General features: G+C 52.9%; 5 protein-coding genes across 19 annotated transcripts in view; 3 read left to right on the top strand and 2 right to left on the bottom strand.

Annotated features, from left to right (window-relative positions):
- Window positions 1-89801, top strand: part of KCNIP3 (potassium voltage-gated channel interacting protein 3) — a 92703-nt gene extending 2902 nt beyond the window's left edge. Inside the window, exons 1-9 of one of the 4 annotated variants that reach the window (XM_005286500.5) lie at window positions 3869-3990; window positions 17484-17649; window positions 75948-76072; window positions 77509-77578; window positions 78330-78400; window positions 81072-81179; window positions 83645-83749; window positions 86132-86194; window positions 87158-89801. In XM_005286500.5, the coding sequence (XP_005286557.1) occupies window positions 3985-3990; window positions 17484-17649; window positions 75948-76072; window positions 77509-77578; window positions 78330-78400; window positions 81072-81179; window positions 83645-83749; window positions 86132-86194; window positions 87158-87205 (762 nt within the window). In that variant the 5' untranslated portion in view covers window positions 3869-3984 and the 3' untranslated portion in view covers window positions 87206-89801. Of the gene's footprint in view, window positions 1-3868; window positions 3991-17483; window positions 17650-24263; window positions 25338-57410; window positions 57657-75947; window positions 76073-77508; window positions 77579-78329; window positions 78401-81071; window positions 81180-83644; window positions 83750-86131; window positions 86195-87157 lie in introns of those variants that run through there. The other 3 variants (XM_005286502.4, XM_024108389.3, XM_024108393.3) reach the window with 3 other exon arrangements.
- Window positions 89802-91146: 1345 nt separating this feature from the next.
- Window positions 91147-97126, top strand: LOC101952548 (fumarylacetoacetate hydrolase domain-containing protein 2). 3 transcript variants are annotated; one of them, XR_010598594.1, is made up of 8 exons: window positions 91147-91303; window positions 92092-92378; window positions 93454-93670; window positions 94234-94293; window positions 94650-94984; window positions 95510-95618; window positions 95963-96050; window positions 96917-97126. XR_010598594.1 is itself a non-coding variant. In XM_005286499.4 (8 exons), exons 1-8 carry the CDS (start codon window positions 91211-91213, stop codon window positions 96977-96979), a joined length of 1080 nt encoding a protein of 359 aa, XP_005286556.3. In that variant the 5' UTR covers window positions 91147-91210; the 3' UTR covers window positions 96980-97126. The 3 variants fall into 3 exon arrangements, 2 of the variants coding, with proteins under 2 accessions (XP_005286556.3, XP_065440462.1); XM_005286499.4 differs by having other exon boundaries at window positions 94650-94812; XM_065584390.1 differs by having other exon boundaries at window positions 91168-91299; window positions 94650-94812.
- Window positions 97127-97510: 384 nt separating this feature from the next.
- Window positions 97511-222199, bottom strand: LOC101944347 (glycerol-3-phosphate acyltransferase 2, mitochondrial). Of its 10 annotated transcripts, none has more exons than XM_065584388.1 (24): window positions 222130-222199; window positions 210235-210349; window positions 200069-200310; window positions 131604-131775; window positions 129086-129199; window positions 128590-128663; window positions 124253-124363; window positions 120244-120384; window positions 116391-116490; window positions 114041-114177; window positions 113649-113748; window positions 112109-112318; window positions 110867-110977; window positions 109915-110000; window positions 108953-109071; window positions 103029-103099; window positions 102306-102567; window positions 101779-101927; window positions 101454-101531; window positions 100795-100926; window positions 99271-99391; window positions 98618-98683; window positions 98037-98135; window positions 97511-97835 (listed from the first exon to the last, which is right to left on the bottom strand). In XM_065584388.1, the coding sequence occupies exons 4-23, from the start codon at window positions 131670-131672 to the stop codon at window positions 98047-98049; spliced, it is 2340 nt and encodes a 779-aa protein (XP_065440460.1). In that variant the 5' UTR covers window positions 131673-131775; window positions 200069-200310; window positions 210235-210349; window positions 222130-222199; the 3' UTR covers window positions 97511-97835; window positions 98037-98046. The 10 variants fall into 10 exon arrangements, with proteins under 10 accessions (XP_065440460.1, XP_042715223.2, XP_065440459.1 ...); XM_042859289.2 differs by having other exon boundaries at window positions 98080-98135; XM_065584387.1 differs by lacking the exon at window positions 98618-98683 and having other exon boundaries at window positions 98080-98135.
- Window positions 126304-127544, top strand: LOC122174588 (small integral membrane protein 43). Its single transcript, XM_042859272.2, has one exon. It carries the CDS (start codon window positions 127262-127264, stop codon window positions 127439-127441), a length of 180 nt encoding a protein of 59 aa, XP_042715206.2. The 5' UTR covers window positions 126304-127261; the 3' UTR covers window positions 127442-127544.
- A 41888-nt stretch (window positions 222200-264087) lies between the features above and the next one.
- On the bottom strand, window positions 264088-268111 carry ADRA2B (adrenoceptor alpha 2B). The gene has a single exon (XM_005313402.4). The coding sequence runs from the start codon at window positions 267955-267957 to the stop codon at window positions 266644-266646; it is 1314 nt and encodes a 437-aa protein (XP_005313459.1). The 5' UTR covers window positions 267958-268111; the 3' UTR covers window positions 264088-266643.
- Window positions 268112-283808: the final 15697 nt, after the last annotated feature.

The following is a 283808-nucleotide window of genomic DNA, read 5'->3' as shown; positions in this document are numbered from 1 at the left end:
TCATGTAACACTGAGAACATAAGGAAGAGGAGGTGTCTTTATCCATCTCATAGCACTCGCAGGCAAAGTAGGAAGGGTTGGATTTTGAAAACCCTGGTGCTTTGGTCAGGTGCCTAAATGCCATTGTAAATTTGGCGCTAAGTGCTTCTAAAGGCTTTCAGAGGTGCATGCATTTAGGATCACAGCTGGTCAGGGAGTTTGTTCTCCTACTCTCAGGCCAGATTGAGAGAATACTTGCATGATCTGATATTAAACTGAAGCAACGTGTCATCACTTTGCTTCCACAAATACCACCCTCCAAACTGGATTAGGTCTGGAATGGAGGCAGGGCTAGCACCCAGTTCCCTTGATTTTGTAGTCCACAACTACACCACACTTGAGTCCCTTGACTAGCTCTGTAGAGTATTTGGATTGTAAACTCTCTCTCTGGATTTTCTGTCCCATGGGAAATTCCGCAGTTTTGAAGTTTTACAAAACCAAACATTTTCTAAAGAGCGAAGATCTTAGGGTTTGATTTTTGTTTGCACCACTCTACAATGAGTGGAATCCTGCGTGGTGCTGAGCCTCTATTGTACTCATCAGATCAGCCCATGACATTGCTACAGACCACTTGGCTTTTCTATTGGATTGTTCATTACCATTTATCCCTCTGGGGTTAAAGTTTTCAGACCCGGCTCACTTAAGCACATGCTTAATTTTCAGTCTCACGGAAGTCAACAGGCCCATTCTGGAGGGGAATTCATTGCCTGTCCTTTTGTTGAGATAAAATCTAACCACTGCGTTCCAATTCTGAGCTTTTAAAAAACTGTTTTATGATATTCAAAAAACCTCAGTGAATTTCATTTTTGAAATGCCTTTTGGAGCTGTTCCATTCCATAAATGTGGAAACGAGCCATTGGGATGTTTTCAAAATGCTTCCTTTCCTTTTTCTCTATGTGAAATTGGATCAAAAAGCAACATGTTTTGGGAGACGTTTAGATGTGGGTGAAACCAACAACAACAGCCTGGTTCAAAACCAAAAGGCTGCGATGAAGCAACAAACAGGGTCAGATCCACAGCTGGTGTAAATTGATGTAAATGGAGCTTTGCTGATTAACACCAGCTGAGGATGTGGCCTGCAAAACCCTCTCATGCCTGCCTCTGAGGAGTTACAAGTGGATGGGAAGGGAAAATAAACACGCTTGTCTTAAGGGCTGTAATATTTTGGCCTCGCAACCAGTAAACTCGGGCCCTCAGTGGCTCTCAACCTTCTTTTGGGGCCCAGACGCCATTGTTTGAATGAAAGGGCAAAGGTACTATTAGGAGCTGTTTACCCAGTGCAAACGAGGGCATGGGGGGGGATGGGTGGATTAATGAGGGAGGCGGTGCTGAGCAATGTGCAGTCGGCAGAACAAAAGATTCCCTGGGCTGTTTTTTGAACACTGGTATTTTGTGCCTTCGCTGACTGCTCGGTTCGGCCTGCCAAGTCTTATATTTCCAGTCCCAGGAGGTGCTCGGTGAATTGCACCCACCACATAAAAGATCTCGGCATCTTTATTGTTAACTGAATTTCAGGAGCATCTGCAGGCCCCATCATGCTGGGCTCTGTATAGACACATCATGAGAGAGTGGTCGTGCCCTGCAGAGTTCTCAGTGGACAATACAGACACAGGGGGCAGGGGGAGGAAGGTTTGTTAGCCCCTCTTTTACAGTGCAGAATGGAGCCACAGAGCGCCATTAATCTATAGCAGCAAATGAGGGAAAAAACCCTCCTCCAATGCTCACAGCTGAAGCCTTGCTCAAGCCATAATGGGCCAAATTCGATGGATTTGGCCAAGCATTGGATTTGGTTGATTGTGCCTCGTGCATTCTCTGAAGATGCTGCTCCTGAGTTCCCATCACCTCCGGCCTGGGAGCTCAGACTCCTCCAGGTCCATCAGCATCCAAACCTCCCTCCTCATCTCAGGCTCTGAAGGAAGGGGCACCCGTCCTGGTCCCCTCACAGGAAGGGCCCCTGCCTTCATGGAAGGTGCTGCTTCTCCTGCCCACAAAGGGAAAGAAGTGAGTATCATGCATTCTGAAGGAATGAGCCATGCGCTCGGCCACCATGCCCATCCTGTGAGGGGGTAGGGATCTGAATGCCATCGCTCCCCTGAGAGGAAAGGCATTCACCTGACGGCCAGGTACCCTGAAGGGCGTGTCTGCTCCAAAGCCAGCCCTGCCTCCCCAAAGTGTTCACCCTGGACAGGGGTGCTCGAACAACTGTGCTGAGAGCCACTGAAACAAACTGCAAATCATGTGTATGATGGAAATTACTTCAAGCCAGGGGGTGCTGCAGCACCCCCCATGCCCCTAGTTCCAGCACCTATGACCCTGTACACCACCCCCTTTGCCTTAGGACAGACTGTCCACTGGCTCACCACGTGCATAAGGGCGGGAGAGGTAGCCAGCACAGGGGCCATACCCCATGCTCAGGGTGTGTGTTCTGCAAAGCCATGGGGCATGGAAAGGGGTAAGGGCGACCCAGGAGCCTGGCAGAAAGAGGGGAGGGGTTGAGAGTGGGGTGGAGGTAAGAGCACTGTGACCCATGGGATGGAAGGGATAAGGAGGTGAGCAAGAGATGGGAGTGAGTGAAAGGGTTAAGGAGGATGCCTGTGAATTATACAGCCTGAGATAAGCCGTCTGTCTATCTATCCTATACACATCTATCCTTCTATCCCCATACACATCTCTTATCTAGCCAGCCATCCCCATATACATCGATCTATCCCCATATACATCTACCTATCTCCATACACATCTATCCATCCCCATACCCACATCTATCTAGCTAACCGTCCCCATACACATCTATCCTATCCCCATACACATCTCTTATCTAGCCATCCATTCCCATGTACATCTATCCATATATCCATCCATCCCTATAGACACCTACCTATCTCCATACACATCTATCCATCCATCCCCATATACATCGATCTATCCCCATATACATCTACCTATCTCCATACACATCTATCCTATCCCCATACACATCTCTTATCTAGCCATCCATTCCCATATACATCTATCCATATATCCATCCCTATAGACACCTACCTATCTCCATACACATCTATCCATCCATCCCCATACACATCTATCCTATCCCCATACACATCTCTTATCTAACCATCCATCCCCATAAATGTCTATCCATCTCTATACACATCTATCTATCCCTACCTATCTCCATTCACATCTATCCATTCCCATACCCACATCTATCTATCTAAACATCCCCATACACATCTATCCTATCCCCATACACATATCCATCCCTCCCCATATACATCTATCCATCTCTATAGACACCTACCTATTTCCATACACAACTTTCTATACATCCCTGTAGACACCTATCTATCCATCCATCCCCATATACATCTATGCATCCCCATAGACACCTATCTATCCATCCATCCCCATATGCATCTATCTTTCCTCATATACACCTACCTATCTCCATATACATAGTCTGTTCATCCATCCATCCCCATACACACCTAGCTAACCCCATACACACCTATCTAACCCTGCCAAGCTCCAGGCACATCTATCCTTCCCCGTGGCTCCATCTCTCTATCTCGCCGTCCCCATACACACCTCTCTATGTATCCATCCATCGGTTTCTCCATCCCCACGGCTCTATCTGTCCGTCCCTCCCCATCCACACTTCCCCTGCCCCAGCACCCGTGTCTCTCCATCCTCCCCCTCTCCCTCGCTCCGGACTCTGCAGTGCGGGCTGTATGGGGATGGGGGGGGGGGGGAGCGTTGCGTTCCGGGACCGGCGGGTTTGGGAGGGCCGGGGACGAGGGGGTTAAGGGGCTGGCTCGGCGCTGGGCGGGGGCTGAGCGCTGGCCCGGAGTCCCGGCGCTGAGTCCCGCTGGCGGTGGGGCTGGAGGCGGCTCGGAGCTGCGGTCCCGGGCAGGCTCCCCGCAGCAGCAGCAGCAGAAGCGAGCGATGCAGGTAGCGGGGGCCGCCTGGCATCGGGCTGCGGGGGGCATGGCCCGGCCGGGGAAGGGGGGACGCTCGGGCACCGTGGACAGTTGCCCCTGCCCCCCCCCCCCACGGGTCGGGGGGCGCCCAGGCAGGGGAAGTTGGGTGGGGGGCCGGGGGAGAGGCTGGGTGCAGGGGAGGGGGCCGGGGTTGTGTGTGTGTGTGTATGTGTGGGGGTGCATTCCCTGCCCCATGCCCAGTGGCAGTGTCCAAGGCGGGGGTCTGCGGAGAGACCCCAGGAACAGCGTGCCCCTAAAGGCTGCCTTGAGAGAGCCCTGGGGGACAGGGGTGTGGGGGGCAGGATCATCCCCTCCCTTGCTGTGGGGAGAAGCACTGAAACCCTGCCATGGGGCTGGATCCTAGAGGGGCAGGAGTCCGGGGGGAAGCCCAGGACACTGACCAGGGACAGGATCCCGAGGGGCCTCCAACTCCCCTCCTGTCCCATTGCCTCAGCCCCCTCTCCTACCTCCACCCAGCTGCCCACCCCATCTCCTTCCCTTTTCCCCTCCTGACCCACTGCACTTTGACCTTCCCACCTTATCCCCCTGCCCCGCTCCCTTGTTCCATGCTCCCCCTTCACCCTCCCACCACCACTGATCACTAGCCCCTCTTTAGCTCCCCCATGCTCTGAGATCCCCCTTTCCACCCACTCCTCCCCTTTACTCTGACCCGCTCCTGTTCTCCTTCCACTGCATGGACCTTCCCAGGCTCTCTGCAAATCTTGGATCCCCCTCCCTCCATCCCTCTGTTCTCTCTCCAATTCCTATTCCCTTTCTTCCCTGTCCTTACACACCCCACATTCCCACTAGCTGATGGCAGGGCAGCCCTGGGGCCTGATCCCTCTAGTTACCTTCCAAAACAGGTGCAGCCTGGGTATTCCCCCACCAGCACCTCTCAGCTCTGAAGAGAGACTTGTAGGGAGCGGAGGGGAGATGGGTCTCCAGGGCTTGGTCATCCCTTGGCTACTGAGACTTTCCAATGGGTAGGGGAAGAAATCGGTACCTGAGTTGTGGTCTTTGTGCTGTATATACCCACCCCCAAGGAACTGGGCTCACAGCCCCCCCGTCCCCCAAGCTGATCGAAAAATTTTCATCAAAATGTTGTGTGTGTGTGTGGGGGGGGGGGGGGCTTTTGCCCCAAATCATATTTCACCCCTTCCACCTTATTTTATGTAGGACACCGAGCAGCCATTGAATGCCCATCAGTCACTGCTGATCTGGGCTGGCTATAAACTGGTGACCTAACAAGATCAGACTATACAGGGCAATGGATTGTTAGCCACTGATCCCTTCTCACAGGGAGAAGCACGGCTTAACTGCTAGTGGTCTTGCTCATGCTTCGCTATGGTGCTGAAAGGTAGGTCCAATCGGCACTAGCAGTCATACTAGCAGATCAGGTACTGGCGTAGACGAGGATGCTTTGCAGATAACTGGGGTCATTTTCCTAGGTGTCCTCGCTCGTTCCAATGTGGTCCCCCATGCCCGATGATTTGCTGATGAGCCTGCGAGGGAGAGGATATATATATTTAAAGCATTAATATTAAGATGCTGAGCAGCCCCCTGTGAAATAGGAAGGGGCCTTGTTTTGGGCATGGATTGCCGTCCTGGGGTGTGTGTAACTTTAAGGCATACAGGTCACCTGACCCTCGTGTTGCTCTATTAAAAGACAGCATCTAGGGACTTTTCCAGCCTTCCAGCTTAGCTGGAGGGTCCTGGTTCTGTTTGTGCCACCTGGAGCCTACCAGCTGGCCGAGAAGCTCGGTCTCTTTCTTGCAGGTAGGGTTGTTCCCCAGCGGGGAGGGAAGCGGCTCCTGAGCTGGGAGCTTTGCCAGTGGAGTTAAAGCTCTCTGCAGCCCGGCACGGTGTGGTTTGCAAGTGATCAGCCCCTGCCCGACTTTGCTCGACCCTCCTGTATTTGCCAAGTGCTGCTGTAACCGCCCCAGCCCCCCCCCTCCTGTTTCTAGACAGGGGGCAGCCTCCTGGGGTGATTGCTGGGATCCCACTGAAGATTGGGTGCTCCACTTATTTACCACCCTCCTGGTACTGATCTTCATGCTCCCCCTCCTGCTTGCCCCTCCCCTTCTCTGGGTTACCCCCTCTTCCACTTGCCCTGCCAAGTTTGTATATCACCCCACCCCCCCAGTATCTGACTCTACCTTCCCTTTCATTTTCTAGTCAATGTCTTCTTTAAATCCTATTCCCGCACCACCACCACACCCTTTATTCTGCCCTGTCCTTTTTCTCCTTTACTCTGACCCCCCTTGACTTGTTCCCCTCCTGCCTCAGATCCTGCAGCCCAGCATGTCTTAGCTCAGCAACCTCCCATTCCTGCAGAACCCTTTGTCCCTTCTCCTCCCCACTTTCACGCTAGTTAGCGATCACTATTGAGCGGGGAATTAACCTGGTTCCCGGTGATTTAAAGTGCAGGTTCCACCCTGTAAAAATCATGCTACAAAAATAGCACCTTGGCACTCCCATGGCCTCTGCCCCTGTGTGTATCCATCAGATCTGCTGGCTTGCGTGATTTATGGGGTGCTTACACTCTGGCTGAGGTGTCATCCCCAGCATGGGTGGATATATACATGGTCGTTGTGCTCCCGCTAGTGCCTAAAGATAGCCGTGTGCCTGCAGCAGCACTTGGTAGACCTGTTAACTACGCTCCCAAATGAAGAGCCAGACTCTGAGCTGTTCCACTCCAAGGCAGGATGGTAACGGAGGGCGGATCTTTACTACCAGAGACCTTTTGCAAAGGTCTTGACTTCCCAATCCCAGGTTGATCTAACAGGGCTAGCAAACAAGGACTGAGGAGGAGGGGTGTGGACCTGGAATGGGGTTTGAAGCGTGGGTTCAAGCGCCCTAAAATCCCACAGGCTGATTTTGCGGGATGACTTCCAATCGTGGACTGCATCCAAGCTAGCTGTGGAAAACAGGTCCATTTAGGACCTGACCCAGCACTGGAGGTTCTGAATATCCCAAATATAGTGGTGGGGGATGGTGTATTTAGGATGCCAGTTCAGATGAATGGTAACCTTTTGAACCACCCACGTTTAGAGGCCGATGGTGCAATTGCACTGCAAAACCCTGGTGCTCTGCGGGCTGGTTCTAGAAAGGAGCTCGGAGTGGATCTCGTGAAGAAATTCCAACCCAACAGTGAATGGGGTTGCAGACCTGCAGCAGAAGGTAGAATGCCACACCCAGGTGCTAATGCAAAGCCCCTGTGCTCCGTTTCCAACCTCTGTGCTTGCTTTTGACATCCCGGCTGGGCTCCTCCAGAGTGCTTTTAATTTTAGCTCCTGTAATTGCTTTGTCAGTTATGAGTAAACAGCTCCGGTTCCCACCTCCCCTTGCCCCATTCCCTCTCCTGCCCTGATAATAGGCGGGATAGCTGCACGCTGCTGGAGATTTTATGAGCTGTTTAGACATGAAGCAAGCAGGGGCGGTCTGGCACGGTAGGTAGGCAGTGCCAAGTCAGTAGGGTGCCTACCCCAATGAGCAACAGTCCGTGGGCACAAGCTGGTGCAGCAGGATGCAAAACTGGGGGAATGCGGGAGTGTTGGGGGGCAGAATGCATGATGGGACAGGTGGTTTCAGGGGCAGTTTGACATCAAGCGGATTGAGACATTGTTTTGGAGGTGGAAGAAAGTCAGGAGTGATGGCCAGGTGGAGGGGACGGGGTGGGTAGGTGATCTAGGATGAGGTGAAGTCAGGGAATAGCAGATGGTAGTTGTTACAGAGAGTCCTTGCAAGTGCAGAGAAGCTTGGACAGCCTTTGGAAGAAGGGAAACCAGAGCCCTTGGTCCTGGGCAGTGAGAGGCCATAGCCAGTATTGTGGTGGCAGTGATAGAAGTGAGTTCCGGCTCAGTGCAGCCCGTAAGAATCCGCCCTCTACCCAGCCGTGCATCCCTGCCCCTTCCTTGGGAAGCAGCGCATGCTACTTGCTCTCTGCAGGCTTTGGGGAGCTGAAATCTCACAAAGCCTTCCCCAGCCAACGGTATTCACTGAAGCCAGACAAGGAGACACATGCCTACTTCCAGAACCTCTTCTCCCTAGCCTCTGTTTGCCGGAAGCTGGGAATGGACGACATCATCACTTGATGATGACCTGTTCTGTTCATTCCCTCTAGGGCACCTGGCATTGGCCACTGTCGATAGACAGGATACTGGGCTAGATGGACCTTTGGTCTGACCCAGTGTGGCCGTTCTTATGATCTACGTTCTCCCCCTTCCCTTAGCAACGACCCTGGGGTCTTACCCCGGGCCTCACTGCTGCCCTTCCTGTTGTCTGTGCGGTGGAACACTGGATGTTCTGAGGTTCCAAAGCAAATCGCTCCCTTAAGAGAAGGAGACGGGTTGTGGGCAGGGCTCCACGGGCATTCGAGAGGAGTGTCGAGCTTGGAGCAGCACCCCTGGCATACATGAGAGCCAGCGACGGAGTTCATGGTGTCACAAAGCCAGCCCTACCTAGTACTGGATAAAAAGGGGGGGCTAGTCGAGTGCTGAATGCCTCCGGAGACTGGGAGTTCAGGACCGCCCTTGGCAGCTTGTTCCATTGACTAGCGAGGGTCTCCCTTGTATCTGATAGGTGACAGCATGGTGAATTATATTCCCAGTAGGTGCTGGACCTAACGGAGGCTAGCAAAACTCCCCAAATCCCCCGTGTATTTCTTTCTCCCTTGCTGGCGTTTGCAATTGCTCCCCATTTAGCATTTTCCATGGGGATCTGAGAAGCAGGACCAGTTTGGTTGATGGAAGGAAGAAAGCCGAAAGGACACAGGCTTAAGGCCGCTCAGATGATAAACTGGGGAGGGAAAGTCAGCTGTCTGTCTGGGAGTTGCCTAGCAAACACAGCATGGGCTAGGAGACAGGACTCCTGGGTTCTGTTCCTTGCTTCAGAAGGGAGTTTCTGCGTGGTTAGGACAGGAGAGAGGACTCCCGGTTCTCTTCACAGCTCTGCCACTGATCTGCGGGGTGAGTTTTGTTACTGAAGCTCTGTGCCTCCGTTTCCCCATCTGTATAATGAGGAGAATACCCAGCTTGCAGGAGAGCTGGAAGTTATTAACTAGTTAATGTCGCCAAAGCCCTGGGAGATTCTGTCCCAAGAGGGCTTAGGAGAAGGGCAAAGGATTGATGAGTTTTGTGTAACATTTAACCTCCATTTCCCCTGCTGCAGCTCTGAGCCGATCCCTGCTTGTTCTGTCTTCAGCCACTAATGAGAATAATTGGTCCCTGTCGTCTTTAGAACATCCCTTTATGCATTTCTAGTTCTCCCCGTCGCCATTTCTTCTGCAGCGTGGCCCTGCCCAGCTCCTCCAAATCTCTCGTCCTTTGTGGTCTGCTCTGGAATGGCTCCATGTAGCGAGGTGGTCTGGTTCCCTGCCGCCCTGGAGAGGGACGAGCCCCTCTGGCCGCCAAAGTGGGCAGAGCCAGTGGAGCCTGTGCCCGCCCCCCAGAGGTCAGGGCGCAGGACAGGAAGTACAAAAGCCCAACCCCAGAGCTCACTAGAGACCTGGCCGCCGGAGACGCCAGACGCCTGTGGCCTAGCTCCCAGTGTGGAGACTCCTGCAGTCTGTGACCGACCCGAGGACTGGCCAGACCAGCCGAGGCCTGAGGCCGAGCAGGCCCCGGAGAAGCAGCCTGCCTGTGGCAAGCTACCCAGAGGAGCTGCCAAGCCTGCCGCTCGCCGGTTACCTGGAGGAGCCCAGGGTGCTGGATCCCTTGGAGGACACCGCCCGGACGCAGGTACCTCTAGAGGGGGAGGTAGGAAGTAGCCCGGGGGCAGCCGACCCTAGTCTGGTTGCAGCAGCCCCAGAGCCGATGTCAGTGTGTTGCAGTCAGGATCCCCACTGACTCAGCAGCAGGTCTTCTGCCGCTGCTAGGGCCCAGGCTGGGACGCAGTGAAGTGGGTAGGCCTGCGTCCCCACTACCACCCAACATTCGCGTGGCATCTCCCCCTCTCCCAGGCCCTTCAGAGCCAGGGCCTCGGCCTCCTGACCTCATTTGTTTGCTCAGCCCCTGCCTAAGGGCCTGAGCCAAAGACTCTCGACTGCCCCGCCCTGAACTAGGGCCTGGGTCTGCAGAATAGTACTGTTTGTTGGTCTCTACCATTGCCGCGGGGGTGAAACCCCACAGCCAGGCTAGTTCTCCCCCGAGATAACCCGACAGACGTAGCGAGGCGGTTTGGTTCCCCGCCGCCCTGGAGAGGGCCGAACCTGGCCAAACCCTTCTACACTCCAATTCGTCATGTGGTACATCATGGATACACTGAGTCATATTAAACAGCTGCCGACTTCCACTCCAGAGGTGGCTGCATTTCAGTGGTGAGCAAAGTGAATCCTGGATTGCTTGAGCCAAATTCTCTGAAGCCAATGGAGTTCCACCAGAAAGGAATCTGGCTTTTTGTTGAAGAGCTTTGGAATCTCTGTTCCAACAGGGCCTTAGAAATGTACTTGGATGCCAGGGCATGGGTGTAACAAATGCCTGCATCGGAGAGCCACTGTGCATGAGATCGGCAGACTCGTGACACCCAGCAGAAGTTTAGGAAGTGTGCATTTGTGGTGGAGGCTCTTGGGATGTGTCTCCTTTTGTCTAGTTCTGACCTGGGTGGTATCTTGCTGGGCCAAGGTTCCCAGGAACAGGTGCACCTGTCAGGTGGAATTAGCCCATGCCTATAAATAATGAACCAGCCGGTAAAGCTGACAACAAAAGAGGAAGCACTGTGCATTATTGATGGGCAGTGATGAGGCGCTCGTCACGTGGAGGAACAGATGCTGCACTGCGGGTGCCATGTGTGGCACAGAGCAGGCCATATGGGTCATGCCTCCCCCTGCCCAGATTCCCTGTCACTTCTCAACCCTGGTGGAGCAGGAACCTGCTTAAAGCAAGACAAGGGATGGGAAGGTTTGGGAACCATAACCTCAGCAGCCCTGCGGCCACCCCTCTTGTTTGTTTGTTTGCCAGAAGCTGGGAATGGGCGACAGGGGATGGATCACTTGATGATTCCCTGTTCTGTTCATTCCCTCTGGGGCACCTGGCATTGGCCACTGTTGGAAGACAGGATACTGAGCTAGATGGACCTTTGGTCTGACCCAGTGTGGCCGCTCTTATGTTCTCTTCTGGAGGTGAAGCCATGAAAGTCAGTTTCCTCCTCTGTTGTCTCCCCCACCTACCACTTAGCAGGCAATTGATGGCCCAGTTGTTGGGGCCCCGTAAAATCATCAGTCAGGCTAGGCAGAGGGTCCCATGAGCAGTCTGTGATGGGGTCAGTAGATGGAAGAGCGCTCGCTCAGACTGGATCCAGGCTGATTCCTCTCAAGTCTGCCCAGTGCTGGGACTTGACTGGTACCAAACCTCCTCTCTTCTAGCCCGACAGCTGCTCTGACTCTGGTGTCCCTTTGCGTCTTGTTCCCTGCCCGATCCCTCCAGGCCTTACTTGGTTGATGGACGCTCTCCTGCAAGAAAGACTTTAGCTTTTCCTTCCGCTCCGTGTGTGCACAAATCCACCCCCCAAAACTTGCCAGCCATAGAATCTCACCTCCTGGCTCGGCTGCGTGGGGAGGGAGGGGGGGGGGGCAGATGGGGACACGTCGACCATCTGCCAGGAGTGGTGATTCAGCAGCTGCAATGTGTCAACATCTCACCAGCTCTCAGAAACCTGAGCTGCTCCTCCCCCACCCCTTGGTGCACGTCTCTGGTTTTCTCCACTGCAGATGGTGTATTGGGTGTGATGTGTGGAGCCTGGTCCACCTAGAAAACAGCTTGACGTGTAGAAAGGAAGCGCTGGGGAGATGGCTACGCACCAAGCTAAGGGACTTCCTTCCGGCTCCCGATTCTGCCCCAGCGTGGGCTCACTGGGCTTGAATCAGTGGCACAGTCATGAAGAAGACACTTACCTGAGTCCCAAATCCCCTCTTCTGAATTCTATTCGATCCTCTGCACTGGGACACGTCTTAGCCGTTATCCCAGGCTCTCAGATTCACCTGTTGGCTTTGCTACCTCTGCTCTCTTCTCCAAGCCTGAGATGCCCCGATGTCTTTTTGGCAGGAGCCTGTGGGGTGAATCCCAGGAAACCTGTTAGCGTCCCGCCTCTCTGGCAGCCGAGCCCACAGCCCTCTAGGGACACACTGGTGAATTCGTTGTGAGCCTAAGCGAGCCTGACTTTGCTTAGCTGGAAAAATCCGTAATTTAAAAATAAAATCCAGCTTGTCACGTTTGTAGTTATGACGTGCTTTAAAAAATGTGACTCCGCAGCCATCTGTCTGCAGCTGGCTCCGAACTACTCAAATCACTTTGGTAACACAGAGCCCCTTTGGTCTGTTGAATCATGCGTCGCATCCCACTGCAGCTAGCCTGCTGGGATCCAGGACGCACGTTCTGTGCAGCGCAGCAGCTTGTCTGCGAGCAGGGTGACTAGAATGGTATAGAGACGTGCTGGGGTGCGAGTGGGAGCTGGCTGAATCTCCCCACTTTGGTGGCTTGGCTTTCTTAACTTTGCCGGTGCCTGTGTCCGTTGGGAGGGGTTCTGTGCCGGCGGTGAGCCAGGCTGGTGGGAATGACTGATGGGATAAGTGGCACATGCTTGGCAGCTGCTTCCCTACCAGCTGGGCGTCTCCCCTGGCATCTTGGGCCAATCACACTGAACTACTCAGACTAGGAAAAGCTGAAGGAAGAGGCAAGTCCAGGTGCTGTTCCAGCTGGAGCTTAGAGAGGCTGCTGTCTCCACACAAGCTCCTGTACTGTGATCTTTGCACCATCCTGATGCCCCCAGAAGTCAAAGGCGTTTTGCTGGAGTGCTGGGTTGCAGCCAGAGGGAGGGGACAGAGGCTGGGGGAAGGAGTGAGCAGGTTTGCTTTAAAGCCCTATTCACATGGAAGTGCAGGGTGTGGATGGAAGCCACCCAGGCTCCAAATTGCCCTGAGGACAGGTAACTGCAATCTGAACTCTGCCCTTTCCTGAAAGTGTTGTACCCACTCGTGTGGCTGATATGCCCTGCATGGTGGCCTGGCAGCAGAACCACTTGCAAAGGGCTCACACAGCCTAAGGTGAGACCATGCGAACGTGAGGCGAGGTCCTAGGGCTTGATTGGCTAAAGCCAGCCCCTGGCTCTCTGCCTGGCATGAAGCCACGAACAACTGAATGGCCTGACTCAAGAGACAGTCCTCATTACTGTCAGACTGAATTTCAGACAGCAGTGGGAAATCAATATTTCCAGAGAGTGAAATCTAGTGGCTCAGAGCAGGGAATTGGGAGTTCCTTGCTCTTCCACTGATGTCCTGGGATGTCTCAGGCAAGGGACTTACCTAAGAGCTTTTGGCCTGCCTCCATTTTGGACATCTGAAGTGTAGCAAGCTGGGTCCCCAGAGCAGTGGATGCTTTGAAAAATATTAGCCTTGCGCTCTGTGCCTCAGTTTCCCCCTCAGTAAAACCAGTATAACGGTACCTGTCTACCTTCCTTTGCACAGGGACGTTGGCTGGCTAATCAATGCTTACCAAGGTCTCTGAGCTCCGTCGATGGCAGATACGATTGATATGCCCTTATCACTTCCAGGCAGCCCCCCCGTACCGAAGCATTGTCGCATCGCCTTGCATGCAATGAAAAGAGAGGCTGGCTCTGACGGATGGACGGATTGAGGTCGGTTCTCTTTTCAGTGGGAGCTGGAATAAAAACATCAATTATTCAGCAGAGATGCAGCTCTGTTATCTTTACAGATGCGCTCCTCGGAGTTTAGAAACAGCAATCTGGGCACCTGCTGAGTGGCGGGTTATGCCAGCCTGAACTCCTTACATGTGTTTCTAAGTGCCCATCATTGTGGTATTTGGGCACTGGGCAAATGGCAGCACCTTCCATCAGAAGAACTCAGTGTTCATAAACCACTTCAGATGTCCCGACCTGCCAGTGAAGTAGGGTTGTAAGTATCATCTTGGCTTCACAGAGGGGAAACTGAGGCACAAAAACTAAGGAACCCTGAGTGTGTGTCAGCATCAGGATCGGATCTTGGTGCGCCTGGTTGCCAGTCCAGCACTCTCAACTCCAGGCCACCCCTTTCTTAGCCCTGGTCTACACTACGAGGTTAGGTCGAATTTAGCAGTATTAGATGGATTTAACCCTGTACCCGTCCACACGACGAAGCCATTTTTGTCGACTTAAAGGGTTCTTAAAATCAATTTCTGTACTCCTCCCCAAGGAGGGGATTAGCGCTGTAATCGACCTTGCTGGGTTGAATTTGGGGTAGTGTGGATGCAATTCGACGGTATTGGCCTCCGGGAGCTATCCCAGAGTGCTCCATTGTGACCGCTGTGGACAGAACTCTCAACTCTGATGCACTGGCCAGGTAGACAGGAAAAGCCCCGCGAACTTTTGAATTTCATTTCCTGTTTGGCCAGCGTGGTGAGCTGTCACACCGAAGTCTGGCCAGTCATGAAACTGGTTTTCAAAGCCTCTGTGATGCGCAGCGTGCCTCAGTGTGCTCTTCTAATCTAGGGTTACCATACTTAACAAATAAAAAAAGAGGACCCTCCATGGGGTCCTGGCCCCGCCCATTTCCCACCCCAGCCCTGCCCCAACCCCGCCCCTTCCCCGCCCCAACCCCACCCTAACTCCGCCCCCTCCTCCCTTCCACTCCCAGCCACGTGGAAAGGGCTGCCCGAGCGCTACCGGCTTCACGGTTTGCCGGGCAGCCCCCAGATCCTGCGCCCCCGGCCGGCGCTTCCCCAGCGCAGCTGGAGCCCGGGAGGGGAAGCGCCCAGCCGGGGGCGCAGGGTTTGGAGGCTGCCCGGCAAACCGTGAAGCCGGTAGCGCTTGGGCTTCAGGCAGCCCCCTTGCCTCCGGACCCTGCGCCCCCAGCCGGGCACTTCCCCTCCCGGCTCCAGCGGCGCAGGGTCCGGAGGCATGGGGCCTGCCCGAAGCCGGTAGCGCTCGGGCAGCTCGGCTCTTAAACAGAGCCGAAGAGTCAGGGGAGGAGCAGAGCAGCTGCGGGAGGGGAAGTGCCCGGCCGGCATTTTCCTGGACATGTTCGGCTTTTTGGCAATTCCCCCCGGACGGGGGTTTGAGTGCCAAAAAGCCGGACATGTCTGGGAAAAACCGGACGTATGGTAACCCTATTCTAATCGCAAACAGCCTAGTCAGCAAACAGCGCCAGCGAGATTTTAAACGTCCAAAGACACATTCTACCACCATTCTGCACTTGCTCGGCCTATAGCTGAACTGCTCTTACTACTGTCCAGGCTTCATGAGCTATGGGAGCAAGGGGTAGGCTGGGGTAGGCGCGATCGCGTGATGCTACCGGCTGGGAGAGCAGCCTGAGGCAGAAGCCTCCCGCTGGCATGATATTCCAGGCAGGACTGAATCTCCATTAGACAAAACTTAAAGAAGAGAATGACCGGGAGTCTCTCCCATTTATCAGGGGGTAGCCGTGTTAGTCTGTATCTACAAAAACAACAAGGAGTCTGGTGGCACCTTAATAAATCTGTTAGTCTTTAAGGTGCCACCAGACTCCTTGTTGTTCTCCCATTTCTGCCCAGGTGCCCCCGACCAACCTAACCGAGGTCGGCCAGGAGCACCCACGGGACAACGATGGTTAGCAGTCGTATTGCACCGTCTGCTGTCCGCAAGGCAAGGCAAGGCAAGGGGATGCTGCTGTGTAGCACTGCAGTACCGCCTCTGCCAGCAGCACCCAGGAGACATACGGTGACAATGAGTTGAGCGGGCTCCATGCTTGCCATGGTATGTCGTCTGCACAGATAACCCAGGAAAAAAGGCGAGAAACGATTTTTTGCCGTTGCTTTCATGTAGGTAGGGAGGGAGGGAGGCCTGACGACAAGTACCCAGAACCACCTGCGACAATGTTTTTGCCCCATCAGGCATTGGGAGCTCAACCAGAATTCCAATGGGTGGCGGAGACTGCGGGAACTGTGGGATAGCTACCCGCAGTGCAACGCTCCAGAAGTCAACGCTAGCCTCGGTACTGTGGACACACACCGCCGACTTAATGCGCTTAGCGGGGACACACACAATCGACTGTATCAAATGGATTTCTAAAAAATCGACTTCTATAAAATCGACCTAATTTCATAGTGTAGACATACCCCTAGGAAAGAGGAAGAGGCCGGGCCTTAGGAAACCATCATTGTCCTCACTTCCGCTCCCCGTGGCAGCATCTCTTCAGAACTGCCCCTGCAGGCAGGCTAAAGTGGGGTGGAAGTGTGTGTGTGTGTTGGGATGAGAGCGGGGGTTGGGAGGGGGGTCCGACAGCTATGGGGACTGGGAATGCACCCGTAATGGTCCTGGCCCGAGGCAGAATGCTCTGGGGAAGTTTTCGTGCAGTGTGCAGACTGCAGAGTGTGGCACGGGGCAGGAAGGGGCTGGAGATAAGGGATGGGGGTGGCCAGAGGTTTTTCGGTTTCCTGGGCATCTGCTGAAACCATTCTCCTGCTGGCACTGTGGGCTCGAGAGCCGCCCCTCTGCAGCTCCTGCCCTGCTCCCCGATCATCTCGCATCTGATCTCCGTCTGCTGCTGGTCTCCGACCCCAGTGAGGGGCAGCTTCCCCTGCCAACCCACAAGGCTCCCACTCCACAGGCAGAGTGCCTCAGTCCCTGTACGGCCCACACTGCTCCCCAGTCACTGCACGAACTGCTTCCCAACCTGCCCATGACTTGCTCTGGCTGACCTCATGGACCTGGGCCACACCCTGCCCTCTGCTATCCTGCTAAAGCCAGCGGGGGCATAGAGGAGGGCAGAATTGGAGGCCTGCTTGTGCCAGCTTCCCTGCTTGCTTGCACAGTCTCTGCATCGCCCCTTGCTGCTCCCAGTGCAAGAGCCGCCTCCTCTGCATCTCCTGCCTGGAGCAGCTCCGCTGCAAGCAGTGCCCCTGCTTTGGGGTCCCTGGTGAGGCTTCGGGGTGCAGAATGGCTGGGGTGCAAATCCACCCCCACCATGTCCCTGCCTGCTCATGCTGCACCTCTGCTCTGCTCCCCCCACTCCCCGAATGCCTCTTGTGCTTAGGGGTGGTGCAGGGACACGGGCATGTCTGCAGACAGGCCTTGTACCTGCTTTGTGGGCTGGCATGGAGGGGCCACAGGCTGATGTTGTCTTAGCTCCACAGCGCCCTCTCCCCCTGCTCTTGTGTTGATTAACTCGGTGGGATTGTCACATCCTCTTGGCATGAGAGAGGATGCCCGGCATGAAGGTGCAGCGTATGTGTGTGAACAGCAGTTATTAGAGATGGGGTCTGAACCCCAGGGTCAAACATGTCCCCCTGACTTTGGGGGCAATCAGCGCTCTGGGACTTGGACCCAGCTCTGCTGGAAGCTGTCCTGCATTGATACCTCCATGGCTATCAGGCCAGTGCCTAGCCATGCCCACCCTGGGTGGGGCACCATAAGGGGTAATTGCAGGTGGTGAGTAGGAACCTGGTTGCCTATGTGACCTCCCCGTCTGTGGGCGATGACCTGGGCTGTGTTCCACTGCAGGACGAGACCAAGGAGACGGACGGGAGCCTGTTGGGCGACCCAGGTCACACTCCCCCAGGGAAGAAGGGGCACGTGAAGTGGCAGAAGCCGCGGCTCACGCGCAAGGCGCTGCTGAACTGCTGTCTGGTGAAACGGATCCTCTCCCGCGCGGCGCCCCAGGGATCAGGTAACGAGCACGGAACCGGGGGCTGGGGCTGGGCTGGGACCTGGGTTGTCTCCGTTTGGTGTCAGGTTCTGGATAAGGGTCTGGGAATCTCTCCCCTCCAGACCAGCTACATGGAGAACTTCCCAAGCCTGTAAAGTTCCACCTGGGACCAGCTTACCCAGGCGAGGGAGGGCGGGGAATGGGAATCCATCTGTGCCAGCGCTGCCAATCCCCCATATGCTGGCAGAGCACACTCCCTTTTGTGCCCGGCTCCATCCGACCAGTCTCCCTGGAGCAGCCCTGCTGAGATGCTCCTGCCCTGGAAGTGGGGAAGAGGGTGGGGGTGGTCAGTCTCTTATCCACCTCCTGTCCAGGCCGGTCATAATCCCGTGTAATCCCTGGCTCCTTCCTAGAACATCGCTCTGGGGATTAATGCCACACTGGAGCGGGAACAGCTGTCGAGATCCAGAACAGTCTGGATTTAAAATCCCCTACATGGAGTTCTGTACAGCATCCCATCAGCCGATTCTCATTGTGTCCCCAGCATGGCCCCCTCCCTCCATCCCTCCCCTGCTGTCCCATCTGATTGGCTGCTGAGGAGCAGCATAATAAAGCCTTATGAACACTACAGACCCTCCATCACAGAGGTCTGGGGAGAGCCGTCCTTTGCCTGGAAGGCCCCTCCCTCTCCCAGCCTATTTTGACGTCATCCAACACTTTCAGCCTGGGTCACCGTGACGGTTTCCCAGATTCCTGTATGGAACGTGCTGCTGGGGTTTCTTTCTGTGGCTTGGGACTCGGGTATATTGTGCCCTTTGTGGAAATGGTGGCCCCCCAGAGGAAGGTCCCGTGCCGCTTCTGGAGAGATCCGCTTCTTCCCCCTCCTCCCCCAACTTCCCCCAGCCCTGCTGCCTCCTAGCTGTGACAGGTGTCAGCGATGCAGCGTGGTAGCCACGCGCTGCCCAGCGGGATCAGAAGGTGACTTGTCTCCAGCTTCATCCCTGCTGATGGAAGCAGCTTCAGGCTGGCCCATGAGCAAAGTCTCCCCAGGCCCCGCCCTCAGAAGCACAGGGCCCCAAGCAGTTGCTTGTACTTGGAGGCTTCCCTGCAGGTCCCTTCTGGCTGTGCTCTGGCCTGTGCATCTGCTCGGGGGATGACGCGTGTCTGCTCTAACCCTGCGTCGTTACCTGGTTCCATGGGAGCTTTGGTCATGCCAGGCATACGTCTGGAGCTGCAGAAGTGGGCTCGTGAGTGTGTGTGAGGGCAACTCCCTCTGGTCAGTGATAGATCTGTAGCTATTCCAGGGTTAATGTTGCAGCCGAATCACCCGACTGAGGAAGTCAAGATCTGGAATTCACTTCTAGTGTAAAAGAAATCTGGGGCTGGGAATGGGTGTGATCACCCCGGAGTCTGAATTGTGGGGTGGATGGGATCTAGCCGCTGGCTAATTCTTCTGTCTCCCCCGCCCTGGAAACCACTGCGATAACCCAGCTGCACTGGAGAACTTGCTTCCTGACTCAAGCAGAGCAAGGCTTTCCCTTCTTCTGAGAGGCAGGAGAACAACTCTGCATATGGAGCTAACTGGGAAACAGCTTAGTGCTCGGTGGAGCTCTGTTTCCCTCTGCAGGTAGCCTGCGTGCTCTGCAGCATGGAGAGATTCATTCCCGCTACCGCTCTGCAAGCTATAGGCTGGATGCAAGTGTGTGTGGCTGTGGCTCACTGCCAGTGGAGTGGGGAGCGACGTTTGCTGGTTTGCCAAGGGCAGAAGAACCCCTACGGTTCCCCTGTTCATGGCTCATGGTCCAAAACAAGTACTCGGCTTGTCTTAGCTTCATCCGTCTCCCAGACGTTACTGGGAGACGCTGGAATGTCTTCCTCTGCTGGTGTGAGGCTGTGATTAGATGCTAGGAGGTCAGGGGTGATATGCATGTGCTGCTGGGCTAACCTCTAATCAGACAGTATCTCAATAGATAAACGCTAGCCGGATCCAAGCCTGTCCACCCCCCTCCATAACTTAACACCACAGCTGCGTTCCTCAGGAACCATCTCATCACAAGGGGAAGTCCTGAGCCTGTGTAAATAACGTCCCTTTTGCAGGGTCAATGTGCAGGGACTGAACCCTGGATTTAAAACCATGAGCTGCTACTGCCGGAAGCAAGGGACCAGATCCTTTAGCTCAGTGGTTTTCAACCTGTGGTCCGCAGAACTCGGTGGGGGTCTGCAGACTATGCCTAAGATTTCAAAGGGGTCAGCACCTCCAGTTGAAATTTTTTAGGGCTCCACAAATGAGAGGCCGAAAAGCACTGATTTAGCTCATTAGTAGCAAACTCATCGATAGGTCAGGGTGGAAAATAGCTTTTCTCTCCCATGGCAATGTTGGGGGGGGGGTGTTTGGGCGGGGGGACAAATTCCTACCTGGATTTTGAATTCTTGAAAATTCGTCCCATTAGGGACAGTTGGATTGAGTCAATTGAAGTGTTCTGGTTTTGATTTTGAGGCTTATCAACTTTTTTTTACTAGAAATTAGCTAAAATTTCAAAATGAAAAGCCATTGGGAACCAAAAAACAAACTTTTTTTTGGTTTAAAAAAATGGCAAAATGGGGCTTTCAACAACTTTGAAATTTTCCTCCTCCTTCCCCTCCAGCAAATTTGCCACAATGGCCTCTTTCCTACAGAATTTTGCTTTTGACAAACACATTTTCCAACACCAAAAAAAGTTGGTGAAAAAAAATTCCTTTCCCATTGTACTCCTAAGCCCCCGTGTCATGTAGGCACTAATGGGAACCAAGAGCCAGGCTGATATCAACGTGGGTTATGGGGGCATTTTCCCAGCAGCTGGAACTCACTGCCACGAACCTCTGACCTGTGCAAAACAGGCCTCCCCAGCTTAGCTTCACCCCAAGAGAGTTGTGAAGGGCAGGCAGAGACCCTCCCTGCAATCGGGATTGTAAAACCCCACTGCTGTAACTGTAGGGTTACCATATTTCAGCAAGCAAAAAAGAGGACGGGAGGAGCCCCGCCCCCGTCCTGCCCTAGCCCCGCCCCTGCCCCTCCCACTTCCCGCCTCCCTCAGAATCCCCAACCCTCCCCCCGTTCCTTGTCCCCTGACTGCCCCCTCCTGGGACCCCTGCCCCTAACTGCCCCCCAGGACTCCACCCCCTACCTAAGCCTCCCTGCCTCTTGTCCCCTGACTGCCCCCTCCTGAGACCCTCCCCCCATCCTAACTGGCCCCCTAGGAGCCTACCCCTACCTGTACCCTGATTGCCCCAACCCTTATCCACACCCCCACCCCCAGACAGACCCCTGGGACTCCCACGCCCCATCCAACCACTCCCCACCCCCTGACAGCCCCCCCCAGAACTCCCAACCCTCCCTGCTCCTTGTCCCCTGACAGCCCCCCCCAGAACTACTGACCCATCTAAACCCCTCTGCTCCCTGTCCCCTGACTGCTCCGATCCCTCTCCCCACCCACCCCCGCTCCTTGTCCCCTGACTGCCCCCTCCTGGGACCCCTGCTCCTAACTGCCCTCCAGAACCCCACCCCCTACCGAAGCCTCCCTGTGCCTTGTCCCCTAACTGCCCCCTCCTAAGACCCCCCCCAAACTGCCCCCCAGGACCCTACCCCCTACCTGTACCCTGACTGCCCAAAACCTTCTCCACCCTCCCCAAAAAGCCCCCCCCCCGTCTCTTGACTGCCCCCTCCAAAATCTCCCTGCCCCTTCTCCTGCCCCCTGGCCCCCTTACCCCGCCGCTCAGAACATGGTGTTGGGCTCTGTGCGGAGCCGGACACGTGGCTGTGCTCCCCAGTGCAACACACAACCCGGTCCCTGCCCCTGCACAGTGCTGCCGGAGCGGGGCGCTGGGCTGCAGGGGAGGAGGAGCTGCCGAGGCCCGATGCAAACGGCCCGGCCGGCCGGCTCAGAATGCAGGGAGGGAGGGGGGGGAGGGAGGAGCTCTACAGCTGCTCCGGAGTCCAGCCCGGCAAGCTGCGGGGGAAGGGCTCTGGCTGCCAGAGCCCCATGCGAGCGGCTGAATTTCCTGCAGCCCTCCCAGTCGTGCCTCGCTCTGCCTGGGTGGGAAATCCCGGACATTTTTAGTGATTTACAAATCCCCCCCCGGATGCTATTTTTAACACAAAAAGGAGGACATGTCCGGGTAAATCCGGACGAATGGTAACCCTATGTAACTGGGACCGCTTGTCTGAGTGTGAATGAGGGCCCAAGATGCAGGATAACAGGGAATCAGGCTGCTTGTCACCAGCATCAACAGAGAGGCCTAGAACTGAATGGGCCATAGGGACTGAACTTTTCTCTTTCCTTAATGCTCCTGGTCAAGGCAGAGGCACATGGCACATCTCCCCTGCCCTGTTAGTGCAGTATCTGTTCTGTGGGAGGCAGTGGCCTCTAGCAGACAGAGCACCAGACTAGGAGTCAGGAGACCCTGTGTTCAGTTCCCAGCTCTGCCCCGATCTGCTGGGTGACCTTAGGCACTGCTCCTTTGTGACTCAGTTTCCCCCTCTCAATGTCTCTCTGATCATGAGCTCTTTGGGGCAGGGAGTGTCTTCAGGGCTATGAGCATGTACAGCACCCAGCACAATGTGGCCCTGATCTTCTGGGATACAAAGAATTGTCTGCAGGGGGCATGAGCTGGTAACTCGCTAACTAAGCGGTGCCCAGTGGCTGGAGGTAGAAGCTAGATTTCCACTCTGAACAACGAGGGTAATTGACCACGGTAAACAGCTTACTAAGGGTTGTGGTGGATTTTCTGACTGGCCATTTTAAAGCCAAGAGTGAAAGTTTTTCTCAAAGTTCTGCTCTGGTTCAGATAGGAATGAACTGGGGGGGGTGTCCCACAGCCTGTGCCATCCAGAAGGTCCGATTAGATCTCAGTGGTCCTATCTGGCCTTGGAATCAGTGAATACATCCCCTTCTAAGGGCAGGGGCTGAAATCTCTTAGCCAACGGTTCTCAAACTTCTGTACTGGTGACCCCTTTCACATAGCAAGGCTCTGAGTGCCACCCCCTCAGCGGGGTTTGGGGTGGAGGCTGACAGTTCGCGACCCCCCGTGTAATCACCTTGCGACCCCCCGAGCGGTCCCGACCCCCAGTTTGAGAACCCCTGCTCTTAGCTGTAAAACCTCCACTGCTGGCTGTCTGCGGTTCATCCAAATGAGCCAGGCAGGAGTGAGCCCTAGATCAGCTGCCACCATGGGGTGCCGGGTGCGAGGATGTGTCCAGCTAAGGCACTGGGGGAGCGGGCTGCAGTGAAGGAAGTGGCTGAGGACAGGTTGGGTCAAGGCCTTGGCTACGGTCTCTGACAGCCGCCCTCTTGGCCAACACGGGATTGAACCGACCGGGGACCTCCGGAGCTAAAGGCTTGAGCTGAAGAGCAAAGGCTCCAGGGGCGGGGGGCAGTCAGTCAGATTCTCTGCAGATGAGCACAGAGGGGGGCCTGTGCCGCACTCTGCACTGCTAGGAAGTGATGCCTCAGCCCTGTCTCAGGGGCTGGGGGTCCAATTACACCGAGAAAGGCAGGAATTGTCCAGCACTCAGCACCGTTATTAATACCTTGCCGGTATTCTGGGCACTGTGCTGCCACACGGGGAGTTGTCTTTGCCCAGTGAAGGTCAGGAAAGCAGAAGGGGAGCGGGAGCCTGAGACCTGGTGGGAGGGGGAAGGAGCTGATCCCCCTCCCTTGAGTGGGGAGCCCCTTGGCCCTACTGGCTTCCAGTGGAGATGGGAATAGGGAAGGGGGAAGGGCCCAGTTCTGTGCGGTGAGGGGAGTCCTTGGTTCCCACTGAGCTGTGCACGCCCTTCCTGGGAAACACTGCATCCTGGGGAGTTTCTCACCCAGGTAGCCTGGGTTCCCAGTCCCAGATGCTTGCTTGGTGGGCATGCAGCCTCATCTGGGCAGTGGGGGTGTCTCATTACTCAGGGCAAACTTCCCCACTCCACTAAGGGTGGGTCGGGCCAGGCCAGGGGGATGGGCACAGATGTGGAGATCAGGGGGGCTTTGATGCAGGTGAAATATGGGAAAGCGGGAAGTGCCACCAGGGACGTGGACTGACCTCTCCTGCCCCCTGGCCTTGCTTAAAAACAAGGTCTCCACATCTGCCTGGAACACGCGAACCCAGGGTCCTGCTAACATGTCCTCATGCAGTGCCCTGGAGGATTTAGAGCACAGGACTGGGAATCAGGACTCCTGGGTTCTATTCTCTGCTTGCTGCTGACTTCCTGTACACCGTGAGCAAGTCCCTCCCCCACCTCCCTCTGCCTCACTTTCCCTGTCTGTAAAATGGGGATGATGCTCCCTTCTTAAAGAGCTTTGAGATGTTCAGGAAGAAGTTGCGTTGGCATTGATGGGTGTTGTCCAGGCCCCTTTGGCCAAATGCCTGCATTCCCTAATGCCTGTTGGGACAGGGTCTGTTAGGCCAGAACGTTCTGCTGTGGTGGGGAATAAAACATCTAGACCAGGAGATCCCCGTCCTGATTCAGTGGGGACAAGGGGTACTTAGTACACTGGAGGAGCAGGGATTTGCAATGCAGTGGCGGAGCCTGTTGGTAACCTTGCATTGGAGAGAAGGTCAGAGTGTACAGCTGTGACTCCTGCCTCTCTGCTGGCTGGATGTTTAAACAAGAGATAAGCCCGAATATCAGGGCAGTGACTGCAGGGGGTCCTGTAGCTCAAGGGGTAGAGAGCTGTGGCTTTGGATTAGACGGCTGTGAGGTCTATCTTGCCTAAGGAGTGGAGGCCATGTGGGGACAGCTGATGAACAGAGAATCATGAGCGCCTCTCCTGAAGCAAAATGAGAAGTCCGAAGCAAATTGTCCAGCTGTTGGTAAGGCTTTGAGAGATGTCCCTGGCCCGGGGAGTGGCAGGGATTCTGGGGCATTTGAGACAAAGGGACAGATGTGCACAAAGAGCATTGCAAAGCACTCAGGGTGGCTAGGGTTAACGTGTAAGGCAAGCATTCTCCTCTGCTCCCAGGGGATGGTGGGTTGAGCTGGAGTTCTTGTGGTACGCAGATCCTTGGCGGAAGGCAATCTGAAATTCAGGGATTCAACGCGGCTTTGGCCAGAAAAGGCTGAACCAGGCACTGCCTTAAACTTACTAAAATCCAGGGACTAGAAAGTAATAACTGTACCATGGTGGGAAGGGGGAGAGCAGAAAGCAGGTGATACTCAGAGGACGGGGCGCTTTGGGACTCCTGAATTCAGAAGGAGAAGAATGGCATTGTGCCCTTCTGGCGTTGCTGGGTGTTTGCCAGAGGGGCCTGGACAAACGCCTGTATTCCCGAACACCCTGTGGAAGGTGGAGAAATACCTTGCGCTCAGCTAGAGAAAATACAACTTTGCCAGAGATTCCAGCACGGAGCGGGAGGAGAGACCCAGAGAGGCAGAGGAGGAGTCAGAGCAGGTGGAGTGGGAGAGAAGGTCAGTGCAGCGGAGAGCAGCAGAAACAAAGCACTTACCTTAAGGAAACCCAGACAACTTGGCCCAGCGAGCCAGGGCAGGGCGAGCGGAAGGGGTGTGGGGCAGCGCTTAGGCCTGCTGGAGCGAGACAGGATGCCCCCGAAAGAGGCCAAAGCAGCAACCACCTCGGTGCGCTTCCTGGAAGCGCGCCTTGAGATCTGGGACTACAGCTGCAAGAAACATCTGGGCAATTTGATCAGCTACTTCTTCCGCTTCATCTCCGGGAACCTGTCCCGAGGTAAGACGTGCAGCAGGGGGCTCCCTGCACCCCCAGCTGCGAGGCATTTGGAGGGAGCAGTCAGTGTGGGCCAATGGTGTTTTGGTGGCTTGTAGTAGGGGGATGAGGGAGCTGAGTGTGGCTGGGAGCCAGGGAATCTGGAGTTTGAATCCTGCCTCTGACCTACTTGGGCCCCTTGCTGTGCCTCATTTTCCCCATCTGTAAAATGGTGGCAAAAGGCTCCCTCCCAAGCGGGTGGTCAGGGTTAATGTTTGCACAGTGTGATGAATAGATAGTGCTGGGTACGTGCAGAATGTCCAGTGTGGGGAGAGATGAAGGAACTGAGGGCTGTGTTCAGAAGATGCATGGAGCTCCCTGCAGGGCTAGATGTAGGGGGAGGGATAGCTCTGTGGTTTGAGCATTGGGCTGCTAAACCCAGGGTTGTGAGTTCATTCCTTGAGGGGGCCATTGGGGATTTAGTTGGGGATTGGTCTTGCTTTGAGCAGGGGTTTGGACTAGATGACCTCCTGAGGTCCTTTCCAACCCTGATATTCTATGGGAGGGGCAGCCAGCAATGGGAGGAGTAAGGAAAGTGGGAACCGCCATATGGGGAAAGGGATGGAGCTGGGGATGTGACTGGCATGGTGAGGAAGGGAGAGGAGTGGGATTCTTGGTTTGGAGAATGGACAGGTGTAAGGCTTAGGTGGTTGCTTAACCAGGTAATTCCATCCACCCGCCCTTCATTGCTCTGTCTGAGCTGGATGGAGTCTCGTTGGGTTCCAGAGGATCTTTTCCAATAGCCAAGGGGCTACTAGACGGGAGGTTCTTTCCCCCGTTAAGCAACCGAGATGCCCAGGAGCAAGGACGCCTTTCTGAGAGGCAGGGCCCTGGTATGAGCATCCATCCTTGGGGAAATACCTGTGATACTGGGAGCCACCATGTGGAATGGCCAGACATGGAAGCAGGAACTATGGTTGCAGATCCAGCTTGGTGGCATTAGACAGCCAGGAAAGGGAGAGCAACTGCTGGATTTCATGGGCCAGGTTAGGTCTCCCAAGTGGTTGGGATGGGGCCACTTGAGAATGGGTCTCCCAAGTTGACAGGATGTCTCCCCCCAATGATCGGGGTCATGCTGGTTGGGCTCGGTTTTCTATGAGGCTGGGGAGGTCTGGACAGGTTTCCTCATCTCTCTTATCTCCCCATCATGGCAGCCCATAGATTCCTGGTTTTGGGGAACCCCCCGGATGAGAGGACCAGCTCCGAGATGGGCATTCCTGGCTAATCAAACCACCTCTCCCCTGAAGGAGGATTGAGAGAGCAGGGAGACTTCAGCCACAGGCTGCCTGATTGACTCTATTACTACCCGTTCTTCCAACATTTGCTGGAGGAGGCCGATTCTCTTGTTAACACCAAACCCAGCGCTGCTGTTAATTAATTGGAATCGGGCACAGACAGCTGCCTGGCTCCAGAGATTATCAGCTAACTCAATCAAGCAGCCGGCTGGAGCATGTTCACTCCTTGCTCTTCATTTGGGCAGAGCATGATCTCCTGTCCTTTGGAACCAGGGAATCCATCGGCCCTGCTCCGGGCATCGCTGTAATTACCTTGCGTAGCAGGGCAATGCTACCTCAAAGAGTTGCTTCTATCACTGCAGCTACTCAGAGAGGATTCTAGCCACCCCTAGATTTAGCAGGGAGCTGGCGGTATTCCCAGGGAGATTTCTCCAAGCATGGAGACTAAGGGCTTTGAGGCATCTTCTAGTCGCACACCTGTCTGGGACTTTCTAGAGGGGGTTTTAAAGTTGCAAGAAGGGAATGTAACCTTTGGTGTAGGTGTATTATGAGCTTCCTTCTGTGCCTGATTCCAAGAGGATATGAGTCTGTTACAGCCCCAGCTAGGGAGCATTAGCTCAAACAAGCAGCTCCAGATTTTCACCCTGGCTGTCCCTGGTTCAGTTCCCAATGTATTTGGCCTTCATTTGGCCTCATCTTAAGCTGCATGCGTAGGTCAGTGTAGGGTTCCAAAGAAGGGTTCCTGGCAGGGTGGCTAGACTTTGTTGTGGTGGGGTTTTGTAATTGACTTTTAAGCTCAGGAAGGAACACAGGGGGCAGGATCATGGGTGGAGGAAGAGGAGGGCAGTGAAGAACTGTCAAACTGCAAACGAAATTGTATGAAAGCAGCATTGGAATTCCAATTCAGGGCGGGCTTTGTCACGGCTCTTGGGGCGATGGTAGTAGAGAGGAAGGGTGGTTTTGTGGCTAAGGCATGGGCCTGGGATCGTTCAATTCCGGCTGTGTCCCAAGACTACCTCTGTCGCCTCAGTGTCACTCTGTGCCTCAGTTTCCCCATCGGTGAAATGGGTATAGTAATCCTAGCAGGGTGTTCCAGAAGGATAAATTCATGAATGGTGTGTGAGGGATGCATATTCTATTGACAAACATCATAGAGAAGCCACCAAAGAGACTCCTGTGGATGCAGTGTAAAGCCACAGTCCTTGATTTTTGTGGTCTTTAAAACCCTTGTTTTTGTAAGCGTCTAACACTGTTTTGTGGCCAAACTCCATCAGGGGAAATTACCCCTGAAGAATGAACTGGATTTTGCTGTACTTTGTCTTAAACTGTTATACAGCGTTGCTGGGCACTGTTAAACAGCTGCTGTGTTTCGCTCCAGAAGTAGCTGCCTATCAGTGATTTGAGGCAGGGGAATGGTGAGCCATATACCTTACCTAGCTCACAGGGATGCTGTACGGGTGAATTATTTAGGGGCTGATTCTGCAATCCTTACAGGGACTAGTCAGTACAATCTCAAGAGACCTGCCAGACTAGAGAGGCTACTCAATAGTAATTGCTACTCAATGTAAAAGCAGCAGAATTGGGTCCTTTTGGCTTGTAAAGTGCCTTTGAGATGCTAAGATAAGAGGCACTGATCAGCTGACACACGCTTTGGGTTGGGAGCTCTATGCTAGAAAACACAGGACACGCGGCCTGGGTGGTGAAAAATCAGGGACAGAAATATATTCTTGCTGTACTCTTGCAATGTACATAACCAAATATTCTCGCTGCTGAGCAAGTAAGTGGTGCACCTCCCTCCGGCTGCGACTAAGCCAATGCTCCCAGCCTGGTTCTGGAACTGTCATCTTCTAGATGAGAGATGATGTCCTGACCTTTTGTGGGTCTAACACACCCCATCACACTTCTCAGGAGAAATGGGTTGTTAACAGCGATGTCTTGGTCAAGCGCTAATTATCTCCTGCCTGCCCAAAACTCTGTGTGTAGCTTAGTTGAAGTTTTTTTTCAATCCGCCTGAAAATCTGATGTCATGCACTGCTCCATCCTGTTAAACAGTGGCCATGCCCCACCCCAGAAGTGGCTGCATTTCAGCAGTGCATGATTGAAAGCATTATATAAATAAATTAATTCTCATAATACTCTAATGAATTGTCCCTATTTAGAGAAAAAGAGAAATCCTGAACAGTTATTAGTCAGTATGTTCTGTGCATTAAATATTTCATTTTTAATATATTTTAAGCAGTTTTTCTCAAAATTAGAAACACTTTACACTCTTAGGTGTAATATAATGATCCAATACTTAGAGTAGATAACAAGGTTTTCAATCTATCATTGTTAATGCATGTATTATTTAGTGTGTGTGTATAATTCCATTCACTGCTGTCTATTGGTTTGTCTAAAACTGTGCACCCTAGACCCCATACTGCTAATGGCGATTCTCCTTTAGCTCAAGTGTTAGTTGCATGTGCTTTCAGAGCAGGAGACTGTGTGTTCTAGCCCTGCTCTTGCTGTGAAGTTTGAGGTGGCCATGGGGGAACAACATAATAAGAACTAAGACGGCTCATTTTAACATAAAATTCAGCCTGTTTATTGTGGAGCTGAGCCTTTGAAGTTGGGATCTGGGGCTGACCACATCTGCCTGGGCCCTGTTTCCAATCCCATCACTGCTTTATGCTTTGATTCTGGTTATCCCTTTGCTTAGCCAGTGTGGCTGTTAAGCTCTGTACACAGAGGTATTAACCCCAGTGAGATGCCTTGTCCTGATCTTATTGAATTCAGAGCCCCTTTTGCCCATGAGTAATGAATGGGATCACGACCAGCAAAATGGACACGTTTCACGCTTTCCACAAGTTTAATAGTGTTAGAAATGCTATTAAGAGCCCAAGCCTGCAGTACTTACTCAGGCAGAGCTCCCATTAACCCCCATGGGGGTACTGCCTTCACGAGGGCTGCAGGATTGGTCCCGAAATGAGAGATTTTCCATTTCTTTGTGTGAAACAGCAAACAGCAAAAACCACTGGCGCCAATTGCTCTGACAGGTCCTGTTATAACACATTGTGTTGTCCTTTATGTGCACCAGCTACTAGAAGGTAACAGCCTACTACTGCTGCCAGCCATTGGAGTTCCTACTTTAGCTCAAGTGGCAGAGGGTCGTATTGCAAGCCGTGGGTTAGATCTCCGCTAATAACCAGAGGTCCTTATATAGTCAGTTTCAGCAGAGAAGCTGAGAGCTTGATGGACTGTGGAGATCAAACGCCCCTCCTATTGCTACACCTGGTATTTCAAGGTTAAACTGGTTGGGGTAGCTTACAGTGCTGCTGCTGTCTTTACTTGTTTTCTTTCACCAGCACCAAATGAATTTTAAACTCATAGAAATGAAAATGAGGGTGTGCATTGGGGGGTGGAGGAGGGAAAGAGACACACCTGGAGTAGATGATCAAAAGACACAAAAATAGACAAGAAGGGAGCCTAATTTTGGAAGTTATTTTCCATTGCCAGAGCCTCTCCGTAGCTGCATCAGAAACCCTATGCCACTTACGTGCTGCTATATAGGCTGTGGAAAAAATAACATTTCAGACCCATGAACCTCCAGGGACTGCACTGAAAAGCCAGAGCTACTGTCTACTTAGATCTCTCCAGGTTGGTGTTTTTAAGCACAAGTAACTTTTCCAGTTTAATTGAGTCCACCTGAAAATTCAGATTCCACATGGATTCACTGACAGTTGCTAGACAGTCTCTGTACTCCGAGCGCTGCATGTTAGGCAGAGATGATCAAACCGATGAGATGCACAGAGTCCCTTTGCAGCTCTGATTCTGCCTTTATCTTTGCCAGTGGCTGCTGGTGGGTTGACAGCCCCATGTTTTCTGGGAGCTGTTTGAAAACAACAACATCCATCCCCCGATCCTAAATATAGTCTCCGCTTACTTCCTCAAGTGAGAACTCCTTGGCTCTTGTTTATATGATCTGTACGCTCTAGATCTGCATCCGGAGCATAGAACATTAGTGACTTGCAGATTTCTGTGGCTATAAAAGACCTCATGTTTGTTACGCTGCTGCATGCCAGGGCCACTCACAGCTTCAAGGTGACAGCGGTGGTAGAACTCTAACCTGTCCGCTCCTAAAGCACAGCCCCCTAGGGCTAGAAGTAATGGAGGCTCCCCATTTACAGTATACGGCCTATGACACACAGATGAGCAGCTCTGATTTCGTCCAGTAGAGGGCAGAGCTGCACATACAAACTAGTCAGCATGTAGTGAAACTTAGTGTCTGATGTACCCTGGCTATATGGCTCAGAAATTATCAGTAGAAGGAGAGCAACTAAAAATAGAAGTAAAACACTTGTGGTCCAAAAATGAATGAATATCTGTTTCTTCTAACATAACCATGCAGTGCTTATGGAGAAGGCATCTTTAGTTAATTACCAGTGTAGAACCCAATCATGCAAGTTCCTTAAATATACAGTTGAGCCATTTGTGGAGAGAGAGGCTATGAGGAAGCTAAGTACCTTACAAGATCTCATCCTTGAATTCCAGATTTCCTGGCAGTGAGATCTGCCCGGCTGTTACCTAAATCTCCCCAGGGAAGCAATGGATGCTCAATCACTAGACGCATTTGCTGCCAGACAGGACAAAATGCTAGTACTGTTTGGGGTGGAGTTAGATGGGACTTAATAGGTCTTTGTTCCTGACTTATACCGGAGTCAGGAAAGAATCAAACCCAGCCAGCCAAAGGCCCATATGCCAATCTTAACCCCTCTCTCTGGCCTCAGTCTAACAGTGTTTTGTGGGTTGAACTTCCAGGATATGTGCGATAAGGGGTTAATATGTGATTGATAGCTGTTCTAAGTATGTTAGGCATGAGTGTGTGAAGTATTATAGGCTCTTAAATGGCAGCTGATTGACTTGTTAATTTTTATAACAATTGGTCAGAGCTGGCTGAAAAATGGGAAGTATTTATTTTCTCTTGAAAATTGTCAAAATCCCAAACTGTTTCTCTCTCTTTGAAAAATTTCCCCATCCAAACAAAAAATGTTCAGTTCTTTGTTTGTATCTCCCCCCCCCAGCCTTTTTCTTCCCCCCTCCCCCTTTTTCCACCAGGAAGCACAACCAAAAGTGACTGGAAACAAATGACTTTCTTTTGATGGAGAGAGAGAAATAGTCTCTTCCCCCCCCCACCCCCACTCCCCAAAAAAACCCCATGAATCTGTTCTGAACATTTTCATGTAGCTCAAAAAGTCACTTTTGGCAAGGGGTGGCAGTGGGAGCGGGTCAAAAACGTTTTTGCAAAATTTTCACCTGCTCTCTACCATTTTTTAAGACCTCTATTAATCATATCTTTATAAACAGCTTAGAAAGGGTTAAGGGGACCTTTAATATAAAGTGTGATTGTATGCAATGGCCATCTCCCCAGTGACTGCAACAATGAAGGGGCGACATTATTGCCCCCTGCAATAACTGCATCTGTTCTTGGAGCACATCGAGGTGGATTTAGTCTGACCCTCTCTCTCTCTCTCTCTCTCCATCCCTGTCCTGATGTTGCATAAAAAGCAAGGCATGGTGGGGTTAGGAAGTAACATTAATTGTGGGGAAAGCAGGGGGTTGTCCCATATACAGCTCTGGAAATAAAGCCTCTTAGGTCTGCAGTAGCATTTTTCCTCCCTGGATCTTAAAGTGCCCATGTGGGCCAATATCATTAAGTGCGGCCTAATGGATCGAACACCACCAGACTGAACCTCAGGAGACCTGAGTTAAAGAACAACTCTGCCCTGGCCTGCTGGGTGACCAGTCTCAGTCCAGCTCTGTGCCTCAGTTTCCCCATCTATAAAATGGAGATGATACTGCCCTGAGATGGCTCTACTGATTCATAGAATATCAGGGTTGGAAGGGACCTCAGGAACCTAAACCTCCCCCACTGCAACTTGAGACTGTTACTCCTTGAAAACAGCTAGGTCATAGCAGAGGCCCGAAGTCAGGACACAAACCTGAGTTTTTGGGAGGGCTGTGTGGTGCAGGTATCTTTGTCTGCCCCCTGAGAGCCAGCCTCTGTTTTCGTGTCCTGGCAGCATCTCGGCCCTACTAAAGCTCTGTCAGCTCCTGGTATAAGACCTCTCCCAGCCTGGGGGCAGGGCGTTCCAGGGGAAGGACAAACTGCTGCTGAGTTTAGTGCACCGATTTAATTCAAGCCCATCCTGGCAAGCTCCAGGCAGGCTCTGGTGTGCGGAGAAGGGGCAGTAATTGTCATGAGTCATCCACAGGGGTGACTCATCTACTGTTATTCTTAAGCTGGAGAGGGGGGTGGCGTGTGAACACCGAAACAAACATGGTTATTGAGTCTTTATGCTTGGTTAGGGAATAACTCCTTCTCCCCCCTCCCCGCCGCCCAGTCGACTTTGCAAGGAGGTGCAGGAAGGAGTGGTTATAGCACGGTGTAGTGGCTGGATATTCGGGAGACCTGGGTTTTATTTCTGGTTCTCACACTGGCCTCCTGTGTGACCTTAGGCAAAAGTCCCTTCCCTTCTCTGTGCCTCAGTTTCCCCTCCCACCCTTGGCCTGTCTCATCTCTGCAAAGCTCTTCTGTGCAAACATGCCTCCTGTGTGTGTGTGTACAGAGCCTAGCGCAGTGGGCTGACTGGCTCGGCCCTGCTGTGATATAAATAACAGAACAGCAGGGAACCTGTTGTAGTAGATCCTTCGCGGTCCTGTGCTCCTGGGTCTACTGTAAATTCCAGCTCCGGGAAGGTGTTTGCTTCATATTCAGAAGAGGGGGATTGGGGGCCAGGACTCCCACCAGGGGGCCAAGAATCAGGATTCCTGGGCTCAATTCCTGACTCTGCCACTGACTCACTACGTGACTTTGGGCAAGTCGCTCCCCTGCTTCTCTGTGCCTCAGTTTCCCAAGTGCAAAGTATCAGCCTATTCCCACCCTCAGTAACTGATGACTTGGGGTCAGACTCCCTTTGCTTCCTGTCCTGGCGTTGGGCATGGGATAGATGGTGCTCTGGGGAATGTGGCAGCCAGCAAAGGCAGACCCCAGCTTCGGGGCCCACACTGGAAATGGCTGCCCAGGGGAGCAATCCACGGTCGCTGGTGGGATGCTCCGAGCGAGCTCCGAGGCCAGCCTTGGGCCTCTCCTCACTGCAGCAGCCAACTCTGGTGTCAGAGCCCCACTGGGACCTTGCTGATCGCATGAGGAAGAAGTGACCCAAATGACAGACACAGCCAGTGTCGGTGGAGCGGAAAAATGCAAGGGAAGCAGGAAAGCTTTCCCCTTCCTCCCAGCGTCTCTCAGAGCATGCCTGGAGTAGCTCCTTGCAGGAATGGAAGGGGAAGTGCCAGGGTGAGACAGGGCAGCTTAACAGGGACCTGAGGCTGGAGAACAAAGGGCATCAGAGCAGCCCTAGGGAAATAGGGTCCATAACGGGTGAGGTTAGCAATGGGGTGTTTACCCAGGGTGGGGGCAACCAGCAGATGGGGCTATGCAATGGGGTGGCTGCAGCTCTGGGCAGGGCCGGCTCCAGGGTTTTGGCCGCCCCAAGCAACCACAAAAAAAAAAAAAAAAAAAAAAAGCCGCGATCGCAATCTGCGGCGGCAATTCGGCGGAAGGTCCTTCGCTCCTAGCGGGAGTGAGAGACCGTCCGCCGAATTGCCGCCGAATAGCTGGACCTGCCGCCCCTCTCCGGAGTGGCCGCCCCAAGCACCAGCTTGCCAAGCTGGTGCCTGGAGCTGGCCCTGGCTCTGGGGGCTTGAAGCCCATGTAACCAGGGTACCTGTGCAGGAACTCTGGGCTGGGGACCTACTGACACCACTGCATACTGAGCCTGGGTCTTTGGGGCCCAGGCTTGTGGTCTCGGTGTTTTAAGCCCATGCTGCATTGTAAACCTGGGCTGGGGCTTGAGCTGTGTCCACACTACAGACAGATGGGGCTTGTGCCTTGGTCTCAGTAGCACTTGGGCTCTGACCCACCTCCCTAGCGGTGTCCTGGCTGACCCGAGTCAGACTGATTTGTCTGGACGGAAGGTGCAGCTTGGGCTCAAAACTGAGACCGAACCCAGACTTGGTGGGCCATGTAGACGTATCTTGTGGGATTACCACCGTGCTGAAGGCTTGAAGCTCATCCCCTTCAGAGTCCGTACTTAGTCCATGACTGTGGCGGGGTGCAGCTGGTTGTCTCAGGAATTAGCTCTTCCAGCCTGGAGTGCCCTCTGCAGGCCAGTGTCTTGCCTGCCGCTGGCCCCCATGTTCCTCCCAGACCCCGGTGCCCCTTTATTTTGGGGAGCTGCCCCCAGCAGCAACCCACAATCTGGGTCTCCCCAGCCAGGGGAACCCCCAACTCCCTATCCCAACCTCACCTCAGTGGCTACTGCCAGTCTCCATTAAGCCCCCGCTCCCGGGGGCAGACTGCAGTCTGTATACCACTCATCATCGGCAACGGGGGTTAGACCTGCGGCCTCTGCCTATATCTGAGCTGCCCCTCTGCAGCCCCAGTACCTTTTTGTGGGCCCTTAACTTGGCCTGCAGCCTGGGGTTTTGCTGGGCTGGAGTTCCCCAGCTCCCTCTGCCCTTCCCCAACACTGCTCTACCTGAGGTACCCTGCTCAGCTTCCTAGGCAACCAGGTCCTTCTCTCTCTCGGGAACTAGAGAGAGTGTCTCTCCTCTCAGTCTCTGGCCCTCAGCCCTCTTATAGGGCCAGCTGTGGTCTGACTGGGGCGTGGCCCCACCTGTGGCTGCTTCCCCCAATCCGCCTGGCTTTTCTCCTCCACAGCCCTCTCCAGGGCTGCTTTAACCCCTTCCGGGCCGGAGCGGAGTGACCAGCCCGCTACAATGCCCCAGCGTGATGCTACAAGGCACTGTGCTGCAGGAGCTGGCTGGGCAGGTTGAACCGGTGCTGCCTTCTCCCACTGCCCTGTAGCCCCCACTTCTCCTAGCTCAGCAGAGCGGGTGCAGAGAGACCAAAAGGCGGGGGCCTGGGTCTGTATGATCTGTCCCTGGTATTGGTGATTTGGCAGAGCCATCTGAGGCAGCATTGAGCTTAGGCGCTACGTGGTGGTGTCTCGCCATCTACTGGGCAGATGTAAAACAGAGCTCTTCCTTGCTTGGCACAAAAGCTCCCCTAGCACCAGGCTGGCTGCTGTTTGCAGCACTGAGGGGGTATTTTTTACCCCTTATGTCCTGGCTAAATTCAGCTACCTTCCTTCCCTTTGAATTGCCCCAGCTGTTCCCTAACACTTCCCCTTCCTTACTCTTCCATTGCTCCAATACACAGCTGCCCTGTTCCACTTCAGAGGTGGCCACATTGCGGCAGCTGAAGTGATTCCCAAACAGTTTGTGCAGGTCTTTTGGGAGCCCTGGGGCTGAGGGGAGCTGTGCTGGAAAGGCCATTTGATATTCGTATTGACTTTCCCTGGCTCCAGGGGGGTTTACAGCAGAAGGTTCGCACCTTTCAACGGGGAGCTTTGCCTCTGCTGAGGGCATGGGGAAGCGAGTCCCTTCATTGGCCCTGCTGTAATTGCAACCAGCACTGCAAGCTCTGATGTCTCCTTGTGGGCCAAAGAGTCCTCTCCAATTCTGGCTAATGCCGCACAGCCAGCTGGTTGCTTCCAGACTGGCTCCAGGTGTGGTAGGAGGCAGCTGAGGCCTTGAATAACGGACTGGCCTATGTGTGGAGCAGTGCATATGAATGCATCGCTGGTGCCGCTGTCTCTTCTGAGCCCAGCAGGAAGAGAAGCAGCTGCCCCCTCTCCCCTGTGCCAGAAGGACCAGCCTGCCCGGGCTTGAGAAGAGGGTGGGGGGATAGGAGGGAGGCTGAGAGCTATGGAATTAACTGGGTGGAGTTTTTCCACTTCTCCTGTCTTCCACCCCCCCCGCTCATCTTCTGCCCTGAAACTAAACTGCAGGCCAGCCCGTGTCCTAATGCAACCCCAGTGCAGGTGTCACATCAGTTGGCTTGATCTCGAACCCGTACAAAGACTCCCGTTGACTTCAGAAGGCATCCGGTCAAGTCCCAAGTGCCCTGCAGCCCGTGGCTATGCTCTGCTCAGGTCGCCACCTAGTGGCTGCAGCCTAAAGAAGAGAGACGCCCGACTATTGCTAATGGAGCATCAGGCCCGTGGTTCTGGAGACGAAAGCCGTGAGGTCTAGCCCCCCTGCTGGGGAAGGATGAGGAAAAGGCAAGTGGGGTGTCCCTGTCTCCATCCACGTAAAGGCTTCCAGGGAAGCTGGGTAGGGGTATGCCGAGGGAACCGTGCCTTAGTGAGACTTGGATGCTGCATCCTGGACCGGGACTGAGCAACAAACACACAGGTCAAAGAAACCTCATGGCCGTATACTGGGGGCAGCAGGGCTCTTGCTGTGTGGGTGCAAGGTGGCTTGCAGTCCAGGCTGGCTGACTGAGTTGCAGGGTTCCCCACTGTTTGACAGGACAAGGCCATGATGTTGCTTCCCTGCTCCCATCTCAGGGAACGGGGCGGGGGAGAGATCAGGCCAGCTTGCAGGCACTGGAATCACATTCATAAGCCACTCCTGCATTTGGGGAGACCCAGCCAGTTCCATCTCTGCATGCGATGGGGCTTCTTCACCGTCCTAGGCTCACCTGCCCCTGGCCGACGCCTGCGAGCTCACACCACGGAGGCGGAGAGCCCTTCTCACTCGGGGGCTTTGAAGCTGTTTTATGGCGATCACCTGCCCCCAGGGACGTTGGAAGCCATGAGATGGGAATTCAGTCTCCGCAGAGGCCCCGCCCCAGCTGTGTATAGTACCGTACGTGGGAGAGCTGGGCCATACAGGTTAACATGGGCTCCAGAGGGAGAGGATGGGAAGTAGCTGGCTATGGTGCGTGAAGTGAAATAAGTCAGGCTGACGTGTCCTCTGCCCACAGTGCCCAGCTCCTGTGTGCGGGGCCGGACGCGGCTGCCTGCCCCAGGGCGAGCTGAGTCAAACGGCTCGTGCGAGGCAATTCTGGAGCAGGACTCGGCAGGGTAGCTTGGATCAGAGTCCCGAAGTACCAGCTGCCCAGCTCCTTCCTTCTCCGTGCACAGCCAGCCCCCAGCTAACCCATAGATCTCTTCAGAACAGCGCTTGGGCGGGCAGCGGCTCAGATCCATCTCTCTCTCCTGAGGCATTCCCAGTGCTAACGGTCTATTTTCCAGCTAGCATCTTCCCTCCAGCACCCCTCCTTTAAGGCTCGCTGGTGGCTCCCCAGCTCCACCTGACAGATTGTCTATTGAGATCCCTCTGGCCAACACGTCCTTCTCTAGACCCTCATGCTACTGACTGGCCACTACAAATATTTTGGACTATTCATAGGCTGCCATAAATTAGAGCAGCCCTGGGGTTGCTCTAATTTTTGTCAGGGGTTGTTTTGAGTGGCTTACAACTATCTCTGTCCCAACTCTCCCTGGGCCGTGCCTTCAGGAGACACCAACGAAGAATCTCAACCAGAAAGTCCTAGGTTCAATTGCTACTTCTGCCACCGGTCCATTATATGGCCTTGAGGAAGCGCCTTCCCCTCCCTCCATCCCCGTGTCCCCATCTGTAAACCAGCGATAACGGTGTGAATTAGGGTTACCATACGTCCGGATTTTCCCGGACATGTCCGGCTTTTTGGGCTCCAAATCCCCGTCCGGGGGGAAATCCCAAAAAGCCGGACATGTCCGGGAAAATCGGACATGCGGTGCCGGGCCGGTGGCCCGGCCGGCGGTGCCGGGGGCTCAGGTGCCGGGCCGGGGGCCCGGCCGGCGGTGCTCGGGGGGCCCGGCCGGCGGTGCTCGGGGGCTCGGGTGCCGGGCTCGGGGGACGGGCCGGGGGCTCGGGGGACGGGCTGGGGACCTGTGGTGCCGGGGGTGGGCCGCGCCTCCTCCCCCCACACCCCCCCTTACCTGCTTCAGGCTTCCCGTGACTCAAATGTTCGCGGGAAGCAGGGGAGGGGGCGGAGTTGGGGCGGGGCTGGGGCCCCTTTAGTGTCCTCCTTTCGGAGGCACTAAATATGGTAACCCTAGTGTGAATCCCTGGGTGAAATGGCCTCCAGCGGGTCTGCGGGGCACTGGTGCTGTCACAGTGAGAGACGGCTCTCGGCAGCTGCAGACCTATTCCAGCACTTACCGCTCTCTGCGCACAGCTGGCAGAAATCCCTTGCACTGCTGCCTATGCCAGTGCCTCCCTGGCGATTGCAGGGCATTGCACCAGTGTGATTGAGAGCGAGCTTCCAGCGCCGTGTGAAGGCAGCCTGCTATTGCGCACAGACGTGGGGGTTAAGCCTCCTGCAGCAGCTGCTGTTCTTGTTCCCAGCCGGTATTTTGTCTTGCTTTCTATGCCGTTAACTCTGCCCCAGAGTGGGCCCCCTCTTGCAAGGTGCTAAGGAGGGGATAGCTCAGTGGTTTGAGCATTGGCCTGCTAAACCCAGGGTTATAAATTCAATCCTTGAGGGGCCATTTAGGGCTCTGGGGCAAAAATCTGTCTGGGGATTGGTCCTGCTTTGAGCAGGGGGTTGGACTAGATACCTCCTGAGGTCCCTTCCAATCCTCTGTGACAAAGTTCCTCCTCTATCTTGGTGGGTCCTGCACTTATTGGCAGATTTTCTTGCCTCAGAGATTCACCATGTGGGTTGGGGAACAGCCCAGAGACCTTCCCCTCCGGAAGAACCCACAGTCCAGGTCAATTGGGAGGTTTGGGGGGAACCCAGGCCCACCCTCTACTCCGGGTTCCAGCCCAGGGCCCTGTGGACTGCAGCTGTCTATAGTGCCTCCTGTAACAGCTGCATGACAGCTACAACTCCCTGGGCTACTTCCCCATGGCCTCCTCCAAACACCTTCCTCCCGGTGTCTGATAACACTTGTGCTCCTCAGTCCTCCAGCAGCACACCCTCTCAGCTCCTGGCACCTCTTGCTCCCAGCTCCTCACACTCACACCACAAACTGAAGTGAGCTCCTTTTAAAAACCCAGGTGCCCTGATTAGCCTGCCTTAATTGATTCTAGAAGCTTCTTCTTAATTGGCTCCAGGTATCCTAATTAGCCTGCCTGCCTTAACTGGTTCTAGCAGGTTCCTGATTACTCTAGTGTAGCCCCTTCTCTGGTCACTCAGGGAACAGAAAACGACTCATCCAGTGACCAGTATATTTGCCCTCTACCAGACTCCTGTACCCCACTGGTCTGGGTCTGTCACACCTGCTATTCTATGATTCTAAGCACACTCAGCTGCTCCAGGAGCAATCAGCCCTTTGCAGGGTATAGGGAAGGGCCACATGGCAGAGTTCATTGCTATAAAGCATGGGATTGAGAGGATACAAGGAAAGCTGTCAGACCCCACCTAGCCCATGCCCTGGGACTCCTCTATTGTAGGGACTTATCTCAACCTTTCTGTATTGATTCTTGCCACACCCCTGTACAACAGGGCAGGGCTGTTTTCCGATTTTTCAGAAGAGAAACTGAGGCCCCGAGAGGCTGAATGAGTGGCCCAGAATCACCCAGGGAGTCAGTGCGAGAGCAGGGGACTGAATGAGGGTCTAGGCTGGTGGCCTAAGATCTGACCACCCTGCCTCTCTCAGGGGAGGACTGTCCCCTACAGCTCACTTTCTGGTGTTCTCGTCCAGTGTAGATTTAAAAGTCTCAAGTAATGAGGCTCCTACCCCCTCCCCTGGGGAGATGATGCCCCAGCCTGTTAGATCTCGCTTCTCAGAGACCTTTCCATGTGTTCAGGCGAACCTCCTCTGGTTAATTTCTTCCCATCCCTGGTTCATATCTGCGCTGGCACTGGCAGCTTCTCAGGGCAAGAAGGATGGACGTGTTCTCCTGTTGAGTGTTAGTATGATCTTTCTCTGGGGCTGTTGGCTGGCTCCTAGCACACATTTCCAGGTCAGTTTCACCCACCTGCTTTTGGAACACACCATCCCCTGGCAGGGCACCAGGACCAGGTGCAACTCTGCTTCAGAGCTATAGAAGTTTCTCTCTCTCTCTCCAAAGCAGGGCTCGTGATCTCAGGAAAACAGGGTTTTCCTGGGCAGATTGGCATTTCTACCCGAAATGCATGGAAAGGAAAGCGAGTCCATGGTCTCCTGGGAATGGTCATCCGATCTCAGCTTGTGTTTTTAGTGCGGATTCAGGTGGGAGCTTACGTCTGGACTGGCTGATACGTCCCTACTTGGGAGACTGGGCGGCTGTCTCTGCATTTCAGAGTTGGCCCAAACCTGAAACTATTAGCTGTTATGACATTTATATGACAGCCATGCTGTAAAGAGGGGGGTCTGTCCCTGAATAACAGCCAGCCCTGAGAATCAGGTGCAGCTGAGGAAGGGACAGGGGCTTCTCTCTAAGCAGCTGGCAGAATGGAAGAGTGGCAGAAGCCGCAGGGCTGGGAAGTCGGTCCCCTGGGATTGGAGACAGTGGGAACCTGCTGGGGGAAAAGGGTCCAGCGTGGTGCTTACTGAAAGAACAAGGCAGAATCCTGCAGGAGGGACTGAGAGGCGAAGGGGGAAAATCCCCTTGAAGCTGTAGCCCAGGGTGGGCTGAGGAACTGTTTGTTTGGAAAACCTAACTGCCTGGAAAGAGACTCTGGCTGTGGCCTTGGTCTAGGTACAAGCCAGCACTTCACATGCATCTCGAGGCCTCAAGCAGATCTAAGTCCTGTTGCGCTGGGCCCTGTACGAAGCCACATGGGCGATCAGCACTAGCTGTCCCTGACTTTCAATGGCTGGTGTACCCCTACCTGCTTTTATGGCCCTATGAAGAGCTCTCCCTGCCAACTTCCCCACAGTGAGTGGGTCCCTGCCCCACCACCATTGTCAGTCCATTGACAATGGAAAAACCAGATCTAGCCACGTTCCCAACCCAATTTCTCAGTTCAAAGAAGCCTGGCTGAGTTTCAGATCTGCCCCCAAACTCTTGGGTCTGTCCACATGCACTTGGTCTTCCCCCTCCCTCTGCGCCGGGAACCCCAAGTCCTTGTGCTCATGCATCTTTCAGGAGATGAGCTGACAGCGTCTCGCTTCATAGCTGGCTGGCGAAGCAGCAGCGAGATGGATGGCTCTGAAAAGTGCAAACTTGAAGGAAACTTCAACCGTACCTGGAACGATCCAAAACCATTAAAGCATTGCTAGTTTTGCTGAGCACAGTGCCCTGAAGTTTCACTTCCATGACTTTATATTTTAAGTGTGTGGAGGGGGAGGGGGGCCCCTGCTGGCTCCCAGCCCCATGAGCTTCCCTGTAGTGATTGTCAACATACTATAAGCATCTCCTGGGTGTAGCTTTGGTGGTGGAGATCCCAGGTTCATTCTCTGGAGCTAAAACCAGGGATTTTTTTGATCTGTGTTAGCCAAGGTGGTAGCAGGTTCTTCAGCCTGTATATGTGACCCAGCCACCACTAGAGGGAGAGAGAGAGGGCCACACTGAGCAGGCGTGGGTTATAAATGGACTGGTGCCTGGAACCCCGGTGATGGGTACCTTACAAATATGAGAAAATCCTTAGCTCCTGGAATCAGGAGATGGCCTGAGCATCTCGGCTTTCATTTTAAAAAAGCGCCTGGTCCGCACGGCGGCGGAGAAAAGATTGGAAATGTAGTGAGACTGCGCTGGCAAGGCTCAGGAACCAGCACGGCCCATGGAAAGAGCCCAATATTTACTATTTTTAAAAACTCATGGTTTTTTTTTAAATCCCGGGGCCAGCCTTGCTATTTTTGGGGTTGGCAGCACTGAGAATGCCAGAGTTTTGCCTACATTGCCGCTTTCACCGTTGTTACTGCCTGCCTAGAAGCACCTCCAGTGGCTTCAGAGGGAGGCAGGACTGTGCTTACCAGGGTACCACCAGGAACACTTTATGGCCCATGCAAGGAGGATCCTTTCTACGCAGCCTCTCTGATTCCAGCCCATGCAGATCAGCTGACAGGATCAGGGCCAACTCCCATCAACCCTTACCCTGCAAGGCGAGCTAATAATAATAATATTGGCTCTATTTTCCCATCAGTTATGTACTAATACATCTGCGCCTACCTTAAGCTTCTCTAGCCTGCATTTCGGTAGCCATGTGGAATATCATGGACCCCACCTCCACACTCACAAGCCCCTACTACTGGCGTGCAGGAGAATCGCCATATGCAGTCCAGGGTGTAGGACACACCATTGAGCAGTTCTGATTCCATCCATTGGAGGGCAGCAGTGCCCAGTCTGGTTAATATTGTTAATGCCACTAACATGATTCTTCACAGCCAAATTTTAACTCTGTGTCAGGCTATTATTAGCATCCCACTGTAACTTGTGCCGGGAGGCGAGGGGCTGGGTAGATGTAATTCCCTGTCTCACGGCATCTCACTGTGTGCAGTGCAGCTCCCTTTATAGCAACTCAGATCATTGCTGAGACGTCACTGTAACCACAAGTGCAACGTGGTTTCTGATCTCACCGCGCTAGCCCAAGGTGCCTCTGTTGCATTCTAGGACACTTCTGTTGTATTGCGTGTCGTCTGTATTGAACAAGAGAGGGCAAACTGGTTCCTATTAACGTGAATGGCTAAACAGCGTGATAGGCAGGTCTTGGAATGGTTGCAGCCAGTAAATCGCTTTTAAATCTCCACACCGGCCAGGGAAATTTCCTTGTTAAAGATAATCCTGCTTTCTATGCTCCGGTCTGTCTTAGTACCTCTCTGCAATACTGTGTGCCTCACAATCTGATATTTCCCCCAAGGCAGGGCTTTGTCCCCATTGTACAGATGAGGAACTGAGGTGCAGAGAAACTAAGTGACCTGCCCAAGCTCCCACATACTGTCTAAGCTGGGTCTCCCCTGTCCTAGCCTAGTCTCCTAGTCTAGAGGATTGAATATAAGGCAAGGAGCCAACAACTGCAGCGGCCTTGATTGGCTGTACTACAGTAGTGCACACAGGCCATGACTGAGCTTTGGGGGGCCCATTCTGCGAGGTGCTGTACAGGTGTAGTGAGAAACAGTCACTTCCCCATAGAGCTTGTTCCGTGCCTCTCTCTTGTCTGCATAGATTGTATCATCTTCATTTTACAGCTGCATAAACAGGGACTTGCTCAAGGTCACTGGCAGAGGTGGGACTAGAACACAGATCTCCAGGCTAGTAGCCCAGCCACCAGGGCCAGCTCCAGGCACCAGGCAACCAAGCACATGCTTGGGGCGGCACCTGGTAAGGGGCGGCCAATCTTGGGGTAGCGGGGGGCAGCACGGCGCAGCGCGGTGCGGTGCGGCGCAGCATTCCACGGGGGGGAGCGCTCCGGTAGCGCAGCACTCGGCGGGGGGGCGCTCTGGCGGCGCGGCATGCGGTGGGGGGCAGCGCGGGGCGCGGCGCTGGGGGGGGGTTCCGGCGGTGCAGCGCTCGGCGGGGAGGGCGGGCTCCAGCGGCGTGGCGCTCGGTGTGGGGGGGGTGATATGTCAGGATTATGTGGGTATCTCTCACTTATTAATTTAAACCTCGGTACCTCCTGCTCTCTGCCTGTGGCACACAAGAATCTAGTCTCCTGTAGGCTGTGATGCTTTGGTCTCTTTTTCGTGGTTGGCTTAGCGTGCACCGGGCCCTCCCTACCCATACGCAAAGTACGCAGCTGCGTAGGGCACCAGGAAATGTGGGGCACCAAATTGCCCCAAATTTCCCGGTGCCCTACGCAGCTGCGTGCTGCTCCAGCGGCCAGTCTGATCCCCCAGCCTGCTAAGCCACCCAGGAAAGCTGACCCCGCCCCTGCTCTGCCTCTTCCCCATGGCCCCGCCCCTGCTCCACCCCCACCACACCTCCTCCCACCCCTGCTCCGCCCCCTCCCAGCCTCATCCCGCCCCTGTGCCTGTGTTCAGATTTTGCGTGCAGCTAGGAAAGATAATCTTGTGGCTAAGGTGCTCGAGTTGAACTCACTTTTCCTGAGAACAGTTCCTGGCTCTACTGCAGTCTCCCTTTGTGAGTTGGGGCACGTCACTGACTATGTGCCTCAGTTTCCCCATCTGTAAAAGGGGGGATAAAAATCCTTCCTTGCTCTGGTCGGGTCTGTTTAGAGCCCAAGCTCCCGGGGCTGGTCTCTTGCTTTGTGTGCATACAGCACCTAGCAAAATGGGGCTGCGATCTCAGTGAGACTAAATAGTAACAGCAGCGGGGCCGCAGATGACGCATGATGACATTCAGCTTTGAGATCCCCTTCCCCCCCATTTCCAAGGTCCAATTTGGCCCGTGTTACTCATCGACCGCCTGTGTTAAGTACACGATTGGCCGGGTCCCAGGGACACAGCTAAACACACAACAATAAAACCAAGTAAATATTAGCAGCCATTAGAATGGGGCAGGGAACTGATTGATTACCTTCGATCGGGCTCCTCCCCCCCCTCCCCCCCGTGGAACAATACTTGCTTACTCATACTTTATTAAAAACAACCTCTTTCCTTTTTGCTCTTTAATAATTCACGGCGCTAATTGTCTAGAAACGCAAACTTTAAAATGCCAACTCAGTGAGTTCATCTCCACACACACACACCCCTGTTCCCCACTGCTCTCCATCCATCACGTTCTCTGCGCACTCCTCTCTTTTTTTGGTCTCACTTTTTTCTCTCTTTTTCTCCCGCTCCTTTCATTTCTCCTCCTTGCTGCCTTCAATGAGAGAGGCAAAGGGGGATGAAGCTTACCGGGCTGCATTAGCCACCCCATCGCTGATTATGATTAGCCCTGGATCCGCGTCAGGCCCTGCCTGCAAGTGACTGTTAGAGCAGAAATAAACATCGCTCGGGTTTCGCTTAAACACGCAACTCGCTAACGAAAGCCACAGCTAATTGAGTTAAAAGGCTTTCTCAAAGAGTAGCTGCTGATGAAATCCAAGCTGCGGTAATGAGTGTGTGTGTGGGGGGAATCAAATACAATTTTTTTTTTATGGCCTGGTGCAATTTGACAGCCAGCTGCTCCTTTCCCTTCTGAAATGTCTTTTGTCTCTTTTGGTTTCATGTGATGCCAGGAGAAGAAAGTTGGTGAAAATAGGACTGGCCCTTTAATTGAGGAGGAGGGGCTTGCAAGTAACTCCACCCTTTTAGGCGGAGTCAGTGAGGGGAGGAGAGATAAGACCCAGTTTCTTTGCCTTTCAGGTCCTTTACCATAAGCGGGTTTGGAGGGGGGAGATTCCTCACTCCCAGTTGGAAATCTGTCCTTCATGGTTCCTACCCTGGACTCAAAGGCTCCTCCCAAGTGGGTGGAGCTACATGACCCCACTGCTTTATTACAGGGCCCATCCTCATGTTTTACCCCCATGCTCCGTGTTGACTGCTCATCAGGGGCGGCTCTAGGTTTTTTGTCGCCCCAAGCACGGAAGGCAGGCTACCTTCGGTGGCTTGCCTGCGGGAGGTCCCCGGTCCCGCGGATTCGGCGGCATGCCTGCGAATTGCTACCGAATCTGCGGGACCGGCGGACCTCCCACAAGCATGCCGCCGAAGGCTGCCTGACTGCCACCCTCGCAGGGACCGGCAGGGTGCCCCCCGCGGCTTGCCGCCCCAGGCACGCGCTTGGAGCGCTGGTGCCTGGAGCCGCCCCTGCTGCTCATTGCTGTGGAAAGCGCCACACGGCTTGTGCTCCACCAATGTCATTCAGTGGCCTTCCCAGCCTGCATTGCTTGGCGCTTTTATTCCTGGTGTCACAAAGACAGGGGAGTTAGCCTGCTAAGAGGGAGCACCGGAGCCTGTGTCCTGGCAGGGGAAGGCGTGTTCCCACCATGCACTCCCTTCGGTAGGCTGACAAGGAAATGGATAGCGGACAGAAGGAAGGAACGTGGGGAACTACCAGATTGGATCAGAGTAGGGGTCCACTGTGGCGGATTTAGTTAGTCGGGCCCTGTGCGCATCTTCGTTTTTGGTCCCTCCGGGACCCAGCCAAGAAAAAGAACATTCTTATCTCCCCCCGTTTTTCATTCTTTTTTTCTTCATCCTCCTCCTATATTATAAATAATGGGAAGTAAATGAAAATAAAGTGAAGTACCTTGATTGGGGCAGGGGGTTGGCGTGCGGTGGGTGGGCTCTGGGAGGAAGCTTGGATGCTGGGTGCAGGCTCTGGGCTGGGACAGGGGATTGGGGTGTGGGAGAGGGTGAGGGGTGCGGGCTCTCGGAGGAAGTTGGGGTGCGGGCTCTGGGCTGGGGCAGGGGGTTGGGGTGTGGGGGGGGTGAGGGGTGCGGGCTCTGGGAGGAAGTTGGGGTGCGGGATCTGGGCTGGGGCAGGGGGTTGGAGTGTGGGAGGGGGTGAGGGGTGCGGGCTCTGGGAGGAAGTTTGGGTGTGGGGTGCGGGATCTGGGCTGGAGCAGGGGGTTGGGATGTGGGGGAGGGTGAGGGGTGCGGGCTCTCGGAGGAAGTTGGGGTGCGGGATCTGGGCTGGGGCAGGGGGTTGGGATGTGGGGGAGGGTGAGGGGTGCGGGCTCTCGGAGGAAGTTGGGGTGCGGGATCTGGGCTGGGACAGGGGATTGGGGTGTGGGAGAGGGTGAGGGGTGCGGGCTCTCGGAGGAAGTTGGGGTGCGGGCTCTGGGCTGGGGCAGGGGGTTGGGGTGTGGGGGGGGTGAGGGGTGCGGGCTCTGGGAGGAAGTTGGGGTGCGGGATCTGGGCTGGGGCAGGGGGTTGGAGTGTGGGAGGGGGTGAGGGGTGCGGGCTCTGGGAGGAAGTTTGGGTGTGGGGTGCGGGATCTGGGCTGGAGCAGGGGGTTGGGATGTGGGGGAGGGTGAGGGGTGCGGGCTCTCGGAGGAAGTTGGGGTGCGGGATCTGGGCTGGGGCAGGGGATTGGGGTGTGGGAGAGGGTGAGGGGTGCGGGCTCTCGGAGGAAGTTGGGGTGCGGGATCTGGGCTGGGGCAGGGGGTTGGAGTGTGGGAGGGGGTGAGGGGTGCGGGCTCTGGGAGGAAGTTTGGGTGTGGGGTGTGGGATCTGGGCTGGGGCAGGGGGTTGGAGTGTGGGAGGGGGTGAGGGGTGCGGGCTCTGGGAGGAAGTTTGGGTGCGGGGTGCGGGATCTGGGCTGGAGCAGGGGGTTGGGATGTAGGGGAGGGTGAGGGGTGCGGGCTCTGGGAGGAAGTTTGGGTGCGGGGTGTGGGCTCTGGGCTGGGGCAGGAGGTTGGAGTGTGGGAGGGGGTGAGGGGTGCGGGCTCTGGGAGGAAGTTTGAGTGCAGGCTCTGGGCTGGGGCAGAGGGTTGGGGTGCGGGAGGGGGAGAAAGGGTGGTGCTTACCTCGGGTAGCACAGCTCCCAAAGCGACCGGCACACACCCCGTCCAGCAGCGGCTCCTAGGCAGGGAGGTCAGGAGGTCTCCGCACACCGCTGCCTTAGCCCTGCTGCTGGCACATCTCTGCACCCCTTTGGGGGAGGGGAGCAGCAGGTCTCCGTGCACTGCCCGGGGTGGGGGCCACCAAAACCACGGTTTATTTCATGGTAAATCCACTCCTGGGGGTCCAGCCCAGTGCTCCGTCTCCCATGGTCAAGAAACCTTATAATTGGATAACTGTGAAATAACTTGCTCATAGGGAAGTTGCTTCCGGCACCCACCAATCAAGTGCTGACTTCTCTTTATTGTCTCCTGGCAGTGCCTAGAGGCAGGGACGCATTGTGCTGGGTACCGGACAGGCCTATCACAAGAGTTTACAATCTAGGGGCTTATGTCCTGACGCATCAGAGTTTATATCCCTTCCCTGCGTCGTGTCTCTCATTAGCATATAGACGTGTCTAATCCTTTGTATAGAAGTGTCTGACCTCCTTTGTAAAGCACTTTGCCATCTGCTGACGAAAAGCACTACGAACGAGCCGGATAGTCTTGTTCTTTGATTCTTGCTGAGCTCTTGTGGAAGTGAGTTCTGCAGGTTAACGATGCAACTGTGTGAAATAGCAGCTGCTTTTCTCAATATTAAAATTGACGCCTTTCGATTGCGTTCGATCTCCTTCCACCATTCTTGTATTATGAGACAGGAAAAAGAGGTGTGCCCTTGACCTACTGGGTAGGGCACTGGACGGGTGCTTGGTATATATGGGTTTTATGCCCAACTCTCCCACTGGCCTTCTGGGTGACCTTAGGTAAGTCATTTCCACTTTCCATGCCTCAGTTTCCCCATTTGTAAAAGTGCTTCCCTCCTTTGTAAAGCATGTTGAGATCTAAAGCTGAAAAGTTCTATATAAGAATATTATCCCAATCATTATTCTATAGACCTCTGCCATATCCTCTCTTATGTGACTCCTCCCTACTAAATAGACCGAGTCTTTTCAGCCTTTCTTCAGTGGAAATTATTTCCAGGTGTCTTTTAATTGTTGTCCTCCATCTCTGAGCCTCCTCTGCTGTGCCCTGTTTAAAGCTGGGGTGCCCCCTACTGCCCCTGGTTGATTTATACAAGGGCAGCCTTCTATTGTCCATATGTTTTCTTAGGCAGCCTAAAACTTTGTTTGCTCCTATTCTCTGCCCCCGCTGCTACAGAGCTCTTCGCTAAGCTGTCCATAGGACATGCCCTCTCAAGGCTGCTGGGTCAGAGATTGGGGGAGAAGCAGCAGAGAACTGATTATGGCACTTTACTCTGGTCTTACCCTGGGGGATTGTCCCTGGCTAGTTGTAGTGCCGCACAGCTGCTGTTAGTTGCTGGAACAGCATATATAGCCTGGGGACTGGGGTCGAGGGCAGGGGGGAATCTTCCTCCTGCCACAATTTTTGGCTAGCTCTGGTCTGCCCGCCCTGTTCCCCAAGCTCCCGGAGCTGCAGTGACCTTTCTCTGGCCAAGGAAAACCTGATGGGGGCCCTATGAATGCTTCCAAATTAGCCCCCCTGTAGAGCGATGTCCTCTTAGCTCTGCCGGCTGCAGCACGTCCAGCCTCTGCGATAGCCCAGGGAGCCAGAGTCCAGCCCCTGCAGCACACGATCAGCACCTCCCCCTCCCTCCCTGCACCCTCCTGATCAGCTGTTTCACGGCGTGCAGGAGGCTCGGAGGGAGAGGAGGAGGAGTGAGGGCATGGCAGGCTCAGGGGAGGAGGTGGGAAGCATAGGCGCCGACTCCATGGGTGCTCCGGGGCTGGAGCACCCACGGGGAAAAATTGGTGGGTACTCAGCACCTACTGGCAGCTCCCCCCCTGCCCTCCCCGCCCCAGCTCACCTCTGCCTCCACTCCTCCTTTGCCTCCTCCTCTGAGTGCACCGCCAAGACCTGCTTCTCCCCTCTCCCTCCCAGCGCTTGCACCGCGAAACAGCTGTTTCGCGTGGCTGGGAGGGAGGGGGAGGAAGGAGAACGTGGCGCACTCGGGGAAGAGGCGGGACCGGGGCGGGGATTTGGGGAAGGAGTCCAATAGAGGCAGGGAGGGGGCGGAGTTGGGGCGGGGACTTTGGGGAAGGGGTTGGAATGGGGGCGGGGCAGGGGCGGGGAAAAGGTGGAATCGGGGCAGGGTCAGAGGCGATGGGGTGTGAGCGCCCACCGGCACCGGGGAAAGTTGGCACCTATGGTGGGAAGGGGTGGAGTGGGGGCAGGGCCTGTGGCAGAGCCAGGGGTTGAGCAGTGAGCACCCCCCGGGCACACTGGAAAGTTGGCGTCTGTAGCTCCAGCCCCGGAGTCGGTGCCTAGACAAGGAGCCGCATATGAACTTCTGAAGAGCCGCATGTGGCTCTGGAGCCCCAGGTTGGCCACCCTGCCCTAGACTGTCTCCAAGGTCTGACAAGCCCTGCAGCGTGTCCTGTTAGCCTGCTGCAGTTGGCTGTAACCCGGGTTCGTTACAGGGAACCGTGTGTGCCAGGAGGGGGTTGTGCCCACCGCTCATTGTGCGTCATGTGTCAACCCCCTCTGTGCCCAAGCCGCTGAAGACAAGAGCCTGCTACAGTGATCAGCTAGGGGAGATGGTTCCTTTGCAGCTGGTGTTCTTAGTTCTGTTGGTCCTGGGCTGGATCCCCAGCGGTGGCCAAGAGGCTAGTCATTGCACTTGGCTGGAGCAGCAATGCAAGAGTCCCCAAGGCCTGTTAGAGGAGAAGGGAAGAGAATTTCCGGTGGAGTTCTCGCAGAGGTACTGGGGCAGAGATCCCCTCTTTGGGGAAGGGATCCATAGAAGGCTGTTAGGTGAGGAGGAAGGTGAATGGGAGAAGGGCAGGTGTGGAGGCAGAGAACGAGAAAGTTTTTGGATCCGGTTCAGCTAATCATTTGAGTCCTTCACGGCTCATCCAGACTGAACCGCCAAGCTTTATAATGGCCTATCCATCAGTGCGCATCCTTCCCCGCAGCCCCGTCTCCAGCTTCTCACGTGGTGAGGAGCAGATGGCAGCTTGATTGCTGGGGGCTCTGCAGTGTTAAAGGGGGGAGGGGAGGGCTCCTGAGAATCCCCCCTTCACCTCGGAGATTCCCTCCGGCTTTTCCAGGCTGTGGCAGATTGGGTGAGCTGAGTCTGGGATCAGGCAAAATCCAGCCTCTTGACTTCTCTGAGGAGTGAAGGGGAGGGATTCCTTAGGGAGCGGAGTCCTGAGTGGAGGACACTTAAGCGGGGCTGATGTAAGCAAATCTGGGGCCTGCTGCAAAGCTGTTCAGCTGCGGGTGGGGAGCAATCCCAGCTGGCACATCCTCGACTTAGTGTGCAAACCTCCCCCGGATCCTCGCAGAGGGGAGGTCACGGGCATGATGCATCCAGGACTGGGCCTGGGAAAGGGCTCGAGCAGTGGTTCCATCCTGGACCCACCCCTCCCCTTGAGCAGTGGGGAGAGGACCAGCTGGGGGAATAGTGGATGGAGGTTTCCTATTTAGCAGGGCCCAGCCAGCATGGCCATAATGGGGGAGACAGGAGCGCTGGCTTATTAGCAGCCCAGGGCTCTGTCAGCCCCCATTCCACACCCATGCGCCTTTGGCGCTAGGGTGACCAGGCAGCAAATGTGAAAAATCGGGACAGGGGATGGGGGGTAATAGGAGCCTATATAAGAAAAAGACCCCAAAATCGGGACTGTCCCTATAAAATTGGGACATCTGGTCACCCTATTTGGCGCACACAGGAGCGGTGATGCTAGTGTCCCAGTCCCCGAGCACCTTTAGGTGGAGGCTGGGTGGGGTGTCTAGCTGAGCCAGACCTGGTCCTCCAACTCACCGCAAAAGCCAAGAGGTTAGTGTTGGGGGCTTTTATTACCTTTGCTGACACCTTCCCCCTTGGTACCAGGAGTCGGGAATATAAGGAGTCCAGGGACTTGAGAACCCAGCGTGGAGCCTAAAGTAGAATGTGAATCATCTTTTCGATGTGTGTTACGGCAGCAGTTAGCGATCAGGTCCCATTGTGCAAGGCGCTGTACAAACATGGTCTCTGCCTCAAGGAAGTTATGGTCTAAATAGATCAGATGCGGGGTGGGGGGGGGGAGGGGTGAAGAAGCACAGGGAGGTGCAGTGACTTGCCCACAGGTCACCCAGCAGGCCTGAGGCCGAGCTTGGAATAGAACTAGATCTCCTGAGTCCCAGCCCAGTACTCTATCTGCTGGATCACCTTGCATTTTTCTGACTCCTTGTCCCAAGGTGCTTTGCTGTCTCTATCTCTATAATACTGCTGAAATGCAGCCGCTTCTGGGCCGGAGGGCAGCAGCCAGGGGACAAGAGATGCAGCAGGCAAGGGGGATTTTGGCCAAGGCAACTGGAGTAAACCCCAACTCTTAGAAGAGGTACAGGGAGGTATTTAGCATCCACACACAGCCAGCAGGAGCGCAGGTTTCCTTGTGGTCTCCACTGAAAGGCTCACCCTGGCAGCTGGTGACCATTTATCCCCCAGGGAAGGAAGAAGAGGACACTGCCTGGATTTGAACCTGTGATCCCGGGCCCTGCTTCTCTGCTGGCGTTTTTTGGGGGGCCATTCCCTCTGCCTCCCTCTGTAGCAAGACCCTCTCCCGGCTATGTTTCAGGGCCTGAGCTCCAGCCAGAGGCACCATGGCTCTTTTTGGCCCCACAGCCCGAGTCACCTGCCCTGGGCTCTGAGCTGCGGGGCTGCGGGTTTCTCTTTGCAGTGTAGATGCACCCCGGGAAGTTTCCTTTAATGACCTGCTCGGGTCACAGGGCGCTTGGGATGGGGAGGGGAGCGTCCGGCGGAGAGTTCCCAAGGGGTCTGTCCCGCCGGTTAGAGGGAGGGCGAGAGGCTGTGAACACAGCAGCAGGGAACTGCCCGATGGGCTCTGGCCCGGCTGCTGGCCCCGGAGGTGGATCATGCCGCGGCTTGGGGCTTTGCCAGCAGCTTGTGGCGTGGGAAGGAGTGAATGCGAGAGTCCATCTCTCCACAGTGGCTTTTCCCCCTTCCCACGCTTCCTAATGAAACCACCAAAGCTCTTCCCCCGCTGGCTGATCCAGTGGCCGTGCCTGCAGGGCGCCGGTTCCCCGGGGCCTAGGCCCTGTGATCACGCTTTCTGCCCCTGCCCTCTCCGTCTCTCTCGCTTTCCTCCCCGGGGGCTTCTGGCCCTAGCGGTTCTTTATCGCCTCTCCAGCCTCAATCCAGAGCACTCTCCCCCTCCTCCCAACCACCTCTGGGGCTCAGTTTTGCCCTCCTCACACCACGCCCCTCTGTAAAGCTCTCGGCAGCTGCCTTTGGAAGGGATCCATGGAGGATTATTTTGCAGGCGGCTTCATGCCAGCTACCCTCTGTATCCCAGACCCTGGCTCCCTTCCCCTTGCTGCAGACCTATGCCATGTCCTCCCCACACCCATCATTCTCCAGCTAATCCTCCTGGCCTCCTCCCATGGCCTCAGCTCTGCCTGCCAGAGACGAGGGTACGTTGCACTAAACCTAGGTTCTGCTTTCTTCTGCATTTCCTCTCCCCAGCTGCTCACTGCAGCCACTGGCAGAGGGGAACTGAATGGTGAGGGAGGTGAGAGACCCCAAGGAAAGGGATCCCCCCCCCCCAGCTCCATCTAGCTTGTGCACTGGGAGCTTTGCACCGTCAGAACTTGGCTAAGGCGTCCCTTTGCCCAGCGCTGGTGGGAGATGGGGAGGAGCAGCCTCCCGGCAGGAGCAAACATTCCCTCTTGCAAAGAGCATCACTTGTCCTTGGCCACACTGCTGTATCGGTCCTGGCTGCAGCGTGCTTCTCGCTAAAGCTATGTCCACGAGGGGCTTTGGCACCCAAAAGACCCATCCCCACGTGGGAAGCCTGAAGTCTGATGGCCTTGCAGCTGAAGGACAGCAATTACCACTGCCTCTCTGAGCAATACGCTTCCTGGTGCCCTGGCCTGGAGCTCATGGGCCTGATTCTCTCTTACTCCATTCCTGTGCTTGGGGCAGGGAGGGAGGGTATGGGGGGGTGGCTTTTAGCTACCTTTGGCCTTCCCAGGTTTTGAGGCTATTCAGAGCCCTGCCTGGCCTTCAGCATAATTTAGAGCAGCCACCAGACAGCTCTAACTTGCATTCTGCTTCTCAGGGCCCTTCTGTTGGGGCATTCTGGCCACACTGGGGACTGGGAGCAGGGCAGGTGGGGAGCCCCTAACACCAGCCAGGAAGCCCCCTGCACAGCGGTGTTCCCAGAAAGCTGCCTGCTGCCAGGCAACTTTAGCATAAGTGAGAATCTGTCCTCTTCGCTCTCCTGTACGTCACTGGTTGCATCTCCCATCCTGTTCCGACAGCTGCAAACGAACCTCCCCCAATACCAGCCTCTGACAATGTTTCTAAGTCAAACTTTCAGTCTCAGCAGAAAAAAAGAACCCGAACCCCAAATTGGCTGGCAGTCCCCAGCAGGCAAGATTTTGGGGGGAGCAACTCCAAGCCCCATCCATTAAACCAATTGGTTGCTGCAGCTGCTAATGCAGACTGGCTTGGAGAGGATTGGAGGCTGGCGCTTTTATCCATTTAAACATCTTTAATATTTTACAATGAGAAAACAGGGATCAATGTCTTGTTTATAGCGCCGTGTTCATGGGGAATTGCTCTGGGCTTTTGTCCTTTGCAAGCGGATTTCCCGGGAGGAGGGATGTGGAGGAATGGGGTGAATACCCAGCCACGGAGTGTGCATGTTGAAAGCTCAGCTGCTTTCTCGCTGCAATAATAATAATTTGCAGTTTTCAGCTCTCACAATGCGGGATGGGAAAGGACTATTTAGCTTAGACGGGAGATGAATAAGGGATGACACGATAGACAAATATAAAATAATGAATGGTTTAGAGAAGGTCAGTCAGGCACTCTTATTTGCCTTCCCTCCCACACAGGGACCTGACCAAATTAGAAGGCAAACTGATAAAGGTTTTTTCCTTGCCTCATGTGTAATTAACCTGTGGAACTCATTGCCGGTGGATGTCAGAGGGAAAGAGGTCAAAAAGGGGTTAATTGTTTCTGGCCTTGATTCAGCCTAGTTTTAAGCATGTGTGTGTGTCGTTGATTTCAATGCAACTTATTTGCTTTACTGGAAGGAATCGGGGCCTAAATGATTTTTTTAAAAACAGCTACATGCTAAAAATGCATGAAGGATATTAACCGGCTGGGGCTGGGGATTGGAAAAATCTGTCTTCTATGCAAGAATTATTGCATGGTTCTGTGTTACGAAGATTATACAGATTCTTCTGAAACATCTGAGGGGGGAGTATACAGGATTAGATGGACCTTGTGTCTGATCTGGTCACTTCTTCCTAGTGTCCCATTTTATAAAGTGCATGTATGTGTAATCTATAGATCTGTGCAGAGTGACTGAAATGCAGCCACCTCTGGGGTGGAGGATGCAGAACACCATGCAGCCCTGTAGGGAGGGGAGGACTGGGGCAATGATACCCTGGGACAAACACTTTTGCTAGATCATTCGTGTCCCAAGCGGAGTCAGACGCACGGGGTCATAATTTTGCTGATTTCCCGCTGGAGTTAGTGGGTGAGGTTATAATTCCGACAGGTTCATAAACCTGTAGCCCGATCGTCTATATGGATGGGTACGCAGCGTGTCACAGAAATTCCGGGCCTCTCCATGTGCAGGTGAATGTCTTGGTGTGCAAACAGATCTAGGTACTCAGTGAGCTGGGTACAAGGAGGAGAACGTGTCCCACAGTGCCTAGAGTGGAGCCGAGGGCGTTGCCACCGCCCCAATTCGCAAGGAGACCCGGGGTGCCCTCACTTCCTGTGCTAAGAGGAAGCGGGGCCAATCTCCTGTACACACCCCTCTATCTCTCTCCATCCACCCTCCCCACAGGAGATTGGCTTCCCTTGCGAAAACCACAGTGGGTTTCCCTTCGGCCCGCACAGACAGTCACACGAGGGGTGACGGAATCTGCCCACTGCTGTGCAAACTGTGAAGCCAGGTGCGTGCTTTAGGGATCTGGCTCTCTTACCGTAGTTCCCCTAAATGCGTCAGCTAGAATTGACTGTCTCTTACCATATTTAAAGATGTGCAGCTGGCATGGCGCAGCACCTGAGGATTCCTGGCCCCGCACATGCCACCCAGCTCCCTGCTAACACCCCTGGGGACCCTACCCTATACCTCTTGCTATGCTGCCATTCCCCTTGTGGTCCCCCGGGGGTTCCTATTACACTGTCTGGCCTTGTCTCCTGCAGCACGTGTGAACATGCGTGGCACATGGCCATGTGTGCATGCAGCATTCAAGCTCTTTGCATGTTTTATACAGTGCCACAGGCTAGCAGATTTGTCTGGACAACCTGCATGCAGGCATGTGTGTGCAATACTGAGCATGTCCCAGGGTCCATCTCCTAAACAGACCCACTGCACTCGGTCGTGTGTCATTAGGAGCGTTTTATCTCCTGGGCTTGTGGAATAGTAGGGTGTGGCCTGGCAGAAGTACAGTCCTGCAGCCTTAAAATCCAGGCAGAGAGAGCAAGTGATTTGTCAGTCTCCCAGGAGCTCGCAGTTGGTGAATAACGTTCCCCTGCAAGGTAGGAACTCCACTGCAGGGCGTGGGAGATTTTAAGAGGTCAGGGGCCAGATCCTCAGCTGGTGCAAATGGGCAGAACTCCAGTGGAGTCCATGAAGCTCCCGCATTTATACCCAGGAAGAGTGTGGCCCCATGACTGTATTGCAGTGGGGAGGAATCGGCTGCGATGCTTCCTGCATCCCCAGGGTTTATTTGTGCTGTGTGCTCTCAATCACCTTTCATTTAACTGCTGGTGCCCGCCTGGATTCTGCTCTTCCTTACTCCAGCATTGCTCCCTTGGCCCCAGGGGAGTTGCTTCTGCCTTACCCGAGGTCGGTGAGCTCAGGGGGTCAGCACTACAGAGTCACTTTTCCACCCCGGCTTCCCAAGCTGCCCTCACGTGCCGCGGCTTCCACACCAACAAACCAACTAAACGGCTTGTCTGCAACCGCCGGCATCGCTTGTCGCTCGGAGACGCAGCTGGGGCCCGGCGCTTCTCTTGTCTGGATCAATGCCGCCCCGCCACGAGAGACACCCAGCCAGCCCCGCTCCAGCCTCCTCCCCCTTTCCGAGGTCTCAGGGTGTGAGTGTGCCTGGGGGGGGTGGGGAGGGAGGGGAGTGTGTGGAATTTTATAGCCACCCTCCAGCCAATGGCATTGCGGAGAGGCGAGATGGAGGCGCCGGGCGGATGCTCCATCCGTCAGTGCATCATCACCCGGGCACGGGGGAGCCCCTCAGAACCTCCAGCTGACCCTGCTGTGCCGGACTGATGGAGCGCTGAGTTGATCAGAGACTCACCGGAGCGACGGGAGTTTGCAGCAGCCCAGCGACATGGGCCCCCGGCAGGAGCCGGTCATGCCAGGATTCTGCTGCTAGGAAAGTTTGCCCTGCCAAGTTCGGAAAGTTTGATTTCTTTCTTCTTTCACGCTCAAGGCTTTACCAAGGCGGCAACGGCACTGCTCCCATCTCCTGCCTTCCCATCCCCGCGGGGGAAGCCAAAGGAGGAGATTACTCAGCAATCTGTCTCCAGCCAGGACTCGGAGATGTGAGGCTGCCGAGGTGCTGGTGGTGGTGGGGAACCACGGGCTCTTTCCTGCTGCACGGCTGCTCCCTGGCCCCTCAGTTCTGGTTCCGGGCGCTGGCCCAGTTGAGCTGGCCCCGGGGGGCGTGAGTCGCATGCCCCCGGAGCTGCGCCACCCGTCGCGGGACGCTGGCCGGCCATGGGCATCCAGGGGATGGAACTCTGTGCCATGGCCGTGGTCATTATGCTTTTCATCGCCGTCCTCAAACAGTTCGGGATCCTGGAGCCCATGTCCATGGAAGGTAACTACCGACTGTACATTTCCCTGCAGCCTGGATCCACCCCCATCCCGACCCCGGTACCTGGCTCAGTCCAGCTTCTCCTTCTCCCTGCTCCTGGAGCCAAGCACCCATGATCCCCTCCCCTGACCCCTTCTAAACCCCACGCCCTGGGTAAGGACAGCTCTACCCTCAATACAGCATCATCCAGCGACTGACAGTGGCCACTGACTCCTTCCTAGTGCTGTTCCCCCAGGTGGTGGAGGGGGACGGGGTACAGGATAAGGGGAAATTCTACCCTGAGCTTCCCCCTGGACTCACTAGGAGTCTCTGCAGTTGCCCTGCTGGGGCTGAGGGTCCTTTTCTCCCTGGCTGGAAATGCAGGGCGAGTCTCCTGCAAAGGAGCCCTGCCCCTCGGGCGTGAATTTCCTGCTGACTGAGGTGCTCTCAGCACCAGCACCAGGCTCCGAAGGCACATTCAGGGCCCCCTTTGCCCACCCGAAGGAAAGGCCCTGATTTGGAAATGAAGGGGGAAGAGCTGCTACTCTCCACGCAGGCGTGAATGCCTCCACCCCCGGTGCACGGATGCTCCTCTCGCTTGTGCCCAGTGTGATAAGAGCCTAAGGCTGACCTGGAGGGGCCTTGAATTCAACACATCCATACCCCTTCTGACTCCTCCTGCGTGCTCCAGGCAGGCAAACTTCCAGCGAAGTCCTATCAAAACCCCATGCATATTTTGGGATGCACAGGGCCAAATTCCCTCTGGGTGCAAGTCCCTCAGGATCACACCTGGGATGAGTGGGAACTTGTTTCCTGAGCAGTCCCATGTTCCTTACCTCAGGAGGAGATGTCATGGACACATGTGATGGCCACCGGCTTGGCCGGGGATTGAACCAGGGAGCTCTAGAGCAAAAAGCAGGAGCCGCTGGAGTTTGAGCTAAAGAGCAAGGCTCCTTAACAGGGTCTATAACAGGCTCATATCCTCTGTGAGTTGGGCACGGCGGGAGGGGGGCCTGTAATGCTCACTCACCAGTGGGATGCACGTGCACGTGACTTGCGAACGCTGGTGCACTAGTGACAGGGGAAGCATTCCTCGGGGAGGGTCTCTCGCTGCTTGGCTGGGAGTCCCCACTTCCAAACCCAATCTCCCCCGCCAACCCCGGGACGGTCCTCTCTGTAGTTCCACGTCCGCCCCCTCCGCTGCAAAGTGCAGAGCCAGGCGTCTCAGTAACCACACAGCCATCTCGGCGTCACGTGGCCCCCATGAAATATTAACCAAGGAGCGAAACCTGCTTGTTTGACTCTTAAATCAAGAAACTGGATCCGACCCCTCAAGGGCACTTCCCTCTGCACCATTTCCACGGCACAAGGCCAGCCTGGGTGGGGAGGAGGAAGAGGAAAGCAGATGCTCGCGAACCCCAAAGCTTCTTCAAAAGATACAGCGCCTTGCCCACCCACCCTAACCCCCCTCTCCGCCCCGGCAGCAGGCAGGACCCTGAGTGAGAGCACCCCCCTCCTGACTTGGCAGCTCCCCGAGTCACTTGTGTCGCTGCTGCTTTGTCCTATTTTTAAAAGGCGCCCGGTGGCCACGTCATGTCCCAGCCATGCTCTGACCTTGCTCTAGGGGAATCTCGTGCGGTGGCCCTGGCTCTTTGATTACAGCGATAAGTAGGCTGAATTTTAAAGATCTCGCCCCTCCCCCCGCCCGCCAAATAAAACTCCCAGGGCCAGATCCTCAGCTGGTGGAATTGGGGGGAGCTCCACTGACTTCTGACCCCTCCATTTGGTGGGAAGAAGAGTGAGAGGGTGCTGGAGAAGTGAGTGGCAGTGGTGTTCCCCTCTCCGGCCAGTAGTGGCCGTTCTCCCCAGGTCACGGTGGAGGTGCATTGGTGGAGCAGGGTCAGAGGAAGCCCAGGGAGGGGTGAGGGTGGACATGGAATTTCAGGCTCTCTCTGGAGCGGGTTAGTTCCCATTGACCGAGACTGTGACGTAGGCCCCTGACTCAGCTCTGAGCCCATCGTGGGACTCCATTACTGGAGATTGTAGCGTGGCATTATTTATTAATTGCATGCTTAATATTTGTGCTGGTCGGAGGCAGAAAGACCAATCCGCTCAGCTGGGAAGCATTAGCTCACCCCAGCATCTGAGCAGAGGGAATGCAGGTTGCAGTCTTTGGCTCTCCTATTGAGACTGCTGTTGCGTGAGTGTTGCCTTGATTCTGTCCGGGGAGGCTGAATTTGCACCATCCGTTGAAAAAGCGCCCCAGGCTGTGGAGACAGGGAGAGTAAATGGGAGAGATTCAGCTGGGAAGGGACCATTCTGGGGATTGGTCCTGCTTTGAGCAGGGGTTTGGACTAGATGACCTCCTAAGGTCCCTTCCAACCCTGATATTCTATGATTCTATGATTCTGTTGGACCGCGCTAAAGCAAAGACATAGTGGATGGAAATGGATCCCGGGCGCAATTCCGTGGAAGGCAGAGTTACCGCAGAGCTGAATTTGGCTCTGTAGGGGTGTGTGTTACTGTGCTGCAAAATACCACAGTGACTTCTGCTGCTAAGAACATCTTGTAGCTGCTCATCCCAGCAGAGTGGTTTGCTGTCCAGTCATGATGTTTCAAAGGGAACAAGCCCTTCACTGCCTTTCCCCTACAGTACTAGCCACCCAGCACTAAAGTAACAGTATTGCGAGCTGTGGCGTGTTTGTCACATTGGTTGGGGACAGTGTTTTAGAGATATAGGATCAGATCCATGGCTCATCCTGTCTGTGACAGTGGCCAGAACCAGATGCCTCATACAATGGAAGGAGAAACCCTGTGGTAGGCTGTGATGATCACTATGAAGGTTTCCTCCAAATCCCTAAATGTCAGTGATTGGCTTGAAGCATGAGGTGTTAGGTCCCCTCCAAAACTCCATCTGCACTAACTACTCAAACTGTGGCTATTCTTGTTATTCATAGAAATGACTGGCCCCTCTTTGAGCCTAAATTCTTGGCCTCAACAATAATCCTGTGGCAATGAGTTCCACAGTCTGCTCTGTCTTGGGAGTTGAAATGCGTGTCCCTTTAAAACTTCCTGGAATCCAAACTCTTGTTTGCTCCCGTGAGCCTGAGCAGTTTGGCCGATTGCAAATCGAGCTTTATTCTTGGTAGCTGTGACAGTGACGGAGACAGAAGTAGGACTGAGCTGTGAAATTTTGACCCAGAATTCGACTTCCTCAAAGTCTGGGATGATTTGGGTCAGAGCTTTTGATGTGGACCAGGTCTCTGAGAATGTGATAAGCTCAAAGTACTGAAGCCCCCGATTCAGCAAGACACTCAAGGACATGCCTAAGCTCCACTGAAGCCAATGAGCTATGTGTTTAGCTGAATCAGGGACTTTGTGAATTAATCCTCACTGCGCTCTGGGAAGTGGGGAAATATATCCTTAGCCCGCTGGTACGGAGGTGAAGTGAGCTGGGCAAGGTCTGACCATCGAACAGAACCCAAATCTGCTAGCCTATAGGAACTGCTCTATTGGATCAGACTCAAGGTCCATCTAATCCGGTCCAGTTTTTCTGATAGTGGCCAGTACCATCTGCTTCAGGGGGACAGGCAAGAAACCTTGCAGTGGATTAATTTGTCCCCAAGACGAGTCTCCTGCTGACCCCTAATTGCTAGCAATTGGCTTAAATCCTGAAGCATGAGGGTTTATAGCCCATCCAAAACATCTGGTGGCAGTGAGTTCCACAGTCTAATTATGTGCTGCGAGGAAAAAAATATTTCCTTATATTGGTTTTGAATGGCACAAGAGTACTGGTTTTGGAAGGTTCTGCATGAGGTGTCTGTGATTACCCATAAGAGTCCATGTTCTAGTACAAGGGTGGGCAAACTGCGGCCCGCGGGTGATATCCGGCCCATGGGACCATCCTGCCCAGCCCCTGAGCTCCTGGCCTGGGAGGCTACCCTCACCCCTCCCCTGCTGTCCTCCCTCCCCTGCAGCTTCAGCTCACTGCACCACTGGCACAATGCTCTGGGTGTCAGGGCTGTGAGCTCCTGGGGCAGCGCAGCTGCAGAGCCCAGCCTGACCCGGTGCTCTGTGCTGCGTGGTGGCGGTGGCGGCGTGGCCCAGCTCCAGCGCCGCCAGCCACCGGTGCTCCAGGCAGCGCAGTAAGAGGGCACGGAGTGGGGGGCGGGTTGGATAGAGGGCAAGGGAGTTCGGAGTGCTGGTCAGGGGGCGGGGGGGTGGATAGGGGTTGGGGCAGTTGGGGGAGGAATAGGGGGTTGAATGGGGGCAGGGGACCCAGGGGGCAGTCAGGAAGGAGGGGGGTTGGATGGGGCAGCAGGGGGCAGTCAGGGGCAGAGGTTCCGGGGGGAGTCAGGGGACAGGGATAAGGAGTGGTTGGATGGGGCAGGGGTCCCGGGGGGGGCCATCAGGAATGAGAGGAGGGGTTGGATGGGGCGGTGGGGATCCGGTGGAGGTCAGGGTCAGGGAGCAGGGGTGTATGGATGGAGCAGGAGTCCTGGGGGAAGGGGGGAGGGTTAGGGAACAGAGGGGGTTGGATGGGGCAGGAGTCCTGGGGGGGGGGCAGATAGGAGGTGGGGGCTGGGCCACGACCCCCTCCCCTAACCCACCCTCCATACAATTTCCGAAACCAGATGTGGCCTTCAGGCCAAAAAGTTTGCCAAAAAGTTGCCTGTTCTAGTATCTGATACAGTCCGATGCATGTTACATCAATACCGAATGGTTACAAATAGAAGAAAGCAGGACAGAGTATTATCAGGGTTGATTGGGCTGGACTGCAGGAGCAAGCAATGTGCAGGGAGAACAGTCCCCTAGACCCACTGCTGTCACCTAGTGCCCCGGTGATAGTAACGTTAGAAAGGCTGCTCTGGATGGATGGATGGATCTCTGTTGTGAGAACCACTGGGATGGAGGATAAGTGTGCGAAAGTGGGTGACAGCTCTGGTTGGCACCCAGTTATATTTGAGTGGAAGGAGTTTGTGGTCACATACAGGTTGGTGGATGGACTGTAGCAGATACAGAGGGGATGGTAAGAGACCCTGGGAGTTGTTTGCTCTGCCAGTGGGTGCCCCAAAGACCCTGCTTCCCAGGGGCAAAGGAAGATGCTCCAGCAGAGAAGCTGAGCAGTGCAGCAATGGAACAGATCATTGGCCCAGCTGACCCAGTATCCTGCCTCTGCTTGTGGCCACCATTGGCTGTTTTCCTAAAGCAATCAGTGTGATCCTGGGGACAACCGACATCAGCCAGGCCCCCCGGGGGTAGGTCATGCTCCAGTGCATAAAGCTGGCTCTGGACACATGATGCTCTTCCTCCAACCATACAGCTATAGGGCAGCAGCAGACAGGAGATGCGCCGGTGACGTGCAAGGAATGGGCTGTGGTGCCGTTGCTCCCAGGGAATGTTCATGTGGCTCTGTTACTCGGCGGCCATGACAGTAGGGCTCCATTCCTTAGCACTCAAGTTCAGCTGAGGTACTGCTAGCATCGTAGGGTGTGCTTGCCCTGCAGCACCCGCTGCTGAATTAGAGTGGGCCTGCACATGCTCCCTGCCTCAGTTTCCCTTCTCAGGAAGCCCAGGCCCTTAAAGAAACAGGAACAAGATTTCCTCTCAAACACTTCTTACTCCCGGCCCCGCTTCCTCTGTCTGAATATCTCCCAGATCCTTGTGTCTACAATCGAACCTTTCAGCTCTTAAGTAGCCAGGTGGTGGGGTGGACTGACCATTAGGCAGTATTGCCTTTATGGGGTAAGCCTACCCCATCACACAACTATCATCTGAGCTATCAACGGGGATTGAACTAAGGACCTCCAGAGCTAAAAAAAGTGAGTTTCTCCTACTTGTGCTAAAGGAGTAACTTCCCTAGCTGGTCCCTGTTCTAGAGTCACATGCTGAGTGCATCAGGCACAAAGGGGGATGTGGAATGCCCTGAATTGTGGACTACGGTGGCAAACCCTGAGTTTTTATGACATAGGACATTTGCCTGAATACAGAATAATTAGCTCTGTAGGGGCCACATAATTAACAACGCCTCTAACTTTCCAGGCACCAGCCAACTGTGGGCGCAGCTAAACTGTGGGTGCTGCTCATGGGATTTTGACCTAATTGATTGCATCCACGAATCAGGTAATTAGGAATCAAGATCCCCTCGTCGGTGCCTGCACTTAAAGGGAACAGCTGAGCCGATTATTATGCATAGGTTATTTGTTTTACAGAAATGCCTAGAAGTTCCGGCCAAGATCAGGGCCCATTGTGCCAGGTGCTGCACAGACACATAGTAAGAGACAGTCCCTGCCCCATACAGTTTTTGCAGTCTAAAGGCTTCGTCCAAAGCCTGTTGAAGTCTAGCTTTGGATCAGGCCCTAAATGGATGAGACAAAGGGTGAGAGAAAGAATGACTCCAGAAGGGGAAACAGGCCCAGAGAAATTAAGTGATTTGCCCAAGGTCACACGGAAAGTCTGCGGTATGGCTAGAAACTGACCCCAGCTCTCCTAAATCCCAGGCCAGTGCATGAACTGCAAAACCACCCTCCATATCAATCCTGATTAAAGGGTTGAACAGTGTAATTCAGAGTGATTCTGCAGTGGGTCTGTCCTGCTGGGGGTAGCCGGGATGCTCCATTTTAATGGCAATCATTTTGGAGCATACTGAATGCATGGAACCAGACCCTTAGCTGGTGTAAATCAATGTAGCTCCATTGAAATACCCTCAAGGTTTCAGGTAAGAAGAAGGGAGCATGATCGCCATAGAGCAGGGGTGAACAAACTTTGTGGCCCGAGGACCACATCTGGGTATGGAAACTGTATGGTGGGCCATGAATGCTCACAAAATTGGGGGTTGGGGTGTGGGAGGAGGGTGAGAGCTCCGGCTGGGGGTGCGGGCTCTGGGGTAGGACCAGAAATGAGGAATTTAGGATGAAGGAGGGGGCTCTGGGCTGGGGCAGGGGGTTGGGGTGTGGGAGGGGGCTCTGTCTCTGGCTGGGGGTGCGGGCTCTGGGGTGGGGCTGGGGACGATGGTTGGGGGGTACAGGAGGGTACTCCATGCTGGGACTGAGGGATTCGGAGGGCAGGAGGGGGATCAGGGCTGGGGCAGGGGGTTGGGGTGCGGGAGGGGGTCAGGGATGCAGGCTCCGGGCGGCACTTACCTCAGGCAGCTCCCAGAAGCAGTGGCATGTCCCCCCTCCGGCTCCTATGAGTAGGGGTAGCCAGGCGACTCTGCATGCTGCCCCATCTGCAGGCGCCGCCCCTGCAGCTCCCATTGGCTGCGGTTCCAGGCCAATGGGAGCTGTGGGGACAGCACTTGGAGCGGGAGCAGCATGCGGAGCCCCCTGGCTGCCCCTACACATAGGAGCCAGAGGGGGGACATGCCCCTGCTTCCAGGAGCCGTGCGGCAAGCCCCCAACCCCGCTTCCCAGCTGGAGCGGTGGAGCAGGACAGGCCCCAGACCCTGCTCCCTGGCAGGAGCTCGAGGGCTGGCTTAAAACGTCTGGAGGGCCGGATGTGGCCCCCGGGCCGTAGTTTGCCCACCCTGATCTAGAGGCTGCAGAGCCGCAGCTCTCATTGACTTCAGTTGCCTTTGTGGGTACTCAGCACTTCTGCTGGCTGGCCGTGCAGTCTCCCGCTGGGGGAGGCATGGTGCTCTTTCTGGCTCATGCATCACCACCGGCAATAAAGATCCTGCAAGTGGGAGTAAATTAACAATCCTGTTGACGATGCATCAGACAGTTTAGGCTCTGGCACACTGTCCCGTAGCTGGGTTGGCTCTGCGGGGCTCATGGGAATCAAAAGCAGTACAGGCTTAGTTTTGTTGTCATTAAAGTCGGCAGATGTGTCCTGCGCGCTCATTCATAACTGTGAACCCTGGTGTTACTAACTGACTTTGGAGGAGCTACTCTAGTGTTTGGCCCAACTAGTAAATTGATTGGGTAAGGAGGAGCCATTCTTATACTGGCTGGGATGATTTAGATGGGGATTGGTCCTGCTTTGAGCAGGGGGTTGGACTAGATGACCTCCTGAGATCCCTTCCAACCCTAATCTTCTATGATTCTATTCTAGGATTCTATACGGGCACTTTTCTGACCGTACACTACAGGTTTGTTGTCGGCACTAGAGCTGAGTGAATAACAGACCTTTTGGTTCGCTGGCCGTTCAGGAAGAAAAAAAACGAAAAAAGCAAATCGTTTTGGGTTCAACTGGAAACGATTTTTTTTCTAAATTTTTGGCACCTCGAAAAGTCAGAAAAAAATTCATTTCAAGTCAAGTGAAACGTTTTGTTTTGACAAAATTGCGACGTTTTGTTTTGATTGCGACCGTTTGACAGGGATTTGGAGTGGGTCTGTGAATAAAATGAAAGGAAACTTGGAACCGAAAAATAGAAATGTTTCAGTTTGAAAATGTTGGAATGAAACATTTTGATTTTTGTCAGTTTTTCGGGGGTGGGGAGAGGTTTTTGACCAAAACAATTTGGCATAACTGACACATATTCATGAAATGGTTCAGTGTCTCTGAATCTGCATTTTTGCCACACACGAAAAAAACTTCCGCCAAAAAATGTCACCTGGTTCTAATCACTCTTAGCTGCAAAGGATATTCTAGGCTTTGGGGCTGATTCCTCCACTGGTGTAAATCAATGTAGCAGCCCTTGAAATAGGATTCACGTGGTGGATTTCACTCAGTATGACTGACTCCAAATTATTTAGTGTACGGTGCAATTAACGTGGTGTCTGGCATCTCAGAAGATGAGTCGCTTGAAACAGCATCATCTCCAGGGAATCCCCAAGCTGATTTCCAAGGTTTTCCTGGTAGCATCCCAGGTCTGAGCTGCATGCAGAAGCAAATCTCAGCCAATAGTCACCCCGAAAACCTTTGTTTGGTTAATACTCGCTTGCAAACATGCACTGCTTGCAGAACTGGGCTGGCATGCAGCCTCGGCTGACCCCTCCTCAGGAAGTGTAATGAATATGGATCGAGGAGGTGAACTTGAACCTTTCCCTGCGTTTGTGACGGGTCCGTCGCTCACAAAGGGAGCAGGAGTCGGTGCAGATTCTTGTCTCTGATGCAGCCGCTTGTGCTGATTAACCTAATGATCTCGTGACTTGCTCCTGACCCTCTGCCCCGGCATGAGAAATGCACCACTGAAAACGACTGGCGGATTAACCAGTATATTTAAGGAGAGCTCCTCATCTGGAGTACATTGGCTTTGACCTCTCTGGAAGTTTGCCAGTTTATACCAGCTGGAAAGCTGGCAATTTCATGCAAAGAGCTCGGGAGTTGTTGTGTGTTACTGTGACGGTCCAGAGCCCATGCACCTTCATCTGTGGTGTGTTAATACTAATTAACAATAACTTATCAGCGTTCACCCCCCAGCCCTCGAAATCCTGGCTGTTCCCCTGGCCCACTGGAAAATACACAGCAGAATGACCTAACTCCCTCTGTGTCTTTATATTGCATTCAGTGGGTGCTGGATCTGTCCCTGTATCAACCTGTCCATTCAGCTCTCCTGTCTTGTGTTCAGAGAAGGGCTCAGACCTCAGCTCCAAAGACACTTGGACTTCAGGCTGTTGGGAATTCAGTCTCAATTTTGCAGCTTTGTTAATATTGGAGCTCCAAGAGACCCCAGTCAGCACAGAGGCTCCATTGTGCTGGGGGTTATACAAACTTACTTTCAGCACCATAGATATAACCCAGGCTCCTGTCCTCTAGGTCTCTGTATTCAGCAAGGTTCATTCTCCATGTTCCGTTCTCTCTTGCCGGGAATCCATTCCCATCACTACCTGCTCCAGCCTCTGTCTGAATGCATTCCCCAGCCCTGCTGGGTTTGTCCAGGCACCCAGCAGTTTTACCCTCCTGAGATCTAGGCTGCAATGTCTGAATCCAGCGATCTCTCTCCATTCCTGGGGCCTGATCTCTGTGACTATTGTTCTAGCCATCTTTGGTCACCTGCCTCGGATGTGCCGTGTACAGAGATCTCCATTGTCCCATTCTCTTCTGCTCTGTATTGTCCCCGGACCCGATCCTCACACTTGAATGGAGCTATGCTAAGTTACACCAGCGGAGGAACTGGGCCTGTGTTTCCAATGATTTCCATCCTCCTGTTCTGTTCTGTTCGTCTGTCTCTCCACCGCGGCGTCCTGTACTGCGCAGTACGTCCAGCTATTCAGCTGCATCTATTTCCATGGGTTAGACCTTCATGTATCTTATGCTGCATGGCTGACGTTCACCTCGGTTCAATGGCACAGCCCAAAGCCTTTCAGCACCAGGCTAGATTCAGCCCTGCTGTAAGGAGACACAACTCCATTGACTTCAGTGCGCTGGTTTGCAACAGGCTCAATTTGACCCAGTAAATCCAGCTTGTATCATCCTCGTCTCCTGTCATTTTCTCCATATCCATGTACTGTACCCGGCAGTGCCGCCTGCCTTCCCTTTCCCCATGTCTCTGTCTATGGTGTGGTACCCATTCTCTCACCTGCTGCTGCAGATGATTGACGTGGTCAGCGGAGTCATTATCTAAATGGAGTTTAGAGCCTGATATCGTGAACTGCATTTGCCTGCTGTGTGTCCAGCTCCCAGGCAAAGTTGAATGAACTTAATCTCTCGGGGCTGGGGGGGAAGGCAGATAGCGTCATGAAGTTTGCACAGATCTTCAGGGCTGTTCTTTTTTTAATGTATGTGAACTGCAGGCACTTCCAAGAGCCCTTAACCCCTCACAGAGGTTTGATGCTGACCTGATTGAGGCTCTGGCTTTGGTGGTTGCGAAGGAGTCCCAGTTCCAGCCTCTGTTAGTGTCTGATGAGCTGGTCTCCCTGCTCCCAGGGCTTTACCGTGCTGTGCTGCGCTACATACGTGGGAGGGATCCCTCTCCTTTCAGAAAGGGGATATGGAATTAAAGGCCGGCTGGAATCCCAGTGGAAAGTCCTTGCAAACTGAACTGCTGAGGAAATTTACTCTGGTACGAGGCAACATCTCTGAACGGGGAATGAATCCCTCACTTAGCACCTGACCCAAAACCCATTGAAGTCAATGGGCATCTTTCCATTGACCTCAGTGGGCTTTGGGTCATGCCCAACTGCAGCCCAGGGCCGTCCGGGGGGGCAGGGGCAAGTGGGGCAATTTGCCTCAGGCCCTGGGCCCCACAGGGGCCCCTACGAGAATATAGTATTTGATAGTATTGCAACTTTTTTTTATGGAAGGGGCCCCCAAAATTGCGTTGCCCCAGGCCCCCTGAATCCTCTGGGAGGCCCTGGTGCAGCCCTGGTGGTATCATAATCCTTGAGTCTACTTCTTGCTCTGCCAGCTGTTCTCAGACTTGGGACATGGGCAAGTCTCTTATGGTGCAGAATCCTCAACCCTTATCAGTCGATGAAGAAGGGAACTATTACAAGGTGTTACAGCCACTATCCCCTCTGGAGGGGGGACTGAGATAGACCCACCCAACATGGGAACAAATCAACCTCAGCAACAGAAAACAAAAAATGTAAAAAATCAAAACCAAACTCCCTACCCCAAACACAGACTTTTTACCACCACCACCCCAAAAAAGGAGAAATGTCAGAGATTCCGTGTAGCCCACTAGGGACTTCGCTATTGCTACTGATTTTACATGGAAGGGGCTCAGATAATACGGTGATGAGTGGCAGGATAAAATGGATGGATGGATGGATGAGTATGGGGATGGATGGAGAGAGATAGAGGGGTATGTATGGGGATGGATGGAGAGATGGATGGATAGATGTGTCTGAGGATGAGTGGAGACGAGGTGTGTATGGGGTGGATGGATGAATGGCTAGATAGGTGTATATAGGGATGGATGAATGGATAGAGGGGTGTGTATGGGGATGGATGGAGAGATGGATGGATAGATGTGTCTGAGGATAAATGGATAGAGGGGTGTCTGGGGGGATAGATTGAGAGATGGATGGATAGATGTGTCTGAGGATGAATGGAGAGGGTGTGTGTGGGGGTGAATGGATGAATGGATAGATAGGTGTGTATGGGGGTGGATGGATGAATGGATAGATAGATCGCATTGTTCTGGAATCTATATGAAAAATAAGACAGGAGGCATCATTGTTTCTCATTTTCAACATGTTGGTGGCTGAAGAAGAGCAGGGTTTGTGGTTGGGTCAGGAGCACATCTGTGCTGAGCTCTAGGCATGGTGCAGATCTGTATTTAGAGTAACAAAGCTGAGAGTTGGTGGTTAGAAATGACAGAAGGGGGCTGTGAGGAGTCTTTGGGTTGCTGGATAGAATAGGTGTTGATATGTCAGTTACCTTTATGAAACCATAACTGTGCATTTCCAGACTCATGCATCTTGTTTACTGAAGGTTAATGTTAACTTAGAGTTGCCCAACTTTAAAAGGTTTGAGATAAGTCTTGTTACTCCATTCAGAAAATGATAGCAATTTGTAATCATCACTGTCATCTGAACAAGGTTATTTGTCTGGAATTTCCTTAGTTTTTAAAAATAAAGCTATAGAGGAAAGCCACCGGTGCTGGGTGGGAGTACTTATTCTCCACCAAGTAAGTAAATTATATTATATTCTAGATGACACTATGTTCATTAGCATACATTGGTCTGCTTGACAGAACTGCATCAAAGTTTCTGCAGCCTTCTTAATGCCGTCCAGCCCAGCCAGTTCAGCTCCAGACTAAGAGGTCAGCAAACTGCCCTGGTACACTTCTAAAAGTCCTTCAACCCGGCTAGTTTGGCGGCAGACTTGAAGATATCTGTATGCTAGCCCTATAGCCTCCTTAATGTCTTTGAACCAGGTTGCTTCTGCAAAGGACTTTAAGGAGTTCTGAGGGTTCTTTTATCTTGAGCAAGCATGTGGCAATTTGGCAAATTATTCTGTGGTTTTGTTTGTTTGTTTTTTGCTGCAAACCCCTTCCCATGCCCCCATTCTTTCCCAGAAATGGTGAAATCTCACTCTTCTAGATTTCCAGGAGATTCTCTGTGCATTCTGTTTTCCAAACATGCTGTAACCCTTCCATAAGTCACCAAGCCCAGTGCTCTTTTACAGGCAGGACAGGCCTCCAAACAAGAGTTTTGGAAAGGATGTCAATGTGACGGATTCAGTCACAGAGACCCCTTTGGGACTGTCACCTGACATGCTGAATTTACCTCTGAGCCCATTTTCTCTGCCAGCTTGGGACTCCGTAACCCTGCCTTGTTGATTCAGACACGCTAGCCTGCTGCAACACAGACCCAGGTCTGGTCCCACACCCCCAAAGCTGCAGACTTGAACCAAAAAACTGCTCAGCAGGTCACCTATATCCAGCACCCTGTTCCCAATGGGATTCAAACCCCAAATAAATCTGTTTTACCTCTGTATAAAGCTTGTACAGGGTAAACTCATAAATTGTCTGCCTTCTATAACACTGATAGAGAGATATGCACAGGTGTTTGCTCCCCAGGTATTAATCACTTACTCTGAGTTAATTAATAAACAAAAGTGATTTTTTTAAGTATAAAAAGTAGGATTTAAGTGGTTTCAAGTAATAAGTAAGTTACCAAGCAAAATACAGCAAAAACGCACAAGTCTAAGCCTAATACATTAAGAAACTGATTACAGGTAAAATCTCACCCTCAGAGATGTTCCCAATAAGCTTCTTTCACAGACTAGATTTCTTCCTAGTCTGGGCCCAATCCTTTCTCCTGGTACAGTTCTTGTTAGTTCCAGCAGACATCTTAGATGGAAAGCAGGGGTGTTCTCATGACTGCAGCCCCCTTTGCTCTGTTCCACCCCCCTTTTATAGCTTTGGCACAAGGCGGGAATCTTTTGTCTCTCTGGGTCCCCATCCCTCTTCTAAATGGAAAAGTACCAGATTTAAGATGTATTCCAGTATCATGGGACATTTTCACATGTCCTGTGGAGACCTCATTCTTCATTACCCATGGGCTGGCCCACAGGCACACAGGAAGGCTTGCAGGTAAATTAACCATTTACAACCAATGTCCTAGTCAACGGGCCATCAAGATTATAAACCACCATTAATGGCCCACACTTGGCATAATTACAGTAGGATCTCAGAGTTATACTTCATATTTCTATCTTCAGATACAAGAATGATACATGTATACAAATAGGATGAACACACTCAGTAGATTATAAGCTTTGTAATGATACCTTACAAGAGACCTTTTGCATAAAAACATATTCCAGTTACATTATATTCACACTTATAAGCATATTTCCATAAAAACATTATGTAGTGCAACATCACAGTCAACTCCTTTCAGTCCCGATTATTTACAAAGAATGTACAAAGTTCTGTTTCCCGGAGCACAGCAGGAATGAAACTGGAGATTTCTTGCTCATAGTTCCAAGCCTCTTTCAGCCAGCACTTTGCCCAAAAGATCCCTCTCTAGAGCCACATTTCCCAGTGCTTCTCCAGGCTTTGTCCTTAGCTCTCTGCTCCGTCTTTGTGGCCTGTTTTCTCCTTGTCCCTCTGTCTCACAAACACCCCCCCGCTTAAAACAATACCCAGCAAGGCCCCTTCACCCACGTAATTCAAGGTCCTGAGCACCCTCACCATGTGCCTATGTTTTGGGTGCAAGCTGCTATTGTTTCAGCCACCTGGTTCCACAAAGGCGCTCAGGCCCAGATCCTCAAAGGAAATCAGAGTTAGGTGCCTAAGTACTAGGGTGACCATATTTTCCAAAAGGGAAAATGGGACACCCCCTGAGGCTACCCCAAGGCTCCCCTCTGCCCCCTGCATGGGGCTGGCATCGCCCCCTGCACATTCTTCTGTGCCCTGCTAGGGGTCGCTCCCCACTTTTTTTGGCAAAACTGGGCATTGGTCCCGTTGGCTCTTGACAGCTGATGATCAGTGGGCAAAAGCAAATGGGACACATGCCCAGTTTTGCCAAAAAAGTCAGGATGGCCGGGACAGGGCTTAAAAAAGGGACTGTCCCAGCCAAAATGGTATGTATGGTCACCCTGCTAAGTACCTACATCTGAGCCTTAATGGTGTCTTACAACTATTGTAAGTGAAGCATGGCAGTTACGCCCCCCCCCCCCCCCCCCCCCGAGTTTCAATTAGGTTTCATCCAACCCATAACAACCTAATGGGAGGTCTAGAAGTGACTTTCCTTTGGGGCAAGTTGTCCCATCACTGTCTTCTGCAAAGTTCTTGCACCTTCTTCTGGAGCAGCTGGTGCTGGCCACTGTGAGAGGGTACTGGGCCTGATCCTTGGTTCTGATCCAGTCTGGCAGGTCGTGTGTGTGCTAGAAGTTTCATGGTTCTTGTCCTGGGATACAGAACTGGGGCCAGGGCAGTTCTGTGCGAACGACTGAACTAATCTTTCATCCTGTTAAGTTTTGCCGGGAGGTGGAAGGCATAGGGGAATATGAGCCCTACAGAGCATTTAGGAGAATTTGCGACAGGGGATCAGTCGCAGCTGTGCCTTGAACATAATGTTACCCAAGCGCCTTGTCCGATTTCAGGGCCCTGCAAGTTGTTCCAGTTGGGAGATGAAACTGATGATGAAGTCTGATCTTTTCTTTGATGGGATCTTGTTTATTTATAAGGAACGTGCATACTCCTGTTTCTCTGAACGCAGTACAAATCCAATCACAGGAGACGTCTCCTTTGTTCGCAGTCCCAAGCCTGCCTTTCCAGCCAACACTCTGTGCCCAAAAAGCTTTTTCTCTTAGCTTTATCTCAGGGCCACATTACGATGCTCTCAGGCTGGGTCTGTTTCCGTGTCTCCCTCCAGGATTGTTTCCACTACCGGGGCTGTGGCAGCATAGCTACGGTGCATAGTTAAGCCAGCATCACCCCCTAGTATAGACGCATCCTGCGGCGACAGAAGGGGATTTTCCATCACTGTAGAAAAACCACCTCCCCGAGCAATGGTAGCTAGGTTTATGAAGCATTCTTTCATCGACCTTGCTGCATCTGCACCAGGGGTTAGGTCGGTGTCACTATGAGGCTCAGAGGCATGGATTTTTCGAGGATGGTCTTCTCCTTTAAGGACCAGGGGCCTAGGACCAACCAGTCCTGTTCAATTATCAAACCCAGCTGTAAAGAGCTCAGGTGAGAGCAGAAGCTGCAGGAGGGAGGGTGGCACCTGTGACTGGCCCTGGAGCAGAGAGAGGTGCTGAGTGAAAGGCATCTGGGCCTGCAGCCTGTGTCGATCAGGGGAATAGCTTTGTTTTTCTTTGTAATTTTTCTATTTGAATTAATAAATGGTGCCCTGAAGGAAGGGGCTGCAGGAGGCTTTGCCATGGTGTTGAATCCTTCCTGGGCTGGGGAGACCGGCTAGCGGCCCTACGCAGACCAAACCGGCAGCGTTGATGCTTACCCCTCACCTACGGAGTGCTTCTCTGGAGTCCCCTGCTTCCCTGGACTGGCGGGTCTATATGACTCCTGTGCACAGTGGGTCTGTGTATTGGTGTCCTTTGGCCTGAGTGGTGAGTCAGTATCTGGGGCTTTGCTAGGCTGTTTCCATTAGGAGGAGAAATTGGTGATGGGAGTCAGGCATTTCTGTGGTGCAAACCTGTTTATTTCAAAGAATGAGCACAAAGTCCTGTCCCTGAAGGCAGTAGCAGCAAACAACAGCAGTCAGTTTCCTTGCTCACAGTTTCCAAGCCTGCCTTTTCAGTCAGCACTCTGCCCGGAAGAAGCTCTCTCTCTCGGCTACCTCCCAGGGCCTCGCTGACAGTGCATCTCTTGCTTTCTGCTGGCTTTCTCTGGTTCCTTACAGGCATACACACACAGAGCTGCAACCAAATCAATGCCCCAGCTGCTGGGTTTGCAATCAGTCCCCAGGGAAACCCCTCTTATTCTCCCCGAGTTAGTTCTTGCTCAAGCCTTCCAATGCAGCCCAGTGCCTTGGGCAGTGACTTCCATAGCTTCAGCTATCACTAAATAGATGGGTATTTAATTGCTCCCTCATTTAGCCTGAATGAAAGATGGATAGCATGCAGCTTCAGCAAGGTCTGTGATTGCCCATAGATCTAATCATCATCATCATCATCATAATTAATAAATAATACATAGATCAAACACCTGATTGCTGGCAACCAATAACCCTCTCCAACACAAGAGTATTCCTTATTCCCTGCTGTGCTGGGTGTAGCCTGATTTGGGGTGTGTTAGTAATGTTGATTTAATGTATCAACTTAATTTTCTTTTATTTTAATTAATTAATATTAATAATAATTAAGTATTAATATTAATTAGTATGGGTTTAGGCTTGCCAGTCTGTTTGATCAGAAGATTAAAGTTCTTGTCCCGAATCTGGCTCTACAGAATTTATTAGGGACCCTCGGGGGTATGACAGGAAGCTCACACACAGACAGATATACTCATAAAGACTTTTTATTAAGATTAATGAAATAGTAAGCAAATGGTAAAAGAGTCAGAGTTACAAAGTTACACTTGTATTGCTGTTATTCAAGAGATACACAGGGCAATACAATATTATGTGCTGCAAACTGTGGTTAATACTCACACCCGGTTTTGATTCCCTGGTGCTGAAAGACACAGGACCTCGCCTCTGGCAGTTCCGGTTTCTTGCCCTTTGCAGAGGTGTGCAAAGGAAGCTTACTCTCTAACTTAGTTAAAACAAAACGTAATACACAAACTGAGAATAAAGTTGAGGGAGACCAAGCTAGTCGAAAGTTTGAAAAGAAGATAAGTACGGCCTATTAATAGTTAATAGCCGTCGTAGATGGATAGCAGCAATACGTAGTTGAAGATGAAGAGAGTGAAGAGTGAAGATAGAATGAAAAGAGTGAAATAGCCATCGTAGATCACCTCTTTTATAAGGAATAAGTCACGGAAATCCTTCCTCTTATGCCCAAGTTTCATTCCTCCCCCACAAAAATGTTAGGGTACACTTACCCCATAGGCTAATATGTATGTGCATATGGATGACAGGTACATGCACCCTTGTGGTGTTCTTGTTAAGTCTGTGGGTACAACTTTGAAAAAAAAACCTATGCCATTCTTCATTGTCTATCAGTCTAGGTAAAGGTCTTAGACATAGGCGTAGGTACTTTATCTATTTGGATATAGGATAAATAAGATAAAGGTCAACTCTACTTTCTAGGTAAAAGGGCCCAATATAGAGATACTAACTTTGCCTTAGCTTAACATGCAGGTGTTTTTGCCTGTAGGGCTCTTGCATTACAGCCAAACTTATTTTGAATATAAATCTATAAACCTGTTACATCAAATACTTAAACTTATAAGAAAAGATATATCTATGCAAGCAAGCAGATTAATCCTTAGGACTACATGGGGTTGGACTTTGGGAGTCTGTGTCTCCCTTCCTGCCTGCTCACAGAGTTTCTTTTGTGTCATTCCAGACACCAGCGACAGCGACCTCGAACTTTCATCTGTCCGGCACCAGCCAGAAGGGCTAGACCAGCTGCAGGAGCTGACCAAATTCACCAAGAAGGAGCTGCAGTCCCTGTACAGGGGCTTCAAGAACGTGAGTGTGTGTTGGGTCCTTCCCCCAGCCAAAAGATCCCCGAGAACAGCTGTGCCTTGTGGCCTCTGTCGGGCTCCATCTGCTGCCCCTACGAGATTGGAAACCGAACCCTGGAGAGATGGGAGCTGGCTGAGATGCAGCCTCGGGGGCTCAGGGAGCCATGGGTGAAATTCATCCCGGTGCTGAGTGCGCGCACAAGGCCAAGGCACCACTTAAGTCCTACTGAAGCGTGGAGGGCAAGATGTTATCAGATTTGATAGGAGATGGAGTGTTTTTGGCCTGTGCCCTGTTCATCCCCTGCTCAGTGAGCTGAGGAGCGGGGCATGGGGTGAAGGGCATTCCTACTGCAATGTGAGAACACTCAGGCTACGTCGACACTACATTTGGGAATGATTACAGCCCGTGTAGATATCCTCCAGCTAGCTGAGATCGAGTAGCAAAAACATAGGCAGCTACACGGGCTCGTCCTGCCCGCTCCCTGGCTGTGTCCTTGGGCAGCCACCCCCTGTCCTGCTGTGGCTTCGCTGCTATCGTTACTCCATTCGATCAAAGCTACCGCGGGACGTCTGCACTTGCTGCCATCACACCTCTGCCTGCGGCATAGACAGACCCTGGGGGACACAGGCTGAGAGCGGAGTGTATGGCGGGGAGGGAGGAGGGTGTATTACAGACCTGAGCCACCAAACATGAGTGTGCTTGGCTGGGGGTTCTGTTCCTTCTAGGTAGGTTTTTCTACTGCGCTCATCACCGTCATTCCCGAGCGCCTTCCAGCCGTGCATTAAGCTACATGCTGAGACGTCTGTCATCATGGGGATGGGGTGGGCATATCGCTGGGGAGAGGCGGTGCAGTGGGATGAGAGTAGGCCACAAATACCGAGGTGCATGGGGGTCAGGGTTCAAGGAGGGAGCGTAAGAGCAGAGAAAAATAAAAGGAGGTATTTCTTCACACAACGCACAGTCAACCTGTGGAACTCCCTGCCAGAGGATGTTGTGAAGGCCAAGACCAAAACAGGGTTAAAAAAAAACTAGATAAGTTCATGGAGGATCGATCCATCAATTGCTATTAGCCAGGATGGGCAGGAATGGTGTCCCTAGCCTCTGTTTGCCAGAAGCTGGGAATGGGCGACAGGGGATGGATCACTTGATGATCCCCTGTTCTGTTCATTCCCTCTGGGGTACCTGGCACTGGCCACTGTTGGCAGACAGGATACTGGGCTAGATGGACCCAGTAGGGCCGTTCTTATGTTCGTATGCCCTAGGAGGACGGATGTCCTGGGTGCATTGCAGGGCAGATGCTTGTTGCATGGCAGAGCCATGGGGCGAGAGGGGAGTTGTGTTCCCAGCCAGTCCGGCTACATCTCGGTGCCTGATCTGTGGGGAGGGTGATGGTCAGACCAATAGGGGGCTAACCTCCTGGCGATGACTTCCCTCCGTAGGAATGTCCCAGCGGCCTGGTAGACGAAGACACCTTCAAGCTGATCTATGCTCAGTTCTTCCCTCAGGGAGGTGAGTTTGGCACCAGTCCCCCTCGAGACCTTCCCAGAGCAGGGAAAGGGTTAAATTATCTAACGAGGCACCAGGAGCTCAGAGCCTTTATCCCAGGCTGCAGATTCCCTGTCACAACGTTGCCGATGTCCCATTGTGAGGAGAAGACTCTCGTCTGCAAAGTTCCCGAGTTCTTCCGCTGAGGCTGGGCCCCGGGAGCCAGCTGAGCACTGCGGCTAGCCCCTCGCCTGGCCTGAGCAGGGGATAAAGCAGCCCGGGGGTGTTAAAGGCACTGGTGTTTTGCAGTGTGTAAAGTCCATTGTGCTAGGTGTGGTACCCTTGGATAATGCAGAGATGGTCCCCGCCCCAAATAGCTGTTGCTTTACAAGTCAGTTCCCATTGCTAGTGAAATAATGATCCTAGCCCCCTGCCTCAATCCGCGCTGGGATCAGAGGACGCGAGCTCCCCCGTCACCCTCACTGTGCTGTGAGATTACCCTTACCCTTTTCCACACTGGCAGCAGCTAAGAGGCGGGACGGTCCAATGGTTAGGGCCCGTGGGAAACTTGGGTTCCATTCTTTGCTCTGCCACAGACTTCTTGTGTGACCTTGGGCCTGTCTGTGCCTCAGTTTCCCATCTGTACAATGGGGAGAACCAGCCTCCTGGGGGCGTGAGGGTAAATGTGTTTAAAGAGTATGAGGTCGAGGATGGTGGTGGTGGGGAGGAAAGTGCCAGCCCTTTCACTGGGTCTCTCTTGTTTCTCCTCTCGCAGACGCCAGCATGTATGCCCACTTCCTGTTCAACGCCTTTGATGTGGACCGGAACGGAGCCATCTGCTTCGAGGTAAGATCCCAGCTCCCCGTTTTCAAAGGGCCAGGTGTTTAAAAAAGGTATTTAGGAATCTAATGAATCAGCCCACATCCACAAAGGTATTTAGGTGCCTAACTCCCTTTGGGAGTTTGGAAAATGTTCCCCGTTGTGGTTGGGTTTTTATTTGTATTGCAGTAGTGTCCAGAGGGTCTGATGGGGCCCCGCAGTGTTAGGTGCTGCACAAACACAGATCCCTGCCTTGGAGAGTTTGTAACCAGAGACTGCCAGCTCCTGGGGGCGAGGGCTGACTTTCTGTTCTGTGTTTGTACAGCTCCTAGCACCATCCGGTCATGAGCCGTGACTTGAGCTCTTAATATATTGCGAGACACCAGGTGGATACAGCAGGGAGCTGGTAGGAGTGGCAGGGGGGACAGTCAAGGGAACAGAGATTAGAAAGGAGGACAATGTGGTGGCTTTGCAGATATTCATGGGGGGGCCTCTGCCATGTACAGGGGGCAGCAGGGGAGAAATTGACCAATGGGTAGGGGTAGTCGCATCCTCCTCTCCTGATTCTGCTCCACGGTCACATCAGAGTTCTCCTCCCCTCCAGGGCAGACTGCCCCAGCCAGGGTCTCAAAGCCTCTCTTCCTGCCTGTTTCCAGCCCCTTGCGTGGATTTTTTTCCCTTCTTAGCTTTGTAAAGGGGACCCCACCGGACACTCCCCATAGGAGAGCAGGGGGATTAACCCTGGTGTCCTGCCCAGACTCCCAGCTTGGATACTCACATTCTTCCTCCCCAAATCTGTCCCCAAGCCCACCCTCTGCAACTTTTATAGGGTCACAGATGCCAGGGCCAGAAGGGACCAGTGTGATTATCCAATCTGACCTCCTGTAAAACACAGGCCAGGGAGCTTCCCCCAAAGTAATTTCTAGAGCAGATCTATTAGAAAAACATCCAGACCTGACTTAAAAATTATAAGTGATGGAGAATCCGCCCCGCCCCTTAGTACATTGTTTCCATGGCTAATTACCCTCCCTGCTAAAAATGGACGCCGTCCTTCCAGTCTGAATTTGTCTAGCTTCAGATGGACCCGGAGGGCCTGGTTCTGCTTTTCAGTGCTGTAAATTCGAAATGACTCTGTTCAAATCGGTATGTGTGTGTGTGTGTGTGGGGGGGGGGGGGGTGTTAAAATGGCCTAAGTGAGAGAAAAATCAGGCCCACTCATTCTTGGCTCCCTGTCCTAAAGCGTTGTGCGGTGGCTGCTGCACATTGTGAAACAGCCGCTGCGTTCAACCCCAGAGGTGGCTGCATTTCAGTGCTGGGTGGAGTGATTCATACATATACAAAAAGTGCCAACACACCTTTAATGATCACAGGCAATCAGGGCCTCAGCATTACATCTTGTCCAGAGAGGGCACCGCCCCTGGAAGTGCTGTGTCCCGTAGCACTATTGAGGCGTTGGTTCAGGAACACAAGCTCCTATTGAGTCACCAGCACCTGTCCTGCCACCCTCGATCTCCCCTCCCAGTACAGTAGGACCTCAGAGTTACGAACACCTGGAGAATGAAGGTTGTTCAGAACTCGGAAATGTTCATTACTCTGAACAAAACGTTACGGTGGTTCTTTCAAAAGTTTACAACTGAACATTGACTAAATACAGCTTTGAAACTTTACTATGCAGAAGAAAAATGCTGCTTTCGCTTTATTATTTTAGTAGTTTATATTTAACACAGTACTATGCTGTATTTACTGGGTTTTTTGGTCTCTGCTACTGCCCGGTTGTGTACTTCTGGTTCCCAGTGAGGTGTGTGGCTGACTGGTCAGTTCGTAACTCCGGTGTTTGTAACTCTGAGGTTCTAGGCATGCCTGCTTAGCTTGAGATACAGTCTTCCAGCTCAGCTCTCTATGTGAGAGCAGAGTGCACAGGGTAATACATCAGACAGTATTTTTATTGTGGGGCATAAAGCCTATATAACCAGGTTAGGCCCTGTTCTGTTAGTCGTTCAAAATTAGTGGATCATAAGATCAAAAAGCCTTGGGTTGATTTTTCTCATTTGTTTACCTCACCGTTCATACATGCAATGTATATCTATAGTGTTCAGTCAAATGTCCAAAGAACTGTGGGATTGTTTTAAATAAAGACAATATAGAAATGTAAGATCACACTCAAATGAGTGTGTGTGTATGTATATATAAAATCATTCTTTTATTTAGTAAATGGATGTAACACAAATCTCTCAGCCAGCCAGCCACCAAAATGCCTTTTATTTCATTTCTACACTGGGGAAGAGGCAGTTAATGATTTTCATTGGTTATTTGTGCTCCCTGCCAGACGCGCTGAGCAGTAAGGAACCAAAGAGGAGGGGGGTTTTCGTATTATTATTGTCAGCGAGGGGCTTTCGGGCTCAGGTGGGTAGCGAGGCGACTAAAAATAGATCCAGCCGAGAACAGAAACAGGATCGATAGGAAAAATACCAGGAGAGTTTCATGGTCGATAACATTTCCGCTTCACCCTTTAAAGGGTCAAGAGCCGCCCCCTTTTAAAGAGCAAGTCCCAGGCACCAGCTGCAAAACCGTTTTTTTTCTTGGGGCGTTGGTTGGAGGGTGGTGGTGCGGGGAGGGTTTGCTTGCTATATTTTGCAGTTGTCCATGTGCTGGGTTGTTGGCCTGTCCTACTAGGTCTCTGCTTCATTCTCTGTTCCAGGATTTCGTCGTCGGCCTCTCCATCTTGCTCCGTGGGACCGTGCACGAAAAGTTGAACTGGGCTTTTAACCTCTATGATATTAACAAGGACGGCTACATCACCAAGGAGGTACCTGCAGCTGGGCTGAGGGGAATGTGGCTGCGGGTATACGTGAGGTTCGGAAGGAGACACATGAATCTGTGGGGGCTCCGTATCAGAGACAGGGGCATCTGGAGGTGGAAATGAGTAAGAGTACCACAGCCCACAGCAGGTGTGGTACTTACGTCTACGGAGGGTCTGAGTCAGAGATGGGAGCTCCAAAGGCGGTAGGAGCATGAGTGTGTGTCTGTGCTAGCTAGGGCCCGGGGGAATCTGAATAAAGTTCAATCTCAGAGACCCCATGAAGTGGGAGTGGTTCGGAGACAGGCAGGCCAGGCCTGCTGTGTGACCGTACGCCACGACAGGAGCCCGTAGGATGGGAAGGAGCTGAGAGTTTGGGTGAGGAGCACAAATGGAGGCCCTGAGGCAGGATCCCTGCGGGTATGGATCGGATTCAGAAGTTTTAGTGGTACAACTGGGTTTGAGGGATCCCCTCCGCGAGCGAGGTGGGGGGCATAATGGGGGGCGGAGTTATTTCTCCAGGCAATGACAGGCTCCAGTCCTGGTTTAGGCCGACATTTTCCGTCTTGGGGGGCCTACTCTTGGGCTCTTGGAACTGTTTCTTGGGTTGGCCTGAGGCTGCCTTTGACGGTGGTGGAAGCTTTGGCCGCTCCGCACCTCTGAGAATGAATCAGGCTACTTCAGGGTGCCTCATTTTAGGCACCTGAGGTTGAAAAGGTCTGGCCGTTCGGGTGCTTTGTTCCAGCTGGCGGTAGTGGCTGCTTGAGTTTTGCCATATGTGAGACCTCAGCTCCCACCGGGCCACCTCCATGGCTTTGACAAGGCAACAGCCTCTTTCCATGTGTCCATAAAACCCCAACTTTATCCCCCTTCCCCTAGATCAGTGTGTGAGCCCCCGTGAAGCCCATAGGGCTAGAATAACAGCTGAAATCACCAGGCCAGGCCGTGACCATATGTCAGAGGCTGGGAGAGAACTATGAGCAAATGTGGCTTTCTTTGGTGGTGTACCATATGGCTACCTGACATGGACCTGGTTTACTCATTAAACCTGTGATGCTTCTCACTTCCAGTGGGTCACATCCTGGCCCCACTGAAATCAATGACTAAACTCACGTTGACATCACTGGGTCCACGACTTGGTCCTGTGTGACAAGTTTGTGACGAGTCAGCAGAATTCTGTAGGTTCCCGTGCTGGATATTCCTGCTGTGAGCCTCTGGAAGCCGCTTCCTCCCCATCCTACTGGCCTAGCTTCCCCATGCTGGTGAGGAGCACTGGTTTGCTTTGGTGCTGCTGGTCGAGGCATCTGGAGCCTACTGCCTGCCCTAGCATTGTCTGTGTCAATGCTCCGCTCCCTTGTGGTTTGTTTACCAAAGCGAGGTTCACATCATGCACTGAGCCAGTTTATGGAAGTATTTGATCCCTGGCTATGCTCTGTGGTACCATAATAGGGGCCATGTTTGCGACACTGGAAAAGCACTGCCAAAATTCTGCCCCTTGGACGTGCATTCAACTCCCATATGTGAAGACAGGCTTGAGGCAATAATCCATATGACGCCACATGGCGCAACAAAGCAGGAGACAGTTCCTCATCTAGACGCAGCCTCCCCTTCTTCAGGTTTGTAGGAGACTGAAATGGCAAAGACTCAACTGGCTGCATCTCCAGAGGCTTCAGCAGGATGCAGCGCTGCCTACCAGGAGACCTCGGGGGGTTAGTTCAGTGAAGGAGCCATCCTTAGCTTTAGGAAGAAGTGCCCCAGGATTACTAATGACCACATGTAGTCAGGACATGAGTTCTGTGTCCTGATGCACTGCCAACAGCACAGACCTCCACAGCACCCTTCCCGCATGGCGGACCCCACTGCTATATCCGTAACACCACCGTGGGACCCTGACCGCACATATCCCCTCCTCAATCCTCAGCATCGCTTCCTGCAGCCCCATCGTGCTCCCTGGAGGTCTCTCTTCTAAAACCCAGACCGACCCTGCTTACCTTGACAAGGTCACGGCACAAGAGAATAGGTGACTGTTAACTAGCACTTATCCTCAGTCGATCTCCCCAATTTACAGATGGGGAAACTGAGGCACAGAGCGGCGATGTGATTTGCCCAAGGTCACCCAGCAGGCCAGTGGCAGAGCTGGGAATTAAACCCCCCAGGTCTCCTAAGTCCAGTGCTCCGTCCACTAGACCGTACTGCTGCCATTTGCCTGGAAGTGGGCAATAGGGGTGGCTGGGATACTCCTAAAATCCCCGGGCTTCCGCTGCGCAATGGTTTCTCCCACTGCCTTGCTCGATGGAGTTAACCCCTCCTCGGGGATGCAGCTCACAGGGCCTGCCTGGAAACCCGTCGTTTCGCCCTCGTGATTTTCCGTTGGCCCTGACGCCGACCTGAACCTGGCCGAGACCGGGGGACGGTGGTGGGCTTTGTTTGGGCTTCCTCCCTGTGCTCAGTGCGTCTCTCTCTTTCTCTGCCAGGAGATGCTGGCGATCATGAAGTCCATTTACGACATGATGGGCCGCTACACGTACCCAATCGTCAGGGACGATGCCCCCGTAGAGCACGTGGAGAAGTTCTTCCAGGTAAGCCAGCTCGCACGCGTCTGGGAGTAGAAACCTTTTGCTAACCAGGGCAGCGGGCCTGGCCCATAGACCCATAGGTTCCAAGTTAGCCAGAGGGTGGATGGGCCTGAGTCCTTCAAAAGCTGGGCACAGAGGGCCTGATTCTGGTCTTGCTTATCCTGGTGTAACTAGGGTGACCAGATGTCCTGATTTTATAGGGAAAGTCCCGATTTTTGGGTCTTTTTCTTATATAGGCTCCTATTACCCCCCCACCCCCATCCCGATTTTTCACACTTGCTGTCTGGTCACCCTAGGTGTAACTCAGGAGTGGTGTCTCAGAAGACAATGAAATCACAGGTCCTGACTTGTATTTTTCCCGGTGGGGGCTCCAGCCCCACTCTGCTTGAGGCTCCGCCCCTTCCCACAAGGCCCAGCCTTTGCTCTGCCTTTTCCCACCCCCACTATGCGCTTTCCCCCGAGGCCCCCCTCGCCCACCAGCCGCTCCCCCCTCTTTCCCCCCCCCAACAGCTTTCACCCACCAAACAGCTGATCGGTGGAGAGCCCGGGCCAGAACCAGTGTGGCTGGTGGGTGCTGAAAACCCCCTATTTTTTTCCCTGGGTGCTTGAGCCTCGGAGCCCCCACGGAGTCGGCGCCCATGAGTGGAATTATGCGGGGTGGAAAGGGTGTGGGCGTGGGATTAGCTAGGGTTACCATATTTCAGCAAGCAAAAAAGAGGACGGGTGGAGCCCCGCCCTAGCCCCGCCCCTGCCCCTCCCACTTCCCGCCCCCCCAGAACCCCCAACCCTCCCCCCGTTCCTTGTCCCCTGACTGCCCCCTCCTGGGACCCCTGCCCCTAACTGCCCCCCAGGACTCCACTCCCTATCTAAGCCTCCCTGCCTCTTGTCCCCTGACTGCCCTAACCCTTATCCACACCCCCACCCCCAGACAGACCCCTGGGACTCCCACGCCCCATCCAACCACTCCCCACCCCCTGACAGCCCCCCCAGAACTCCCAACCCATCTAAACCCCTCTGCTCCCTGTCCCCTGACTGCTCCGATCCCTCTCCCCACTCCTGCCCCCTGACAGCCCCCCCCCGAACTCCCAACCCATCTAAACCCCTCTGCTCTCTGTCCCCTGACTGCTCCGATCCCTCTCCCCACTCCTGCCCCCTGACAACTCCCCCCCAGAACTCTCAGCCCCCCACGCCGCTCCTTGTCCCCTGACTGCCCCCTCCTGGGACCCCTGCTCCTAACTGCCCTCCAGAACCCCACCCCCTACCTAAGACTCCCTGTTCCTTGTCCCCTAACTGCCCCCTCCTAAGACCCCCCCAACTGCCCCCCAGGACCCTACCCCCTACCTGTACCCTGACTGCCCAAAACTTTCTCCACTCCCCCCAAAAAGCCCCCCCCCCGTTTCTTGACTGCCACCTCCAGAACCTTCCTGCCCCCTGGCCCCCTTACCCTGCTGCTCAGAACAGGGTGTTGGGCTCTGTGCGAGCCAGCCGAGCCAGACACGTGGCTGAGCTCCCCAGCACAACAAAACCCGGTCCCTGGCCCTGCACAACAAAACCCGGTCCCTGGCCCGGACCGGACTGCAGGGGGGAGCTGCCCTTGTATCAGCACAAAGTGCTCTCGCTCCCGTTTTGCTACGCTGCATGGCAGAAACCGCTCCCAGTTGCAAAAGGGGAGGGCTGCACTTTGTGCTGAGACACTTGCTCAGAATGCAGGGAGGGGGGGAGGCGGAGGTCCTCTCCAGCTGCTCCTGAGTCCAGCCCGGGACTTTCCTGCAGCCCTCCCAGCCACTCGGTCTGCTCTGCCGGGGGAGGGGAAAATCCCGGACATTGTGAGTACTTTACAAATTCCCCCCGGACGCTATTTTTAGTACAAAAAAGAGGACATGTCCGGGTAAATCCGGACGAATGGTAACCCTAAATGATTAGCTTCACCGACACAAGGGCAGATGCGGATTCCCACATGGCTGCGGGCAGGAGGCAGATGGCAGGGCCGTGGCTGGCGATCCCGCTGCAGACCCTGGCAGCTGCAGAGCAGGGGCCCCATTAGGGACTCTTGATGAGGATTCACTGAGATTGGGTTACAAGCCACAGACACACTCCGGTCCCGGGGGGGCTGCTCCATTACAGGCCTTAGGCCTGGGCTGGCAGGTAGGAAGGAGGACTGGTTGGGAGGAGCGTCACTGATGGGGGCTCACAGCCATAGGGCAGAATGCAGGCAGAGAGAAGCCATTCCCAGGCCTGCCAGGATTGCAGGAAGGTGGACTTTTAGGGTACAGGCGGGCACGGCTTGGTTGCAGGGGTGGGGGGATGAGCGTGTTCTTGCACCTAGGCACAGATTCGCCGGGACCGCCACCCACGCGCCTGCTGAGCGTCGCTTTTCTGTTTCAGAAAATGGACAGAAATCGGGACGGCGTGGTGACAATCGAGGAGTTTTTAGAGACCTGTCAAAAGGTGAGCAGGTCGCTGCTGTGGATTCTTCATCGCCCTCCGGGTCCTGCAGATCCCTCCTCCTCTTCCTCCTGACCACGTCCCTGACCCCTCTATAGGATTCAGAGCCCATCTTAACCATCTTCCTTTCCTAGAAGCCATTTTACCAATTTGTCCAGTGCATTCTCCAGCCAGGACACTGATTCATCTGACCCTCCAAATTCCAGTCACACCATTTCTAATCCCTTTTGACTGCAGCTTCCCCCGGTCCAGATCCTCTCCTCTTGTGTAACGCGGGCTGTGGGGTTACACATGTTGATTCCTGCCGTGGAGGCACTTACTGCATAAGCGAAGAGGGGATGGAGCTGTTGTAGGGAGACAGGAGACCAGACCAAGCTCCATTAAGAGCAGGTTGACTTAATTCACGGAGCATGCCCATGTGTGCATGGTAGCACATGAACAGTGCTAGATGATGCACATTGACTCAGTAATGATCCTTAGCTAATTTCATCAGCAGACCTCAAAGCACCGTCCAAAGCAGGTCAGTCCTACTATCCCTAATGAGAAAACCGGCACAGAAAGAGGACGGGACTTCCCCAAGTTCACCCAGTAGGCCAGTATTAGAACTCCAGTTCTGACAGCTGCCAGTCTAATGTACAGACCACACCTCTGTCAGATATATTGTTATTATTACAGTAGAGATTAAGAGGCCCCAGCCAGCCAGTTGCCCATTGGTAGGCACTGAACAGACGTGTGTTAATCCCTGCCCCAAAGGGTTTACAATCCCAAAGAGCAGGGAAGGGAAACTGAGGCACAGAGAGGGCGGTGACTTGCCCAAGGTGTCACAGCAGGCCAGTGGCAGGGCTGAGATTAGCACCCAAATCTCCCGTCTCCCAAGCCGCTTCCTCATTCACTGAACCACAAATCTCCATTGGTCGTGTTGTTTCTGAACCATTGCCCTGGCCTTTCTCTCTCCTCCCCTTCCAGGACGAGAACATCATGAGTTCCATGCAGCTGTTCGAGAATGTGATCTAGAATGCGATCTCGTCTCTCCCGCGCGGCTGCCTCCTGGCCTGCACGCAGACGGACGCCTCTGTCTATCTCTCTCGTTAAGCACACACACATCTTTATGAGAAGAAAAACAAACTCTTTTTATATTTAAAAACAAAAACAACAACAACAACAAAATAAATAAAAGAGGACGTGATCATGTTTGCTCCCAACACTGACCGGATTCTCACTTGAAGGGCAAGAGGAGACAGAAAGAGATTAGGTTTCATGGGTTTCTCTGACCTAGCAGGGGGATTGGCTAGCTCTCCCCTAGGATATAGCAAGGGAATGCCGCACAGCGTCAAATACCACCTGTGAGAAAGAGACCAGCCTCGTGGATTAAGCTCAGCACTTCTCGCCTGGTAGTGGGATGGAAAGGACGTTTGCATGTGGGAGGTGGAGTTCTTCTCACTAGCACCAAGTGAGAACCTGGCAATGAGGCAGTTACTGGTTCCATCAGGAAAAGGAGGGAGAGGCAGTTACTGAAGAAGAAATAGATCTCAGCTGGCACAATTTGGCATAACTCCATGGACTTCATACCCCCATTGTGAAATCTTCAACTGAACTCCATCAATTTTCACCAGCTGAGGACCTGCTCCCCACTTTTCCATGTGCAGGCAGCTGCTGGGCCAAGATCCTGGAACCTGAATGTGTCTCAGCTGAGAGAGGACTGTCTGTGGATGTCTGAACAGAAGACATTACTGGCTGTTGGGAATCATCTCCAGAACTTCAGTTCTAAAAGCACAAGAGCGTCCATTCAAAGGCAGGTTCCACATCGTGTGCGAATGTTAGAGAGTGTACAGAGCCTTCTAGCATCCCCAGAGAAGGGAAGCAAAGGAAGAAGCTAGCACACCTTCTCTCCAATCACATTGAGAATGAATGTCCCTCCACCTGCAACTGTAGGGGAGAACGAGGTATCTTCACTCAGGAGACTGGAACTGGGGCAATCTGCAACAAAGAAACAGGATTTGAATTTCCTGAAGCAGAAGTACAAGCACAAATACCCTGGTGCTTCCAAACTGGAGGAAGAGACGGGCCCGCGCTGCCACGTTTTGGAGCTGAAATTTTCCATCGTTTTCCACCGGTCCGTCATTTCCATCAGATCTGGTTCAAATATCTATTGACTGCACTTGAGGGTTACGCTGGAAAACTGTTATTCTGTGGGATGGACAGTGCTGTGTAACCACGTTGGTCCCAGGGTGTGTGAGAGACAAGGTGGTTGAGGTACAACCTATTATAAGTCCAACTTCTGTTGGTGGAGAGGGCAAGCTTTTGAGGTACATGGAGACAGAGGAAGAGCTCTGTGTAGCTCAAACTTGTCCTCCCCACCAACAGAAGATATTACCTCACCCATCTTGTCTCTTCTGTGACACTGAAAGCTGACAGGCGGTGACTTATGAATATGCCCAAAGCTCCATGCTGCAGTTGAAAGTCAAATAGGGTGTGAAATATCACCTATCCCTGGGGGAACGATGACAAGGTTTGGTTTGAGGGACTGTTTTTTTGTTTTGTTTTTTTTAACAAGTGACTATTTTTAGGCATTACACATGTTGTTTCCAGGACTGAGATGAGATCTGCCACTAGGCGAACAAGTCTTGAAAGAGGCCAGAGAGTTGGAAAAGCCAGCTGGAAATCACCGCATGTAGGGCTAGACAAGTCACCGGTCATCGGGTTTGTTAGGGAAAAGAGGAGGTGGGTTGGTAGCTCTGCAACCAAGAGGGTGTCATCCTCAAGATCCAAGTCAGGGATAAGTCAGTACAGTCCCTAATGAGGAACTTTCTAAGTAGCTGGATGCTCCATCTCACTGGGATTTCCTGTTGGCCATGTCAGAGTCACAGAGCCGTGGGGCTATCTGTTTCTATGCCAGTAGAAATCCCCTAGATGAGGTGCCCTAGAGAGACTCCCCTTTCAGTTCCTTTAGTAACCTTGGATGGGTCTGGTTATTGAATGACCCTGCCTCGCTGGGGGTGGAACAGTCTCTGGTTAGAAGAGCACCAAGCCTGAGAAATAGTCTCTGGATCTGCAGTGGGGAAGAGTCCACCAAACACGTTGGGGAAGAGAAGGTGTCCTGGTGGAAGTTGTCACCGATGCTTAAACTAGTGCAGGCTCTGCCTCTTTCTCCCAGGCCTTCCCCTTGGATACAACCAGATCCACCTTTATCCCCCACTACCCCCAAGTCCAGCCTCACTTCCCAGATCTGAACTAGCACTAGGATCCAGACTTTTAACCACTCAGACTCAGTCCTCATCTTCCTCTCAACCTCTCTCAGTGCCCAAAGGCCCAGATCAGTCTGTTTCTGTCTCCCACTGCCAAGAAGGCTCTGAATTCCGGCCGTCTCTCCCTCTCCTCTATCCTAAGCCCTCTCTCGGAGGCTGTGAGTTTGCACTCGATACTTCCTGACATATGTAAGTATAAGGAATGGCCGCATGTCTCACTAGCAGTAGCCTTTACTCCAGTGCCCCTAATCTCACGCCCACCCTCACAGCACAACCTGGGGAGACAGTCGTCGGTTCCTGTTCTCTGTAACTACTTGATATTCAGTCACTGTATATTTTAATAAAATAAACTTAAAAAAAAAAAAGAGGCTCCCATCCATTTTGCTTCCTTCTCTAGCATTAGATCCCAGCTGCTTCTGTATCCAAATCCTTCCCGTGCCATGTAACACAGCTGATAGCATGAACACGGTTCCATTCTTGCTTTCTATCCTGGGCCTCTCTTTGCATATCCAGCTGACTACATGGCTGCAAATGCCAGAGCAGCACTTGGGATGGGCCATGTTATGGAGTGTGAGTATTGGACACCCTGGAGCTTGGAGGTATGGAACAACTCTGCTGAGCATCATGCACTGAGCGGGTGATGCCCTTGCAAGGCTGGTTGATTCATGCCTTGGGACAAGCTCAGGCGTTTTCCTGTGGGACTCTGTGCTTGGAAGAAGTGACACTACAACGTGACAGAAAGGGTCACCCTTGATGAGAGAGTCCTGACCCACGGTGCCGCCTCGCTTTGCTAAGAACGCGCCTGCAGCACCCTGCGCCATACTCCTAGTTTATTAATTTATTATTATAATTATGGTTCCTAGGAGCCCCAGTCATGGACGCATGCTAGGTGCTAAACGAACTGCTGCTGGTTTCTGATACTTCCATTGTGCTGGAAAGGGGGGATGGTTGACAGAAGGAGGGGCGGCCTTGGGCAGGGGGGGCAGGCAGGGCTGGGGGCTGAGATGAGGCAGATGACAGGTAGGGAGCAAGGACTTTTGGGGGTGGGAGGAGGAGGGTTTTCTGGAGCATGGTGGCGGGGTATGGAGGTTCCGCTCTCTCCAGCCCTGCAGTGAAGAGGGGCTGTGAAGGGCTAGCAGGCTCCGTATACCCCTGGCCACTGGGGCATGCCCCAGCTTCCGGAGTCACGTGCTTTGGGCAGAGGGGGCCCGCGCTCGCCGAAGGGGTTAAGAGTGACAGCCCACAGGGGGCCGCATTAGAGACCGTGCACTGAGCTGCTGCTACTGCTGACCCCATGAGCAGGGCCAGGGCACGTCAGGCCAAAGGGGTGCAGCACATTGGACCCCCATTTGCTGCTGCCCATTGGCACCATTTGGGAGCTGCTCTGCATTGCAGATGAGGGCGCCCATGGGTTCTGCTGGGGCGGGGGAGCCACACGGCAACCTTTATGCAGGGTAACTGGTGCCCTAGTTATGATGGCTCATCCTGCAGCCCGCCCTGCCCCACGCTTTGCTCCTAGAGTCATGGCGCCCAGCCTGGCTTGTCCCGCGCTTTGCCTTTGATGTCATGGTGACAGCCAGTCACGCTCTCTGAGGGACTAGAACAGTGGGCGGGGCTTATTAGCTAGCGGTTTATTGGTGGTAACGCGTGAACTCCCGCCCTAGCCGCTCTCTGATTGGTTGTTGGGTGCCCCGCCGCACTCTTTGCGAGAGGAGGAGAGTTAGGTTTTTATTGGCTCCCCTACAGGCGACGGCTGTGAGGATATCACAGTCAGATGACAGGGGCGTGGCTCGGCTTTGTGACGGCATCAGCGAGCGACCGCAGGAAGTGCAGCCAGGGCAACAGCCACCCCAGAGGCCCTGGGCAGGTAACGGGGGCGGGGCGGCCTGGCGCTTCCTCCATTTCCCTCCCCCCCCCGAACCTGCTGGGCCCGCCGAGTGCCCGTTAACCCCCCCCGCTCCTCCCCCCGCGTCCGCTCGCTCCGGCCCTGCCACGTCCGGTTAGATCCAGCCCCTGCAGGGGCTCCAGGCCCGCCCCCCCCCGGCCTCCCAGAGTGACCCCCCACCTCCCTCGCCCCCCCCCAGAGTGACCCCCCCACCTCCCTCGCCCCCCCCAGAGTGACCCCCCCACCTCCCTCGCCCCCCCCCCATAGTGACCCCCCACCTCCCTCGCTCTCCCAGAGCCCCCCCCCACCGCCCTCGGCTCCCCCTTTCCACCTCACAGAGCAGTTCCTCACCCCCGTGACACTATCGGGTTCACTGAGCCTCTGGCTCTGTGGGAATCCAGATGCAGCTGCGTGACCCTGGTGAACAACTGGGTGTCCCAGGGTTTGAGCCCTGTGCGTGACCAGTTACCCACCCTCCCTCCCCCATGTGGTAAGAGGGAGAGTCCAGGTTCTGGTTACTTTCCATTGGGGTAGTTAATAGGTGGCCCGTGAGCCAAATCTGGACTGCCAGATGCTTTTGGATGGACCCCAACATCTTTTTATTTATTTATTATCATCATCATTAGTTTATTTTCTCTGTTTACTATACTTTGACCAAGAATTTGGACCTTGACCAAAAAAAAAAAAAAGAAATAGTTACCCCTGCTGGGCAGAGACCCAACTGGAGTGCGCGGATGACCTGTCCACACTCGTTTGTCTCTCTCCTGCAGGATCTGATGCCGGTGCTGGTCCTAAGAGCCCTTCCAGCAAGTCTGAGACTGAGCTGGAGACTGCCCGGCTGCACGAGCTGGGGCGGGACAGAGTCCAGGGGCGTTTCCCATCTAGCTGGGGCTATGAGGCTGGTCCAGTTTCAAACTGGCTCGGATGGGCCCAGGATTGGGCTGGAGGAGAAAGATGGGGGCAACGTGATTGATTTAAATGCTTTCGACCCCTCCCTTCCCAAGAGGATGAGAGAGTTCCTGGAGGTAGGGGACGCAGCACTGGCCGTAGCGAGAAGGTAAGTGGGGATCTCCAGCGACCCTGCAGGGGGTGCTAGAAGCCATTTCTGTCCTGAAAGGCCAAGCAGACGCTCGAGCTAACAAGCTCCCTATCCAGGGGCTGTCCCCTTCCTGTGCGTTGGTGCTTGGGGTCCCCTGCTGCTTGGTACCCTTGCGGGCTCCCCCCACCTGCCACCGGGCTGTTGACTGGCATCAGAATGCAGAGAGTCAAAGCCAATGGGGGCTTTAACAAAAAACCAAAGGGGGCAGTGGAGCCATGCACGAGAGGTGCATGAGGCCTGGGGCTCGCTGTCTGCGCAGTGTTAAGAGTTACAGAGTTAAGCCCAGATCCTCAAAGGTATTTAGGCACCTACCGTCCAATAAGTGAAAGTGAAGTGCCTAAATACCTTTGAAGGTCTGGGCTTTATTGACTAGAAAGCAGGGAATGGAGAAGTTAAAATTCTCTCAGTAATGCTGCCTCCTCTGCTCAGCATCTTTGCAGGCCCTTGCCCCTACCGCATGCCCAGGAGGTGCTGTGGGGAGGCACTGATAAGGGGGCTGCAGGTGCACCCACAAAGTTGACGCCTATGGCCCTGGTTCTAGTCCCAGCTCTGCCATGGACTAAGCGCATGGCATTTCCCCGCCTCATGCCTCAGTTTCCCGGCTATAAAACAAGGGAATAATGAACCTCTTCCTCGTAAAGCGCTTTTAGAGCTAGGGATGAGATGCCCTTCGATGGGCACTAGGGGGCACAGTTGTTCTCCTGGGGTTTGGAAGCTGTTTAGGAAAGGTGTGGAAGTGTACAGCTGGGATTGTCCTAGTCCTGGCCCCATGCTCTGACTGGTCATTCTCAGTGCAGGATTCTCAAGGCAGTGTCTATGCAAGAGGTACGTGTGAGCCCCATTTTACAGGAGGGAAACTGAGGCACAGGGAGGCAAGGAATTGCAGCTACATAGGAAATCCATGCCAGAACTGGGAGTAGAACCCAGGGGATCCACTTCTCCCAGTCTCTTGCTTTGACCACTACACCACCGTCCCTGGTTTCCCCAATGAAGAGCATCCCTTTCAGCTATCCCTTCCCTCCTCTGTCTCTAGGGCTCAGGAGTCTGGCCAGCACATCCTGCCACGTGATCAGGTGACCCTCCTGGCCCCCATAACCAACCCAGGGAAGGTGATCTGCGTGGGGCTGAACTACGCAGACCACTGCCGGGAGCAGAACATAAACATCCCCGAGGAGCCCATCATCTTCAGCAAGTTTCCCAGCTCCATCATCGGCCCCTACGACGAGATCATCCACCCAGCCGACAGCCAAGTAAATACCCCTTGCTTCTCCTGTCGTGCCTGCGGGGACCTTTCAGCCAAGACCCGTCTGCACGCCAGCCCCCGAGGATGTGTCTATTAAAGGCTCCAGCTAAAGAACTGTGGGAGCAAAAACCGAGCGTGCCCACTCCGGCCACGGAGAATGCTGCTGTCAGTAGAGCGTGGGCCCAGATTTGAGTTGGCTGCCAGCTGCCTCAAGAGCTGTTTAATCCAAAGATCCACCACTAAGAAATTAGGAAGGACGGTTGCTGCTACTTGTGCAAGTGCCTCCTGCTGGCTGTGTTGGGTAACAAGCCACCTAGATGCCAACAGTCCTGAAAGTTGCATCCAAATAGCTTGCTTAGGGGAGCTACCATGTTGCTAGGCCATAAGGGGGGGTGTCTCTGCACTGAGATGGTACTGCCCACCTGCCCTATCACCAGTGGCGTTTCGCAGCTGTGGGAACAGTGATCTGGGGCATCTCTAATTGCCTCTCCCCGTGGTACCCTAGCCCTGATTGCCTCTGGGCCCTGCTGGACTGGGGCAGAGATCAGACTTGCCTGTTTCCTTCTCTAGGAAGTCGACTGGGAGGTGGAGCTGGCATTTGTCATCGGGAAGAAAGGGAAGCACATCAAGGTACTAAGGGAGCTGGGAACGGACTGTGGAGCCACTTCAGGTCTTGGTACTTCAAACCTAGCCCCGACTGAATGGGGCCTTCTGTTTGGTGACTTCAGTCCAGGGCACGCGGCAAAAGCCACCACCACGGCTGGCACTAAATGGCCCCCTGGTTGGCAAGCGCAGCTGTCAGGCTGGTGATTGAACTGAGCGTGCTCCCTTTTCACCACTAGAGGGCGTCCCTCTTGGTCAAGGGCAGCGCATGTGTTAATTCTGCACCATCATGCCCAGAGGAGTTGGGCAGCCCCATGTTTGTAGTCTCTCCAGCAGTGGCTCGGCTGTGTGGCGACTCCCCTCCTGTTTCCCTCCCCGCCCAGGAGTCAGCTGCGATGGATCACATTGTGGGATTCATGGTTGCCCATGATGTCACCGCCAGGGACTGGCAGATGAAGAGGAATGGGAAGCAGTGGATCCTGGGGAAATCCTTTGACACCTTCTGCCCCTTGGGCCCTGCCATTGTCACCAAGGACTGTGTGTCAGGTAGAGGTCTGGCCCTTCGGTCTCTCCCGCCTGCCAGGCTGTGGTGGCACAGGGAAGGCTGGGTTGCCCTCACAGATGCCCTCCTGCTGCAGAGGCTCCTAGGGTGATGCATGAACTGCCTTCATCCCTGATTCCTCCCACCTGCTCCATCGCTGCAGTCGTACTGCCCTGGGTATGCGAGGGAGCTCACAGGCCACATGTGGTCGGCTTTGCTCACTATTTGCATAGGAGCCCTCTAAATCCCAGGGCGCTGCCAGAACTGGGGTGGGTGGCTCAGTACGTGGTGTCCTTCCCCAGTTATTACTGAACCAGTTCCCCGAGCACGGCGCTAGGGGGCAACCCCTGTGCTCATTGATGTGCACAGGATGCTGTTCCCAGCAGGAATCCCGGTGTCCAAGCCCAATTCCAATTACCTTCTGTGCCCTACATTTCCTCCTGCTGCCACAACTGGACCAGCATCCTTCGCTTTGTGGCCCTCTCCGGCTTGCGGCAAGCTGTCAAAACAGCTGTTGCGTTCCAGCCCAGAGGTGGCTGCAGTGCAGTGATGAGCAACGGCAGCCCTTTTGATACAAATTGGGATCCTTCCTGTGATCTGAGGTTTCCTCTCCTGGATCCCCACCTCCTCCTCTGCATAACAGGGAACAGCCCCATCCTCCCCAGTTATTTTGCAGACCTGACTGCTCTGTCTCTCTCTAAGACCCTCACAAGCTGGGAATCCGCTGCAAAGTGAACGGGGAGCTCGTCCAGGACAGCAACACCAACCAGATGATCTTCAAAACGCAGGCACTGGTCGCGTGGGTCTCCCGGTAGGTGCCTCCCCTGCCCTGGTGGCAGCAAACGACTCTGTTCCTGGGAGCCGTGGTAACCCAGTGTGGTTTTCTGCCCCTCTCCGGCGGCAGGGTCATGGCTGCCTCCCATTGTTAGCCCTAGTCCTTAGCAGCAGCTGCCCTTTGGGAGCCAGAGGGCCTGGGGTCAATCCCTACCGCTGATCTATGCATGGGGTAGTCACAGCCCCCGGCAGGTATCTGGGCACGTCTGAACAATCGTGGCCCAAATGGGGTGCGTGCTGGGAGCCCAGCGTTATCCCCAGCTGTGGTGGAGGCGCTGAGCCAGGATGCCCTGCTGATGGGCTGTTCCTGGTTCCTGGCAGGTTCATCACGGTGTACCCAGGAGATGTCTTCCTCACCGGGACCCCCCCAGGCACCGGAGTTTTCCGGAAGCCCCCTGTGTTCCTGAAGGTGAGAGTCAGTTCTGGGGAATCGCAGCGAGAGCTGAAGCTGCTACTAGCGATCCGGACTCCCTACAGCAGGGGGTAGGCTGGGTCCCAGCGAAGGGCAGTGACAGGAGATAGCTGGTGTCCCATGTGGACCCCGCTCCTGCCATTGGAGCCACAGGGGCCGACTGTGGTGCCTGTCCGGAGCGCTCGGCACAGACTCAAGGACTTGCCTGAGCAGCTGGAACTGCAGCACCAGGCTCAGAGATTCCAGTAAGGGAGACAGCCCAGCCTCTTGTTTTGAGCCAGCGGGTTCCTAGGGCTGTGGAATAAGTGTCTGAGCTCCTACAGCCACTAGGGGGTGCACCTCACTGCGACTGGGTATCCCCCTTAGGCTGCTTTTTTAATGCAGGCTTTAGCCCCTTTAGTTACAGTCAAAACATCCCTGGGGGGGCTTAGGAGCTGCTGGAGGCTCCAGTCACTCTGTCCATTATTTTATATTTGACTCATCCAGCTCCCAGGGTTTCAGAGTATGACGGACAATCTTCCCCCCCCCCCCCCTGGATTTTGTGTAGCAGTTGCAGTTTGTCTATTCTAGGCATGAGGGGGTCAGTCCCACCCTGTGTTCTGGTCTGCAAGGCTAGGAGCATGTCTGATCTGCTGGGGGGTAGATGGGGAAACATTAACCCCGGGGTTCTGCTGTAGCGCTGGTCAGTCGCTTGTAACTAGGTAACAAAGATCAGGCATCAACCATCCTACCCTGGTCTATGGTGCTGCCATAGGGGCTGGTTCAAAGGATTCTGGGGGCAAAGGGGCGGCTACAGTCTTTAGCTGGTTGTGGCAGCGTGTAGCTCCTAATGGAAATGTGACTCTGCTTCCCCTGCGTTGTAGAGAGGAGATGTGGTGCAGTGTGAAATTGACCAGCTGGGAGCCCTCCGAAACAAGGTCGTTTGAGGATGCCCCACCAGCGCGGTCCCCAGGGCACGGGAGCTGATCATGGGCACTGGCAGGTGCAGCACTTTAATGGCCTTCGGCTAATCGTGACACTCAACGGCGTGTGGATTTTGCAATAAAGCTCTCACTGAAGGGCCAGCCCTGCTAGCTGAGGTGCATGAAGGTGCAGTCTGTGCTCCGACCCATCAGCACACTTGGTGTGAAATCCATTCAAACAGCCAGCGTGGGGGGGGATCATGGTGCTAAGCTGCTGTTAAAGGGGTAAGGGGCACAGAGGGCTGCTCCCCTAGGATTAGACACAGAGCAAGGCAAATCCATGCACTTCCCAGCCCTGCTCAGTGGGATGGGGAAAGTGCAAGCCCAGACTGAATCTCCCCCCTCCTGGGGCTGTATTTGCATAGACTATTCTGACAGTCCAGTGGGCCCTGCTGCACTGATCTCTCTAGTAACACCAGGGAAAGGAGAGCTGGCATGGTACCATTGAGAGGGAAGCAACAGTGAGCCCACCATGGCTGGTTTTCAGAGGGGGGGGGGGGAACCGCTGGCATGAACCTGTCCAGTAAAAGCAGCTGGAGACCCGGCACCAAGAATAGATTTATTTTGATCTCCAACTCAAACAACAGAGGTCGTGCTGCTGTGGGTAGATCCCACCCCCAGCCCAGAGACATTCGAGGGGATCCTGGAGAAGGGGGTTTTTGAAACAGGTGGCAGGACAGTTCCTCAACCCTGCCAAGCCGCTCTAGCTGGAGGTGAACTGCCCCATGAACTTCTCCAGTCGCTCCTGGTTCCCTTTGCTGCTGAAAGTTTCCGAGAGGTGGAGAATGGGCCCCGCTGGGCCTGGCTGCTCCCTCAGCACCTGGGGGAGGAGAGGGACGGAGGAACCCTGACTTTCCACCCAGGAAGGGGTTGGGGCTGCACAAGGAGAGAGGGCAGCTGCCTGTCCAGCCAGGTGGTGGGCCAGGCTGAGTGGGGGTTATAGGCAGGACCGCATGTCTCCCTGGGGGAGGGAGAGAGCAGCCCATCTGCCATCTAAACAGGTGTGACGGGCTGAACTGACCTCCCCAGGATCACCAGGGTACAGAGAGGTGGGGCACACTCACCCCCAGCTCCTTGAAGGTCAGGACGGAGCTCAGAGCCAGGCTCCTGTTTGCACACACTGGAATGAGACAGGGCAGGACATCAGGCCCAGCACATGGTGTACCAGCCCCAAGCAACCCTCCCACCACACCCAGCTCCTGCAGTTGTTTGGCCCGGGCCCCCTCCTCCTCCTTTAGTGCTGTTCTGGGTCCTGCAACTCAGTGTTTGCCCACCAGCAGCTCCATCCTAGCAGCAGGAGAAGCTGGGAGAGCGATTTCTTGACAAGTGCCCAGAGAAGCCTGTCACTTCCTGGTGCTGTTCCCCCTGCTCCCAGCAGGGGGCAGACAACACCCAGCTCTTCCTGCTCAGGCAGATAAGCACCCTCAGTTGGCTCCTGATCTGATTTGCCACAGAACCCCAGAGGAAGAGGCCGGCACCGGGATGAAGGCTCCCTAGCAGGGTGAGTGCGCCCTGGTGAGGAAGGGGTTGGACACTGGGCGCAGAAGCATCTCCCCAGCAGCACAGGGAGGCTGGATCTCAGTAGGTTTGCCCCAGACTCACCAAAGGAGCCGTCCTCTCTCGCCTTCCTCACCAGGAACCGCTGCAGCTTCTCCACGTACTCCAACTCTGGGGGAGGCAAGCAGAGAGCGTGGGAGGGGCCCTTGCACCGTTCTGGGGCTGATCCTCAGCTTGGGGACGTTGGGGCAGCTCGCACCTCAGTAGGGCTACACTGATTTACACCGGCGTCCCCTCTCCACCAGCTCAGACCCCCCATCTCCATGCAACGCGCACAGCCAGGAAGCCCCCTGGAGCAGCATGTGCCCCAAAGGATCTTAGTGTGGCGGCTGTTCTCCTAGCAAGGGCGTGGGTCCTGAGCCCTGCTGTGTGACCTAGGGCAAGGCATGTCCCTGCTCTGTGCCTCGGTTTCCCTGGTGGCAGATCCCGAGGCTAGAAGAGTCCAGCCATTAAGGCACCACATTCCACATGCCCAGTGCTGTTTGGGGTTCTGTGGGGAGCCCCCCCTTCAGCTGCACCTGACACCCTGCCAGCACTGCCCTTGGGCATCAGGATGTTCCCAGGGGGATGGGTCCCAAGTCTCTGCTCTTGTTGACCCCACGCAGCGAGATTCCCCTTGGATCTTACAGGCCTAGTGGGTCAGCTCAGGCCGTTGGCTTTGCTAAACACACACTGGTGAATGCACTGGGGGGTCATACCTAGCTCAGGACAGCCAGACTCCACCAGGAAGGCAGCTGCTCTCTCAAAGGTCTTCAGCAGGGGGCCCAGGAGACCGCACAGGAAGAGGAAGAAATCAGGGCAGTTGTCCAGCTGGCTTATCTGGGGGGAGAAGAGATGCATGGGTTGAGCCTGGCTGGACCTGGGGGGGTGCTGAATGGTCCACGTTGGAATGGGGTTCTGCTAGTCACATGTGAAATGAGTTTGGGGGGGACTCAACTTCCTCTCAAGGGGAGAGCTGCCAACATCACGCACAACAGGGAAGGGACAGCAGGGGACTGTGGGGCAGGATTGAGGGGCACTGGCAGAGCTCCGGGGGAGCCCATGGCTGGGATCAGGACTGAGGGGCACTGGCAGAGTGATGGGGGAGCCCAGAGCTGGGATAGTGGGGGGCGGCAGGTCAGGATTAAGGGGCATTGGTAGAGCTGTTTATGGGGAGCCCAGGGCTTTGGGTCAGAGTTGACCCTCACCCCCTATTTACCTTATGTGCCCAGCTCAGGCTAGTCTGAATCTTGCCCCAGGGGCCACCCCATCTGTCTGTTTGGGGGGTTCTGTTCTCGGTATCCGCATCACCTGACCCCTGACGGCAGAGGTAGGGCTCCGGGGGGAGCCCAGGGCAGGAGTCACCCGGGTGGATCTGAACTGGGGCAGCCCCTGGTCCCGTTCGCCTTGGCTCCGAGCCTGGCATTTTCAGTAACACCTCCCTGTGTCGGGAAAGCCGCTGGATCCACACACGGGAAAGAGCCTCCGGCTGACCAGAAGATGGTGCTGCAGCGCCAGATGCTTGGCAACAGGCTCCCGCAGCCTGTGCACAAGTGAGACGAGTTCAGAGGGCCCCATTCTCAGGCCCCCCGCCCACCGGTGAATTACAGAGAACTTTGCTCCCGTCTGGAGGAGCGGCCCACGCAGCTGGCATTTTCAAGAGACAGGTTGTGAACCCGGGCTCCGGCGTGCGATCACGGGGGAAACAATAGGAGCGGGAATTAATATGATAATTTGATGTTCTCTTACAATGGGGCTGGGGAGGGAGGGCGGCAGATCCCCTCCCACGTGCCGCCAGACCAAAAGGAGAACGTGTTCCCCCAGCAGCAGGGAACTGACAGCCCAGAGAGGGGTAAAGCTGGGAGTCAGGACTCCTGGGTTCTATCCCCAGCTCTGGGAGATGCAATGGGACTAATGGTCGGAAGGGGAGGGCTGGGCTGGGATTCAGAACTTCTGGGTTCTAGTCCCGGCTCTACCATCGACTCACAGAGTCCCTTCCCCGCAGCTGTGCCTCAGTTTACCCAGCTGCAGTAGGGAGACCTCCCGGGCAGGCTGCGAGATGCAACGACCATCTGGGCAGGCGATTTCCTTGGAGACGGGTAGGAAGGATGGCCCCTCAGGTGCGGCACAAGGCAGGAGAAAGGGCCCCCTGCTCCCCCAGGAGGAAGCTGATGGAGGAGGTGCTGGCGCCAGGCAGCCTGATCCCCGCCAGCACAGCGAGGGGAGCTGGGGCAGGGCAGTACCTTGAAGCAGCGCTTGCCAGTGTCCTCGTCGTAGTCGCTGTCGCTGTCGCTGAAGTCCTCCATCTCCTTCCACAGCAGTTTCTGCGAGAAGCGCCTCCGGGCGGTGTCGCAGGCCGGCCGCTCGCTGGGGGCCTAGGGGAGAAACCGGCTGCCCTGAGCCCTCGGGGCTGGCAACTCCGAACGGCTGGGGGCTGGCAATCCTCTGGGCGCAGCTGACCCGGCATACACGCCGGGGTGGGGTGCGGGGGGGAGAAGAGACCTGGGGCTCCCCACTCCTGCCAAGATGGTGCCAGCTCCAGACCCCATCCCCATGTCAGAGCCCGGGAACCAGGACGCATCTTCCCCTCAGAGTCAGCCACTGGTGGGTTCTCAATCCATGGCTCCCCAGATGCTAACCAGCCGTCTCCTCGGCGGGCAGGGCCGGGGAGACCGAACTGGGTGGCCGTTGGCGGGGCACGTCGTTCAGCAGAGATCGGGGACACCGGGCCCTGTGGCTAACCAAAGGACTTGGTCTCCCGGGGGTCACCTTTCCCAGAACAGAGGATTGCCCTGCAGGCGGGCGACCGTGCCATGGGAGCTCGGGGCAGGCAGGTGGCGGAACCAGGGGCTGGACTCGGCCCTGGCCAGCAGGGACATTATGGCCGGCGTCCTTCACCTACCTCCTCCGCGACCAGCAGCCCACACTGGATCAGCTTGTCCAGCACCTCCTGGCTGTAGCAAGAGACCGACTGGCAGGGCTGCGGAAGGAGACGAACAAGTCAGCACGGTCCCCCCGGCAGAGCACCGGCGACGGGCCCAGCGGGACGCAGAGTGGGGGTGGGGGATCAGAGCACCGGGAGGGGGGCGAAACCCCTCAAGAGGGGCGATGCGATGGAGCCTGGCTGCCCTGCAGAGCCAGAAGCGGCTCCCCCCACCCAGCCAGGCTCCAGGCAGTGGCAGCAAGGCCCCCCTCCCGCCCCCCCCCGGCCTCTCGCAGGGCCCTACCTGGAGCAGGAGGATGTCTCTGGGCAGCAGCTGGAGCAGCGCCAGGGTCTTGCGGCGCAGCTCCTCTTGGCTCAGCACGACGGCCGCGGGCAGCTCGGCAGGGCTCAAGAAGGGCAGCATCTCCACCAGCAGAGCGTTGATGGCGCAGGCTGCGGGGGGCTCGGGGCATCGTCACTGCCTAGTCTTCTTCCCGCCCCCCAACCCCACACACACAGCGCGGGGGTCAATGGGCAGCCCCGCCCCCCAGGTCACCTGCCCCCCAACCCCATATACATGGTGCGGGGAGCCATGGGGAACCCCACTACCAGGTCACATGTCCCGCAACCCCACATACATGCTACAGGGGAGTCCCTGGGCAGTCCCGCCCCCCCCTCCAAATCATCTGCCCCCCAACCCCATACACATCGGGGGGGGGCATGGACAGTCGTCCCCCCACCGGGGTCACCTGCCCCTCAACCCCATACACACAGTGCAGGAACTGTGGGCAGCCCCTCCCTGCCAACCTCGCTCCTGGCCAGGTCACTCACCCCCCACGGCCTCGCACATGAAGACGGGCAGCAGGGCGGTGCTGTGCCAGCTCAGCTCCCTCACGGCCGCCTCTGTCTCCCTGGGGGCCACCAGGACGTCCCCATGCGAGAGGCGGTGCAGGGAGACGCAGCCCCGCAGCAGGGAGAGGGCGTGGAGCACCAGGTCACGCAGCCGCCCTGAGAAGCCCACGTCGCGGTTCCGCAGCAGGGTCTCCTCCACCAGCCAGGAGAAGTCGGACATGAGCCGGGACAGGAAGACGCCCTGGCGGGGTGGGAGGAGGGAAGAGAAAGAAAAGGGGGGGAGACTTGAAACCACCAGCCAGCAAGACACGCCCCCCTCTAGGCAACAGAGAAAGGGAGACGAATAATCCACTCCCTCCAGGGAAAGGAAGCTCTGAAACTAGCACCAAGCTGGAAAATCCCCTGGTAGAAGGACTCACCCCACAAAAGGAGAACCACAAATCCCCCCTCCTCCCCGTCAATGGAGATGGGAAGACCTGAAACCTCCATTCAGCAGGTAACTCCGTAAAGGGGGGGTCCCTTAAAACCGCCATTCAGAAGGCACCTCTCCTTTAGCATGGGGGTCCTTGAAACCACCATCCAACAGGTCATCCCCAACCTGCTCCCCCTCCCCTCAGACCACCCCATAAAGCAAGCAGCTCCCTTCCACACTTGCCTCCAGGACCCCTCCCCCTCCTTCCCGGCCCGGGGCCCTCCCCCTACCTCACGGTGCTTGTGCAGTAAGAGTGCAGACATGATCGCCACGGCCATGACGGCGGAGCAGGAGACGCCGGCTGGAAGGGGATCAAAGAGCATCCTGTTATCCCCTCGGCACACAGTCCCCTCCCCGCTCTCCTTCATCCCCGGGAGGGGGTCCGTTAGACAGGGCCCAAACGCCCCCAAGTGAGCCCAGCAACCGCCTCGCAGGATTGAGCCCTGCTGTAATACATTTCTGTGACCCCAGGAAATGTATGTGGGTGGGATGGGCCTCACCCTGAGCGGGGCTGCGGTAGGCGCAGAGATGGATGGATTAAAAAGTCACTGACTTTAAGGCCAGACCAGTTGTGATCATCCCAGGCCAGAGAACCTCCCCTGGGGATCCCTGGGCCCACTCACCTGCGGCTGAGCCACAGCGGGTCGGTTAGAAACACACCCCAGCCTCCGAGTGCCGGAGAAGCCACCACATCCCTAGATGGGACGCAAATCCCACGTGGGGAGAGCCAGGCGATTGGTCAGAGCCATGGGAGAAGTGAGAGAGCGGCCCAGCAGATGCAGCACTGATCTGGGACGGGCTGGGTGGCGTCCCCAGATCTATTGTGGATTCTCTGAGTGACCTGAGGCAAGGTGCCTGGCCAGTCCGTGCCTCGGTTTCCCAAACTGAGAAACGCAGGTAACACTGGCTCTTCTCTGCAAGGCTCGGAGATCTCCAGATGAAAAGGACGCCGGGTTGTTCTGAGCAGCTAAGCCCCATTTCCCTCAGCGGGTGGCATTCATGGACACCAATGCAGACGCAAGAGGAAAGCTGACCTGCAAGCCCCTTTCCCTGGAGAACCCAGCCCAGCACAGAAGAAACCCATTAGGAATGAGAGAACAGGAGCAAGAGAGATGGAGCAACGCATCTTCCCCACCAGGACCAGTGCCGAGAGAGGGATCAGCATGGATCACGAACCGCGTCAGGCCAGGCAGAGCACGCTACATGCAAGACACAGGGCCACGCAGCGTCTCCAGCACCATCTCCTTGTCCTTTTCAATCAGCGTTCGGCACAACGTGTCCCACGGGAAGGGTTGGGAGAGACCTCAGGAGGTCATCTAGTCCAACCCCCTGCTCAAAGCAGGACCAACCCCAACTAAATCATGCCAGCCAGGGCTTTATCAAGCCTGACCTTAAAAACCTCTAAGGAAGGAGATTCCATCACCCTAGGTAACCTACTTCAGTGCTTCACCACCCTCCTAGTGAAAAAGTTTTTCCTAATATTCAACCTAAACCTCCCCCACTGCAACTTGAGACCATTGCTCCTTGTTCTGTCATCTGCTATCACTGAGAACAGTCTAGATCCATCCTCTTTGGAACCCCGCTTCAGGTACTTGAAGGCTGCTATCAAATCCCCCCTCACTCTTCTCTTCTGCAGACTAAATAACCCCAGTTCCCTCAGCCTCTCCTCGTAAGTCATGTGCTCCAGCCCCCTGATCATTTTCGTTGCCCTTCGCTGGACCCTCTCCAATTTGTCCACATCCTTTCTGTAATGGGGGGACCAAAACTGGACACAATACTCCAGATGAGGCCTCACCAGTGCCGAATAGAGGGGAACGATCACGTCCCTCGATCTGCTGGCAATGCTTGCAATCCAGGGGCAGGGCCTCCAGTCGCGTCCAGCTGGGGGAGGAGGAATCCGAAACCTGGCCAGCCCAAGAAGTGTTCTGACTTCTTCCCATTTCACAGCACTGTTCACCACTGCGCCGTGGAAGGAAAACAAACGCTAGCCTCCTGAAAGTTGTCCAATGGCGTTGTCGTCCTCCCAGCACCCCCCAGTACCGGGAGATGGGAGTGCCTCGCAGCTTTGAGTGCATTTATCCTCTGCTACCCCCACTGCACGGACGGGGAACTCAAGCGCAGAGCGCCCAAGGGGCGTTCAGGGCCTCAACGCCGTTGAGACGACTTGTCCAAGGTTACGCCTGGATTCTGCGGTGGGGCAGGGAATTGAACCCAGCGTAGCATCCTTGCCGCTGGACTACGCTTCCTCGCTTGGAAGGGGGTGGAAGCGAGTAACCCAAAGAGAGGAAAGCAAGAACAGGCTAGATCTGGAGCTCAGTAAAGCCAGTAATTTCACACTCCCGGTTTCCAGCAGAACGGGTGCTCGTCTCTGACTGCCCGGAGCAGAATCCGGTCGTCGCTCCCGATTTATTGCAGACGTAGCAGAGAGTGGAGACTACCCCAACATCAGCATCTAAAGGCTGCAGCGGCCGTAACGAAGAGCGAGCGTCTCAGAGCCCTTCAAAGCCGTGTCGCCAACCCACCCAGCGCAGCACCAGGAGCTACGTCAAGCACAGCCCCTGCCCTGTCCTGCCAACCTCCGGCACTCACGCCAAGAGCGCGTCGGCACAGGCAGCTGGCAAGAGATGTGAGGGGCTCCCACAGCTAGGGCTGTGAGTCAGACAAAGATTCAAACTCGGCGCTGGAGGATCCCTGCCTGCAAAGAGGGACTTGAAAGGGCAAAGTTCACGGGTGAAAGTCTCAGAAGTCAGGCCTATCCATGGGTAAGGTCATTTGTCAGCCCCAATCCAGCTGGCCGTGCCCGAGCCATCAAAGGGGCACAGATTGGCATGAGAACCCTTAGGCAACAAGTGATGTTTGCTGCTAACGGAGCCCGAACCACGGTGCTCGTTAAAGGTCCCCTGCAAAGGGGGGAAAAATTGCATCTGGGACTTTGTGCTGTATAAAGAAGAAAGGCCTGAAAAGGTGCTTTTCTCTTCCTCTCATTTGTTTTTTAACCTCAGAAACAACAGCAACGGGATGACTTGTCATCCTTGGGCTTGTTTTGCTAGAGCACTTTTTGGAGGACTCAGATGTGAAGGGGATGGTGGGGTGAATCTGGAACAAAAAGGTGGTGGCTCCTAGTGTAGAACCACCCAACCAGAGTTAAAAAAAAGGAATTTCTCATGGGAGCAGCAGCAGCTAACCTAGGAATTGCCAGAATGAATCAGTGCAGGGCGCCAGCCATTCTGAGAGAAACCAGAACCAGCTGCTGCAGAGGAAAGGAACACGAGCGCCCCCTAGTGGACATTGATGGAACAACCTGCCCAGAGGGGAAGTTTCTTCCTGACCTCTACCCGCAAGTGTCTGGTTCGTGCCCTGTAGCATGGGGGTTTTACAGAAACGTGTACGTGCGGATGTTATTCATTAGCTAGGAAAGTATCCAATCCTCGCCTCTTGGCCTCAGTGGCATTGCGATCTACCAGCAAATCACGCCGTTATCCTCCCCAAGGAGTTCAGCACTGGGGGGTGATAGCACTCCCTCATTGCTATGAAGCGGATACAGTGAGAGAACAGCTGTTTGAAGAAAGGAAGGGAAAAATATCACTGGAATTCCATTGGAAATTTACTGTGAGACCAGAGCTAACTTGCCAGAACTGAGCCCTACAAGGGACTGATTCGCTGTGGGCACCTCTCCGCACAGCGGAAGAAATTGATCGAAGCGTGGCTCTGCTTTGCAGCGGCCGCTTTGTGGTTTGGGCTCTCGCTTCCAGCGGAGTTGGCCGCTCTCCGCGAGCAGTCACGCAGCCGGTGCATTAGCACGTGCGGAGCGTTGGACTCAAATGACGGATAATTGGAAAGTCACATCCACCACGGGAGAGAAGGATAACCTGAACCACAAGCGCGACACGTGAAACACAGCCTTTCTGTAACCAGGCGACCGGGATGGCAATTTAACAAGCCTATTGTTTTCCCCAGCCTCCCTCGGAGGAACTTTTCGGCTTCTGCTCTCTCTAGCTGAACGCAGGGAATTAAGTTAATACTCGGTGGGTGAGAAAAAGGATGGTCTTGCGGTGAAGGGTCTGGAACGGGTGCCAGGAGATCTGGGTTCAAATCCCCTCTCTGCCACTTGTCACTTGATTCTCAGACTAGACAGTAGCTCAGCAGGTCTGAAAAACAGACCTGGAAACTCGGCAGGGGGACGACGACCCTTCCCTTCTCACGGGCTTTGTGCTGGGCAGGAAAAGCTCGTTTTAATTCATATGCACTAACTCAACCCACCCTCACTCCCAGTCTCAGCGCAGGGGAAATTCTTCCCCTCGAGTTTGCCTAGCGGCAGCCAAATCTCCAACCATCACAAGAGATGAGCCGTGCGGTCGAGCTCTGAAAGCCGCCCAGGTCATAGCAGGTACTAGGGCAGAGGAAGTTCTCAGAGTGATCCAAGAGATCTAGAGCGTGCAGCCAGATCAAGGAGTCCTGAGTGCCTGCCCGTCCAGGTGATTGGATACCTAGTCCTTACCTAGCGTTTTCCATCAGTCGCTCTCGAAGAGGTGCAGTGACTCACCCACGGTCACCCAGCGGCAGGCCGGCCTGATAAGACAAGGCCAGTCACCCAGGGAAATGCTCTGAGAAGGCCCCTGTGCTTCTGATTCGGGGTCACACACACACACACACCCCCGGCCCCAGCAAGGAAGCTGCCTGGCCAGCCCTGCCACAGAGCGCTCCCACAGCCTGTCACGCCTCTCCTCCTTCCACAGGAAAGGGATCTGCTTTCAGACCCGGCTGCTGGAGAATCTCACCACGGAGCCTAGACATGGAAGGAAATGATGGAGCCCAAGTCCGGGGATAGGAAAGATGTGGGGGGATGCAGATCATAAGGGATCAGCTGGCTCTGAAATCCTCTGGGCACCCGCCCGCTGGATAATGGGCTGGCAAGGATCCGACGTTCTCAGCGCTCCAGCCCTGGGACGTTCCGTGTTATTGACATTGCTGTCGCCCCGAGAGGCCCCAGTCTGGGATCAGGGCCCCGCTGTGCTGTACAGACGTTGTGCAAGGAAGGACTCCGCCCCAAGGAGCTCACACAATCTAGGCCAGAACTGTGGCTGCATTCGTGGGGAGGCCACTGCACTCGTCCTGTCACTGAGCTGTTGCAGGCGGCAGCGGAATCCCCCTAGCCGGGCGGCTCCTCCTGAAGTCTGCGACTCAGATCCGTGCGGTTCTCCTCTCTGAACAGCCACGCCAGGTACAGATCCCACCCGCCCCGGCAACGGCTGCAGCAACCAAGGCCTCGCAACAGCAGAACGATGGAGGAAGGGGAGGAGCCGGGAGCCCGGCTCTGCCTCTCTCCTAATTACGTTAACGGCTGCCCTGGAAGGATCTGTGGGCCAGATTTTGACCTCCAACTGGTGTAAATCCACAGTGACTCTAGATTAACTGCAGTCCAACCAAGAGGAGTCTGGCCCTGCATGGAGCTTACAAATCCCACCTGTCCTGCAGAGGGGTTCCACTGAACCCCACCGAGTTCCTGGCCACACCACCACAGGCCCCCTCCAGCATGGGCAATGCAGCCGGAAGGCTCCAGGACCGTCTCTCTAGGTACCTGGGTCTCCCTCAGAGGCCTTGGTCCCATCCAGGGTGGCTGGAGCACAGGGGCCCTGCTCATTGCTGACGCCTGCATGGGGAGTGTGGAGTTAAGTATCCCCTCAGGGTGTCTCCTTGGCCCCTCCTATTCCTCCCCCAGCAAGTACAGGGCCCGGGACACAGACCTCCTGCTGCTGAGGGCAAGGCCCACCCCAGCCTGTGCCCATGGCTAGTCTCCATTTGCCCCTGGAGCACGCCAGCCCGTGGCTGTTCTCGTACACACGCCTGCTCCAAATGAGCCCCCTTCCTCCACTCACCCTGCTCCGCTGAGACAGACCCCGACATGCAGACCGTCTACACAACCAGCTGCTGACCCAACATATGGGTTAAAAGAGTCCTGCTCCAGCCTCTTTTCTGCCGGAGAACCGTGCTGAGCAGACCCGTCGGCTCCCAGCTCACGCAGGACACGTTCCGTTATTTAGCTCAACAGCTTGGTGGAAAGAGGCAGAGAACGGAGGGAAAGGGGGATCCCCACTCCCATTCCTCCTTCCCCAAATCTGGCCGCTCGGGAGATCAGCACAGAGTTAGCGCCTACCGCTCAGGGAGTGCAGGCCAAGTCTGCCCACCAGCATTCGCTCGTCTGCCTTCAGCTCCGCGGCAGCTCCGAGGCCCGGGTACCACTCCTCTGACTTCTCCCAGTCCAGCAGGTCGGGGCTGCGGAAAGAGGACGACACGGGTGAGACTGGGCAGCTGTTAACAGCAACAGGCGCCGGCTGACATAGGAGAGACGCAATCGCCCGGGCAGCAAACCCAGGGCCGGTGGAAGCCCTTAGAGGTTCAATTCTTCTAGCTACACGACACACAGAGCCCAGGCGGCGGCAGTGCACGCTTCCCCCAGGTGCGCTACCATGGCTCAAACCCGAGCTAGGAAGAGAACTGCCAGTCTGGACCAAGGCCCGGCTCCTGCCCCTGGCAGTGGCCAGTCTTCAGAGGCAGGTCCTCTAAACCTGAGCATGCAGAGTCTGGCTTAGCCCCTGATGCTTAAGGTTTAGTCTCTCAGATCCACCTCTAGGGGGCAGAGGGGAGCTCAGCACCCACAGCCCATCCAGCCCATGGCCCCCCTGGTGAAGGGCGGGTTTTGCCATGACCGGCCTGAAACCCAACAAACCCATTTCCCAGCCAGCCGGAGTGAGGCCAGCAACACAGCAGTGAAAGGCTCTCTGTTCCGTCACCAAAGCCCTTGCTTTTGGGGCATCCGGGCCCAAGCTGAGCTCCTACTGAAACTGACGGCAGGGGTCAGTTACCCCAGAGGACAAGGGACACCGCTCAGCAGTAGAGCGGACACCCAGGCCTAGCTCAGAGCAGGGGTGCCTGCAGGGCTTTGTTAGTGGGAGCTGGAGCAGTGCCGGATACACCGGCTGTGAATCTAGCTGGGGTTCATGACACGCCCGGTGCACCCGGAGGGTCTTTCTGCAGCCCCTTCCTTGCGGTCTTCTCTGACCAATGGCCCCAGCTCTCCTTGCCCCCGCCCCCCTCAGGATCTGGGTTGGGGGCTACCTTTTGCCGAGGATGACGGGCAGAAGCAGCTCCTCCAGGGACTTCCGCGAGCAGCTCTGTCTGAAGAGGCTGTTTGCGGTGTACTCCTGGAATCAAGGAACACAACCCGGCCAATTGCTACCGGCCTGGCTAGACACCAGGAAGCCAAAAACTCCCAAGGCCTTTGCAGGCCGATCAGCAGCAGTGGGACTAAGGGAGCCCCCATGCTGCGCTCGCTAACCTGCACCCTCCTCACTACCCTCCGTGGCCCATCCAGCTCCGGAAGGAGTCCAGGGGTACATCTACACTGGAACTGGACACCCGCAGTTGGCCCCTGCCAGCCGATGCGGGCTCAGGCTCTTTCCCTGCAGTGTAGACAATCCAGCTCAGGCTGCAGCCCGAGCCCAAACGTCTACACTGCAATTAAACAGCCCCGCAGCCCGAGCCCTGTGAGCCCAGGTCGCTTGACACGAGCGAGCCGCAGGCGTAGTGTAGACATACCCTATGTGGCCCATCCAGCTAATTCCAAGCCATGCCAGTGAGGCAACGAATTCCCCAGGCCTCCATCTGCCCGATCCCAAACTACAAACTCAGTGGGGCCCCCACAAGCTTCTTGGATCCCATATATTCAGGCCAATCCCCAAACACAAGACGACCAGATTCCCCACGGCACTACTGGCCAATCATCCCAAGCCACTTAGAGCATGTCTACACAGCAGCTGGCACTAGCTTGGCTCGAGTGAGCATGCTAAAAATATCACTGGAGCGCTGCAGGGCTCTGGCTGCGGGACTGTTTAATTGCTCGCTCGAACCTGCAGCGGAGACATCCCCCTAGTCCCCAAATTCCACCAAGATCATGACACCCAAGAATCTTGCGCCACTAGATTCCCCAAGTTCTAGCCAGGAATCGCCAAATCCCCAGGCCCGGAACAGGCAGAAGCCCTAGGCCAAGCCCCCAGAAGCTGCCCAATACCTGCAAGGAGAAAGGCTGTGCAAAGTCCATCCGGACACAGCCAAACTCCTGGCCCAGCGCTCGGCGAACTGCCAGGAGACAAGACCAGAGACCCAAAGGTTGAGCTGAGCCCTAGGACAGCAGACGAGCAGAGTCTGTTAATGGCGCGCTGGTGATGTTTATTGCTATATATCAGTCAGAGGGCGCATTAGCTCGGTAGAGGAACAGGCCTGCTCCACGGAGGAGCTACAGGTGGTGGTGCAGGAGGTTACCCGGGGACAGGCAAAGCGTCTTCAGGACGTTGTTCTTCAGGGGCAGAACAAGGCAACACCCGACCCCGCAGGGAGAATTGGATCAGGAGGGGGCCAGTACGAACGATCTTCACAGTGTAATGCCAGATTTCCACACCTCAAGGTTGCGGGGAGTGAAGTTTTGCTTCTGCGGGGTGCCCAAGCTAAACGACCCAGCTCTGCAGGAGGGGAGCTGCCCTGTGCCCGCACCCCTGCTCAGTTTGGAAGCTCCACAGGGGCTCCCGGGCGTGGATCTCAGGTGCTCTGCAGAACTGAAAGTCCTGGCTCCTGGAGCCCTCGGCTTCCAAAGGTTTGGGACGTGCCCCTCTCCAGACCTTTGGGAAAGGCAGCTGTCCTGGTTCCCAGAGCCAGCAGCCAATACTGGAAGCAAGGAGCAGGCAAAAAAAAAAAAAAAAAAAAAGGAGAAGAGGCTGGTGACCTAGAGAGATCGGGTGCCCAGTGTCCGAAGAGAGGAGCTGGATTGTTGGGAATAGCCCAGCCAGACCAGAGAGGCAGAAGCCAAGGGGTGAGATCTGGGTCAGGACAGAGACTAGAGCAGGGACCCGTGCCCAGGATGGTGGGTTTGGTAAGGCCACAAGTGGGGTGCCCCGATTAGGAGGGCGGGAGAAGGTGGGTTTCTCGGGAGGATCCCCTGCAAGGTGCAGAGCATGTACCCAAGTGAAGGGAAAGGGGGTGAGCGTAGGGTAGAACTGTCAGTGTCTATGCCAGACCCACCCCCCCAACTAGAGCCGGGAACACGACCCAGGAATCTCGTCTCCCAGCCCCGTTCTAACCACTAGACCCCACTCCCCTCCCTTGGCTAGGAACAGAACCCAGGAGTCCTGGCTCCCAGCTCCCTATTCTAACCACTAGACCCCACTCCCCTCCCTTGACTAGGAACAGAACCCAGGAGTCCTGGCTCCCGGCTGCTCTGCTCTAGCCACCACTCCCCTTAACGGCCGGTGGTTCTTACCGAGAGCCCCCCGCGGGATGCACTGGGGGCCACGTCATAGGCGATGCCCACGGGCACCAGCATCACATCGGGGACGGCTCTGGCATGGACAGCGCCCAGCACCAGCGCCAGCCACTCTCCGCCAGGGGCGGACAGCCGGGATTCGCCAGAGACAGGCTCCTCCAGGAAGATCACCAGGTGCTGCCGGCTCTTCAGCAGCTCCTCGACGTACTGCGGGCAGGAGAGGAACCTCATGGGATCGGAGACAGGGTGCAGCCGAGCTCCCCTTCGCCCTAAGCTTTGGGGGCACAGAATATTCCCCCCCCAACCAGGCGGCAGAGAAGTGGTGGTTACTCCCTAAAACCATCTGCTCCCGTTGCCACCCCGGGTGGTCCCTTCTGACTCAGCCCTGCTGCCCACCCTCATTCCTTACATCTCCCCCAGCGAATCACATCCCACCCCCCTTCTCAGCTCCCCCCAATCCCTCCCCTCTTCCCACGGGCTAAAGGCCCCTTCCTCCAGGGGGATAATGCCACTGCCCGACAGATCTCACAGCCAGGGAGCACTTCCCAAGATCCAGCTCCAATTTCCTCCCACGACGTCCACTCTCCACCCCACGGAAGCGTGGTTTTCCACCAGGCGCTACCACTCGGGCAGCCTGCCGCACGTGCCTGAGCGTGACGAGTCAGTGGAAAGACTCGTCCTCAGCTCAGCGGGCATTTGATTGGCCCCGCCCTCTTACTCATAAATCCTAGGGAATTTAGCAGGGAATAAACCAACCGGGATCTAGAGACCCCATCTCGTGTCAGGACCCAAGCGAGAACTTCAGACGTTTTGCGAAAAGCCAGAGCGAGATCCTGGAACAGCCAACAGCCCAAGGCATAAGCATGGCAGGTTCAAATCCCCGCTCTGCCCGATTCAGCTCGGGGGTTTGAATTTGGGTCTCCCCCATCCAGCTGAGCACCCTAACCACTGGGCTGCTTGCTATTCTGGGGGGCTTGCTCCAGTTTTCACAAACAAGCAGGATTCCTGGATGAGCCCCCAACAACCTTCCGAAATAACACTGCTGGGGCTCACACCCAACTCCCGCATCCTCCCCATTGAGCAGGTGGGGAAACCGAGGCAGGGGCAGCGACTCGGCCCGGGTCCCACGGTGAGTCAGTGGCAGAGGTGGAATTAAGCTAAGCGCCCAGGCGGTGCTCACCAAATGAACGAGACTGAAACCTGGGAAAGCCCTGGCTCCCAGACCTGTGCTCAGTCCATTCAGAGGGTCCATCTAAGCAGGGCGGGGGGCGTTCTGACCCGCCCCCCTCCCCTCCAATGGCTGGCATCTGCAAAGCTGGGGAGGGGGTTGAGCCATACACCAAGCTCCAACTGACGGTAATGGGAGCTGGGTGTCTAAGTCTCCTAGTCAGCTATGAAATCCTTAACCAAGTACTTTAGGAGTCTCAAACCACTGGCTTAAGGCTTTCACTACGTTCCTCCCCCCAGAGTAGGGTCCCACGCCACCCCTTGGCTCATGTCTCAGCCGCACGAACCCCTGCCTCTCCCCCCCACTTACCGAGGTGAGGATGGCCCTGGAGAGCACACTCCGTTCGCCGTCCGGCACGTGCTCCGCTCCGGGAGGCAGGAAAACCCCTCCCAACCGGCTCAGCAAGGCCCTGCAGGCAAAAACAGGCACGGACACTGCAGAGAGCCCAGCGCCCTCGCCCTCCCAAACCACCCAATCCTGCCTGGGCCTCCCCGGGAGACAGGACGGCCACCTCTCCCTCCCACCCCCTTCGCCCGTGGTTCCCCGGCCCCATTCCCGGTGGGAGAAGGGTTCCGAGGGAGAGGCCAGAAGAATGAAAGTAACGAGCAGATGAGGATAGGAGAGAAGCAGATGGAGTCACACTGCTCAGGGAGCCGGCCATGCAGAAGACAGATGCCTGTAACCCCAGCACTAACCCTTACCTGAGGCTTGGGGTAAAGGCCTGGTATTCCCAGGTCACTCGGGGCACCCCCAGGCCCTGAGAGAACAGGAGGAAGGGGAGCAGCAGCCCATCCAGCCAGGACTTGTGAGTCGAGAGGAAAACCAGCGGGATGTCAGGCTGCAAGGAAAAAATGACGGGGGTGTGTGCGGGGTGCCGCCGAGGCTGCGTGCCTGCACAGGCGAGCCCGGGCCTTCCACGCTCGCCATGGAGCATCCATGTGTCACCCCCGTGTATACCCCCTGGCCACCAGGCAGGCCCGGCCACACTGGCAGTGCACCGACAGGACTGGCGTTTCCGGGAGAATTTCCCTGGGTTCTCTTAGCCCCTGGACGGCTGTGGCCACTCCAGGGCTGGGTTCACGGTGTATCATGGCAGAACTTGTCCGTCTGCCCCATGAGGCTTGTGCAGAAGCGCTCTTAGCCCACCAATGCCCCCAGCTGCAGCGGGACGCGCCGTGCTACCAGAAACGGGCCAGGGACCCAGCAGCGGTGGGAAAGCATGTGCGCGGATGGGAGGGGGATTAGGACTGAAACCCACATCAGAGCCCTCGTCCACACTACAGACGTACCCATAGGCCACGCCATGCCGGCTAAGCAATGCGCACAAAGGGGGACCCACTGCAGGCAATATACTGCACACCCCTCCAGGATCCTGGGCACTACTCCCCACACAGCCCCCTGGCAAGTCACCGGACGCCCAGGGCCCGATCCAAAGCCCACAGGGATTTTTCCATCCACTTCAATGAGCGTTTGAGCAGACCCTTACATAGAAAACTGGGCCGTGGCGACTGGAGACGAGTCCCACACTCTAGACGACAGCTGGAAAGACCCCTGGTGGAGGGGCACAACGGAGCCTGAAGCCCCAAGGAACCAGATGTGCGGCCCTGTGAGCTAACCGCATATCCTGCCTGCTGAGGGGCTCTCAAAGCACTCTGCAAATAGCAGAGGGGCTCTGTCCACTTGGACACCAAGCCCCCGTCTGCAACCGCCACCCCTGCTATTGCAGAGGTCCCCAAACTGTGGGGCACACCCCGTAGGGGGACGTGGAGGAACATCCAGGGGATGCGGGGGTGCACGGGCTAGCCCCCACAAGCGGCAGGGAGGGAGCGCCACCCAGCCCCGCCCTGCCCCCAGCTCTGATCTGGTCCGGCCCCCAGCCAAGTCCCCGGCTCCCAGCCCTGCACCTGGCCCTGTCCTCAGTCTCAGCACGGCTCCGCTCCTGGCCCCGCGCCAGCCCCTGGCTGCGGCTCCATTCCCAGCCCCAGGCCGAGGCCGGGAGCAGAGCCATACAGCACCTCCACCTAAGCCTGGCAGGGGGCACTCAGGGGCCAGGGCACTCAACTGCTGCCAGCCTGAGATCTAGGGAAACGCGTTTCAAAAGGGCCGAGTGACTCAGGGACTTAAGCCCAGGGCCAGTGCTACCATTTAGGCAAACTAGGCGGTTGCCTAGGGCACCAAGGTTTGGGGGCGCCAAAAAGCGCTGCTGGCGGCGCGCTGATACGTGCAGCTCAGACTCCCTCTCCCAGCGCAGCGGCCGCTCCACTTCTCCCGCCTCCCAGGCTTGTGGCGCCAATCAGCTGTTTGGCGCCGCAAGCCTGGGAGGGGAGGAGAATTAGAGCGGGGGCGGCGTGCTTGGGGAGGAGGCGGAGCAGAGGTGAGCTGGGGTGGGGAGCTGCTACACAGCTCCCCAGGGGGGAGCTGCCGTGGGAGGGGCGCCTCAGGGCAGGGGGGGAGCTGCCGCGGGGGGGGCGCCGCAGGGCAGAGGTGGGGGGGGCTGCCGCAGGGCTGGGGTGGGGGCGCAAGGTGGAAGTTTCGCCTAGGGCGCAAAAGTTCCTTGCACCGGGCCTGCTTAAGCCCCATTGACTCTCTGGGATTTAGGCTCCTAAGGCAGTTAGGCCCTGCTGAAAATCTGACCAAATGATTTGCCTCCAGGCTCGCACAAGGATTCAGGCAGCACCGAGAACGGGACCCAGTTCTGCGCCCTGTGTTGAGCTCAATACATGGTGACCACAAGCATCAGCACGAAGGTGCCAGGTAACCGAGTGTCGCCGGGAGCCCGGCCTAAGGAGGAAGAAGAAGGATGGTCCGGTGGCTAGGGTTCCAATCCCTGCTCTGCCACAGACTCCACTGTGACCCTGGGCAAATCTCTTAGCCGCTCGGTGCCTCAGTTTCCCACCTGTACAATGGTGCTATCAGCCCCGCCCTGTCCCCCATGCATGAGGATAAAGGCATTACGGGAGCTCAGACACTAGGGTGGTGGGGCCCACACAAGTGCCTTAGGCAGATAACACAAGGAACAGGGCTCTTGGCAGCCCACCCACTGCTCCTTACCATCTGGGCTGCCCTGCGCACCATCTCCAGCTGCCCTTTGTGGAGCAGCAGGTTGAGGAACATGCGGTTGAGGAGTCTGAGCAGAGCCCAGCTGCAGAGCCTGGGGGAAGAGGGAAAGAAAGGCCCACTGATATCCCATCTGCGTACCAAGGCTCCCGGCTCCCGCTCAATCGTCTGACAGCCGCGATCCTTGCAAGGACCACCCGACCCGTATAACTCTCAGGTCTCCGCTGGACACCTTCGTACCTCCCTCCACCTTTCTCCAAGTGGGACAATCCCTCACCAACCTCATTTCCCATCACTGAGTGTCCATCCCCAGTCTCTGCGCCCTACGCTAGGAGGGGTGGAATTACACCTTTATACACTCCACTTTCTAAACTTTACTGGCGTCTTCTAATCATCAGCCCCCGACGTTTGCCCCAAGGAGCTACAGTACGATGCCGTGCATCACACAGGAGGGCACCACCGTCAGTCACCACTGGTTCTAGGGGTTTCAATTCCCCGTCTCCCCGCTGCGTTCCCCACCGAGCCGCACACGCTCACCACCTCTAGGGCCAGGAATTCACTTGCTCCTCCCTGCCGCTTGCCCACAGGGGGACTGGGCTGAGAACCTCCCGACTCCCATTTTGCAGAAGCCTGCGAGTTTAAACAAGCCCCCTCCAGGCTTGACCCAGAACATAAGCTGTGGTTCACAGGAGGGTTGCTGGGAAATTCATCCTAGTTCAACCCCGCCCCACCCAGCACTCTGGAGCCCAAACAAACCCCCACTGAAATCAACGCGATACAATTGCATCCACTCATCTTCCACGCAACCCCATCGCACCAGGCGCTGCACAGACTCACGAGAGAGAAGCATGGCGTTGCCAGCTCTTATGCTTTTACCGCAAGTATTGCAATAACTGGCATATTAGGAACCTAGGAGCGGAAGGGACTTTCGAGGTCATCGGCAGCAGTCCCGTGGTATCGCAGGCCACCCAGCAGGTCATCCCATTTATCAACATATCAAGGTCCATTTTAGAACTAGTTCAGCTTGTTTTCCCCCCCGCCCCACTACTCCTGTTGGTGGTTAGGAAACCTTCCTCTCATTTCCAGCCTACATTTCCTCATGGCCAGTTTATCCCCATTCGCTCTTGGGCCAAACATGGTCCTTAAGCTCCGATAGCTCTTCCGCCTCCCTGGAGTTTTTTAAAGCTCCAGCTTCCGGAGTCATGGGAATGCGTGAGAATCTCAGCTTCTTTGATTGAGCGAAAGTTTCCAGCCCTTGTAGTAGAGGTAGAAAAGCATAAAAATAGGACCCCAGCACAGCCTAGTGGCTCAGAAGCCAAAAGGAGAGCCCCCTCCCCTCAATATTTTTTTAATGTTGTGGTTTTTCTGGGGTTTGCAGCGCTGACACTGTATGACACTCTCCATTTTCCAGATGGGGAATGGAAGCAAGGAGAGGTTAAATGACTTCCCCAGCAACTCAGTGACAGAGAAGAGACTCAAACGCAGACTTGCTGCGTCTCAGGTCCGGTCTACATGAGGAAATGAAGTCGGCTTAACTACATCACTCAGGGGTGTGAAAAATCTACCCGAAGAGCGAGATTTAATTCAAATGCAGTGTGGTCTAGTGGTTAGAGCACTAAACTGGGTCTCATGCCACCTGGGCCCAATTCCTCGCTCTGCCCCTGGCCTGTTGGGTGAGCTCGGGCAAGTCAGGTCCCCGCTCTGTGCCTCAGTTTCCCCATCTGTACAACAGGGCTAATGGCACAGACCCACCTTTGTGAAGTGCTTTGAGATCCGCGGATGAAAAGCGCTACATGAGCTAGGCATTATCATCACATTTCAATGTTCAACCCACGTCTCTAAGCTCCCACAAAGTAAATGAATAAACAGGAGCTCTGTTTGCAACAAAAAATTAACGCCCCTGCGTGATTAGGCAAAAAAATACAATAAAAATAAAATAAGCCCAGCGTGCAAACCCAGAACCCATCTCCCCCATCCCCACCCCCGAGCTCCTGCGTGATGTTTACCAGAAGCCTCTAAATGCTTTTATCCCCTGGGCAATTTCCCCACTTTAAATACTCAGACTGTTCGGAAAGGTTCTTTTATTACAGCTCAATCAGAGAAGCAATTAGGCCTCAATGGAAACTTTATCTGCCAATTTCTCAACAATCAAAAAAAAAAAAAAAAAGTTCACCTTTTCTTTTAGGTGAAGTCTTTGACGTTCCCTTCCAGTGAGAAACGTTAGCACTGGTTAAAAGGGGATGGGGCTACCGCTGGCTCCAGACCAGGAGAACGCACAGAGGTGCTGGACGGGCTTCCCCACGAAGCTCACCAATGCCCCCCATCCCGACCCGCCTGCAATTCTGCTAACGCCTCTCAGTTCCGACCCACAGCTCACCCTGCTCCAGCTCCAAGCTGCTTCACACACAGCTCTGCCGGTACCCCTCAATCCTGACCTGCAGTCCCCGGATCCCCCAGCCCGGAGCTCCCCTCCCTCACCAGATCTACTGGTACTCCTCAGTCCTGACCTGCATCTCCTGGTCCCCCAGTCCCTAGCTCCCCCCATCCCTGCCCTAGCTCTGCTGGTACCCCTCAATCCCAACCTCCAAACCCCTGATCCCCCAGCCCCTAGCTCCCCCACCTTTCCCCAGCTCTGCCAGTACCCCTCAGTCCTGACCTGTATCCCCTGGTCCCCCAGCCCGGTTCCACTGCCCCACCACCTTTGCCGGTGCCCCTGAATCCTGACCTGCAGCTAAGGTGGCCATGGACACATTCCCAGAATACCAGACGTGCCAGTACGGCCGGGCATGGCGTGACCCCAACCCTGCTGGCGTGACCCCATATGTACCATGCACTTGAGGTCACGCTGGAGGGGGAAGATTAGCACCCTCTTAAAAATGGCACCCCCTGTTGGTTATCTGTCAAAACCGCATCCGGTCTCCTCCCAGTCCTGCATAGGGGACGAACCTCTCAAGCAGGGGACTGTCCAATTTAATACAGGACCAGCAGTCTCCCCCACTAGCTCCCTGTGATCCCAGCCCTGGGCTCCCTTCCCCATTAGCTCCCATCGGTACCCCTCAATCCCAACCTGCAGCCCTCTGGTACCCCACCCCTGGGCTCCCCTCCCCCACTTGCTCCATCGGTACTGCTCAATCGCGACCCGCAGCCCCCTGCTACTCCAGTCCTGGACCTCTCCTGGGACCATCAAGCACAGCTGTGTGTTGTTTCTTGACCAGAACATATCTCTGAACCACCACCCGATCCCAAACCCTCTTCACCAGGGATTCCACTTCGCCAGCCCAGGGCCCCAACCGCAGCCAACCACCAGCTAAGTTTGAAACACAGGAAAAACATCCCCGACTCGGCAAAAAACTTAAAATACAAACACACACACACACACACACACACACACACACACACACAGGCTCCTAGCAGGGACCTGACTTGCCATCACCACCACCGCGTCACTGTAAGGCACCTCAGAGAGCAAGCCACAGGGCAGGCGGGCACAGAATGCACTCACACACTCTTTGCTTTCTGCCGGGCGGGTTAATTTCGTGCGGAGGAACAGGGCCAGAGTCATAGCTCTAATCACCACTCTGCTGCTTTGCAGGCCTAGATCTCAGAGCGCTTTGCCGAGAAAGGGTTGCATCACTCTCTCCGTCCTGAATACAGGGAAACCGAGGCATAAGAGTTTTGCTTGCCCAAGGTTACACACAGCAAGTACATGGCAGAGCTGGGACAAGAACCTGGTCTCTATTACCAGCCCCCTCGGAAAATTCTGCTGCTGCTCCATAAACACAGCAGAATGGGTGCCAGAGCCCCCTGTAGCCCTTGCCAGGCCCTCTCTGCAGAGAGGGGGATGTACCTCAGTATGAAAAGGGAGAGAGGAGACTGAATCTGGCCCAGGATGCTCAGCACTTCGCTCCTCCATTGTGCCGGGGATTTGCTGAGAACGGAGCCAGCCCCTCTCGCCTGGGGGACCTCCAGAGACATGACATCCTGCACCCTGGGGAGAAAGGGAGAGCAGGTGAAAAACAAGAACGCCAAGCAAAGCCGCAGGATTTAATACGCTATTCAGAGCGCCTAATGCATCCCAGCAACTAGAGCCTAAGGACAGCCAGCCGCTGACACCCTATTAACGGTTATCGGGGGCGGCAAGGAGAGACCCCAGCCGAGATCGTGTACACGTTACGCTGCACACCGGAGAGACACTGCGATCACATGCAGCCTGAGCAAGGCTGGGGTGGGAAGCCCAGGAAAACTCAGCGATCAGGAAAGCCGCAGCGTCTCTGGCGGGCAGAGCAAAGGGCACAGATGAGATCTGGGTTCTAGTCCAGGCAGGGACAGATTTAGGGGGGCACTGTATTTTTGTCAGATGAGAAATCAATGAATAAGCTCTCCAAGAGCAGGGCGGCTAACTCCAATGTCCTGGCCAAATTCCAGCTGCAGTCAGTTATATTCTGCCTCCCCAAACATTCCCTGAGATTTCTGCTCACATCGGGCTCTCCCCCACCTCCGCACCGGCCTGTCTGCCTTTCCCCAGACAACAGATTGCAGTTCGCTGCTGGCCAAAGGGCAGGTAAAGCCCGGGGTGTCGTCCCATAGGCTCTGCATCAGGCCCAAAGGGGACATATTGCAGACCAGACAGAGACACAGAGCACAGGATTTGGGATCAGCCTGGCTGAATCAACGCTTTCAGAACAATTGTCACTACGCTGGTGCTGGCTTGTTTCCTTCCTGACCCATCTGCAAAAGGAGCATCCATCCGGAAAGGCCTGATCCAAAACCCCTGGCAGTCAGTGGGGACCCCGCTGAATCCAGCAGGCTTGGGCCCAACGCTGTCTTAAGCGGCCAGATTGGAGCAGGGAGTTAACTACACCCTGCCTGCAACTGACAGGTGCCCAGGAGTTCTGCTGCTACTAAACACTCTATCATTTTCCTTCTTGACAGCTGTTTCCATCCGGAGCTCCCCATCCCCATCCGGCACCCTGCGAGGGGAAGGGATACACCTACTGGCTGGGGAGGTAGTACCATCCCTGTGAAAATCGCTCAAACCACAATGATCACACCACGGTCCCATCAGACTGACCACTAATGTCTCTGTTTCCTTGTATTCCCCTGACCGTCTGTCTCCACCTGTTGTCTCTTGTCTTATACTTAGATTGTCAGCAATTCGGGGCAGGGACCATCTTCCTGTTCTGTGTCTGTACAGCTCCTAGCACAATGCAGTCCGGATCTCAGTGAGTCCCACTAGGTGCTGCTGTGATATCATCACTGATAGATTCTATTCTAGAGGACACTGAATAAACTCAATTTATCACGTGCCTCTGTGGTCTACAGGACTGCTGCCCTGTCTGTGAGCTCGGGGCTGAAAAGCGAATCATCAGAACAACGCCTTTCCCAGTGCACCGCTCCCACCAGTTCAACTTCTGCACCGTTGCTTTAGTCATCTAACCTCTCAGCTTGACATCAAAGACAAACTCGCAGCTCATAATTTATCAGAGTAAGTGTGGGGGGGAAATGCCAGAGAAGTGCTAAATAAATGCAGATGAGAGTAGGACATCAGTATAGACAGAGGGCCCTTTGTGAAAATATTCCTGAGATATCGCAATCTTTTTTTGCCCCTGCTACAGGGCCTGTCATCAGAGGCTCACAAAACACATTACAAACAGTGGGCCAGAAATTCAGCAGGCGTAAAACAGCATAGATCCACTAATGTTACGCCAGGAGAGACTCTGGCCCATTAATTCTCTCTTGTACATGTGGGAAGAGAGGCACAGGGCAAGGGCTTGTCTACACAGGAAAATGTACCAGCATTCCTTTGATAAAGGACTCTTCAACCTAACAGACAGAGATAATAAGAACCAGGGGTCGGGAGGTGAACATACACAAGTTCAGACTAGAAAGGAGGCGTACGTTTTGAACAGCGAGGGTTATTAACGACTGGAACAACTTATCAAGTGTTTGTGGTGGAAAAACGTCGCTGACATTTTTCAACTGAATACCTATTTTTTCTAAAAGATACGCTCACATGAAAGACGAATTAATTCAGAAAAGTCCTCTGGCCTGTATTAAACAGGAGCAGGGCCGGCTCCAGGCACCAGAGCAGGAAGCAGGTGCTTGGGGCGGCCAATGAAAAGGGGTGACACGTCCGGGTCTTCAGCGGCGGGTCCCTCAGTCCTTCTCGGAGGGAAGGACCTGCCGCCGAATTGCCGCTGAAGAATGAAGCAGCGATGGTAGAGCAGCCGCCGAAGTGCCGCCGATCGCGGCTTTATTTTTTTCCTCTTCGCCGCTTGGGGCGGCAAAAAAGCTGGAGCCGGCCCTGAACAGGAGATCAAACGAGATGATCACAACGGTCCCTTCTGGCTTTATAAGCTATGTTGGTTATGTTACACCAGTATAACGCCCCGTGATTGGACACGCCCGTTCAGAATAGATTTATTTCAGGTTAGCGGAGGGCTCAAAACTGAAAAATCGTATATGTGCCCAAAGTGATATAAGCTGAACGGAAACAAGGCCATGGTATTTCAAATAAGGGTGTCCACATGGGAGTCATCCCAGCATAGCTATAGGATACAGAGACTAGCCCAAGACTGCGGGCTGGGTGTAGAACAGCAGAGTGAGCCATGCTGGACAGTGGACAATGCCTCTCTTGTTCCGTGTTCATAGCCCCACTACTGCACTCAGGCGCTTACACTGTGCTCGTCACAGCAGTATCTGATCCCTTCGAGCTATGACTCCCCATTTCTGAGATGGGGAAATGGAGGCAAGGGGAAGTGACTTGCCCAGTTCAAGGACAGAGCCAGGACTAGACTCTAGGTCGCCTGGCTTGGGTGCCTTCTCTACATGGAGGATTTTCCTCCAACTTGCACTCTCTCTCCAGCAACTGGGAAAATTTAACTCAATCCAAAATTGAAAAAAAAAAAATGCTTAAAGATAAACATTATATTAGCCATCAAAATGATAAAAAAATAAAAACACACATTCTGCCAGGCCTAAATATGGCAAGGGCACTAGGGCAGGGCAGCCATCAACATCTGAACCACTGTGTTGAGCAGAGATGCTCTGAGCAGGATACAAGTAGCAGGGGCCCCTGTCTATACCAGCATGTCTGCTAGAGGTCAAGAAAGGACTGGAGTTTCCACAAAAGGCCAGTTCAGGTACCTCACACTTATTCTCTTCTAGAGGCCTGGCTCCCTGGTTGGACTACACTTCCCATGATGCACCAGTGTCCCTGCTTGGGGATTGGAGGCGGGACATCCTGGCAGTCACACTGCCATGATGCATCATGGGAGTTGAAGTCCAGCCGGAGCCCCTGTCCCATGGAGGCAGATAGGAGTATGAGGTAACCAAACCACAACTCCTATGAGGCACCACAGCGACATTTCAGATGCAAAATATTTCAAATTTTCAAGTATCCAGATTTTTGATGCAATTAATAAAATTTTTCCAAGGAAAGCAGACACTTTTCACAAAAATATTCAGTTAATCAAAAAACCAATTTTCCATCCAAAAAAATGTTAATCAAAATTTTTTAAACCAGCCCCACCTAACAGTTAGCACAGCCCTGGCGTCCTGCTGGAGAGGGCATAAGTTGCTGGATAGGGAATAGAACCCAGGAGTCCTTACTCAGATGCCCTCCCTGGCCTGAGGTTTATAGCCCCAGGTCATTGGAGCCTGCACTCAGTTCTACTTTATTCTGAAGGTGACAAGGGCTGCAGTCAGAACAACACAGATCTGGAGGCAGGATCCAAACAACATAGGGCTGGAATAGCATAGGGAACAGCTGAGAAAGGAAGGGAGATAAGAGCAAAACTCCAGTGCCAGCCCGTAGGGTAAATAACCTCAGGTTGCTCTCACATGAGGAATGATACCTTTTGCTGCAGAAGATTCTCTCCTGGAGATCTCGCGGGGTCTCAGAATCAACTTTCCACTCGAGGATCGCAAGGAAGTAACAGAGTCTTCTTACCAGCCAGCCCCTGTACCTAGAGAGAGACACACTCCGCTAGGTAATTACGCAACCCATGGACATATGATACGTTACATGCATTCCATAATCCAGGTATATCCTTCCAGGGTACTACTAATACTTGTAAGCACTTGTATATAGCACTTTTCATATGTAGATCTCAAAGGAGGTCAGAATCATTATCCCCATGGGGAAACTGAGGCACCGAAAGGGGACGTGACTTGCCCAAGATCACACAGCAGGCCAGTGGCAGAGCTGGGAACAAAGCAAGGTTTCCTGCATCCAAGGCCACTTCTCTACCCAATAGGAAACACTGCTTCCCCACTGGGAGCCTTTCCTTAATGGTGTAGGATCAGTCCCTGGACATGTCCCCTTGTTCAAGTGTTTCATTTTTTTAACAAGCCCATCCCTCCTTTGCGACGTCCTCCCTTCCAGGAATGACTGACATAGGTCAGCGCGTGTTGGAACGAGTCTAATCTCAGTATCTAATCCTTAATGCACTGGTACTTGCCAGACCTCCAGCCAAATGATAGCTGAGATAACTTTTACTGCAGCATGGTCGAGTGGATCGCGCGCTGAACTGGGAACCAGAAGACCTGGGTTCTAGTCTCTGCTCTGCCACTAGCCCGCTGAATCAGCTCAGCTCTCGAGCCAAGTTTTTCAAAACCAACTTGTGACTGCAGATTCCTCATTTCTGGGCCTGACTTTCACAAAGGGCCAAACACCCGTCCTCTCAAAACTAGGCCCCTTTCACAAGCCTCAAGGTGGGGGCCCCAAAAATTGAGCTGGTCCCAAGTTTGCTGGTCATTTATGGACACCGTGGCCGCTGCGCCTCAATTTCCCAATCTGTAAAATGGGGCTAATGGTACTTGGTAAAGTGCTTTGAGATCTAAGGAGGAAAAGAGCTAGAGAAAAACCAAGTGCCTGTATGTATAGAAGTGACGCTCCCATGCTAAAAACATCTAAAAACCGTATTGATTTAGGGATCTCTCTCTCAACCATGAAACCACAGGTCTCGGAGCTTCCTTCTAGGAAAGGAGAACATCCAGGATGTCCCTGCATTGGCGGGGAGAGAAAAGGCATTTCCCCGCTCTCACTTTGGATCTCATGAAGGGCAAACGTTCCTGATATAAACTTTGCACTTCACTGTACCAAGACCCACGCCAGTGTCCTGTTAACATCACCCGAGACTGATGCAAGATTCTTGATGGCATCAGGTCTCCAATCAGGCATCCAGTCCTCAGTCAGTACCAGGGAATGCTAAGAGACGAAAGGACTTCGTTAATACCCAACATTTTGCAAGCCATCAGGGCAAGAAATGACGACTGAACCCCACTAGAAATACTGGAATCCCAGTGACAGAGGTTCCATTTCTCACCTGCCCATGGCTCTGACAAGATATCAGACACTAAACATCATACACGTCTGGTTACTATCTTGCATTCCCGTCGCCCACCTGGTTTTAGCATCCGTAACTCGTGAAATGCTACAAGGTGAGATGAATTATTTAAACTCTTTTGAAAACTGGAGCTGTGAGGTTTCAAGCAGCGGGAAGCACAGTGACCCCATTTGCAAGGGCGCTGAACGGACATGGATCCCACAGAAAGTGACAGGAGCTGCCGCATGCTCCAAAATCAGCATTTGGAGAGTTAAACATCAGGGGACAAACCCTCCACCAATGTAAATCAGGGGAGGTCCAGCAATCTCCATTGAAGCCAATGACTGACATCAGCTGAAGATCTGGACATGCGTACGCAGTGGCGTAGCCAGCTTCTAAGAGGAGGGGGAGCAAACATAAAAAAGGCGCCCCCAGGGCTCCTCCCCCGGCCGCCCCGCCCCTCCCCCGGCATGGCTCCTCCGGCCCTGCCGTGCCCCCCCTGTGCCCGCCCCCGCTCCTCCGGCAGCCATGCTGCGCCCCCCACCCCTGCTCCTCCGGCCGCGCCCACCTGAAGCCATTCAGGCTATGAATCATTTTCACTGTATCCCAGCTTAATCAGGGCAGTGGAGTGATTAAATGCCCACCCTTTAGATTTGAAGCTAAGCAGGGCCCCTTTTACACTGAGGCCAGAAGAAAAATCATCTCTGTTCAGAATCTAGGAACTATCCTGGATCAGCTCAGGGGGCCAGCTGGTCCAGTGTCTAGTCTATGAGAGGGGCCAGAACAGAAACCAAAGGCTTCCAAGGAAAGGGCAACCCGCCCCCTCCCCAAAAGCTGACAGTGATGAGCCTGCGAAGACTTTCTTTCCCAATGCAAAATTGGTCCGGACAGCTGCAGCCCGGCTCTGCCTAGTGACACTGAGAAGGTTCGGCACAGCGATTTCTCCCCGTCCTGGAAGTTGCCTCATGTGAGCGGAGCCAGCGGCCCTGACCCACCCCTGGCTGGGGCTGCCCTTTGTTCCGTGGCCCCAGAGCCAGCAGCTCCGCCTGGGGGGCTTCGCAGCAAGCCGGGACTGTTTTCAGTGGATTGTTTCCAAGCGTCGGTCCGTCCGGGAGGGTCAGAGCTGGAGCTGCCTCTCGTGCGCTACACCTGCCTGTGCCCCTCACTGATCGCCCCCTGCACCACGATGACCAGAAGAGGGGGAAGAGAGCCCGGGATGCCTTCGCCCCTGCTCCCGCAGCAACCGAGCGCTGCCCAGGGGCTTGGACGCGCCGAGGTGGGCGGGGAGCTGCAGCCCGCGGGCCCCTGTCCAGGCAGCTGTTCTTTACCGCGCTAGGATTCACTCTGCACTGGGCATGTTTCGGCAGCTCGCTCTCCGGCCAGCGGGCCGAGCCCTGCCGAGGAAACCCTCCCACCTGTTGCGCCCCGCCCCCGCTCTGCCCTGCCAGTGCATCCCCAGCGTGTGTGCGGGGGGGAAGAGACTCCCCTACTGAGCAACTTCCCTCCTCCCGCCCGGGTTCCCCTGGCAGCAGCAGCATGGCGTGGTGGGAGTTCAACTTGCTGCTCTACCTGGCGCTCTTCTTCCTCCTGCACCTCCTCCTGGGCCTCCTGCTCATCAAGCAGCTGAAGAACTCCGTGGCCAGCGCCTGGGCTCTGCAGCCGGGCTGCCCGTCCCTGCGAGAGCCCTGGGGCTCGTGCCACAAGCAAGCCCTGTGATTCCGGCCCGCGGCAGGGTCCGGGCGCGGTCTAGAGACGGGTGGGGGGGGTCCCCGCTGCAGGATGCCCCCCCATGGCTGCCAGCCGCGCTGCGGGCCGCCAGCCTGCGCTCCCCTCTTCCCCCCGCTCCTCTGGCCACAGCTGCTGGGCTGCAGGCTGCATGCCACACCCCCTCGCCCCCCCCCCAGCCGCTTTTGGAAAGGCGGGGGAAGCGACTGCTTCCCCTGCACCCCTCTAGCTATGCTACTGTGCGTACGTCCAGATTCCTGCACTCTCAAGTGCGTGCACATGAGAGTGCAGGGGAAAGGAACCAGAATCACCTCGTTTTTAACGTCCTCCGTCACACAAACTGCCAGGGCTAGAAACAGCTTGGGCAGCCCTACCCAAAATGCTTTGTAAGGATTTCACAAATCATAGACTATCAGGGTTGGAAGGGACCTCAGGAGGTATCTAGTCCAATCCCCTGCTCAAAGCAGGACCAACCCCAACTAAATCATCCCAGCCAGGGCTTTGTCAAGCCTGACCTTAAAAACCTCTAAGGAAGGAGATTCCACCACCTCCCTAGGGAACCCATTCCGGTGCTTCACCACTGCCAGTCCCAGGGAAGGGAGCAGAATGAAAACTCTGATCTCTGAATACAACCTTCCACACCAGAGTGGGAATCTACACGTTTTGGTAACAACTAACTACTCGGTTGAATCTCTAGTCCCCTTTTGCTGCGGCTGTTACATGAAATTGGGGTGGGTGGGCGGATGGGAATGAATCAAATACTCTCCCCTCTGCTGTTAATAACACTTAGTCTTGATGGGCCTGCAGCTTTCAAAAGGCTTTACAAACAATCCTTAAAGCAATTTGTTATTAGACTAATTAGCTAGTGAGGCTAAGTTATGAATCCTCCCATCACTCCAGTGAGATAGAGAAATGAATATTATTCTTGCTTTTGTTCGGTGGGAGAAGCGACCAGCCCCGGATCCCCCGGCGAGTCTGTGCAGGGCTGGGGATAGAACCCAGGAGTCCTGGCTGCCAGGACTGGGCTCAGGCCACATCTCCAGCATGGAGATAACGTGAGAAGAGTGGTGCCCAGAAAATCACCCCATTCCAACCCTCTCCTACGCTGCACCCCTTCCCCAGACCCCTCCAACACTCACCTGGTGTCTTCCTCCGTCACCTGGAGAACATTGTGAAAGCCCAGGGAGGGAAGGTGCTTGTGGAAGGAGGATTGCTGAAAGCAGTCAGAGGCACGACCGTTAGTAGAAACACACCCTGAATAGCAGGGTCCCCCCTTCTCCCCTGGGAATTCACTCCTCTGCCAAGGATAACCCAGGAACCCTCCATCCCTGCCAGCGTTGGGAGGGCGAGTTCCTTCTCTCTTTGCCCTGCAGCTGCCGGCAGCGCCAGGTGCTGCCCAGAGGCCAGAATCTGCTTTGGTGCTGGTGAAAGGTGGCAGCTGGGAAGACCCAGAGACTGGAGGCTTCTGTGTAGCGATGGCACAAGATTCACAGACAACTGCCCCTGCCAATCTGCCCATGCCCTGCCCAGGAGGGACCAACTCTAGGGGTAAGCCTTATGAAAGCCCTTGTGAAAGCAGAAGCCACCAACCACCACCAGGCTGATCCCCTCCCTCTTCCGATCTCCCCTCCTTACCCAGCTCTTCGGGGTGCAGGTCTGACAGCAGCGCCCCACAAACGGGCGGTACTTGCCCAGAAAAGGGGTGATGATCTCCAGCTTCACCCCAAAGCCCGAAGGCCAGGTCTTCATCTGAGGAAGAGAGGAAACAAAGCCTGTTTCTCCCAAACTCCCGCCCACCCGAAACCCCAGCACGGGAAATAAAAGCTTGCAGCCCCATCGCCTTTCCAGGAGACAGGTTCCTAAATCACTTTGGCTGGGTCTTTACTGCCGTCTAGCTTTGATCATGGGGCAGTCACCTGGCTACCCCCCGATCTTGAGAGATCGCAACCCCACCACAGAGCTGCAGTTGGGTTCCATGTGCTGCGGGCACGTTTCCTGTCCATGATATATGGAGATATGCCTGTCTCATAGAACTGGAAGGGACCCTGAAAGGTCATCGAGTCCAGCCCCCTGCTTTTACTAGGGGGACCAAGCACTGTTTTTTTTTTTACCCCAGATCCCTAAATGGCTCCCTCAAGGATTGAATTCACAACCCTGGGTTTAGCAGGCCAATGCTCAAACCACTGAGCTATCCCTCCCCATGCTGGTGCTGCACCCAGCCACAAAGACTTCTGGGGACATAGCCCATGGTTCATAGCAGCCGGCACCCTCGGCGGCACTCTAGGCTCCCTGCCGCAGGACGTTGTGGGACAACTCGTCTGTCCCCTCTGGGTGGAAATGGCCTGGCCCAGGGAAATTCATTCCCTGGCAGGGTCCCAGCAGGCCTGCTGCCCCCTCTTTGGTCTCAGAGGATCCCGCTCACCCTGGTTGTTAGGTGTGAAGTATGAGGCTTGCCAAGCCAAGTGGATTTGGATATTCAATTCCCCTTTGTTTAGGGTTACCATATTTCAGCGAGCAAAAAAGAGGACGGGAGGAGCCCCGCCCTAGCCCCTCCCACTTCCCGCCCCCCCGACCTCCCAACCCTCCCCCCGTTCCTTGTCCCCTGACTACCCCCTCCTGGGACCCCTGCCCCTAACTGCCCCCCAGGACTATCTAAGCCTCCCTGCCTCTTGTCCCCTGACTGCCCCAACCTTTATCCACACCCCCACCCCCAGACAGACCCCTGGGACTCCCACGCCCCATCCAACCACTCCCCACCCCCTGACAGCCCCCCCCCAGAACTCCCAACCCATCTAAACCCCTCTGCTCCCTGTCCCCTGACTGCTCCGATCCCTCTCCCCACTCCTGCCCCCTGACAGCTCCCCCCCAGAACTCCCAGCCCCCTACCCCCCCCGCTCCTTGTCCCCTGACTGCCCCCTCCTGGGACCCCTGCTCCTAACTGCCCTCCAGAACCCCACCCCCTACCTAAGACTCCCTGTTCCTTGTCCCCTAACTGCCCCCTCCTAAGACCCCCCCCCAACTGCCCACCAGGACCCTACCCCCTACCTGTACCCTGACTGCCCAAAACTTTCTCCACTCCCCCCAAAAAGCCCCCCCCCCGTTTCTTGACTGCCCCCTCCAGAACCTCCCTGCCCCTTCTCCTGCCCCCCTTACCCTGCTGCTCAGAACAGGGTGTTGGGCTCTGTGCGAGCCGGACACGTGGCTGAGCTCCCCAGCACAACAAAACCCGGTCCCTGGCCCTGCACAACAAAACCCGGTCCCTGGCCCGGACCGGGTTGCAGGGGAGAGCTGCCCTTGTATCAGCACAAAGTGCTCTCGCTCCCGTTTTGCTACGCTGCATGGCAGAAACCGCTCCCAGTTGCAAAAGGGGAGGGCTGCACTTTGTGCTGAGACACTTGCTCAGAATGCAGGGCGGAGCTCCTCTCCAGCTGCTCTGGAGTCCAGCCCGGGACTTTCCTGCAGCCCTCCCAGCCGCTCGCTCTGCTGTGCCGGGGGAGGGGGAAATCCCGGACATTGTGAGTGCTTTACAAATTCCCCCCGGACGCTATTTTTAGCACAAAAAGGAGGACATGTCCGGGTAAATCCGGACGAATGGTAACCCTACCTTTGTTTGAATGGGAACGTGGACGCTAAACCCCTTAGGCAACGTAGAAAATCTCAGCCCTCATCTACAACAGAATGAGCCTTGGATTAAGGACCCATCCAGCCAGTGAGACCGAAGGCTTTCAGCACTCGCTGTCATGTGGTGCCTCTTGCAATAACACAGACGCTCACCGCAGGCTCTGGAGCCTTTGCAGCCCCTAGGATCGTTCCTGCTCCAACTCCCACTGATAGCTCAGTGGTTTGAGCATTGGTCTGCTAAACCCAGGGTTGAGAGTTCAATCCTTGATAGGGCCATTTAGGGATCTGGGGCAAAAATCTGTCAGGGGATTGGTCCTGCTTTGAGCAGGGGGTTAGACAAGATACCTCCTGAGGTCCCTTCCAACCCTGATATTCTATGATCTGAATAGATCCCAAGTGCCAGTCCCATCTGGATACACGGGAGTGACACTCAGTGTCCTTTATCCCCCTCCTCTGGGTTACAGCTCCCTCCTGTCCTGGCAGGGAGAGCAGTGCCCTTACTGGGGTACCCTCCCTCCAAGTGACCCCGTACTTTTCTCTGGAGCAACTTCTCCTCAGCCAGCAGGATGCGGGCGGCGGAGTCCCTCTGGGTCAGAGCCATGGCTTGCCTCGATCTCAAAGCACAGGTGGGTGCGGGCTCTTGGGACCAGCAGTCCTGGTGGGAAAAGCAGCAGCGTCTGCGGAGGGCAGAGTTCAGAGGGGAGCTGCAAAGACACAGACAGGAGGGCACCAGCTGGCGTGAGAGACGAGGAGGCACCCGGAGAAATCTCACCACCCGAAGCACCACTGAGAGGAAGGGCTGCCCAGCAGTTCAGTTGCTACTCCGGGATGCCAGCTCTGCCACAGAGGCCCTGGGGGACCTCGAGAGAGTCATTTAGATCCGTGCCTCAGTTTCCCATCTGTACACACAGCACTGCCCTGCTCTCAGACACTGCGGGCCTGCAATCTATAGAGCCACCCATGCGCTGCTCAGGCAGGAAGAGATCACCTGGAATGGACATTTTGCTGTCCATGAAATGGCCTGGCCAAATCCTGTGGCCAACACCTAATGCTTCTGAGGGAGGCCAACGGCGCACTAAGGCCAGGAAGGTGGAGGTCATTATGGTGAAGAGGGGGATTGTGTAAGGGACCCCTACAATGGCCCTGAGTGGCGGTTGCAGGTAGACCGTCAAGCACAAGCAATCACACTAACTCCCCACACACGGAGGCTCGAGCCTCTGAATTTGCTCTCTGGCTCGCTGCCTGGGAGATGGTCTTAGCCGGAGATGGGCACGACTGGGCCGCAGATCCCCCGCGAGAGGAAACCGGAGACCTCTCGAGGGGAAAGGCTAACTCCTCGGCTGAGAAATCAATTGTTCTGCAGCTCGTCTACCGCACAGAGAGGAAAAAAAAACCCAGCAGCCAATGCGCCCAAAGCCCTGAGGAGAAGAGTTTATTCTTTTTGTAATTCAGCTCCAATATCGTTACAATTGACTTTTCCCTCCCACGCCCTCCTCGCTCTCACATGGAGACGCCAATCTCTACCAGGAAACTGCGTCTCCAGCCAACGGCACCCAGAGTACAGAGGCAGGGAGCCTGCCCTGTGCTGCATCCCAGCCCATGCTTGGCTCCACCAACCAAAGCCAACCCCTGGGAACATAAGGGCAGGACAAAGAGAGGGCAGCCCCACAGGCAGGAGGATGGACTGAGACGGGGGAGACCTGGGCTCTATCCCCGGCTCTGCCACTGACTCACTGTATGGCCTTGGACAAGTCACGTCCCCAATCCGTGCCTCGGTTTCTCCTTATGCTTTGCCTATGTAGATGGTAAGCTCTTCAGGGAATGTACAATAGCGCCCCCATACCTAGAATACAGAGTCAAACACAAGGAGAGCAAATTTCCCCTTTACAATATTCTCCTAGCTCTTAAGAGACGCCACCCCGTCCCTTGGGATACTACTTCACAGCTTAACAGACCTTAACCGACACTCCCCTTTGTTAGTTCCATCCCATACCTCCTACGGGTTACACACCCCAAAGCACTCACCCCTTCTTGGTGTTTGCACTCCTCCAAAGCCAGGCACCGGTAGGGGATAATCTCCCCTCCCCCCTTAAGTCAATCCCGCCAGCCCCTTAATCGTTGCATTGGCGGCTTGGCTCTGAACTCCCTCCAAGTCCCATTTGTTCCCGCTGCTGACGGCACCTGCTGGTGTTTTGCAAAGCAATCAGGGAGCAACGCTGGACAGAAGGACAAAGAGATTCAGGCTTCTTCTCTAGCATCAATGGGGCATCGCAGCCTCTTTTTCTAACACCCACAAAGGGCTTGAAGAGCGGAGGGAAGGTCCTGTGGCCGGGGCACCGGGATGCAGGAGACCTGGGCTAGGCGCTTCACCCCCACAGGCCAGGAGATGAATAAACCTTCCCTGGACTTGTTTATTTGGAGCACAAACTCTTCGGGGGCAGGGACAGTTTCTCGCAACATGAACAGGCAGCGCCTAGCACAAGGAGGCCGTGTCTTAGCGGGTCTCAGCAATGGGCTACTGAGATACCATTAAAACAGAACATGGTTATTTGGGGCCATGGGGCCCAGGGTGTTAACCCCAGTGCCCAGGTCAGATTCCCGCGTGGGTAATTCCAAGCTGCCTCCCCAGTAAAAAGACAGAATCCTGCTTCCTCAAACAGTAACAAGGGCTCACTGCCAGCCAGCCGTGGGAAGCACATGGTATCGCCGCGTGAATGCTCTGCACGTGTGCCCAGAGTTAATGCAGCATAAGAGTTTCCATTCTAAGCCCCTGTTCCCACAGGCTGATCACTTTCTGAAACTTTCTCTCCCGCACACACACCTTGTAAGTTCCAAGCTTAGGGCCCCGGATTCCACCCCTGCCTGGCCTCTGTGTGGAAACAAATCCCATTTGCTCACAGAATCTGGCACAAGGGCGAACTCACTCAAAATGATTTTTTAAAATATCCATCGGTCTCGTCCTTTAACATACAGTTGCTCTGTTACAAAAGAAATAAAAGTTTCACACACACACCCTTTCCCCTCTGTAACAAAACTTTCAGGACTACCCTCCCCCGTCTAGCCACAAAAAGATCGGGTGGTCACCCCCTATTCTAACTTGTTGGGCCACCCAGGTTCAGACCCTGGGGTTGAACCCAGCATTTCCCAAACTTCTGAAAACTGAGTCCTCCCCACGCCCCAAACAAGGAAATGAAACCAATCGCATCCCACTTGCAACCCTCTCACGTCCACCCTGGGGAACCAATGGCATAAATCTTCATACGGTCCTTCCTCTTCTTTCTTACACATCACCATTGACATCTGAGTCAGCCCCCACTGGATGGGCAATTCGCACATCTGAGCAATGGTTTCAGGCTCTCTGCAAATTCAGGCAGGCTTCTCCCCATCGGTTACACTCAGTTCACACCTTGAAGGTTTCCCTCTCAAGTCTAAAAACTAGAGACTTACTTTAAAAAAAAGAAAAGAAAAGAAAAGTTGAGACCCTGGAGAACAACGGAGAGGTCCGTCCATACACACATCCCCAGAGTCTCCTTTGTGCTCTCATTTTGGAAAACACTGGTTTAAGCAAAAGCCCCCTGTTACGTTTTTACTATCATGCAGACAACAACGCCTTCTGTTATTCCCTTCTTCCCCCACAACACACACACACAGACAGGACAGCTGTCCCAACACCTTGCAAACCGCAACTGCGACACTATACACACACTACACTGTGGAAGATACATGCAAGCAGCCCACGATCTAACATATGTTCTTTGTCCTTATTGAGCTGACAAGCAAGGCGCGCTTGCACAAGGCTGCATAATTGCTCCCAGAAATAAAACGTTTAAAATGAAAACAAGGTGAAGAATTCGCAGTCCCTGCCAAGGTATCTGTACAGCACAAGACTGCAGAATCAGGCTGTAGATTTGTGGGAATTGGGAGCGGAGGGGGTGGGGGGGGGGGCTCCCAGCTCCGCCTCTGACTGCATGCATGATCTTGGGCAAATCACCGTAGGCCTCGATTCTCAGATATGCTGAGCTAGCTGTAGTTAAGGGGAGCTGCGGGTGCTCAGTGTCTCTGAAAATATGGCCCTGGGTCTCTCTGTGCCTCAGTTCCCCCTCTGCACAAATAGGGAGAACACTTTCTTAGCGCACAGGGAGTGTTAGCAGAGCAACCCCATTTATGTACGTGAGATGCTCAGATACTATAGAGACGGGACTATGGAAGAACTTAGACAGGCTTGGAGAGATTCCTTAGTCTCGTCCGTTAGTTTAAGCCATATATTTGGAGATGCCAGGAATACCTAGTGGACAGAGCACTGGACTGGGAGACAGGAGACCCAGGTTCTATTCCCAGCTCTGCCGGTGACTTTGGGCAAGTCACGTCCCTCTCCCTGCCTCAGTTTCCCCACCCACCTTTTGTCTCTTGAGACTCTATGGCCTCTTGGGCAGTCTCTCGCTGTGTGAATGTACAGCACCTGGCGGGTGGGGGCCCTGATCTCTAGCGCTACTATAATACGTTAGTACTGTGCTTAGCACACTGGGGTCCTGCTCAGTGCACAGGTACGTATATGGCTCCCATTACCTAATAGCTGAGTGCCTCATGTTCTAACATAATGATTCTCCCCCACCTTTGTGAGGCAGGGCAGGGCAGGTATTCCCATTGTACAGAAGGGGAAGTGAGGCCCAGAGAGGCTACACAGGAAGTCTGTGGCGGAGTCGGGGTTCAAACCCAAATCAAGTCCCAGGCTAGCACCCTACCCAATGGACCATCTTTCCTCTCCTGAGGCTCATCGCACACCTGCAATGCAAATCACAAAATATTCAATCCCTTCATATCGATTCCTAGGAGTCCAGAGATCATCATCCAGCATTTGCATGAAAAACATCACCGCCACTGAAGCTAAACCCACCAGCAGAGCCCTCAGCGCACAAGGAGATAGAACTGACATACAGTGCAGCTCCGCTCCTGAGCAGGCCAGTAATCCCACTACTGAATCTTCCCAGACCATCTGCTGAGCATCTCCAATAGGGCAGTTCAGTGGATAGAGGTTAGTCTGGGGAAAAGGATTATAACTGGATCATCACCCAGATGATCTTGCCTATAAGGGAAAGATTTAAGTCCTCCCCCCCCGTTGCTGCTTCTGCAAAATCTGTCGCTCTGAATATCCGTAAAGCGCTACGGCTTAAATTCTCAGTGTTTAGTGTCTTTCACGGCATTTCTCAGGCCTCTCCCAAGCAGCTGGGTATGTCACCTCCTTTCTAACATCCCAGTAAAAGCAACTATGCCGGGGAACCTATTATTCCACGCTAAATGGCACTTGTGTTTTACCCGTGTTCCCAGAGAGTACCAGGGCCCTGGGCCTAGACAATGCCCCAAATCATGCATACCAGGGACTTAAGAGTCAGATTTCAAGGCTAGAAGGACCTTTACGATCATCTAATCTGACCTCCTGCATAACCCCGGCTATAACATTTCACACAGTGACGGCTGCATCCAACTCACTCCTCGCGGTCCCAGCTGGAGCATATCTGACATTCCTCCAAATGTCAATAAAACTCTGCCTGAAATACAGCATCTCAGAAACAGCTCTATAAAGGGATTCTTGAGACTTTCAACGCAACATTTAGACTGGGGGTAAAGTGCCACGGCAATCTAACACCGGTAGGAATTGTTTTAATCTGTTAGCCAATATGTATTTGTTATAGGTATCACACACTATATGAATCTGTATTACACATTACATTACCGATGTAATATGTCAGCACATATTTGAATGGTCTTCTGCTTACTCTTATTCACTTATGCTAAGTATCCCAGAGCATTTTGCAAAGCTGAAGTCAGCTTTGGAGCTAGCAAGTATGAAATCTGCCAAGGTCAGGACACAATTTGTTCTATAGCTTAGTACAGGTACCGACACAGGCAACTGCTTCGGAATGTAGCATTCAAAATGAAGATAAGAAAAATACAGAATAAAACCACTAGTTAAGGAACCGCTACATATTGGTGGGTTGGGTTTTAGTGACATAACTTGTAAAACCATACTATAAATATAGCTAGTTTAAATGCACATTTCAGAAGCATGCCTTTTGGGTCAGGGGAACATGCTGCAAGATAAGAATTGCTTCGCAGGCGGAGGGTACGTCTGCTTTTTGTATTGTACCGTTTTATCTGTAGACAATACGTTTGCCTACGTTTGGTGATTTGATCTCTTGAACGTTTTTAATAATGAACCATGAATGTAGTGAACACAATTAGCTACGCTTTTAGTTAATATAGTTTGGGGAGCCAGAGAGGAGCCCATTAGCCAAGCATTAGTCAAAGCAATCTGGCACAGGGTCACAACCTGGCCATTTGGATTTGGGATAGTAATCTTGTAAAGGATGGACTTTCACAGGTACGGGTCCTAAGTACACTTGCAGCAGGATAGCGCTACTTTGGCAAATAACTGGTTAACAAAGTTTACAGAAAGCAAAAACTGTTTTCTGGGCATAAAGCCATGCCTTAAGAATACATAAAGATTGATTACAAGCAAACTGTTCCTTTTTGGGAACAAAGCAGCATGGCTGACAACAGGAAATAATTAAACGAGCACTAAGTCGTCTAACTACAACAGACCAATATTTTCAAATATGTGTACCTAAAGCTAGGCATCTCCATCTCTATTTTAGCACCCCAGTCCTGTAAATACTACTACTACTCAGCTCTTCTATAGTGCTTTTCATCCACGGATCTCAAAGTTAGGGTGACCAGATGTCCCGATTTTATAGGGACAGTCCCGATATTTGGGTTTTTTTCCTATATAGGCTTCTATTACCCCCACCCACTGTCCCGATTTTACACACTTGCTATCTGGTCACCCTACTCAAAGTGCTTTACAAAAGAGGTCAGTACCATTATCCCCAAGCTACAGATGGGTAAACTGAGGCACGGGGAGGCGATGTGACTTCCCCAAGGTCACCCAGCAGGCCACTGGTAGAGCCAGGAACAGATTCTAAGTATTTCAAGTTCTCACTAGGCAACACAGCCCAATGGCAGCTGGCTTCAATGGGGCTACTGACAGAGCATAAAATTAAGCATGTGCTTACTTCTTTGCAGGATCAGGGTCTTGGGTAGCAAAATAAGTGGCCTGATTTCAGAGATACTGGACTCCCTTCAATTTCAATGCAAGGTAGGTTAAGACTTATCTATGCAATCAAGGCCCCAATCCTGTAATTTACATGTGGACAGATCCCTGTCTTCTGCAGAGTTCCATGCAGATGAAGCAATCTGCCCGTACATTGTCAATTGCAGAACTATGGTCTAAATAGGGATCTGGATACCTCATTTTAAGGCACCCGAGTCTGAAAATTAGACATCAAAATGTGGAAGAGTTTTAGCCTCATACACTTTCCCTTTTTTGCAAATGATTTTGCTAGCCCATAAACCAGAAAAGCACCTTTTTTAACATCAAAGCACAATTTATTAAAGGGAGGAAGAAAGAAACCTCTCAACAGCCTAATAGATTCAAAAATATAAATAATAATAATAAATAAAAAAAGAAATGGGAGAAAGTCCCCAAGAAACATGCTCACTTAGTGAAATATTTCAATAAAAATTAATATAAAAAAATCCATTGAGAAGAGTTTTGATTTAAGCAAATGTCTGCAACCCAAACATTGCGGCATCGTGCTAGCACATGGGAGCCAGAAAGCAAATATCAGCCAGAAACAAAGAACCTATTGTCCAAATTGACTAACATGCGAACGGATAAAAAAAGGTAAAAACCTAAAAGATGAAATGTAGATTAAATACTGTGAGTGGTTTCTTTGTAAGAATTTGATACTATTAACACAGGATAGGACATTGGTTATATAATTTTTGAAAGGCAGAAGGATTGGGCAAGTCACGTCTCCTCTCTTGCCTCAGTTTCCCCTCCCACCCTGTGTCTGCCTTATCTAACTTCTTCAGTCTCTTGCTGTGTTCGTGTACAACATCCTAGTACAATGGGGCTAGTTCTCAGTTAGGGCTTTGTAGAACTGTAATACAAAAATAAACAAAAAGAACAGGAGTACTTGTGGCACCTTAGAGACTAACACATTTATTTGAGCATAAGCTTTCGTGGGCTAAAACCCACTTCTTCGGATGCAACTGTAGCCCACGAAAGCTTATGCTCAAATAAATGTGTTAGTCTCTAAGGTGCCACAAGTACTCCTGTTCTTTTTGCGGATACAGACTAACACGGCTGCTACTCTGAAACAAAAATAAACAACAATCATTTTAATCTGATTGTGTCCCTTTAAAGTTGGGGGTGGGTGGGACCACTTTCTGTGGCAAAGCTCTATTTTCAATAGCTTAGAACTTGCTCCCCAGAAAAAAATGATTTGGGGTCTGAAATTTCTCCTGTTTGTTTTTACAGCGATCTGGGCCATGGTCCTGCAAAACACTTAACACGTGAATAGCCCGGCAGAGGTCCCCGAGGTGGAGAGCTACTAATACTTATATTGTCCGCTCGGTGTTTGCACAGCCCCTAGCACAGTGGGGTCCTGGGCCATGACCACGGCTCCTGGGTGCTGGACAGTATAAATAACAACTAATAATAATAGGTGTGTGTAAGCGTTTGCATGAACTGCACCTTATTTTGGAAGCTTTCGGCCATTTTTCAGTTATTCAAGCGCAGAGCTGGGGAGAGGGTAGCAGGACGGGTGGTTAGATCAGTTAAGAAAGCGTAAGGCTGAGTTTAAGAATAAGAATTTTCATGGCACTCCAATCTCTGAAAAACCACCTCTCTTTTCAGCCGCCACACAGGGCTTGTACACCCCGTGCTAAGGCCCTTTCGGAGGAACGCACATTTCGCCTCATTTGAAAGGATCCGATTCAGGAACGATAGAGGCTGAGGGATTTGGATATAGCACGGTAGCAGCATTACAGGCGCCCGTTATTTTCCTTAACACTTCGGCATACAAAGAAATAGTATGATTATGTGTATTGCAGTAACGACTGGCAGCTAAGTCACGGCCCATGACCCCACCGTGCAAGGCGCTGTACAAACACAGAACAAAACGGTGGTCCCTGCCCCCCCCCCCCCAAAGCAGACAATCTTTGGGTCCATCCACATAACACAGCACAGCTATACCCAGATGCTTCCCACATCGATGGAAAGGGGTTTTCCATCCTCTCCAAGAGGCGGTAGCTAGGTCAACAGAATAATTCTTCAAAATTCTGCACAGCCCTCAGCAATGTAGCTAGGCTGATCCAATTTGTAGGTGTAGCCCAGACTCAAGGAACAAGTTATACACTTACACAGCACCTGAGTCCTAGGCAGCAGGCTGGAATCATCACACTAACAAATGGAGCCCTATGGAATATACGACCTGGGTCCAGAGGAGGGGGCAGGGGGTCCCAGACACTGTATGTGGCTTGGCAGAGCAGGGGAGGGGTACATGGCCCAGTGGAACTGGGGAGGGGGCAGTGGGTCCCATGCACAGTACGTGGCCTGGTAGAACAGAGATGAGGAGGTCCCAGACACTGTAGGTGGAGCAGAGAAGGGGCCAGGGGTCCCATACACAGTACATGGCCCAGTGGGGCAGGCAGGGGGCAGGGCAGGGTCCGATGGGGCAGGGAGGAGGGAGGAGGCAGGGGGCCAGGGGGCACGGTGCGGGGCACGGTGGGGCAGAGGGTCCCGTGCAAGGGATGGGGCTCAGGGGGTCAGGGAGGGGGCCGTGCACGGGGGGAGCACAGGGTTCCATACACAGTACACGGCCCAGTGAGGCAGGGAGGGGGCAGAGCGGGGCCCGTGTCCAGTGCAGAGCCCCATAGGGAGGGGGCAGGGGGCCCAGGGCCACGGTGTGGGACCTGGGGGGCAGGGAGGGGGCGGGGGCCCAGGGGGCTCGGTGGGGCAGGGAGGGGGCCGTGCACGGGGCGGGGCACAGGGGGCGAGGCGGGGGTCCCATACCCCGTACATGGCCCGGACCCCCGAGCCAATGCAGCGGCCCGGCCCCGGCGTGCGCTCACCCAGGCCCCGCTCCAGCCGCCGCCGCCTCCCTCCACGTGCGCGGCCGGCAGAGCCCACCCCGGATCCGCAGCAGCTGCAGCCTCCTGCCCCGGAGCACGCTCGGTCCCCGCCTCCCCCCGACCAACACCCGCGCCGGCGGGACCCTGGGCTGTCCCCGAGCGGGAGCCTGGCCCCGGTTCAGCGCTGGGAGGCTCTGACCTGCCTGCGTGGTGCCCATCACTGGGGCATCTGGGCAGGAGCTGGATTATGGGGGGAAGCAAAATATCTTCGACAGACCTCGTGTTCCCCCCACCAGCAGGGAAGGAAGGAGGGGAGGGGGTTTTCCCTCCTGGTTTGCAGGAAGGGATTGTATATCGGGGTGGTTGGTTGGATTGGGCAAGGAATTTTGCAATTTGCCTACGTCGGTTTCCCCATCTAGGGGCAACACCATTGTAAAGTGTGTTTTTACCTCCTCACATGGGCTCAGATCCTTAAAAGGTCCCAACTTCCACTAATTTCACTGTTCAGAGCCTGAAGGCCTTGAAGGATTTGGGCCTTGGTTGTATGTTACCGATCTAGGGGAACGTGCTATGTCATGGGGCTATTAAGGTAGAGGTTTTCAAGGAGCCCCATTAAAAAGGAAGACTCGAACATGCACGTCACACAAACAGTTTCACAGGTGCAGCCCATACTAATAAACAATACTGATCCGCTAGGGTAACTTTCATTTCAGGCGCTCAAAGGCCTTTACAAACCACATTAATTAAGCTTAATATTATTTGCATTACAATAGTGCTGAGAGAGCCCCATCAGAGATAAGCCAGTCCCTGTCCCAGAGAATTTACAAGCTAGTTTTGCAATATCCTCCTAAATACAGTACTGCAGTGAAATATGCACAAAGCACTAAGAACATAAAAACAGCCATACTGGATCAAATGAAAGGTCCATCTAGCCCAGTGGCCTGTCTGCTGACAGTGGCCAATGCCAGGTGGCCCAGAGTGAATGAACAGAAGAGGTAATCACCAAGTGATCCATCTCCTGTCGCCCATTCCCAGCTCCTGGCAAACAGAACTAACTAACTTTAGAAATCACCCTCTGTAAAGCAGTTAATGTACTTTATGAAGGAAGAAGTCTCTGTCTCCATCTCAAACTTCACTGAAACAGATTCTGCTTTGATGAAACAGCATCTTTCAACCAACTCAGCTTCTCTTCCTGAACCCAACCAGGGCCCAGTACAACAAATTAAGTTGTGCACTAAAACTCTTAGAAGAAATGACAAACTTGTGCAACAGAGCCTTTTCTATCATCAATATTTTGGCTTCTTTCAGTTTGTTTGGCCCAGACAACAGGCAATTAGAGAAAAGCACAGCTCAAATGCTGTTCTGTATATAAAAATGATCTTTGGGGTTTTTTGGTTTTTTTTACTGATACAAGCACAAAAAATAATCATTCAGAACTCCCAAAGACATCAGCCCGGGTTGGTTTGTTCATTTTTACTGATACAAGCACAAATAAACTAATTGTTCAGAACACATCCATACGTTTCGCCATCAGCATAAAAATGGCCCAAACTATTTGTTGTTGGGGTTTTTTCCCCTCCCCAAAATGTGCTGGTTTTCAGGAGAAAAGCACAATGCGGTGACTTTCTATGCCAAGTTTCAAAGTGGAACAAATTATTATGGCAAAGTGAAAGATGTTGGGAAACAGGATATTTTAAGCGCTGCCGGGGCCTTGACCGCAGCGCCACTAGCAGGCTGGCGTGAGGATAAATACCCTGAGCATTTGCGCTGACAGGGAGAGTTCTTCATTTTCAGAGGTGGTGAAATGGTGCGGAAAAGTAAATGAAGGAGAACAGCATACACCGGTTTGACGTATAGCAAAGGCGGACCCCGCTGCACCAGTCTAGCAGTAATGGGGAGAGGAGAGAAGCAGGAGTGGGTTCTGAACACAGAGAAGGAACACTGAGCGGAAAGGGTCCAGGCTAGAAGGATCTGCAGGCAGGGCTGGATTTAGGGGCAGGCGACTGCTTGTAAGTTCTTCAAAAGTTTAACAAACGAAGATGCTCCTCGCCTGGGCACCATTTGGTCTAGGGCTGGCCCTGTCGGTAGGAGATCTGATTCTGCTCTCAAGGAAGATGGCATGCACCCCAGCACAGAGCCTATATACACCACTAATGTCTCATTTGATCACCGGGCAACAGAGCCAAGGTCACATGGTAAGTCAGTGGCAGAGTAGGTCTCCAGCCTCCCCGTCCCACTCACCTTCTTCGGCTCACGCTGCCTCTCGAATACGCTTGTCATCTAGCGTATGGGCTTCAGTGGGGCACAGATTCAGTGCGGGCCTTTTGCATAGGGGGTGAATTGCACCAGGCAACACTATGGACTTTGGGGGAGTCATTTCTGATGCGTCCCAGCGTGAGCGAGTGCTAGGGTGACCAGACAGCAAATGTGAAAAATCGGGACAGTGGGTGGGTGGGGGGAGGGGGGTAATAGGAGCCTATATAAGAAAAAGACCCCAAAATCGGGACTGTCCCTATAAAATCGGGACATCTGGTCACCCTAGCGAGTGCAGAATCCGACCCCCAGTGCCATCAGCTTGACTTGTCACTGAAAGGTACGACACAAGCTAGATGGTGGGATTGGTGGACCCAGAGGATGTTTGATGGTTGAAGCCCGACCCTGCAGCTTAGCTAACTTTGGGATTATTGATGGACCTTCGGGGAAGCCAGGACAGCTCTTGAGGGGGACCAAGGACAGCAAATGGCAAACGGAGAGGCTGTGTGATCACAGGAACAAGGATGGGGGGTTTGCCCCCGGACATCTATTTCTGGCTCTGCCACTGTTCTGCTGCATGATCTTGGGCAAGTCACATCCTCGCTCTGTGCCTCATTTTCCCCAGCAGTAGAAAGGGCTCGTGATTCTCACCCAGCTCCCAGGGCCCCTATTTTCTAGCTGTGAGGTTCAAATAAGTCTCATTGGTTTCAAGAGAAAACAAGCTGAGAGTCCAGTTGGGCTTAAAACAGGAATTAACGGCACCCTATGCTGGGAGAGAGCAAGGCTGACGGGGGGGGGGGGCAGGAGGGGAAGATGGTACAAATTACCAGGGCCCGGTGGTCCGGAAGGGGACCCAGGGCCTGGCTTCCCCAACTTCGTCAGCCCTGTTTAGCCGGTCCGCCCTTGCTGGGGGGCCCGAAAATTTTTCACTGGGGCCCGAACCCCCTCTCAGCGGCCCTGGGAGATTGAAGGCCCTGGAGCCTGCCCCCGTCGCTTTCCAACACCCCACCCCAGCCGACGCAGGGAGATGTACCGAGAAACCACCTCACAGGCTCCTCACCAGAGTGGCCTGCCCGCTGCCCAGTTCACAGGCTACTGAAGTCAAATGGAGTCTTTCCTCTGTCTGGCTCATACCCAAGTGCTAGGCCCAGCGCATCAGTACCACTCAGAGCATCGTTAGGAGAGGGGGACATTGGGATGAGATGGGAGATGCTCCTTCCTGTTAGAGGACTGAACGTGCTGCCTCCATAGCCACTCCCACCCCAGCCGGCTGAGGGGATGAGCGGGACAAGCCCTGCCTGGCCAAGCAGCCACTTCAGCGGACCCTGCTATGGTGCAGCGACTGTTCGGTAGCGCGCTCGGAGCTGTACATCAAAGGCCCTTTTCCACCTCAGCTTACTGCACACTAAGTCTCTGTGTAGACAAGCCCTTTGTCACCCCCCAGACCAGCTCACTGGGGTGCCCCTCACTGGCTGCACTGAGGTTAGTTACACTGGCAGGCCCGTGTTTAACAAGGAGGCCTTGGTCCTTGCATGAAGGGAACTGAATGTCCAAAGGCAAGTGCTGTGTGTCTCTCTCTTTCTTCTCTCCTTCTCTCCCCTTCCTTCTCTCCATTCCCCGCTTCTTTCAGAGCTTTCTTTCTGCAGGTGACAATCACAGCGTCACCCCACGTCTCTCTCTCTCTTTCCTGCCCTCATGACACTCCCTCTCTGTGGGTAATTCAGGAAGATCCTTCACAGGGCATCCATTTCCAGCAATTTTGCAATCCTCCGGGTCAGAGCCCCGCGTTCAGGCTGGGAGTGTCCCCTTTGCTCCAATTCTCAAGCATTCCGATGCGTTTCTCCAGGGCACAATCAGTTCTTGAGTGCAGCGTTGCTCTCTGCAAGTCTGATCTAACCGTTCGGTCCCCAGGCTCCTGGCGCTAAGCCGCTCCGCAACGTCCATGCGGATGTCCGTCTTACTAATTCCATCCTCGTCACTCCTCAGTTAATTTTTTCCCAATGAATGTCATCCGTTCAGCCTCCCAGTTGGAAAATGACACGGCTCCTTCCCTCCCAAGTCCTCAAAGCACTTTACAAAGAATCAGTAGATGAGTCTCGCAAACCTGACCTGGGTTTTTACACCAGGGAAACCGAGGCACGGAGAGGCTAACGGCAGAACTGGTTGAAAATGTCCTGTCCAAACGGTTTTCACCATGATGGAATGTGGCTTTTTGGACAAAGTGGAAATTTTTATGGAAAATGATTTTGTCAAATTTGGCGGCGGGGAGGGGTCATCTAAATGTTCTGGGGTTTAAGCTAAGAATTGGGGGAGGGGCTTTTTTGGACAAGAACTTGAAACATTTAAAAAAATTAGAGGAAAATGAAAAAATATTCATTTTTGTTGCGCTTTTTCGGGGGCGGGGATCCCAATGCGCTCTACTTAACGGCCCCATTTCCAGAAGCCTTCAGCAAAACCCCAACGGTGTGACGCAGGGAAGAAGTGCGCACAGGGAGTTGGGGGCACTCCCAGGTGTAGCTCCCCACTCCGTCTCCGGGAGCTGTGGTCTAGGGAGCACCGTCACGGCGCCCAGACAATCCCAGAGGTGTGCTCGCTGGAGTGCTAGATATTAATTAGTTCAGAGAGGCACAGCCTCTTCCAATTTTGTTAATTTCTGGATCTAGGTGCTGGCCTGGAGCTCTCGAGCTACTGACTCAGAAAATAGGAAAGCACTAATCCGATCATTAAAAGGCTTCGCTGGACTTGATTGAATGAAAGCCCAAACCTCTCTATAATACCTGGGCTGAGAACTCAGGTGTTGGTTCCAGGTGAGCGGTTTCTCCGAGACAAGGACATTTCCTTTTTCCTGTCTGTAGCGCTCAGTGGCTGTTTGCAAGGTATTCTCTCAGCTAAAGGAGACCTGTTCCAGGAAAAGAACATTGGGCTTCTGCCCTATTTTGTCCCAGGCCTGAGATAGTTGATTATCCGTTTCTATCACTGTAGCACTTTGAGGTACCAGTCAGGATTGGGGCCGCACCATGCTAGGCACTGTACACACTTGTAATGCAAAGACAGCCTCTGCTCGGAAGAGTTTACAATCGTCCTGCTTGCTTTTGTTTGACCTTCAAGAAATAGCAAGTTCCACCGTCTCTATTTTTGCCAGAGAGAAATCTTTCTCAGCCCTCCATTCAAGCAGTTGGGCTGGCAAATTTTTCACCAAGAGATCTTTCCTCCTCACTGTTTATCAAGCATTTGAGTTAAATAATGCTTACCCAAAAGACAAAGTTTTAATAAGCTTGACTGAACCTCAAAAAATACCCCACCTTTCCCTCCCAAATTCTGGTTTTGATGTCAAACCCAGCTGCCCAGAGATCCTTCCAAGAAAGGGGATAAAATATGATTTTCTGATGTTGAAAGAAAAGCCAATTACTATTATTTTTAAAACACCTTTTAGGTCTTCTTTAAGCATCGTAAAACCACAGTTTTATTGTCCTGTGTGGGTCCCTTTCAATTCTGAAGCCGTTTGATGAAATTTTAAATAGCAACAATGTTAATCATTTCAGCACTGGTCAGTTTTTGCAAAAACACCCATCTAGTTTGGGATTGTGGGTGTGGCCTGGGATTATGGGCAGAGTTTGAAAGGCGATACCTTCTTTGTTCCATCCCGGGTTATACTAAAACTCACTAAACGACCTTGAGCTCACCTTTCTGGGTCTCAGCTTCCCCAGGAGATGTGATCCAGTGGTTAGCACACGAGGCTGCTATAGAGTCCCTTTGTGACCTCAGTTCCCCATCTGTACAATGGGGATAACAAACAGCCCTAGCTCACAGAGGTGTTGAGAGGATAAATACATTAAAGATGGTGAGGTGTCCAAATGATACAGGGACAGGAGCTATGTAAGATTGGTCTCGTCCGATGATATTCACTAGCTCATGAGAGAGGTGTTAATAATACCACTTAGCTCCTATCTAATACTGGTCATCAGTGGATCTCAAAGAGCTTTACAAAGCAATATCATTTTATAGATGGGGAAACTGAGTCACAGAGCATGACTTGCGGCCAGTGGCAGAGTCAGGAATTGAATCCAGGTCGCACCAGATGGGTTGGATGGGCTGTGAGGCGGAATTAACTAATATTTGTTAATCACCCGCAGATCCTTGGATGGGAGGCAAATGTTCTGAATAACCTTATAACCGGTCTCACAGAAGGATCTTCACCTAGCAGGGAAAGGCAGAACAAGAACCAACGGCTGGAAGTTGAAGCCAGCCAACTTCAAATGACAACTAAGATGCCGATTTTTAACAGTGAGGGCGATTAGCCGGTAGCACCGCCGGGAGTGGTGGATTCTCCATCTATGTTTTTACATGAAGGGTGGCTGGCTTTCTGGAAGCTAGACTTGATTCAGACACAGGTTACGGGGCTCAGTCCAGGGGCAACAGGCTGAAATGCTCCAGCCTGTGATATGCAGGAGGTCCCTTCTAGCCTTAAAACCTGTGAATTAAATCTATGAATCTCACCTCCCTACATCCACCACCACAAAACTAAATGCACTCTGCTTTGCCTTCTCCTAGGTACTGCTGCTCAATAGATCGGAAAGGAGAGAGAACCCACTCAACATGGCAGGGAAAAACAACTCCAAAATAGTAGCCATCGACCGCATGTTCCCTCCAATAATAACCCCAAGAATCAATGAGCGACAAGAGCTTTTGAAGCTCCTGGAGCGGCGACTCTGCCTTCGATCCCTCTCTGGAAGGATAAAGAATGGTCCTGACAGGACTCTGGAGATGTGATAGATGCCTAGAGTATAAACCACTCACGGGCCTTTAAAAGTAAATAAAATCTGCTCAAGAGCTTAGAGAATCCAAAGACAAACGTCCATCCAGGGCCCGATTCTGATCTCACATATGCCGGTGGAAATCCAGAGTAACGTCACTGACATCAATGGAGTTAACTCTGGATTTACCCGGGGGTCAGCGAGATGCTAATCTGGCCCATATGCAAACCTTTGTGCACCAGGGTTGAAGGGGTGCCTAGATTTCACGCTGGCCTTCTGCCCAGTGGTGAATTTCACGCTTCTCTTATACAGACCTGACACTTTTCGTACTAGAAGGCAGTGTCCTTGGTTTTTAAATAGCAGATCAGGGTTGCTATCTAGCAGGGGTAGCCAAACTGCGGCTCTTACCATTAAAGTGCGGATCACCCCTCCCGCATTCTCTGCCTACCAGACGGGGGGAGGGAGGAAGCTCGGGGCTTCTGCCCTGCAGCAGGGTGGTGGGGCTAAGGGCTTCTGCCAGAGATGACTGGTGCCTGCGGGGGGTAGGGGGCACCATTTAAAGATTCAACCCCCCCCCCCCCCCAACAGCCTGAGTCACACACACCCAGGCATGCCCCCCCCCTTTACCCTCAGCGGCCTCACCCTGCAACTCCCAAGTATTAGCAGCAGCAAACAGCTGGGAGCTGCTGTGAAGGGCCACTGGCTCCAGCAGCTGCCGGGCAGGGAAGGGGCCTGGTGGCACTATGTGACGGAGCAGGACCAGCAAACCCTGGCAAAAACGTGCCACCCCACGCATCACCTCTGGCTTCTTCCCAGTGGAGGGGGGGGCCTTGGGGTACACCTAGTTGTGGCTCAGAGCTTCAGCCCCAGCAGGTGCCTCCTGCGGAGCTGAAGCCCCGAGCCCCAGCTCGTGAACTTCTGAAGATTGTCACATGTGGCTCAGTACATTTGCCCACCCTTGCGATAGCATTCACCCTGCCGGACAGAAGGGATTTTGCAGGGCTGGTATATTGCACACACTCGGCCTCTAGAATTTAGTCATTGACATTGGAATGCAAGATTTTCAAAAGAGGCTTGTGATTTTGGGGGGCCAACCTCAGACACTTTAATGTTCAGAAATTGCCAAGCACCAGCCCTAGGGAAAGCAGGCTCCACCCACCCCGCAAAAACCCCAACAGCCTGGTGGCATCCAGAATCTTGTCCTCTAACGATCTGTTATTTCATTACAGGCTATTTGCGCTTTTGGCAAACCTCAGCCCCTCCCCCCCAAGAAAGAGCTGTTTTGTCCCAGTTTACCAGGTGGAGAGATCACCAAAGTGCCTCCAATAGATGTCTCAGATTTTGGGTATCAAGGTGCCAGATCCATCGTTAGGCACCTAATTAAGCAGCCAATGAACTCAATGGCAGAGGTAGTTGCTCAGCAGCTCTGCAGATTAGGCCCCGGTTGGCTCTAATTAGGACTCCCAAAATGAAGGCACCCAAAATTAGAGGGGGCTTTCGAAAACGTGGGTTTGACTCACCCAGGGTCTGGCAACAAGCAAGTGGCGCAGTCAAGGGTAGAATCCAGCTGTCCTGGCTCTCACCCAGTCCACTGCTCCAAGCACTAGAAACCACACTCCTGATGCTAACTGGGCTCTGAGGCCCACATCCTCAAAAATATTTAGGTGTGGGTGAGCCAAAGATCAAGGCCTCTGACAGCCGGAAACTGGCACTGGATCACAGCGGATGGATCGCTTGATAAATTGCCCAGTTCTGTTCGTTCCCTCCTTCCTGTTCTCATGTATGTTCTTACACTGCAAGTGAGCTGCAGAATAGGCAAAAGAACCCAGGTATCCTGGCACCTCTCAGCTTCACGGTTCAAAGCCCCAGCACCTCTGGGCTTGCCTTATGAAAACAAAAAAAATTGGTTGAGCCCCAGCACCTGTTTCATTACAAACTCAGCACTGCCTGGCTCCAATCAGCACCCTGCTCTAAGCCACGAGAAAACTCTGCCCCCTGTTGGCTGCGTAACAGATGCCCAAATTGTAGCAGGCTTTTTAAGCAAATTGACACAAGGGCAGGGAAATGAGAAGGGAATGGAGCAGAGACAGGCAGCAGACATAACTGGAGACAGGAAGTGCCCTGCTTAATTCAAGCAGGATTAGAAGACACATCAGTTGAAGCATTAAAGTCCATTTTTTTAATGATTTCATTTGAAGCAAATGGCGTATTGCAGCACAGCTGATTTTTATTTATTTATTTATTTTAAATCCACTCCAGAGAAAGGCCAAATTGGGAAGTCACCGAAATAGTTTGCAAAATTGAAACTCCAGAGAAAGACAAGAGAGTGTTAACAAACAAAATTGGAGCAGTCATGAGTCTCTTTAATTGTATCTGGTTCCGATTCAGGAGCAAAAAGCCGTCGAATTAAGGTAGCAATTTACCACCTGACTCACAAAGCTTGATGTTTTAACCATCTTGTGGGCTGGAGTTGAAATGCTTTCGTTTAAGTGCAGTTGGGAGCTTTTTATCCCTTAATAGTTGTCTTTCAAAAAATAAAGCAGCAGTTTGACTTATTTACTTTGAAGAGAGAGAAGCAGGCGGGAGGGAAGGCTGATAGGGAGGGGGGGACGATGTTTGGAAAACCAGCTACTTAGTGCATTGTAAATGACAAGGGCTTTATTGTGTGACTGGCTGATGGCTTAGAAGAGCTAGGAAGACAGCAATGTTCAGTGGTTAGAGCAGGGGCTAGGCGACTGGTCTCTGGGGACATAGTCCCAACCCTGAGAAAGGAGAGAGGTCCAGTGGTTACAGCAGGGGAGTCTGGTCTCCTGGGTTCTGTTCCCAGCCCGGGAGAGCAGTGGGGTCTAGTGGTTAGAGCAGGAGGGTCAGGATTCCTGGGTTCTGTTCCCTGTTGTACAAGAGTCATGTGGTTTAATGGCTCAGGCAGGAGGCTGGGAGACAGGACGCCTGGGTTCCATTCCCAGCTCTGCCATCGGCATGCCCTGCAACCTTGGGCAAGTCTGTGCCTCACTTTCCCCCTCTAAAAAACAACCATGCTGCCAGCCCACCCTTGCAAAGCCCTTCAGGTGAAAGGAGCTTTTCCATACAGTAAGTGCAAAGGGAGGGGAAGCTTCTATCCGTGGGGCTTGGCTCAACTCTCCTCTGGCCTTCAACCCTCCCTCCCCCACCAGAGAAGGTGCCACAGGGTGATCCAAATATCCCAGTGCAAGGACCCTGGGCAGCCCTCCAATTGCCCTTTGTTCTGAAGCAGCTGCTGCAGACAAACACAGGGCTAGCCGGGGCCTGATGTAACCTTGTGCTTTCTACCCTCCAGTCACTATGGCTGGGCTGAGAAGGCCCTGGACCCCTCCCTGGCCCTGGGCTCCCTCCCCTGCAAGACAAGGATCCTCTGTGAGCTCCCGCAGCTGTTGGAGCCTGGAAAGAAGAGTGCTGGCTGAACGGATGCCGACACACATCTGCTCTAGATGCTCTTTCCACATTAATTCCCCCGCCTCGCCCGCTCTCCCCCATTGCTCCCCGGTGAAGAGCAGATTGTTCCAGCACCGGGGCAGTGCAGCACTCAGATCCTTTGTGAAGCGAAGGGCTGAAAGGACAGGAGAGACACGAGCCGTGCGACACAAGAGCCAGCCATCCACGTGGGCAGCACTGAATCATCCCCACCACGCTGGGGCGGACGCGGCGATGAAAAGGAAAATCCACTCGACACCCAGCGGCAGGGTCAAGTGGGCTGGCAATTGGAAAAAGAGGGGCAGCATGATTGCGTGGCCTTGGGCAAGTCTAGTCACTTCCCCGCTCCGTGACTCGGTTTCCCCCCGCCCCCCACCGCCTTTGTCTATTTACCGTAAACTCTTTGGGGCAGGGCCTGTCTCTCACTGTGTGTCCGTGCAGTGCCTCGCACAATGGGCCCCTGATTTCAGTTGGGTGCTATTGTAACGTAACCCAGGCAGCCTCCAGTGAGGGCTTCGGAGCCTGCTGGAAAAGACAAGCAACAACAGGCCATGGATAAGTGCAAAATCCTCCCGGCTGCAATCACTGATGCCTGATGCTCCGGCCCATGATTCCGGGCCAAAAATCTACCCTTGTGCAGAAAGCCACCGAAGCCCTCAAAATAAGGCTCGAAGGGGACAGATGTAACACAGCTCATCTGGGTCAGACCAGGGACCTTCAGAATTAAAAGCAGGAGCCGCTGCAGCTTGGGCCGAGGGCCGATCCTGCTAACGCACGTGTCTCTGCTTAATTCTGCAGGCAGTCAGTGCATGGGCTTCAGAGTTTTGCAGGATCAGGGCCCCTCAGGGCAGCAAACTCGGATCCTCTGTGGGTGAGGCACTGAGGGGTTGGGAACACACACGCTGCAAGGTAAGACTTCAGTGGGCCTCAAAGCAGTGCGTGCTGGCCCTCCACACGGGGGGGGGGGGGGGGATGGAATTTCAACCTGGAGGCACATGAAATCCTGGCACTCACGGGCTAAGGGGGAAAACTTTTGCAGAAGTCCCTTCTTAAAATATTTGCTGCCCATCACTGACAAGCCCCGCTCCACAGCATCAATCAAGTCACTCAGTGTACATCTACACTGCACATTAAACCCAGGCTCTGACTCAGGTTTGAGCCCAAGACCCGCTTCCGTCCACACACAAACCAGACTGACTCAGATCAGCAAGCACTTAGGGCCTAGATCCTAGGACTCTGCTAGAGGGGTGAGTCAGAGTCCAAGTCCCAATGTGGTTCGGGTCCAAGCCCTGTCGTTTTGCAATGTGGACGCAGCTCAAGCCGCAAACCTGAGTCAGAAGAGTTGTGTAGTGCAGTATGGACACATTAGCTCAGCTGAGACCCGGGTCCAGCAATTGTAAACCCTGGGTTACAATGCAGTGTGGACGCTCAAGTGCAGGATCGGAAACACAGAGTCCACAGACCTGAGTTTACAATGCAGGGTAGACACACCCTCAGTCCCTCGCATGGAGGGGTTAAGAAAGTGAAACATACAGCACCCAATCTTATGCAACAACAACAGCTCTCTGCTTATACAGATGGAGATCTCCCTCCTGTTTCCATGGGGAAGTCTCAACTACTATTAGCATTGGGCCAACTCTCAGGGAAGGTTTTTATTGCAAGTCTCACAGGAGTTGATCTTTTTCTTAAAGCCTCAGGTCCCGGAGTCATGTGAGAATCTCAGCTTGCTTTTTTTTTTTTTTTTTTTTAAGACAATTTCAAGCCCTTGTGGTTGCAGAGAAAACGAGACCTGAGGGTGACAATACTGCTCAGAAACCAGGCGAGGAATACAACAAGCCCACCTTTACAAAAAAAAACCCCTCACGATTTTTAAGCCAGTCTCGTGATTGCTGAGGTCTGACTCGTGTCTGCTGAACGCCTGGGCCTGACAGCACTGTGTCAGGGATCTCTCACCTGGAATGAACCCCTGAGAGATCTCTTGCCTGCTGTCTCCGAGACAGGCCATTATGTGGTTTCTAGCTGTAGTGTTTTTGCACAAAAGCACAATACAGTAACAAAGCATCCCTACACTGCACATCTCCCCAAACACATGGGGAGAGCAGGGATGCAACACAGACCCTCCTGCTACAACATCACAGGCTCCATCCACTTGAGCTAACGGAGAATCACCACAAGCCCATAGCCATATGGGGCCCATGACACACAGATGAGCAGTTTTGATTCCCTCCAGCAGAGGGCAGCAGTACGTCAGTTTAACACAGATGAGAGAGACTGTACTACTTATAGCATTCTATTTAATTAATAAATTAGCTTGGACCTCACAAAATCACCTCTGGGACAGAAAGTAGCAGCTGTTTTAATTAGCACAGCAATGCTACATGACAGCTTAGGACAGGAAGCAATGAACTAATTGTTCAGCAGGGGGTATTCTAGCTAGGAAGACACTAAGTGCATAGCTGGGAATTTGGCCCAGACATGGCTGGACTGACACCCTGACAAATGTCCCCACAGCCTTTTTAAAGAGCTTTCATTTGCAATCTCATTTAAAATACAGCCCCTCCATCAGCACAGCGCCTCCTAGCGCCGTGCTGAGGCAGTGGGGTCAGCACGTACTAAAGGAGAAGATTACCCCCTACTGAGCCACCCCCTTCTTCCCTGCACGACAGCACCCCCTAGTTCCACGCTGGGACATTGGGGGGATCAGCATTCAGCGGGGCCAGCGCCCCCTACTGAGCCATTCTTGCCACTCCTGCACCACAGCTCCCCTGGGGTCGGGCAGACTGAACGAGAAGGATGAGTGTCTCTTGCCAACCTCACCCCCCCAGCATTGTTTCCTCGCAGGTCTGACCCTGCAAGACTTGTGAGCGTTATGGGCTCATAGCACTGAGCCATGAACGTGAGGACATGGCTTTCTGTGTCTCCCCCCCCCACCAAATACAAGCCTATCCTCAAAGCGCGCACACACACACACAATTCCATTCTGTGGTTCCTTAAATGACATGCTTTATTTCGGGTCTCCCAGGGAGCTGGGAGGATGAGAGGCTAAATATCAAACAGCCTGACTGAAATTGGTCTTGTCCGCCAATCACCTTTTCTGAATTATCATTGATAATTCTACCATTTCCATCCAGTAATGGACCAATACCATTGTCAGGATTTTTCTCTTCCCAATGTACTTTAAAAAAAAAATCCTTATTGTCCTTAACTCTGCCCACCAAAGATTTCTCCTTGTGTCCCTTTGCTTCCTTTATCAATTCTCTGGGGATGTGGTATCTCTGCCACTGGCAATGCGATCAAGGCTGGCTAGCTGCAGCTGAATATGCTCTTTCCATCCGCACTAGATTCAGTCTGAAGACCCTTGCAGGGCAGGACAAACCTCACCCAATAGATCTGGCTTTGCCAAACCATCCTATAGCCATATTTCCTCCTGTGATTTAAATCCCACTTTCTCTGCCAGGGTAATTAAATTGTGCTAATTTCGGGGGTTCTTAAATCTCCAGCTGCTGGAGCCCTGTGATTAAGTTAGAATCCCAGCTTGGGGGGGCAGGGGAGCTGGTAAGTTTCTCACCCTTGTGACTGTGGCTAAAAATCTGGAAATGGCTCAGAAACCAGAAGTCAAAAAATAAAATGCAACATTCACTGTTATGGAAAATCGCACACCTCGTAAGCCAATCTCAGGATTTCGGGGGGACCCAACTCATGATTTTTGGACGTTTGGAGCTGGCCTGACTGGTTCCGCCAGAAGCTCAATTGGCAAAAGCGCGGTATGGCCAACGCGAGTGTTCAACAGTCACACACCCGGCCTGAAAAAGCCTGGCTTAAAAACCATTGGGTTTTAAATAACAACACATTTGCAATTTCCCGCCCCGCCCCCACTTCTGTTTCTGAGCCTCAGAGTCATGGAGTTCAGGCCAGAAGAGACCACTAGATTAGTCTGACCGCCTGTATAGCACAGGCCACCAACCATGGGCGGTGGGTGAAGTTTCCCCTGGGGGAGCCCAGCTTCCTGTCCTGCCTCTATCACCCATGGCCCCGCCACAACTCCACCCCAGGCCCCGCCCCTGCCCTGCTCACACACACCCCCAGCCGCTGCTCACTGTGTCCCTCCTCTCCTCTCCCCTCCCCCACGAGACCCCCACCGCTCATGCTCCCCGCATCGCTCCTCTCCTCCACCCCTCTCCCCTGAGGGGGTGCTGGGGTCAGGAGGGATGCAGCGAGCACCTCTGAAGGGACGGGGTGGAGTGGAGGGACTCACCAGGCAGCGGCGGGCAGTGGGAGAATTGGGGAAGGGAACGGGAAGGGGCTTGAATTCCTGGGTCTGCTGTTAGCCTACTGGGTAACCTTGGGCACGTCACTGCACTGTTCCGTGCCTCAGTTTCCCCATCTGTAAAATATTGATCTCTTTTGTAAAATGCTTGGAGACCTACCGGTGAAAAGTACCATCTGAGAATGAGGTCTTTCTGCTCCTCTCCTCCTGTCACACTCGCTGTGGGGTGTCTTTTCACTTTGCCCTGTTTTTCACCCTATTTTCCCTGCCCACACTGGAGCCCCCCCCCCCCCCCCCGCATCTCTGTGTCCTGCTCCCTTTCCCCTGAGCCCCACCCATATTGCTTTTCTAAGTCAATCCTTAGGGCAGGGGGGGCCAACCTGGGGCTCCCGAGCCACATGCGGCTCTTCAGAAGTTAATATGCGGCTCCTTGTCTAGGCACTGACTCCGGGGCTGGAGCTACAGACGCCAACTTTCCAATGTGCCGGGGGGTGCTCACTGCTCAACCCCTGGTTCTGCCATGGGCCCTGCCTCCCCTCCCCTCTCCCCACCCCCTCCCTTGAGCCAGCAGTGCCCTCGCTCCTCCCCCTCCGCCCCCAGAGCCTCCTGCACGCCACGAAACAGCTGATCGGGAGGGAGGGGGAGGCGCTGATTGGCGGGGCTGCTGGTGGGTGGGAGGTGCTGGGAGCTGATGGGGGGCTGCTGACGTACATAGATGCCAACTTTCTCCAGCACCGGTGGGTGCCTGTGCCCCCTTGCCCCTTTCCCTGCCCCTGGCCCCATCCCGGCTCCACCCCCAAAGTCCCTGCCCTAACTCCGCCCCCTCCCTGCCCCTATTGGATCCCTTCCCCAAATCCCCACCCCGGCCCTGCCTCTTCCCCCAGCACACAGCATTCCCCCTCCTCCCCCCTCCCTCCCTGCCCCGTAAATCAGCTGTTTCGCGACGCAAGCCCTGGGAGGGAGAGGGGAGAAGCAGGACGGGGCAGCGCGCTCGCGGAGGAGGCGGAGGCGAGCTGGAGCAAGGGGATGGGGTGTGGCCACGGGGAGCTGCCGGTGGGTGCTGTGCACCCACCAATTTTTTTCCGTGGGTGCTCTGTGAGCACCCACGGAGTCGGCGTCTGTGCTGATGTATTACTGTGGCTCTTCGGCAATGTACACTGGTACATTCTGGCTCCTTCTCAGGCTCAGGTTGGCCACCCCTGCCTTAGGGGATGTCTATACTACAGAGGCTACAGCGGCAGCTACACCGGTGTGGCGCAGACACTTGCTCTTGCCCCCCTCAAGAGGAAGATGGAAAAATTCTTCCGCCAGCCCAGCAGCGTCTACGCCATGGCTTAGCTTGGCTTAACTGTGTCTCTCAAGGGGGTGAATTTTTCAGACCCCGGAGCAATGTAGCAAGGTGTAGACCCAGAACTCAATCATTCAGAGGCAGGCTTCCTTTTTACCACACCCAGCTCCCATTAGCAACAGAGTGACACCAGTTACTGAAGGCACCTCTGTGGGGCTGCTCATTCCCGGACTGTTCTCCTTCCCACCACTCTATCAGCATCACCGGAGCTAACCCAGCCGTGGACTGGCATAGCTGAGAGCAGAATTTGCCTCTTTGGGTTTAGTTTCTTCACCTCTGTCAGGGCAAAGCAGGTGTGCTAAGGGCTCCAGACAGAGTCCCCGGGCTGCTGCAGAGATGTGGGGCAAGAGAGAGATTGGACGAAAGACTTAGGCTGTGCTTCTTTTGCACGGAAAGTGCAGCCCAAGGGAGCGAAGGGCAAAGGTGGCTTTAAGCTGCCTTTGCATTCTTGGGATTCCAGACTGTTCTGGGAGCCAAAATGCCCCTGGCATAAATTAGAGCAACCCCAGGGGGGTTCTACTACGTGGCAGCCTCTCAAGGGCTGCTCCGTGAGCCAGGCTCTCCAGCTCTATCTGTGGCACCGTACCACTGGAATCGCTCACAGGCTGTAATGTATTTATCCTCACCCAGCCCTGGGAGGCAGGGCAGTGCTATTAGTCCCTTTGTACAGACAGGGAAGCGAGGCCCAGAAAGACTAAGGGACTTGATCAAGGATAAACAAGGAGTCTGTGGCAGAACACAGGCTCCCCAGTTCCACTGAGCTGCCCTTCCTGTCTACAGCCCCTTTCCTTCCTGTCCCTCATGCACCATCGCTTGTGAGGGGGTCAGCCTAGGACTACTAATGGCACCCTCATGTTGTGCCCATGCCAGGGGGCAGTTGGCCCTTGGAGCAGAGTTCTTGCCTCTGTATGCTGCTGGAGTGACATACAGGGGCAGAGGATGGGAACGGATCCATCACCCTGATTCCCCATCATTATGCACACTGGGCCAGACCGGTGCGAATTGGGTATAAAACACAGCTGCACCAGCCCAGCCACTCACAGGCTGGTAGGAGCCGAGTGCCTGCAATGCACGTTGAACGGGTGTCATTGACCCCTGCATAAGGTGCAGGCCAGCAGCGGATCAGGCCCTTTCTCCTGGAATCCCAGGCACGGTTTTGTCCAGCAGCAAGAGGGTTACCGGCTTGCCGTCAGCAAACTGTTTGCCTTAACTGCCTGGGCGCGGGAAGAGCTGCGACAGCGAGATGCTGACAGATGTACAGCGGAGTAATAATAATAGGCAGTTCTCCATAGCTGATAATAAGATGTTTTGCTCTCAGAGACGAGTGTTTTGCTGCAGCCTCCACAGCTCCTACGTGCTGCCAGGGGCTTCCTCTTGCTAGATGCTGAAAGGTGGCTGGCAAGGAGGGCAGGGACCTCTTGACACCCCCAGGCGGTTCTCATGGATGCTGGCGAGGAGAACGGGCCAAACCCTAACCTCAGTTCTGACTCTGGAGCCTTCCCAGGACCTCACGCAGGGCAAGCCTGAGGCTCCACGTTCCTTATCTAGCCTGGGCCGTTCTGCACAGCCTCTGTCTTGAGTCTCACAAGATATCTCCCTCGAAGTGCTGTCTGGAGAGCTTCTTTTGGGGAAGCGGCATGATCCCTTGGCTTAAGCAGCAGGCTAGAAATCATGGGCAAATCTCTACACGTCTCCCCATCTGAGAAACAGTGATAAATAATACTTACACGTGTCTACAGCTGAGGAATAGCTAATGTCTATGAAGTGCTTAAACGGAAAGCACCGTAGCATGCATAGGTCTGACTAGATAAGGCGTTGGAGAACTCTCAGGGCTTCCAAGCTCTGTGGTGGAGGACACCCCAGGATACCCCTGATGTCCTGGGAGTCATCCAGGGATAAGGGGGGGAGACACCCCTGGAACCAGCTGCTTCATTTGGAGGGGCGGGGGGAAGAACACAAACATTCTGATTTTTCCCAAACAAACAATGTGGGAATTTCCTTTCCATGGGAAATTTCCAAAATTTGTCCCTTTTGTTCCAAATCTGGGGGGGGGGTCCCTTTGGCAAAGTGTCAGAATTTGCCCGGAATGGGAAATCTGCGTTTTGACCTGCTCTAGCAGAATTACAAGCAGTTATTAAATAAGACCACCTTTGAAAAGGAGAAACTGCCTGGTCTCCTTTCGCCTCTAGGTCACTAGTTCAAATCCAGCCCAGATGGACAGTGACCTAATTTGAGCAGGACAGACTTGTAGCTAAAGGACAGGACGCCTGGGTTCTGTCCCCAGATCATGTGACCCGGAGCAAGTCACATACTCGCTTAGTGCCTCGGTTTCCCTGATCTGTAAAATGGAGCTAATGATGCTGACTCCTCCCCTGCGGTGATGTGAGTTCTAACCCAGTGCGTGGGAAACCATCTTAGCTTCTTGGGCTGGATGGTGCCCCAGCTGGGCCCAGCGCTGATGTCTGGGGATATGGGTCGGTCAGTACCAGCGAACAGATACCCACAGCACAATAGCTACCACTGTAACTTGCACCAACCAGCCCCCTTATCATCAGTGTCAGCACAGAGGCAAAGGATAGAGTGGGCCATGGCCCCTCATCTTCCCTTCTCATCCAGAGAGAGCTTTAGTCTAGTCAGGTCTGAGGGAAGCTTGCCCAGGCTGGGTGGACTTCGCCATGGAGCGGTGGACTCTGTCCGGGGTTCTCTGCTTAGTGTCCCCTTTTGGATTCCACCTTTTGACCCTGTGACCTTCCCCCCCACACACACACTCTGTTCATCTTTTGTCTCCTGTGCTCAGCTGATGTCTTGGTTCTGTGACCCCTCACCTGAAGGGGTGTGGCCATCCATTGCTTCAGCAGGCTCTGCCCACCCACCCCAGTCATTAATGAGGCTGATATCTCTTAGAGAATTTTTTCACTTCAAGGTCCCAGAAGGAAAGGCAAGGTTTTCATCCCAAGGCCAAAAGACCAAAAACATCAAGACACTTGATCACGGCCTTGGATAGACCAAGAGACTACTAACACTTGGACCACAGCCTGCTTATAGCTTAAAAATCTTCTCCCACCCTCCAGGGTCATTTTCCCTTCACCCTCCCCTATCTTATGGGGAGTGCACATGAGCGAAATGCAGCAAACTCCCAGCTTTGGCCCTGCATCTCGTTACGGGCTGCTTCCTCTGTGCACAGCTGCAGGATAAGTAGAAAACCGTTGTCAATTCAAAGGAAGAGCGCTTGTCTAAGACCCAGAATCCCGGCTATATCACCATAATAGATTCTCAAGCCTTCCCTCCCTCCCCGCTTCCTCTCTGATGGTTTAAGTGGCATTTGCAAAAGGTTTGTCGCATGCCACTTCCCTCTATACTCTCGGAAGGTGACTCTCTTGCTTTAGAGCCATCGCGGATGCTCTTTGAGCAGGAGAGCTGTTTGATGCTGTGGCTAGAAAGAAGAGCTTTGATGCCCTGGACTCCATGCTGCTCAGGAAACATATTAATGCAACTAGTCAATTGCAAACATTTACCTCAATAAAAGAAGGCTCTAGGGACCTGCCTGCCCTAGGGAAATGCACCATTTTCCTAGGACACATGTTCACTTCCTCTGCATTAAGTTCTCATGGAGGTTGAAGTACAGGGGATATGCGGAGCTGCATAGCTCTCAGGGCTTCTAAGCTGTGTGGTGGGGGACTCCCCTGCTACCCCTGACTTCCTGGGAGTCAATGGGGGTGGAACCCCTGCAGCCCCCTTCTTAATCCAGTGCAAGGGGAGATTTCACCCTAAATGGATCAGTGAGGCCCCAATCCTGGGCTGGGACACTCACAGCTGGATCCCACTGCAACCAATGGAGCTCTCTCTGCCCAGAGAGACAAATCTGTCCAGTCACATCAAGGCCTTTGTCAAAATCCCAGGTGGCCACTGCCCAAAAACCCCAGCCATTGCTGCGTCCACTTGGAATCACAGCTGCACCTCAGCCACGGGCCTGATCCGCCTCTCCCTTGACGCTGAGGGAAGCCCCATTGACTTCCCTGGAGTTACTCCTGATTTACACCAGGGTAAGCGCACGGAGAATCCAGCCCAGAATCTTTTACCGGAGAATGAAGCCGGAGCCGAACCACTGCTTGGCTGGGCGCTGCTGGTGTTTTAACAGGCATCAGCAGGCTGGGGGTGAGGGTGTTTTAGGAACTGTTTTGCAGATGGTGACACGGGGCATTACAAGTCTTTTGTTGTGGGGCTACACGAGCCGTTCTAGCCGTGCTTCTAACTATTCCCAATAATTCCTCTTGGTTTATGTCCATCTAGTCCAATCTGCCCCCCCACCACCCCCACCCCACTTTAGGTTTTGTAACCATAGCAATCACCAACTGGGGTCAGACACCAAAACCACCCAGTCCAGCATCCTGACGCCGAGTAGCCTTTGTATTACGGGAGCACCTCATGAAGAACGAGCGTTTTATACCCTGTGCCTTTTGTTTGTTTTTTAAATCCGCTCAGTATAAAAGGCTAGTTCCTTTTTTCATCTTGCTAGGATACAGGCTATACTAATGGCTTGAGGCAGTGAGTTTCCTAGATAACAGATCAGGTAAAAGTCTTTCCCTTTTGCTTGAAACATGCTGCCTTTAAAAAACAAACACAAACAACCAGCTTTTACCAAGCCAAAGGAGCTGGGAAATGGCACCATGATTTTTATTTTTAAAACTTTCTAATGGAGACAAGAGTCCCCTGCAGCATCCACAACCTGCGAGTGAAACTGATAAACTGCCTGTAACACACATGTGAAACTAACCAGACCATTTGTCACTGCAGAAATAGTCAGGGAGCATAAACAGGGGAAAATTGCAGAGATACTTAAAATTCTTTCAGATTTAATCTGTGGAGCTATCTGTAATGCTGGGATGGGAATTAGTTTAAGGATCTGTGATTTATTTTCAACTTAGCATTCCCTGAGCTAGCAGAAGTGATTAAAATCCCCTCTGTTCTCTCAGCAACTTGGAAACAGATGAACTTTTAACAGGGGCTGCGTTCATTCTCCACCAGCAAACAGGCAGCTCTGGAGAGGGAAGGGATGCTCCTGTACAAGCAGTCATATTTGTGCAAAAATATATAAAGCAGCATCCCAGAGACAAAGAAAACGAGAAAGCACAAACATGCAGAGCTTCTTCCAGACCCCAGGCCGACCTTGGATCCAAGCCTGCAATCGGATCAATGTGAACAGCGCTTTGTGAATGTGCAATACAACATGGTATTGTGGGATCAGGGTCTTTGAGAGAAAGCCTTGCCTAGAGTAGGGGGAAAAAGATACTCCTTTCAATGGGCGGGCCTTTCTATGGGTTTAAGGGTGTTTATGATGATACTTGAGGTGGTTGGGAATTAAAATACCCCTCCCCCCAAACTTTTTTTCCCCTACCAGAAAATACCAGTTTGTCAAAACTGAAACTTTTTGCAGGAAAGGGTTGATGCAGGAAAACAGGGGAAAGTTTCTCGAGTGCAGGATGGAGTTCCCGGTCCCAGAGGCAAAGAGAGTCCTGCCTTCAAATACCCTAAAGGCTGTAGGATGTAGGAAACCCAAGTGCTTTGCCTGATTTGGAGAGACTTGGACCCGGGACTTCTAGGTGAGAGCCCTCATCACCAGGCTATGGGGATATTCTGGGGAAGGTCGCTCGCTCTCTCTCTCATCCTGATGTGGAACCGGAAAGATTGTCCCATCCAGCTCTAAGCAGCGGAGCTTACAGTGGTGATTGGATCAAATGAGATCAGGGTCTAAACCAATAGGGCTAAAACCGGTACAAAACCCATGCACAAAATCCATGCATGGCTTTAACTGCTGGGGGAGCAGGGAAAGCCATATAACTAATTCCCCCATGTGGATGCAGTTAGACCAGTATACAAGTGCTCAGAACTATTCCCATAGAGGAAGGGGAACAAGCAATACTAGTATAAGACACCTTCATACCAGTGCAACTGCATCCACATTGGGGTTGTACTGGTATAACTATATTGGTAAAAAAAAAAAACTGACACAATTATGCTGGTACAAACACTGAGTGGAGTCCAGGCCTAAGAGGGAAAATTCCTTTTGTACAGAGAGGTGTAAGCAGGGCTTGTGGACTCTACATGTCCACACCTAAGCTTGAGCATCCACACTGCATTAAGCCTGGGATTGCAATGGCTGGGCCCGGGTCTCACGGCCGTGCTAACACGTCCATACAGTGCTACACACTCAGCTCCGCAGCTTGAGCTGTGTCCACACTGCAAAACGACAGGGCTTGGACCCGAGTCGCAGCGGGACTCAGGCTCTGACCCACCCCCCTAGCAGGGTCCTAGGACCCAGGCCCCCGAGAGCCTGCTGACCCGAGCCAGACTGATTTGTGTGTGGACAGAAGGGGGGTTAGGGCTCAAACTTGAGTCAGAGCCCAGGCTTAATGTGCGGTGTAGACATACCCAGAGAGGCTAAGGCCCCGATCCACAACAGTACTTAGACTCCTAACATCCACTGAAATCCAGGGGAGTTAGGAGCCTAAACACCTTTGAGGTTCTGGGCCTATGGGACTTGCCCAGGGCTTCTGCATCCCAGGCTCAAACCCTAAGGACTGGAGCATCCTTCCTCTATTCCAGATCGATTTCCCAAAAAGCTCCTCACCTAGCGTGGGAGCTCATTTGAAACCCCTACCTCAATGGGAGCAGAGCACTGTTGAAAATTCTGGCCTTGGGACTCACCCTCTGTATGGTATTTAGGCACCTAGGGCTAGGTTCACAAGGGGATTTAGGTGACTATCACCCACTTTAAGCGCCTACCTCCAAAATTTTATCCTTACAGCCCCTGCTCATCTACTGCTTAACCCTGTAGGGACTTAAATTCCCTACGCGCCCACTGGTAAAGGCCCTAGACACCGGTCTCAGCCCTGACACCACAGAGCAGCCTGGCACCTAAGCCACCGTCACCCCTAAGCCGCAGCAGGATTCCCAAAGCAGGGCCTCCCCCACTAATAGCGGGGAAGGTTTTCACGAGGACCCCTTACGGGGTGAAGTGTCAGTGGCGCTCCCTGCTGACTCTGAGACTGGGGTGAACATCCCAGCATATGAAGGCCCCTGGGAACCAACCATTCAGCCTGTGGGGTGATCAACCCTACTTCGTTTCAGACTTCAGAGGCTGGTCCCTGTCCCAATGTTTTGACCTCAATAGTCTAAGGCTGCTCCCGTCAATGGAACTGCAAAGGTACAAGGAAGGGAAGATCCGTGCCTCTGGCTTGGAGACGGAAGAACCCCGTTTCTGACACTGCAGGGGGAGGAAGAACGGGATCACGTGATTTCTCCCCACTGATTACTTGGATGGCAAGCTCTTTGCTGCCAGGACTGTCTTTGCCACGTGTTCATACATGCCGCCATAATACAAACAAGACATACGAATGGCAAGGGAACTGGAGTTTTGATTCAGTGGAAATTTCTGCATCTCCCAAATCTCTCTCGTTCCAAATCAGAACAAAACATTGGAAATGCAAAATTTAGCACAGAACAGAAATGTTTGAAACATTCGGTTTGGGAGGGGGGGAAATGCCGGACTGGAAGCTGGGCTGCTGGGGAGCCAGGCCAGCCCATCTGTCTGCTGGCCTCCCAGCTTGCCTGCTTTCCATCTGAATTCAGACAGAATTGACATTCCCACAGAAAGTTTAGATCCAGTCCAATCAGCATTTTCCCACAGAAAACTGTTCCATCGGAAAATCTTCCACCAGCTTTAATCCCAGTCTTATGGATGACGCAGATGGACCTTGAATAACCACAAACAGCCAATTCCCGCATGGGATATCGGACTCAGGGCGGGTCTACATTTAAAACGCTGCATCGGCACCGATGTATCTATGCAGCTGCGTGCTGTAGAACTTGAATGAAGACACTCTAAGCAGATAGGAGAGAGTTCTCCCGTTGGCTTTGTTACTCCACCTCCGCAAGAGGTGGTAGCTAGGTCGGTAGGAGAAACTCTCCTGCTGTCAGCACTTCAGTCGGTACTGCTCCCACCCTGGAGCGACGTAGTTATACCAACTTAATTCTGTCTGTCATGTCACTGTGCCACCGAAGTGTTTGAAGTGTAGATGCTACCAATGCAGACAGGAAGGTTTCTCCTGGCAGCGTAGTTAAGCCCTGCTCCGAGAGGCGGTAGCTAGATTGACAGAGGAATTCTTCCATTGACCTAGCACTGTCTACACTAGCAGTGAGGTTGGCTTAACCACATCGCTCAGGGGTGTGTGGATTTTTCACCCCTCTGAGCGACGTTGGTTGGTCGACCCGATTATTTAGTGTAGACCAGGCCTGAGCGTAGCTGGTTAGCTTGGACACAATCACAGCCCGAGGCAAGTCACCTCCAGAAAATGCAGTGTCTGATCCTGGAGGAGTCTTTGACCTTCCCGTTAAAAGGGCAAAAGAAAACAAAGTTTACATTTGGGTCAATTCTTGTCAAAGCTCTTTCCCGGAGGCCAAGCACCCTCCTCTGTCATTTCTAGGATTGCCGGTAGCTTTACGGTAAGGATCGGGCCGAGCTCTGTTAAATAGTAATTCAGCCAGCCGGCCTGGCTTTTCGGAGTTGGTCCGCCATCACAAGACACCATCACGTGAAAAGGAAAATCCAGCTTACCGAAAAAATCTGTCAACGGGACATGAAGAGATGGACGGAGCAACAAGTGCCGGGGCTTGCACAAGAAACAATAAAAAGCCAGCAAGGGCAATGTGAATGAATGCCAGGAGAGACAGGGCAGCTGGCCACAAATGTCCAGAGTTCTGAATATGGATGATGATGGGCAGATGTGACTGGCATTCCTCGGCCCGCCCGGCATACATTACACATCACGTAGCGTGTTCCCCAATTGGAGCAGGCGTAGCAGGGCTCAAGCCAACATCCCATGGCCTGTTAAATCAGATCATTGAGGTGCCTGGAAGCATCACAAACAGGGAGAGACTGCGCCAGTGACTCCCCTTGTGCTGGAAATATGCTGACATTGATAAGTGCGAGCGCCTTTAGCCTGCGGAGTACGGCTGTGACTCCCAGCACTCTCACTCTCTCCATCCCAGCGCCCGAGAGACTATCAGGCCACTCAGGAGCAGGCCCTGGGATAGGCTGGATGAGTAGTCCCTTGCTGAACGGTGGGAGGGGAGGGGTGCCTGGGCCTCAGTTTCCCCATCTGGAAAATGGAGAACACACTGACTATGTATGGAGCAGGATTCATAGCGGTGCTATAGACACATGCAGTGTACATCTGCATTGTACAGCAGTGTAGCTAAGCACCACAGGGAAAAGCGGGCTGTCCCTACACAGAAGTGTGTGTAGCTACACATGTCAGTGAAAGCCTCTGGCGGGGGGAGGCTGCAGAGAAAGGCCTTGGGATGCTCCCAGAGCCTTTCCTTGCTCCTGTCGTCTTTTCCTGTGGCAGGGAAAGGGAAGAGGCAGTGGAACACAACACTACTAAAACCAGCAGGGTAGACGGGGAGATACAGCTTGGAGGAGTAGCGAGCTGTGTAGGGTATATACCCGGGTATGTACCCGCAGGCTGCAGGCAGCACGTTACTCAATTCTACTCCCCTAAGCAGTGCCACCCTGTCTAAACTGCTCTTTATACCCATGCGAGGGGGGCTACCCGTGCAGTTGAAAGAAATGCGCCGTGTAGACGTACCTAAAGTGTTGTCACTCCTTTTCGTTCTGGTATTAGACGGAGTCTAGGCAAATCACATTTGGCCCTTCGAGCATCTCAGCGCTTTACCTTCATTTCACCTTAACCCCCCCTCCCCCGGCACCTCCCTCTCCTCTGCGAGGCAGACGACTATTATCCCCATTTCACTGATCCCCAGATTTTATCGGGACTGTCCCGATATTTGCTTATTTGTCCGCTGTCCCTACCTACCTTTGGTCGGGACGTGAATTGTCCTGATATTTTGCCTCCGCTCACAGGTGGAGTGGAGCCCAGAGGGGGCTCGTGCCACCCCACCCCGACTCCGCCCCCTCCTTCCCCCCATTGGATCCCTCCCCAAATCCCCACCCTGGCCCCGCGCCCCCAGCCCCGCTCCCTCACTGCCCCATTGGATCCCTCCCCAAATCCCCGCCCTGGCCCCGCCTCTTCCCCAAGCACGCCACATTCCTCCTCCTCCCCCCTCCCTCCCAGGCTTGCGCTGATCAGCTGTATGGTGGTGCAAGCGCCGGTGGGAGGGGGGAGGTGGAGACGGAGCGGAGGCATGCTGGTGCAGGAGGGGGGAGGGGGGCAGGGCGTGGAGCTCCGGCGGCCGTTTTTTTCCTTTTTTTTTTTTTTGCTCCCCCGCATCCCGATATTTCACCTGTGTGATCTGGTCACCCTAGGGGAAACTGACACAGGGTGTGAAATGGCTTGTCCGAGGTCATACAGTGAATCAGCTGCAGGAGCTGGGACCCAGGTGTCCTGACCCGTGGGGCTCTGCACCAACCATAGCACCACTCTCCTTCATAGACTTTAAGCCCTGAAGGGACCATCCTGATCTAATCTGACCTACTGCACATTGCAGGCCATAGAACCTGGCCCACCCACTCCTGTAATAGACCCCTCACCTCTGGCTGAGTGACTGATGTCCTCAGATCAAGTGACAGAGAATCCACCATTTACTCTAGTTTAAACCAGCAAGTAAGCTGCTCTACCCCATGCCAGGGCCTGCACTGGCGGAGAATTTAGAGCAGCCTTTGTCACCTTCCCCAGTCCTCATTCGAAGAGTGAGTCCTTCAGCTGGAATATTCCAGGGGTGAGGGAGAACTGGGGCCCAGGGTCTGAGATGCGCCAAGGGGTTATCTGAACACGTGATTTTTATCACCTTGGCAATACCCTTTTTCTTTTGATTGTTGCCTCGTTTGTATATAATCCTCTCCAATTCCAATCCGACGACACACAAAACACGTTCCCCTCCCACTAGCAGCCTGCAGGCTGTCCCATCTGCCTCGCCAATTATACATGGAGAGAGAGAGAGATGATACATGAATATTAGACACGGAGAAAGGCTGACACCTTGCTAATGTGCGATAAAAGCTGGGTTCATACTGCATGTATCCTTTGGTGAGGTGGGATAAGGTACAGGAGACTTGATGTTTGTGTACAGCCTGCATCTCTGAGCCTGTTATTGTACCTGTGCCATCCTAAAAAGAAAAGGGGGGGAGAGAGAGAGAGTTGCCTTCAAAAGTGAAGGTTAGTTGGGACTGGATAACTCTAAGGGTTGGTAATGAACCTTTCACTTCCAGGCCATGTTATGTTCATGGCCTACACGCAGAGAAATGTAAAAAAACCATAAAACACTAGTTTATTGTTTAAAATCCAGATCACCACACAAGAACCAAATACAGAGAGAGACAAAGCAGGCTGGTCCTTAAGGCAGAGAGGCACAAGTCACCCCCACCTTACTCTTTACAGACTTCAGAGTGGTAGCTGTGTTAGTCTGTAACAGCAAAAACAACGAGGAGTCCTTGTGGCACCTTAGAGACTAATAAATTTATTAGGGCATAAGCTTTCATGGGGTAAAACCCACTTCATCAGATGCATTTTCCACCCCATGCATCTGATGAAGTGGGTTTTAGCCCACAAAAGCTTATGCCCAAATAAATTTGTCAGTCTCTAATGTGCCAAAAGGACTCTTTGCTGTCTTTACAGACTGACTGCAATAAATGGGGAAATCATCACTGAGTGGGTGTGTTTCCGATGGGATCAGTTCTTGGCCCTATGCTATTGAACATTTTTATCAATAATCTCGAAGAAAACATAAAACCATCCCTGATAAAGTTTGCAGCTGACACAAGCATTGGGGGAGTCAGAAATAATGAAGAGGACAGGTCACTGGTTCACAGCGATCTGTTCGGATGGAAGAATCCCATGCACTGCTACAGGCTGGGGCTAGGCAGCAGTTCTGCAGAAAAGGACCTGGGGATTACAGTGGACGAGAAGCTGGATATGAGTCAGCAGTGTGCCCTTGTTGCCAAGAAGGCTAACGACATATTGGGCTGCATTAGTAGGAGCATTGCCAGCAGATCGAGGGAAGTGATTATTCCCCTCTGTTCAGCACTGGTGAGGCCTCATCTGGAGTATTGTGTCCAGTTTTGAGCCCCCCACTACAGAAGGGATGTGGACAAATTGGAGAGAGTCCAGTGGAGGGCAACTATAATGATCAGGGGGCTGGGGCACATGACCTACGAGGAGAGGCTGAGGGAACTGGGCTTGTTTAGTCAGCAGAAGAGAAGAGTGGGGGTGGGATTTGATAGCTGCTTTCAACTACCTGAAGGGGGGTTCCAAAGAGGATGGAGCTCGGCTGTTCTCAGTGGTGGCAGATGACAGAACAAGGAGTAATGGTCTCACGTTGCAGTGAGGGAGATCTAGGCTGGGATATTAGGAAACACTATTTCACTAGGAGGGTGGTGAAGCACTGGAATGGGTTACCTAGGGAGGTGGTGGAATCTCCTTCCTTAGAGGTTTTTAAGGCCCGGCTTGACAAAGCCCTGGCTGGAATAATTTAGTTGGTGTTGGTCCTGCTTTGAGCAGGGCGTGGGACTAGATGACCTCCTGAGGTCCCTTCGAATCCTAATCTTCTATGATTCTATCATCTGGATCACTTGATAAACCGGGCACAAGCAAATAATCCGTGTTTTAATACAGCTATATGTAAATATATTCATGGAGGAACAAAGACTGCAGGCCATACTTACAGGATGGGGGACTCTATTCTGGGAAGCAGTGACTGAAAAAAACTGGGGGTCATGGTGGATAATCAGTCAAACATGGGCTCCCAGTGTGATATCACTACAGTCAGTAACTGTTTACAACATATCCCATGGATAGCAGCTCTGAAAGGGCTTTCTGGCTCCAATCACACTCTAATGGAAAAATCTCTCAATGTGAGGGAGGACAAAATTGGATCACACTAGTCATAACCATGTGTAGGGCTAGAGGGAGCTTTAACAATTTGAGCTGTGGGAATTTTTTTGCGTAACAACCTTTTTTTTTGCTCAAGAAATTGAAGATTGGGGTCAGCTGAAACAGTTTGCGAATTTTGGCAAATTGTTTTGGTTAAAAAAAAAATGTTCAGTCCTGTTTGAAATGGTTTGTTTTGGCATTTCTGAAGCATTTGGACTTTTTGTTTCAGAATTTCCCTCAATTTTATTAAAAAAACCCCTCTCTAGATCAAAATGATTTTTTTTTTGACATTTTGGTTCACTGAAGTTTCAAAATATTTTGGTTTCAGGATGACTCACTTTCCCCTCCCCCTACTGATTCTTTGGACCTGCATCTGACCCAAAAAATCAATTATGACAGCCATAAAAATACTTCCCTGTCCATCTATAAACCTTTTCATTCAAAGACCTATGAGCACTTTAGAAATATTAACTAGCTGAGTCTCACAACCACCCTCACTGAAAATCTGGCAAATATCTCAATCTGATAGCTGGGGAAACTCGGGCACTGTGTGGTTAAGCAGCTTGTCCCTTAGGGTACAAATTATACATAGCACGGTACATTTCTCTAGTGCAGACAAGACCTGAAGTTTCTCCCTTTAAACAGGAAAATAACTAGGTATAAGGATATGTTGGAAGCACATCATCAACGAAGACTGATTGCCAAATCGGTCAAAATCATGAGATTAGCTTTGAAATCATGAGGTTTTAAAAAAAATACATTTTGGGTTCTTTTTATTTTCTTTCTAGTTTTTGAGTCTTTAGGAGTCCCGGGGCTAGAAAATTACTTATTGTAACAAACAAAAGCAAGTAGTCTCGCCATCCCATGACTCTGGGAGCTGGGGCTTTAAGAAAAGCACCAAATAACATGAAAGTTGGCAACACTGTGACTAACGTGTCCACAGAGGCCAGGTCACCCACTTCTGGCGGGCAGCGCCCGTGTGAAGACATGCACAGAGATAATACTGAAATGGAGCGGTACAGGCTCTCTCACACCAGCCTCCCTGTCCTGGACTTGGTTAGCTTCTCCGTTCAATCAGACAAACCAAAAGACGAGAGGTTCCTTAAGCAAATTCCAGAGGCACCAAGGATGCAAATGGTCCTTTGGATGGCCAGACAGTATGTGCCGTCCCTTTCCTTTAAGAGAGGCCAGAGCTGGAATCTGGATTCAAACTGTCATGGATCAGAGCTACTTGAAACGGATTGGGATGCAGTTTGTAGCAGCTCCTGATTGTTCCATAGCACTTTGCTTCCCAAGGTGCGATACAGACCATAGCCCTGGTTCTCCGTTCCCCCGCACCTTGTGGGGTCATTTATACCTGCACACAGCAGCATCAAATCAGAACGGGAAGGTTTTGCCCACATAAGCGACCGCACAAGGTGCAGGGAACGGAGCCCCCGGCCCGGGGCCTGCAAAACGCTGAGGTGGAAAGAAGCTTGGGTTACAAACCGCATCACAATCCATTTCAAGGCACAGGAAACGAGACAGGGTAAGTGCTCCAGCCTCCCTTCCCAAAGCCACCCTGCGCCTCACTCTGCGTCTCAGACGGTGCCAAGCACTGAGCTGGCATTCGATATGAAACTGTTACGGGAGAGGGTTAATGAAATGTGCTCCCATGAGGCAGCTATGAATCACTGACTACTTCCTGGTTCCACACAGCTTGGAGGAATCATCATCACATTAGCCCCAGCTCTGAGAGGGGAGCAGGGATCTAGGGGTTAGAGCACGGAGACTGAGGGGTCAGGACTCCTGGGTTCTATTTCTGCTACGAACTCCCTGTGCGGCCTTGGGCAAGCTCCTTCCCCTTTTATGGCTCAGTTTCCCCAGCTGTAAACCAGGGATAATCTCCTGCCCCACCTTCATAAAGTGCTTGGAGATCTAGGGTGTAGGACACACAGCAGGAGGCTGGCTGGAACAGTAGTCTGCTCTGCCATGGCGACCCCCCCCCCCATGAGTGACAGGCTGGCGTGCATTCCACCTGCAGATGCAGCTCCCATAGCAGCGCTAGTCAATAGCTGTCGTATGCCCCTGCTAGAATGCCCACACGCAGTCTGCAGCCAGCGATAGTCCCCATCAAACAGCTGTTGGCTGGAGTTAATTGACTGTTATAATAGAGCCGGTCAGCAAACTGTGTGCACACAGCCAAAATGTCAACTGCTGATGGCCCTTGGGGTAAATGACACAGGCGACATCAGGAATATCAGTGAGCCCCGACGTGTCAAATGACAGATTGGAACGTGCTCACAAGCAGAACCTGCCTCTGGGATCTCCTGACCCCAGATCTATGCCTGGTGGGGGAATCACACCTAGGGCAGCTCAGCACTTCTTGATCTGCTGTGTGTCCTTTAGCATGGAGGTGCTCAGCACGGCAGGGGTCCTAGACCAGAGCATGCTGGGAGTTTACACGTCTGGTCTGAGCTGCTCACGTCTGGTATCAGGGAGAGCTCCCAAGAATCCACTCCTCGAAGCATTAAGAACATAAGAACGGCCATACTGGATAAGATTGACAGTCCGCCTAGCCCAGTGTCCTGTCTTTCGACAGTGGCTGGTACCAGATGCTTCAGAGGGAATGAATAGGACAGGGCAGTTATTGAGTGTTCCATCCCCCGTTGTCCAGTCCCAGCTTCTGGCAGTCAGAGGTTTAGGGACACACAAAGCATGGGGTTGTGTCCCTGACCATCTTATCATAGATTATAGGACTGGAAGGGGCCTCGAGAGGTCATCGAGTCCAGTCCCCTGCCCGCATGGCAGGACAATAGCCATTGATGGACCTGTCCTCGGTGAACGTATCTAATTTTTTTCTGAATCCTGTTATACTTTTGACCTTCACAACATCCCCTGGCAATGAGTTCCACAGGTTGACTGTGCGTTGTGTGAAGAAGTACTTCCTTCTGTTTGTTTTAAACCTGCTGCCTATTAATTTCATTGGGTGATCCTGGTTCTGGTGTTATGTGAAGGGGAAAACAACACTTCCTTCACTATCTCCACACCATTCTTGATTTTATAGACCTGTCATCTCTTTTCTAAGATGAACAGCCGCTGTCTTTCATCCCTGCTCATTTTTGTTGCCCTTCTCTGTACTTTTTCCAGTTCTAATAAACCTTTTTTGAGATGGGAGGACCAGAACTGTATGCAGCATTATTATCTATCCCTTTCCTAATGGTTCCTAACAGTCTGTTCGCTTTTCTGACTGCTGCTGCACATGGATGGATGTTTTCAAAGAACTGTCCACAATGACTCCAAGATCTCTTTCTTGAGTGGCAACAGCTAATTAGGACCCCATTGTTTTGTATGCAGAGTTGGGATTGTGTTTTCCAGTGTGCATTGGTTTGCATTTATTGTCAACACTGCATTTCGTCTGCCATTTTGTTGCCTAAAAATAGCATAGACTTTTGGGCTTGGGCCCAGCAAGGCGGGAGGGTCTTGGAGCCCGGGCTCCAGCCTGAGCCCAAACATCTACACAGGTAGGTAGCGGGAGCCACACGAGCCGGAGTCAATTGACTTGGGTACCAAGACCCGGGGCAGCACATTTTTTTTCAGCTGAGTAGACTAAGGTGGCCAACTTGGTAATATTTAAAAAACGGACACACCACCAGGAGTGCCGGAACCTCCCCTGCCCCGCCTCTTCCCCCCGAGGCCCCACCCACTCCTCTTCCCCCTTTGCCCCCTGTCGCTTGCTGCTTCCCCCGCCCCACAACCCAGGTCAGGAGGGACATGTCTGTGGAGCCAGGGCTGGGAGTTGCAACCACCCATCACAGGTAGGAGGCAGCCCTGGCTGAGTAGGGGCTAGCACTGGTGATGATCCAGCACCTCCCTGCTTCCCCCGCCCGCAGTAACCGCACATTGGGTGTTCGGTCAGTAGATCTGACCGGACACTGTTAGGTCCCTTTTTCAACCGGACTTTCAGGTAAAAAACCAGCCCCCCTAGAGTAGACACACCCTGAGTGTTAACTGGACTCACTGGTCACTGGGTGAGGCTCTCTGGCCTGGGCTATGCAAGAGGTCAGATAGGATGATCATAAGCGTCCTTTCAGGACTTAAAAGCCTGAATCACTAGGGGATCAGCAGAAGCCGTCCCAAGGAGAGCTCCATTCTGCATCCGTAACGGATGCTTTCCAGCCAGATGCTGGCCCAGAAGCCCTCTGCTCAAATTGGATTGAAGTGGCACGTGCAGGAGCCGTGGCATGTGTAACCATCATTAGAGAGGGCTGGAAAAGCAGCAGCAGCTCAGACAGTTACCTGCTTCCCAGCTCCTTCGTCTGGGCTCCCATCTCAGGGCGGCTCCGGTAATTGACTCAGAGACGAGCAGGCAGAGCCCCAGACACATTCTGCCAGGTCCAGGCGCAGAGATTCAATTGGAGCCTCTTAAAGAGTCTTAATAAGTGACACAGCAGCGCCTGGGCCTTCGCCGGAGACCTTTTCGTTGTGCGACATGGACTCGCACCCAGAGAAAATCTAACAGAGTCAGCCAACAGCCCCGGAGAAGCAAGCGACGGTGATTGAGCTCGGCCAGCACTCCTCGGCCTGAGTCCCAGAGCTGGCTTCCCCACCCCACCGTGGTCTCTGGCCTTATGTAACTCACTTCCCCTCCATGCCTCAGTTTCCTCCATTAGTAAAACTGGGGCAATCAAACTGGAACAGGTACGTGCATGCATGCGTCACTGTCCTCTCCTGAAGAGCTGATCCGCTGTGTGTCATAAGCCCTGCACTGTTAACGCAGGGAGATTCTCCCTTAAACACAAGTGTTAGGGGTCTGTGCATCCGAAGCAAGAGGGGCTGAGTCCTAACCACGCTGCCACCATCCAGTTCTGCGTCACCGTGATGGGCTGATAATGGATTTTATATGGCCTCATCTCAAGCGGGGGAGGATGAACATGCTAAATGTGTTACACGACGGGGTATATTTAGAACTAACACTTCCAAGGGTCTGGGTTAACCAGGAGCTTCTCCTGACAGCTAGTGCACCAGAGTCTACAGCACCTCCAGCTGGGAGCTGTTGGAAATGCAGCAACCCAGAATCTCCATGCTACCGCAGCTCCTGCTGGGGCTGGGAGCAAGCCTAGGACTTCATTCCCTGTGGTGCCCCCTTCCGGGACAGCTTGGAATTTAGTACTTCACAAGCATCACTTGGCAGCAGAATGGGGCAGAGAACTCCCATCTGCAGAACGCCAACCCTGGGCCCGTTCTATCAGACCATGCTGCCTCCCTTATCTACACAGGGGCTGACAGTCCCCACCACCCTGCACACACATGACTTTGCAGCTCCATGCGACACTGGAGGGGACGGACGGGGGCCATGCCTGTTCCTCTTATGGAGCCAATGCTATCAGGCAGCTGCGGCTGAAAATGCTGTGAAACCGCTGAGGATCAGTTCCCTAATTCGGCAGCTCCTGAGGGCTGAACAGTTTCGTTATGAGAGGGGAGATCACCTGGGAACAATCTGTGCTTCAGAGAACAAGAGATGGGGAAGGTGGAAAAAGAGGGAGACTTGAAAAGAGGCTATAGAAAGAAAAGAAGAAACAGAGAGAGATACACAGACCAATGAGTTAACGGGTCAGATCCTCTCCTGATATAAATTAGCATGGCTTTGCCATCAGCACCCAGAGCCCCCAACTGAGATCAGGACCCCTTTGTGCCAGGCGCTGCACAGACACAGAAAGTCTCTGCCCCAAACCGCTTGCAATCCAAGCAAACAAAAAACTGGGAGACAGGAAGGCTGTCGATATCCATTTTACAGACAGTGACCCAAGAGGAAGTACCCGTTAGGGGGATAATATTTCTGACAATGGGCTTTTTCATCTAGCAAAGGCAAAACAAGGCCCAATGGTTGGCGGTCAAAACTGGACCAGTTCAAGCTGAAAAACAGCCCAAAACACTTTGCAGCTTATTTCCAAACAGTGATGGTCATCTACCATGGGGACGATGTAACAAAGGACGTGCCAGATTCTCCATCGCTTGGCAGGTGCAATTCTCCATCCTGTGTCAGAGAAAGTGATCACAATGGGCCTTGAAAGACCTAGGAACCTCTAAAACAATGAGGAACACAATTGATGGTGGGGGGTGGGAAGGAATAGCTCAGGGGGTTGAGTATTGGCCTGCTAAATCCAGAGTTGTGAGTTCAATCCTTGAGGGGGCCATTTAGGGATCTGGGGCAAAATTCTGTCTGGGGATTGGTCCTGCTTTGAGCAGGGGGTTGGACTAGATGACCTCCTGAGGTCCCTTCCAACCCTCATATTCTATGATGCATCCCTCCCAACCCAGTAAGGTTTTGTAACCCAGTCTCTCCTTTCCCCATCCATCACATGAGGCTCCCACAGGAAAACTGAGGTGCAATGTCTGTAAAGCACAGTTGATCTTCAGACAAAAATTGCTATACAAAGGCAACACATTTAAAAAACAAGGAGCCCGCCCAGCATGCCTATGTATGACTGGCGACGGAACAGATTCTCAATGATTTATAGGCTCCGTCCATCACTAACCCTATAGAAACTCAATTTAATTGATTATCTGGGATTATAAAGAAACAGGTGGGAGGTCCTCCTGGCAGAAACTGCTTATTGCCCATTTAAATACAAAGTTGATGGCGCCTGCTCCAACAAAGGAGGCAAACAAATCAGCTTAGTGTGACGTGCAGCACACAGGTGAAGAGCTGACAACTTTTCTCCACAACTCCCCCAAATGGAAAAAGGGCTGCATTAAAGCAATCTGGCTTTGGGGAGCCCAGGGACCTGCACCCTGCCTCAAGTGGCTCTACCCACCCAGAGATACATGGGGCCTCCTCCCCCCACACCCCTGAAGCAGCAATAGGTACCTTCCTGGGGTGACAGCAGGGTTCTAGTACCCTCCCTTACCATGAGAGGCAGGAGGAGCAGTAGGGAGGCACCCTAATATTAACCCCAACTGTTGGTGAGTCGGTGGTCCAGGTCTGTCACACTTCTCCTCTACTGGCACATAGAGCTCCCTGCTGGGGCCCCCTACAGCAGTGGGTTACAGAGTTCACACACCTTAGAGATGCATGGGGCAGTTCACACCTCTCAGAGCTATTGGTACAGGCTCTCTTCAAATTCAGGTAGGCATTGCTGTATCAGATACACCCAGGTCACATTTTCAAGCTTTTGTTTGCAATCATAAAAGCTAGAAACCTTCTTTAAGGTAATTTTCGGCATTCATCACCTGACTCCAGAAGCTGGGGCTCTAAGCATGGACCTATGGCCTTGGCCTCAATCAGGGCCAGCTCCAGGCACCAGCGAAGGAAGCAAATGCTTGGGGCCGAAGGAAGCAAATGCTTGGGGCAGCCAATACAAAGGGGGCGGCACGTCCAAGTCTTTGGCAGCAGGTCCCTCATTCCCTCTCTTCCTCTTTGAGCTGCTGCCGAAGCGCCGCCGATTAGCTTTTTTTTTTTTTTCCCCCTCTCTTTGCCGCTTGGGGCAGTGGAAAAGCTGGAGCCAGCCCTGGCCTTAATCCAGCCCTGATCAGAACTTTTTGTTTTTTAATTCGCCAGGAAGGTAGGAATCTGCCTCAGAAAGAGTTACTTCTGTAATCTGCAATTCAAGCAAACACACACAAGACGTTTGTTCAAAATGTCAGCGAACAAACAATGGCAGCCCATGTTTCCCTAGCCCGGGATTCACAGTTGAGCAGAATGGGTTCTGATGTTCTACAAGACATGCTGCCCGTCAAACCTCCTTCCCAGAGACAAGCTTCTTCCAGAAGCGTTTGAAAGCCAGTCTCCAAAGGACGAAAAACATAATGGGCTCAGGCCCCTTGTTTTGCTTCTGTATGACGAATAAAGAAGGCACTAAAGCTTTAAAAATCCTGTTCTTGTTTTGTACCTCTCGGCCTGCCAAGGCTCAAATGTGGGGCAATGACCCCAAATAAGGAACACAAAAAAAAACAGGCTGGCAGGAAACTTAAAATGCGGAGAGAGAGTCATGACATAAAAGTGACTGACCCAACAGACCAGGGCCAGAAATAGAACCAGGATTGTGAAGACCCAGTCAGTCAAAGGACCTCTCCACTAGGCCAAACTCAGTCTATTCTTACAGGAGCCTCAACGGTATCATGTCCATCTAGGACTTGAGTAAAAGCCCAGTGAAGTCAATGGGATGCTTCCATTGACTTCAGTAGGTTTTATCTAAATCCTTTATAGTGCTTATCCACAAGAGCCTTTAACAGACAGCCCGATGGTGCAGTCTCTCCTCGGCTTATCTGGAACGAAGACAGAGTTCATGGGACAATCCAAACACCCCCCCCCCCCCCCCCGTTAGTCCCGCTAATCAGATCAGAATTTCTGTGCCCGTAACAGACTGGGTCCCTTTCGAATAAACATACCTATAGGAGGGAATACGCTTACATACGTTTGTTAATCTGACTGGCCAATCCTAGGCTTTAAGAGATGTGGGGGGTGGGGGAAGGCATTACACACAGCAAAGCCAGCCAGATCTGTTCATTGATGGAAAATTTTGCTACAGAGAAAGATAAAGGTGAACACAAAAATCTTACAAGCCCCCCATGGTTACAGATTCTAGCTTTTGCTTGATTTTGATCTATGGAACCGCATTGACATGTGAGATTAGTCAAGGATCAAAGAACGTGTTTCTTTCTTTCAAACCCCAAACAAGGAACTTTACTGGAAAGGTGTAACATCCCTCAATGCAAACCCTTCAAAGGCAAGGAAATGTCAGGTTAAAAGAGCCCTACCCTAATACATACACCGCTACCCTGATATAACGTGATCCGATTTAACATGAATTCAGATATAATGCGGTAAAGCAGCGCTCCGGGGGGGGGGGGGGGGGGGGGGGGTGGGGGCCTGCGCACTCCGGCGGATCAAAGCAAGTTCGAAATAACGCGGTTTCACCTATAACGCGGTAAGATTTTTTGGCTCCCAAGGACAGTGTTATATCAGGGTAGAGGTGTAGAAGGTTTCCACGGACAGCGACAGACTGCATCTTCACAGAAAAGTTCCGTCACCCTCCAACCAGAGAAGGAGACAGTTATCTCCCTTAAACTCTAATCCATGGCCAGAGCCGGCCAGGAAAATGGTTCTTCGCTACGAAAGATCTTGACATCACAATTTGTTCCCACTTTTGATTAAGCTTTTCCCTCACGAAAAGTGTCAGATTGTCACTGTGCACTGGAAGTTTTCTCACTTTAAAAAAAGCTAGAGAGACGTTTTGGCTTTCAGGAAACGTAACACATTTTGTTATTTCAAACCCATTTTGTCACCACCCAGTGCCGTCCAGTGGCCCCAGGAAAGCCCTGCAAACAGCCTCTTGCCTCAGTTTCACAAAAAACCTGGCAAAAAGCGTTATTTTTCCAACAAAAGTTGGTATTTTTCATTAAAAAAAAAACTAGAGTTGAAAAGTTCTCACCGAGCTCCATGTACAACCTTAAATCCAACCTCAGCACCGTTAGCAAATATTCCAGCGTGCAGCACCTTACGCATTTGTGGGTGATAGAGTAAAGCATCATGCTTGCGCCTGTAGCCAGCATACATCCAGGTAGCCCAGCATGCCACTTGCGCTAGGTCACCCGGAGAATCAGAAAATCCAGGAATCCTGCCTCCCACCAGACAATCTTGCCACCAGACAATATTCCCCAAACTGTGGAAGTACCTTCTTCGGGATGTGCCATGCGACTCCCAACTCCTAAAGGTTTCGGCGAATTGCTCGTTCAGAGCCCTCCCCCCCGCCCCCCCAAAAAACTCTATAGATGCTCCCAAATAACCAGGCTCCAGGAGCGGGGCAGGCAATCGGCAGGTTGTGCCTGGTGCTAAGCCAAAATCCCGGCTAAGAGATCATTACATGGTTTATACACTCCCTCCCACGCCCTCGGTCGTTCTGTGTTGTGCTGTTGCTATTTGTGATCCTACTCAGCTCACAGCAACATACCAATCACCATTATATACTGGTAGTGGCCCTGTTTGCGACGTGAAAACATTAAGTCAAGAAAAGAAAAGAAAATCTGGCCATTAAGGAGCATGCTCATGCCGAAGCCTGGATCCCAGTTTTGAGCCTGGACTCCATCCTCTTCTGTGACTTGATTCTTTTGCTAGGCCTAATCCGGTAATTCATTAGGAAAACCCACACCTCCTCCACTGTACAAAATGCTTATTCGGAGGGTGGCTGCAGGTGGCAGTTTGAATCCTGGCCTTTCCCCCCTTTGATTTAATGGGACTTCTGGTTTGCAGCATAGTTGGAGCCAGGGGGGTCCCAGGATATTAGAGAGACAAGGTGGGGGAGGTAATATCTTTTATTGGACCAGCTGCTGGTGGTGAAAGGGACAATGTTTTCAAGCGTACACACAGATGTTGGTCCACCTTGCCCTATGGTGTGCAGACATTTAAATGAATCTCAAGTCACTTACGCAGCTGCTTTCTTTCCTTCTCTTTCACACACACCCTGCAGAAAAGCTGACCATCTTCCGCTGAGAGTGTGTTGCCCCTGATCCTGCAAACGCTTGTTCACAGTGCTTAATGTGAAGCACACGAGCAGATCCACTGGAGTAGATTTTCAAGAGCACAACACTGCAACCAGAGAACCAGCAGCAGGTCAGTCCCTAATACACAGGGGCGGCTCCAGGCACCACTGCACCAAGCGCGTGCCTGGGGCAGCAAGCCGCGAGGGGCGGCCTGCGGTCACCGTGAGGGCAGCAGTCAGGCAGCCTTCGGCGGCATGCCTGTGGGAGGTCCACCGGTCCCACGGCTTCAGCGGCAATTTGGCTGTGGGTACGCCAAAGGCGCAGACCGGCGGACCTCCCGTAAGCATGCCGCCGAATCCGCGTTACCAGCGGACCTCCCGCAGGCATGCCGCCGAAAGCCGCCTGCCTGCCATGCTTGGGGCAGCAAAATACCCCTGCTAATACACACGGAATTCAAACGGAGTGAGCCGCCTAGCTGCTGATTATGCCTTGGGAAATCTCCCCCCTTGACTTTAATGGAACTACTCAGAGAGACTAGATGTAAGGTCAGAAGGGACCAGCATGCTCACGTCCTAGTCTGACCTCCTGTACATCGCTGGCCACAGAACCTCACCCACCCCAGCCTGTAACAGACCCCTAGCCTCTGGCTGAGTTACTGACGTCCTCAACTCATGGTTTAAAGAATTACTCATATGCTCAGAGTTAAGCACATGCTCTGAGGGTTTGCAACATCCGATTAACTCGCCTGCAAAATACTAACACTTTGCAATGGTGCCTTTCATCCAAGGATCTCAAAGCCACTTGTCACCCACATTTCACAGATGAGGAAACCGAGGCACAGAAAGGTCAAGTGACTTGCACAAAGTCGCATAGCAAGTCAGCGGCTGGGCTGAGGAGAGAATCCAGGTAAGAGCTGGGACAACGCTCCATTTGCCAAACGTTTTATTTGGAAATTGTGCAGAGGAGCTGGGGAGTGGGAATGATTTGTTTAGAAAATATTGCAAGACTCATCAGATAAGTTGTTTAGGCCACTCTAAGTACAGGTGACCTGACACTCAAACTGCTAGATAACATTCCCCTCCTAGAGCTGGGAATTAGAACCCCGGAGTCCTGAGAGCCAGCTCCCCTGCTCTAACCACTAGGTGATGTCGCCTTTTGAACAAAGGAGCATGCACCGCTTATCAGCCCACAACAGTGCTCCACACCCAATGAAGTTTTAACCCCTCCAATAAAGGAGAAAATGCTGAGCAAAAATTATTAGTGACGGGCTCCAGACAGGCACCGGATGTGAATCCGCCCAAAAAGTGGGGAAAGTTCTGATCCATACGGGAACTTTGTATCTTAGGCCCATCTTATTGCGTCAGTAGCTTCCCCAGCCTGGAGAGAGGCTGGACTAGTATGTTCTGAGCACTGGACTAGAACCTGGATCTCTCTCATTGACCCTAAGGCAAGCCACTTAAGCCAAGATTTTCAAGAGTGGCTACTGATTTCGGCTGCCCTACTTGAGCCACGTCAGGCACGAATTTCAGGGCTGCTGGGCACCCAACATCTCCCATCGACGTCACCCAGATTTGCGGGTGCTCGGCCTCTCTGAAAATCAGGCTCAAGGTTTTCAGGAGTGGCTAGCCCTTTTCTGTGCCCATCCAGACATCCCTTCAAGGAGTTGGATTTTCAGAGTGTGGGTCCTCAGCACTTTCTAAAAAGCATGCTCTTTCCCAAGGGATGCACAATCACTCAAAGCACCCCAAAAATCAGTACCCACTTGTGAAAAAATTGGCCTCAACCTCCCTGCCTCAGTTTCCCTGCCTGTGGTAGAGGGTTAAGAATACCAGTCTCCCAGGGGCATCATGGGAATTAGCGAGTCAGTGGCTGTCCAGGATTTTGATGACGTAAAGTGTTAAATCAGGGTCCTCAAACTTTTTTGGCTGGGACCCCCTTTGAAAATATTTCAGGCTGTGATGAACCCCCCCCCAAAAAGTGACAACCCTCCATACCATGCCACCCTTACTTCTGTGCTGCTGCTGAGGAGCTTGGGTATCAGGCCCGCACATGGCTGTCAGCCGGAGCCCCGACAGGCAGAGGGGCTGACAGCTCGCAACTCCCTCCTCCCCGTAATAACCTCACAACCACGGCGTGAGAATCCCTGTGCTATATATTATAAAGGAGAGCAAGAAATACAGCAGCGCACAGGACTTTAACAGCCAAAGCAAATGTCCCAAGACGCCATCCCATAGAATCATAGAATATCAGGGTTGGAAGGGACCTCAGGAGGTCATCTAGTCCAATCCCCTGCTCAAAGCAGGACCAACACCAACTAAATCATCCCAGCCAGGGCTTTGTCAAGCCGGGCCTTAAAAACCTCTAAGGATGGAGATTCCACCACCTCCCTAGGTAACCCGTTCCAGTGCTTCACCACCCTCCTAGTGAAATACTGTTTCCTAATATCCAACCTAGACCTCCCCCACTGCAATTTGAGACCACTGTTTCTTGTTCTGTCATCTGTGTTAGCCAAATGGGCTCGTTTCCCCCTGGAGCTGCCCAATTACCCCAAGGAGGCACGGGAGTCTAGAAGACGGCTTCAAGTTCTTTATTGATCAGTCAGCTGAGCGGGTGTCCCCCTCGACTCATGCCAGAGGGAGGAACACACCTTACAAGCACAACTGGGCTTCTTTTATACAGAGAGACAAACAACTTAGCGTGTCTAAATTCTGCTAACCTATGCATTGTTTAAATTCAGTTCTAGTAGTAATCAGGATACATCTGTTTAGCTTCCCGTCCTTCACATTCCTTTCCCAGGGTCCGTCCACCCCCCTCCCCTTTTCCATATATCTTCTATACATCCTGTATACGTGCAGCTTCATGCATGGGAAACGACAGTGAGAACTGAGATAAGCATGTTTACTGGGATAACAAGCAGAAGCCGAGATAAACATGTTTTTCGGTTTTTGGGCCTAACATCTGCCACCACAGAGAACAGCCGAGCTTCATCCTTTTTGGAACCCCCCTTCAGGTAGCTGAAGGCTCCTATCAAATCCCCCCTCATTCTTCTCTTCTGCAGACTAAATAACCCCAGTTCCCTCAGCCTCTCCTCGTATCATAGAATATCAGAATTGGAAGGGACCTCAAGAGGTCATCTAGTCCAACCCCCTGCTCAAAGCAGGACCAATTCCCAGCTAAATCATCCCAGCCAGGGCTTTGTCAAGCCGGGCCTTAAAAACCTCCAAGGAAGGAGACTCCACCACCTCCCTAGGTAATGCATTCCAGTGTTTCACCACCCTCCTAGTGAAATAGTTTTTCCTGATATCCAACCTGGACCTCCCCCACCGCAACTTGAGACCATTGCTCCTTGTTCTGTCGTAAGTCATCTCTGCTGCTTACATCTAGTTCAAACTGCTAAGCACGACTTCCAGTTCAGAAACGTCTGAATTTCAAAGCATCCCCTTGTCTACAGAGGAAAACAACAGCTGTCCAATGAGCAATCAAATCCACCCGCGAAAGGGAGAGCACCACCGGAGCAAGCAAGATGAACACACACCGTGCACGGCCACAGATGTTTGAAAGTGGCCTGCTGGCAGGGGGATGATGTTAAAAAGCTGCTAGATGGGGCCAAAACCGGGCCTGTTCTGGTCCACGAGCCGAGGAGTCAATAGCACTGAAGCTGAGTTATCTCCATTGGATAAACACACAGGTGATTACAGGATGATTTAGTTGGGGATTGGTTCTGCTTTGAGCAGGGGGTTGGACTAGACCTCCTGAGGTCCCTTCCAACCCTGATATTCTATGATTCTATTCTATTATCGGTGGGTGACTTCAACCGGTGGGAGTGTGGGAGTCGAGAGTCCAGCGCTGTTGTCCTCCGAGCGAGTCAGATCGATTTTGCTGTCTAAATTTGTTCACCACCTAGCAGCTGGCACGGGTGAGGGTTTTCTCTCCAGCCACCTTCGGATTACCCATTGGTGCCCATCACCATGGTATCTGATCACCCAACCTTTCATTTCCACAATCCCCTCCATCTCCCTTCCCACCTCTTCCAAAAAGAGACAGTGGATTAATGCTCAGAGGGGAGGCCCAATCTATGGGTCAGAGCAAAGGACTTCCAGATAGGACGTGGCATTCTGCCCCCATCCCCCATTCTGCCACTGACCCACGCTGTGACTTTGGCCAGATCAGTTTCCTCTCTACCTCTCCCTGAAAGACCTGACCCACATGGGGCTTGCAAGGACTGAACTCACAAGAGGAGACTTTTTAGGACCAGATCCCAAGGGAACAGCTCCTGGGAACATGGCACCATTTAACCACAGCCCCTAGCTCTGTTTGAGTTCAGAATTGAATCCCCAGCCCAGCCCAAATCTGGATCTGGATCATAAACCAGCTTTAAGCCAACAGAAGTGTGTCCACATGGGGGGGGGTCGCAGATCTTCTCCTGATGCTGGCCGAGATGGCTCCAGGAGGAAGAAGCTGGAGTGGAGGGTCTATTTCTGTTCCCTTGTTCAATCTGGGCAGAGTCCCTCCGGGCAGTGGCCAATGACTCCTGAGATGCCTTCGAGGAGCGGTGGGCGCTATCCGAAGATCTCTGCTCAGTGTCTCCTTCTGGGTCCCTGATTTTCAACCTTTGAGTTCACTCCCATTCCAGTTTTCCTCCTCGTCCCACGCACTCACATGGAGCCTGGCCTTAGCGGTTCCTTCTCCTTAGCTGAGGGGCCTTTAATTCCAGGTGGGCCTAAACCTGCCTCTCCCAGAGCTGCATGAGGGGTTGCAGCAGTTTGAACTCAGCGCTGGGTGAGGCAGGGGAAGCCGGGGTGGGTGGTGAGTGAGTGAATCAGTGCAAACCTTGGCATCTCCTTGTCTACACGAGGCATCAGCCCTCACCGCTGAATTAGGGCCCTCACCGCGTCCAGAGAAGGCCTAGATTATTCTGGGCATCTGGTGTGGATGCAATATGCATGGTTGTCTCCGTCTCAATAGGAAAGCTGGAACCATGAGAGCCTGTCGGCAGCGATAAGCAATGCAGCGGAGCGGAGAGCAGACAAGGGAAACTGAGGCCTGGGGCCATTTCACCAATTTGCCCAAGGTCACCCTGCAGCAGAACCGGCAACAGAGCCCAGCCCTCCTATAGCCCAGCCCACAGCCCGCTGCGGCGGAGGAACGTGGGGCTCTCTGCGTGGAGAGGTTTTTAGCAGGCTCAGGTACAGGGGAGAAGACTGTGGGTGGGTGGGTGGAGGGGGGGAAGCGTTCCCAGCGGCAGCACTCTTGGATCCGCCGGTGTCAGCTTTTCCTCTCCCTGCGAGGCACAGCTCATCAAGCGTTGGCTTGTTCACCAGCTAATGGGGAACGTGAGCTGGGTTTCGACCGGCTCAGGGCATGTTTGTTTTCCCCAGCGCGGTGTTGCCATAGTAATCCCATGCGGGAGGAGAGAGACCGCTCGCTCAGACAGCTGCTGTCGACGCCTGGCTGCAGGGCTGATGGGGTGAAGTTGCCACCTGTAGGGTGCAGCAGACCGGGGGTGGGGGGTTACAATCACATGGGGCTCCAGCCTTGCAAGGCAGAATGATTGCAGGGGGAGGCACCCATGTAAGGAGGCGCTGAAATCTTAAAACTTTCCTGCTCCCCCTCCTTTTTTTATTGCACCCCAGGATTATAAAATCAAGGGTTAAATTTGGCCTTTGGCAAATGAGAGGGACCCTCTGGCATTGGCTGGCGCTTGCCACAAGGCGGGCAAGTTGCTCCTAGCCACACCCTATGCTTTCCAAGTCCTGAGCTGGATGCTGCCTGCTGATCCAGCCCTGGGCTACCCCCCACCGCTGCCACTGCCCCCCTGTCCTGCCCTGCAAATACCCCCTGCTATCCCAGGCCTGAGCCCCCCACACCTCTGCCAGTGCCCCTCCTTGCCAACTGCAGCATCCCCCTGCAATACGAGTGCCTCGGTGAAACGTTCACCACCTTTATTGTAACAAATGCCAACTTTTCGAAAACACAATCTCGGTTTTAAAAGGGAAGCACCCCAGAGCCAGTAGCCACTTAAAAAAAAATAATTAAGGCCAACACTTTCAACCACACTCCGGGCCCAGCCCACAGCCACAATGTTTGGTCTTCACCACGGCTCGGAAACCACGTCCGTTTTTAGCCCAAAGAGGTGCTGTAATTTACGCTACTGCAGATGGCCACTGTACTCCACTGGTCAGCATGTGTTCCCGGTCCCCCTCTGCGCCCGACCCAAGGCGGCTGCAAGCCTGTCCTAGCCCCCCAGAGGCACGGCTCGGTTCTTCAGCTCAAGCTAGAGCAGCTCCTGCTTTTGGCTCTGCAGATCCCCAGTGACGACTTGCATCAAGTTGTGTCCAAAAGAAAAGCTTTGCAATGGAGCCCAGGGGTACGTCCTGCTCACAGGCCTCGTCCTACCTAAGGCTGCCACCACGGCCATTCCCAGCCAGAGGTGTGAAGCTGTCACCCGCTGCATGGAGCCCTGTTCGGTCTGTCCTCTCCCCTGTAATAGGGGGTGTGGCTGCAGCCCGGTTAGCTCTGATCTGGCTTGCATGTGTCTACATGATCTGTAATCACACCTCCGCTTGGAGCATGGACATACGCCGGCTTCTAGCCCCGGGACGGCCCAGGGACACTGGGGTTGGTTAAAGAAATCCCTGCACATGCTATAGCTGCTGCAGCCTGGGAAAATGGTGGCCAGGAGAACCGTGCCTGCCATTTTCCAGCTAGCCGTAGTATGAGGAGTAGAAGTGAGAGGAAGGACAGTCTAGGGGTTAGACACAAGCCTGGGACCCAGGTTCAGTTTCCTGCTTCTGCCACAGACTTCCTGTGGTCAAGTCACTTAACCTCTCTGTTTCCCCCCGTACAAGGGGACCATAGCCCGGCCCTACAGGGGTGGTGTGAGGATGGTGAGGTGCCCTGGACCACACTAGTAGCTAAGAGCAAGGGTTCAGGAGGGATTTGGACTGGTGAGGGAGCGGGGGCTGAAGCATGCAAACCAGGGCCGGGTTACTGCTAGACAAACAAAGCCCCAGCATGTAACCCTGGCCTCTCAGCCAGTTTCCTACCACGCCGCCGGCTGCCCGGCTACTCAAGCACTATTGTAATGGGGGGGGGGAACTGAGGCAGAGAGAGGTGAACGCGACAGGCCCACGGTCACCCATCAGGCTGGCAGCAGAGCCAGGAATAGAAGCCAGTTCTCCCGAGTCCCAGTCCGGTGCCCTAGCCACTAGACCACACTGCCTCAGCCTATAGCAGTGTGCGGGGGGCGGGAATGGCCAGGCTGGATCAGACCCAAGCTCCATCTAATCCAGTCTCCTGTGCAGGACAGTGGCGGGACCAAATGCTTCAGACGAAGGCATAAGAGCCCTACGGTAGCAGATAGGGGATAATCTGCCCCCCCCATTTAAGTCTCCACTTGACCCTTAATACTCAGAAATTGACTCTCGAGCCCTGAAGCACGCAGGTAGAAGGAGTTTAGCTAAACCAGTGCAAAGTGGCACGTAGAGAACGGAGCACAGGGGGGTGCTCACAGCTCACAGCCCCTGCATCCCCTCCCCCCCCCCGGCAGCAGGTGTCCCCACCCCCCTGGATATTTTCTAGCCCAGTGGCACACCACCACCCTGGATTGGGGCCATGAGGGAATCAGCTGCAATCGGGCTCTGACCCCTGCCTCTACCATAGCTGTGCGTGCGTGGTGCCTTATGGGCCGCCGAGAGCGAAGCTGGATTATTGCGATGGTTTTGCACCGCGCTTGGTTTTGAACGTTTCTCTGCTCTGACACGCGAAGGTGTCTGAGCGAAAAACAAATGCGAGAGGCACCAACGCACCGGGGGGGGGGGGGGGGGGGGGATGGACGACTCATGGTACCCCCAATGTGATCCAGAAACAGTGGGTGACAGGAAATTAGGGTGTCTCTCTGCACTGGCCTATAGCTGCAGGTGGCAGTACGGCCTAGTGGGTACAGCATGGAGCCTCTGGAGACTGGAGTTCTATTCCTACGTCCCTTCCCTGCTCTGGGCCTCAGTTTCCCCTTTGTAAAATGAGGCTAACGATCCTTTGAGATCTGCCAGTGAAGAGCGCTGGATACGAGCGAGGGGGTTATTATTTTGGTTTCTGAGCCGCTTCATCCAGTTAAGCCAGTTCCCAGATAATGTGAACTAAGCCGGAAACCGCCTGGTTTAAACCAAGACCCAACAGCACCCATGCAGCCTTTGGCACCAGTTTCACTGAAGCCACCCTCGCAGCTCTGCGTGTAGACAAGCACCGGGGGGGGGCAGGTCTATCAGAGGCTGCTGGAGGTGCTTAAAAGCAGCAGCTGATGTGGCTCCGTGAGAGTCCTTTGCTACTGACTGCAGCCGAGGCGGGAGGAGGTGTTATACTGGGGGCTAGCCTGAATATTAAGCCCTGTGTGAATCGGGGGCACAGATACAGGCCTCGCTGCAGCTGTTCTGACCATCCCCAAAGCCCAGAACTGCAGCTCAGGGCACAGGGTCACTAACAACCAGAGCCCAGTGCTAGGAGCCAAGAACCCCTTGGGTTTCACCTTTGCTGCGGCTGCTGCCGGGGGTTTCATAGTCAAAGTCCCTTTTCCTCGGTATCTCTCCCCACCCCAAGCAGAGGCGAGACTGTTTGAAAAGCCAAGTGCTACGTGCTGGCACTATCCCCGGTGCCATATCTGAACAGGTCAGAGCACACAACTGCATTTGCTGGCCCCATCACACCACTGGGCAGGATTAGCAGCCTCAAGGGTTGATGCCGGGGTGGGGGGTTAGAACTAGGCCAATTGACCCTGCATAGGTAACATTACATGCTCACAGACCATGGCGAGGAAGAATCTAGACACGTCTGCAGCCGTGACATCCTTGCCTGGGTTCATGGGTGATAATGTCCTGCCCTGCTATGTTCACTCAGGGCTTGTCTATACTTACCGCGCTGGTTCGGTGGCAGGCAATCGAACTTCTGGGTTCGATTTATCGCGTCTTGTCGGGACGCGATAAATCGAACTCAGAAGTGCTCCCCGTCGACTCCGGTAATCCTGCTCGCCGCGAGGAGTACGCGGAGTCGACGGGGGAGCCTGCCTGCCGGGTGTGGACTGCGGTAAGTTCGAACTAAGGTACGTCGACTTCAGCTACGTTATTCACGTAGCTGAAGTTGCGTACCTTACTTCGATTTGGGGGTTTAGTGTAGACCAAGCCTCAGTGCAACTGCTATGCTGGCTAAAGCTCACCCGGTCGCCCTCTAGCATTTGGGCCACTTAAGGGATAATAGCCTACGACTGCTACTAGCTAAGGGAGATATACTCCTTTGGCTCAAATAATACCAGCCTGTTCATGGGGTGCTGAAGACGAGGGTTCAAAGTCACACGGGGGTTCCACTCGAGTGTGTGTGTAACACAACAACCTGCTGAGGACTGAGCTTCTCTGGCATTTGCCTGAAGTGCACTTTGGTTTCCACTAAGTGCCACTGAATTTTGCTCTGCAACTCTCAACCCTTCTGGGTGAGACATTTTGAGGACTAAACAGGCGTAACCACTGGGGCACTGGAAAGGAAGCGGAGTCCAGGAGAGGCACTTTCCTACAAAGCAGACAGGGGAAGAGGGTTAAAATAGCCCTGATTTAGCTCTTCATATAATGAAGTTGTTATTTTTCATGCCACAAAAATCCAGATCAAGGTTTCGAATGTCCCAGCTGGCTAGCGGCTTTGCATCAGCCCCCTATCAGCCTCCCCAACTTTGAGAGCTTCACCATGCTCCTGGAGTACTACACGCACCATCTGTCAGGGAGTCAGTTCACAGACCAGCACACGTCCCCTTGTTCTTGAGCTGCGAACAAAATGCCCAAAGCCCAACTGCAAAAGACTCATCCCCATCACTGGAGATGGTGCGGACAGCTACAGCTAATCACCAGCCATCAAAATATACCTGCTGCATGAGCTCACGGCTCCTCTGAAGTGCTGGTCTGTCAACCCTGATTGATTGTGTGTTCCCAGGCTTTCGAGCAGGTGGAGTACAAGGCACGGCTGGTGCGTTCAATGACACTGTTATTCTGTACCAGACGACGGGGGATGAAGAGCATTCGCACGAGTGACTTTTAACGCCTGGCAAACGGCTAAAGCAGGGGTGGGCAAACTTTTTGGCCAAAGGGGGACATTGAGTTTCTGAAATTGTATGGAGGGCCGGTTAGGGGAGGCTGTGCCGCCCCAAACAGCCAGGTGTGGCCCAGCTCCCGCCCCCGCCCCCTATCCGACCCCCCTTGCTTATCGCCCCCCTGGGTCCCATGCCCCATCCAACCACCCCTTCTCCCTCTCCCCTGACCACTCCCAGACCCCCTGCCCCTGACTGCCCTCCGCTGCCCCATCCAACCCCTCCTCTCATTCCTAACTGCCCCATCCAACCTCCCTGTTCCCCACCCTCTGACCGCCCTGGCCCCTATCCACACCCCTGCCCCCTGACCTTCACCCTGAACTCCCCTGCCCTCTATCCAACCCCCCCTGCTCCCTGCCCCCTTACCACGCTGCCTGGAGCACCAGTGGCTGGCGGCGCTACAGCCGCGCCACCCAGAGCTGCAGGACAGGCAGCCATGCCACCTGGCTGGAGCCAGCCACGCCACACCAGGTCTGCAGCTGTGCTGCCCTGCAAGAGGTTGCAGCCCCACTGCCCAGAGCATTGTGCTGGCCAGTGAATTGAGGTTGCAGGGGAGGGGGAACAGCAGGGGAGGGGCCGGGGGGCTAGCCTCCCAGCCAGGAGCTCAGGGGCTGGGCAGGACAGTCCCATGGGCCGGATGTGGCCCGCGGGCCGTAGTTTGCTCATCTCTGGGCTAAAGGAAAGAGATTGCCCAGGGCCCTGCACAATGCAGTTTGCGCCGGCTAGGTGGGACCGGGGCTGCCTGAATTCCATTTAGTTTCAACTGGGCACAAAAGTGGCTCCAACCAAGAGTTCGCTCCTGAGAATTTCCACCAGCGAAGGGTCTGGCCCCGAGAGAGCACCCTTCCTATTGGTCACAGCCTGCCGTTGGCCTAAGCCCTCCTTAGCAATGCACACGTCCGTCTATCCCTGCCCATCTCACCTCCGCTGCTGAGCAAAGACACCAGCAGCAGCATTTGTGCTTCAATCCAGACTGCACTTGACGTATGCAGCGTAGGGAGGACTTGGACTTGCTCAGTCAGCTTCTCCTCCTCGTGGACTTTACATCCAATAGGGCTGTCCTCACAGACGGCTTAAAGCCAGGCCGGGGCCCTAGCTCCGGGCCACACCATGCATGAATTTCAGGCTCAGGAAAGGTGCCCTTTGTCAGTTTCTTATTACCCACAGAGCAAGGACAGCGACGGAATTCGTCCCACCCACGTGCCTCAACATTGCCGAGGAGAGACCAACCCAAGGCAGTAGGAGAGGCGTCGAGTGTCCAGGATCCATGCAGTGCTTGACCTCATTCCCAAACTGTGGCCAGTTTGATTTGAACCAATCCTGCCCACTGGTATATGGATGGAGACCAACAAAACCATTTCACACAGGCCCCCAGGGGAATAGGTTTCAGCCTTGGGTTAGACCCAGCAAGTTAGGAGGTGAAGGATTGGAGCCATCTAGCTCCGCATGGGAAATAGCACTTCTGAGCTCCAGGTTAGGTGGTTAGATCATCAGCTGATGCCAAATTAAATCATCACCCAGTCAAATCACCGCAGCCAAACACGGAACCCGCAAGCGGCGACGCAACTAATGAGAGAGACACCAACGCCTCCTCGTTCTGGATAAATCCCCCGCCACGTGTGCCCGCCCTCGGCCCTGGCTCCGATGTGTTTGCACAGCAATACAAGAAGGCGCGCACCACTCAGAATCGTTCCATATCTCCAGGAAACTAGGTCACACGCTAATACGCTCTTAAATATTCTTGCCCTGTCAGCAGAGGGAAAAATAATGCAGAAAACACCCGTTTTAAATAATGTAAGGGATCTGCTGCAAAGCCAGCGCTCTAGCCTGCAGCCCCCTGCAGGCAGTGTGACCCCTGACCTCCTATTCCAGAGGGAACCCCCTCTATATTCAGGCTAACCCCAAATGTAACACCTACTCCTGCCTCTGCTGCAGGTCAAATGGGGTAGAATCATAAAATATCAGGGTTGGAAGGGACCTCAGGAGGTCATTTAGTCCAACCCCCTGCTCAAAGCAGGACCAATCCCCAACTCAATCATCCCAGCCAGGGCTTTGTCAAGCCTGACCTTAAAAACCTCTAAGGAAGGAGATTCCACCACCTCCCTAGGGAACCCATTCCAGTGCTTCACCACCCTGCTAGTAAAATAGTGTTTCCTAATATCCAACCTAGACCTCCCCACTGCAACTTGAGACCATTACTCTTTGTTCTGTCATCTGCCACCACTGAGAACAGTCTAGATCCATCCTCTTTGGAATTCCCTTTCAGGTAGTTGAAAGCAGCTATCAAATCCCCCCTCATTCTTCTCTTCTGCAGACTAAACAATCCCAGTTCCCTCCCGCTCTCCTCATAAGTCATGTGCTCCAGCCCCCTAATCATTTTTGTTGCCCTCCGCTGGACTCTTTCCAATTTTTCCACATCCTTCTTGTAGTGGGGGGCCCAAAACTGGACACAGTACTCCAGATGAGGCCTCACCGATGTCAAATAGAGGGGAACGATCACGTCCCTCGATCTGCTGGCAATGCTTCTACTTATACAGCCCAAAATGCCGTTAGCCTTCTTGGCACACTGTCGACTCATATCCAGCTTCTTGTCCACTGTAACCCCTAGGTTTCAGAGTAGCAGCCGTGTTAGTCTGTATCCACAAAAAGAACAGGAGTACTTGTGGCACCTTAGAGACTAACATTTATTTGAGCATAAGCTTTCATGGGCTACAGCCCACTTCATCGGATGCATAGAATGGAACATATAGTAAGGAGACATATATACACATACAGAGAACATGAAAAGGTGGGAGGTGCCCTACCAACTCTAAGAGCTAATTAATTAAGAGAAAAAACTTTTGTAGTGATAATCAAGATAGCCCATTACAGAAATGGAATCGTTCCATATCTCCAGGAAACTAGGACACACGCTAATAGGCTCAGCCATTACACACATTGAATCTATTTCCCCCATGTTAAGTATCCTCACACCTTCTTGTCAAACTGTCTGTAATGGGCTATCTTGATTACCACTACAAAAGTTTTTTCTCTTAATTAATTAGCCTCTTAGAGTTGGTATGGCAACTCCCACCTTTTCATGTTCTCTGTATATACATATATCTGCTCACTATATGTTCCATTCTATGCACAGGGCACCGCGGTGCAAGGAAGTTTCATGCCCTAGGCGAAACTTCCACCTTGCACCCCAGCCCCCCAGCAGCTCTCCACTCCCCCCCCTTTCCACCCGAGGCGCCGCCCCCCCCACGGCAGCTCCCCCCCTCTGCCCTGAGGCACCCCCCCCCGTGGCAGCTACCCCCCATCCCCGGGAGCCGTGCGGCAACTCCCCACCCCAGCTCACCTCTGCTCTGCCTCCTCCCCGAGCACGCCACCCCCGCTCTAATTCTCCTCCCCTCCCAGGCTTGCGGCGCCAAACAGCTGATTGGCGCCGCAAGCCTGGGAGGTGGGAGAAGTGGAGCGGCCGCTGCGCTGGGAGAGGGAGTCTGAGCCGCACGTATCCGTGTGCTGCCAGCAGCCCAGCCCAGGAACACTGTAAAAAAAAAATAATAATAAAAAATTGGGGGCACTGCTTTTTGGCGCTCCCAAATCTTGGCGCCCTAGGCAACCACCTAGTTTGCCTTAATGGTAGCACTGGCCCTGTCTATGCATCCGATGAAGAGGGCTGTAGCCCACGAAAGCTTATGCTAAAATAAATTTGTTAGTCTCTAAGGCCTGGTCTACATGAGGGTTGGGGGAAGGGGAAATTGATCTAAGATACGCAACTTCAGCTACAAGAATAGCTTAGCTGAAGTTGATGCATCTTAGATCGATTTAGAATCACTTGCGCTGCGAGGACGCAAAGTGGGATCGATGGCCACAGCTCCCCTGTCGACTTTGCTTCCGCCTCTCGCCAAGCTGGAGTTCAGCAGTCGACGGGAGAGCGATCAGGGATCGATTTATCGCATCTACATTACACGCGATAAATCGATCCCCGATAGATCGATCGCTACCCACTGATCCGGCGGGTAGTGTAGATGTACTCCTGTTTTTTCTGTAACCCCTAGGTCCTTTTCTGCAGAACTGCTGCCTAGCCACTCGGTCCCCACCCTGTAGCAGTGCATGGGATTCTTCCTTCCTAAGTGCAGGACTCGGCACTTGTCCATGTTGAACCTCGTCAGATTTCTTTTGGCCCAATCCTCTAATTTGTCTAGGTCCCTCTGTATTCTATCCCTACCCTCCAGCGTATCTACCACTTCTCCCCGTTTAGTGTCATCCACAAACTTGCCGAGGATGCAGTCCATGCCATCCTCCAGATCATTAATGAAGATATTGAACAAAACCAGCCCCAGGACTGACCCTTGGGGCACTTGGCTTGATACTGGCTGCCAACTAGACTTGGAGCCATTGATCACTTCCCGTTGAGCCCGACGATCTAGCCGGCTTTCTATCCACCTAGGTAGGAAAGGGACAGGGAATTTGGACTGGGACTCGCAGTCCTGGGTTCAGCTCAGTTCCTGGCTCAACTCACCTCTTTCCTAGAGCCAAGCTTTGCTATGCAATTCACTTGGGCACCAACGAGAAGTCCCATTAAGCCTGCCTAGGGGAGGGGATGCAGCAAGAGCCCAGTGAGCTGAAAGGATGGAGGAGAATTAAGGAGAGGACTGGATGAAGTGTACCATCCAAGACCAAATTTCAGTATCGTACTGCACAGGGATTGCTTTGCCCGCCCCTGAAAGCGGCCACTTCAAGAGTGGCACCTGGCAGCTGTTTTAAACAGCCACAGCCATTTAGGACAGAAATCCTCTGGTTTGTCAGACGGGAGAAATCAGGGTCTCACACTCCTTCCACCTGGATCCGATCTCACAGCCATACTCTAAGCAGGAGCAAGATCTCCTAGTCTGAGGGTTTGGCTACACTGCGTGGCCCCGGGTAGGGTGACCAGCTGTCCCGATTTTATAGGGACAGTCCTGATTTTGGGGTCTTTTTCTTATATAGGCTCCTATTACCCCCCCACCCCCTGTCCCGATTTTTCACACTTGCTGTCTGGTCACCCTAGCCCCAGGTCAGCTGACTTGGGCCACAGAGCTCGGGTTGCAGGGCTATAAAACTGCCGCGTAGTCATTCGGGCACAGATGGGAGCCCTGGCTCCGAGACTGCATGATGCGGGAGGGAGGTTTCAGAGCCCGGGTTCCAGCCTGAACATCTACCTGGCAGCGTTATGGCTGCAGCCCAAGCCAGCTGATCCATGCCCTGAGACTCGGGACTGCAGGTTTCTTATCGTGTAGACATTCTAGAAGTCTCTCAGAGGGAGAGCCCACAGCGCTCGTGAGGGCAGCGTTTCTCGCAGGACAGTGCTAGAAGGTGCTGTGCTGCAGGGACCAGCATGGGGGACTCCGCAGGTGAGGCTCTCCTGGTGCTGAATCAATCTCCCAGGTTGGCGCTGTGCTTTTTGAGATGCTGTCCTTGGGCTGAGACTTCAAAGCAAGGGGGTGGCCAGTTGTGGTTATTTAAAAAGCCCTTAAAGGGATGTTATCCTGTGTCCCAGCTAAATTCCAGCTGGGGTAGCTGCGTTCTGCCTCCCCACTTGCAGGCTGATGAAATTCCCTTCCCACACTAAGTTGTTCAGCTGCCACATTCCACCCCAGAAGTAGGTGCATTGCAGGGACGGGCACTGTAACCCCGCTGCAGTACAGTGCGCCTATACAGTTTGCACAATCCTTTCGTCCAAACCTCAGGCTCTAATTGGATGAAGAGGCACTGTCTGAAAGCCCAAATTCATTAGTTGTGCTGTTTTAATTCAATTTCGGAGATTTCCCCTTATGTTCCCCTGGGGTTTGATTTCTGGGCTCACAGCTTTATGCCGACAGTGTTTCCAAGTGAAATGTGGATGTGTGGGGGGTTAAAGAGGTGAGAAAGAGAGCTACAGGAGAGAGCAGGAAGGAAAAAGAGCTCAGGAAAGGATAGAGAAAGACAAAGAACATACTTGTATTCCTTTTGTCTTTGTAAGTAGGGTGTGGGCGCGGTGTTGTGTACCTGTGAGCATGAGTTGCTTGGTGTGCCTGCTGGATTGCCTATCATAGAAACATAGGGCTGAGAGAGAGAGAGAGAGAGAGAGAGAGCGCACGCAACTCAAGTGTGCATTTGCCAGGGGGTCTGATTGTGCAGGGGGTGGCCCCGATCCAGCAGAGTTTTTGAGCACATGGATTGTCCCACTGGTTTCCATGAGCCTTGTTATTTATTTGCGGCAGGGCCTAACGGCTCCACGGGAGATCAAGCCCCCGGGGTGCTGTACAACCACAGAGCGAGACAGTCCCTGCCCCAACAGCTGATGGTCGAAACAGACAAGACAAAGAATGAAGCCTGGGGGAGAAAGAGGCACCAAAAGGTGCTAGGACTCTCACACAACAGCAGAGCAGGGATTAGAACCCAGGTCTTCATGTTTTCCTATCCCCTAGGCTACACAGCTTCTCCCTGTGAGTCTGCATTGGCAGCTGTTGGAAGGGGTAGTCAGGGCATTAGCCTGGGCTGCGGAAGAAAGCCCAAGGATCAATTCCTGCTCTGCCACAGACTTCCCACATGACCCTGGGCAAGTCACTTAGCTTCTGCTTGCCTCATATCCCCATTGGACAGAGAGGGAAAACAGCCCTGCCCTGCCCCTAGGGGTGTGTGAGGATAAATACCCTAGAAACTGAGGAGCTCAGGTACCACAGACAGGCATGAGTGTATGCCGGGCTCTGGGAGAGGAGCTGGCCCTTGCAGCGTGCGTGAGGCAGGCTGGCTGGTGGTCGGGAGCTGCAGTCCACTAATGCTGGATCACGCCAGAGGATCATTGCATTGCAGCAGGAGACGGGGATGGGTGTGGCTGGGTCTAGGAGGTGCGATAGAGGGGCAGTGCGTTGGCACTCACATGTTATCCATGATCCAGCAAGGCCCAAGACACTGAATTTTGGGGGAAAGGGAGCGGTACACAAGCATCCCTGTCCCCCCACCATGGCTAACAGAGCCAGAGTGCATGGCTTGGCTGGGATCCTTGTTCAGGTGCAGCAGGAGATGCTATTACGGCAGATGAAGGCAGGCTTGGCTAGGTGGCAGATGGAACAGAGCTGCCGGAGCCAGGGCTGTCAGTTTGATCTATTTAAAATCAATGCCAGGCTCACAAGAGCCAAGAGGTGGGGACAAGACAAACAGGGAGCACAGACGATAGTGGGGGCCTGATCCTGAGCAGCTGGCTGAGCTCCCACCAAATGGCCAGGGGGAGAAGAGGCTGCTCGGATCTGGCCCAGAGAGAGCGGGTCAGACAAGGGGAGACAGGAGAGCGGGCAGGGAAAGATCAAAACGAGACCGAGAGCGACAGATAAAAGTAAAGCAGAGAAAGCAGAACAGAAGTGCCGGGGGCCAAGGGCCGACTCCTACACACGTAGCTGCTCTGAAGACAATGGAAGAGCCAGGAGCTGAAAGCACAACCCCTTCTTGCAGCAGGGAACGAGAGCACTCCCGCCACTAAGTGCCCTTTCAAAGCCCAGATCAAAGGGGTTTCAAAGCGGGAAAGCGTTTGGAAGTGAGTGAGTGCCCAGAAGCCTAGGAATGTAGGGCTGGACCTAGAGAGGTTATCTCCGTCCATCTCCCTGCATTGAGACAGGACCAGCTTGGACAGGTGTTCGTCCAACCTGTTTTTAAAACCTCCAGTACCGGGACTCCACAACCTCCCTTGGACAGGGGCGCTGGAACAGGGGTGGAAGGGGCTATGGTTTGGGCACCAGTGAGTCCCCCACTTGTAGGGAGCTTCTGCCCTCGGGAGCTATTCCAGTTCTCAACTATCCTTAGAGGTCAAAAGTTTCTCCAACTCTCTAACCTACATCTCCCTTGCTGCAAACGAAGCCCATTGCCTCTTGTCCTGCCTTCAGTGCACCTGGAGAACAACGGACCCCTGTCCTCTTTATAACAGCCCTTAACAGATTTGAAGACTTCTTAGGTTCCCCGTCAGTCTGCTTTCCTCAAGCCTGCATAGGTCCCCTGTTCACCTTTTCCCTCACAGGTCAGGTTTTCCAAACCTTGGATCATTTCGTTGCTCTCTCCAAGTTGTTCACGTCTTTCCTAAAACGTGGCATCCAGAATTAGACACAATACTCCGAGTGAGGCCTCACAGATGCCGAACACAGAGGGACAATTACCTCCCCCGTTTTACATACGAGAGTCCCGTTAACACACCCCAGACTGAGATTAGCCTTTTGAGCAACCGCATCACATTACTGACTCATTCCATTTGTGACCCACTATCAGCCCGGACCCTTTCCCACCGCCTACCCAGTTATTTTCATTGCGTAGTTGGGCATTTGATTTTTTCCTTCCTAAGGGAAGTACTTTGCACTTGTCTTTCTTGACTGCGTGGCAGTGGAGAGAAAGGCCTGGGGGAGGGGAGACCTAGGGAGAACCCAGGGACTGCAAGTTCACACTCAGGGCACAGGCAGCAGAACCGCAGCTGCTGTTCAGCTTCCTCGGGTTTTCCTCCAGCAGCTGAGAGCAACGTTCTTTTCCACACGGGGCTAGAGGCTGTCACCACCCAGAACAGGCCAACGAGCACAGGAGAGGTATCTAATTGGTACCAGTGCAGCTATTGCCCCCTCACGGCTTTCCTGTTGGCTATCCCTGGTGGGTCTCAATCCAGTTCCTAATAAACCCACCCAAGGAGCCTCCTAGAGGGTCTTCCAAGCTGGAGCCAAACGAGTGGCATGTACTATCCAATCCTGCTTTATGAACACTGGATGTGGCCTTTTGGTTAGGCCCCTGGTGGTGGTGCCGGTAGCTCTGAAACCCTTGAAGGTGGGCAGCAAGGACGCTGGTCTCCCTCCCAAGATCAGGGGCTCCCCTGCTTTCGGCACCCACCAACGAGCCTGCCTTCACTTTGGAGAGGTTCTCATCAGGGTGAAATGCCCAGGCTTTCATCCCGTAGCCCCGCTGTCGAGACGGACAACTGAGGTGCAGCTTCTGGCCTGACTCGAATCATGCTCAGCCCCAAGTTACTGGGCACCCTGCAGAACTAAACAGTCCCTCCTAGCCTCTTAAGCTATTAAATGGGGGAGTGGATGGCAAGGCTTCCTCCTCCAGGCCAAGAGCCCACAGATTCACTTCACACAAGCAACAGCAAACCTGCACCCTCAGACAGTCGTAAACCTGGGAGTGAGTGGCAGAAGGTTCCACATCCCAGCCAGTACAGTTGCATGTGTGAGGTCATACGGGATCCAGCAACCTGGCCCTACGCACAGCTGGTGTGAAATGACAGAGCAAAATGGACTTCAAAGGATTGATAGGAGGAACCAGAGCCTTATGGACCATGCACCCTGTCCCTGCCACCTCGCTGCCCCTCCTCTGTCTTACACCCTGCACCCAGCCTTAACCGAATTAGCTAATTCAATTTCTCCCTGCACTTCACTTGATTTTGCTGCATACTGTATTTGCCTAAGGAAATTTAATTTGACATTGTCAAACCCCCAATACCGTACCTGCTTTTTGCTGAGTCAGACGCTCGCAGCTGGCGACTCTTCCCCGGCCGCGGAATAGGACAGCGACGTTGCTGCAGCCAGGACCAAAGCAAATAAAAGGCTCTGTCAGGGGACTGGATACCATTCCCACCCCTTTAAAATCAGCCACACAAGCACTCGGAGGCCACAGCTGGGTCTTCAGAAGTCTCTTTCTACCGCACCGTGGCAAGGTCAAGGTGTTTATAGCCATCATGGTATCAGATCTGTACACGAAACAAAACAAAAAAAACAGTGTAATTTCAGTGCTGGAGATTTTAACACCACAGTGTGACTTTTATGGTGGGGAAAGTGCCAGGTGATTGCATTGGTGGCAGCTAGCCACCCCAGCTGAGACCTGGCCCCGTTGTATTGGGTGCTGCACATAGGGTGACCAGATGTCCCGATGTTATAGGGACAGTCCCAATTTGGGGGGCTTTTTCTTATATAGGCATCTATTACCCCCACCCCGATTTTTTTTACACTTGCTGTCTGGTCACCCTAGCTGCACAGTCGGAGCCAGTGCCTGCCAGGAATCTATTTACAATCAAAATAGACAAAAGTGGGAGCAGTAGAGGCACAGAGATGTGTCCAAGGCAGTGCCAGGGCTAGAACTCACATCTCTGGAGTGCCAGCGCCATACCCAGCCTCCCACTAAATGGCAGTTCTGGAGCCTCGGCTCCCACAGCAGCAGGGCAAGCTTCTTCCCTTCCAGCCCCGAACAGGAGACTATGCCACTAACGGAGAGAAAGCCGCTCAGTGTCCAGGCCTCATTCAACCTTGGTCTTCCTGCTGAGATTGGAGCAATTTCTCAGTGGTAGCAGATGACAAAACAAGGAGCAATGGTCTCAAGTTGCAGGGGGGGGGGGGGCTCTAGGTTGGATATTAGGAAACACTATTTCACTAGGAGGGTGGTGAAGCACTGGAATGGGTTACCTAGGGAGGTGGTGGAGTCTCCATCCTTAGAGGTTTTTAAGGTCAGGCTTGACAAAGCCCTGGCTGGGATGATTTACTTGGGGATTGGTCCTGCTTTGAGCAGGAGGTTGAACTAGATGACCTCCTGAGGTCCCTTCCAACCCTGATATTCTATGAAGTCACAGCCAGCTGCAGTGGGGGCTTGCCTGAGTCTGGACCTGCCCAATGGGACGAAGGCTGAGAACGGGCAAAAATTCATCTCAGCTAAGAGCACCTGATGGTTGTTCAGCTTCTAGGCCCAGGGCAGAAATTGAATCAGTGATTTAGGAATCTAGGCAGTTGCCTACCCCCAGAGCTTCCCCGCTCAATGCAAGCCAGTCCCAAACCAGTTTAAGAGCCTCCCACCAGCAGCTAGACCACTTTAACTAAACGGGTCAAGTTTCTGTGTAAACAAAGTTGGACTTGATCAACTCCCACTGCCTATGATGGGAGTGGGAAGGGACCCTCGGTTCAGAGACGATTCAAAACTAGCGATTAATATTTCTGCTCATTAACCTCTCCCCTCTGCCTCACCAGTGCCTATGTCAAGATGTAAACAATTTACACCCAGGCAGACTGAGAACACCACGTCCGGATGGGTCAGGAGTCAATTTGGAGTCGTAATGAGAGAGCGGCTGAATTCGAGCCCTGGGATTGGGCCAGCCTTTCATTCCCAGGCAGCTCTGGCCAAAGCCACAGAGAAAAAGGAAGAGATAAATTCACAGCTTGTCTCTCACTAATGAGACCTGTCTCCGCACATACAAGCCCTCCCATGGCCGGAGATTCGGCCACACTTTATGGGAGATAAATGCCTGCTTCACGCAGACAGCTCTGCAATGATGAATCACGCTGGAAGTCACCCCAGCTCCAGCAATCAGCCAGACCCAGGAAAGAAACAACACACAGCGGGAAGAGACTGCAGCAGCCTTTGGCTCCCAGCGGAGCAGGGTCGGGCATGGGCAGAAATTGTGGCCTTAAAAGGGCTGAACTCCGGTAACTCAACTCAGCACCCGGCCGGCGGTCGTGTGTTTGCTTTTCGCGCTGCAATATGGCCGCCGTGAAGGGAGCGCAGGTCATGGCAGCCCTGGGGAATGACCCTAGCCGAGAGACTGTGCCCCCTGCATGCCCAGCTCTGCCCCAGGAGCCCCGCACAGGGTAGGGTGAAGTATTCTGCGCTCCTGTAAAGCTCCGTAGGGATCTTTGAAGCAGAGGCCCAGCATAGGACTGCCCTGGATGAGGCAGCCCCTGCATTGTGAAGGTGCAAACTGCCTTCCCTGTGTGAGCAGTGGGGTGCACCGCTCCTCCCTTAAGGCTGAAAATAGTGGAAACACGGGGGGCAGCCTGGAAGGCTGCAGAGCTGGTAGAGTGAGAGGGGTGGAGCATGGGTGAATGCTTTGCCTCACTCCTCAGAGTGGAAAGGGACCAGATAGGATTCAGGAGACCTAGGTTTAATTCCTGGCTCTGCCACTGGGTGACCCCCCCCCTCTGTAAAACAAGGAGGATTCGGGTCTCCTTTGCAAAGAGCGTAGAGATCCTGCTCCCTAACCGGGCGTCCGAGGCGCTGCAGTCGTGAAAATAAGTCAAGAGGAGAAGCAGTACAGGAGAGCGAGGCATTATTCTAGAGGAGCACCACTTTTAAGGCCGCAGTGAGCCCCCTATTTGAAATAGAGCTGGGGGGGGGGGGGGAGGGTCTTGCTAGTTCCCGAGGGAACGGTGGCTGCTGGTTTGCCACAAGAGCACTAGTGAGGCCAGTTGACCTGGGTACGTGGTTCCCACAGCAAAGGGTTTACTCAAGTGTCTGCAGAGGAGAGGTTACAAAGTCCCTCCCCTCCCCCCCCCCCCCCCATCCCCTGCTTCTTTGGGTTCCTCTAGCCCCAGGTCTGAGGGGGACACAAGGCCTGGAAAAAAAAAATTCAGCCATGGGCAGCTGTTGTGCTGAGCCCACTGCCTATCCCACTGCTCAGCCTCATCGCGTTTCCTTGAGCTTTCCCTGGCTGTACGCACCTGTCGTCTCTTGCTCTATACTTGGACTGTAAATCTAGTGCAAGGGGGCCCTGCTCAGTGCTACTGTAATACAAACAAGTGGACACCCCCCCCCCCCCAAACCACATGCACAAATAAGGTCTCAGCTCCAGGCCAGTGTTAAACGCAAAGAGCTAATCCTCCTTACGTGGCCGGGCTAGCTGGAGTTTCACCCAGATCAGGTAACAGGTGGCAAGACAATGGGAACAGTGGTTGAAAAAAGGAAGCCAGGAAGGGCATCGAACAATGTAGCTGCCTGTTCATGTGCTTTTATTGGTTTGGGTTGGCGGGGTATGCAGTCAGTCAGCTTTTACTCACACCTACCGTTGTCGTGTGTGTGTGTATGGCAGGGAAATCGGCCACACAGGGACAGACCAAGGAACAAGAATTGCACAGCTCCTGTTCAGCCTGAGCTAAGCATGTGGGGGTGGGTGGATGGGGAATGTAGCGTTTGGGAAGGTACTGGATTGAATTCGGTTTACCCCCACAGGACGGGGGAGGGGAGACTATAGCGCTGGCTTCACCCAAGCTCTGGCCCCAGCAGCAACTCCTCTCACCCAGGAGAGCAGCATCTGGAGTGAGCTCAGCTCCATGGATAAATTGCCCGGCCGCACTAGAGGGATAAAGTTACCCTGCTCACGCCCCAGGTGTATACTAGCCTGGTGGTGGGGGAAACTGAGAAAGAGAAGAAAGACTCGACACCTCCCACCCTGGGCCCGATTCTGATCTCACTGGGTGCTGAGATCTCTGTGCTGGCACCTTGATGGAAGAGAACGGAGTGCTGAGCCTTTGTTCTCAGATATTTACAGCCTGCATGGAGCGGGGTTAGCAGCGCAGCTAGTACGGCCGAAAAGACACCCCATTGCCAGCTAGATCTGCTCAGCCCGAGAGCAGGAGCAACGCAGGCCCTGGTGGGCAAGTTACCCCCCATGTCACGTGCCCTCCTGCACCCCAGCCTTACCCAGGAGAGCCCTGCCTCTGGCACAACTAGACAAACAACCCTGGGCAGCTGTACTCAGCCCATGAGAAAACAGGACAAGAACTAGTAGGGTCTGTTCTAACCTCTGCCCCACAAATCTCACTGGGCGGAATGCACCTGGGCATAACACCACGTGCAGGTGGATAACGAGCCCTTGGATATCATGCTGTCCTTGTTCTGTGCCCTGATCTCTGCTCCGCCATGTGTGCCAAAGCCACACAACGCCAACTCCAGTGGTGTAGGGGAGATGCGACAGGGCAAGACTTTGGGTCAGTTAAGTAATGCCTACAGTGGGGATCCAACAACCTTCCTCCAGCAGAGGGAGGGAGCTGCTGTAGAGGAGGAAGAGGAATTTAGGGTTATACAAAGGGAGGTAGGAAATTACATTAAGAGAAACCTAGACGGAGTGTCCAGCCAAGCTTCTCAAGTGCAGCATCTCCTAGGGGAGAGGATTCGCCCAAGGGAAGGGGCGGAAGCCTTGTTGGTTGGATCACTGCAGGACAAAGCCCTAGGGAATATCCTGTAGGGAGTAGGCTGGCCCCTGACAGCAGGATGGAGTTGCTGACCCTATGGTCCTTTCCCAGCTGTTATTGTAATGATCCCATGATGGGACAGCACTCCAGTTATACCACCCCCACAGGCTTGGTCAGGGGGAGGAATAGCTCAGTGGTTTGAGCATTGGCCTGCTACATCCAGGGTTGTGAGTTCAATCCTTGAAGGGGCCACTTAGGGATCTGGGGCAAAATCAGTACTTGGTCCTGCTAGTGAAGGCAGGGGTCAGGACTTAATGACCTTTTGGGTCCCTTCCAGTTTTATGAGATAGGTATATCTCCATATATTTTATTTTTATAAGCCTCTGTACCATGCTGTCTTTAGGAGATTGTGGATTCTACTGTAAGAACGAGACAAAGAAGCCAGCTGCTGAAGGAGTTTTCTCCTCCAGGTACCAGATCTAAAGATAGCAAAGTGTTTCTCTTCATAGATTCCAAGGCCAGAAAAGACCAGAGTGATCATCTAGTCTGACCTCCTGAACAACACAGCCCAGAGAACTTCACTGGATTAATTCCTGAGTAGATGTTTTTCTAAAATGCTTTAGTAGTTCAATCTGAATGTAAAGACTGATAGTGATGGAGAAGTCACTGCAACCCTTGGTGAATTGTTCCAATGCTTGATAACCCTCCCTGTTAAAATGTACACCTTATGCCAGCTATTCAGTAAAGAAACTTTTCTAATTTAGAGATCAAAACTAACTTTACCTGGGCCCACCATCCCCTGGTACCAGTACTTTCAAGTCAGGCATTATGTTCCTCAACTTCTCAGAAACCTACTTTACAGAAAGCTCACTTTAATGGAAACAACAGTACCTGGTCATTTAGGAAAAAAGTTTGTCAATCCTTGCAGACCACTTTCCTAATAAAAAGCATCCATATATAACACCCTGGAGGAAAAGGAAGCAGAGGAATGGGGGTTTGAGCCACCAAAAAGGAAATTATGGAAAAGTTAACACACCATTTACATACCAAGCAAAGTAGACAGAGGACAGGTAGATACTTAGATATTTGGTTCCCTTTTATTTGGTTCACAGACAAAGTACAGGTTTCAGAGTAGCAGCCGTGTTAGTCTGTATCTGCAAAAAGAACAGGAGTACTTGTGGCACCTTAGAGACTAACATTTATTAGAGCATAAGCTTTCGTGGACTACATATGCATCCGAAGAAGTGGGCTGTAGTCCACGAAAGCTTATGCTCTAATAAATTTGTTAGACAAAGTACATTCACCTGCCAAAGAACCAGTATACCTGTCCAATTTTTTTATTATCTTTTTTAAAGACTAACATTTTTCAGACCTACCTGGTCTGTTAAAAGCGTACATCAAGATTGCACTCAACTAAATAAAATCACTAGCAACAACATCGCTCCAATATGGTAACACCCTGTTAAACAGAAAGATCTGACAACCATGTGTGTGTCTAAAATGCATCTTTAAAACAAAAACTGTTGTAATGATTGTTTTATTTGATATTTGCAGGGATTTGTAAACTTGTTCAAACTTGCTAAATAAATAGTGAAAGTGTGCCTATTTCCAGTCTGAATGTATCTAGCTTTATCTACCAGCCATTGGATCTTGTTAGACCTTTGTCTGCTAGACTGCAGAGCCTATTAAATATTTCTTCTCCATGTAGGTACTTAAACAGATCAAGCAACCCTTTAACCTTCTCTTTGTTAAGCTAAAGAGACTCCAGGAACTAGCCACTAGAAATCAGGCTTGCGCCAATCCTTTAATCATTCGCATGGCTCTTTTTAACCCTTCTCCGATTTATCGACATCCTCCTTGAGCTGTTGACACCAGGACAGGACACAGGTTATTCCCTTTATATTAGTCACTTGGGACTGGAATCCTATCTACTCCTACTCCAGATTTCACTGTTTATTCAGCCAATGAATCTCAGTGGCCTTTTAAGTTTTCGGCTACATCATTGCACTGGGAGCTCCTGCTCAGCTGATTATCCATCACAACCCAAATCTCGGTCATTAGCAGAGACACCAACTTTCCTTGGCACCGGTGGGTGCTTGCCCTCAGCCCCACCCCTATTGGACCCCTCCCCAAATCCCCACACTGGCCCCGCCACTTTCCCAAGTGAGCGTCGCTTCCTGCGTGAAAGAGCTGTTTCGTGGTGCAAGTGCTGGGGGGGGAGGGGGGGAGGGAGAAGCAGGACTCGGCGGTGCGCTCAGGGGAGGAGGCGGAGCGGAGGCAAGCTGGGGGCTGGGGCAGGGAGCTGCTGGGGGGTGCAGAGCACCCATCAATTTTTCCCTGTGGGTGCTCCAGCCCCAGAGCACCCACAGAGTCAGCGCTTATGGTCATTAGCAGGGCCTGACTAGATACCCCAATCCTAGCACATCCTTCGACCCACATTCCCCTCACCAATAGTTCTAGGAAGTTGAGAGCTTAGCTTAGCATCTCTAGCTCAACACGAACACCTAGTAAAGGTGAGATTCAGGTAACCCTTAGCAGCACTGCAGCTTTCCAATGTTCATCGCCATAGAAAAGAGCTTCCCCATCTCCTGACCCCAGGGCTGCTGCTTTCTCACAAGCCCTCTGCTATTTGGGGATTTTTCTTAAAGCCCCAGCTCCTGGAGCCATGCAATTCTGTGAGAATCTCAGCTTTCGTTTTAAAAACATTTCTAGGCCTTGTGGTTATGGAGACAAGCTTGCGAACAAAACTGAGCTTTTAGAGAGTGCTTGAGAACAAGAGAAAGCACATTACAAACAGAGCTCGGATGCTTCTAATCTCATGATTTCAAGGGTCCTGCCTTAGGATTTTTGAACACCGGGGGTTGGCAGGACCCTCCCATGATGCCACACAGAACTCCAGATCCCCTCGTGTCTCCACTGCAGCCACCCCACCACCAACATATACCCCACCCTTGCAGGTTCCCTGCTGGCTAGGCGGAGTACTTCTAACAGACCAGCTACATAAGGAATGCAGCCCAGAGCTCAGCAGTAGGTCAGAGTGGGTTGCAGAACTCTGGACTTCGCCTCCCCTGCTCTGCTTCCCTATTAGCCCCAAACCCTCCTTTCTCACTCCACCACCCATAGCGTCCCGTCCCCCCATCACAAGAGCTGGCTGCATTCAAGCATTAGCCACTCAGAAACAAGCTACAAGTAAATTAGTGAATTAGCATCGCCAAGTTAGATCCCACACAGGAGTTGAGGGCTCAATTTCCGACCCCGTCTAATTTGCTAGAGGACTTTAGGGAAAGCCATTTAAAGCCAGCCTTGACTCCCTGACTCACAGGGGCACTGAAGTTTAACAAAGGTTTGCAACGAACTTTGTGATAATATTCTGCATGCGTCTCTTCCAAGAATCACAAACTCCCAGGGCCACCCAAGGCAAAACGCAACAGAAAAATTAAACCCCGCAAGCGAGCACATCTGCTTCGGGCAAGCAGCGAGGCAGGTGAGGTCTCATCCAAGAGCAGAAACCGGAGCAGATTTCAAATAGCTTCTGAAGAAGGGTCCTATCATGAAAGCCATCCCCACTGCTTGAGTCATTGGGGGAATAAAACTTTCAGTGACCAGACTGAAAGACTAGGGCCTACGTTTTCAAAGCCATCTGGTGATTTTAGATGCCTAAGACCCTCCCCCCACACACACACCCCCCCAAGGGACCCCAAATTTTAGAAAGGGTTGAGCATTGGTCCTCTGAAAAGTCAGGCATCTGTAAGGGGTCTCAAGTGGCACCAAAAAAAAAATTTTTTTAATCAAGTTTAAAAGGCAGCTTTTGCCTCCGGATTTCAGCTAGAAAACTGAGCTGGTTTGCATTAAGCAGGCTTAATTTTTATCCTATTGTAGGGATCAGAGCAGGGCTGTGTGTTGCCCCAGGTGTAAAGAGTCTTAAAAGTTAATTGAGTTTCCGTCACCCTCCTGCTATTGATCAATATCTATGTCCTGGCCAGCTGCAGTTTGAGAGGCGGGATCATGACTCTCCCTGGTAACGGAGGTGATTGGCAGGTGATCGAACGAGGCTCACTGGCACTGAAGCCTAGCTCACCACCCACCTGTTCTTGCAGGTTAATAACTTAGTCACATGGATCCCTGGCACTGCCCTTGCCGGTGGGCTCTGAGCATTATAAGGAAAAGCAGATATGTGCTTTAGATGCCAGATTCCTAAGGCCTATCATGCAACGTCAGTGCGAGGATTCACATGCACTGTGATTCTAGGGCCAGGCCCAAACCCCAATAAGTTCAATGGAAAAAGCCCAGATCAGACTTTCAGGGCATCTCACCACACCTCCATCTAGTGTTTGGTCCCAGCAACTACACAACCAGCTACCATCTCCCAACTCAAGGAGAGACTGTCTGTTCAAGTGGGAGCAACATCTGCTTTTGGCTGTGAAAAGCAGGGCTGCCAAGAGTGGGTCCGGGCCCCGGTGAAAAAGTTTTCAGGCCCCCCAGCAAAGGCAGACCCGCTAAACATGGCCGAGGAAGCCGGGCCCCCTTCCGGACCGCTGGGCCCTGGTAATTTGTACCGGCTTTCGCACCCCCTGCCCACATCGGCCCTGGTGAAAAGCCCCAGTTTCAATTCTAATCGATGACCAGCATGTGTACATTAGGGCTGCCAACTTTCTAACTGCACAAAACCAAACATTCCTGCCCTGCCCTCCGGTCAGCACTGGGCACTTGGCAAATCACAGAAAGGACGTTTGATTCGGACTGGACGGGTGGGAGCTCACTGTCTGAAAACAAGCCCCTGGCTATCTGCGATTAGTTTCAGAACAGTCTCACCCAGAGTTAGGGTATGTCTGTGCCAGGAGTGACGGAAGCCCCCTAAAGGTGGGGGACCACTGGGGCCCAAACTGGGGCCCCACCCCCTTCACCAAGGCCCCACCCCCACTTGCTCCTCTCTGCCAACCTCCCCTGTTGCTCACCCTTACGGCAAGTAAAAAGTGGAAAGGCAGAGCCCTCCCCCTTTTAAAAATAATGGGGCCATGTTCCCCCTGTTCCAACATCTCTGGTCTGTGCCATCCTGATGATGATTTAATTGGGGATTGGTCCTGCTTTGAGCAGGGGGTTGGACTAGATCTCCTGAGGTCCCTTCCAACCCTGATATTCTATGATCCTAACACCATAGTGTAGGCACTTCTTGCACTGGAAAAACCTCTTCCATCATCAACCTAGCTAACCCACCTCTCCAGCTGGAGGTCACCCTAAATGCTTCTACACTGAGGGTTAGGTTGACCTCTCTCAGTCATGCAGAGTGTGAATTTTGTAAAAAGCCAGCCCTGAGCAATGTAGCTTGGGCGATCTAATGTTTAAAGACCTGGGGACCACTCTTAACAGCTGTGGTACTAGAGATCCCAGACTCCATTCAGTCCCACGGTGTCTGAAGTTGTGACCAGGTGTTAGGTGCTCTGAACTTTGGGAATGCTCAGATCTGGCCCTCAAGCTTAGAGGCTCTGGCCCCCTCTCTAATTAGGGCAGCAGATAGCCAGCTGGGAATGGCACCGCACAAAAAGAGTGCTTTGTTGAGCATCTCTGAAGAGCGAGGTGTTCCTGAAAAGAGCAAACGCAGAGCTGTTTTGCTGATGCTGAGAAACGAATCCCAGGAAGGATCTATGGGGATTTAAGACTTAGCAGAACCACAAACATCTTTAGATGTCTTTGAAAAATCAGATGCAATGGAAAGGGTTTGGTACCTCGGAGCATGTGGGAGAACTGCTGCCTCCACATGCGATTGGCTGATTCAGATGCTTCTTGTGATCAGGACCTCCAGTGCCCCAGGGGGATCAGGGCTACAGGAACGAAACTTGCCTGCAAAGGAGGAAGAAAAGACGGTGTGAGCGGCACAGGAAGGAGGGGGTATTTAGGGTCACAAGGAAGCAGAAGTGGGTCCCTGGCCATGGCAGTGTCAGGCTCAGACACTGACCTTGCCACAAGGTTTGGGGTGCTTCGAACTGGACCCAGTGTGAGTTACTCTAGCCAAGAACACATTGGGCTCAAGCAAAAAAACCACACACACCACACACTAACAGGAGGAGAGTCCTGGGGGCAAATTCAGGAGGGCTCCTCCAGTCCTTCTGTTGGGAGAGTGAGGATCTCTGGCACAGCCAGTGTGGTACCCCCACAGAAAAAGGCCCACGGAGTTCTCAGATCCACTAGAGGCCAGTGCTGTCTGGGTGATACCTGGTGCCTCTACTCCAAGCTCTGGAGCCTCTCCCTGGCAGGCCAGCTCCCTCAGAGTCATGCTGCCTGGGGTTCTCCTGCCCACTGCTGCCTGGCACACTCCTTAATGGGGTTCCTCACTGCCGAGGGGATTCCAGGAGGTTATGGAGAGCCTCAGACTGTACTCCCTTCTCAACATATTCCCCAGAAGGATGTCACGGCCCTATGGCCCACCCCCTACACTTGCATGGACCATACAGGGCTATCTGCAAGCTGGGGAATAGGGGAGGGGAGGATAGTGCTGCAGAGGCAGCTAAGTCTCCCTTCCACATTGCCTGGGGCAAGTCCAAACACGGATGGTTCCAAGGTGTGTGACAACAGAACACTGTCACTGTTAAGAAAATCTCCATTAGCAACACACACACCACGCTGCCTGGGCAGAGACTCTGGTTCCTAAGATTCATTGCTAGAAAAGCAACAGATTCTGTGCTTGGAAAGAGAAGGAAACAGACTTTCAGGAGGGCTGAATTCTCTGACTGTATCCCACCTTCAATTTCACACCCAAGCTAGTCAAGAGGAAACACTGTTGATCTTCCAAAGAACAATACAATTTAGCAACAAGAGAACCCAACTGCAACAAAAGGGGAAGAAACTTGAGGCTTGCCAGAAACACACCTGAAATATTAATGTCTGGAAGGTTTCTCATTCAAAGGAAAATTGCAGCGTTTGCAACAGACACAGTGCTCTCAAAACACTTGGCAAAGGCAATCACGTATTGTTCCTATTTGACATAAGGAAACGGCGGCATGACTAGGGTCTGAGTTCAGGACTCTATGGAAGAGCCATTGTTAGGGAAGTGGTCAGCATTTCTAGGGCACTAGATGAGGGCAAGCTTCTTCAGTGGAGCTGCCCTCTTCCCCTTTGAGATCAGCCGAGATGGAACCAACACCTCGCCCTTCAGGCTTTCAACAGTGATCCATGTTAACAGAGCAGGCGCTATTGTCATCCTCCAGTGGTCAGACCAGGTAAAGAGGATGGTTTGCTATTGTCCCCACACTCAGTAGATGCTAGCCCTTTTTAATCTGGATGTCCAGGGCTCATTCCCACAGGGGGCCACATTCAGCAGTGGCATGGCACAGTGGGAAAGCACCCTGCTTTGAAGGTATTTTTCAACATATATGGAGACCGCTTGAAGGGCTTAGATGCTTGATTTTGTTAGCATTCTAGGCTGAGTCTGGGAACAGAATTCGCAGAGACTGAGGAGTGGAAGATGCAGGCCTGCTCTCCACTTCGGGCACGTCCACATGCCCAGCTCAGCTGCAGGGGTAGGGCTATTTCACTGTAGTGTAGACACTTGCTACAATGACGGAAGAGGGTTTCCCATCCTGGTAATAAATCCACCCCCTCAACAGCCCTGAACCATGTGGCTTGGCTGATGTACATTTTAGGTGTAGACCAGCTCTTAAACTTGCATCAGCATGGCTGTGTGGGTAAACCCACTCCCCAGTGACACAGCTATGCCAACAAAACTCCCAGTGGAGACACAGCTAGGGCAGTAGAACAGGGCTTCTGTGGGCATAGCCCAGAGCGGATGTGGGGGGGGACATGCAGGGTCACAGCATGCTCCCCTCCAATTTCTGTCAGGGTTTGCCAGCCAGACCCCCTCCCTTGTGCTGCAGCTCCCGGAGCTGGTGAGCTGCAAGCCGTGGCTGTGGGGAGAAGCAGCAAACAGCTAGGAGCTACAGGGAGGGGCTGCTGAGGGTAAGAGGTGGGATGTGCCTTGGGGGGGTAGCTCAAGCTGTTTGGGGGAAACCTTTAAATTGCACCCCACCCCTGCTCTGTCAGCAGGTACCAGTCATCTCTGGCATAGCCAATGTCTTTCAAGGGAGTTGCTGATCCTACACTGGCAGAACTGCTATCAGCACATGCGGTGTCTACACTGGGGGCTATCCCAACAGGCTCTGTAGTGCAGACAGCCGTAGCCGGACAGCAACAAGGATACGAGGTCTGACCAGGTCCATTTAGCCCAGTACCCCACTCTCCTCTGATGCATCTGCTGCTGGCCACTGTCAGAAAGTGCCAGCAGCCCCAATAGGTCAGATTTTCCACAAAGGCTCAAGCCCCAGTAGCTCCCAGGATTCTCCATGAGATTGACCCTTATGGAATAAGTGCTACCCACAGGAGAGATTACTTCTGAACCCTGCCACCCCTCAGCATTTGGCTTATACCATGAAAGTGTGTATCCACTGCAAATCTCTACCCTCTCCTCTAACAAACTGCCTCATGTCTGAAAACCAAGGCTAAAGCAGAGGACCTCAAAACCTAGACAAGGGGCACATAAGAAGCAGGCTAATTTGATTCTCTGGTCTCTGCTGTCTGGGAGAGCAAAGCCGCCTAGGAAAAACGGGAAATTACCTGCAAAGATAATGACATTTCACAGCTCCCAGACATCAGGGACGTTACTTAGGTCAAACCCAAGGAGCTATTACTGTGCTGTTTAACTGTGCCTGGCGGGGAGAGAGAACTCAAAGCTCACCCGCTGGAAGGGGCTTGGCTTTAGGAGAAAAGCTGTAGTTATTCTGAGACTGGATTTTAGCCACCTCCACTACATTTGCAGCCGCCAGGGCCCGATCAGGGCTCTGCAGACAGAAATAGAGGCAGTCATTGAACTTTTGCTGCACTGCTCTTACTCGGGCTGGGCTGACGTGCTGCTCAAGGGCGCGACTGGTTGTTTTCGACCCAACGGCATTAGGTAGGGATGATCATTTAAGAGATGGGCAAAGGTAGAAGCGCTACCACAGAAAAGTTCACCACTGTCTCTTCTTTGCGAGCATGCCGGTGACTCGAAAAGGGGCTATTTTAATAACTAGGTAGCTCTAGCTGGAGACTTCAAGTCATTTTACAAAGATGGCCAGTGCAATTACCCCCATTTTATACATGAGGAAACTGAGGCACTGGGCAGGCCGACCTTGTACTAGTCCCAACAGGCAGAGATGGGAACAAAATCCACATCTCCCGCATTCTAGTCTAGTGCTCTTTCACTAGGTCTCACAGCCTTTTAACTTGGGATCCTCCCTCTACCACCCCTGCTACGAGCAGAGTTCATTGTGGTCGTGTGCTTTGTACACCTTGCCATTCTCTGATCCTTTTAGAGACCAGATGGATTGGCTAGATGCTCTGAGCCCCAGGTCTCCACTCCTCTCACTCACACCACTGTAACACCACTGTTTACCTCTAGCAAGAGGAGAATCAGGCCCTCTGCAAGTACCAGAGTTTGGCCAGGTTATGACAAGGGACAATGTTAGCGGCTTCCATGGAGAACAGAGTTTTTGGGCACAGCACTGTAAGACCTGCCATCATGCATCACCAGGGATTGAATTTGCACCTTCCAGTGCTGAAGGCACAAGTCTCTGCCACATGAGCTAGAGGCGCAAGTCCTCTAGCTGGTAGCAGTTGTAGGCTAGTTTCCTTCACCTGCTAATACAGGGAAATGCAGAACACACTAGAGAGGAAGGGTGGTTAAAAGCCTGGACTGAGTCTCTGGAAATCTAAATTTAATCCCCAGCTCTGCAATTGGCTCAATGTGTGATTTTGGGCAAATCACTTAAGGCAGGCAGCTGGCCTTAGCCCTGCTGCAGTGCTGACTGGGAGCTGCCTGAGGTAAGCGCCGCCCAGCCAGAGCCTGCACCTTGAACCCCCTCCTGCACCCTAACTCCCTCCCACACCTCAACCCTCTCCTCCAGCCCTGAGCCCCCTCCCAGAGCCTGCACCAGCCCTGAGCCTCCTCCCACACTCCAAACCCCTCATCCCCAGCCCCACCCCAGAGCCTGCACCCCCAGCTGGAGCCCTCACCCCCCTCCCACATCCCAACCCCCTGCTCCAGCTCAGTGAAATGGAGTGAGGGTGGGGGGAGAGCAAGCAACGGAGTGAAGGGGTGGGGCCTTGGGGAAGGGTGTTCAGTTTTGTGCAATTAGAAAATTGGCAACCCTATTTTCAACTCCTTCCCTCATTTCTTCTGTACAACAATCAAGACTGAAGTCATTTTACCAGAAATTGCATTTTTTAAATCAGCCAACAAAAACATTTAGTCTCTTAATATGACCGAGTCCAGGAGTTCACAAGAGTAATACATCATTGCAGGAGCAGCAAAGGGTAAATGGCAATCCAGATCTGAACTGTTCTACTTCTGCAAAAAAAAGTCAGGTTGTTTGGGTCTGGGGACTTGGTTCTGACTAGAGCAGGCAGAATGGATTTTTTTTTTAATCTCATAAAAAGCTTCAAGATTGGGATTTTTCAGCCTGAACTGGGGCACAGTTTTTTGTGAAACCAAATTCCAAACCATGTTTTGTTTCAATTGTGACCGTTAAATTTTAAAACAAAATAAAATAAGGTGCATCTCAAAAGAGTCATTAAAAAACCCAGCCCCTTTTTGTTCTCAAAAGTCAGAAAAACACATTGAAAGCATCAACACATCCTGGATTACCTTTTTCTAAACCAAATTGTCAAAATCATGTTGATTTCACAGAAAATTTCAGTATTGTCAAAATGGCATATCTGGACCAAAAAAAATTCCCAACCACCTCTAGTTCTGATCCACCTGCCAAGATCTGGCATAAGCCGTGTCATACACATCTAGAAGCCTGGTTCTCAACCGGGGTACACAGAGGTCTTCCAGGGAATACATCAACTCAGCTAGATATTTGCTAGTGTTTATGTAGCCTGTTGAACTTGGCAAAGTCAGTACCAACTAAAATGTAATAGACAAAATGAGAAGGTAAGCCATTTGTCAGGAATAGTGTGCTGTGCCACTTTTCTATTTTTATCACTGATTTTTGTAAGCAAGTCACTTTTAAGGGAGGAGAAACTTGGGGATACACAAGACAAATCAGACTCCTGAAGGGAGTACAGTAGTCTGGAAAGGTTGAGAGCCACTGCCCTAGAACAAAGCAGCACGGATAGAATTTCATGCAACACAGGCTGTGCCTCAGAATCATAGAATATCAGGGTTGGAAGGGACCTCAGGAGGTCATCTAGGCCAACCCCCTGCTCAAAGCAGGACCAATCCCCAACTAAATCATTCCAGCCAGGGCTTTGTCAAGCCTGACCTTAAAAACCTCTAAGGAAGGAGATTCCACCACCTCCCTAGGGAACGCATTCCAGTGCTTCACCACCCTCCTAGTGAAAAAGTGTTTCCTAATATCCAACCTAGACCTCCCCCACTGCAACTTAAGACCATTGCTCCTTGTTCTGTCACCTGGTACCACTGAGAACAGTCTAGATCCATCCTCTTTGGAACCCCCTTTCAGGTAGTTGAAAGCAGCTATCAAATCCCCCCTCATTCTTCTCTTCTGCAGACTAAATAATCCCAGTTCCCTCAGCCTCTCCTCATAAATCATGTGCTCCAGCCCCCAATCATTTTTGTTGCCCTCCGCTGGACTCTTTCCAATTTTTCCACATCCTTCTTGTAGTGTGGGGCCCAAAACTGGACACAGTACTCCAGATGAGGCCTCACCAATGTTGACTAGAGGGGAATGATCATGTCCAGATAGTGAACACTTTTTTCCTAGTGAAGAGAAAGGAATTAGCCCAAAGGTCCTATTTCTACCCTTTGACGGGTCTATCCTTAGTGCAGCTCCACTGACACTGCAAAGAACAGAGACCTCTGTCTAATGCTTCTTTGGGCTCCATATGCCAGCTGCCTCTATCCCAACCTACTGACGCAGTGTCTGGCTCCGGCACAGAACCAACTGACCATGGACATCCTTGTATTCTGCTAGGGGATTCCAGTGGCTCAGAGGACTAGTTAGATGAATAACCCTCTCCCTCTAAGTAGCCAGATCAAATATAGCCCAGTTTGACAATACCCTAAAGTTGTTACCATGTGATGCCCTATGTGAAACAAGTTTGATGGGTCTCTGTTCAGTGCCTAGCAGAGAGTGGTCTATTCACAAGCCACCACTTTAACTGATGCTCTCTGGAGAGAGGCCAAGGGTTGATGGGCTTTGGCACAGGAGTGCCTCTGTCCTGCTAAGAAGGGATCCAAGAGAATCAAAGTTGAAGTATGTTGGAATGGCAGCATCTGGGGTGTTTACAATGCCTGAGCTGGTGCTGTTGCTGTTTTGAGGACGGGGCTTTCCCTCTCCAGCACAAAATTAAGTTCACCATCATGGTCTGTCTTCACCACCTCCATGCTACTCTATCCGCCATCCAGCTCTTTGTGGAGAGATGCTCCCAGTTCCTTGGTGGTAATTACATCTGTTTGCAGACGAACGGGGCTAGTTGCTTTTGGGGGGAGGGGATGGGGGGAGGGGATGGGGGGGTTAGTTTACCAACCATTTCCCCTTTAAAAAAAAACCTAAACTAATCTGCTGCATCCTGCACAACTGAAGTAAAGGGAAAGCCAGCAAGAGGGAGGAACTGTTCTACACACCATGGGGAACGAGGAGGTTGGGAGAGAACCCAGAGGTTGAATGCAAAAATCTTCAGCTACGAGTCTCTCCCCTCTAGCCCTGGCTTGTGCAGGGGAGATAAATGCAGGAACAGTCAGTCTGAGACATACAGAGTAGCACCTCGAGGCCCCTACAGATCAGGGCCCCATTGTGTTAGGTGGGGCACAACTGTACCCATGGGTGGCAGGTGAACTGGCCGTCGGGACAGGCTAGCCCCTGCCCTTCTGGCTGAGACACCATCCCTCCCCGTTCCCTTTTACTTCCCTCCCCCACCCCCCTGAGGCCAGAGCACCTCCACCACAGCTGCCAACCCAGCCTGGGCCACAGAAGCGCAGTGGAAAATGCAGGAAGGGGCCTGGGAGTGGAGCATGGGCAGGACCACACCAGGCTGTTTGGGGAGGCTCAGCCTCCCCCAGCCTACGATACCTGCCCTCCACGACTGTACCAAGATCAATCGCCTCGTATTGAGAAGGGGCTTTAGAGGTGCTGAGATGAATGATATTCTAGAAAGACAGTGTTATGCGCATTGCAAGACCCCAACATTGGCAATACACTGCACCAATGAAAACTTCTCCACACGGGGGAGAACTGGTCCAAATCACTATACAGCATCAAATTATACACACTTGTCTCCACTACTTTCAACCCAAGCACCTCACAAACAAGCACAGAAGAGTTATTGCCCATTTTCCAGATGGGGAAAACTGAGGTCAGGAGAGAGGATGTGATTCGCACAACTTCACCCAGCAAATCAGCAACATAGCTGGGACAAGAACTCACCTCTCCCACTTCATAGTCCTGCATTCGAACCACAAGACCATTCTCCTCCTTTAGAGGGCTGGAAATGCCTAGGCTTTAACAACGTCTATTTTAAGTGGACTCAGCCTCTCTACATCTCCCAGCAATGTGCTCTGGGTAGAGACAACCTTTGGTCTGCCCAAAACCAAGTGGCAGGTCTGAATTTCTCTTTGTTTAATCCACAGCCAGGGGATCCTCACTGGAAACAGTTTTTGCTGAATAATATTTTAGTGTGAGCTAAAAAAAAAGTCTTCCTCTTCTACTAAAACTAGTAAACCAAAGGATGTTAAATTGGTGCATTTTCAAATACACCCCTCCAGAAAAGAGACTCCACTGTGTGGATACGTGCTGTGTGCTGGTGCTTCTGCCCCTGTTTTGTGTACCCCACACTGGGTAATAAACACAGGCAGACTCCAGGCTTGTAAAACTAGACTGGCTTTGTCAGGAGAGCTATTTATGGAGATGTTCCAACTGCAGGACACATTACAGCCATGTGCACACAGACCAGCTTCCTGGCACCTCCCTGAATTCCTCTCTTGCAACTTGTGCTCACCCCCTCCAAGGTCCCTGTAGGTTACTACAGTCCCCCTCCACCCAAACGTGTTGCAGAGACTGTCAGGACAAACTTCTAATGACACTGTATCCAGGAAGGATTATGGGATACTGCTGAGAAATCATGAGATCTTATCTGGAGGAGTGAGAGTTTGATTTCTCCTCCGACAATTCCCCCAGAAGGCTTTGTACAGTCACCCATAATGCACCGCTGTTTGCAGTGGTGCTGGAAACTCATACATACCTAGAAGCACAACTGGTAAAAAAAAGAAAAAGGGCTGATCGCCTCCCATCCCTCCCTTCTCCCCCCACCCCGCCTCACACAATTTAAGACTTCAGAATAATTTTCATCCCACAGGTTCCAAAAAAGGAACCTTTTTTATTTTTAATGAAAAAAGTCATTTTTTTTAAAAAAGGTCTTCATTTGTGTGCACTTCACCAGCAGAATGGCAGTGGAAAAGACTCTCCCTGCCTCAAAGACCTTACAATCCAAATACAAGACAACAGGTGAGTGCAGACAAGTTAACACAAGGAAACAGCAAGACATTCCAAGCCACAGTCTTGCTCCATCTCGGATTTACAGCTGGTGCAGGCTGCAGTTGGGTGCATCTGCTGCCCCCATGTCTCCCCCTAGGAGCAATGTTTAGAACCAAGGTTCCAACTTTGGAGAGACAATGAGACCACCGGCTAGTAGCGGAAGCTCACATTCCTACTTGTTTCATAGGCCTGGTCCCCGACCCTGCCACACATTCTGGGTCCACCTGATGGTTGCTTCACTCCCCTTCGAGCCACCCCCTAGACTAAGTATTGATCCCAGCTCCTGCTCAGCAATGCTGCAGCCTTCTCCATGCAAGGAGCCAAGCCACAGCAGGAGGAAGGAAACCCACCCACCCATATGCATCACCCAGGATGCAGCATCTCCATGAAACACAGGAGTGGAGTGCAGTGCACAATCCAGGCTAGGATTCCAACCACCAGTGGGACCCCAGTCTCTGCCCTGAGACAGGAAGTGTGGTTCAGTTGATACCTGGGTCTCCCCACTACCCACCCATGGGCGTTGGCAGGGCTGGCCTGCCATGCACTACGGGGGGATGGGTATGCAGTTCATTCAGTGCCACTGATTTCCCATACTGTTCTTCAGCAGAACCTGCTCCACACGGGGCAGAAGAGGCAGTCAGCTCTCAGGCAGGGAGCCCTGTCTCAGAGTTTATGTAGTGAGAGGCAGCACGTCTCAGGACCCATAGGAGCAGAGTAAGTGGCGCCCATCACCAGCTCAGGGGCATCCCAGAAACAAAGCTGTGCCCTTACCTCATAGTTCATAGGCTGTCCCAGTTTCCAGCACAGCTGCTACTAGAGAAAGGTGGGGGCAGCAGCAGCGTTACGTGCTGTCTTCCCACATTCACACTCCCACCTTCTGTAATCATAGAAGCAGGACTGATTCTGCCAGTGGCTGCAACCACAGCCACCACCCTACTCCCCTCCAGCCAGAGGATCCCATCCCACCCTGTCCCTGTACCACAGGGGGCACAGCCAGGTGTGCACTACTCTGCGCCTCAGAGGGGCTCACGCTGTCTCCCTTCGGGGAGTGAGATCAACAATTCCCCTCCCCTTCCTGTTTAATGGGAAACCTCCAGTCAGAATTCCCTCATCTCTAGGGCTCTACCAAATCCACAGCCATGAAAAACACATCACGGACGGTGAAATCAGGTCTTGCGTGTGCTTTTACCCCATACTATATAGATTTCACGGGGGAGACCAGCGTTTCTCAAACTGGGGGTCCTGACCCAAAAGGGAGTTGAAGGGGGTTGCAAGGTTATTTTGGGGGGTCACAATATTGCCACCCTTACTTCTGTGCTGACTTCAGAGCTGGGTGGCTAGAGAGCCAAACGCTCAGCTCTGAAGGCAGCACCCCATCAGCGGCAGCACAGAAGTAAGGGTGACAAGATCATACCAGGCCATCCTTACTTCTGCACTGCTGCTGGCGATGGCTCTGCCTTCAGAGCTGGGCTCCTGGACAGCAGCCACCGCTCTCCACCCCTGAAGGCAGCACTGCAGAAACAAGGGTAGCAGTACTGCAACCCCACCCCCTACAATAACCTTGCAACCCCCCTCCACACTTACAACACTGACATTTCAGATTTATGTAGCTGCAATCATGAAATTTACAATTTTTACAATCTTATGGCTGTGAAATTGACGGTGCATTTGGCAGAGTCCTACTTATCTCCCTCCACACACCCAAGAGTCCCCATCTCATCCCAGCTGGAGATCCAAACCCCCACACTAGCCCAGAGGCTGGGGGAGTCCCAATTGCCTGCATCACTTTATGGACACTATAGCAAATGCAGAAGGGAGATGCTCTGCACCCACGTGGCCCTGGGGTAGCTGATCACACATGTTGCAGGGAGCAACAGAGATCTGGGACCAGAGACCCAACATGGGTCTGAACCAGCCCTGCTTAGAGGAGGCTGCACAGCGTGTAGCTTTTGTCTCCCAGCCAACCAGCATGGAAAACACTTTCCACTGCCTAGTCCTGCACCTGGGGGCAGTTGGAAGAGGCCAAGGGTCCCCAGAATTGCCCCGCTTGTCTAGGAGCTCAGGGAATTTGGATGCTCTCCTAGAGTTCCTGGAAACCTGAGATTACAGGCTGCTTACTGGCTCCCTCCAGCCCCCAGCACTCTGCTCTCAGAGAGGGCATTGTTGTCCCTGGTGCTCTTTTACAGAGCTCTCTGGGGCTTGGGGACCTAGGTTTTCCTGTACATGCTTCCTAGGCCGCAGAAGACAGTCACCTGCTATTACAATATCTTCCAAAGGCTACTCAGGACCCCATCGCACAGCTGGTCCCTGCCCCAAGGATACTATAATGTAAAGACAGACAATGGGGGACACAAGAAAAGCTACACATGGTACTTTGGGCCAGATAGAGACCAAGGTACTATAAGCCCATGCTTAAGGCCCTAGCTTCTGGAGTCACGTGAAGCCATTAGAAACTCAGCAGCCATTTTAAAAATATAGGGCTCTAGCCCTCACAGTTGGGAGAGGAGCATGAAAATGGGACTCAAAAATAACCCACCTTGTGACATTTGCCTGAAGGAGCGCCCAAACCAACAGCCCTGAGAGGGGCAAACTGCCCCCACACAGCTCACCGGGGAGAGCTTCCCAGGCCCAGTGCTCAGTCAGGGCCCCACTGACACTGCCCAAGAGACTATTGTGTGCAGCAGGAGGTCAACAGTACCAAAAGCCCAGCCTACCCACACAGGTTGCCCCAACAGCTAGGAAGAGTTGGGGGCAGCAACACCCCACTAGCTTAAGAGAGGGAAGGGCCCCTGCTGCTCCCAAGGGTGGGGGACTATGACATTGCTCCCTAGGAGGGAGACCACCAGACACTCCAAGGCAGAGCACTCCTCCCCACCCACAAGCTGCAGGGTAGGGAAGCTTGCAGTCCTGGCCCAGCACTAATAGAAGCAGGGAGATTGCTCTAGGCCTGGGCTGTGCCCAGAGTTCAGCTTCTAGCAACAGCCTGCAAACAGACTGCTTCAGCCCAGCCCAGCAGCCTACCAAAACACCCACTGGCATCAGTGAAACCTTCCATGCCAAGGCCAGCTAGAGCCAGGGACTAGGAACCCATACCTGATCATCTCCTAGGGAGCAAGGCTATTCAGTTGCCTGGGCAGGGGTGGGGGAAGTCACATAGCCCAACCTCTCCCTTTTATATTCCCTCCTAATGGCCGATCATCTCCAGCTGGGCTCCATCCCAGCTGCTCCCCTGCCTGGGGCAGGGAGAAGATTTTAACCCTTTCCCCGCAAGAAGAGCGGGTGACCTGTGCAGCCTTGCCTCTGCACTAGGGTGTTTGTGTTCGTTTCCACGGGGAATGGTGCAGGATGAGAGAATTCCCTGGATCACGGAGCCTTATGCGGCAGATTCAGGTGGGATTGTAGTGCAGGTAGGCAGCCCCGCTCTAACGTTAAGGGACTTGAACACAGGTTAGCAACCAGCGTGCGTACCCAGGCTCCCCGGTGGGTGGGTGGGTACAGAGGCAGCGAGCCCACCCTGCCACATCTTCGCTGCTTTCCTATTGTTCCCCTGCTAGCTAGCTCAAGACTAGCAGTGCCCACCCGAGCTGCAATCCCACCTCCAGTTCCAGTGTCGACATAGCCTCAGTGGTGAGGCTTTCTCCCAGCCTTGCCCCTGGATCCCCATCATGGTGTGATCCCGCTGCCTCTCACCGTTACACATCCTGGCGGCTGCAAGGCCCAGAATGGAGCTGAGACAGCCCAGCCTCCCGCGCCCTACGGCTAACCTCGAGGGGCTCTGTGCAATTATTGAGCTCTGCCAGGCAGCCCCAGCCCTCAGGGGGCTGCCTGTGGTTTCGTACTCTGGGGTTATAATTTCTTCGACAGAGCTGTGTTTTCGAAACGGCCAAATCTCTGAGCACTAGGCTTGTTACAGGAGACCAGGGCGGGGGAAACTCTGGGAAGTTGGCATGAAGGCACTGAGGATGGGCTGGAAAAGATCAAACAACAGAATAATGATCTCTATCTCCCCCTGCCCCCACCCACTCCCCATGCATCTCCTGGCCTCTCCCACCAGCCCCTGAGTACCGCTGGTGTTACCTCCTAATGCTGGGGCCATTTTATTGAGCTGATCCTCTTGTATGCTACTAATAATTTACTCTGAATTTAGCCCTGTTTTCTGTTGGCAAATTCTCCACTGCCAGATTTTGACTTATTACTGTTCCAAAGGATTTGCTGGTTGCACCGTACAATGGTCAACTAAGTCACATGCTATGGTTTCTGTACCCTAATTGCATGGCATACACTTTAGTTATATATTTAAGGGCGGCCGGGGGGGGGATTCCATAGCCTGTTTTGTAATTTATCCTTGAATGTTTGTAACTCTTCAGGTGCCCTATGAGCCAAGTGAGAAAAAGAGGGTTTTTTTTCAAAATGTGACGGGTTCGGTCACAGAGACCCCCTTGGGACTGTCACCTGATGTGCTGAAACTACCTCTGAGCCCGTTTTCCCTGCCAGCTTGGGCCTCCAGACCCTGTCTTGTTGAGCCAGACACCCTAGCCTGCTGCAACACATGCCCCCAAAGCTATTTGCTCCCCCAGGTATTAATCACTTACTCTGGGTCAATTAATAAGCAAAAAGTGATTTTATTAAGTATAAAAAGTAGGATTTAAATGATTCCAAGTAATAACAGACAGAACAAAGTAAGTTACCAAGCAAAATAAAACAAAACACGCAAGTCTAAGCCTAATATATTAAGAAACGGATTACAGGTAAATCTCACACAGGTTAAATATCGGCGCAGGAAAAAAAAAAAAAATGGAGCTCCACGCCCCACCTCCCCCAACCCCAGCTTGCCTCCGCTCCGTCTCCACCTCCCCCCTCACTCCAGCGGGAAAAAAAAAACAAAAAACGGCTGCTGGAGCTCCACGCCCTGCCCCCCCCACCAGCTTGCCTCCGCGCTGTCTCCACCTCCCCCCTCCCTCCAGCGCTTGCGCCACCATACAGCTGATCAGTGCAAGCCAGGGAGGGATGGGGGAGGAGGAAGACTGCAGTGTGCTTGGGGAAGAGGCAGGGCCAGGGCGGGGATTTGGGGAGGGATCCAATGGGGCAGTGAGGGGGCGGGGATTTGGGAAGGGATCCAATGGGGGAAGAAGGGGGCGGAGTCTGGGCAGGGGGGGCGCAAGCCCGTGCGCCGGCCTGGAGTGGAGGTAAAATATCGGGACAATTCGCGTCCCGACCGAAGGTAGGTCGGGACGTGGGAGAAATAAGCAATATCGGGACAGTCCCGATAAAATCGGGACGTCTGGTCATCCTACCCTCAGAGATGTTCCAATAAGCTTCTTTCACAGATTAGACTCCTTCCTAGTCTGGGCCCAATCCTTTCCCCGGTACAGTCCTTGTTAGTTCCAGCAGCCATCTTAGGTGTTAACAGGGGCTTTCTCATGGCTGCCCCTTATTATCTTGCTCCACATCCTTTTATTTCTTTGGGACAAGGCAGGAATCCTTTGTCTCTCTGGGTACCCACATCTCCTTCTAAATGGGAAAGCACCAGGTTAAGATGGATTCCAGTATCAGGTGACATGGTCACATGTCACTGTAAGACCTCACTCTTCATTATCCAGGGTTTGGCCTACACATACACAGGAAGGCTTGCTGGTTAACAGAGCCATTTACAGTTCATTGATTCTGACGCACCCTTAATGGCTTCCACTTAATATGGTTACATCAGTAACACGAGTTTATATCTTATTCTCCTAACTCCAGACACAGAAATAATACATGCAAATAAATGGAATGAACACACTCAGTAGATTATAAGCTTTGTAATGATACCTTACAAGAGACCTTTTGCATAAAGCATATTCTAGTTACATCATATTCACACTCATAAGCATATTTCCATAAAATATACAGAGTGCTGCTACGTCACAGAGGACCCATAGCCGGCTTTGTGATTTATCCTTGAATGTTTGTAACTCTTCAGGTCCCCTATGAGCCGAGTAAGAAAAATAGGGTGTTTTTTCAAAATGGCAAAGAACAGTATTTAATATGTCCCCTGTGCCACATTACATTTCATCCCTACATCTCACCACACTTTGAAAAGAAAGGGCAGCGAGTGAGATTTTCAGAAATGCCCAAGTCACTTGGGGACTTTTGAAAACCTTGCCCAGTATCCTTAGCAAAAAGGAGCATTGCAACACTTGTAGACGTACCCAAGCTCACTTTACTCTAGCTAGCTACAAATAGGAGTGAAGCCGCAGCAGCACAGATCAGCACAGAGTAGCTGCACAGGTAGTTACCCAGGGTCCTGGGTGGATTTGTACGGCATGAGTTGAAACCTGTGCGGCCTCCAACGTCACTACTTCTGTGCTGGCCCTGCTTCCGGATACTCTTGTAGGGGGTGGATTGGGAGTGTGTCCAGGGTGTGGCTGGAATGCATTAGCACTATTCTCTGCTTCCCAAGGCCCACAGGGGCCATGGAAAGCAGAGTATAAATTAGAGCAGCCCCAAGTCTGCTCTATCTTACACTGGGGGAATGCAAGGACCCTGCATAGCCCTAGAATACGGGGAATGCAAAATTGGCTTTAAAGCACCTCTCACTCTGTCCCTGCTCCAAGGCAGGGATGGGATAGCTGAAAATCAGGCACCTGGTGTGGGGATAGGGATAGGATAATAGATGGAAATTCCTGCATAGAAGAATAATAGGAGGTATGGAGCCGCTAGGCAGTACTCCAAGCAGGCAGGAGCTCCAAACCACTGGCAACGAGGAGACGTGGAGATCAGGAGTGATGGAAGTCCACGGAACATTTTATCTCTGGTCCCCGTCCAATCCAGATTCATAGTGATGGCATTTTATTACTGTCCAACGACGGTTTTGGTGGCTTGTGTAATCCACGTTAATACCAATGTGACTCTCTGTCCCCCTCTAGTGGTTGGAGGTTTGTGTGTCTGCTACTTGCCTCTATGTTAGACAGAAAACGAAATGTCTTGGAAAATAAGTGCCTATGAAAGATTCTGATGATGCGTTGGACAGACGTCTTCCCCAGCACAAATAGCTGAGAAGCTGCCAACCGGCAACTCATTGGCACCAGAATCAGAAGGAAGCGCTGGCCAGATGTGAGGCCCGTACGCTGGATGCCACCACACGGCTTCCAACATGAAGCTGTCACGTGCAAACCAACAGGTGTGAGGAAACCAGGGCGTCCGAGAGCAACCTTAAGAGCCCTTAGCAGGGAGAGGAGAATAGTGACTCTCAGCCCCATAGAGCAGATGGGAACAGCAGCGCACAACAGAGAGGGATGGAAGAGATAGGTTCCCACCCTGTGCACCAGCATTGGCATGGGAAGACTCCACTGCCTCTATGCTAATGCAGTTGGGCCTGTTAGCGGTATAGGCCGTGGGTTCAATTCCCACTCGCGAGGTTGTTACGTTAACTGATTTTCTTGTGGACGAGTGTCCATATCACAACGGGCACCTCACGGTGGTCACAGTCTTTGGCAGCAGCTTCAGCAGAGAGCTTAAAGCCTGCATACCGCTGCACACACACACTTCTGAGTCCTGGGGGTCTCTACAGGGCAGGCTTGGAGGTAAACAAGGAATAGTGAGACCCCCATTAATTCAGATTCCACAAATGTAATCCTGTAGTCGGCTTAGCTTGCAAAGGCCTTGCCCTCAGTGGCATCTTGGCATAGGTAATACGATAACTTTTGAACACCGCATCTGATCAATTCCAAAATTTCAGGGTATGGTCTAGGCATCAGTGGCCAGAACCCTACTGAATTTGGGGGAAATTGGAAAACCAAAAGGGGGGAAATGGGGATCAGAGGGAGCCCCTGCCAGCTGATTAGCAGAGCTACAGCTTCAAGCACCTCCGCAATTATCTGTAGATCAAACAGCGAGGTGATGGCACCAATTAACACGTCCAGGCATAACAATACCTCTGTATCTCATCTCTGCTTATCCTCCCAATGGAGTTTAACATGCTGACATGCTACTTATCTCCCAGACAGAAAGAGCTGGGGGCGGGGAATGCGGGGATGCAGGGAATGGGGCATGCACACAGCCCCTGGCATGAAGGGGAAAATGGGGGACCTGAGTGTGGAGGAAGTGGGGAATGGAGCGCACAGAACCCCTGGTGGGGGGAATTGGGGGACAGTGGTATGGGGGGAAGGGGCCTCACAGAGTCATAGAATCATAGACTACCAGGGTTGGAAGGGACCTCAGGAGGTCATCTAGTCCAACCCCCTGCTCAAAGCAGGACCAATCCCCAACTAAATCATCCCAGCCAGGGCTTTGTCAAGCTGGGCCTTAAAATCCTCTAAGGAAGGAGATTCCACCACCTCTCTAGGTAACCCATTCCAGTGCTTCACCACCCTCCTAGCAGGGCCGCCCAGAGGGGGGACAAGTGGGGCAATTTGCCCTGGGCCCCGCAGGGGCCCCCACGAGAGTTTTCAGGGGCCCCCACGAGAGTTTTCGGTGGGTCTTCGGCGACAGGTCCTTCAGTGTGTGTGAAGGACCTGCTGCCGAAGACCCGGCGCTTCTTCTGCTCCGGGCGGCAATTCAGCGGCGTGGGTCCTTCCACTGCGGGTCTTCGGCGGCAGTTCAGCGGCGGGTCCTTCACTCGCTCCGGGACCTGCCACCAAAGTGCCCCGAAGAACCGCAGCGGAAGGACCCCCGCCGCCGAAGACCTCAGGCCCCCTAAATCCTCTGGGCGGCCGTGCCTCCTAGTGAAAAAATGTTTCCTACTATCTAACTGAAACCTCCCCCACTGCAATTTGAGACCATTGCTCCTTGTTCTGTCCCTAGCATGGTAGAGAAGGGGGAACTGAGGTTGCACACAAAGCCCCAGGCACGGGAGAAATGGGGGGCCCTGGTGTGGAGGAAGTGGGGAATGGAGCGCACAGAACCCCTGGTGGACACTGGCATGTGGGGAAGGGGCCACACAGAGTCCCTAGCATGGTAAAGAAGGGGAAACTGAGGTTGCACACAAAGCCCCAGGCATGGGGGAAATGGGGGGCCCTGGTAAGGGGGGGGAGGGGAACCCCTGGCATGGGGGGAGATTGGGGCATTGTAGGGAGTCCCTGCAATGGAGGAGGTGGGAGGATGGTGCCCAGGGAGCATGTGGGGGGAATGGAAGGGTGCCAGCTGCCAGGAGACCTGGTAGGTGCACTAAGCATGGCCTGTGCCCACTACAAAGTGGATGACCCCTAGTACTGCTCCCGTCCCTCACCCCGTCTGCTCCATCTGCCCGGATGGGGCTCCATGAGAGTCCAGTCCCTGGCGCACACACCCCGCGCCCCACCCCCCCAGCACCCGATGAAGTTAAAGCACAGCCTGTGGCTTCCCTCTTGTTGCCTGGGCCGAGCCAGCTGGCGTGATGCGAGGTAATGAGCCGGGGAAGCCAGCCGCTGATGTCTATCTAGCACAAACGCACCCACGGATATTAAACTCTGGCCAGGACAAAAGACCAATACAGGTTCCATTTACAAAGCTTTGCTTCCTTTATCGCCCGTGCCCCTGGCTGTAATGAGTTTAATTTTTTACTGGAAGAGCACAGGGATTGGCGCTGTCAGAGGCTACAGCCCTCTGTGTTTTCCCAGGGCCGAGAGGCTGCTGGATGCAGGCTTGGGAACAACGGAGCTCAGTGGAGCTGCAGAACGGGGGATTACGCAGGGAGAGAGCGAAGGGGCTGGCAGATGCAGAGCTGAGACTAGTGGAGGGGCTGAGAGCACCCCAGAGCTCAGCGTGTTCCCAGGGCAGGGACAGCATGGGCTTGCTTAGGGGAAAGGCGGTTTGGACAGTGCTCAGGACTGGGCCAGGGAGCCCCCAGGACTGGGCCAGGGAGAAGGGAGGGACTGACAGCAGTGGAGACCCCTGGGATGGGGGCCGAAAGTGCTGGAGAATGAGTCCCCTGCAATGTCCTGGGCCCTGGAGGGTGTCGGTGGAAGCCGAGCAGCAGCAAACAAAACCTGCCATGTCTCTTCTCTGGTGTCTGCCATCCTCTTTTATCTGATAAGGCCCAGCCCTTCGGGCAAGCCAGTTTTTACCTACAAGAAAGCAAGAGCAGCTCGGACACTAATACAAATAAATAACCAGGAGCGTATTCCAACCACCACCACCAGAGGCTGGGTAGGCCGGGCACTGGAGGAGGAGTGAGGACACCTGGGTTCTATTCCACTGCCGTGCTGCGTGACTTTCCGCAAGCCACGTCCCCGCCTAATGCCTCAGTTTCCCCATTCATAAAGGATACCCTGAGGGTCTGTCTACATCACAGCTGGTACAGCAGCACAGCTATGGTACTGTTGGGCCATAGCGGAGATGCTTCCTGTATCAACGGAAGGGGTTTTTCCATCAATGCCGTTAATCCCTCTCTCCGAGAGGTGACAGATACGTTGTCAGAAGAATTCTCCCGGCAACCTAGCCGTGCGCTAGGGCAACCTAACTACAGCGCACGGGGCGTGACATTTTCCACAGCTCTGAGCGTCGTAGCTGGGTCGATCTCATCTCTATGTGTAGACCAGGCCTTAGACACGAGACACCTCGGTTCTCTTTGTGTCTCTGCCACTGCGTTGCTGGGGGACCTCGGCCAAGTCACATCACCTCCCTGGGATGGGTAAAGATCCGGAAAATGATGCTTAGCTCCTTTGCAATCTAGGGATGGAAAGAGCTAGGTATTATCATCACCAGGGGAGCACAGAGGGGTGGCTTCTGTGCAGATGGGGGCTAGGATACACCTCCTCGCCACCCCCTCCCCCCCAAGATTATTTTGCTTCTGATGGTTGCAGTGCTGCTGATAAATCCTGAAATTAACCAGGACTCTCCTGGGATATTTATATCTACCAGACACTTGTGTGAGACAAACGCAGAGATAACGGCATTACCTCCAGAGCCTAGGGCGGCTGGGAGCTGGGGAGGCTGGGGGCTGGCTTAAGTCTTGTTTTCTGTCTTCATCCAGTGCCTTGGGGATCCGGTCAGACTCTCCACCCTGCCTGTCTCCCCAGGTCAGCCCCCAAAGAAAGACATGGGTTCACCAGAACATCGGCACTGAAATCAGGCCTGAAATCCTAATCTAACCTCCAAGTTCCTCCCCAAAATACCCCATCCCCAGAAATAAGTGGATTGTGTAGAGAGAGGCCATAAATCATGCCCAGGGCTCAGTTACTATTGTTTTATAGAGACTGCTTGGCAAGGCGGATAATGAATGCTCTAGATTCACCACTACCAGACGCTTTTCATGGATCTTTCCTATTCTATCACCTCCCAAAAAGGGTTAGGACCCCCCCCCCACAATGAATGCCCCAACTTCCTGTCCTCTCAACAACACACAGGAGGCCTGCTGCAAAGAAACTCACCGCCATCCTGGTAACATCCATCCAAGGATCTAGTAGCAACAGAAGGACCCTCCTTCACTTCAGCGGGCACTGGGTCAGGCCCCCTTAGCATTGCCAGGCAGGGGCTGCTGCCCCATAGCCCAGTGTGGTGCAGTGGTTAAAATGGGCAACTGGGGGTCATGGGGGTCTCCTGGCTCTGCTACTGACTTGCTGCGTGACCTTGGGTGCCTCACTTTGCCTGTCTAGAAAAGGGGGAAAGGTCAAGGGACATGCCTCAGATCACAGCGCGAGCAGGGGCAGAACAGGTAATATAGCCAAGGAATCCTGTCCCCTGCCTGACCATTAGAACACACCCCTCCCCAGTGATGAGACGGGAACCCCAGAGTCCTGACTCCCAGTCCTTTGCTTTAACCACTAGACCACACTCCTTCCCAGAAGCAGCCTTAGAAACACAAGAAGAAGCCCTGACTTCCAGTCGCTTAGTCCCTCCAAGAGCCGGGAATAGAACCCAGGAGTCCTGCTCTACCCATCAGATCAAAATGAAGCCACTCGAAATCTAGTGATTTAGACAGGCACATCTTTCGTGAAAGGTGAGGGACAGAGACTTTAACTCCTGGTGTCTGCACGAGTTGCCCGCTGGAAGAAAATGATTGCCCAGCAAAAGAGAAGAGAGGCCGGGGCTGGGGAGGGTCGGTGATGGGGGACGGAGAGACACGTGTCCTTAAGGAGGTAGACAGTGTGTGACAAGGATTGTCTTGTCTCATTTTTTATCCCCCAGCTTGTTCTGGGCCCCGGCAGCCACCTCGGCTTGTATACAGAGATCTCTGCACTTAGCTGACACGTAATAACCTCTCTAGAGCCATCTTCCTCCTGCACTGACAGCTGTGGAGTGATGGGACCCCAGACCCTGGGGAGGGCTGGATAGACCACGGACCCTGCCCGGCTGCCATCCGAAGCTGGGCGTGCGTGGGAAACCGCGTTGGAGGCTGTAGACTGTGATGAGCCCGCCGAGAGATGAAAGCTGCTGATCCTCCAGAGAAGGCTCCCTGGTTAATTTCCCCTAATTATGTCTGACATTTTCCCATCACTTTGTGAATTTGATTGTACGCGAGAGAGCAAATGCAAGCCCTGCACCAGGATCCCGCCAGGGCTGGGCTCGTTCTGATCTCGCTCACAGCGGCTTTACACCAGTAACTGCATTGACTTCACTGGGATTTACACCAGTCGGAGTCAGATCAGAATCAGGCCCATGGGCTTCAGGTGGAATCAGACCTGATTTACACCAGTGTGAGATCAGAATCTGGCCCCCTGCAAACTACAGAGAAAGAGAGACGCTTAGAAGGAGAGAGAGAGGAACTGATCAAAGGTACAACGAACAAAGTGGCTCAGAAGGGGGCCAAGAGGAATCAGAGCTTCTTTGTCACCTCTGAAAAGCATCCAATACCTTTTTCTCCCATCCTTTTCCTACCTCACAGTCCAGTGAAACAGCTATTGCAATAAATCCAAGATCACCAAGCAGCTTATGCCAGCATTTTAATACTACTACTAATAATTAATTATTACCACCATAGTGCAGGGGTGGGCAAACTTTTTGGCCCGAGGGCCACATCGGGGTTGTGCATGGAGGGCTGGGTAGGGAAGACTGTGCCTCCCCAAACAGTCTGGCCTCTGCCCCCTCCCACTTTCCGCCCCCTGACTGCCCCCTCAGAACCTCTGAGCCATCGAACTCCCTGTCCCCTGACCGCCCCGTCCCAGGATCCCCACTGCCTATCCAACCCTCTGCTCCCTGTCCCCTGACTGCCCCGACCCCTATCCACACCCCCACCCCCTGACAGCCCCCCCGGGACTCCCACCCCCATCCAACCGCCCTTTGCTACTCATCCCCTGACCACCCCCTCCCAGAACCTCCCACCCCTAACTGCCCCCCAGGATCCCACCCCCTTATCCAGCCTCTCTGCTCCCTGTCCCGATGCCCTCCCAACCCCTATCCACATCCCTGCCCCCTGACAGGCCCCCCGGGACTCCCATTCCCAACCCTCCCTGTTCTCCATCCCCTGACCACCCCCCCAGAACCTCTGCCCCATCCAACCACCCCCCTCCTCCCTGACTGCCCCCCAGGACCCCATATCCCTTACCCAACCCCCCCCCCCGCTCTCCGCCCCCTTACCAGCAGCAGGAGCTCGCAGCTGTGACACCCGGCCAGAGCCAGCTGCGCTCCCCACGCTGCCCGACGTGGGCCAGAGCGTGGCTCACACGGCGGAATGGCTGTGGGGGTGGGGGGACTGCAGAGGAGGGGCTGGGGACTAGGCTCCCCGGTCGGGAGCTCAGGGACCAGGCAGGACGGTCCCGCGGGCCGGATGTGGCCCGCGGGCCATAGTTTGCCCACGTCTGCCATAGTGCCTTGGAGTCGCAGTCATGGCCCGGGACACCTCTGTGCTAGGCGCTGTACAAACACAGAACAAAAAATAGTCCCTGCCACCAAATGCTGACAGTCTCTCAGACAAGAGACTACAGATGGATACTGTCAGACCAATGAGGGAGAGCAAGGAAACGAAGGGGCCACTGATCTAGGGTCAATACACAATTGTAACGGTACACCCAGCACAGAGGTAAATAGCTCTGGAGCGGAGTCACTTCCATTTGGGATTTTGCCCCCCACTATGGGATACATTGTTGGCCCTTTCTCACAAAGGGATTCACCAAAAGTGGGTGTAGATTAGGAATCAGAGCAAACTCTTCCCGGGGAGGACCAATGCTGCAGTAGGTTTGGAAAAACAGTAAAGGGTATACTCTCCCCGAGCTCCGCCCACAATCCAAGCTCCTCCCCCTTTGATTCCCAAAACGAGACAGCACTCACAGTACAGTCTGCAGATCTGCATAGAATGCTTCTCTCCTGTTTCTTGTGGGCTGTCATCAAAAGCGTATACGGGCGTCAATAGGTTCCAGAGCCAACATCCTGTTGCTTTGAATGGGAGCAGGCCACAGCGCTCAGAACCATTATTTCATGCTGTCTGCAGGCTCAGGCTGGTGCCACTGCACATTTGAAGGGTTTCTTTGTGATCAGAATTGCTAGAGACTTATTGCTTTAATTAAAAGCTCAAATTCTGGAGCGCTAGGTAGCAGTCTCCAGGGTAAATTCGAGGCTGGTGTCTCACTTGCATGGTGATTGCCAGTGGCAAAAATTGCTGCTTCTGATGGAAGAAATTGCATCTGTCTTGTGTTTCTGCACAAGATAAATACATGTCCCTGGTGCTGCTCTCTCTCCCCTCTTATCCCTCCTTGGGCAACCTGGAGCAAATGAAAACCAACCAGGCTCTCCAATCAGAGTCCCCGGTCTGCACAGGACTAGGGGGCAGAAACAAGGGGCAAGAAGCAAGATGAAACAGACACAGTGGGGCATTTGGCCCCCATCCCTTTGCGCAGAGAGTTCTCATTGACTTCCAGGGGAATTCCATGCCTGGATCAATTGCAGGATATAATCTAATGAAAAGGGAGAGTGAGCGTGCGAGAGAGAGAGAATGGATGAGCAATAGGTGGGGATGGGGGGAAAACGATGGGGGGAAAGAGAGAGAGAGGACGCTTCCAGTGCAAACAGGGGGCTTTTACTGACGGATTAATAGGTTGTCATGACAACAGATGTACCTTTTAGAGTAATTATTCGTGAATAACCGAACAACAATGAGAGAGACAAGGCCAACAAGACATTTTTTTTTGTTGGTTTTTTTTTGTTCACAGCTAAAACTCTCTCTGGCTGGTTTAGGAGAAGCAGGGAGCAAATGCAACAATTGAAATGCAACCGCACGTGCTGTGTGTCACCCGCGCTGAGATGCACCTGTGTGAAACTGGCCCCCATGGGGTGTATCGGAGCCAGATTGCTGACTTTCAAGACATTCTAACAAGGTTTTACTCCTGTTAGCCCTGCAGAGCCAACACAGCCGGATGCCTTATTCCAGCTCATGCATCGCAACAGAATCATCCCCTAAAGGCCTGATCCAAAAGCCACCAAAGTCAGTAGGCGTTTTTCCATCGCCTTTTGTGGGCTTTGGCTCATTCTGACAGCAGAGCCTTTGTTGCTGGCTGAGGGAGAGACGGTAAGACAGCTTAACTCATAGCCGAGGCTGTGGGGCGAAAAAGCATGGCTTTATTTGTAAACTGAGCAAACCTGAGCTGCGGTAATCCATTGACAGGTGATCAGCATGGAGCCCCACCCAGCCATTTTTACAGGGTGACAACGTGGCATTTTGCGAGCTACGGTTTGATTCAGCAGCTACAATGAGAATCCGGGGAGATCTCGGTTTTCTGGTGACCCGATCGTCACCAGAACATGTGGCCCTGTTCTCCCACGACAGGACATATCGCTAACTACACATGTATAACTGTTCTTCAGACCAGTGGCTGGAAGAGCGGCAGTGCCCCTGACCGCACACTGGCCAAAGATCCCTGAACAATGGCTAGAGACTCCATTAAGGGCCTTGGGGACTTCACTCTTGCCATCGATTTCATGTCGGAAGGTCGCCCAGATACTCCGGTGATGGCGGCAGGATAAAACCCTAAGGCTTGGTCTGTCCTTAAAAGTTATATTGGCAGTGTTGCCAACTTTCATGTTTTGTCATAAGTCTCCTGATAATTATTGTTTTCCTTAAAACCACAGCTCCGCAGCTCCTGGAGTCAAGCGGATATGGGATGCTTTCAGCCTTCATTCTTAAAGAAAAAGTAAATTTCTGGCCCATGCGGCTGTGGAGAAAGCTTCAAAATGTGACCCCAGTGGCTCAAAAAGCAGAAAGCAAATAAAAATCTATTATTTTTGATATAAGTTCCTGATGTTAAAGCCAATCTCATGATTTCTGGTGAGCCTGACTCCTGGTTTTTGGAACATTTGGAGTGGGCAATACTGGATTGGTACAACTGAGTCAACACAGGCTCAGCCTCTGTCATGTAGACATAGCCTAAAATAGATGTTGCTGGGGGTTGGATTTGATCTCCTTTAAACTGTTGTGACTTCCACCCTTCATTTAAGATGCCTGTCCGAGACAGCTAAGCAGCCCCATCTAAGACAAAAGGGGAATGCGAGCCCCATAAAGAAGCTGATCAAGGTTTCCTGGGGCCCTGAGCGGGAGCAAGTGAGGGGCCCCCCATGCCAGACTTGTGGCCCTGCCCCATTCCTTCTGCCTGCACCCCCACCCGCTCACTTCTTTCCGCCCCCCTTCACGTCTATACGACAGCTGCACAGCTCCTGCACTGCAGCTGCGTCACTGTGGCACCATTGCATGGACGGGAGGGGTTTCTCTGTCGATACAGTTACTCCACCCCTCCGAGAGCTGGTAGCTAGGTTGACAGAAGAATTCTTCTGTCGTCCTAACCAGATCGGCACCAGGAGTCGACCTCACGACATCGCGCAGGAGGTGAGATTTTTCACAGCCCTGAGTGATGGAGCTAGGTCGAGCTAATTTTTCAGTGTAGACCAGGCCTAGAAAGAGCGTTTGGGGAGAGCTGGCTGAAAGAGTTTCTGGTTCGTTAGTTGTTTCCTGTTGTTTAGATCCTCCTGAGTTCAGGGAAACAGGCAGGACCTTGTCCGGACTCAGTAAATACACCAGACTGCATCAAAGATACCAGACTCCATCGTCAATATCTCCTCCCCGCCCCCATCTGGAACAACCCAAAAAGCCCCGCATTTTGACTAATCACTCGGGTTAACAATATGTCACTCCTGATAGTGTTATCACTAGTCAGAGAGAGCTAAAGAAAGACAAGAGATGAGATATAGAGATAAACAGGGTGGGGAGAGTAAGGGTACTTCTATACTTACCCGCTGGTTCGGCGGCAAGCAATTGATCTTCTGGGATCGATTTACCGCGTCTTGTCTAGACGCGATAAATCGATCCCGGAAGTGCTCGCCGTCCACGCCGGTACTCCTGCACCGCGAGAGGAGTACGCGCAGTCGACGGGGGAGCCTGCCTGCCACGTGTGGACCCGCGGTAAGTACCTTGTATTTCGAACTAAGATACTTCGACTTCAGCTACGTTATTCACGTAGCTGAAGTTGCGTATCTTAGTTCGAACTGGGGGGTTAGTGTGGACCAGCCCATAGAGAGGCAGAGAGCACATTACAGTTTAAGGACACACTAGGGAATTGAAACTCTCTGGCAGCAGCAGCACGCAGGCAACCTACATAAACTCTCACTGGGGCTTGGCTGAGAGCACAGGAGGACAGGCCTGTTACTAAATATCCGTGTCATGACTAGCATTGCTGTCTCCTTTCACATGCCCTCTCCCACGGATGCAGTAACCCCGGCCGGAGCAGTGTCCCAGCGAGGAGGATATAGTGCAGCAGGCAGGACTCGGTGTGTTTCCGAGCGGAAGGCCATCAGAATTCTGCCCTCTCCAAACACACATGTGCTTAGGAGCAGCTGAGCACAGAGGGGTCCCGGGAGGTGGAGCAGAACCAGGACACCAGATCCGGAGCTGCAAACTCCCCAGCTGCAAACTCCCCAGCTGGGCCCTGTCTCTAGAAAGGGAAGAGTGATAGGGACACAGGGAAGGATGAGAGAGGATGCAAAAAGTTCAGTGACCCTGTGACCCACCAGAGAGGCGACTTCTTGAGCTGGGATACTTGGAGCATTTCCCAATAAACAGAGAGGCTGTAAAAGGATGACAGGCTGAGAAAGAGGAGGAGGGTGGAAGAGAGACCTGGATTGTCCCTGGGCCCAACTTTCTGCTCCCAATCAGAGCCCTGATCACTACAGTTATCACAATACCGCCCAGAGGCAGAGCTGGGCAGGAATCGGTTTTCCCGTTCCATGAGCATTTTCGAGATTTTGAAAAATTTTCCCATCCAAAATTGGGGCCAAAAGTCAAAATCTCCAACAAACAAACTGCAACTGGAAAATAAAAAAGAATTGTAGATCGGGTCAATCGGAATGTTTCATTTCAACCTTTTTGGGGAAAACTGTTTTCCCTTAAATTAATGTACCTTTCTAGACACAATCTCCAGTCGAACGGAGAAACGGAACTATTTTCGTTTTAAAAATGTCAAAAGGCCAATTTCAAAACATTCTCCCCCCTCCCCCCCCCCCCCCGCCAAAAAAAATGGGCCTTTTCAGACCCAGAAGAAGTTTGGGCAGCAATTTCCCAGCTGGCTCAGAAGTGAGGCTCCATCACGTTTCATGCTGCAAAGATGGTTTCATGCTCCAGGTGCCACATTGGGACTCAGAAGTCAGTTCAATTTCCTGCACTGCCAGACACCCTGTGTGACCGTGGGCAAATCACTTAGCCTGCCAGGCCTGAGATCCCCATCTGTAATGCCAGGCTAATAATCCTTCCTCTGCATGCCCTGGTCTTTTACTGCATCTGTGCAGCACCTAGCACATTGGAGGCATGACCATGGCTGTGGTCTCTAGTTCCTAGTGTAATAAATAGAGAGAATAATGTTTACACACCCCCACAGGGAGGCAAAGTCCCTTTTCCGGCTGGCTGATCCAGCCAGGGTTGCCTACAATAGCAGAGGATTGGACTCAGTGACCCAGGAAGTCACATCCAGTCCTCTGCTGTGCTATGCAAACTGGTACCAAGGCCAGTTCTCCAGCTCCAACTGATTTCAGTGCCAGTTATGTGACACTGATTGACTGATTCCTGATTCTCTGCTGCTGTGTGGTCCTTCACGCCTGTGCCAGGCAGATGCAAAGCACTGTCATGCTGAGCTGGTCGCCTGGGGAGCCCACTTCGCACAGATTGAAAGGATGCCACAGGGAGCAAGATGGCAGAGAATCCAGCCCCAGCTCTCTGAGCTGGAGCCATTCCAGCGCTCACTGCCTAACCAGAGTCAGGTCCAGTCCCAGCTGCATGGTAAAAATTGATCCCCCCTGCTGTGCAGTCGATTACAAGTGACTCTGACCTCAGTTCTGCATTCCCAACTGACCCCACTGCCGTCTGCTCTGTCTGGGTGGATTCACCTGTTGATACTGGCTCCTGATTGAAAGTTGAGGCTGCCTCTTTGACTTGCATCCATCCCAATGCCAGCCGCCCTGATGACTCCTGAGTCAAAGTCACTAGGGCTGGGCCACAATGCTCAGCTCCAAGTGCCCACAATGCTTAGAGGCGTTCAGAGCTGGCGTTTCACCATGGGGCCAAACTAATTCCCTCATTGATGTAATCTATCTATCCATCCATCTCCTACATACCCATCTGTGACGTTATTGATATAATCTGGGACCATATAGAACATGGTTGCAAACAAAGTCCTGTAGTGGCACCAAATCCTGTATAAAAGGGGTCAAATGAGGTGTCTAAGACAAGATTATGGTTTGCTGGTTATAATTATGCTGTCTATATGTGTGTATCAATGTTGTAGTTGAAGTTATAAATATTGGCTCTAAATTGTCTGTATTTCAAACTTATGCTATGCTTCTGGGATACATCCCAGACAAGTTGGTGTTAGCTCTGCCTAGCCTGCTTGGTGGCCCATTAAGGACCATCAGTTATACAATTGACCCATGGAGAGAAGCCAGATATGCCTTGCAACTCAGCAAAGTATGCAGGGACTGGCCCATGTGACTCCAGACTCCATTTTGCTGTAATTTTCCAGAGTAAGTACAAAGAGGTGTTCTTACACCTGGAAAGGACTATAAACGGCTAATGCCTCTCCTCCATCTTGTCTTCAATCCTGCTTCTTACCTCTGGAGGGACTTTGCTACAAACTGAAGCGCTGAACAAAGGACTGAGGACCCATCCCAGCTGGGGATGTACTCCAGAGACTTGATTTGAACTTGCAGTTTATTTCATCTGCTACAAGCCTAAACCAAGAACTTTGCCATTACTGTATGTAATTGATTCCATTTAACCAGTTCTAGCTCTCATCTATATCTTTTTCCTTTTATGAATAAACCTTTAGATTTTAGATTCTAAAGGATTGGCAACAGCGTGATTTGTGGGTAAGATCGAATTTGTATATTGACCTGTGTCTGGGGCTTGGTCCTGTGGGATCAGGAGAACCTTTTTCCTTTTACTGGGGTATTGGTTTTCATAACCATTTGTCCCCATGATGAGTGGCACTGGTGGTGATACTGGGAAACTGGAGTGTCTAAGGAAATTGCTTGTGTGACTTGTGGTTAGCCAGTGGGGTGAGACCAAAGTCCTCTTTGGCTGGCTGGTTTGGTTTGCCTTAGAGGTGGAAAAACCCCAGCCTTGGGCTGTAACTGCCCTGTTTGAGCAATTTGTCCTAAATTGGCATTCTCAGTTGGGTCCCGCCAGAACCGCATCGTTACACCATCCATCTATCCATTCATCCCCCTAAGCACCCATTCATCCATCCATCCCCCTATGCACCCATTTCTCTAATCCAATCTATCCATCCATCCATCCCCTACACACCCATCTGTCTATCCATCCATCCCCCTACATACCCATCTGTCTATCCATCCATCCCCTACACACCCATCCATCTATCCATCCATCCATCTCCTACACACCCATCTATCTAATCCAATCTATCCATCCATCCACCTACACACCCACCTACCTATCTATTCATCCATCCCCCTTCACACCCATCTTTCTAATCTATCCATCCATCTATCCATGCCCCTACACACTCATCTATCCATCCATCCACCTACACACCCATCTACCTAGCTATCCATCCATCCATCCACCTACACACCCACCTACCTATCTATCTATCCATCCACCTACACACCCATCTACCTATCTAATCCATCTATCCCCTACACACCCATCTATCCATCCATCCATCCATCCCCTACAAACCCATCTACCTATCTACCCATCCATACACTCATCTATCCATCCATGCCCCTACATACCCATCTATCTAATCTATCCATCCAGGCCCCTACACACCCATCTGTTGTCAGTAGCTACTGGTGTGGTGCTCTGCTCTTGTTCGATGATGATAACAGTCGGCTGCGTGCGTTTTCCCTCTGTGTGCTGCCCCAGCTCTGCGCAGATAGCTGACACAGCAGACCCCGAGAGAACCCCCAAAGACCACAGACTCTAGTAAGGTACGAAGGAACCCGAGCCAGGTTTATTGTCAAACGAAGCACAGTAATAGTTTCCCGTAGACTCTACAAGACATACTACGAATTTGTGCCCCCTGGCAATGGACCAGCTCAGTCAGTGGCGGGACTTTCCACTGCCCCCTAGGGCAGACAAAGATGTGCTCTCCGGGACGTATTTTTATACAGTTACAGGACAGATTACTCATCCCTACTGACGTATTGAGGTACAGCTCCTTGACTCATTAGGGTGCTGTCTCCCCCTTTGATCATGTTGTTTCAAACAAACAGATCTATCCATCATGCTGTCCTTTTGACCCTGTCTTTAAGATGCACCTGCCTGTTCCTTGTTATCTTTGTGGAATGTCCTCGTATCGGGATGTCCAGGTGCCATCTTGGCACAAGTTCCTCTTATTAGCACTTATGTGTGGATACACCTGCTTCTAGCAGCCCTCTTCTTGCCAACTTCTATGAGTGGGACCTGCCTCTGTCTCACGGCCCAGCTTTTGCTTCGCAATGCCTGGAAGTACTTTGGTTCAGGCTTCAGGCCTCAAACTGGGCCTTTGATACAAGGGTTTATGTTTCAGGGCCTCATCTTACTACACCATCTACCTATTTATCCATGCCCCTACACACCCATCTATCTGTCCATCCATCCCCCTACACACCCATCTATCCCTCCATCCCTCTCGCCCCCACTCCAACTATCCATCCCTCCATTCCTTTACACACCCATCTGACTATCAATCCCTCTACACACCCATCTGTCTATCCATCCATTCCCCCATGCACCCATGTATCTAATCCATTCTATCCATTCATCCCTTACACATGCATCTGTCTAGCCATCCATCCACCTACAAACCCATCTATCTATCCATCCATCCATCCCCTACAAAGCCATCTACCTATCTATCCATCCATCTATCTATCTATCCATGCTCCTACACACCCATCTACCTATCTATCCATCCATCCACCTACACATCCACCTACCTATCTAACCATCCCCCTACACACCCATCTATCCATCTGTCGTGGAAAAAGTTACCCACGCATTGATTTTAATTCACCGACTCAAGCCTGAGGCCAGTTTATTGCAATACATACCAATGCGTTGGGGTAGCAGTCCAAAAACTACTACACCCAGCAGCAGCTCGCAGGCTGCTTTATTCCGTCAAACCGCAAGCATATTAAAAATAATACATCATTTATGCGAAATAAGAGTAGGAGTCTGTTCCTTTTTCCCGGTAGCTTCCTTATTATTTACAAGAATTGGGTGCCTATTGGGTGGGGGGTTTTCTTGGTGATTTTGACATGGGTGGTACTTGGCACCAGCGGGGGTGTTGTTTTTCGTCAGGGTACATATTGTTTTCTGGGGGGGGGGGGGTGTTATTATAGGATGCCCAAAGATGATATATGATTGGCTAGTGGCAGATAGCTGACCTTTACTAGAAGCAATTTCTTCATATAAGCTGTTACTATGTTTCATCAATGAGCAGTTATCATGTTTTTCCATCAACCAGTGGTTATCATGTTGCTAAGGCCTTTCGCATGGCTTCCTTCCCCTCCCTCCTCTGGTCATGGCCCATGACCCTATTTGGCAGGGGATTGCACAGCCTAGTTTAGTTCAGGTTCTGGCCTGTACTACCTTATGTAAAGGCTGTCTGTGCAGTCAGCTTCTGTCAGAGGGCCTGAATTTGGGCCTTCAGTGTTACTTTGGTTGTCATTAAGAAGGCTACCTAGTTCTTTTCCCCCACACATCCATCCATCCCCTACAAACCCATCTACCCATCTATCCATCCATCCCCCTACACACCCATCTATCCATCCATCCATGCCCCCCCACCCTTCTATCCATCCATCCATGCCCCCCACACCCTTCTATCTATCTGTCCATCCATCCATCCCCTTATGCACCCATCTATCTATCCAGCCATCCACCTCCCCACCCCCCCCACACACCTATCTATCCATTCATCCCCATACACATCCTTCGAGCTAGCTATCAGGGTCTTGTACTGCCATCTTTGCCACTTCTTCCTTTCAAGGGTTTGGGGGTTTGATCTGTAATTTGTTTTAGATGTTATTAATTTTGTCTCTTATTTTTGGTTGGTTGGTTGGTTGGTTGGGGTTTAGTGGCAGAAGGGGGGTTAGTGCTAAGGTTTGTGGGGAAAGAGGGCATCAGTGTTCTGGTCAGGGCAGAAGTGGGTCAGTGTTAGGGTTTGGTGGTAGAAGGTGGGTCATTATTGGGGCGTATTTGGTAGAAGGTGGGTCAATGTGAGGATTTGGGATGGAAGGGAGTCAGCATTGGGACTTAGGCGCAGAAGGGGGGGGTCAGGGTTTGGTGGTAGAAGGCTAGTCAGTGGTGGGACATATTGGATAGAAGGTGGATCAATGTGGGTGGTTGGGGTGGAGGGTGGGGGGTTAGTGTTGGGGTTTAGTGGCAGAAAGAGGGGGTGTCCATGCTGTGACGGTCATTCCTACAGCAGAAAGGCTCTCTCACAGAGGAAGGGTTTGCAGCATCTCCTAAAGACACTCAGACTCTGGGTTGGCCTGACCCTTTCTGGATGCTTGTTCCGTAGCTGGATCCTCTCCACGCAGGTGCAGCTCTCCCATGCTTGCTCCTGAGCTTTGGGGTCTGCACTGTCCCAGAGGAGCGCAGCTGTTGGGCGTCAAGCTGACATCAGTGGGACGCACCTGACCTGCGGCCTCTACAATCCCCCAGTCCTCAGCGAGACAGACCTTGCACGTGCCAAGAGAACACCCTCTACCGAGGGAACCAGAGAGCAGCATCTGCTGAGCCCAGAAAGGAAATGTCAGCCTATTCCCTTTTTCAAAAAAAATTAGGGAATCCAAAGGAGCCCAATCACAGATGATGGGAGTACAAAGGAAAATAAACAAACGTGTTTATTCTGCACTTATCTGACTGGCAAACTCCTCCTCCACACCGCTCCCCTGACGACCAGCCCCCATTCCAATTTCCTGGAGCTAGGAGCAACTGAGGTTCAGCGTATTAATAGTAACAGAAATCGACAGAACAATCTACGTTAGAGAAACGCCGCTGGGAGGGGGAGACTACAACTGCCTCGTGCTGCTGCTATGGCCCCAAACGGGGCTTGGAAAGGAAAACAAACGCACTTTGGAGCATGGCTTGGACATATCATTTGAAAAGCATCCAGACCATCCTATGCCCACCCTGGGTGCAATGTCAGAATCCAGGGCTGCAGGGGAGCGGTTCTGTCATTGGACACAGAACAATAATCTAGACAGATAATGCATCTAATCTGAGAGAGAGAAAGAGAGAGAACAGCCATACAGGCTCAGTCCAATGGTCCATCTAGCCCCGTATCCTATCTTCCAACAGTGGCTGATGCTTCAGAGGGAATGAACAGAACAGGGCAATTATCGAGTGGTCCATCCCCTGTCATCCAGACCATGCTTCTGGCAGTCAGAGGTTTAAGGACACCTGCAGCATGGGGTTGCATCCACGTGAATCTTGGCTAATAGCCATCAATGGACCTATCTTCCATGAATGTATCTAATTCTTTTTTGAACCCAGTAATACTTTTGGCCTTCACAACATCCCCTGGCAAGGAGTTCCACAGGTTGACTGTGCATTATGTGAAGATGGATAGAAAGCTGGCTAAATCGTTGGGCTCAACGGGTAGCAATCAATAGCTCCATGTCTAGTTGGCAGCCGGTATCAAGCAGAGTGCCCCAAGGGTCAGTCCTGGGGCCGGTTTTGTTCAATATCTTCATTAATGATCTGGAGAATGGCGTGGACTGCACCCTCAGCAAGTTTGCAGATGACACTAAACTGGGAGGAGTGATAGATATGCTAGAGGGTAGGGATAGGATACAGAGGGACCTAGACAAATTAGAGGATTGGGCGAAAAGAAACCTGATGAGATTCAACAAGGACAAGTGCAGAGTCCTGCACCTAGGATGGAAGAATCCCATGCACTGCTACAGACTAAGAACCGAATGGCTAGGCAGCAGTTCTGCAGAAAAGGACCTAGGGGTTACAGTAGATGAGAAGCTGGATATCAGTCAACAGTGTGCCCTTGTTGCCAAGAAGGCTAACGGCATTTTGGGCTGTATAAGTAGGGGCATTGCCAGCAGATCGAGGGATGTGATCATTCCCCTCTATTTGGCATTGGTGAGGTCTCATCTGGAGTACTGTGTCCAGTTTTGGGCCCCACACTACAAGAAGGATGCAGAAAAATTGGAAATAGTCCAGGGCAGGGCAACAAAAATGATTAGGGGGCTGGAGCACATGACTTATGAGGAGAGGCTGAGGGAACTGGGACTGTTTGGTCTGCAGAAGAGAAGAATGAAGGGGAATTTGATAGCTGCTTTCAACTACCTGAAAGGGGGTTCCAAAGAGGATGGATCTAGACTGTTCTTAGTGGTATCAGATGACAGAACAAGGAGTAATGGTCTCAAGTTGCAGTGGGGGAGGTTTAGGTTGGAAAAACTTTTTCACTAGGAGGGTGGTGAAGCACTGGAATGGGTTCCCTAGGGAGGTGGTGGAATCTCCTTCCTTAGAGGTTTTTAAGGTCCGGCTTGACAAAGCCTTGGCTGGGATGATTTAGTTGGGGATTGGTCCTGTTTTGAGCAGGGGGTTGGACTAGATGACCTCCTGAGGTCCCTGCCAACCCTGATTCTGTGATTCTAAGAAGTACTTCCTTCTGTTTGTTTTAAATCTGCTGCCTATTAATTTCATTGGGCGACCCCTAGTTCTCGTGTTATGTGAAGGGGTAAATCACACTTCCTTATTCACTTTCTCCACACCAGTCATGATTTTATAGACCTCTAACATGTCCCCCCTCAGTTGTCTCTTTTCTAAGTTGAACAGTCCCAGTCTTTTTCCATCTCCTCTTGTATGGAAACTGTTCCATACCCCTAATCATTTTTGTTGCCTTCTCTGTACTTTTTCCAATTCAAATATATCTTTTTTGAGATGGATCTCCCAGAACTGCATGCAGTATTCAAGGTGTGGGCGTACCATGGATTTATATAGTGGCATTATGATATTTTCTGTCTTATTAGGTATTCTTTTCCTAACGGTTCCTAACATTCTGTTAGCTTTTTTGACTGCTGCTGCACATTGAGCAGATATTTTCAGAGAACTCTCCACAATGACTCCAAGATCTCTTTCTTGAGTGGTAACAGCTCATTTAGACCCATCGTTTTATATGTATCATTGGGATTATGTTTTCCAAGGTGGGTTACTTTGCATTTAATCGACATTGAATTTCATCTGCCATTATGTTGCCCAGTCACTCAGTTTCATGAGATCCCTTTGTAACTCTTCATAGGCTGCTTTGGACTTAACTCTCTTGAGTAGTTTTTTATCATCTGCAAACTTTGTCATCTCGCTGTTTACCCGTTTTACCACTGTTTACCCCTTACCCAGATCACCGATGAATATGTTGAACAGCACTGGTCCCAGTACAAATTCTTGGGGGACCCTGCTATTTATCTCTCTCAACTGTGAAAACTGACCATCTATTTCTACCCTTGGTTTCCTATCTTTTAACCAGTTACTGATCCATGAGAGGACCTTTCCCCTTATTCCATGACTGCTTACTTTGCTTAAGAGCCTTTGGTAAGAGACCTTGTCAAAGACCTACTGAAAGTCCAAGTACACTATATCCACTGAATCACATGCTTATTGACACTCTCAAAGAATTCTGATAGATTGGTGAGGCATGATTTCCCTCTACAAAAGCCGTGTTGACTCTTCCCAAGCATATCGTGTTCATCAATATGTCTGATAATTCTGTTCTTTACGATAGTTTACACCAATTTGCCTTGGTACTGAAGTCAGGCTTACTGGCCTGTAAATGTCAGAATCACCTCTGGAGCCTTTTTAAAAAATAAGCTTTACATTAGCTACCCTCCAGTCATCTGGTCCAGAGGCTGATTTAAGTGATAGGTTACATACCACAATTAGTAGTTCTGCAATTTCATATCTGAGTACCTTCAGAACTCTTGCTGGTACTGTCTAGTCCTGGTGATTTATTACTATTTAATTGATCAGTTTGTTCCAAAACCTCCTCTACTGACACTTCAGTCTGAGACAGTTCCATACATTTGTCACCTAGCAAGAATGGCTCAGGTTTGGGAATCTCCCTCACATCCGCTGCAGTAAAGACTGATGCAAAGAATTCATTTAGCTTCTTCACAATGACCTTGTCTTCCTTGAGTGCTCCTTTAGCACCTCGATTGTCCAGTGGCCCCACTGATTGGTTGGCAGGCTTCTGCTTTTGATGTGTTTAAAAAAAAATTTGCTGTTAGTTTGTCATTTGCTAGTTGCTCTTTAACTTTTTTTTTTTTTTTGGCTTGCCTAATTATACTTCTACACTTGGCTTGCCAGAGTTTATGCTCCTTTCTATTTTCCTCGGTAGGACTGACTTCCCGTTTTAAAGGATGTCTTTTTGCCACAGACAGCCTCTTTTACTCTGCTCTTTACCCACCATGGCATATTTTTGGTTCTCTTACTGTTTTTTTATTTTGGGGTATACATTTAGTTTGAGCCTCTTGTGACATTCCATACCTTGTCGATTTCTTGGCGCCTTTTTACTCACCCAGGGGAGTGATATAAAAAAATAATAATAATAAAATTAAAAAAAAAAAGGCACCACCCGCTGTGGCGCTTTTATTTTACTCACCCGGCGGCGCTCCAGGTCTTCGGCGGCACTTCAGCGGCGGGACCTTCACTCGCTCCAGGTCTTTGGTGGCATTTTGGCGGCGGGACCTTCAGTGCCGCCAAAGACACCCGGAGCGAGTGAAGGGCCCGCCGCCGAAGACCCAGAGCGCCGCCGGGTGAGTAAAAGCACTGCAGTGGGTGGCGCCTTTTTTTTTTATTGCTCCCCCTGTTCCCTCCATCTGGCTACGCCACTGGTATTGCGTCACCTTGTGACTCAGCAACGCCCACCAGACATGCCTGGACTTGTGTTCTCCAGGCACATGGAACTAAAGGTATAAAATAGAACACAGTTGCCACATGCTTTGCCTTTCTCCTGCCCCCACCTATGCTTCAAGCAACAAGGACACTGAGAAGACTGAAGACTCCAACTGAGGGGACTGCCCCAAGTTTCAAGGATGAAACCTGTGTACTATGAACTGCAATATCCAGTGGGGTGAGAAAAACTGCTTAATCTAGATTGTGCCTAGTCTAATAGGGTCGAGAGTTTAGACTGCGTGCTTAGATTTTATTTTATTTTGGTAACTAAATCTGACTTTTTGCCTATCAATTATAATCATTTAAAATCTATCTTTTGTAGTCAATAAACTTCTTTTATTGTTTATCGTTACCAGTGAGTTTGCCTGAAGTGTTCAGTAAATCTGTTCAGGTTTACAAAGGCTGGGGTATATCCACTTTCCATTGATGAAGTGGGGAACCAATTAATAAATTGTGCACTGCTTGTCTTGAGCAGTGCAAGACAGTATATTCCGGGGGTACGGTGCTGGGAGCTGGGGGGATTTGGCTGGTGCCTCTCTCTGTGATTCAGGAGTGGCTCTGGGAACATTCATGCAATCCAGCTGGGTGTGGGGCTCCACACGCTGTTATGCTGAGTGGTCACAGCACTTGGAGGGGTTTGCTGCTGGTCACTAGCAAAGCATTGTGAGAGACAGCCCAGGCTGCGGAGTTAAGGGGGCACAGCGGTCCCACAGTCCCAGGCTTCACCTCGGGGATCCCGTCACACCTCTATCATGGTGTTTTTAAATAGTTTCCATGAACTTACAGGCATTTCACTCTTGTGACTGTTCCTTTTACTTTCCATGTAACTACCCTGTTTCCCCGAAAATAAGACATCCTCCGAAAATAAGGCCTACTTACAGTTTTGCCTCTCGTTGTAATATAAGGCATCCCCCCGATAATAAGACCTCCCCGATAATAAGGCATCCACCGATAATAAGGCATTTTTCATTTCTGAAAAATAAGACATCCCCTGAAAATAAGACCTAGCGCATCTTTGGGAGCAAAAATTAATATAAGACACTGTCTTATTTTCGGGGAAACAGGGTAGCTTCCTCCTTTTTCTGTAGTTCCCCTTTTTTTGAACTTAAATGCTACTGTGATGGGTTTCTTGGTATTTTCTCCCCTACAAGGATGTTAAATTTAATTACATTTTGGTCGTTATTACTGAGCAGTTCAGCTATATGCACCCCTTGGACCAGATCCTGTGTTCCACTTAGGACTAGATCAAGAATTGCCTCTCCTCTGGTGGGTTCCAGGACTAGCTGCTCCAAGAAGCAATCATGAAATTTATGGTGTTTAGAAATTTTCTCTGCATCCCGTCCTGAGGTGACATGTTCCCAGTCAATAAGGGGATACCTGAAATCCCCCATTTTCACTGGGTTTTGTTTTTGTAGCCTCTCTAATCTCCCTGAGCATTCCACAGTCACTGTAACCATCCTGGTCAGGTGCTCAGTAGTATATTCCTACTGCTACTCTTACTATTCAAGCTTGGAATTTCTATCCATAGAGATTCTATGGTACAGTTTGATTCATTTAAATGTGTTACTATATGTGAGTCTATGCTTTCTTTCACATATAATTGCCACTCCCCCAACAACACGACGTACTCTGTCATTCCTATATATTTTGTATCCTGGTCTCACCATGTCCCATTGACTATCATCTTTCAACAAGTTTCTGTGATGCCTATTATATCAATATCCTCAGTTAATACCACACACTCTAGTTCACCATTCTTAGTATTTAGACTTCTAGCATTTGCATGCAAGCACTTATATTTGTCAATACTTAGTTGTCTGCCTTCACGTGATGTAACTGAATGGGACTCTTTTTCATTTGACTGTTTCTCTTCCGTTCCTATCTGTACTTTATCAACGTCTATCCCAGGGGTTGGCAACCTCTGGCACGCGGCTCACCAGGGTAAGCACCCTGGCGGGCCGGACCACTTTATTTACCTGCTGAATCGGCAGGTTCAGCCGATCGTGGCCCTCACTTGCCGCGGTTTGCCGTCCCAGGCCAATAGGGGCGGCAGGAAGCGGCGCGGGCAAGGGATGTGCTGGCTGCAGCTTCCCGCCACCCCTATTGGCCTGGGACGGCGAACCAGTGGGGGCCGCGATCGGCTGAACCTGCTGCGTCAGCAGGTAAATAAACTGGCCCGGCCCGCTAGGGTGCTTACCCTGGCGAGCCGTGTGCCAGAGGTTGCTGACCCCTGGTCTATCCTCTCCTCTTTACTAGGATATAGAGAATCCCTGTTAATAGATCCTCCCCTAAGGAATATCTGTCCAAACTGGGTACTTCTCTGCACCTGTCGCCTTTCCCCCAGCCCTTTGTTTAAATATTCCTCTACAGCCCTTTTAATTTTACACGCCGGCAGTTTGGTTCCATTTTGCTTTAGCTGGAGCGATCCAGGCCCTTCTGGGGCACTCTGAAAAATGAGAACCCAAATCCTAAGCAAATCCCATACACCCTGCATCCCACTTCTGCGTGCCACACACAGCTGTTACTTTCATAGCCTAGCACTTCCACCTTCCATTGTCTGCGCAAAAGCAGCTGTCCCAGACTATAGCGCACAAGTTCAAAGCCACAGCAGATCAATACAAACCCGTCACCTTCAGTGACACCTGTGTAGCCCACTTAGCGCCAAGAGTATGTGCGCAGATGTCACTGGATGCATAAGGTGGGGACTACATTTGCACAGAGAAGGCAAGGAGGTAATTTGGCCTGCAGAACCTCAGTTGTTGATGATGATGTGTGGGACAGAGAGCCCAGCTTGACTCTCAGCTCCCCGGGAGAGCTTTCAGGAAAAGCAATGAGAACAAATGCCTTTTTCCTTGCAAAGTGAACAACCCTGATATGGGATCCAGTGAGACCCGGAGCACAGACCCTCATGTGGCTATTTGTATAAACCCACCCAGCCACGGAGAGCCACACTTTAAAGTCATATCACATCTGAAACCTCAGGCATGGTTCGTGCATCACTTCCACCAGGGTATCACCGCCGACTTCAGTGCAGTGACTCCCAATTTACACCAGTGTACTTGGGAAGAGAATCAGGACCCTTGGTGCATCTCCAATGACATGCTGCAATAATGCCTGCTAATAATCTCCACTGGGCACCCAACAGAAACAAACCCATTAGAAGGGAATAAAGGGCCGTATATTCTGTTGGTGCAAACTGTCACAGCTTTATTGAGTGCAGCTGACAGGACAACCATTTACACCGGCGAGGAAACTGGCCAAAAGTAATGAAACCCCAAGCACATCGCAGTAGTTTTTCACCAGTGTCACCTGGCCAGTGGGCTGGGAGAGCTCTACCGCCAGCATGCTCAGCCCCTAAGGGCTCTGTCGTGACTCAGCAGACCTATGTTCAATTCCCACCTCTGCCACAGGCTCCCCGTGTGACCTTGGGCCAGTCACTTACCCTATCTGGGTCTCAGTTCCCCATCTGTCAAGTGGAGATGACAGCCCTGTGCTCACTCATTAGACTGTCCTGGAGAGCACATTCTTTAATGACCATGAGGTGCTCCGATACTAGAATGATGGGTTGTCAAGGGCTCCCCCGTGTCAGTCACCCTACAGAAAAACAAACTAACACTTAACTCAAATGGCCACACAGGCACTAAAGTGCATAATATAAGCAATACTCCTTTGCAGAGATCCTAGGCAAACACTGTCAAGATTAGGGCCCTGGACAGCCAGGTTCCTTGCATTCCCAAGGAGTGCCTTCCTTCCTAGTCCTGGCTTCTCCCAGGACTGGCACCTAGTAGACACAGCCAGCCCTTTTTATCTGGCCTGCTGAGCCTTGATTGGCTTCCACCCGCTTCCGGCTCTTCTAGGTGCTGGAGGACCAACTCTCACTGATCCTGCCTGCAGATGATCATGGGAAGCTTCTCTAGGCAATCCCTGGGAAGGTCCAAGTTGGCTGCTCTTGCCTTCCAGCAGGACACCTTCTTAGGAAGGGTTGCACCAAGGCGACAGGGCCTCGAGCAGGGTCAGCAAACATTTGGTACAGTCAGTCACAGTTTCAGGGACACTGCACCTGTATTCCACCTCCCTGGTCCACCAAGGCCACCATTCTAGCCTCCTGGCTCCCAGCAGTCACCTGTCTTCGGCAGCAACCCATGTCTCTCTCCCCCCTGTTCGGGGCTTTTTATGGCTGCCCAGTTCCCAGCCTTACACTGTGATATCCCCAGCAAGCCAGACTGGCTGAACAGGCCAGTGCCTGCGCTTTGCTTTCTCTATGAAGGCTACGAACAACGTAACTAGCAGTCAGAAGTTTCCATGCAGCTCTTTCTAAACAAACCCCTTTATTCTTAAGGTAAAAGCATGACAGAGAAAACTCACTGAAACAATCAAAGAACCAATACGCCTGCTAGAGCGCTCAGGTCACTCCGCAATTCCATCCTCAGGCTCTGGTAGGTGTGTCTTTCAAAACCCATGACTGGGTTTTCTCTGTGGTTACATGTTTGTAACTCTCAGATTCCAAAACCAGAACCCTGGTTGGGCAGGTCAGCCGCTTCTCTACAGCTCAGGCCTTTGATCGCCAGTCTCTGGCAACAGCTGATCAGCAGACATTCATCCTCTCCTCAGGGCGGAGCTTCAGGAGGCAGGTTTTTGTATAACCAAAGGTGGGGAATGTGCATTATCCTCTCCCTAGGTATTCCTCAGGAAAGCCACTTACTATTTATTGTCCCAAAAGTCCATTCTTGTCTGGCACGTTTTCAATATAGTCCTTTGAACCCCCAGGTCTCCCTTCTGTAACCCCTCCCCCATCCCCCAGAGAGGTGACATACAATCCTGATCCATAATACATAAACCCTGAATTTAACACAATGGCCCCCAAAGATACTTAAATTTAATTCAATAAAATCTCCCAAGTATCTGGCAGAATGTTGCCATATCTATTAAACACCCCTCACATGGGGGTAGGTAGAACTGTGGGGGGACTGTAGGAGACCCCTGGGACTTTCTGGGGGAAGTTATGTCCCCAGAGACCTCTTTGCATTGTCTGCTTATGTGAACCATGCCTGGAAAGAACTGTAGTGTAGTTACTTCTCACCTCAGTTATCAGGGTGGAGCAATTTGCCCATTTCCTCTGTCTTTGTTTTTAAACAGATCTCAAAATTTACCAGAACTATCAAACTCTTCCTTCCTGTTTTGGAGGCAAACAGAGAGATGGTATCTAGCCAGGGGTGAAAGTAACTTAAGGGACTTACCAGTACACATGGTGGCTGGGGTCCTGAGCAAGATGGGGGGGAGGCATTCAACCAGAAGGGGCGGGGCTAGGGCCAGACTCCCCCAGCCAGTCCTTCAGCGCTGCCCGGCCTACGCCGATTTAAAGGGCCTGGGGCTCCTGGCTGCCACTATTGCTACCCCAGGGCTCCGGCAGCGATTTAAAAGGGCCCGGGGCTCCAGCTGCTGGCGCGGTAGCAGCAGCCGGGAGCCCCGGCCCCTTTAAATCACCGCCGGAGCCCCATGGTAGCAGTAGCAGTAGCGGCGGCGGCTCTGGCAGCGATTTACAGGGCCTGGGGCTCTGGCTGCTGCCGGGAGCCCTGGGCCCTTTTAAGTTGCCGGGACCCCAGTGAAGCTGCCCCTTTTGGCCACCCTCATCAGCGGCCCGGCCAGTACGGTCGGCTGTGTACCGGCTCTTACTGGTACGCCGTACCGGACTATACCAGCTTACTTTCACCTCTGTGTCTAGCTGGTGTAAATGGTGTAGCACCACTGGAGTCAATGGGGCCAGATCCTCAGAGGTGTAAATCAGTAGAATCAATGGTTGAGTGTACCAGCTGTGTTCATCCACGTGAGACTATCATCAAGTACTTCAGAGTCTCCTTAAATCAGTGCCAGGGAATGCTGATGCTGAGTTAGGGACACTCTGAAATACTATGTCTGATCGACTTTAATGCTGGTGAAAGGTGCTGTATTGACAGCCCTGGAGAGTAAAGTCCATCTGTTATCGAGTGAAGCCATTTCAGGCAGCAGCAAGGCATGAGTTCCCTGCACTGCCCAAAAAGTCTGTCCTGAAAGGACCCTCGCTGGGGGTGAGGTCAGTCTCCATAAGAACAGCCATACTGGGTCAGACCAAAGGTCCATCTAGCCCAGCGTCCTGTCTGCCGACAGTGGCCAATGCCAGGTGCCCCAGAGGGAATGAACAGAACAGGGAATCATCAAGTGATCCATCCCCTGTTGCCCATTCCCAGCTTATGGCAAACAGAGGCTAGGGACACCATCCCTGCCCATCCTGGCTAATAGCCATTGATGGACCTATCCTCCATGAACTTAGCTAGTTCTTTTTTGAACCCTGTTAGTTTCTTGGCCTTAACAACATCCTCTGGCAAGGAATTCCACAGGTTGACTGTACGTTGTGTGAAAAAATACTTCCTTTTGTTTGTTTTAAACCTGCTGCCTATTAATTTCATTTGGTGAGCCTTAGTTCTTATGTTATCAGAAGGAGTAAATAACACTTCATTATTTACTTTCTCCACACCAGTCATGATTTTATAGCCATCTATCATATCTCCCCTGAATTGTCTCTTTTCCAAGCTGAAAAGTCCCAGTCTTATTAAGCTCTTCTCATACGGCAGCCCTTCCATACCCCTAATCATTTTTGTTGCCCTTTTCTGAACCTTTTCCAAGTCCAATATATCTTTTTTGAGATGGGGTGACCTCATCTGCATGCAGTATTCAAGATGTGGGCGTACCATGGTGTAGAAGGGTTCGGCCAGAGCTCGTCCCTCCCCGGGGTGGTGGGGAACCACGCCACCTCGCTACGTCCATCTGGTTATGTCAGGGAACTAGTCTGGCCGCGGGATCTCATGCCGCGGCAGCGGTAGAGGCAAAACAAACGGGGACCCACACTGGGTTGGAGGGCAGTAGCGAGTCCCACGCTCCGGTCCTCAGACAGGGGCTGAGCAAACAGATAAGCAACAAGCCCAGGCCCTGGGTCAGGGCGGGGCAGTATAGTGTCAGTGGCTCAGGCCTCAGGCAGGGGCTGAGCAAACCGGTAAGCAACAAGCCCAGGTCCTGGCTCCAAAGGGCCTGGGAGAGGGGGAGATGCCACGTGCACGTTGGGTAGCAGGGGGGACGCACGCCCACCCACTTCACTGCGTCCCAGCCTGGGCCCTAGCAGCAGCAGAAGACCTGCTGCTGAGTCAGTGGGGATCCCGGCCACAACACACTGACATCGGCTCTAGGGCTGCTGCAGCCAGACAAGGGTCAGCTGCCCCCGGGCTACTTCCTACCTCCCCCTCTAGAGGTACCTGCGTCCGGGCGGTGTCCTCCAAGGGATCCAGCACCATGGGCTCCTCCGGGTACCCGGTGAGCGGCAGGCTTGGCAGCTCCTCTGGGTAACTGGCGACAGGCAGGCTTAACTGCTTCTCCAGGGCCTGGTCGGCCTCAGGCCTCAGCTGGTCTGGCCAGTCCTCGGGTCGGCCGCCAATTGCCGAGGTCTCCCCACCAGGAGCTAGGTCATAGGCGTCTGGCTTCTCCAGCAGCTGGGTCTCTAGTGAGCTCTGGGGTTGGGCTTTTGTACTTCCTGTCCTGAGCCCTGACCTCTGGGGGGCGGGCACAGGCTCCACTGGCTCTGCCCACTTTGGCGGATGGAGGGGCTCGTTCCTCCCTGGGGCGGCGGGGAACCACACCTCCTCGCTACACATGGATTTATATAGAGGCAATATGATATTTTCTGTCCTGGTATCTATCCCTTTCTTAATGATTCCCAGCATTCTGTTTGCTTTTTTGACTGCCGCTGCAGATTGAGTGGATGTTTTCAGAGAACTATCCACAATGACTCCAAGATCTCTTTGCATTTATCAATACTGAATTTTATCTGCCATTTTGTTGCCCAGTCACCCAGTTTTGCCCCAAGGGGGCCAAATCCTGCCAAAAGTGAAGGGCTAAAGTCAGGCACCTAATTCACCTAAAGTCAAGCACCTGGTTTCTTAGAGGTGCTGCACCCTCACAACTCCCCCAGAGTATCATTGGTCCCTGATCGACCATAGGACTTATTTTCAGGAGTGCTGCGCACCAACAACTCCACTAAAGGGGGCGTGTAGCAGATCTCTGACTCACCACCGCGGCACCTCCTGCTGGTCGTCCAGGAATTAGCTCCTCAGCCTCGCAGAGCCCCCTGGTGGTCGCTGTCTCACCTGCCTTAGGCCTAGGGTTACCATACATCCGGTTTTTCCCGGACATGTCCGGCTTTTCGGCACTCAAACCCCCGTCCGTGGGGAATTGCCAAAAAGCCGAACATGTCCGGGAAAATGCCGGCCAGGCACTTCCCCTCCCGCGGCGGCTCTGCTCCTCCCCTGACTCTTTGGCTCTGTTTAAGAGCTGAGCTGCCCGAGCGCTATGGGCTTCAGGCAGCCCCCTTGCCTCTGGACCCCAGCCGCCGGCCGGGCACTTCCCCTCCCGGGCTCCGGCGGCACAGGGTCCGGAGGCAAGGGGGCTGCCCGAAGCCGGTAGCGCTGGGGCAGCTCGGCTCTTAAACAGAGCCGAAGAGTCAGGGGAGGAGCAGAGCCTCCGGCCACGGCGGCTCTGCTCCTCCCCGACTCTTCAGCTCTGTTTAAGAGCCGAGCGCTACGGGCTTTGGGCAGCCCCCGTGCCTCCAGACCCTGCGCCGCCGGAGCCCGGGAGAGGAAGTGCCCGGCCAGGGGCGCAGGATCCGGAGGCAAGGGGGCTGCCCGAAGCCCAAGCGCTACCGGCTTCACGGTTTGCTGGGCCACCTCCAGACCCTGTGCCCCCGGCTGGGCGCTTCCCCTCCCGGGCTCCAGCTGCGCTGGGGAAGCGCCGGCCGGGGGCGCAGGGTCTGGGGGCTGCCCGGGAAACCGTGAAGCCGGTAGTGCTCGGGCAGCCCTTTCCGCGTGGCTGGGAGTGGGAGGGAGGAGGGGGCGGAGTTAGGGCGGGGAAGGGGCGGGCTGGGGGTGGGAAATGGGCGGGGCCATGACCCCATGGAGGGTCCTCTTTTTTTATTTGTTAAGTATGGTAACTCTATTAGGCCCCCATGTCCCTCCCAGACCCCGGTGCCCTTTCCCTTGGGGTTCTGCTCCCCGCAGTACCCGCACACACTGGGTCTCCCCTCCTAGGGGAACCCCAACCCCCTATACCCACCTTGCCTCAGTGGCTACTGCCAGTCGTCATCCAGCTCCCGCTCCCTAGGTCAAACTGTAGTCTGTAATGGCCACTCATCATTGGGAAGGGGATTGGACCAGCTGCCTCTGCCTATCCCCGGACTGCCCCTCTGCAGCCCCAGTACCACCTTCGGCCTTTAGCAAGGCCTCAGCCCGGGGAGTTGCCAGGCTGGAGCTCCCCAGCTCCTTTTGCCCTTCCCCAGCCCTGCTCTGCTTCAGGTACCCTGTGCTCCCAGGCAGCCAGGTCCTTCTCATTCCAGCCTTGGCGTGAGACTGACCAGCTCCTCCCTTAGCCCTTAGATCAGGGCCGGCCACAACTGTGGCCGCCTCCCCAATCAGCCTACCTTTTCCCCTAGGAGCGAGGTAACTGCCTCACTACAGGGGGTTAGCACTCAGGCCCTCTGCAAAGCAGGCCCCAGGTCTCTGATGGGAATTGACAGCCCTGGAGCCATTACAGCCTATCACATACATTCAAAGATGGCAAGCCTTTAAAATGATCAATAACATGGAAGTAGAGCAGAGCAAAAACAGGATTTGCGTCCCACGGGGAATTTGGACATTTTGAAATTTGTTTCAGTTCCGATTTGGAACAAAAACTCAAAATTTCTCATGGCACAGAAATTCAGGAAAAAATAGGATTTGGAACCACTGAATCATTTTGTTTTCATACTATTGAAATGTTACAATTTTGTATAAAACATTATATAGAGGAGCTCGGGTTGTTTAGCCTGACCAAACGAAGGCTGAGGGGGGATATGATTGCTCTCTTTAAATATATCAGAGGGATAAATACCAGGGAGGGAGAGGAATTATTCCAGCTCAGTACTAATGTGGACACGAGAACGAATGGATATAAACTGGCCGTGGGGAAGTTTAGGCTTGAAATTAGACGAAGGTTTCTGACCGTCAGAGAGGTGAAATATTGGAACAGCCTTCCGAGGGAAACGGTGGGGGCGAAGGACCTGTCTGGTTTTAAGATTAAGCTAGATAAGTTTATGGAGGGAATGGTTTAATGGAAAAACATGATTTTAGTCAAAGGAACAGCGTGCCATGGCAGGTAAATAGTATAATGGCTAACGAGGGTCAGGCTGGAGACTCTTGCCTACATGCTCGGGGTTTTACTGATCGCCATATTTGGGGTCGGGAAGGAATTTTCCTCCAGGGTAGATTGGCAGAGGCCCTGGAGGTTTTTCGCCTTCCTCCGCAGCATGGGGCAGGGGTCACTAGCTGGAGGATTCTCTGCTACTTGAAGTCTCTAAGCCACAGGATTTGGGGACTTCAACAGCAGAGTCAAGGGAAAGGGTAGGGACGGTTTTGTGGCCTGCAGCATGCAGGGGGTCAGACCAGATGATCATAATGGTCCCTTCTGACCTTAAAGTCTATGAGTCTATGAAATGTAAGATCATAATAAATATGTGCTATATATGCTATGATAGTAAAATTCATATTTTAATATGGTAGAAAAGACAATAACATTAATCCAAATGATAATGTCGAAAGGAACTATTTTGACATTATCTAAACGAAGCGAGACAGTCAAAAGGATTCGCATCCACGCTTTGCCATCAAAACTTTCGTTGAAATTCACACATGCGATGAAACTGCATTTTTCTGATGCAAAACTCTTCTGCTGAAATTTTTTTGACCAGCGCTACAAGAAAGAAAGAAAGAAAAAGAAAAAGTGTAGACATACCTTGAGGATATGTCTATACACCAGCTTGGAGCCAATAGCTGCGAAGTTAGATATACATGGGCTAGCTCTGCTGTTGCTCGCCAAGCCATGTAGGATCCCCACCCCAGTCATGAAGCCGCATCTCTCACATGCATCCAGACCATCTGCTCCCTGCCAGATGTTAGCACCAGGAGATTTTTCTCAGGGTCTCTGAAATCCTTTTGCTCTCTGAGCTCTGACCTCCCAGCTGGTGGTGGGAGGCGGAATCCCTCGAGAAGGCGCGTGACTCTGACATGTCCCTCATGCTGCCCAGAGTGTCTTAGCAGCAGGCTGACTGCTGGCGTTGGCCTCCTAGACAAATTCTACCAGGAGGTGGGCCAGGCTGGAGAAAAGAGTTCAGATCCAGCAGCCCAGTCCCACCTCCAACTCCGCCATTTTGTTTTCCCCACAAGGAAGTTGAGTCCTGATGGAACAGTTTCCCCTCAGTCTCCTTCCCTTTGTGTTTCTAGCAGGTCCTGCCTGCACATGTCTCCCCTGCTAAAGCCCCCATCCAGATCCCTGAGCAGGACTTTGGATCAACCAGAGGAGAGGCGCCAGTCCCAGGTGTTATGCCTGCTAGGATGGGACTTTGGGAGTCTAGCCAGTGCTGTGTGGACAAGATCAATAAATGTCACAGGGGTCTGTAGTCAATGGAAGATTCTCATTGGCTTTAGATCAGAACCTCACTGTTGGCTCTCAGGGCCTCACTTAAGGAGCTCTGGTCCCTTGCCTCCCAGCTGAGCACCAGGCAAGCCACAAAGGGAAAGAACAAAGCAGGGGAAGGTCCCCTTCACCATGGATCAATGATCCAGACACAGACAGGGAACCATCCGATTCCAAGTTACTATCTACCCGGAGCCATAGATTGTGGCCTACCAAGCCACAATTCACAAGCACAACAATAGGAGATATAAAATCTCATGCTTCAGGGCATGAGCTAACATCTAACTAATAGGGGTCAGGAAGAATCTTCCCCGGGGGGCAGGTTGACCCATCAGTGTAGGGGCTCTTGCAGCTTCCACTGAAGCAGCTGGTGCTGGGCACTGTCAGAGACAGGACTAGCTGGATCTGCGGATCAAGCCGTTCTGGCAAACCTATGTTCCTGCTTTCACCACTTCCCATCGCTGTAGCTGTTAGAGGTACTAAGTGACCCTGGATTTGATAGCAATGGTCTCAGAGTTCCCTGGGGATTTGCATGAGATGCAATGGGGGCAGCATGTCAGGATTCAAACCACCACACCCCCGGCTGGGTACTGCTGCAGCTGTGGTGCTCAGTGGGTTAAGCACACTGCAATATGTGCATTGAGATTAGCATCTGGCAAGCCCCAGGTGGAGATCCCTAGGGCTGGGCTCGCTCAGCGGGAAGGAACATTGGCCTGGAATCCTGAAGAAGGAACTGAAGTTTCCCCAGGCCCCATGGGTTTCAGCCTCCCCCTCCTTCCCCTGCCAGAGAACCATGGTGCCGGACACTCCCCAGTGCGACACGGCCACCCTGGAAACAGCCACAGGCATAAACCACAACTTCCTCTTATCCAGCTCTGGGTCCCCAGTGCCTGGGGTCACCCCAGGCCTTCCGCAAGGGAAGAGGATCCTGGGAGAAAGTAGAGATGCAGAGAGACTGTCTGCAGAGAGATCACCGCGGGGGTAAGAGGCCAGGACTGATGGCAGCCACGTCCCTCGCCCCCTCGGGTCACCTGGGTCACTTGTTTCTTTTCTCTGAAACCCCCTCCAGCTGATTAATATCACCCTGACCCAGAGGGCCCGGCCCCAAGCATCAGATCCCAGGGGCTGGATCCCTGGCCTGGGATGGGAGGCTGTGGGTCTCTAGGAGCCGAGTGCATGGTCCCACGGGGAGAAGGAGAGACAAAGACATGTGGGGAGAGGGGGAAAGTGGGAGTCAAGAGACACCGATGAAGAGAGGGGGATGGAGAAGGGGAGAGGGAGGTGCAAATGGAGAGGGAACCGCAGACACTTAAATCTCCATCTCCCAGTCATCGGAGGCCTGGTTGTCGGGAAGCCCTTAATAATGTCTGCAAATAACAGTTGCATCCCGGCGCCAACGGCGAGAGGAGAGAGGCAGGGCCGCGCCGGTGATCGGAGGCTCGGCTAAGGTCTGTGGGAACCCGGCTCCGCATCGGGGAGGCGCCCCGCCTGCTCTGGAAAACGGAGCAAACCCTGCACAGCGTGTGGGAAGCTGCTGGAGGCTGGGAGCAGCAATTCCCAGGGTGCTTCCCTGCTGAAGGAGCGCTCTGCCTGCCAGGCTCCAGGAGTTAACTCCTCCTAGGAAAGCCTGCAGCCGGGACCGGCTCCCTAGAGCAGGCAATGGGATGGGTGTCAGTCTGCAGAGCTGTCAGTTGCGGAGTATCCTTTGGGTTGACTCTGTGACCTTCGCCCCTGTCCCGGCTGGGTCAGTTTTTGCTAAGTGGATAGCCAGGTGGAGTGGCCACTCCCTGACCTGAGTGGGCGGGGCCTTCAGTTGCTTTCCTGGGCTCCGCCCACTAATCCCAGTCATCCAACAGGCTGGCGTCTTTCCAAGCACTGAATTCTCCCAGGGTGATGTTGCGTGCCAGGGGATGGAGTTCACGTCCTCGTTAGAGCAAACTGGAAAGGGTTTCAAACGCAAGGGAACACCTCCCGATGGCGTGGTAGCACCTTTGGAAATGAAATGGTCTGTTTCCGCTTCAACCGAGCAGGACCAAGAGGGCACATTTTTGGATTTTCCCACACTTTCCCCCTTTTGACCTCAGGGAAAGGAAAAATAAAAAAAACCCAGGCCCCTCCACGAGTAGCAAAAACTGGAAAATTTCAAACTGTACCAATGTAAAAAAACTTTCGCCTTATCCTGATGATAATGTATGTGCATGTGACGGGCTGTGGGCGAATTTGACCTCCGGTAAGGCCAACTCGATGGGCGGTCGGGAATTTGTGGACCTAATGGTTTTTCATCCCCATCCCCCAGGAATAGCACACTGGTCACGGACGGCTCTAGGCACCAGCGAAGGAAGCAAGTGCTTGGGGCGGCCAATGGGAAGGGGCGGCACGTCCGGGTCTTCGGCGGCAATTCAGCAGCGGGTCCCTCAGTCCCTCTCGGAGCGAAGGACTCGCCACCGAATTGCCACCGAAGAATGAAGCGGCGCGATAGAGCTGCCGCCGATCGTGGCTTTATCTCTTTTTTTTTTTTTTGCTTTGCCCCTTGGGGTGGCAAAAAAGCTGGAGTCGGCCCTGACACTGGTCATGGCATTCAGGTGGGAAGGGGGTAGGCCCTGAGGTGAGCCCCTTGCTCCCAAACTATTTGGGCTGTGAATCTCTCCCTTTTGGAACTGGTCCTCTTTGTATAAATAATGACATAGTCACTGGGGCAGAGAGAAACTGTGTCCATAGCCCAGTGGTTAGGGCAGGAACCCAGTGGGAGTCCCAGGTTCAAGTCCCTGCCCTGAACCTGGCTATTCTGGGATGGGTCTCGCTCTCCTGCCCAGATCTAGTTATTACATGACAACCATAGTGCAAGCCCTGACGGCATGTCATGACCACAACATGCAGAGGCCATGCACTGAGTGAAGCTCCATCGATTTTACTTGAGTTAATCCTAATTTGCAATTTAAATTAAAGGAAAATCAGGCCCATGCTAAACAAGACTCGAGGACCCAGGAGAAGAGTTCAAGCCAGGGACAGTGTGACGGCCAAAGAAAAGGGAGGGCTGGCAGCAGGCGAGCCAGAGGGCTCATGATGGACGAAGTCAGGAGCCTGTGGCAGGCAGGAGCAGGCAGTCAAGGGTGCTCGGTGGATGAGGATCAGGGACTATTCAACAGCTGGGTGATAGAAGGTGCGAGAGGCATCCGGAGCAGGACGGGAGGCACAGTGACGGCCTTACAGGCCCACTCATTGTCTGTTACCTTGTCAGCAAGAACGTCTTCTCAGCGGCTGGGCGCACGGAAGACAGATACGCGCTCGCTCTGCTCAACCTAGCACTGTGAAAATAGTGTGGCTGCAGCCGTCTGGGCAGTGGTGTGGGCTAGCCACCCCGGTACAAACCGCATGACCGCGTGGGTACGGACTTAGAGAACTAGCCCATGCCAGCATGGCAATGCTGCTAGCATGGCTCTGTCTCCCTGTGCCGGAAAGCACGCTCCCAACTGTTGTTAGACATACCCTGTGTCCCACCACCATAAAACACAATATGGCCACATTCAGAACCAGACCAGCAATGACTTCAGCAGCAAAGGGGCACGCACAGACCATAGGGATGAGAGGCAGTGTGGGCTAATGCATAGGGACTTAGGGCATCAGATTTGTTCCAGTCTGTGCCACTGATTTAGGGCAAATCTCCATCTCTCTGTGCTGGCATTTCCCCTCCATCCAGTTTAGACTGGAAGCTCTTCCGGGCAAGGGCTGTCTTCCAGTCTGTGTGAACACAGCACATAGAGGGGCTAACCCGGTTGAAGCCTCTGTGTCCTACTACAACAAGGTCAGGCGTACATGGCATTAGGTAGTCTATGGGTCTGTGTGCAGGACCAGGGGCTGATATTGTACATGGGCCAGGTGGCGCCTTGGAGCGGATTATTTTTTGTTTATTTTTTATTTTTTCCATGCGATTCCATAAATAACTTTATCTTGGCCTTCCAAAAAAACATTTTGTTCTATTCCTCGCCGTGAACATTCTTCTCATCCGGCCCTGCCGCCCGCTTCCCATGTTGGGTTGCAGAGTCGTTTATCCAGCAGCCAAAATGTGTTGGCGGAGCTTTCAATAAATAAACCAGCCCCGGGAAAAAGTTCACGCGCGTGGTGCTCGGGGGGAAGGCTTGGGGTTTATAGCCCATCATGGACCTGGAGCCTCCGAATCATTTACAGTGGGAACTCAGGAGCATGTCTAGACTGTATGTAGCTGGATTAGTAACAGAGTCGGTCCACTAGAGATGTAGTTTGAGTTAATTTGACGTCTACCTTTATTTAAAAAAAGAACCCAAGGTTGCTGTTTGACACCCCTGTCCCTTGGCTGATTTCAATGGAGGCGCTTTAGATTTGCAGGTGTGTTAGGGGCACAGGGGAGAGTTTGGGGTCACCCTTAGGAGCGCAGGAAAATGGGGCCCTCAGAGGAGACCCCCCGCAAGAGATATCCAAGCCCAGCTCTGGCGAAGAGGTTCGCTTGGCCTCCTGCTCCAGTCCTGCGGCCCCAAGGGTAGGGTTTGCTGGAGAGTTGTTTCCTTCCCAGCTCCAGCTGCCAGAGCAGAGAGAATGAGTCATCCGCTTTGCCCGGCGGCTCCAGAACGCACTGCTTGGGCCCTGGTGATTAGCCCTGGATCTCCCTGGTGCCAGCACAGACCACATGACCACAGAGCCCCTCTCCCATCTGGGATCTAGCCAGCCCCTCTCTTGCCAAGCCTGGGGAAAGCGTGTGAACTCCCCAGCGCTGGCAAGCGTGGTGGGGAGCTAGAACCCCCGCCAGTACCTTGTGTAGCCCTATCACCGAGCCCCCTATTGATCGCCCTAGATGGCACTGCTGCAAAGGGCAGAGTCCTGGCAGCCCATGAAGCCCCTGCCATGTCCCTCAAGCTGACCTAGGCTTGAATGCCCCAGCTGAGAGGGTGAAGTCAATAGCAAAACAGGGTCAGGATTTCACCCCCTTAATTGCACATTCTTAAAGGGCTTAAAAAAACATGTCTGGTTTTGAGGAGCAGCCTGGAACTGTGCCCAGGGTTGGCAGCCAGGACTCCTGGGTTCTGTTCTAAAATATCTGCTCTAGTTCAATCACAAGTCATGTGGCTCAGTTTTCCCAGCTGCAGAATGGGGCTCCTGATACCTAATTACGCCCCATGCCCCGTCTCGAGGTTATTGCTACACAGTCAATAGCTGGAGAGTGCTAAGCGTTATTATGGCCCTCAGACAGTACACACACTCGCTTATTACAAAATATCTTTTATTGTTAAAATATCTCAAGACTTTTCATCAACATCATTCCACACACACTACAGCGGGAAAAAACACAACTCCTGCCATTCACGGGGATATGGTTACGGGGCACAGAGACTCACAGCAGCTCCAAAGAGAGCCCACGCCCATCATAACCCACCCCATGTTGCAATGCCACATGCAGCCAGAGGCAAAACACAGGCAGCCCAAGTGGCATGCGTCATCCCACCGCCCCTGCAGGTGACAGGTTCGGAGACAGCAAACCTCCTCCTCACTTCCACTGGATGTTATAGGTTCTCCTCCACTCTCTTCGGTGTACAGGGTCAGGGGCAAAAATCCACCCCCGCTATTTTTCATCTCTCCACAGACTGCTTGGAAAGCGGGGGGAACGCTGCATTTCAATGTGGAGTCCATACGTGGTAACAAGATACTTTAAAATCAGCACTGGCTAATTGTAATTTCAATAACCAATTGGAGCCAGAATGGTCCATACTGAAAGAGCACAGGACTGGCAGTCAGGATGCCTGGGTTCTTTTCCCACTAGTCAGGCCACTGGACTGGGAGTCAGGACGCCTGGGTTCTTTTCTCATCTCTGACACCCACTTGATGTCTGAACCATAGGCAAGTTACTTCCTCCCCTGAGAATCAGTTTTGCCCCCTGTAAAACGAGGCTCACTCAGGCTTGTAAAGTGCTTAGAGTTCTACGGATTTAAAAAGCTCCGTGCAAGTGTCAACTCTTACTGGTTCTGGATCCCACTTTTGCAGAGTTCCAGGCAGCTGACTCTGTACCCAGAGTTTGTATGGGTGACAGAGAGACCCGGGAAAGGAGATCCCATCCCTGCTGTGAGGGGGTGGTATGATCTTATTAAACACGGGTCTAAGGGGGAAATGACACAAAGCTCCCACAATGGCCAAGGAGTGAGAACCAGAAAGATGTCTCCTGCTCACAGCTCCCATTCTGATGTGCAAAATTAAGCTGTTGTGTCATTTTTAAAAGAACGATTCAGGCTTAGAAACACCGTATCAAAGCTACTAACACATCCTTGATTAACCACCTTCTCTTTCCCACTTGCATTCATACCATAGATGCTTTGATTGAATACTTTTGTTCCTTGCAAACAGATACTATTTGCTTTGGAGAGCTCAGTATGCGTTTGGGGGAGGGGGGGAAGAGACAAACATCAGAGAGACAAACTGCTGAAGGAGCTACAGATCCTAGAGGAAATGACAGAAGCTATCAAGCAAATTAGAGTCCTAGAAGACTCGGCATCCTGGAGAATGGGGCCAGATTCTGTCTGTTTCCAGGATCTGTGAGCGACTTTGACCGCATGCTTTGTTCTGAATTCCGTAGAAAGGTGACGGACTGGGGTAGATACAGGGAAGGGGGGTGTACGTTGTACGGGCTGAGCAAAAAGAAAGGAGGAAAAAAGAAAGAATTCTTCTTTTCATAAAAAAAAAAGGAACCAAGGAAGGAAAATCCTCACGCCCAAACTCTCCTCTCGGTCCCAAGTGCGTCAATCCTATAAAAACCCTTGTGTCCATACCAGCTTGTCCCTCCCCAAGTTCCCCCCCTTGCTAGCAGCTCCACTAGTGGGAGCCCTGGCGTAGACACTGCACCTGCCACCACTGGCCTTTTAACCCCATGCTCACAGGAGGTCATGCTGACATGGTGTTAAAAGCACAGGCTGTCACGGGAGCCTTGTCCGCACTAGGGCCCCCACACTGGGAACTGTCACCCAGAAATCCTATGGCATGGGTTCTCAATCTGGGGTTGACAACCACCCCACCATCCCCATGCTGCTAAATGGGAGAGACATGTCTGAGCTAGATCCCAGCTCCATTGGAGAAGGGTTCCATGGGGGTCCCAGTATGAAGGACTCGGTGAACCCTGGCCCTGTGATTTAGCGAGAATTACCCCAGTGAAGCCGAGAGCAGAATCTGGCCCACACAGACTGAAACCTTTACTGCATTAAACCTCCATAATCACATGAGCTCTGTACATGTTTGTGACCCACCCCACAGCTGGCATAAAAGGGCACAATGCAGCTGTGACCAGCATCAAATTTGGCCCTTGCCTTCCTAAGCAGAGAGAAAGTGTGGCCCGGGGCAGATTTCTTTCTGAGTCTCACCACACCAACCTCCAATGGGAGACAGAAAGAAGGAAGAGAGACTGGCAGGAGACTCTCTTGTAGTTACCTGGAAGGCAGGTCACACATACTCTCCTCTGCAGAGTTGGTGGGAAGAGAGTTTTTCTCATCCCACCCATATGAATGGCATGCACATTAAAGGCTCCCCAGCTTGGTAGAAAATACATTGGCAAACGGGCCGGGGTTTTAACTCGTTTGCAGGAAATATAAAAAGGCTGATCCAAAACAGTCTTTAAAACAGTCTTTTGTATCCACTGCCCATCCCCACTCTTTGCAAACACAAAAGCTGATGAATAAATAGACGTGTTTTAAATAGCGTCGGTGGAATGTTGCCACTATTCCCCCCCCACCCTCACCCCCACACCTCAACCTACAGTCTCCCACCTCCCCTCTGCTCTCTCACCAGGCAGTCTGAGTCCCCTGCCTGCAGAGGATCTTGCGGAAGGCCTTGCGGAAGTCCTGGTTGAAGATGGTGTAGATCACAGGGTTCAAGGAGCTGTTGCAGTAGCCAATCCAGAAGAAGAACTGGAACACGCTGTTGGGGACCTTGCAGAGTTCTGGGCAGATGGCCCCCAGGCTATAGAGAAAGAAGAAAGGGAACCAGCAAAGGACAAAGACCCCGATTACCACAGCTAGGACAAAGGTGAACCTCTTCTCCCGGTTGAGGTGGGTCTTCCTCTTCCAAGGGTTGGCACTCAGGGTCTTCACCCTCCTCACCAGCAGCACCTCCCCCTTGGCAGTGGCCAGGGTCTCCATGCCCTTGACAGAGCTCTGGGGGTGCCCGTTGCGCTGCTTGAGGCTGCAGTGCGGGGAGCGCTCCAGCGGACTGGAGCCAGAAGACTCTTTCTTCTCTGATTGGGGCTGGCAAGGGTTAGTGGCAGATGGCGGCAGCTGCTGCTGCTCCTCCTCCAGGCTCAGGAGAGACGTCCTGTGGGCAGGGAGCGTAGGGGTCGCCGGCTGGTCACTATCCTCATTGGGCACCTGATGCCCATTGGGTTCCCTTTCACTCAGCTGCTGGGGAGAGGTCTCAGAGGTCGGGCCAGTGATTTTCTTAGATGTCCCCTTCTTCTCAGCCTTGGACTTCTTGCCCCTGGAGCCTTGCCGGGTCCGGTGCTTCGCTATAAAGTAAATCCGCAGGTAGACCAGGATCATGATGATGCAGGGGGCAAAGAAGGAGCCGATGCTGGAGGAGAGGATGTACCACGCCTCCTCGTTGAGTTTGCACTGCGGCCTGCCATCCTGGCTGTCCTTCTTGTTCCCCTTGTAGATGAGGGGGGGCAGGGAAATGAAGGCCGCGATCATCCACACGATGAGGATGATGCCCTTGATCCTCTTGGGGGTCCTCTTGGAGTTGTACTCGATGGCCTGGCTGACGGACCAGTACCGGTCCAGGCTGATGGCGCAGAGATGCACGATGGAGGAGGTGCAGAAGAGAACGTCCAAGGCCAGGTATATCTCGCACCAGGTCTTCCGGAAGTGCCAGTAGCCCATCAGCTCATTGGCGAGGGAAAAGGGGATGATGAGGGTGGCCACCAGGATGTCGGCCGCTGCCAGGGACACCAGGAAAAGGTTCTGGGGGGCCTTGAGGGACCGGCTGGTGAGCACGGCGATGATCACCAGCACGTTGCCGAAGATGGTGAAGAGGATGAGGAAGGTGATGATGGCAGCGATGGCCGCGGTGGCTTGGACCGAGTAGCCCTCAGGGCTGTCCATGGCTTGGGGCCCCCAAATGAGGCTGCGGGGGGGGGGAGGCTTCTAAAGAGCAAATCCGAGAGGGGTGGGGAGCGCCCCGCTCGCCCCGCGCTCCGGGCTCGGTTGCAGCCTCGGCTCCCCGCGCTCAGAAGCCCCCATCGGGGCCGGGGCGCATCAGCGCGGGAGCCCCCAGGCTGCGCGCTCCCTCGCCGGCTGCGCTCCCTGGCGCGCAAGAAGTTTGCCCAAGTCTCGCCCGCCGGCCCCTGCGCCTGCCCGGGCTGCGGGACGAGTCGGGAGCCGCCTCCGCCGCTTTTGAAGGCAGCCGCGGCAGGGGCTGTGTGGTCGTTCCCCCATCCCCGGCGTGTGATGTCAGGCAGCTCCGCGCCATCCCCTTGGCAGGCACCGGCAGCGGGGCGAGGAGGGAGGAGACAAGGGCTGGGGCGGGGAGAAGGCGGGGGGAGGAGGGAAGCAGCCGCCGCTTTGCAGAGCAGCCAGAGCCACCTACCTCGCTGCAAGTCGGTGCCCTGGGGGCTCGGCCTCCCCCAGCCCCCTGGCTGCTCCACAAGGGGCTCCGGGGGGAGGGGGGGATCCTCCCGTTTCCACGCATGGCCCGGCACAAGTCCCCCTTTAGCCCCCACTAGGGCTCAGGCTCAGAGACCTGGGGGTCGGAGCAGGGGAAAAGGGGCCCTGCTGCAAAGTTTGAGGACAACCCGGCCAAGCGTTTTTGAGCCATATGAGCGGTAAAGCCACCACCCTGGGTGGACCCCCAGGGACTTTCCTCTGCCTCAGCTTCCCCTGGAAACTCACTGGCCTTGGAAAGAGAGGTGCCAACCAGGCTGGCAGGATAGTAAAGGCTACAAGGAAGCGAAGCGGTAGTAGCCATGTGCACTGTGGCCATAGCTCGGTCATGGGAGGCCTGGGTCTGTTCCCAGCCCTGCCCTGTGAGCTGGGACAAGGCACCGGCTCTGTTTCCCATGCCCCGCCCTTGTCTGTTTAGTGTGAGCATCTCTCTCGCTGTGTCTGTGCAGCGCCTGGCACAATGCGGCTCTGATCACATCCAAGCCCTACAGGCGCTCCTGGGAGACAAACCCTAGAACTGATCGGCCCTGCTGGAACCAATCCAGTTTCCACCCATTTCAGTGGACGGCAAGGTCCCAATCCTGCACGTGCTGATGGGAGATGTTTGCCACTGAGCTCAGTGGGACCAGGACTGGGCACTATGCAGAGTGTGCATGATCCAGTTCTGATGGCTGGCTGCACTTTCGAAAGAACAGAGCCATCACTGGGTCTTCCTTTACCTCCAGAGGAAGAGTCCGGTGTTTTAAAGGATCCTGGTACCAGTGCCGGCTTTGGAGATGGTGGCTGTTTTACTGTGGGGTCAGCATGTCCCCCCTTGCAAACACGGACTGTTACCCGGCTGATTCAACCCCCCCTGCCCTTGTAGCTCAAGAACAAAAAAACCAAACTCTTGCTGCTTTCACATTTAAAATCAAGGGCCAGAGTCTTCGAGGCCCCTGCTCCACTGAGTGGCATGAGAAAACAGAAAGCAGCTGCAGCTCCTCAGCTGTGGTTTCCCTCCCAAGCTGGCGAAGAGCCAACAGAGCCCGTTGTTGGACGGGGAGCTCCCCCATCCCCAGGCAGCCCCTAGCATAGGGACCCATGAGGGGCACGCTGCGCTCTAGCGATCTCTAGCAGCTCTTTGGTTACCCTAAACGATGTCAGTGCCAGGACTGGGTTAGAACCAGCTCTGCTTTGCCTGCACTTGGCAGCTGCCCCCAGACCCCAGCCCCAGTTCTCACGGTGAATGGAAACATTTTCCCGATGCCGTGACTGAATTAAGTACTTTTTGAGAGTAAACATCTTTACTACGGCTCCTTCTCAAAACGCTAGCCAAGCATCCCGTATTTCCTGCGGCCCCTCCCTTTGCCAATGAAATCACATTACCCCACCCCTTCGGAAGCCCCCCTCCTGTCACTTTTTGACATTGGCACCCGCAAGAGGCATCGCTTAAGGGCAGGAATAGGACAGCGTTACAGAAACTGCCTTGATCGGAGAGCCAGACATGATTCTCTCTCCGTGATGCTGATGGAGAGTGAGAGCCCAGTGGCAGGGATTATTTCAAACCCCAGGATCTGGCAAAATGTCCCCTCCCACTCCTATCTAACACCCTCCCCTCCCATATCCTAGTATCCAAGCACCTCCAAATTAGCGAGTAAATGTCTTTATCCTCACACATCCCTGTGCTCTGATCCCCATTGTACAGACAGGGAACTGAGACCCAGAGTGGCTAAGGGACATGCCCAGGGATGCTTGCAGCAGAGCTGAGAATTGAATGCAGGCCTCCCAGGATACAGTCTGGTGCCTTAAGCCCGGACCATTCATCCTCTCCTGTGAGATGAACTGTTTTAAGGGCATCTTCACTTGTGCACAATGGGCCAGCTCCTTCGCTGGTGTACATGGGGGTCACTCCAGTGAAGTACTCAGCACGTAGGTAATTCACCACTTGAGCAATTTACCCAGGGTGATTCTCCATCACTGGCAGCATTTCAGTCAAGATGGGGTGTTTTTCTCAAAGATCCGCTCTAGTGCAAACAGGAATTAATTCAGGGAAGTCTCCTGGCCTCTGCTACGCAGGAGATCAGACTAGATCAGAGGTTCCCAAAGTGGGCGATACCGCCCCCTGGGGGGCGCTGGAACGATCCAGGGGGGCAGTAGTAGCCTCGGGTGCAATTGGGGGGTGTTGAATAAAAATAAGGGGGCGGTGGAAGCATAAAGAAAGAATATAAGAAAATTTTGAAAAACCGTTCGTACATGTTTCATCTGTTGTGTAACATAGAGTTAAAGTTGTAGTGATTACTTTATTTTCCAAATAAATTCACAAATTATAACCGATCAGGTGTCAAGTCCGCCAACAGCTCTTAACAAGCAAGTGTTGGCAGGCGAGCGTGTCGCGCATTGTCGGGAAGTCCAGCATGCATCGGCAGGAATATGTGCGTGTAATGACTTGTTTACAATACGATACTATAAATAGGCGACATGTATGAAATCTAATTTAGATTGTTTCTTAATTGTGTAAAAAGCAGTTAACAATAGTGCAATAAGTATTTAAAATTTTTTATTCATATTCGATACCTTCGATCTTTACGGATTACGGATCACATACAAAGCAAATTGTATTATTGTTGTTTCAATAAAAGAGCAATTTACACGTGAGTATTTTTATACATTTTCTTACATATCTACCGTACGTTTCTGTGTCTCTAGTGCTTACTAATAATAAAATCGTAGCAGGCTTGTGGCGGTACAGTACTATTTGAAGTGTACAGTCAATATATTTGTCATTTTTTATTACAATATTAATGAAAACGGGAATGAAATCGTAAAAAAACTGTTAACTATTAACATTTATTTATATCTATCGAATCATCTGTGTTAATTGGTAAATAAGGCGTGTGTTAATAAGGAACAATTATTTAAATAAGGGCAAACTAAATTAAAACTATTAACTGATTTTTAATTGCATATTGATTATTTTTAATTAATTCTTTCTTGATAAATTTAGTTTGATATTTGACAGTTTAATATCAAATACATATATCTAATGCTGAGCAAAGAACAAAACCCAGTTTATTAGTTTCATTAGTATTTTAGTTTGGTTGTCTTTTGCCATCTTACGCAAAAACCACTGTATACCTGATGTCGTGGGCGATATTCTAATAACACATCTTTCTTTACTATATTGTAGGACGTAGGTAGAAATATAGATACATAAAAGAACACAAATTTGTCACTGCATCTTTCTGTTTGTTCGCTTAAAGAAGGTAGATTTCCAGGGGGGCGCTGAGTAATTTTTTTTCTGAAAAGGGGGCGGTAGGCCAAATAAGTTTGGGAACCTCTGGACTAGATGGTCAGAGTATTGCATCCAGTTTTGGGCCCCCCACTACAGAAGGGATGTGAACAAATTGGAGAGAGTCCAGCGGAGGGCAACGAAAATGATCAGGGGGCTGGGGCCCATGTCTGACAAGGAGAGGCTGAGGGAACTGTGCTTATTTAGTCTGTAGAAGAGAAGAGTGGGGGGATTTGATAGCAGCCTTCAGCTACCTGAAGGGGGGTTCCAAAGAGGATGGAGCTCGGCTGTTCTCAGTGGTGGCAGATGACAGAACAAGGAGTAATGGTCTCAAGTTGCAGTGGGGGAGTTCTAGGTTGGATATTAGGAAAAACTTTTTCACTAGGAGGGTGGTGAAGCACTGGAATGGGTTACTAGGGAGGTGGTGGAATCTCCATCCTTAGAGATTTTTAAGGCCCTGGCTGGGATGATTTAGTTGGGGATTGGTCCTGCTTTGAGCAGGAGGTTGGACTAGATGACCTCCTGAGGTCTCTTCCAACCTTAATCTTCTATGAATCTATGAATGGTCCATTCTGGCCTTGGAACCTATGCAACTGGGCGGGGGGTGGGGGAGGAGTTGTCATGGTATATTTCACAGGAAGCCCCATATTAAAGTATTGACTGCGCATCACCACTACCTATTAATGCAAGAGCCCACTACGGTCTTTCAAAGCCAGGGACAATTAGATACCAATTTGCTTCCCGGACAAGGTGAAATTCTTCCTTGGGCAGTGGGACCAGCACATGGCCCATATGTGGCTTAGGTCCGTTAAACAGTACTTAAGTGGTTCATGGCCTTGTACTGGGTCTCTGCCCTGGGACGTCACAGGGACGGTCTGTGACCACTGTAGCAGGAATTGAACTGAACCTATAAAGATCTTTTCAGTGTTTTATTCCCATTTTTTCCTGAGAGAATTCACTCCAATTTTAAAAGCCGCTGTGATCCTCCAGGCTGTCCCCTGGGATAAGGGAGGTTTGGTAGAACATCAGGAATCCAGGCTTGCCCCCTACATCTCTTTCCCAGCTGCCACATGGCACTGGATAGCTCTTAGACCAGCTGTTTGGTCTAGACACCTTTCCACTCTCAGGCTGGGCTTTGCCTGCCGCCCTGACACAGTTCATTCATCACAGGCTTCCAGCACTTTAGTCAGAGGTTAATTCCCTCCCCCCCTCCCCTTTGGCCCTTCCTTATGGCCCTTTCCAGCTCAGCGTGGAGCAGCTTCCTGAAAGCCTCGCCCAGCGCCTTTCGTTGCAATGCCTCTGGACACAGAAAGTTAAAGGAGCAATCTGTGTGAGCTGGAGCTGCGGGAAGAGCTGGGGCAGGAGCGCCCTCTGCCGCACCAGGAGTTGCTTAGAGCTCTCCAGGAATGGATCCTTTTCACAAGGCCCTTGGTGCAGCCAGTGGAAGAGAGATGGAGGACTTTCTTGCAGCCCCCGGGGTTGCAGTGACACCAGGGCTGGGAGCAGGGCAGGATGCTAGTCACTGAGGGGGGGAAGTCTCTGTGTGACCATTCTAATCTGTAGATGCACCTGCTTAAACGTCTCCATGCCCCCAAAAAGTGGAGTCTAGAGAAAACAAGGCACAAACCAAGAACTTCATACCCAGGAGCTGCTCCCAAAGCAGGTAGGGATACTTCCTTATTCCTCTGCCTTCCACAGGCAGCTCCTTCCCTGCCGCCAGCACCCGTCCCCTTCCCGATCATGAGCAGGGCTCTGTCCCCAGTAATCTGATCAATGTAGCCCTGGTCAACAGTCTCATCTCAGCCACTCCATCAGCGGTAGCCTGTATCCTGCCCTCCTCCCCTTTGGCTCAGCAGAGCTACGTTAGCACCATGGCTTGATCCCCGAGTGCATAGGTTTTCAAACTGTGGGGTGCCGCAGGAGGTTATCGGGGGCGCACGAGGACCTGATGTGAAGTCAGACAGTCCCACGTCCTTGCTACTTGCCGAGGAGCAGGAGGCAGCCGGTGCACAAGGGGAAGGATTGGAGAGTGAGCCCGCCTCTTAGGACCTGTTGCTACCCTGCACATGCCCCCAATGCTGGGCAGCAGTGGTGGGTGGACAGCTGCAACATGGAGGAAGCAGCTGAAGCCACCAGATGGAGTGAGCAGGTGCAGCCTGGTAGGGATCGTGGCCTGAGGGAGCAGCAGGCTAGGAGAGAGAGCAAGGGGGCTGGGCGGAGCCAAGTAGGGATCTTGGGGGCAGGGCTTGGCTGGGAAGGAGAGGGGAGAAAAAGGTGGGTGTGCATGGGACATGGAACTACAAAGGGGGCTGCCCAGTGAAAAGCTCTGGGAATCTCTGCCTAGTGGGAACCCTACGTGGCCTGTGCCCCCTACCCCAGACCTATCCCCGGTGCTGATGTGGCTGGGTGAGTGACAAGGGGCATGATGACCAGTTCCTAGGGTAGGGGGGAAAGCTACCCATGTTACTGAACACCATAGAGCCCCCTGCAACCCTATCTCCAGCACTCATCTCCTCCCCTTACTTCATACCCATCTCACTTGGCACCCGGCAACCTTGTTGGCTCCAGGAAAAGGATGGAGAAGGACCAGCCTCCACCAAGACCTTAAGGCTCCTGGCCAGTCTCCTCTCTACACCAGGGTTCATCCTACTTTCTCCTGCCGTGGACAGCCTGAGATGCTCCATGACTCCTCCCCTAGAAGAGCAGATGTGTCCCAGGACCTGCCCAAGCAGCTCTTGCTCTGGTTTCCCCATCAGAGGAGCCCTGTGCCCTGCCCTTCTCTAGCCACTAAGGAGGACAGGGATGGGTGTTTGGAGGATGGGCCAGGCTGATCTGGACTGCTCTCCTGTAACGGGGAGGAAGGAGGCCCCCTAACCAACCTGGCGTCATTCACAGAATTGGCATCCCTAAAGCCCTGCCCAGCTCTGCTCCTGCCTACAGCTCATCTGGAGCCCTCGCACCCACCCTGCTCTGCCAATCCAGCTCCTCTGCTCCTACAGGCAGCCGTGTCTCCTTTGCTTCACCCCAGACGCCTGGAATAGTGTTTCTGTCCCAACCCCCCCGTCATGGATTCCAAAGCCAGAAAGGTCCATTGTGATCACCTAGTCTGATCTGTATCACACAGGCCAGAGAAGGCCCCCGCAATAATTCCTAGAGCAGATCTGTTAGAAAGACATCCAGTCTTGCTTGTAAAAAGTCCCAGTGATGAAGAATCCACTGTGACCCTTGGCAAATTGTTCCTATGGTTAATTACTCTCACCACTAAAAGTTTACACCTTATTTCCAGTCCGAGTTTGTCTAGCTTCAACTTCCAGCTACTGGATCATGTTAGACCTTCCTCTGCTAGATTGAAAAGCCCAGTATTAAATATTTGCTCCCCATGATAGACTGTGACCAAGTCGCCCCTTAATCTTCTCTTTGTTAAGCTAAATAGATTCAAAGTGCTCAATCGATCACTATTAAGCATGTCTCCACCTTTGCCCCTGACCTCTTCAGGGCAAGCAACATGATCATCATTTTCAAAGCCAGATACTAAACATGAGGCTTTTAAATCCATATTTAGATTTGGATCGATCTCTGGACTCTGATCTATCAGCAACTCATGTCCCCACCTGTAAAATGTGGATACATAATTCTTCCTTTCTCCCACGCTTTGTCTTTCTCGTCTGCCTAGGCTCAGAGGACCTGGAACTCCAGCACTAAAAGCACAAACCTCTAAAACTTAAGCTAAAGAAATAAAGCTGTCAGAAGATTTTTGTCAAAACAGCTTTCCATTGGAAAATGCCATTTTGATTCAACCAAATTTTTTCACGGAATCATGTCAATTTTGACAAAATTTCATTTACAAAAATTGGAAAAAATGTTTTGAAAAATGTCTAAACATCCCATTTTGACAACAAGTTGCGAGTTTTCACACCAAAATGACTTCTTGTTTTGAAATTCTCTATTTTACGTACAATTTTTTTTTAAGTTAAAAACGGTTAACATTCAAAATGCTGCATTTTGATTTATCACCACCAAAATGTTTCAGCAGACCCAAAATGATTCTCTTTTCAGGATTTCGTCCCCCCCCCCCCCCCCCCAAATTTCAACATTTTGGCTTTTTATCCCAATTGAGGATGAAATTTTTTTTTTTTTTGGTCAAAACCTCAGTTTTTTGTGGGATGGAAAATCCATTTTTCTGACCAGCTCTGTAAAGTCATAACTCCTCTAGCAGGTAGCTATAGTAGACTCTTATCCTCTGTGGATCAGCCACTATAAGGGGACGGGTCACATGTACTTGAGAAGACAGATGGTGTTGCTATTAAAGAGATCTGAATTCTATTCCCAGATGGATATGGGGAAACACTATTCCACTAGGAGGGTGGTGAAGCACTGGAATGGGTTCCCCTAGGGAGGTGGTGGAATCTCCATCCTTAGAGGTTTTTAAGGTCAGGCTTGACAAAGCCCTGGCTGAGATGATTTAGTTGGTGTTGGTCCTGCTTTGAGCAGGGGGTTGGACTAGATGACCTCGTGAGGTCTCTTCCAGCCCTAATATTCTATGGTTTTATGTGCCACAGGCCTGAATCCTCAAGTGAAGTCAGTGCAAGTTAGGAGCCTAAGTACCTTTGAGGGTCTAGACCTCATCTATAAGACAGAGATAATGATACCTCCCATTCACTGCTCCTTCCTTTATCTTGTCCCTGCTCGTTGGGGCAGGGCAGGGACTGTCTCTTCCTATATGTCTGTACAGCAACTAGCACAAGAGGGCCCCAATCTCAGTTGATACTTCTAGGCACCATGGAAACAAAAATAATAGGGATGCATCTGTTTTTTGTCGGGTACGTGCCCTGCATTGCTCTGGGGCTGTATCAGAGCAGTGGGTGGCCTCCTGCTTGAGGGATGGCGTCTATGCCAGATATTCCTGTGCTGCTTTGTGTGGTGGTGAGCACACACGGGAAGGGAAGCTGCCTCTCATCTGGGATGGAAATTGCTCAAATTGTTCCTTTTTGGAGCGTTCCTCCTACTCCCCACCCCGTCACTCTTCCCTGCCAAGACTTCCTCGCTGGGGAGCCGCGGGAGAGGAGGTTTGTCTGGAGCATCTCCCCACCCCACCCCCGTGCTTCGTGTTTCAGCGGGGCTTTTCGTTCCCGTTCGTTAAAAATCTCCCGCACTCAAATCGGTGCCACTTGACAACCCCAAGGAAGGCAATTACCCGTGGCTGATCTTAGCGTAGATAACTGCCTCCTCTGCCTCCCCCTGAAAAGAATCAGCCTCCCAAACAAAAACCAAACCGCTTCCCTGTGAGCTAAACGCCTTGTGGCTAGCAGGGCGAGAGGAGGCATAGCTGTGACCTGAGAGGGGAATCCCAGTCTCGCCCACCACAGCCGCCCAGGGTAGGGGAGAGGGTGTATATTTTCACTGTACAGGGAGGAGCAGGATACGTCTGGATGCTGCTATTCTCATGTTCTTGTTACATCTCACACCTTTAATCGAGGGTAGCGAGTCAGTTGGGGGGGGGGGGGCCTTTGCTGTCGGCTATAATCCAAATCAAGACAAGAGGTAAAACTTCCTAATTACTTAACGCCCAAGTCTCATTTGCAAAAGTGATTTAAGGCCCAGAACCTCAAGGACAGGTATTTAGGTGCCTAACTCCCATGGCTTTCATGGGAGGTGGGCACCTAAATACCTTAGGCCCAGATGCTCATAGTCTCTTAGCATCTGAGTCCCATTGACTTTCATTGAGATTCATGCTCCCAGATCACTTAAGTGCTTTTGCAAAGTTTACCCCAGGCCTTGTCCAACCAAGGCCACCACATCTCATGCCTTCAGCTGTGCCCTGAGTGCCCCACTCCTGGTCATTCCCTTTGTCTCTTTCAACTTTAAACTTCCTCAGGCCATCCACCCCACTAACACGGACTCAGCTTCCGCCTCCCGTTTGTTACTTGCCACGCAGATCCGACACACTCGAGCGATAGGGAAGCCTGCCCTGCCACATCCTCTTATTTCTATTACAGTAGCATCTGGAGTCTCCAGCTAAAATCAAGGCTGGGCACTACACATTATGCTGGGCACTACACATACACAGCAAGTAGTCCCTGCCCGGAAAAGCTTATGAGCTAAATAAACAAGACAGACAAAGGGTGGGAGGAGAAACTGAGGCATAGAAAGGGGAAGTGACTTGCCCAAGGTCACACAGCAGGGTGCTATCAGAGCTAAGAATCAAACTCTGGTCTCCTAACTCCCGGCGTAGTGCCTCCAATAGACTGTCTCGCTCTGCCCGCTTTCTCATAACCCTTTCTTCTGTTATGTGCAAGGTTCAGAACAGGCTCTCAGCAGCAAGGATCCCATCACTTGAAAGAGCGACTCGATCCTTTTATGGGATGTTAGTACTGGTGGTTGAATAATGCTGAAGGCCAAGACCCAGTCTCTACAGGAGAGGGCAGCGAGCATATAAGCTACCCACTGCCCTACAGAGCTGGCTTCACTGGTTCTGGTGGTGCTATCTGCCATACAAGTTTAGGCGTCACGCCATTTCCCATCACACAAGCATTGAGGCACAGAAGGCCATTTTTAAAAAAGTATCGAAAGGTTCCCAACAGCAGAATCCACCCTCTGCAAGATCAGCCGTGTAGAGCTGGACCCATTAGCCACAGAGTTTAATATGGCGTACGCTGACTATCGCTTCAAATGTCCCTCGCTCACCACACATCCTGTGGACCATCCCTCCCTATGTAGCAATTAGCAACACAAACCCTAGCGACAGACCTATGATGCAACCCTGATCCTGGCAACCCCAGCCTGGCAAAATTCCACTGGCCCGCACCAAGTGGCGTTCACAGGTATAGGGAAAAATAAGGCTCCTTACCAGGGTTAATGTCTGGCAGACAGAGAGCTCAGTTTTGCCAGGTTAGCTTCCCCTGGGCTACCACATGCCCAGCTAAGAGTTGTAAAGCCATAACCCTTAACAACATGCTTTCCCCAGATGATGGGTATAGAAGGGACTTACCATAGTGAGCTCTCCCCGTCTAGCAGCCCTCCAGTGCTCTGCCTCTTTTTGCGAGCCAACTCTCCAGCCAGGTCACATTCAGTCTCACCCCTTCCAGGGTAACAGAGAGTCCAACAAACAAGTGTCCTGTGTCCTTATGTCAGGTCTTCAGTCCAGATTCCTGGGCACTGGCAGGGAAGCCCAGGCCCTCCCTCTCCTCTGGGTTCCAGCCCAAGGCTCTGTAGTGAGCCGGCAGGATCTGTCTATTCAGACCCACCTCTGCTACCTCCTTGGGCTTCTTCCTACCACAGCCCCTTCGGGCCCACTCCATACTTGCATTCTTCTCAGGCTCCACAAACTCCACCTTCCCCGGCCGCTCTACATTCATCCTTCTGTCAGAGCCAGGACTCATGGGGCTCTTCTAGAATCAGAGAAATGTCGGGCTGGAAGGGACCTCAAGAGGTTACCAAGTAGGGGCCTCTGCGCTGAGGCAGGACCAAGTCAATTTAGACAAGTTTGCCCAACCTGGTCTTAAAACTCTCCCGTGACGGTGATGCCACAGCCTCCTCTCCTAGTTCAGAGTTTAACTACCATTATAATTACAAAGTTTCTCCTAGTATCTAACCTAAATCTCCCTTGCTGCAGATTAAGCCCATTGCTTCTTGTCCTACCTTCGTGGACACAGCACAACTGATCTCTTTATAACAGTCCTTAACATATTCAAAGACTATCATCAGGTCCCGCCTCAGTCTGCTTTTCTCAAGACTAAACATGCCCAGATTTTTTAACCTTTCCTCACAGGTCAGGTTTTCTCAACCCTTCATTATTTTTGTTGCTCTCCTCTGGCCTCTTCCCAATGTGTCCACATCTTTCCTAAATTGCGGTGCCCAGAACTGGACACATTACTCCAGCTGGGGCTGCACGAGTGCTGGGACAGTTACCTCCCATTTTACATAAAACACTCCTGTTTTACACCCCAGAATATTAGCCTTTTCCACAACTGAATCACAGTGCTGATTCTTAGTCAATTTGTGATCCTCAGTAGTGCCCAGCTCCTTTTCAGCTGTCCTGGTACCTAGCCAATTACTCCCCATTCCTTTGGAATCCCCCAAATGAAAATATAAACTTAAACCGACTTCTGCCCTGGTCGGGCTTGGCCTTTCTTCCCTCTTAAGTCTCCCCTGCTCCCCTCCTCAACCAAACACCTCCCAGGGCTCTCCTCTGGAAGTCCAGACCCTACCCTCACCACTGGAGCTTGCTCCATCCCGTCGACTGCTCTGCATCTCTCCTGACCCTTCAGAGCTGATTCTCAGGAAAGGGTCCCAAGAAGTACGTTCCTCCTCTGCTGCCCAGAAATCCTTCCCTGGCCCTGAGAGGAACTACACAGTTCTTTCCCTCCAGCCCCCTTGTCTCTGGGCTTCTCCCCTTCATAATCACCCCAGCTCCTTTCCTCCGGGGCTCCCACTTTAATTGAGCTCGTCACAGCCTGTGGTAGCAAACAGAGCCTTAACTGAGCGCGCCAGTTCCCCTTAACCCTTTCAGTGCCACTGTGGGAAATACACTCCATTGCAGCAAGGTGCATCTGTACGTCTGCTTGGGAGAGCATCCTTGGGAGAGGGAGGACTCCCAGGCCATCTGCGCTGCACGTTAAGGGACGTTTGAAGCCATGCTAGCCAAGGCAGCTCTCTAGTCTCCCCAGCCCAAGTGGTCCATGCCCTACAGTCAAGAGCTCCAGTTTCTACTGGACTGGTGAGCGATACCCAAACCTGCAGCATACAGAACACTGACCCTTTGGGGTAGTGTAAGATTGTGTTTGCCGTGAGCGTTTGAATAGTCTGAGCCAGATATGCTCCAGCCCCATAAACAAGACCCTTCCGCCTTTCAGACTGTTGTTCATTTGGTATGGCTCTCGTTTCACTGACAAGCCGCTCGCTGACCCTTGTGCCTCCTGACTGCAGATAGGTGTATCCTGCAATCGCAGGGTGTGACTACATCTTGCGTAGACAAGCTGCGTTAGCTAGCTTGGGTCCTGGCGCAGGGCAGCTGCAGTAGTGCGTACTTCAGTGCGGGATATGCAAGAGCAGCTGGTGCCTTGGGTAATTACTCCTGGCGCTGGCCCCCACTGAAGCCGGCACTACCAAAGCATCACTGCTCTGGAATCCAAGCTAGCTCAGGTATACCTACACGACCTGCACTCCCACCCTGGGATTGCAGTATAGACAGACGCAGGGCCAACACTGCTCCTTGCTTCTGGGTCAACGGTGCCCTCCACACTCACCGACAGGGGAAAAGGGAAGATTTAGACAGGCCCAGCTGTTGCTAGGCTCTCACAGAGTCTGGGCAGATCAGACTGGTGAAGAACTCGATTTCCCGCCAGTAAGTTTAATTCTTAAACCCTCATCAGCACAGGCGGTGAGTTATATGGCCCCATGGTGCCTGTGCTCCACCAATATTCAGGAACGTGGGCCCGGCTCCGCCAATGTTGGGACTTCTGGGGGGGCCCCGTGCTTCTGGGGGGGGAGGCGGGATCCAGGGCGGCCTGGGGGGTTAGCAGGGAGCTTGGCACTGGCAGCAGTGAGCAACCCGTCCCCAGCCCACTCCGCCCCACCGCTTCCCACCCCTGCTCTGCCTCTTCCCACCCCGGCTCCGCCCCTTGCCACCTCTATTCCCCTCCTTCCTCCCCACTCCCACCCTCCCTCTTTCCAGCTTCCACCCCCTCCCGCGAGCAATGCCAGGAGCCGACGGGGTGGAGCAGGGCAGGCTGGGGCCAAATCACTCACTGCTGCCGTGCCAGACCCCCTGCTAGCCCCCCAAGCTGCCCTGGACCTCACGTCCCCCTGAAGCATGGGGCCACCCAAAGCGGGGGGCCCGGGGTGGTTGTCCCAGTCCGTCCTATGGACAGCTCTGCTTAGAAATTTTGGCACCACCAAAAATTATACAAACCTGGCACCCATGCTCATCAGAACATAAGAACGGCCATACTGGGTCAAACCAATGGTCCATCTAGCCCAGTATCCTGTCTTCCGACAGTGGTGCCAGATGCTTCAGATGAAGTAAACAGAACAGGGCAATTTATTGAGTGATCCATCCCGTTGTCAAGTCCCAGCTTCTAACAGTCAGACGTTTAGGGACACCCAAATTTCATGGGGTTGTGTCCCTGACCATCTTGGCTAATAGCCATTGCTGGACCTAGCCTCCAGGAATTTAGCTAATTCTTTTTTGAACCCAGTTATACTTTTGGCCTTCACAACATCCCCTGGCGATGCGTTCCACAGGGGTGTGAAGAATTACTTCCTTTTTTTGGCTTTAAACCTGCTGCCTGTTCATTTCATTGGGTGACCTCTGGTTTGTGTGTTATGAGGAATAAATAACACTTCCTTGTTCACTTTCTTCACACCAGTCATGATTTTATAGACCTTTATCATATCCCCCCTTAGTCGTCTTTTTTCCAAGCTGAACAGTCCCAGTCTTATTAATCTCTCCTCATATGGAAGCTGTTCCATAACCATAATCATTTTTGTTGCATTTCTCTGTAGTTTTTTCCAATTCTAATATATCTTTTTTGAGACATATCGCCCAGAACTGCACGCAGTATTCAAGGTGTGGGCGTACCATGGATTTATATAGTGGCACTATGATATTTTCTGTTCTATGATCTATCCCTTTCCTAATGGTTCCTAACATTCTGTTCACTTTTTTGATTGGCACTGCACACGGGGCAGATGTTTTCAGAGAACTATCCATGATGACTTTCTTGAGTGATAACAGCTAATGTCAACCCCATAGAGTTAGAATATCAGGGTTGGAAGGGACCTCAGGAGATCATCTAGGCCAACCCCCTGCTCAAAGCAGGACCAATCCCCATCATTGTGTATGTGTAGTTGGGATTATGTTTTCCAATGTCTATTACTTTGCATTGATCAACACTGAATTTCATCTGGCATTTTGTTGCCCAGTCACTCAGTTTAGTGCGATCCCTTTGTAACTCTTCGCAGTCTGCCTTGGACTTACCTATCTCGAGTAACTTTGTATTGTCCGCAAATTTTGCCACTTCACTGTTTGCTGTTCACTCCCTTTTCCAGAACATTACCCCTCTTCGGGTGGAGCTGCAAATGGATACAGATTTCAGCTGGTACCTGAAGACAGAAGTGACCCCTCAGCACCAACATAATACAATCCCAGGGTTAGGTCCATTGTCACTTGGTGATTCTACGAAAGACGCCTGTTTTTACCCCTTCCCAGAGCTGAGCAGCCCATAATTCTTCTGAATATCTACCCCCTTCCCCCAACACACAGACCTTTAACAAAAGAGGCCGGTAGCCCAGGTATTAGAGGCAAGAGTTCAGATCATGCTAAACACCTTTGGTGGGCTGCCAGAGGTGTGGTGTGGGACTCAGAACAGATGCCGTCAGTAAGTCAGACACACCACAGCAGAACTGGAGGGCCAGGCAGTCAATGGGGTGGTGGGAGCACAGGCAGGATGCACCCTGAGAATCCTCATCTTTGTTACTGATGATTCCTGCTAGAAAGGGGCCAGGGAGTAGTTAGGGCCAGTCAGCATGGGCAGGTTCTAAGCTATAGCATTGCCTCAGCGGAGGATGCGCCCCACTCAACGCAGCTGATGGTGTCACCTCTATAACCTGGAGCTAAGACCACGTGCATGTCACTTGTAGGATTAAAGTCTGCGTGCCCTCATCATATCCCTGAGGGGTAAGGCAGAACCACCCCCGTTTTACAGATGAGTCACAGGGAGCAGAGCGCCTCACCGACCCCATATGCAGCTGGGCTGGGGGAGCGAACACAGAGTCTGCCCCTGCAGAAGGCTCAGATCCCCTAGCCCACCTCCTGGCTGACATGAATGCAGCGAACATGGCCTATTCCTCGCTTTGGCTGTGGCAGAACAACTTCCTCTCCAACTCCATCTCCCTGGCATCCGGGCTCATCGTTCCTCCTCCCCGTGGTGATTTTAATGGCACGCTGGAAAGGGAAACCCAACAGAGATGAAGCAGGGAAAGAGCAGCAATTGTGCCCTATAGTTTCATTCATTATCTTCGATTC

Source organism: Chrysemys picta, chromosome 2 (genome assembly GCF_011386835.1).
Source record: "Chrysemys picta bellii isolate R12L10 chromosome 2, ASM1138683v2, whole genome shotgun sequence".
In the NCBI taxonomy this organism is placed as follows: Eukaryota; Metazoa; Chordata; order Testudines; family Emydidae; genus Chrysemys; species Chrysemys picta.
This window is presented reverse-complemented; position numbering and strand designations above follow the sequence as displayed.

Bases quoted from the DNA above. Each gene is read 5' to 3' on its own strand.
- ADRA2B (XM_005313402.4), bottom strand. From the start codon at position 267,957: ATGGACAGCCCTGAGGGCTACTCGGTCCAAGCCACCGCGGCCATCGCT.
- LOC122174588 (XM_042859272.2), top strand. From the start codon at position 127,262: ATGGCGTGGTGGGAGTTCAACTTGCTGCTCTACCTGGCGCTCTTCTTC.
- LOC101952548 (XM_005286499.4), top strand. From the start codon at position 91,211: ATGACAGGGGCGTGGCTCGGCTTTGTGACGGCATCAGCGAGCGACCGC. The intron at 91,304-92,091 runs GTAACGGGGGCG...TCTCTCCTGCAG, and splicing joins ACCCCAGAGGCCCTGGGCAG to GATCTGATGCCGGTGCTGGT. The intron at 92,379-93,453 runs GTAAGTGGGGAT...CTCTGTCTCTAG, and splicing joins GCACTGGCCGTAGCGAGAAG to GGCTCAGGAGTCTGGCCAGC.
- LOC101944347 (XM_042859289.2), bottom strand. From the start codon at position 131,672: ATGGCTCTGACCCAGAGGGACTCCGCCGCCCGCATCCTGCTGGCTGAG. The intron at 112,319-113,648 runs GTAAGTGGGGGG...TCCTGCCCGCAG, and splicing joins CCAGGGCCATCCTCACCTCG to TACGTCGAGGAGCTGCTGAA. The intron at 103,100-108,952 runs GTAGGCGCTAAC...ATCCCCTTCCAG, and splicing joins TGGCCTGCACTCCCTGAGCG to CCGGCGTCTCCTGCTCCGCC.